The sequence below is a fragment of the Lepisosteus oculatus genome, chromosome 25 (assembly GCF_040954835.1).
Source record: "Lepisosteus oculatus isolate fLepOcu1 chromosome 25, fLepOcu1.hap2, whole genome shotgun sequence".
Classification (NCBI taxonomy): Eukaryota; Metazoa; Chordata; class Actinopteri; order Semionotiformes; family Lepisosteidae; genus Lepisosteus; species Lepisosteus oculatus.
This window is the reverse complement of record NC_090720.1, coordinates 8679084-8922876: the sequence shown is the minus strand read 5'-3', so window position 1 is coordinate 8922876 and position 243793 is coordinate 8679084. Positions and strand designations below refer to the sequence as shown.

Below are 243793 nucleotides of genomic sequence, written 5' to 3'. Positions count from 1 at the left end.
CTCACTCAACTAGAGTTTAAAATGCGGATCGTGAATATTATATTTTCTCCCGCCTGCCACTTTCCAGCTCACAATTAGCCCATGTTTCACCTCGCTATATCCCAATCCCAGGGTTTTCCGGTTTTACGCTGAAGACCCACATATCTGCTGTTTTTACTTCCTGTCAATCAGATATCACGTCAGTTACACAGTCAGGCCTTCAGCCGATGGTTTTTTAATTGTTACAAATGTCGGAGGCTGCCTTTTAACTATTCCAATTCGTAAGTAAAGTAAAAAAAAACAAACTGCTGAAGAGAGAGGAAAAAAAAACAATCAAGCAACGTATTACTGCGATTAAGAATTCAATTCAGCGATGAAGCTCGGGTGCAATGAAAACCAGGAGGTCTGTATCGGATTGATATGAGATCTTGAAAGCTCTTTGGGTCCGAAATGTCATAAGCCAATCAAGATCGCACATTTGTCGAGGAGAAAACAACCACACCCTAAGGCTTTCAAAGAAGCCACCTGTTACCTCCATTTAAAAGCGTTCAAACGGGCGAGTTCGCGTTCTGATCACGGACGTGACCGCCCTCTAGCGGCCCGAAACTGCACTGCGGCCTGTCTGGGAGGTGATGTCATGACCAAACCAAATCCCACAGCGATTGTGTTCTCAGGCCCGTCGTCTACCGCATCAGTCTGGCATTTTGGGCCTGGGCTGGTGCTGGTGCTCATAGCTTCGGCATTGTTTGATTTCTCCTAAGTTAAACCTTACAAAAAAAACAACAACTCACAAGACAGACGAAAGCTTCCCATCCTTTTTCTAGTTCGAGTACAGTATTCGATATTGTACAGCCGCACATTCCGCAGTGATGGAGACACACTTGGCATTTAACACCCGGTCTGGCATTTTAAAACGTTTATTTTAAACATTATTTGGAAAATATGCGCCTCCAGTTACAGTCTGAGAATGAAACCTAATTGAGGGATATAGTGCGGTCTTGGAAGAGCCGGGAGAGGGGGAGGCACATGGAGTTGAGCGCTTGTTGCGCTCCTCGGAAGGCTGTAAGATTGCGTCTGCTAGCATGAAATCAAGATTTTAAAGGTTTCTCGAATATTCATCAAATCAATTAATATTTTGAATACACAAGAACGTCTCGCTGTTTTACTAGTATGTGACCCATGTATTGTGTTACGACAATAACGAAAACACAATTTTCATAACTCCTGACAGGCTTTTATTCAGGTGAGATTTGCTCCAGGTATAGTGTATCTGCGGGTTGCAGTTTAATCGGGGTCGGTAAATCGCGGTGCGTTAGGTACAGACTGGACACTGTACTATATTAGCACTAGGTGAGAGAGAACTGGCTTCTAAAACACAGGACTGGTCTGTAATTAAAGCGATTCTCGTTGTTTGAAGCGAACTGGACTATTTGATGACGGCGATTCATAGCATTTTATAACGTTGTTGGTGTCTGTGTTCACATGATCAGGGCCACGGCAGTCTGAAAATAGTAATATGACAGAATCGTATTCGTGAGAAGAATTGCAAGTCAAAAATAACACTTTTCCGGTGAAACGAGCAGGGGGGAGTTGATGAGGCATTCTTTGAGGTTCGTGAGAGACCAGAAAATAACCTGCAAGCGCCTTAGAGAAGCACATGGATATACGCAGCTGACTCCTTCCCAGGCGTCACAGACCGGCACACTAGCGCAGTCAGACCGTGCTTTGAGACGGACGAGCTCAGCTGGTGAAGCAGGTCTTCCGCTTCTCCGCCTGATCAGCCGTGCGGTGTGGCTGCAGCAGCAGACAGGTGTGGGTAGCCTTCAGAAGTGAAGTGGATCCTCTCCTATGCGTGACTTCAGTGCATTCAGAAATGGCTATCCGAGAATTCTGTTTGAATAAGCGCCGTTGTTTTTGGCAATGGTCTCTTGGGAAATTTGTGCTGGAGATTAACTGGTGCTCGAAATACTAGAGTATTTTAATGGCGCGGTCTTAAAAAGGTTAGTTCTTAAGACATTTTCCAACCAAATTATAACCACATTTAGCAGTTTAAATATAACATAGGTTTATATTTGCTTAGAGATTACAGGTGGAGCTAAATAAATTATTATTTCATGGTTCACAGGGAGGAATTCAGACATTCATACGAACACACATTCATCTTTCACAGACTCGTATTGACACATAAGACTCACAGCGGCACATGGGCTGTACACACACCATACTGTCACAAGCACAGAGAAACACAGTCTCAGTCTCTCTCCATTCAGGAAGGCAGTAGAACAGAGGGCTAGGCAGAAGAGCACCCAGGACTGGGAGGGTAGAAGGAGTCAGAGGTACAGAGAGCTGGCAGTTTTTGGACTGAGCCAGTTCTCCAACCAACAGTCACCCTGGACGTCCTGCTTAAAGGTGGACTTGAACATCAGCCAGCAGCCCTCTCACCCTGCAACTCACAAGTGGCAGCCCACTGAAGCTCAGCAGGTGTGAGCCTGGTCAGTACCTGGATGGGAGACCTCCTGGGAAAAAGGAGGTTGTTGCTGGGAGAGGTTTTAGTGGGGCCAGTAGGTGGTGCTCACCCTGCTGCCTGTGTGGGTCCTAATGTCCAAGTATAGTGACAGAGACACTATACTGTAAAAAAGGCACCGTCCTTCGGATGGGGTGTAAAACCAAGGTCCTGACTCTCTATGGTCATTAAAAATCTCAGGGCGTCTCTCAAAAAAACAGATGTCCTGGCCAAATTTCCCATTGGCCTTTACCAGTCATGGCCTCCTGATAATCCCCATCTCTGAACTGGCTTCATCACTCTGCTCTCCTCCCCACTGAGAGCTGGTGTGTGGGGAGAGTACTGGCGCACTCTGGCTGCCGTCGCATCATCCAGGTGGGGCTGCACACTGGTGGTGGTGGGATTCCCCATTACCTGTAAAGCTCTTTGAGTGGAGTGTCCAGAAAAGCGCCATATAAGTGTAAGCAATTATTATTATTAGTTTAAAGAGCATAATTACAGGTGCTTGACCATCGTGTAAATTATCACTCTGATTTATCAGAATCAAAGCAATAACGGGTTACAGGCCTTATTATTACAGGCCTGATTATCAGATTCAAAGCAATAATGGGTTACAGGCCTCAGACACACAAAATCACCAGGAGTCCATAATCCAGCTGTTTTATTGACCTGTTTCAACACAGTGCATTGTGTTGCCTTTTACTCCCTTGAAACAACACCCCCACCCCTTCTCTACTCCCCCCACCAGTCCTCGCAGGCCCACCAGTTGCAGAAGGATGGCCAGTTTATTTGGAAGCAGCAGGAAACCTGCGCATTTTCCAGTTGACCTCTCAGCTGGGACACTGTGAAAAACTGACCAGCCAAAGAAATCAAAACTTCCGCATTTCGGAAAGGGAGGAGAGGGCACGTGGGTTGGTTGTAAAAGCAGGAGTTCTCTTAAAAAATCAGTCCTTGTTTTCATGGAGTTGGGCGCGGGAGAGGACATCAAGCCTCAACCCTAAAGAAGACTACCCTTTTCTGCACAAGCAAGGAGTCTTCTTTTCATGTCTTGAGCATGAACCCTTAACACAGAATGATTACAAGATATGGGATGGAAACCTTCTAGACTGAGTCCTGAGAGTGCACACACCTGCGTGTTTGTGCCCCAGCTGAGATCTTTGCTTAACTGGATCCTTAATTGAACTAACGGGGTTGCTCCTGGGGGGAGCAAACCCTGGCAGTGGAGTGAGTGGAACAGGAGTGCCAATCTTCCATCCCACTCCACATTCCATTCCACAGTTTCTGAATCCCGTAGAAACTGGCAAAAGAAGATTCCTGAAACATGTGCGTCGACTCGTTTCCTACACCTCGTGTGACTAAGCTCTTGCCGGAAAGCTTTTCTAAAATCAACCAGCACTCTTCTCATTGAAGTATGGATTGTGCTCTGCTGCTGCTCCCTGTGGGGATGCCGGATGGTCTGTGTACAACGGTAGTAAAAAAACTCCAGGGCCATTCTTTTCCTCTCTGCTTCAGGGGTCATGGGTCAGCCTGTAGCTGCTTACCGATAGTCTAGTTTGTGATCGAGCAGGTGTCTCTCTGTGCCAAATGGAAAAGGATCTTGTGAAAATCACCTTGGTTTCCACAATCTCAGCAGCACATTTTACAATAATTCAGAAGTTGTGGAGGGCAAATATAGTGACTGTGCTTAATTAAACGTGGACAAAAAATGTGTGACTTTCTCTGTAACGTGTTGGCATACTGTCCTGGAATCCCGGCTAAAAAATCCAGTTTTGCTCAGGGGGGGAAAGAGTATTTTGGATTGCAGTGCAATCATACGCACACGGGGCTGCGAGCTGGAAAGTGTGCCTCAAAAACAGTTTTAAAAAGCAGCCTTCCAAGGGGAATCTGGGATTGATCACCTGTGTGACAAAGCCCTGGACCAGAGCTCTGGCTCCGTCCTGCCAACAGAGCTGGAAGACAGTGAGGTTGCAGGACTGGAGTGGGGATCAGGTTTTGTGTGTAAGGTTGGCCAGAGTAACCAGGCTCAGCCCAGTGCCGCTGTGTGTGCCTGCCTGTGACGGTTTTATCTTCGGAGAATTTGCTCTTGGCGGAGAGTAGCAGCAAAACAACAATGCACAATGCTGGCACGGTTCTTTCTGATGAAGAGGAAGTTGTAGGGCTTTTTTTTTTACAGATCGACATTTTAAAACAATGCGAAAATGAATAAGAATCATTTAGGAAAGAAACATTTCAAAAGGGATAAGACTGGAGAGCAGCAAACATCTGAAAATGCCCGAAAGAAAGCTGAGGATGAGGATGGTCTGGAAAGAGTTAACACCATCTCGGTGAGCATAGTGACCTGGGACTGGGGCAGCCAGACTGAACGGGACTGTATGTGAGTCAGTGAAGCTGGAAGACAGAAAAGGCTTCCAGGCTTAAAAGGGAACCCTTCAGACAAACCTGCTTTGTACAACAATGGTTTCGAAGCTCCAAAATCACCCACTCTCTCTGGAAGTGCAACACCCCCCTTGTCAACTTATGGACCCAGCTGCTGTTTCCTCTTTGATCACATCCCCCCTGCACTGCAAGCTTTTGTTTCAAGCTGGCTCCAGATGGGGAGACACCACAAACATCCAAGACGTCAAGCAGAAATCCAACCATACATCATTCACGTTGGTCCACCCACTTCAACAAAAGGGTGCTTTTTTCTAACAATGATGCAGTAATTGGTTTATGTAAAACCATGTTTTGAACACATTTTGATGACAGGTCACATGCAAGCCCTGCAGCTTCTTGAAGGTGTATTATCTTGGGAGAAATAATTATTCTGTCTGCCTCTTTAAATAGTCCAATGCCCTCCGATAAACAGGGCGTTAACGGTAGGGAGGTAATCAGGCTAAGCCACTTGTGTGTGGGTTAGGAATTGGGGAGACCAGTCATCTGAATAGACACAGGAAGGCTAGTCTGGGAGGTGGGAAGAAACTGGAGCACATGTAGAAAACCCCAGTGAACAGAGGGGAACTCTGCTCAGATGGACACCTGAGGCCAAATCCGAACCCGGGGATCTTCATGCTGTGAGGCAGTAGTGCTAACCACAACATCACAGCCCCACCAAAAAATGATCATTGCAGTGTTTCAAAAACCTGCTCTAGGTCCCATCCTACAACGTCATATCTTTGCTTCAGTCAGTGTCTGATCCCAAAATGTAAGTGATTGCACTACAGACTACAGCCTTTTGACTTCTGAATTGGTATCTATTCATGAGAAATGTGAGTCAAATCTGACAGCAAGCAACGCGTTGAACCAACCTAACTGTGATGTCATATAGATCTGTATACAGAAGCAGACAAAAAATTGGTTTTGCCGTTTCCCCGATATTCACAGCCATTCAGACAGAAATGGGTGACGTGAGGCCACAGTGGTGCAGCTGGAGAGCAGGGCAGTGAGTGGGAAGAAACTGGAGCACATGGAAAAAAGCCCAAGTGAACAGAGATGAACTCTGCTCAGGCGGACGCAGTGGCGCCCTGTGGCCGGCCCATTGTCATTACAGCCCCTCTCTCCAGCTCCACAGCAGCAGTCCATCACAGTCTATCAAAACGTTAGTACTGCAAGATTCAAGGGTTAATATCCACATAGTTTATAATGCACTGATGTATCCTCATTTATTGTAAAAAGCAAGGCATGTATATTTTAAAATAAAGGTTCAAACAATGGTGTACGATCCAAAACCCTGTAATGGTAATTACAACATAATCTCTTCTCAGCATTGCCCTTCCCTATGTAATACAGAGACATCCTATCCAAATACACAAATGTGACTTCAGTTTTAACTTCTGCATAATGCATAGACTTAACCATTTTGATTCATGGAAGGAATGGCTTGCTGCACGTTACAGCTTTGCACTGAATCCATCTAAAGAATGTGAAATTGGGGAAAATGATGTCCTGGGACAGAAGCAGCAGCTAATGTAAGCAAGCTCTGGCCACTCTGAAACTGGCCTGGTCTGACTCCAGACTGTGGGCTTTGAAACATGACTTCCACTGTGCCCCACCCACTTACAGCTCTCTCTCAGTCTGATTCCAGCAGATAAAATTCTAACTTTCTGATGAACAAAGGCTTTGACCTTTGCCTTCTTATTGGCTTGACGCCTTATTTTATTCATTTAAAAGAAGCCTGCCCTACTGCCCCACGCACAGTGGATAAAAGGGATTGTGTATTTCCTGAAGCAGTAAAGACAGAAGATGTTTTATACAGTGAGGCAGAGTTTCACTGTTTAGAGGTTTTTCCTCTTTTTTGCTGTTTTTCCATTCTCTTCTTCTGATCTGTCTTCAATTCCTCATCTCTTTCTTCATTCTTTTAATTGCACGAAGCTGACAGTCACCTTTCCCTGACTATAATGGAGCACTAGTGGGGTTTCAGAACGGATTTAGGAAATATTGCTTTATTGGTCTGTAGGGAGGTGGCTCTCCAGATGTCACCCTAGCTCCTAAACTATTACAGCTCTTGGAAGACGGCTGCATCATCCCAGTTCTGGACAGCACAGGGCGCACAGAGCCAAGAGTGGGTTAGGCACACTACAGAATCACCCTTGAGATTACCTTCTGTTTTCCATAAAGTTCTATCCAGATGAGCAGAAACCTACCATTATACCGTAGCTACATAAACTGTCAAGGCACAGCCTGTGATGGAAAAGCCAAAAAAGCTCTTAGATTGGAGAACAGATGCCCAATGAACACTAGTAAGCAGTATGGGAGATTATTTTTTAAAAAGTACAGTAACTCCTTTACATTTCTACAGTGCAGCAGTTCTGAATTTCTACTGCTAAGAATATATTTCTATGCAGCTGAATATAGATATCGATCTTCTATTAAGGCCTACAAAAATCATAAATGATCTAGATACTGCCAATGCATCCAGTCCGATGCTGATACGTCTATGAAATGAGATTTACTGAATAGAATTCCACAGAAAACAGAGCCCGCACTTGTAGCAAAAACAATATTCCACAGTGAAATGATTCATAAATTGCTTTTTTTTTTTGCTAGATGAGTTGAGTAGAAAGCTGGTGCAGTACAGTGTTAAAGCACTAATACTCCTCTTCCCTCTCTCTGTAGCCTCAGACTCGCTCCTGGATTTTGCCCTGGGCCAGCCAGCGGCATTCCCATCTCTCACTTCCAGGACTTTCTCTCCATCTCTGCGGGCAGAAGGGAAAGAGCAAGAGAAACGATGGTTGGTGCAAAGAAAAACAGAGCAGGGGAGACGGCCAATTCTGGTCCCTGGTTTATCTGCTGGCTTTCCTTCTGGCACGGCTCTTAAAGAGCTAAAGATGTTTTATTTTTGGCTGACAGGGGAACTGCAGTCACAACGTCTCAGACCGGTTATTAAATGTCAGTGACAAAATAAATAGAAATTCGGAATGAAGAACAAAACGTGGTGAAAGTCGCCATGTCGTGAAAAACCCCTGGTCTCGCAATGGGTCAGAGCCAGAGTTTGGGAGAATTGTGATGCGAGCCTGACCCTTCCTGCTCACTAGTCTCTGTAATGAATAAGGTAACAGGATGGACGAGCAGATACATACAGGCTGTGCAGCAGACATTCCACCACAGAAATGTTCCAACATGATCTGCACGCAGAGTTAACGAGTCCGTTGTATTTATAGGCAAAACAGTCTCAAAGTGGAGAGCAATATTTCTATTGGATTAAAAGAGATGTATTCACACACCTGCTGGTTGACAATGTAATAAGGCCACTTCACATCATTGGAAGTTTTGTTACCTCGTTCTGAGTTGCGGAATATGGTGCTATGCTTGCATGAAAATTAAATCTATTTTGAGATGTAAATTGGAGATTTTAGAAGTTGCTGTGTACATTTTACTTTTATTGGGGTTTGAAATGTACTCATCAGCCATGATTCTTTCTAACCCCCCCGATATAAAAATAGCCTTGCAGCTCCCCTTTAATAGGACCAATTTAATGGCTTCTCTCAGCTCTTTCTGGTGCTGGTGCTTTAAAAAGAACTTGAACCCTTCAAAATACACCAGACCTCTGGTACCAGAGGTAGATACCCCTGCCACTTAGTACTAGACTTCGCAATATAACACATACAGAAACAGCATACCTCTTTCATTCATAGCATGATAATCAATGCATCTCAGGTACATGTCTTTGGGAAAAAAAACATTTCTATTTTGCCTTTAACATAAAAATATGCCTTTATCCAACTTGCAATGTATTGTTCTCTAATTTTGTCATTCCGAATTTAAGGCACCCTGCAATCACTTCAGTGCCATACAGTAAGTGCCAGGTTAAACTCATCTACAGAATCTACATAAAGTTCATTCTTTTGTTCCATAACCAGACTGAGCAAACCACACAATCGAATGAGCTCCACACACAAATGGGACCATAGAGAGGTCGACATCATCAATCTGCCACCTGCGTGGGTGTCCACCACAGCTCACAGGCTTGGAAGGACACTCCCTGGCCATGACAGTGTCTTCGCCGAGTGTGACCGATTTTAGAAGCAGCTAGTAACTGAGGAACAAATGCGGTGTCAAGCTTGGATAGGTCTGGATAAATGCCGATTTAGCCTCTTCCAAGCTGTCTCATCAGTTGGTCTAATTATGGGAATAGAAAAATCCTGTTCTCCGAGAATTCAGGGCTTGTACAGTGGGAAGCAATTGCGAAGGACACCATCGTCTTCATCTGCAAAACCTCCAAAAGCTGCAATGGCCTCCCACTGAGCTTCCTGGCTCTAATTCACCATGTGAAGACATCTGCACCTACAGCTCCCTTGATGGGATCCCTCATGCCTGCTGGAGAAACCCAGTCACATTTACTCTTCTGCTCCTTCAACAGGGACTCTGATGACGCTATTACCTTTATCCAGGTCGATCACTTTGGCGGGCGGGACTTTGGCCAGCTCTGCCTTCTCCTTGAGGATATTGTTCTTGTAGTCTGAAACGGAGAGGGACAGTCGTGCTGTTGATGAGGAGGAGGTTATTATTAATATTTCGTTTAGTCTGTGCACCATTTGTCATCCCAAACAATCCCAGAGCACTTTACACACTGGAGGGGACCCATTTCATCCACCACAGCGTGTAAACTGAGGGCGAGGTCCCTTCAAGATAAACAAAGCAGCTCTTTGCCATTTCTTTTCCAGAAACCCCCCCCCCCATCTGAAAATACGGATTTGGAAAATTCCCAGCGTCAAGACAGCGTTAAGAGGCATTTTTGACTATTCTACGGTATATCCAATGTGTAGCGTTTTTAAATAAATGTTGTTGTAACTCCACATTGCAGTTTCCTCTCACAGGCCAAAGAGGCACTGGCAGGTTAATTGGCTTCTGGGAAATCTTGCCCTGGTGTGCGTGTGTGCGTGTCTGTGACTGTGTGTCTGTGCTCCAATGGACTGGACTGGCGTGTACCCTGGCTCTGGCTCCCTGGCTCTGGGTCCCTGTAACCCTGTACTGGATAAAGCAGTTACAAGATGGATGGATGGATTACCCCACACGGCTTCCACAGTTCCCTAATCAACCTAGTCCAGGAATCAAAGCGATGTCACAGCTGGAGTGCAGAATCTCAGCCTTACCCAGCCTGATCTCCTCGTGATTGCAGACTTTCAGCTCTGTGGCGTCCATCTCAAAGTCATTAGCAGCCATCTGGCGCCTGCAGGTTGGAGAACACAGAGGGGCTCAGCTTTTATTAGAAACCTTGAGACCGCTATAAGCACTGCCTCCTTCTGATCACTGCCGATGTCTCCGCTGAGAACCCAGCTTTTTTCCCTTGTTTCATTCATGTCCTCTGTATCTAAGAAATGAAAGGCTCTGGAATTGAGCCCAAGACCATACAATATAAAAAAATGTTATTTTTTCATTAACTTGGTAGTTTGATCAATGTCATATTCATAAAGTGTTTTCACACTACTGATCGTCTGTATTATTATTATTATTAATAATAATAATAATAATAATAATAATAATAATAATAATAATAACAATAATCAGATCAGCTTGATTCATTAAAATAAATAAATAACCTGATTAAGACAGTGAATATGACAAAACAGTATGAATACCAATATCTTGTTGGCATTGTCATTAATTCCCAAATATTAATCCTAATCAGACTAATAAGGATACGAAGGCACAAGACCAATTGCTCTGAACTTGCCGTTCTTCACTGAATATATCTTTGCTCACTGCTCAGGCAGTAAAATCCAGAGGCTGCAGTTCATTCCTCCCACAGGAGAGGGAGGAAGAGGGTGTTTATGTGAAGTCTCCAACCCCCTAAACATAAGCATGCCAGCAGAAAAAATGATCTGATATGCAGTAGTTTTGTTTTGAGTTAAAAACACCATCACCAAAATACCAGCTGAATAGCTCTACTAGGAAAGAACATCTGGAGAACATTTTGAAAAGGTAAGTGTTTCCACAGATGGATTTCCAAGTAAAATCCTTGTAACTCCAGTCCTGGGACCTGCAGGGTGAGGTAGGAACAGCAAAATATGCTTACCGCTCAGATCTTCGTAGATCATACTCCAATCCTGAAAACAAAGATGAGGACATGTCAGTTCAGGACAGGTTTAAACGTCCGAAAACACTGCAAACAAACACAAAAGCAAAACCTTACAAAAATGGACACCTAAGTAAACAAACATTGTAAGCAGAACTCTTCATAATGTCAATAAGACAAAGGTTTGATGGACAACTCAATGACACAGCAGGGAAGCCAAAGCACACCATTGTACAAAAGGATCTGCTGGCATGCCCTCCTCACAGGCAGGCTGGAAAAACAGACCTTTCCTTCGGCATCGTCGGGTGAGGATGATGATTGCCGTGGCAACGAGGACCAGGAGGAGGAGCGCTGCCAGGATGTAGCCCATCTGCTGCAGGAAGTGACCTCGATTCTCTGGGAGAATAACATTGATGACACGCGGCACCTCCACCATGTTGGACCCTGAGACCGGAGAAACAGTTCTGTCTCACACAAGTGTGCAGTGCAGTCACAAACTTCACAATGCTCTCAAAATCTAGGAAGCCCAGAAGAACACAGCTGTGAGCAGACATGGCTGCTTCTGCATTCTTAAGTGTCTACAGTTTGTTAAAAGTCTTCATCGGTAGCAGACAGGGGCTGCTAGCAATTTATCTGGCTGATACTCCAAACGTGAAATGATCTATTGTTCTACCCACACCTTTTGGTATCCATTCATGCAGCTGGGCTTAATGGAACAATATGTACCTAAGAAAGGGCACAAATGAGAAGTGGCCACTCATTCCATCCAGGCCACTTGGCTGCTCGTAGCTACTTGATCTGAGGATCTCATCCAGCCATTTCTTGAAAGATGTCTCTGGATCAGTTTTAACGGTGTGACAGGGTAGCTTGTCCCAGTTCCCCTCAGCACTTTGTGGGAAATGCTTGCCTACTGTTCTCATGTAGTTTTACTTTCACATAGTTTCCACCTGCATCCTCATGATTTACTGTTCATTCTGAAGGAGCCCTTACTCCACATGATCATTTCAGTAATCTTACATTTAATTAACATTAGACATAAGTCTTACTGTGTGAAATTACTGAAATGGAAATGAGAGTTTTAATAGTGAATCATTCTTAACTGTTTCTCAATATATCTTAACATTCTGTTTATTTATAGCTACACTATATCATCTAGAAAATGTGAATGATGTGTCAACATCAACACCTAATTATTATTTTTAAGGAACTTCTTCTAGCTCAGGATTTCTCCTTTTGGATTTATAATTCATGTTTTTACTTACTGTATGCAGTACCCTGCACTTGTCTAATTTATAAGTCATCTGCCAGGTATTTGCCCAGTCTTGAATTTGATCTTTTTGAATCTCCTCGGCATCTTACTTACTCCTGGTTAATCTTCCTATTTTAATATCATCTGTAAGCTTCACTAATTTACTAACTAAAACAGCATCTATATTTCTGATGTAAATAAGCAAAAACAGTGGTCCTAATTCAGTTGAGGTGGATCACCCCAATTAGAGGTTTCACCCTTTATCTTTACCCTCTGTTTTCTTTCCATTAAGCTCCTTTCAATACAAACACACGCTACCTGGAAAGCCTCCTGTCAGCAAACTAAGAATTAATCTTCATCACAAGCCTTCTATTCGTGTTCCCATTACCCTTGGAGTAGCATCTCTTGTACTCTTGTCTATTGAGAACAATCAATAGAATATTAACAGGTCCTAAAGATTTATCTGAAGTGCATCTTGTATCCGATTCTGGATATAGGTCATGTACCTTCATACAATGTTAGCACAATCTGTAATTTGAAACCAACATAACTGATACTTGACAGCTCTACCACCTTTTAGTTTGGTCCTGTCAGATCTGATAAGCTAAGCAAAGCTGGTTCTAGTCAGAACAGAGATGGGAGACCTCAGTGAAAAATCAGGGTGCTGCCCAAGGATCAGTAAGTAGCGACCTTCCCTCTGGACCACAATTTCCACACCCCAGCATGCAGACAGGAGACACTGGGCTGTAGGAGGTGCTGTCCTTAGGATAAGACATCCACAGGAGGTCCTGATTGATTGGTCATTACAGATGCAATGCCATGTAAGAGCAGGTGTGTTAACCCCAGAGTCTGGGCTAAATTCCACTCCACTTGACCAAACTAGTCTCCCTAAAGCTCCTCCTTCATTCAACAAGTAATTTGATTTCTCACTTCTCCTCCTGATCTACTGTGGAATGAGGAGAGCTGCAGGACATCACCTTTGAGTTACTGCACTACAGTGGTGGACGAGGGTCCTCTCCTCCTATGTATAAAACACTTGGCTTTCCTTCAGGATATAAAGCGCTATCGAAATGCAAGGAATTATTATTAAATTTCCAGAGAGGAGTCCACAAGCCTAACCTCAAATGCAGATGATACACTAATCAGCTGGTTCCCTGTTCTTGTTTCCTACAGCTTGACTATGTCAGTGAACCCCAGAGTGGAGGAGGGAATGGAAAAAAAAATGTTTTTGTGCTGAAATGAGTTCCAGACCTGAAGTCATGCAGAGATTTGTTTTCCTGGCATGAAAACACAGAAGGAGACGGGGCGAAAGAAAGAGAGAAGGGGTGGAAAAGAGAAAAGGGAGGTATTGGGCATTGTTCCGCAGGCTGACAGTGCTATTTTTCTTTTTTCCTCTCTATTCAATATGCTGCACAAGCGCTCCAGCACCGTTTTTCATTTTTAAAAAACATGTCAGGCTATTTCTCCCCACCCCATCCACCACTCTCCCTTCTCTCCAACTCCAAGGCCATTACAACTTGAGACAGCAGCTGGCAGGAAGTGATGTCACAGCTCTGGCTCGTGAAGGGCGCACACATCAAACGAGGGAGAAAGTCTCTTAATGAGACGCAAATGTCTGCGGACTGCTGAGCATGCAGGAAGCAAAAGTGCGCAAAACCGAGAAAGAATGAAGACGGAACGAGCCGAGGATAGGAAAAGGGGAGATTTGTGAAGAGGGAGAAAGGAAGGTTTTTTTGGGGAAATGTCAGAGATTGGCAGTAAGTTATCTGCCTTAATTTAACTGAACACAGGTCACAGTATTGCCAGGTGTCAAAGCATTAGCTATGTTAAGAGCCTCTGTATTTATGTGGAAACATCACAAATTCTGGACTAGTGCCTGAGGAGATGACAGAGAGTTTAGAAAGACAGGCTGACTACATACAAAACAATACATAAGGCATCGGACAGACACACACATTAGGCTGTCAAAGAGACAACATTTAAAATCAACACAGACCTTAAACACTTCAAACTTTAACAGTACTCTACTTAAACCTACTCGCTTGTAACCAAAAACCAGGCATTGACTGAAGACTGACTTGTGACGGACAATTTCTGAAACAGAACTTCAGAGATGACAAACTTTTCTTTTGCCAAACATTTCTGAAGACATGACCTCCCACAACCAGACTTAGGCAAAAATTGAGTTTTTCTCGATTCTCTGACATGGCTGGTCACAATTCCCATAGTAATGAAAACACGGAGGTGTGTGCTTTATGGACTTTTACTGCTCTTATACATCACAACAACCTCCCAACACACACACATACACAGCTCCATGGCTCAACTGTAATTTGAGGGCGATGCAATAAAACCATAAGAGATGAGTCTGATTATGTTGGTTTCAAGAGTTTTTTTCTGAATACTGTAATCAGCCCGTCATGGCTGTTCAGAAAACAGTTATTACGCTGCACCTCCTAATTAAACACTCACTCGCTGTTGTGTTCACATCTCCATTCAACCTTTCTTTCCATTTTACAATGCAAAGAACAGGGGAAAAAAAACCTCTCAACAAATTACAGACTACAGTGTCCTGGCACTGGCCATCACGGGCAGAACTAACAATGACCTTCATTTTCCTTTCCTGCATAAGACGAAACTGACATGTAAATGAAACATTTGAAGCCTGCACCCTACATTTGTACCCGAAATGAGTTAAATCTGCTCACTGATACCATCAGTTTCATTATGCAGTCAATGCTATAGTACTGTATGTCAGGCAAAACTGGATTGGAATACAAAGGCTCAATGGTATGCAGGCTAGTCCAGAATACTCAGTCTGTCAGGCATCCCTAATGGGTAAAATCATATGGTGGTCCCATCCTTCATCACGGATATCAAGGATCCAAATTCTGGTAATTGCTTCTGTTACTTCTGTACCTTAATGCAAACATCCAGGCTGCAAGACAGATGAGAGAAATGGTCCCCTGTGGGGCTGTCTGCTTCTGTTCGCACTGCAAGCATCCAACAGCAACAAACGAAGAGCTATGTTACAATGCACAGGATGGACAACAGCAAACAGGAATGCTAAAGGCTCAGAGGCGCCGCTCAGCCCCCAGCCATGGGGTTCATGGTTTTGCAGTGGTGGCTCTCAGCCAGCTGAGTGGAAAACCAGCTGATCTCATTACCCAGAAACCAGCATGCAAACGCTGGGCTAGGGGGATCCCGCTTGCTTTCTGAGGAGAAACCTTACAGAGCTGTGACATGAGAAAGAGACGGGGCAATGGGTCACTAATGTAGCTCACACTATCACAAAATTGCCCCCAAAAATGGCTGCCTTGTTTAATTCTTAACACTTTAATGCTGAGATTCTGACTCTGCTTGCTGTTCCAGGCGTACAGCTCACAGGTAAGCTCAAGGGCTCTGGGTAGAACATGCCTTCAGACCCCAGAGTCCTGAAAACATCTCAGGCACATTTCCAAGTCCCTAAGCAGCACTATGCTGCAAGACTGGTCTTCAAATGTTTCTTTCTAATGCGATCTTCATGAATCAAGGGAGTGACAATACTGGAGAAGAGAAGCTGTTAAATCCTGTTTCTTCACACATGCAAGAAAGAGGCAGACTTCAGAATTACCAGTCAAGGCAACAGTCTCATTCAGAGCTGTAGGAACCAGTCAGGTCCCACGAGGTTCCCAGGAGGCACACAGGAGGGGGCTCTCTTTCCACCTGTCCAGCAGGACGGTTCTCGTGGAGAGGGGGGCTCATCTCCTAGTCAACATGTCACTCACAGAGGCCTGAGAACAGGCCATTGCCTTCAACTCAACTCCCTCCCTCACTGACTTACAGAAACCCTTCTGAAGCACAAAACTGGGAGCTTCTGAAGGGCCAGGAAAGGCGCTTGCTCAAAGCACCTACAGATCGAGGCATCATCAGCAGGAGCTAGGGCTGTATCATAAACCCACTGACTGGAGCTTCACAAGTGCCAACACACAACTGGCTGAGCCTGGCCAGTGTCCAGTAAGCTTGAGTCTTCCCATGGTAACCTGCGTTTGCCATGCAACTGCTTCACCTGCTGGGAACCTGTCCTCCTTATATTTGGTCCCATTTATACAGCAGGGCATTTTTACCGAAGCAACCTCCAGCAAAAGTTGGCTCAAGTGCTCAAGCTGTGACCCACCTGGGATTTGAACCCACAGCCCTCCAGTTATGAGTCCAGAGCTTCCTGTACCATGCAATGGAGCTCAAGGTAGGGGGGGACCTTGCCTGTACTGTCTGTATTTTTGCTGAGCAGGATGTAGGCTGCATCAGTAAGCCAAGCTACTTAACAATGGTTGATTGCAAGATGCAAATGAATAAAAATGGGAAAATAACTGGCTATTTCAAATTTCAAAAAGGAATTTAAAAAAAAACAACCACAAAACCTCCGCACTGGCCTATGGAGTAGGGAGCCCAGACAGAGGACAGGGGGGACAGACTGAGCCACAGTCAGAGGGACAGGAAGAAAATCCTTGGTGTTGGCTGGGAACTAAACCCCCCCCCTACCCAGCCCCCCTGGAGCGCTCTTTCATGTCTCACAGCTGGCCAGATGTTGTGCAGATGCTGACAAATCCCGCTTCCTGCTGATATCGCCGTGAACAGCGCCAACGCCAGCAAGCTTGGGAACAGAGATCTGTTCATAGGCCCCCTCGGGCTTTCACCCCACACCCACAAACCCCTCTTTTTTTACCACTCCTGTGCAGGGAAAGGGCAACAGGAGCCTTGTGATGAAAGACACACGTTGCTCGTTTAGTTAGATATCCGAGGTCCTTTCGTAAGTGTGCTGGAGGCAGCAAAGCTTAATCATAAGTTTAATCGCTTGACTGCTCGTTAAGTCTTTGCAAGTCCCTTTGGTTAAAAGCTTATTGTTCAATGATCCTTATTACTACTCCTGTGCTGTCTTGCCAAAATATGTGCAATATTTTCTATAACATTCACCACCTTAGCAAATGGCTTATCTGGATCTCCAACAGTCTGTTTTTGAAATATTTAAGAACATGCTTTTGCTTCCACACAAAAGTTAGTTCACTTTTTTTGAACTCCAACAAAACTCTTGGCCGAAATCCCAGTTAACACTCTAAAAACTATCTGCGGGCAGGGTTCAGTTTTTCACTTTACTTTTCTTGTTAGGCTACACAGTATGAATAACAAGGCTTTGTGAACAAATGCTGTTGTTCTTTCGTACACGAGAAGCCCCCCATTATGCATTACTGCAGACCCCCAATGGCTAGATCAATGGTGGACAAGTGAGAAATATAGTACATATATCTTTTTCCACACCTGTTGAGGATTCTGCTAGACTTGCATTTTTAAATATTTACATTTTGTTTCCTGGAGACAGATGGAGCAGCACTGAGGACTTGTTCCAAGGCTGGGGGGTCAGAAATTGCACCCAGATAATACTCATCACAGTCGCAAATTAATTGCGAAACTATGCAAGCATCTGAAAAGGAGTTAAATTCCCCTAATCACCTGAAAACGAAAAAGCTTTACATTTTCAGGTGATATCCACAGCCTCTCTCGCGCTGCCCTGAGGCTCTGGTTTAAAACAAGCCTCGTCTCCTGCTCCTCCCTCTCTTGTGGATAGAAGTAATCCCCTCTCATCCAGTCTCCTTTTCCTTCTCTCCGTTATCTGACATAATACAGCTGGCTGTCCTCTTTGATCCCTCCCTCCCTCTCTGGCTCTGGCACGGAGTTCTTGTGAACTCCCCTAAACCCACCGGCTGCTCCACTGTTGAAGAAATGAAAGGAAAGAAATCCTGGGAAGCAAGGAACAGCTCCTTGGACTTCACTTGCATTTTCTTGAGCAGCAAGGGAAATTATCTTCAGCCTCTCTCTCCCCCCCCCACCACCCCACCAAAGTCCCAAATCCCTTGTTTTTTTTTGCTGTGCCGCAGAACTGTAATCCCAGACAGAGAAGAGGTTATCTGATTAACGGAGAGTGTGGGGTGAGGGAAAGGGAGAGCCAGGGTTCGAGAAAAGAAGAAAGAAACAAAGTGAGGACAAGGAACATGGGACAGAGAATGCTGGTATTAAAATTGCAGGGAAAAAGCTTCAATCTAGAGAGGCAGTCATTTTTATAAGTGTTCCAGAGTTTCCCTGTTCTCTTCGGACGACATGCCCCCATTCCTCTCTTCCTCTACGCTTTCCCACAGGGAGGGGAGGGGGGGAGGCCTCTGTCTGGCCCAGAGAAATGCTGACTTTGCGGGAAGACGTAAATATCAAAACACACAGATCTAATCCTATAATAACAACAGAGGAATCTGAGCCCCACTCTCTGTCTCCTTTCAGGCTACCATCTGAGCAGAGACCAAAACAGCTATCAGGAGAAGGAGACTCCTGGGAGCATCAGATAGGGAAAAACGGGGAAAGAGCTGTGTGACGGGGAGATTCATGCAGAAATGTTTAGGGAAGGTGGGAGGATAGAGAGAGGGGAGAGAGAGAAGGAGGGAGGAGACTGGGTGCACTGTCTGAAAGCATGCGACTTTTCTGAAAGTGCGGGCGGGTTTTTTAATGAAAACCCCTGGCACTAGACTCACGACTGGAAGGTTCGAATCCCTGCTGCGCACACTGCTGTTGTACCCTGGAGGGAGGTGCTTTATCTCAGCTGCTCCAGTGGGGACCTGCACTGCTCAGGGGATAAAGCCTGTGACAGACCAGCTATCCCCTTCAGGGAAGAGTCCGTTTGAGCCTATGGGGAACTGGGATGAGCCTCTAGACCCGAATCTGGGCTTTACCTTCATCTTTCCTCTCCTTTTATATCCTCAATCCTCTTGCATGTCTCCCAAGAGAAGAAAAGAGACAGAGCCTGTGGGATTTCCAGTCTCCTGTGGCCTGGGTCTGACGTGTGTGAGATTGAAAGTGGAGGCAAAAAAACACCTTCTCCTTATATCCTCCATTCCCTTATATACCAGAGATCTCTGGGAATTAAACCTAAATTTAGGAAGCTTTTAGGTCAGCATTCGGCATTCCTGTCCTGTCAGGATGAAGCTGATACAATCTGACACACTGGCTACACACTGCTCTTCTTGGAAATAAAAAAAGAGCTGACAGTCCAGCAGTTAAGACAAACTCCACTTTTACCATAACGTTTCTAAGAGACCCTGAGAAAGCTACTCCAGCTCCTTGTGCTTCGGGGGTTTAACTTTTAGAGCAGGTTAATTCCTTGACCTCTCTATCCTAGTGTGCTTCTACTGTTCTGCGCTATAAGGCCATAGACTGTTCTGAAGATGATAACTGTAAACTTCATCTACGCAACACCAGACAGTACATTTGTGGCTTTGGAAAACAACAAGCCAGAGATGTAATCTCTGGAGCATAAACGACTGCATTACTGCTTTCTTTACTTGGAATGCAGTAGGTATCTACAAAAAAGAGCTGTGTGAAATGACAATGTTGATTCCGATCCCCTGAAAGCATGCACCACTACCTTCAAACTTCCTTTCCTACATATAGTAGGTTAGCTTACCATAGGACCATTTCTCGCTTTTGAATGCGCCTTAGCTTAGATATCAATCTCCTGCAGGACAGCGTGTGCATTTGGGTCTGCATGCAGCGGCACGACCCTGCTACTCCGTACGATTTGTTTGTGTTTGTGCCTGCTCCGTTTTGTGCAGGGTGTTTTGTCCCCGCCGCTCAGGTCCGCTCATGTCAGTGCTGGTGCCAGCCGGAGCAGTGCAAACTGGTTTTCCGTCCTCTTCTCCCACGGGGGGGGGGGGGCTCACCTGCGTCATCGCTGGGGAGGCTCCGGGGGGCGGCGGTCTGCTCGGGGGGCAGAGGGGGCTCCACGCTCAGCTGGTAGACCCTCCTCTCGTCCAGCCCGCAGTAGTGGTGGTGCAGGTGGCAGGAGTACAGGCCCTGGTCGGGGGGCTGCAGGTTGGAGATGGTGAGGGAGAAGTCGCCCAGGGAGAAGGCCTCGTCCGAGATGTTCATCTTGCGGCGCAGGAAGAGCGGGCCGTAGTGGCGGCGCTCCCCCGAGGCGTACAGGTCCACCAGGCGATCGGCGCGGTCGTGCCGGACCCCTGGGGACTGCCGGTCCCAGTGCACCACCTGCTGCTCCTCCTCGCTGTGCCCCTCCGTCCACACGGGCCGGCGGTTCACGCAGGGCAGCGCCACCGTGCTGCCCACCAGCACCACGAACACCGCCTTCTCGCCGTCCCAGAAGCGCCTCTCCTTGCGGGCTGGAGCAGAGGGGAGAGGAACTGTAATAACAATCCTCGCACTTAGACAGCGCTTTTCGGGACACCCCACTCAAAGCGCTAAGGGAAATGGGGATCCCCTCCACCACCGCCAGTGTGCAGCCCCACCTGGATGATGTGACAGCAGCCAGAGTGCGCCAGTACTCTCCCCACACACCAGCTCTCAGTGGGGAGGAGAGCAGAATGATGAAGCCAGTTCAGAGATGGGGATTATTAGGAGGCCATGACTGGTAAAGGCCAGGGGGAATTTGGCCAGGACGCCAGGGTTACACCCCTACTCTTTTCGAAAAACACAGGAGAAACCTGGGATTTTTAATGACCACAGAGAGTCAGGACCCTGGTTTTACATCTCATCTGAAGGACGGTCACTATACTGGGGCATTAGGACCCACACAGACCGCGGAGTGAGCTACCTCTACTGGTCCCACTTACACCTCTTCCAGCAGCAGCCTTAGCTTTCCCAGGAGGTCTCCCATCCAGGCACTGACCAGGCTCACGCCTGCTGAGCTTCAGGGGGCTGCCAGTTATGAGCTGCAGGGCGATATACCTGCTGGCACATTGCCCTGCAGAGAGACTCCACAGAGGAAGACGAGGGAGAACTGGACAGGAAGAAGGGAGAGAAAGTACTGTGGGGCGTGAGGCAGAACAGTGTTGATCTTACCTGACTTGGTGACGTTCAGCTGCACTTTGGTAGATTCGTAGAGGTGGCAGTAGTGGTGGTGCAGGTTGCAGGAATACATCCCCTTGTCGCTCATTGCCACATCTGTCCAGGCACAGTGCAGACAGTCAGAGAGACAGAGTGTTTTTGTGGTGGTAAGCCTGTGTTCTGATCGTTTTTATTTTTCTGATTGCATCAGATAGTCTGTTATTGAGCTGGCCATGGTGTCAGTGAGCCAGGCAGTAACTCATCAAGTCATCATTGTCAGTCAAACAGTTGGTTAGTACACAAATGGATTACCTTGTGTTAGTCTGTTTGGCATCAGGTTAGCCAGTGTTAGTCACTCTGGCAGCAGGTTAGGTTAGCCAGTGTTAGTCACTCTGGCAGCAGGTTAGGTTAGCCAGTGTTAGTCATGTTGGCAGCAGGTTAGATTAGCCAGTGTTAGTCACTCTGGCAGCAGGTCAGGTTAGCCAGTGTTAGTCACTCTGGCAGCAGGTCAGGTTAGCCAGTGTTAGTCGCTCTGGCAGCAGGTCAGGTTAGCCAGTGTTAGTCGCTCTGGCAGCAGGTTAGATTAGCCAGTGTTAGTCACTCTGGCAGCAGGTCAGGTTAGCCAGTGTTAGTCACGTTGGCAGCAGGTCAGGTTAGCCAGTGTTAGTCACTCTGGCAGCAGGTCAGGTTAGCCAGTGTTAGTCACTCTGGCAGCAGGTCAGGTTAGCCAGTGTTAGTCACTCTGGCAGCAGGTTAGCCAGTGTTAGTCGCTCTGGCAGCAGGTCAGGTTAGCCAGTGTTAGTCATGTTGGCAGCAGGTTAGATTAGCCAGTGTTAGTCACTCTGGCAGCAGGTCAGGTTAGCCAGTGTTAGTCGCTCTGGCAGCAGGTCAGGTTAGCCAGTGTTAGTCACTCTGGCAGCAGGTTAGGTTAGCCAGTGTTAGTCATGTTGGCAGCAGGTTAGATTAGCCAGTGTTAGTCACTCTGGCAGCAGGTCAGGTTAGCCAGTGTTAGTCGCTCTGGCAGCAGGTCAGGTTAGCCAGTGTTAGTCGCTCTGGCAGCAGGTCAGGTTAGCCAGTGTTAGTCACTCTGGCAGCAGGTCAGGTTAGCCAGTGTTAGTCACTCTGGCAGCAGGTCAGGTTAGCCAGTGTTAGTCGCTCTGGCAGCAGGTTAGCCAGTGTTAGTCACTCTGGCAGCGGGTTAGCCAGTGTTAGTCACGTTGGCAGCAGGTTAGGTTAGCCAGTGTTAGTCATGTTGGCAGCAGGTTAGATTAGCCAGTGTTAGTCACTCTGGCAGCAGGTCAGGTTAGCCAGTGTTAGTCGCTCTGGCAGCAGGTCAGGTTAGCCAGTGTTAGTCACTCTGGCAGCAGGTTAGCCAGTGTTAGTCGCTCTGGCAGCAGGTCAGGTTAGCCAGTGTTAGTCACTCTGGCAGCAGGTTAGGTTAGCCAGTGTTAGTCATGTTGGCAGCAGGTTAGATTAGCCAGTGTTAGTCACTCTGGCAGCAGGTCAGGTTAGCCAGTGTTAGTCACTCTGGCAGCAGGTCAGGTTAGCCAGTGTTAGTCACTCTGGCAGCAGGTCAGGTTAGCCAGTGTTAGTCACTCTGGCAGCAGGTTAGCCAGTGTTAGTCACTCTGGCAGCAGGTCAGGTTAGCCAGTGTTAGTCGCTCTGGCAGCAGGTTAGCCAGTGTTAGTCGCTCTGGCAGCGGGTTAGATTAGCCAGTGTTAGTCACTTTGTTGGCGGGTAAGTCAGGGTTACTCACTTTGGTGGCATTCTGTCCAGTCCCTCTGTCAATATGCTAGCCTTCCTCACCTCTGATGATGAGGGAGAAGTTGCCATCACTGAAGGCAGTCTGTGGTATGCTGACACGGCCCTGGTTGTAGCCATTGTAGATTCGCTGGTCGCCGGCAGAGAACATGTCCAGGATGCGCTCCGTTCTGAAATCCGGCCCCACGCGGTGCAGATCCCAGTGCACCACACGCTGCCGGTCCTTCAGGCGGTCCTGAGTCCACACCATGCGCTGACTGTGACACTGCAGTACTGCCGCCGAGCCTGCGGGGGCGCTGATGTTGTATGTCGCCACCACTACGCTCTCTCCATTACTCTGTGCCAACGCTGAGAGAGAGCACACAGTTGCATGTTGACAGCATAAGGCCTTCATGAGAACACAGAACGTGTATGAATAGAATACTGTGTGCATAACAACACAAGAAACATTACATACAAGAAGAGTCTATTTGGCCCAACTAACCTGTTTGGTCAGGGAATCACCATGTACGTTTGTGTACTGTGTGTACAGATGCACAGAACGCAATGTGTGTGTACAGTTGTACAGATCACAACGTCCATGTGGCTGTACAGAGTGTAGCTTTTGTGCAGATGTGTAGATTACAGTATACTCTGCATGTGAGAATTGAGTGTTTTTGAGCAGATCTTAAAATAGTTGTTTCTGTTCACTTGTTCTTCATAAATGAATAAACCTGGTCATTTTCCAAAGGCTTGCAACCCAATTTAATGTTGCCTCACAAGTGATGACATGTAAGAAGTCCTTTTTGCTAAAGCTTTGTTTTCTAGTTGGATGTTTTAAGATGAATAACTTCTTTAACTAGGCCCTACAAGAAGTTTAATAGCTTAGAAGAACGCATTTATCGTAACACTTTCTCCTTTGCCTTCACGCTAATATCCCTTCAGAAATGGGCACTCAAAAGTGCAGTGTTTATTATTAGGAAGTAAAAAGCTCTGTGTTCAGCAAATCCATTACTGCAGCAGATGCTTCACTCATCACTGCCATGTTTATAGTGACAGGAGTATGGCACACGTTGTCATCCACAATGATCTCCAAGTGGGACCACATGGATACACTCTTCTGGGGCTTTATGTGACGGGGCTCTTATTGCTTCTGCTTGCAGTGTTTAAAATTCCACCGTGCGTGTGTATTTCTGTGTATGCTGTAGTGATAGTGGGATTAATAAACTCATTAAACCAATGTGTGTGAGGCAGGAAGGGGGGAAGTTAGTCACCTTTGAAACTGGCATGTCAAAGGGATTTTTGTAGTGTTTTTCCAGTGCTAATTGGATAAGCACAGAGGTCAATTTTATGCAGCAGCGGGGGCATTTTATCTGTTAAAACCAAAGAGCATAAACCGTAATCATCTCAAAGATAAGCAGCCTGCCTTCCACCCAACTGAAGTGGGGTCACTGTTGGCACTTCTCAATCCTCAAAAGGAGGAACATATAAACCTAAACTGCTACATAAACAGAAAACGAACACTGTGCCTTTGGCAAAAGAGGCAAATATGTCAATAAGTTTAATCCATGCAGTAATACATTTAAGTAGGCAGCTGCGTCAGCATGTGTCGGCTGCAAAGGAACAGGTAGCGGGGCTTATTCCCTGCTGAAAAGAAAAGAAACACAATGTTTCAGCTGTGGAGCCTTCTTCAGGTGTCGTCATTTAAGATTTTGTGTCTTATAATTAAGAATTGCCAATTCGTTTGTGTTATACCGCCCCAATGTCTGCAATAGCCACTTGCATGTTTTATGTGTCTCAGCTCATGGGCTACGAACCCGTGCAAAAGCACACAGGAGAGGACGAGGCAGTGCAGGCGAACGCCTCCAGTCTGCCCCCTTCAACGTGTCACGGGGAGCACTGCCCCCTGCTGGTGGCTGCAGGAGGGGCACATTCCTCAACATCAGTAATGCACCCCAGCTTTGTTGCAGTGTCGCCAAGAGCCTGTCTCACTAAACCACCCCAACCCACCCTCGGCTTCGCTCAGCCGATTATGTGCCTCTCGGGGTTCCAGTCAGCTATTGTCATGACCCAGAACTCGAACCCATGACGCCTGTATTGCTTGATGGTCCAGCACCTTTACCATCGAGACATTCTGAAGGCCTAGAGAACAGGTTTCAGCAATAGCAATCCTGCTATTGATATGTGGTTTTGAATTTAGCAATCCTGTTTCAAAAAGCGTTCATTTAATCTGGGGGGCAGTTGACCACAGTGTGTTTATGACACAGTGATCTCTCTGCAGGCGCACGGTTGAGGGCAGTTCAATACTCACCATTTACGAAGAGGAAGGCTGCCACCACTGAAACACAAACAATGATATTTTGTCAGTGCAACACGCTTCACAACATACCACTCTAAAAAAAACACCTCAGCACCAGTCAGACTGAGGACTGACAATAACACAGCAAAGACTGCAGAGGCTGAGGGTCTAATCAGCATCATTTCTACCACATTCACTCCTCTCCTAGTATCACATCAACATCTCCTTTCAACTGCACAGCATGACAGAAACCTTTTAAGGAGGGACTGTGGAGCTTGAATAGTGGCAGTTAAAGCTTCTGCTGAATCAAGAAATGTCTTGAAGATGCAACGGTAAAAACTTTACTTATTTTGCATAAAGTGCAAAAGATGTACTTTGAAAGTTCTTCTTATTTAACTGCAGACACAAAATGACAAAATCCAGCATTCAGAGATTGATTGTGCTTTGCTAAACCCCACCAGTCCTGCAGTCACACCTTACCTGGAACAAGGAAAAGATTTAAGGTCTGAAGCCTGCAATGAAAATCACAGCAGAACCACTGTAAAGTAAAGTCAGACCAGTTGCTGCTATAATGCCATTAACTCAAGAAAGTAACCCATGTATAAAAATGTAATTTTATTAATAATTATATGTTTAGGATCTTTATCTTTTGGTCTACATTAGGCCAAAATAGACAATGTAAACACTATAACACACAAATACAGAAAATATTTGCAGTGTGATATTATTTCCTTTTCTTATTCAAGCACTTTAAAACTCACCCTCTCTTTAAAATATCAGGCTTATATGATATGAGTGCAGCACCCAGCAAACAAACAGACGTGGGACCGTGGGGAAAGTGTTGCTGTGGACTGTAAGGACACACACCAGACATCATTGGTGTGCATCAGAGAATGCATGTAAGGCATCATGGACATGAGCCACTCTGAGTCAAACAAATGTGCTCCTCGTGGTCCCATTTATACTGTATGCATTTAATTGCTGCAAGGTATGGAGTTTTCGCATTCCAGTTTGCGAACAGGCTGGCTAACTTTAGGACCACTCTCCTTATGTGGGTAAAAGTGATGCAGTAACTTGTGTTGACACAGGACATCTCAAGACGAGCTGTTAGTGCTGCAGAAATAGCACACAGACGTACTGCTTGAGCAGCCAGCAGCAGACTGTGTTTTTTTCCTGATGCACATAACTGAGTCTCCTGAGGAGCACAGATGTGATTTACTGCAGCTAAGAGAAGAACATATCCGCTAATAGTTGACTGTGCTCTTAGTCTATCACAGCCAGTCCAGTCTTCCCCTAGTTCTGCTCCAGGTTGGATCACTCCCTACAGCCTGTGTATGTTAATGACAGCCCCTCAGAAACCCACCCCATTCATACTGTCATCACGGCTCTTTGGCTCAGAGAGTCCTTAACATGATGTTTCTATAAAGGCTGGGATACTGTGGTTTTAACTCTGCCTCCTGAAGAGCACAGATGTGATGTATACAGCAGACACACACATTGCAAACATGTACAACCTGCACATTTTCTGTGCAACTCTTAAAAACAATCTACGATTTGCCACCCATGTTAATTGGATAAAACAATATTCCACATTGGTTAGCAACCAAATGCATCAAATAGCAATCATTTTCCATTACTGCAGCCTCCCCGTATCACGTTTAATTAAGGGAAACAATTTTTCAATGAAATTAAGAACTGTACCATTATTTTTCAAAGCTGTGGATTATTGCACAACATTACGACTTCTGTATTTCCTGAACTTTATCTCTGCCCCCCGAAACCATCAACTTGACCTGTGTTAAATGCAGTTACCCAGAGGGAATAGTAAATAACTAATTTTCTAACTGCTGCCTTGCTGGGAATACTAGACACTGATTGCCAGCCATTTTACATCTGTACTAGGCTGCATAACTTGAAATTATGGGGCAATTTTATGAGTGGGGAGAAAGAGCTTGTAAAAAAATAAACTTGTCCTGTAATTTTCTCTTTTGCATTCCATGCAAATACACAATAGCTGACTCTGGACTTCTAGGCAGAGCTAAAGCTGCAACCAGCAGCATTAGAGCTGGTTTAGCTGATCACCAGAGCCATATTGTCTCAGGTCAGATGACTCAACTGCTGCATGGTAAAACTTTCTTCCCACAAGGCTTCTGGCCAGCTCAGGAGTGGCAATTGCTCGAAACAGAAATTAGAGATATAAGAAACTTCCAAAATCAGTATAGAGCATGTGTTTTTTTAAAGAAAGCCTTAATGTACGATTTGCATGCAGACTCATTTTTTCATGCATCCCATCCATCCATTTTCTAACCACTTCAACCAATGCAGGGTGGCAGGGAGCCGGAGCCTATCCCAGCAAGCAACGGGCACAAGGCAGGATACGCCCTGGTCAGGACGCCAGTCTGTCACAAGGTCACGTAATATATGAAAATAGTAAAAGCACTTTGATTATTCTAAGTGTGTTGTCAGTCTTTTTTTATATGCAAGTTCCCAAGGTTTAAAGATTTCTCTTTATTGCAATAAAGATGCACTTCTTGGTCATATTAATAACATAATCACAAGGAAATGGATTCATTTAACATTCTTCAGATCTGCCACTTGGATTTGGAGTTGAACATGCCTATAGTCATTAGTACATTGATATGTGCCCCATTGAGTGTTCTGCCTTGGAAGGACTGCAGACCCAGTGCATTCTGGACTTTGGAGTCTTGTACCTCCGGAGGCTTGAAGCCATTGTTAGGGAAGTGCTGCCCAGTCTGCCATGCTTAGCCATGCCCACATTGGAGAGATTCAGCATCTTCCTTGCTGAGCACCCAAAACCCTGTTGAGCAGAGAGACAGAGAAAGCAAGGTAAAGCACAGTAAAAGCCAGGCCAAGCACAAGGACAAGAGTGGCAACGACCAAAGCAAGGAGCAGAGGGACGATACAGGGTTGAGGGGTCTTGAAAGCAGGATTGAGCGAGGCAGATTAAAGCGCGCTCCAAATGTGGACAGATTTGTTATTTGGGATTACCACAAGCATGGCGAAGCTCGGAACAAGCTTGAGAAAAGCCCAAGAAGGGATCTGCGTGCCCTACAATAGAAGCCATACCCATAAGCAAGCAGCTTTGCCATGGGCTAAGGGTGAGTCTCTCAGATCGACACCTGAGTGTGAGCGTGGGTGTGTATGAGACACAGGAACAGGAATGTGCTGAGTTAGTGATTGCACGGGTGTGCGTCTTTGCATGCATTCACTTGTGCATAAGTGCAAAATAATCTCAAGAGGGTGGAAGGGCTGACACTCTGTCGATTGGGACTCTTGCAAATGAAGTTTTGGATGTTTTTTGACGATTCTGGGGGGATCTGGAGAGTGGGCCAATTAATTTTCTGCCGAGAAGCCTAGTGGAGGTTCCTGAAGCTGCGGTCTCTCAAGTGGTCTGCAAATGACCTGGCACGGTGACGTCTGTTCACAAACAGCCCCATGTGCTGATTGAGCAGTCACACACACACGGGACTTTCTGAACAATCTTCCCCTAAAATTACACAGCCCTGGAATTGTGACCGCTTAGTACACAACGTATGAGTCAAAATGACTGTACATCCGAATGAAAAAACAAGGTTTTTATTCAAAGGTGGGCGCTGGAATTCTTCCACTTCTCCAGACACACTCTTCTAGTTTCTCTTCCTTTTTCCCTTCTTCCTGGTCCCTGCTGCGATTTATCTCCCAGTTTATCTTCACCTTTGTTATTTCTTCCCAGTATGATGCCCTCTCTTCCCTCCCCTTACCTCTGGCTCTGAGTCCTCCTAAACTCAGTCTATTATTCCCCATCGCTGCCATCTGTTTCTCTCAATCTCCTCCATTCCCCCAGCTCTTATCTTGCTCTCTTTCCCCGTTGGATTTCCGACAGTAATGAGAGTCCTGACAGCAGTAATGACAGGAATGGCTCTGCATGTCGACCACACTCCTAAACAGCACAAAACCACAGCGTGATTCACCATGAATCAATCACTGTATCAAGACCCCAAAAGTACACATTAGCGGGACCTGCATTTGAGACAAACAGGAGACGACTCATTCTAGAGGCATCCTCAACTGGTCCCCATGCCCGACAGCCGCCCCCACCCCCTAACTTCAAAACACTGCCATAAAACACTCAGCTCAAAGCTGGGTGGTAATTAACATCTGGACACCATTTTCAACTTCCTAGCCCCCCTAATTGTATTTTGGCACTGCTGCAGATGTACAGTTTTCTTTTTCGAAGCTCGTCCCGCCTGCGTGGTAATCCTTTACGCAAAAAACAAATAAGAGCGATTGGTGTCCACTGAATTCATTTCTGCCATCTGCTGATTACTTGACGGGGCGTCTTGCGCAACTTGTAAAATCCGTCCGCTGTTCTTTTACAGCTCCCTATTGCAACACGTTTTCCTACAAAGCCTTTCTGAGATGACACTGGCAATGCACATCTGCTCTAAGAATTACGAGCCAATTGACCAATCTGTGTATGATACAGCAGTGTCGAATGACCAGTAGTGGTGTTTTGCTCAATATTACAACAAAACAGCTCGGATGGACACTTCTCCTGGTTCTCCCTGTTGTGTTCTTCGGTCTCTGTATGAAACGTTTCTGAGAGGGGACTGTAAAGCAATTAACAAATCCCCCTTCAAAACAGAAGCAGCTTTTTGCGGACTTTGTAGGGGGAGAACAGTTCACATAAATTGGTACACATCCAATGGCAGGACCTGCAAAAGTCATCTGACTGGATGGAACTTGATTTTTCAGTTCCTCTAGGGTTTTCTGTTACCAAAGGCCAAACATCTGCCTAGCGCCAGACCCATAGACCACAACTAGAGAGGGGCCTTGCCAGATAAGCAGATTTTTCAGTGTTTCTCAACACTCCACTGGATTTTATAGTCATCCGTGTACAGTGACATAGTAGTCCAACTGCTAAACAAGCCACCACAGACCTGCCAGCACTGAGCGCTTTACTCCTATCAAATCAAGACTTTGACAGCCTGATCATGTCGTCCTCGGTCCAAGGTGTGGACTTTGTCTTGCTTGGGCTGTGCTGGCGATAATTTCTTACGCCTGACCCCAGCACAGCGCCCCCTTTCTTTGCCAGGCTGTAACTGCCAGACTGGTTGGTCTACCTGGGATCGCTAGCTGGGATACATTCCACCAGTTACAATTACAAAACGAACATAGGATCTCGAAAAGTAATCAGCAAAATGCACTCTCTCTCGTTGTTTGAAATAAGCACGTTTTTTTATGAAGATCAAATTTAAAAAAAAGAATAAATTCAGCTGAAATTTGAAGCACTATTTTCCTGTCCTCGTCACCTCTGTTTTTATTTCTCATGACATCAACATCAATATAAACTCCTCGTCATTCTCAGACCTCGTACTTTATCTTTTATTCCAGCTCACAGATACGAAGAAGTTAGAAGTGATTAATTAGGTTATTACAACTGCGAGTGCCGGCGATGTTGTTAGTTGCATAGTATTCACTCACTCAATATACTGAATACCAGCGGATATTTGTTGAGGAAAATCAAGCCCAGTATTTTGTAAACACAAGGATTTTAGATACTTTCTGAACCCGACTGGGATTACACAGGGATGCTGAAGCGTGTAATTCAGTGCAACTGCTTCAGAAAGGCAAAATATTTTACGATACAAAGTATGTGGTCGTGTATACACGTTTTTATCTGTACTGTAATACTGCTGCGTAATATCACGGAGTACTTACAGTAATACTAACAACACCTAGGGCTACTTATAAACAGCGGCGAAAAGAATGTAAACATAAACTGGGCAAAGTAAAAACATTTCTTACAGTAAATATTTCCTGTTTGTTTTCCCGTTCCAAAAAAACTGCCATTTTACAGTCTGAATAGGATATACTGTATAGCAGCACTGACATTAGAGTGTACTATGATAGCGTAGTACGAAAATAATAAACTTCAACAATTATACAAACTTAAGAACCGATTCTTTGTAATATTGCTGCTCACAGGTTACAGATTAATTTGTTTGGGCTTCAATCAGTAGCCTAGATTTTTTTTTTTGGGGGGGGGGGGGGTACTTATTCATTACCAACTCCGAAAACTGTTTCTAAAAGATTTGTTTCCACGTCTGCATGACAGCCAAGAACAACAACCACAACGCTGATTCGACTCTTAGCTCAATATTTTAACCTCTCTGGATAAGGTTCAAAATAATAAACAATACTGTCAATTAATAACAATACTCAATGCAAACGCTAATAAAGCCTTACCGTGACAAAGAAGTAGGTGAACGAAACAGCAGGCTCTTCTTGTCTCCATATCCAGGTCGTTAAATCTTTAGTTTTTAAAAACGGGGTCAGAAAAAACCTGTCGGCCACAGAGCTGGTGGCACGCACCTGAGTACTAGCTGTTTGTCGACCCGCAACAACAGCAGTAATGAGCCCGAGTGGTTCAGTCTAACTCTAAGACAAGTCCCGACTCCACCCGCCTCGCCCCGTGCGTTAAAACTCCGCTCCACCGGAGCGCCTCCTCGTCTGGTCCCCTCGCTCCCCTTCGCCTTTGCTTTCCGGCTACTCGACGCCTCTGCCCTCGCCTGTTAATCACCTTCTCGTCCCTTCCCCCTGGCTATGTCACTCAGCTCTCTCCGTCTGTCCGCGTCAAACCCAGTTGTCCCATACCCCTCTCTCGCAGCCCTGTCGTCTGTTATTTGTCCCTTTCTCCAATTCTAACCATTAAAAAGGCTTTTAGTATGTTAGAAAAGCCCAGCGAAAACCCCCACTGCGCCAGCACTGCTCCGTCTACTGGGTCGCTTACTTCTTCCTGCGTCTCCTCACTACCCCCCAAGAAAAGTTTATTTCCGAAGCAGATGTTTTCTCTCCAGAAGGCTGAACCGTCTCAAACCTCAACACTGTTTGTTCTTCGTCTGTTTTTGGCGTAGAGTGTCTCTCTCTCTCTGTGTATGTGTCGGAAAACCGAACTTCTAAATTAATCTTTCTCGGGTTTCCAGGAGTACTGCTCGCACACCGCCTCCCAGGTGTTAGTGCTGTTTAACCCCCACTCCACCTCAACTTTTGAGTATGATTTTAGCTCCCCTACCCCTCCCAAACAATATCACAGCAAATACTTGTTTTTCCCAGTTTGAACCCAGTCCAACCTTCCTCCTTTCTTCAACAACACGGCTGCGCATATTTCCCCCGCTCAAGTTGTTTTGGTCATTTCATACTCAACCTCTCCTTACCACCTCTTAGTATCTCACCAGACCCCCGTTTCTTTTAACTTTTTAACACTGTACGTATAGCTTTTTTTTGTTTCTTTTTTTTTCTCCCCCAACCGATGCCGTCAAGAGTCGACTTCGAATTGTGCTGACTTGGTAGGACACGGTTTTATACCGACTCCGACACCCCCCTCCTAAACTCGTGGTCCGACTGAGACTCCCCGCTACCTTGTTTAAATAGGTCAAGGCAATTTTCAGCATCAAATTAAAACCAGGCGAAAACACACAATCGCTCTCTATCCCCCTCCAGGTTACTAAGTAAGCACCAATTTATATGTCGCAGAAACAAAAAGAATTATAATTGGAGATTATATAAAATTATACGAGGTAACACGGGAGATTGGGCCATTATAAACACTCAAACGACTGAATGTCTTTTTAGTTATGTTCAAGGAATTTGCTCTGGCTTCCGGTATTAAAAACCACTGAAGGACTGGAAGAGATTGCAGACTGACTTTGAACTGTACCAGGATTTCGCTTCCCTGACTGAGCACTCCTTTTTGTCTGCTGGTCTTCTTTCTAAATGAGCTCCTAATTAGGCTTATAGAACCGTTCATCCAACTAATTGCTTGAATTGTGATGGTTTTCTGGCACTCGGTTCTTCGTTTGCAGAAGTAAATTAAAACGCAGCAAAGAGGAACCAGTTCGGTTTGCGCTCACCGTGATTCAGTAATATTGCTGCCCTTAGCTTTCTACACAGCTCCAAAGCAATAATCAATAATCAATTACTGATGTACAACTGAGTGGCACGGCGATGCTGTGGTGACCATTGCTGTCCCACGGCATTAGGACATAGGGTTCAGTTCTGGACCTGTGGTGCTGTCTGCGTGGAGTCTGTAAGTTTTGCCTGTGTTCGTGTGAGTTTCCTTCGGGTGCTCCTGTTTCCTCCCACAGTCCAAAGACATGCTTGTAGGTTAATTGGCTTCTGGGAAAATGGACCCTGGTGCGTGTCTGTGTGTGCCCTGCGATACACTGGCTTCCTGTCCAGGGTGCACCCTGCCTTGGGCCCGTTGCTTGCTGGGATAGGCTCCGGCTCCCCATGCAGTACTGTATTGGGTGAAGTGGTTAGAAAATCGATGGATGGTTGACGTACAAACACAGGCTGGAATGACACTTGGTCAGGTCAAGTCAAGCACTCCCATTTTAAGCACCTTCGGTGCTTCACAGGCTCATTGGATAAACTCCCCAATTGCACCAGTTAAACACGTCTTGGACGCCAAACCACTAAAGATAAATAAGAGGACATCTGAAACCCCAGCACCTGACGCAAGCTTCAGACTCATTCTGGACCCTGTGCTGCCACTGGAAAACTCATCTAAAAGAGGCATGACTGAGTAAAGAGTTCAATGAAAGGTGTGATATGCCTTGTGAACCAACCGAGCTTCTTTTCAAGGGGAGCAGAAATCAAGAGACGCACTGATCCATGTGTAACTCTGCAAGACGATTTCTGTTTTGAGGCCAGCGAGAGAGCAGCAGGGGTGCAGCTGTCTGCAGTCTGTCCTGCTCGGAAACAGGCTGCACAACTGACTCATTGCCTTGATACGTGAAGCAATTATTATTACTTCTTAGTTTCGTCTTTATTATTATTATTATTATTATTATTATTATTATTCCCATCCAGGGCCATTGCTTGCTAGGATTCAACTCTGATCTGAATTGGATGTAGCAATTAGAAAATGGATGGATGATTGACTAATACTACTAATACAATCTGAGCACTTTAAGAAACCTAAGGTACTGTATGATAGCACAAATGTAATACACATTACACCAATAAAACCGAGAGTCAAATTAATATTAAAAGGTTGCGCCATGCTCTCACGTAATCAGTCACCTAATTCTGACAAACGCCGGCGCACTCCCACGACCTCAGTCAATCAGACACCAGCCCGATCCCATTCCCGAAAAACGACAGCGCACAATCTGATCGTCCTATCACATCTCTCGCGTCTCACCACACCTTCTATTGAAACCTTCCTCAACACGCACTTCACCGCTTGGTATTAAAGGTAGATATTAAATCAAGGGTTATTAAATTGCATAACAGACCCGTAAGGCTTCATTTAAAATATTATTTTGTTCTAATTTAGTTACAGTTATTATTTCCAGAATCTTACATACAATGGATGTGTACAGTTCTGGTCACTACGTTATAGAAAATATATTGCTGCTCTGAAATCAGTCCCTAGAAGAGCAAGCAGATATGTTCCAGGGCTGAAGGGAATGTCATGCTCCGACAGGCTGGAGGAACTGGGCCATTTTCCTTGAACTGAGAAGACCACGAGGGGACCCGATACAAGCATCCAAAACCCTCAGAGGCTCTGACAGTCAAGTGGATTTCTTCAGAACGAACCGTGAAACATGAACCAGGGGGTACAAGTGGAAACTGTGTGGAAGTGCATTGGAAACTGAGCACAGAAGGCACCGCTTCACCCAAAGGGTTGTGGGAGCGTGGAACAAGCTACCCAGCCATTTTGTTAAAGATGGATTGCCTGGCTTAGTTCCAGAAACGGCAGGATGAGATCCTTGGATCAATTATCTACGAACTTGCAAACTGGCTGGATGGGCCGAATAGCTTCCTCTCACTTGTGAACTCTATGTTCTTATTGACACCATCACCGAAATCAACAGCTGTCTGCTTGCATTCTGGAACATCTGCTCATCTGAGGTCGGCCACAGCGCAGAGCAGCATTTTCTGTCCCTGATGTGTTTCCTATTGCAGTGCGGGTCAGAAGTGAGGGAGGACTGCAGAGATAGCTGTGCTCCGATGTAAACAAGTTCTGGAAGGAGCAGCTTGTGTTTTGGGAAGACTGAGAGGGGACAGACAAAGCGTGGGAGGGAAGGATGTGCTGGAAAAGAGAGGGATAGGGAAGACGAGGCGTGTCCCTCATCCGAGTCCAGAGCTTTGGCAAGGAGCACCTCTGGGAGACACGGAGACAAAGACAGTGCCTAAAGGAGGAGGACTGGCACACAGTGACGAGCAGACAGACAAGGGGAAGGACTGGTAAACTGAGACAGACAGAGGCTGGGTACCATCACCACAGGCTAACCTGCCCTGAGGGCTGTGATGGTGTTTCAGCTTCCTACCAGCAGTTTACCCAAATACCGTGGTAAGGCTCTGAGCTTTCCACATCTGGTAACTGCACCAGGAGCAACAGCCAAGCCACAGCAATCCCAGACTGAAGCTACTGTATTTATAGGCCCAGGACACAGCAGGACACTCGCAGTGCAGGCTGCCGAGTCAGCTTGTACCGGCTCCCAGAAAACTCTAAGGAGAACAATAAGGACACTATTGGAACACTCAGGCCCCCGGCCAGCACGCATATTGGTGTTTAAGGGCTGGGCGGCGATGTGGTTTAAAAACATATCCCTCCTGCTGCCTTGGGCTTGGGTCACAGGTGGTTCGCAGCCCAGACACCGACTACGAGATAACATTAATCTCAAATCTCTTGGTTAATTGCACAATAAGATAAGATAATCCATTTTAAATGGGCAACTCAGAATGTAATAGTCACACAAATATCAAAGAAATATCATAAATCACTGCAGTTTTATAGTAAACATCATTAAAGTAGCCTCCCGGAATGAAAGTCAATGAACAGTCTTGCGTTAAACTGAACACAGTGTCCCATTAATCCATGTTAACAGGCTAGAACTGTAATGTGAGAGGCTTGGTATTTTCATTGAGAGAACACCAGACTATGTGAAAGGCAGAAATCTGTAACAAACCCCTCTCCAGAAGTGGTAAGATACTCTATAGATTATTTTAAACCACAGATACTTCAATGTGGCCTTAGAATTTGTAACACTAAAAGTGTTAGTTACTTTTCCAAGAAAGATTAAAAATATAACTAATGCATCAAGTGTTTTAATTGACTTGGTATTCCTTATTCTTTTTGACATTGTGAGTCCTGGAAGACATACAGTTTGTATCTGCAAATGTAATCTGGACCTGGTGCCACTTCAGACGTCCTTGCAGGACAGTCTTAATTATGGTCCCTGACTTCAGTCTCCCGTTATGATTCTAGCAAGTGATTACCTGCTGCCTCACAGCTCTGGGGTCCTGGGCTCTTCTTTATCTTCCTCCCACAGTCCAAACACATGCTGTCCTCATGAACTGGCATCTCTACAATCGCCCCTTCCAGTGCAAGTATGCATGTGCCCTACAATAGACTGGTGTCCTGTCCAGGGTATACCTGGCCATTGTCTGCAGTTTTAGGCCTATGTCTTCATGGAAAAATGGATGATTCTATCCACCCCAAGGGTAAAAATAAGTTACAGCATCATAAGCTTTATTTTGTAGAATGCTCCACTGTTGTGTAATTAACAATGTATATATATATATCTATGCTGGCATGTCAAAGTAAGCTTATAGAGCTTATACCAAAAATTGTGCAAGTAGTATGGATTTTCTTTACTGAAATCACTCTGCTGTTAATTGGCAACACTAAATTTTGTTGCGATATGCACACCTATCATTCTAGGTTCAAGGATACAAAGAGCAATTAATCCCTTACCCGCTTTTACTATTAAGCTAGCATGCCAATGATTACTCATGAGGTTTAGTGCTTCACACAGGTGGCATCCCTGCCCAAGTGCCCAGGGGCTAAGTGTGTTTCAGCAACTGGAGAGGCACTGTGCTGGTCTAGGCAGATACCGCAAAGCTGGACTCTGCTGTTCTGGGCTCCTTGGTTTGGCAGTGAAAGCCCTCATCTGGAACAATCCTCTTGGACACATAAGGGGAGGGGATATTCACTCATCTTGCTGACTTTGAACTGTGGGGCGAAATTGTGCTTTTGGTATTTCGATATGGTAAGCGAAACGATGGAAAAAATGAGCCCTCCAAGTTTATTCACAAGACAAATTATATTCACAAGCTTCAGGAAACTCTGCACCTTACTGCCACCTGGTGTGCCTATGCGAGCGTTGCACCATATGTAAAAGCACCACTTTGGCATGCTGACCGCTAATCCTGGCCACAGGTCACGACAGAGAAGAACCAGAAGAATTCAGGAAATTGTGAGGCCGCAGTCTGGCGAAGGATTGTGCATACTGAACAGCCTGCGAGCGAGGTCTGACAGAAGAGAGAAACTTAAATACAGTTCTGCAAGTGAAACAGGACCCCTTTTTATTAAATACAACATTCAGCAAACCAACAGCGTATCAGTAAGATGCCAGCTTTGGGTCAAGGGTTGTATCAGCGCCTTCCAACATGTTTGCATTCCTTTTTCCTGGTACTTCCTGATGCAGGTTCATGTTTGACATCTCTACTAAGATGGTCATGTAAGGCTGAGAGTCTGGCAGTCTAATTGCTCTGGCACTCTGAGCAGTTGCCCCCTCGCCTGGCTTATGTGGATCTTGTGTTTGTGGGGCACAGCAGTCACTCCCCCTTGCCCTGGTACTGCTTAATGTAGATCTTCGGAGTCGTCCATCCCTCGGGCGCCTTCTTCAGCCCCGCACGCACCCAGATCCTCTTCAGATCCCTCTCGAACCGCCCCTGGCGCAAAACGAGACAGACACTGAGCCAGGCAGAAGCGCAGTCCCCACCGCAGTCCCACGAGGCTGACGCAACACTACGATCAGAGCTAAACTCACCACGCTCAGACAGACTCACTCACTTCGCAAGGAGACAACACAACGGAGGACTGCAATCAGTACAGCCAATTAAAGCCAGTAAAAATCGCTTGTCCATGTTAGCTGTGATTTCTAGTCCTAGCGCTCAACACGGGGTTCAGTGAACCCAGTTATTTGATTTTCCAGCGAGTATTTCTAGCAGCCGGCAGTCATGTCACCCAGCAACTCATATCTGGCAACCCACTGAAGGCTAAGCAGGTGTGAGCCTGCTTAGCCTTAGTAAAACTAAGGTTGCTGCTGGAAGAGGTGTTAGTGGGGCCAGCAGGGGGCGCTCACCCTGCGGTCTGTGTGGGTCCTAATGTCTCAGTATAGTGACGGGGGACACTATACTGTAGAAAGGCGCCATCCTTCAGATGGGACGTAAAACTGAGGTCCTGACTTTCTGTGGTCATTAAAAATCCCAGGGTGTTTCACAAAAAGAGTAGAGGTGTAACCCTGGCATCCTGGCCAGATTTCCCATTGGCCTTAATCAATCATGGTCTCCTAATAATCCCACCTCTGAACTGACTTAATCACTCTGCTCTCCTCCCCACTGAGAGCTGATGTGTGGTGAGCGTTCTGGTGCACTTTGGCTGCTGTCACATCATCCAGGTGGGGCTACACATGTGTGGTGGTGGTGAAGGGGAGTCCCCATTACTGTAGAGCACTTTGAGTGGAGTGTCCAGAAAAGCGCTATGTAAGTGTAAGCAATTATTAATTATTATTATTATTATTATCATCCAGGTGGGGCTACACACTGGTTGTGGTGTAGGAGAGTTCCCATAAGAATATTATTATCATCATCATCATCGTAAACTATGTAAAAACTACATATAAAAAAACATGTGAAGCAGTCAATAATCAAAAAAGTGTTAAGCCCTGACAGGATCAAAAAGTGAAGTGGGAAGGCGCTCACCTAGTGTGCCAACGACATTGTTTGCATGTCTCAATCAGTAATCCTTCTAGGTTCTATGTGGATTCTCACCATCTCTTTATCTCTCCATGTCTGAGTTGCCTCACACTTTGGATCTCCCCCTCTCTGGATTTCCAGTTCTTTCCCTCCCACCGCGTCTATTCACTCGTGTTCTCTCAAGCGCTCAGTTCACGGATTCTGACCTGTTTCCTCTTCCTCCGGCCCTCGATCACCCTCCTCCGCAGGAACTTGGTGCGTTTTAGCAGCTTCTTGTACTTGTGTCGGTTCATCTTCCTGCGGCGGATCTCCAGGACGTTCTTGCAGCTCAATGGCCTTATGCCCTCATCTGCCCCTGGGGTGGGGTTTCCAGAGGGGGGCAGTGCCTTTGGCTCAGACTCACCAACTCCCTCCTCTAGGGGCTGGGGATCAGTGCTGCCGCCTAGTGATGGGAGGGAGTAGCGCAAGGACAGCCAGCTCTCCAGGGGGGACACTGCCAACTTTCGAGGGACAAGCAACTCTTCTAGTTCTGGGGAAAGGGTTATCCAGCGCTGGGGGGAGTGAGCGCTATCTACTGCAGCTTTACTGCTGTACCTTGCCCGGCCACAAGGGGGCAAGCGGCATGGAGGGTTCACTCCTTCTATGCCGCCAAACCTTCCAGGGATTTGTAAGCAACCTGGAAGGGTGATAAGTGAGAACAATTTCACACAGTGTGTCCAACATTTGGCAATCACAATATCCAAACTAAAACTACAGTATTTTTTTCTGCAGGCCTCCCAAGTGGCTCAAAAACAAAAGCACCCGCTCAAAGCTTGAGATGAGCTCTACGTTCCAGATATCGCTAGTTTTAGCAGGGGTTTTGTCACAAGCAGACTGTCACCAGGAGTCCTTGGGGTTCTGTGCACAATTAATATAGCACCATCACAGTCCGCAAGGGCTTTCCCCAGTGTTATCCTAACCTATGTAACCACAGGCCTGTGGGGAGATCAGTGAAAAATCCACCTCTCTTCCACCTGGTGCTGAAGCTACTGAACATAAGCTGCAAAAGATGAGCGACAGGACAGAGGTGTCTGCACTTCCCCAACTTCCCCATGCGGGTTCAAGGGTAGTTGCCATGAGTCATAAAACCAAAGAGGCCATAAAGACAAAATGGGCGATTCCACAGAGGGTGGATACACAAAAAGTGATTGGCTAACTTCCTCATTGAGTTTCTGATACAATTTGCCCTTTAATGACTGCAAAGAGAACTTTATCAAACTGTTGAGGCACTGCTGGTCTTCTGGGATTGCAAAAATATTCTACAATAAGGAACAAGTAAAGGTTTATTCCACGCTGAAAAGAGAAGGAAAGAAACACAACGTTTCAGCTGTGGAGCCTTCCATGGCTTGTGACACCCGAAGAAGGCTCCACAGCCGAAACGTTGTGCTTCTCTCCTTCTCTTTTCAGCATGGAATAAACCTTTACTTGTTCCTTTGCAGCCTACACATGCTGACACAGCTTGCCTACTTTATTCTACAATAAACCAAATGAGAAAAAACTGAAAAATAAGTATTTGTGGTTATAAACCTTGTAAGTTACTGCCTGAAAATGATTAATTCAGCTAATTACTTTGTACTTTTTCCACATTTTATTTATAACTGGAATTCCATTCACTAAAGACATAAACTCATCCCAGTGATTAAATGACGATATCATTCAGTGAGTGCAAGCAACTCCCACCTGTGGAACATGAGCAAGAATGCTTTCCGGTATCTCAGCGCTCACCTGACACCGTGCAGCTTGCTCTGAGACGCAGTGCCAACCTGGAAACAAACATCTTCTTGCCTGTTCGAAATCCTACAAGGTCATGAAAACCCCCAAGTTCATCCCACTGTCTCCTGAAACACACATTTACACTATTCAGACATATCGATCAGTTCAAAAATTACGTCATGTAAATTAAATGTCATGCTCCTTTTATTAAACTTTTTTATAGTATTAAAAATGCATACACAGTCATCAGTTTTCTGTATTCTGTAATGCTGCCTTTTTGCTTCATTGCACAATATAATTTTAATAAAGCACACAGTAAGACATTCAAGACGTACTGTAATGTACGTGTCTCATATTGTAAAGCAGTGACAGCAAACTCTACTCTATGCGGACCACAGTGGTCAGTATTGACAGTTGTTTCAGAAATCTGAACATTTAGAGCAGAGATCTCCAACCCTGTTTCTGGTGAACCTCAATCCAGTAAATCTCATTGGTCACCCTAAATCACCCCTTTCTACAGATCAGCAGTACTTGGAAAGTATAGTAAACTTAGCAAGTTGACTTGGACAAGATTTAATTTTCCAAATGAGCTCTCAATTATTTCATTTGAGTTACTCGGAGTACAGATAACAGGTGTCTTAAGTACGGATGAGTGAAGAAGACTCAAGTTGGGTTATTTTGCGGTTACTGGGGCAGGGCTGGAGTTGTCTAATTTACGAGTACTGGTACATACAAATCCGATAGCGCGGAGGTGATAAATCACAGTCTTGGAGTTCCAGTATTCCAGAGGTTTTAGAGACACCAGTAATAAGCAGCTACATAATTAAACCAGACAACCGGACTTGTATCTAAAATAATCAGTTAAACTAAACTGGAACGGAAGCCCGGAGCACAAGGCTTAACTAACCCTCGTGTACGTTGCTGTCGTCGGCCACCGTTGCAATAAACCGTCGCAGAATCCTAAATAGTCACGTTTTTAACGATGAATAAAACAAATACCCAAGTATCATTTGGGGATTATACAAATTACTTTCCAATTCAAATGCTGATGCAATCCACCGTTATAAATGTAGTACTTTGCGCTATTGTGTGTTACGCAAAAGACTTTTAAGTTCCCCATCGGAACCTGATTTCTTGCAGTTTTAGTTCAAAAGATAAAACACGTAAGTACTTCATCAAAGCAGGAGGGACAAGTTAGACGTGTCTGCGTAACATCATTTCGTTGAAACCGACTAGAAACCACACACTCACGGTAGCCTTTACCTGTTGTCGGGCACGAACCGTTGACGTATGGTACCGGCAACATAAATGAATTACATATTAATTAAGAGGAAAAGTCACAGCTCATTAAAGCTCAGTCATAAGCAAACGTACAAAACATCACAGTACTATACAAGGTACAAATGATCCATAAGCAACAACGTTACCGTATACCCACTAGTTACTTTCCGAGGTCAAATTAGAGAACATAACACTTCAATGCACAAACATGAACAGTGTTCAAGCTACAACTATTTTATAAATATATATTAGATGTTAACCCAGATTTAATTTAATAGAAAACGTCTAATTTTCTCCCACTTACCTTAAAAATACGCTTCTTCAATGTGACTCCAAGACTACACTTCCTGTCCTGACCATTTATTCTTCCCCGCTGGAAAGCCAGATTCTCCCACTCACTAAAACGTCCGGAAAGAAACGCGGGTTACTCAGCTAAGGTACCGATGAACAACGCAGCGAAATAATATTCAATGTGAATGAATAATGCATTTCTCTTCTCATTATGTGATAGATTAGAAATTGGACACAAAGCATGAAAATGGAACAGGATAAACGAGACAAGTTAGATGACATTATGAAATAAATTAAGTACATTAAATTGTATTCTCGAATCTCGCAGTAATTAAAAAGGGTGACAAAAATATATTAATCATTTTTATATAAAAGCTAAAAAACTTTGAATATTGATTGTGTCACGATCAACAAGGAAAGGGTAAATTTCAGGCAGAAGTCATGGGCTGTACGTTATTTCCGATTCAATGCCAGCATCTGGTTTTACAGCGTAATATTTATGTAGATACAAACTGAAAAAAAGACACAAGACTCACGTGGTTAGTTTGACCTCCATCTATTTTATTGGTGGAGAAAAATACATTTTATATGAATCAGCAGCAGAATGCACACTCCTGAGAGAGGACTGTGGATAATTTGGACCGCTTTTCACTGAAATTACTGCTTTTATCAGCTGGATTTTGTTTAGACACGATTTCTACCTCAGGGAGAAACATGGGAGAAAGAGCTGACAAGCATGTTTTTTTTTAAGTTTACCTGGATATCAAAATAATCTTTTCTTCTCTTCATCTATGTCTAAATCCCTGTTTTTTTTGTTGTTGTTGTTTTTTTGATGTTGTGAAGCCAGAAAGGCTTTCATCTTTTTCTTAAGGCACTAAGCTGGGACTTTGCTTTCTCTTTCTCCAAAGCCGGGCCTAGTTCTGCTGGGCAGGGCAACGTGAACAATGCTGGCTTGTGCAGACAGAAGCACTGTTGTCAAGTTGTAAATCTGCAGAGCTCCAGTTTGTCATCTGCAGACCCAGTGATTCCACACAATAGTAACGCTTTTGTTGCCTCTTCAGTGGAAAAAGATTTAACTTGATTTGAGAAGCAAACAGCTCTATATGTGTGGCTGCTGGAGCATAACAGTGACATAGACCATCAATAACAAATCACTTAAAAATACCCCCCTGGGAGCTCTCCCTGCAGGAGTGAATACAGAAGTGTGTTCAGGAAAGGAAGGCAGCATGGTGGCACAGTGGTTACCATTACTGCCTCACAATGCTGGGGCCCTGGGTTCAGTTCTGCGGTGCTATATATGTGGGGTTTGTATATTCCCCCCAGTTCACTTGGGTTTCCTCCCACAGTTCAGAGACATCCTGGTAGGTTAATTTGACAGTGACCTGTTTCTGGACTTAACGCATCTACACATCTACTGCTACATCTGTTCTCTTTCTTTTTCTTTTTCCCGTTTACAACCATTTTTTTGTGCAATATATGCCAGGGACCTGTGCAATACATTTATATTTATATCTATATTTTCATCTATATTTATATTCATATGTGTGATACGATTTTTCTGTGTACTGTTCTGTTCTAGTTTGTTCTTTGTGTGTCCGGACTGTGAGTAACTCTTGTATTGTATTGTATGTATTGTACTATTATTATATAATTCGTTACACTGTGTCTGTGTTGTGTGTGTTAAGCTGCTGCTGCACTGCAATTTCCCTCACGGGATCAATAAAGTATCTATCTAATTGTCTTCTGGGAAAACTGGCCCTGGCGTGAGTGTGTGTCCTGTCCAGGGTGTATCCTGCCTTGCACCCCGTTGCTTGCTGGGATAGGCTCTGGCACCCCCCACAACCATTAATTAGATGAGCAGTTCAGTAGATGGATGGAGGGACTCGGGAGAAGCTTGGTGTTGAAAACAATAGTTTGACATGGTCCCTGCATGTGAAGCTGGTTACATGTGGCAGGACACTTCTCTCACAGGACTGGATCACTTGCATTAGGAATTTGATTTTCCACATAGCCCAGATCTCACGTTATCCCGGCTTTGATCATAAGAGAACTTGAGAAATATCGCTTACCGCTCCTAGAGAAACTCAAGTGTCACTTCCTCTCACACAGTCAGTGGCCGGACTACGACGACGATGATTGCTTTAAAGTTATCCATAGACTGTACTATTATAACTTGAGTTTATTAAGGAAAACAATTAAGGAAAGCAACGTAAATAAGTCGCACACCGATAAGCAAAGTGGTCTTTCAGTGGGAAACTCAGAGAGACGTTACAGTGAGAAGAAGGGGCATAATGTCAGATACAGTAAAATTTACTCTTACTGTACTTAACTGTTTATTATGCCAAAACCTTTGCTGAGCAATGACGGTGTGGCGAGCGGATTGTGTCAGGGGGTACAGGCGTACTAGCTGGAGAGAGTGGAAGAACGTCACCGTGCATAGTAACACAGACACCGTTCAGCTTACACAGGGGTGGTGGAGGCGAGTCCCCATTACCCGTGAAGAGTGGAGTGTCCAGAAAAGCGTCATAGAAGTTTAAGGCATTATAATTAGGAATCAACGCAAGAGCTATGGGCTAGACAGGTAAGACTCGCTGCCCGAACGAATGGAGATGTGGGCGTGAAAGTGTGAAAAGCTGAAATCCGTAAGTGAGATACTGTACAACGACTCCTCTTTAACAAAACCACCCCAGGCGCGTCTTAGACAAAAGTTACACGATGTCACGGCACGTTGCGTGTTATATATTAAACACCGCACACTATTCGCACGTTTGCAAGTGAAAAACAGAAGCAGTTAAGACTAATACAAAACTTATATTTATTCAAGCACGCATGCGTTTAGTTTCCTCTTGCTCATCCAGTCTGATGCCTTTTCTCTTAAGTATCACACCTCTTTCTCACCTGGAGGGTAGACTTACTGTAGAACTTCTTGACCTAAGCAGGACGCCTCAGCGCGGTACGTCCCTCTGTGGGCAGTCAGCATCGCATCGCGACAGCCGGCCCTGTCCGGCCACAGAACGCGCCCTGTGGCGCCACCTCGCGTCCGCACGGCGCTTTGTCACTGTGTCACCCGCCACGGGGACAAACTTCAAAAGAACGGGAGAACTGCGAGGGGTCTGTCCAATCACGGCAGAGTTCGTCTCGAGTGGGCGGAGGAGTCACCTGTTATGAAAAAGACAGTTCAGAGCCGCTTCCTGCTGCACTAACTCAGAATAGCGGTTTGCCGGGAGACCTCCAGCCGAACTGCGTCCGTACTGTGGAAGAAGCACGACTGCCTTCATCATGGTCCGTCAGCGAACTGTGCGCATAGAGAGTGGGGTGACCACGCGTGTCGTGTATGTGGTGGGGACGGAGATGATTGTGAATGTGCACAGGTATGATTCGCTCGCTGCTTTCCTTTTCGCACTGTTGTCATCGGCACCGGTTTGTTTCAAGTCGATAACGAGAAGACTTAACACACCGGGGTTTAACAAAGCATGAAATGCGTTAGTCTGCTGTTATTATTGTATTCGGCCGTGGCTTTTGTCCACAGAGACTTGACATTTATACTCCATTTATGCAGCTGTGCATTCCACAGCAGCAGATAGAGCAGGGGTACCTAGAAGAGGTGCAAACACAGTGCCCCACCCGGAAATTAATCTCCCAGGCAGGACTATTCTATCACTACACGGGCGTTTTGCTCGGATTAAAACTGAAAGCGTACAACCGAGGTGGAATTTATTCCACGAGTTCAGTTTCTATTTAATGGCTTCTTCAACCAGTTACAGCCGTCATTGAAATAGACTTCAAAGCATATCGTAATGTTTAATTTTTTTACAATGTAGTTATTTCTTTAGCAAAGCTATTAAATTAAGTCACAAGTAAAGAGGCACGACGTTTCATGTTGCACACAAGGTTTAAATTATTTTTTTAAAAATCTTTGGGTTGAGGACGTTTCGGACAAAAGTCCTTCTTCTGTAGTTTACAAAGAAATGTAACCACAGTTTTCTGTGCTGTGGCAACATTCCTTTCTAAGCATCAAAAGAAAGACTTTTAGCAAAGCGAAAGTTTTTTTTAACACTCTCAATACTTTTTTTTCCTGAAAACCGGCAACCGCAACAATAAATGTAGTCTAGTTTTGTGTTGAGAAACAATGCACAGAGCAAACACTACACTCTCTGTCGAAGAACAAAGACAGCTCTCATTTCACTGCGGGTCAAAATAAAACAAAAAATCAGAAAAGACAAAACAAAAACCATGCGCCGGGTATTTCAAGCAGGAAACCGAAACACACGATCTTAAACCGTGATAACGTTTCGGTTATCTCTATGATTTTTTCAAGTCCAAAATAACTTTATCTTCATTGAAAGGAACGGAAAAAAAAATAAATCTGCTACAATCCCACGGATGAAGTTTTGACTGCGTGTGACTTCCCTTACTGGCAGGTTTGCGGCGAGACTGGCAGATCTGTCACTCGTGTGCTTATTTCTTCATCTTCGCCAGAGAACCGCACAGTTTCTGGAATGGAGAAATCATAACGGATTCCCAAACAAACACTAGTGCCCTTGCAGACATTAGAAAAGGTTGCCCAATATTGTTTAATTCGCATTCAGCATAACACCCTGTGACGAGACGCGTTAACCATTTGCACGACGTTTAGCCGATATCCGTATACGTATACGATCATCCGCAGGAGACTTTGTAGACCAAAGTCAGAGACTCGACGCCGAAGGTTTCTTATCATAGAGAGCCATTCTTCAGGTGTCACAGAGATGTTGTGGTGTGGGGGCGTGTGAGGCAGCTTGAAAAGCTTGTCAGTTCTGCAGGGCTCATGTGTGTGGGATGGTGGTAGATGTACTGTACATTTATTTTAGATTCTGATCATCTGTTAGTGGGTCGCACAGTGGCGCAGGGGTTAGCATTGCTGCCTCGCAGTGCTGGGGCCCTGGATTCAGTTCCGCACCTGAGGTGCTGTCTGTGTGGAGTTTGCATGTTCTCCCCCCCCTCCCCCCGTTCATTTAGGGTTCATCCAGGTGCTCCGGTTTCTTCCCTCCATCCTGGTGGGGTAGGGTAATTCTGGGACATTAGCCCTGGTGTGAGTGCGTGTGTGTTTGTGAATGTCTGCCCTATGATGGACGGCTGTCTTGTCCAGGGGGTACCCTGCTTTGTGCCCGTTGTTTGCCAGGATAGGCTCCGGCACCCCTGTGACAATGAGTTGGAAGGAGCAGCTAGAACATGGATGAATGGATAATTGTCTGTTTTTTAATTTTATGGTACTGGAGGAGTTCTGACTGAGCGATATTGTTGGAATGCTGTTTTGTGTTATGGTATTGGACTGTTGTTGTATTGTATTATTGCTGTACATATTGTATGTATGTTGTATATGTACAGTATGTATATGTATGTATCCGGTATATGTTGTATGTTCCCTTAGAAACAATAAAGGGTAATTTAATTCAATTCTATAATCAAACCAGGAAACAAAACGTCATGTAATGCTACACCTCTGCCTGCAGCCAGCGTCTAATTAAAGATCGAGTTGGATTTAACCAGTGCAAAGCAGTTAAGTCCCGCAACTGCAGGTCAAGAATTGTTTTCAGCAGGTAGCAGGTTTGACCACTATTCGTGAAGGAAAGGTAAATGGTTCTAGGCATGTTGATCAAAATATCACAGGTTCCAATGAGAAATGTGCTGCACCTCCTCCTGGTTTCTTACATGATGCACTTGTCAAAGGGTGGAGACTCCCTTATCAGCTTCTGCTTCTTTAACATCTGCATTTTCTGTTCCAACCCTTGTTCTCTGCAGGAAAACTCTTCACCAGTGTTTTGCGCCAAAACCCTTGCATTGTTTAGAGTGCTGGAATTTTATTATGGGTGTATGAGAGATGCAAAGCCAGTTGGACAGCTCTAAATGAAAACCCACTCTCTACATCCTGACCAAGAGCTGGTTAGACAAAGCAAGTTTGTTTACTTCACATGTTCACTGCCTTTATAAGATGATATAAGAAATGTTTGAACTTCTGCTTTCAACTACACACTGTTGGTTAACTGGAACAATTAAATATGTTGCACCTATGCATCTTCTCTGTACTCAGAGAATATACCAAAAGGTTTCTACTGTATACCTCCCATTGATTTGAGCTAATCTACACTGCGTTTTCCAGTCTTAGCCATTTAGGTCCCCATGTTATCTGAGCTCTTCTTGTCATGCCTGGGCAGGCGTGAACTCACAGCCTTCGCTTGCCTTGGGAACCAAGCACATTTTTTTTGAGAAGCCACATTCCAACCAGTGCCATTCAGACAAGCTTGGGCTGGATTTCTTGACCCCCTTTGGCCGATGAGCCACTCTATTTACACCCTATTATGCCACTGGTACGGTGCTCTGTCATTGAGGTGGTTTCAGGATCATGGCAGTGTGCTCCCAGTACTGACCTGCGTCTCCCAAAGTTATTCTTTGCCTGAAGACTTCCAGGTCAGTTCCAAACCTGATCTGCCTGGTTAAATCAATCTCCTGCTCAGCACCAGAACAATGGCTCCAGCTTTCCACTGGTTTCTCACACAGCAGCACAGTCTCCCTGTCTGTTCCTGCCCTGAAGACTGTGTTCACCATCAAACCTGCCCCGCCCTCAGCTGCCCTATCCCTTTCACCACCTCTGTCACTCGGAGATCACCGAGATCCTGCATTTGGATTACTTAGCATGTCAGCAAGACACAGCTATCATTTTTAGCTAACCTCGTCGTAACACTTCTAAATCGCACATGCAAACCAGTTAATGACATTACTTAGTTCGATTCTTTAAAATGCTCTCACAAATGCCAGATTTCCAGGAGCTCAGGAAATGCAGCTGAAGAGATCAAAACAAAATGAATTCAATTAAGTAGTTGGTCAGTTAGAGGTAAAATGAATTAAGAACATACCCCCACTAGAATTAGTGCTACTGGAGCTCCAACGACTAGTGTTGGAACAATCCTTAATACCAGCTCTGCGAGAAACTGCTGCATAGACAAATCTTTTCAAAATGACTGTCTGTTTCTGTAATGAAATGCAGGTCTCATCTGCTGTTGCACAATGTGTACGTTCACACAATAGCTGTTAAAATCTCTCTTCCCTAAGAAAGGCCCTGCTTCTCCACTGACTGCTTTGTTACATTTACTTATCAGAAACATCCCTTTTCTTCCCCAAGCCAGTGGTAGGAGGCAGGAATGTGCTTTATGATGGAAGATGTTTCATCAAGGTGGCTGCCTTCAGCTTTTAATTTGAGGGGGTGGAACGGTGATAGAGTTGAGTAGAATTGTTGGCTCACAGCGCTGGGTTTAAAATCCGGACATGGGGCGTTATTGGGTTTGTATGTTCACGCTGTGCTAGCGTGAGTTTCCTCCAGGTGCTCCAGTTCCCTCCCGCAGGTCAAAGTAATGCTGGTAAGTTAATTACCTTCTGGAAAAACTGGCCCTCGTGTGAGTGGATACACTACGTGTCTGTGTTTCTGTGTCTGCCCTGAGATGGGCCGGTGTCCCATCCAGGGTGCACCCTGCCTTGTGCCCATGGCATGCTGGGATAGACCCTAGCTCCCCCGTGACCACTGAAGCTGATAGAAAATGTGTGGATGAAATCTGGGCAGTTGTGCCGAATCACTATATAATTATAGTTCTGCTAACTGCTAAAACCCTATGGTCCACAAGGAGAATGAAGACTCTGTTGTGTCTGATTTCAAGAAACAGGTGGATGTATAGTTACAAGTAGAATTTAAATCAAGGGATACTATTTTAAAATGGTGTAATGCACTCAGTGTTTAAGGAAATGTCTTACACTGACAGGCTGAAAGAACTGGACCTTTGTAGTCTTGACCAGACAGGACTATGAGGGGACCTAATATCAAAGTCAATATAATACATGTCTTCTTGATCTATAGTGAAACATGAACCATAGGACACAAGTAGAAACTAAAGCGAAGAAAAACTAAGAATGGGAGGCACTTCTTTACACAAAGGGAGGTGGGAGTATGCTACCCAGCCATATATTTGAAGCTGATACTCTGGTTTCCTTCAGTTCCTAACTATCAAACAAGCCAGATGGGACAAATTGCCTCATTTCGTTTGTAACTTTTATGATACTTTTACGAACTCCAGTTGTGGGAACACACACTGCAAAAGAGACAATTAAGTGATTTGAATAATTATAATATTCTTAAAGTGTTTCTAAACACTATGCCACCATTCTGATTTCCATTCATTTTCACTAGTCGTAAATGAAGAATCATGCTTTGGCTTCTATCTGCATAATGATTTTTCAGCCACAGTGTTATTTTTTTCTTTTCGGTCTCGTGTTTTGAAATTCCAGCATGTTTGTCATGTTCACACAGGAAAAACAGTCTGGTGTGTTGAACCAGAAAGTGCTCTAGGCATCACTGCTTCAGCTAAGATTGCATGTTTGCACTTTTCATGTTCTCTTGCCACGAATGCAGACTTAGTTTTCATCATTCAGTCATTTTATCCAAAGCAATTTATTAGGGATTAGGGGTTCAGGATGGATCAACTGCTGCTGCAGACTCTCATGTAATACTGAATGTGTTTAGTTTTATAGCACAAGTAGCTTCCTCAGGGCACTGATCAGTAAGTGACTGAACCTTGTACGTGCGCATAACAAACCCTTCATAATATTCGTGTTAGTGAATAAATGAAAAGGATTTCTTGCTTTATGTTGGGCATTGCAGTATATAAAAAAGGAAAAGGTCTATAAACTGAATTATCCCGGGGAGGGCTCACAGTTCTTTATTTTGTGATTCATTCTGGACAGAGGTGTCTTCTGTGAGGAGACTGCTTGTTGGCCCTGTGCGTTTTCCCTAGTCAGTCCATCTGCCTTCCACTTTCCAAATTAATTGGCGTCTCGAAATTGTCCCGGAGTGCTCGTGCACAGCAGAAAAGAGCCTTTCCTCTCCAGGTCAGAGTCCAGGCAGGCTCCAGGCTGCTGTGATCCTTGCCAGAAAAAAGAACCTTTCTGATAATGAATGGTTAATGGATATTAGTATACTGATCTTGCCTTTAATAATCGTTCAACTGAAAGCTTTGCTCCCTGTTGTCATAGGATACTTATCTTAAACAAATGATTAAAACCTGCTGCATTTAACAATGGTAAAAGGTAAAAAGCTGCTTTTCCCTTTTGACAGTATGGCAGTGCTTACTGGGTATCTGCAGTACCTCTGGGGTTTAAACTGGATGGGCCAGTATCCTAAAACAGCAGGTGAATGAACCACAGAAAACAACAGCACGCTGAACTGTCAGGCTCAAAGCCTAATCAATAACACTGTAAAGAACAGTCAAATATAAATGCAAACAATTAAACAAGGCTAACGTTAAAAGCCCATGAACTTGTGTTACAAATGAACTATTTGTTGACAGACAGGTACTGTATAGCACAAATAGACAGAGTGCACTATTGGACTCTAATAGCTGTGTTTAAATAAATATAATAACTTTAATAATAGAACATGCCTGGATTTCAGGCAGACTGGGGCTGCAGTCCTCAATCCACTACCCAAAGGCAATGTTCTCACATTCTTTCGGGATAATGAGTTTGGCTACATGGCGGTACAGGCCCTGTGCCACGTCACGGCCTGCCTTCTCTCAGTACCTGCAGGGCTCCTGCTCAAACCGGAGACCCCCCAGAGAGCTCAGGGGCAGGGCTTCGGGATAACCGTTGCCGTGTGCAGACCATCGCTTTAACACGACGTACAGGAGTTGAGAAGGGAATCTATTCCACAGTGCTTCGGTTCATTCGAGGCACAGTTAAAGCTGTTGTCATGATATAATACACCTTTCCATAGCCATGAAAGGAGACTAAATCAGCCACTGACATCCATGTGAAATCTGGCGTGCAAACTGACTCCTGTGCAATTATGTTTGCAGAACAAAGCCAGACATTTCGAATGGGAGCCTCACACACAGCGGCCAGCCTTAGCTTCCAAACCACACTTCCAAAGTATTGTGCTCTCCTGAAAGTGGGCTGTCAGCTCCAGACCAGCTTCTAGTAGTCCTTTTCAACAGAACCTGCTGTGTAGCTGGAAAAGGTAACTCAAGTAGACATAAAGGGCTCTGTTACACAAAGAGGTGACATAACTGCCCCAGGAACTCACTTAAATACTAGCTTTGTGTGTTCTGAAACCTGTTCATTTTCCACATGTGAGGAAACAGCCCCTGCAGGCAAACTCTACAGCTGCAGCTTTGAGTAGCTTGAGCTATGGGACAGTAGTATTTCTGTTCTCTCATATGTCAAGGTAAGCTCATCGCCCTGAGAGAGGTGTGCTTGTTGTGAAAAAGCAGACACTTGCACCACTGAAATAAGACAGAGCAGTGCAAATAATGAAGTTCTATGTGAGCATCAGTGTCAAGCTCCCTACTATTAATCAGGCAAATCACCAGATGCTGTGTTTGTGTCTGCTCTGTTTTGTGTTTGGTGCTGTGCACCATATTGATTATCTCCACTTGAGAGTATGTGACTCTTTTTGTTGGTGTCTTGTTCATTTTGGAGCTGTGGTCATGTGTACTGTCACGTATTCTTGCACTGATAGTGACAGGAGCCTGTTCAAAGTACTCTTTTATTGTCCGTGAGTATTTCCTGTAATTATGTTCCAGTATGGGGATGTGTAATCCTCCTCAGTAACATGTCAGTGTGCAGGGTGTTAGTCATGTTGCCTTCATGCTACTATCTGGCTATGACTGGATGATGGTGTCATCCACATCCTTCATTACCTGTACATTGTAAATCCTCTGCAGGCAAAATACTTCATTATCAAGCTGCTCTGTGGCTGCTTACCTCAGTTCCAGAGCCCTTTAAATCACCTTCAAGAGGGCACATTGAGAACATACAAACTCCATGCAGGTTACACCCCAGGAATTGGACACAGGGGTAGCTGTAATGAGAACTGCTGAGCCCCCGTGCTGCCCTGGAGTACTAATATTTCTGATTAATACAAACTAAGCACAATTCTATGTACAACCGCAATGGACAGAGAAGAGCTTCATGCAGCCTTCTAAACTTCTTGCATGCCAACACATTGTGGTCAATTTGTGGTTGTGCTGAATAGACATGCTGCTCATCCACTGCCTGGAAGGTCACCGCCTTTTTAATGAGGCAAGACTTTTTGTTTGTTTCATTTATCTGCAATGCTCAGGTTTCACAATGCAGTTGTTTAAGTAAATTAAATCAAGATAAGCAGCTGGTGCCATACTGTTGCTACTTAGTAATTCAGCTCAAGAGCAACAGTTTATCAAAGGTCTGTCTTATCAGCATGTCTTCAACCAGTTTAGGAACAGTGTTAATAACCTGCCCTTTTCTAGAATGACCATAATGGAACTCAGGTGCTGATCCCAATGTAGTAAGAAGACCTCACACCTCTGTAAGGAGAGACTCCAGGCCAAAATAAAGACAGTTGTAATGTGACACTGCTGGGCCCCAACTTTGCTGTTTACAGATATCTGATCCCTGACATAAAGACAAAAACCCAGCTTCCTTATAGGGCTGGTGTTTGTTTGCTAACCCTAAGGGCATGTGTGCAATAAAAGTTCGGAGTTAAAGACAAACTCACTTCTGAGTAATTGGACATAAACTACCTTATTTCCTTAGAGTTTGCAGTGTTCTAGATTTTTTATTACTGTAAATTTGCATTCGTTTTGAAGATAAGAATGATAAGTCTTACAGTTCTACTCGTTGACTTACCTACACTATTTCAACAACCATTGTGTTTTTTCATCATGTGGTCTTACCAAGCAGTGAGCTCAGACGTTGTTGCCGTCAGGCAGTGAGGTATTAGAGAAGAACAGACTCCCTGTAATTGCTTTAAATTACCTTTAACCAAACTGTAATTACCGCCTGCGGTACCACTTTAGCTATGCAAAACTGACTACATGGTGGTTCCAAATGGGTTTTTTCAGAAGGGAAAAAACAGCACTTGTATATCGAGGAACCTTAATTTTCTCGGTCTGAATGAGACAGTGTAGAGAACTGGAAACACACCCAGAGAGACATTTCAAAAGGATCGGCCTGCTCTGGCTGTTCGTATTGTGCACAGTCTGCTGGGTTAACTGGGGCATGTTATTGGGATTTATCCCTGAGAGGGACAAAATAATTCAGATGATGTTTTATTAGGTGTGGAAATACATTGTTTCCCGCACCTGTTTCACGTTCAATGTACAGTACAGCTTTATTTCTCTCCTTCATCCTGTATACAATCGTATGCTCTTAATCTTTGACTAGATTCAGTTTCCCAGTTAAAAATGGGAATACCTGTTCAATACAACACTCAGGTCTTAGCTGAATTTCACTTCACAACTCTGCCTCATCAATCTCTACCAAGCACAGCTTCCGGGTGACACTGATCACTAATCCCAGAGCCCACTAAACTCTTGTCAGCCCTGCAGTTCACCAGCTGATACAGCATACAGCAAGATCTGTGTATAATGTTGTGCATTTATGTTTTCTAGGTGATGAATGAGGTGTCCTGACATTTTTCTTTTCAACAGAATGGACATGTGCTGTATAATAATCACTATTACAATGTTTACAAATACTTATGGTTAATAATCACACTGAAACATCCTATAGAGAGAGGGTTTTTGGGAATAGGGATGTGGAGAAGACATAATGACCATTAATACCTCTTGAAGGGAAATAAGTCTGTAAAATAAACACTGGAAATGCAGAATGTAAGAGAACCAGTCACCGTGGAGATGGAGGTCCAGTAGGAGTCTGTGTCGCTGTGTGCTGGAAACATGAGAGTGCACCAGCAGAAGTCTCTGAAACAGTCAGTGTCAGGATCCGAGAGGAAGAGCGCAGGTCTTTTAGGGGTATTTCCATGTAGTGGCTTTGGAAAAGGTAAGGAATGAAGGGAATCAAAAATAAAAAACAGAAAATGTCTCTTGCAGGAGCGCTCCCCCCCAGTCCAAGAGCTTCGGGGTCCAATGCTCCAACGCAGTGCAGTTCCAGATCAGTCCCCCTACCCAGGATGCCTTCCCACTGCCCCTCACTGGAGCGTCTTTCCTGCACATTACAATGGACAGCGCCAGCAAACACGCCAACGCTGACAAGGTAAGCTCAGGTCCCACGAGGGCAAAACAGCGCTCACTAAGCTGTTGCCCAGTGCGATCCCACCATGCTGTGGGTAAGGAGGGTGTTGAAGGTTACTGCCGTGCAATCCCAACTGCAACATACGTGTGGATTATTCATTTAACAGACCGAGGCCTTGTGAACAGCCTTACAGAAACGACAAAGGCAGTTTGTTGGCGCCTCACTCGCTATATAAAGGTACTCAAGATGAGTGCTCTTGGGGTTTGTGGTCCAGGTGTCAGTAGTTTAATTCTGCGTTGTGCTGCTACCTCAGTATTAGCCAGTGTGCCAGTGACACGGGCGATGGGCTTGCAGCCGGGGTTTCTCCCAGTCCGTGGTGGAAACAGGGATGCCTGTCACTTCCTAGGCACCTGAAGGGTGACAGTGATGTCAATAAGAGAAGCATCGCTCATCCAATCGGCACCAGCTGTCTTAAATGTAGACGAGTCATAACAATGCAGGTGGGAAAAATAAGTGTTCAGGAAAAAAAGGCCCATTATATATGGATTCAATTATATGTTTAAGTGAATTTCGAAGGAAGAGCGTAAAATACACTCGTCACTGTGGAGCATTGCTGCCTGCCTCACAGTGCTTTGAGTTCAGTTCCGGACCTGGGGTGCTGTCTGCATGGAGTTTGTATGTTCTCCCCATGTTTGCGTGTGTTCCCCCCAGGTGCTCGGATTTCCCCCCACGGTCCAAAGACTTACTGATAGATTAATTGGCATCTGGGAAAAGTGGCCCTGGTGTGAGTGTGTGCGTGTTTGCGTCAGTGTGTGTCTGCCCTGCGATGGACTGTCGTCCCGTTGCTTGCTGGGACAGGCTCCAGGTCCCCCAAGACTCTCTACTGAATAAAAATATTTGATAATTGATGGATGGAGAGCCAAACACAAGAACATAAAAATGGCTCGAATGGACGCCCTAATGAAACCATTCTCTTCCTTGCAGCTCTCGGTGACGTATTATGGCAAGGACAAAGAGGAGCTGGGGAAGGCCATCCTTCACCTTACTGCCATTGGTAAGCTGGCACACTGTGGCCTGGACACCCATCCAGCAATGTGGCAAGAACTGGGTTTCACAGATCAGCAGAAAATGGCTTTTCCCTACTGCCAAGCAGCTGTCAGACCGTAAGAAGGGCACAGGGCTTATAAATAACACCAGAAGATAAAAATAGGTTTCAAATAGACTTCAGCAACTGATCCAATCATCCTGTGCTTCATACACAACCACTTAGCATGGTGCTAAGTGAAATCGCCTTTACCTTCTTCCTGGAAGATGTAAGGGATGTGCTCAGAAGCTTCATTTTGGTGGCACAGCTAATGAGCAAAGCAAATTCCACTTTCCTACGTACCGTGTGTATCATGGTCATGTTGCAAAGGGAGATACAAGTTGAGGGTTTTTACAATATGACGCTATACCTGTGTGGGGACTATTTTTGCTTGAGGAGTGAATCATGGCTTAGATCTTGTGCCAAGAAACTTTAAAAATAGTGCTTGTAGCACTTTACACAAAGCCACTGACTCTGATCTTCAGTTACCACTCTAGAAGGTGATTGACTGCCTACAGAAAGCCTCCTTTTTTTCCTTTTGTAAGCAAAGATCAATGCTGTTAGCGGAGGCAATTGTATAATTTTAATAATAATAGGATCAAGCAGTAGATGAACTGCATACCACATTTGCACTATTCTCTAAAAAGGTTTGCTTTTAAAAATAACTGCATTTATTTCTGCAGTTGAATGATTCACCGTAATTTTTCATTTTTAAGGTCAGGAAACCATTTATTTGCCAAAGTTGTAGCTAGACATTGACGTCTATAACCTGGATAGGGCAGAGACCTGAAGTGATTGTGACTAAAGAGCAATCACTGAGGTTCAGAGGGGGGAAAATGTAAGCATGTAGGTTGTGAATTTGTAAATCACAGTACATTTCATATGTTACCAGGAGCGACAACATACAGTATAAAGTATCCTGACCATGTAGCCTCAACTTTTCTGAGACTTATCACCACAGTGCATTACTGTCGTGTAATTTCAAAGAGGAACTGATATTCGATTTGGGCACTTTCAGCACGGTCCTCCCTTATCTGAAACAGAACAGGGAATGGAAAGACCTGAGGGATGATCAGAGTTGTACAGCTGTTGTTTTTGGTGGGAGTATGTTGGGGGCGCAGGAGGCTGATGAAACTTTGTGAGCTCCTCTAAACTCTATCCTCCCCATGCTGCAGAGATCTCCCTGGACGTGGACGCGGACCGCGATGGTGTCGTGGAGAAGAACAACGCACACAAGGTATGGTTTCCACACAGCCACGTGAACCAAGCAGACTGGCTTCTGATACGAGCTATTCTTGTAACTTGCCTTAACCTGCTAGATTTAGTACTGAACTCTCCTCCCCAATATTACCAAAATTGGCATAAATATGGATTTGTCCATCACCCATTTCCCATGTCTCAATTTTTCCCCCATGTTTTTCATCTCTGTGTGAAGCCTGCTCTTCTTAATGCGACAGGGTACTATATTTACAACATACCAGTGCGGAAAGAGGAAATGTGCTGGGCAGCATTAATGCCCAAGGCAGCACATGGCTGCTGTCTTACCAAACAGACGAGTCACTTCCCCAGAAATCACAGTCTATTTTGACTGCAGTGACGGGATTTAGAACTATCTCCCTGCGCTTGCTTACATGAGTGTGCCACAGCAGCTCAGTGAATAACTGAGACAGCACACCCCTGACAGACAGCCCTGGCCAGCTCAGCTGTAACTGATCTTAGTCAAGCTACCAGGCTCTCAGATGACAGGGAGGTGAAAGCATGAGGCATGTTGGTTACTGGAAAGCAGTTGTCAGCGTGACTGTTACGCAAATGCATTAGTTCACTCTAATGCAAGCCTGTATTAAAATAATGGACGGGGTGATAAAGGCTCTTATTTTTCCTTTCAGACAAACCGTTGGGAATCTGCTCACTCCATTGTAAATCGGTTACTCACTAAATTTGACCACAGTAGAACATTAGGCCTTCCCAGTTGTATACATACTCACCCCCACAACCCAAAACTTCCGAAACTGTGAACCGGTCTTCACTGAAATCCTCTGTGGAGTCTGGCCAGGCAATGCAGTAAATACCTTTGCTCAAAGTGACACTTTTCATGCTTTTCATCAGAAACGCGAATGGGCATTGTTACACAGTGTTCTGCTCATTGCCACGTACAGTAAATGTTTAACATCTCTAGATAAGCTTGCAGTGGCAGCCATGCCATACGGTGGAATTGTCCTAAAAAGGACTTTCCGCCCAGTGTGAGCAGAGGTCTGAAGGGGCCCACGCCCCTGGTGCTCAGGGGACACACAGGGGCGTCTCTGCAGGGCACTGACAGGCTGAGCGTGTCTCTCCAGGCCTCCTGGAAGTGGGGTCCCAACGGACACGGTGCCATCCTCCTCGTCAACTGTGACTCTGAGTGGGTTTATAAGAAACGGCAAGACTGTGAAATCGACAAAATAACCAAAAGCTCAGGTAGGCTAGTGTCTTTGTTAAATCTAAAATCCGCTTTCTGAAAACTGGACACCTTTCCAGAAGTGAAATTGCGCTCTTGTTAATATGTTGTGTAAGAACACGGGGGGAGGTAGTCGGAGGGGTGTATACAGGCTGAAGGAATGAAAAGGCCTCTGCATTAGGAGTGTGAAGCTTACAGCCCACAGGCCAAGACCAGCTCTCCAAGCCCATTTGTCCCAATCATGTGGCAGTTGCAGCTGGGGCCACTGGCATGGATTCAGTCTGCATCTTGTCTGAGCCTGAACAGCCCAGAGGGAAAGGAGGCTGAATTAACTATATTGGCGTCACCTACCTCACACTCCCTGTGGTCCCCTACGTCCATCCAGTCATGGTGCCCCTGTTTGATGGTGTCACTGGAGTGGTGTGTCTTTGCTAAAAAAAACCTGTGCGCACATGTCCTCTGAACTTCTACTTTACCTTTTGGAACAACTTCAGTAAATAAACCGACTTTGGTCTCACTGAAACAGTGCCTAGTGTTTTTTATGATCTCAGAGGGAGATTTTCAATCATGGTAACAATGGTGTTATAAACGTGTTATTAAAGGAAAAAATAAATGGCGCTGTGTAGATCAGGAGAAGTGGAGAAATGTATACTGTATTTCTTTTGTAAAAGTGTAAGATAATTGCTTAATTTGTACAAATGGTTGCTGTTGCCAAAGAGCAATGGCAGTAGTAGTAGATTTTTTGTTTTGTTTTCATGTTGGTGATATCTTTTGACTTCCTTCAACCTTACCCTGTGCTGATTGTTTCCCAGTTTAAAAACACTAAACCTCTGCTAATAACGAAATAAGACAAGAGCAGCTTCTCAATTAATCACTACAGGAGCAAGAAGACTTGACAGGTGAAACTGATCACTAATGCCAGGGCCCGAATTGCAGCTAACCATTTGATATAAATTATGTATACACTCATCCTTCGATTAATGAACAGAATTTCTCAAGAACTGTTCGTAAGGTGAAAATGTTTAAACCAAAAATGAAGTTAAAATTACTTTGCATATAAATCCTTCCAATTGATTCCTGAGAACTATAAAATTACCAAATCTTACTTATTTTTATCTTAACGAAGCACTCGGTTGTAACACTATTACATGTTTGTAATAAAAACCCTATTTACCCTACTACATTAATTAACAAAGAAAATGTGGTCAAATTATGAGGATGGTAACATCCGTTCAGCTGCAAAGGATATGCCTTTATTGTAGGAAAAATCTCTTCAATTAAGCAAAATCAGTTTGTAAAACCAAATGTTCATAAACTGAGGCATGGGTGTATAGCCAACACCCAGTTTAAGGACATTTCTTTCTTCAAACGCTATAATGCAAAATTTCACATAATTCTCATTACTCATGGGAATGCCAGTGGAAATGACACCTATTGTTACACATTAACACTTTACGTATGAAAACCCATGACTTCACGAGTACTAGAAAATTGCCTAATATTACTTGTTGCTACCTTACAAGTACTAAATTGTCAAAATAAGAACACTATTGCATGTTTATGATAATGCATTAGCCCATTTAACTTAGTGCAGTTGTTAACAAGGCAAAATATGTAAAAATGGCAAACTGTCAAAGGGCACAGCGAAGATCCCTTCAAGGCTAATCAAAAGTGTTTCGACCGTTTGCCTTCTTCAGTCTTTTCCATCACTTCACGTTTTAGTTAACTTGCGAAGAACTGGCAGGATGATCTTCACGGAGAATGTTCAATGCTAATAATCACTAAGCAAGCAAGACCACAAGGGAAGAGACTGTGAAGGGAATCACTCTGAGTCAAAATAGCTTAGCAGACTGAAAGATATTAAAATACTTGCTTTTAACGTGTGTGTAAAGGCTGTGTATGTTTGGCAGATTTGGCAGACATGTCTCAGATGCTACTGCGGACCAGCGGGCCAGCGGAACTGCCAGAGGGATACAAGATCACCCTGCACATCTCTCAGAGTGATTCCGGCAAGATAGGGGTGTTCCAGAAAGACAGTAAGTGTCAAGCCGTGGCAGAAATGTCAAGATGTAGACTTCAAGAGCACGGCCATCACTTAACCAAATAATCAGAGAACTGCATGAGGGGTGAGGGTTTCTGGGAAATGTCTGATGTAGCGCGGCGATGCAGCACTAGGTAACGAATGGGCCTGTACATTTTTTAACGTAGGAGAGTGAAAGTGCAGATAATCCAGCGGTCACTCACTCGCGTACTCTTGCCCTCTCCAGAATCGCTGTCTGTTTTGAACTACCCCCTGGTGCTCGGCCAGAAGAGGCTCTCCCACGTGGTGAAGTACACTGGGGGTGCGTCCGAGACTGAGTTTTTCGTGGAGGGGCGCAGGTTTCCTGACGAGGACTTCCCGGGCCTGGTCACGATCAACCTCAGCCTCCTGGAGCCCAGCACACCGGTCAGTCCAGCTGCACCTGGGATCCTCACTAACGAATTCAATCCTGGGATGAAACATGATGGGATGGGGTCTGGGCGAGTGCTGAAGTGTTGACCTAGGATATCATATCATTCATTTCATGCTGAAAACCTAGCCTCGAAGTTGGAACTGATTAATAACTTAGGTGATATGACTCCAATGCATTCTAGTACACAGATCTTTTATACTTGTTCTGGCCACCAGTTTGTATTACATGCAAATGCAAGAAGAAAGTTAGTAATGTGATACATTCTGCCAGGGCTTCCCGGAGACGCCCATCTTCACAGACACGGTGGTGTTCCGGGTGGCGCCCTGGATCATGACGCCAAACACCCTGAGGCCCTTGGAGGTGTTTGTGTGCAGGTAAGAGGGGCGCTCTCCGGCTCACAAAATTCATCTCGAAGAAAAACGTGGCAGGGGTAGCTGCACAAGTAGGAGTACGAAGCAATTCCATAATGCATGAGCTCTCGTTCTTCTTGCGGCTTTTTCTCTTGGATTAAGGATTCTGGGTAATGAAAAAATAACTTGTGGTTATAAATGAGGAGCTTGTGCAAACTTCAGCCATCCTCCAGATCCATTCACTCTAGGCAGGAGCTTTTCCTCTTAACCTCTGCAGTAAAGAACAAAGCAGGAGGATCTTAGCAGTCTTGGCACCTGAAGAAGGCTCCACAGCCGAAATGTTGTGTCTCTTTTCTTTTCCTTTCAGCGTGGAATAAATCTTTACCTGTTCCTCTGCAGCCTACGCATGCTGACGCAGCTGCCTACTTGATCTTAACAGTGCCAGTCTTTACTTACTTAATTCTAAGGCTAAAAATAGTTATCAATCTCCAAAATGCCCCAAAATGTAAACATTCATATTGGTACTGTGGATCTTATCTACCACTTTCTAGAGTGAGCGAGTGCTCATTACATTTAAAACTTGCGATAACTTCAGCAATTATTTCACTTGTTAACATTGCAGCTCACCTTGTTGTATATCCAGAGTTCTGTCCCATCGTGATAGTACAAATCGCCTTATCGCAGCAATTTGAAGCTGGTGAAGAGGATTAATAATTCTGAGAATATGGCCCCGGATGGCTCAGTCACACAGCCCCTGGGCATGCCGTGTGTGGTCACACAGTGAGAGTGGGGTGTCAGAGGTGGCCAGGCCGAAGCCCCCCCACAGCTGTCCTGTTGTGTCACCCCCCAGCACCCGAGACAACTTCCAGTTCCTGAAGGGCATGAAGGAGCTGGTGTCCCGCTGTGGGATCAAGATGAAGATGTGTTATGAGTACATGAACCGTGGTGATCGCTGGATGCAGGTACAGAGCGTCTTGGCTGTACAACCATGCTGCTGTGATTCAACAGGCATCATAGGCAGACATCCGCATTCCAGTCTGACTCCCAGGATGCCTCACTGCACATGCTATCTTTCACTGTAAAAAGATACACTACAGATACAATAGGTATTATTAGTGCCTGGATTATTTTTATATTTTGGGTTTAGAAAGAAGCAGCAGTAATGAGTGCATTTTAAGCAACAATATAAGTAAAATGTACACAGTAATTTGTAAAACCTCCAATTTACTTCACAAAACAGACAATTTCCAGGTATACCCAGCTCCATGTTCTGCAATTCAGAAAGAGACAGCAAAACTTCCAGTGATGTGAAAAGGCCCTATGACATTGTAAACAAGCAGGCTTGTGAATACATCTCTTTTAATCCAATAGAAATATTGCTCTCGATTTCGAGATGGCTTTGCTGACAAATACTACTACACTTACCTGTTTACTGCATGCAAATCACATTGGAACATTTCTGTGGTGAAACGTCTGGTGCACAACCTTTACATATTCGCCCGTATATCACATTATATTGGTCATTACAGAGACTAGTGAGCAGGAAGGGCGACCGCACATCACAATTCTCACGAACGCTTGCTCTAGCCCGTGGTGAGACCACGGGTTTACGACAACATGGCAGCGTAAAATACTTTTACCCAGTTCACTATTTTGTGCTAAATTCGAAATTTGTGAAATTTTTCTATACTGTCAATGAATTTGTTACTGAGATTTAATAACCGATCTGAGAAATTGGGACCGCAGTTCCCCTTTTAATTTGAATGCATCCATAGGCAGTTGGACTGTGCTATGATGATTCTTTCAAGGTGCTGTAATTCTGTTTTATTGATCCAAACAATGCAAACTACAGTATGAATCACAGAACAGTGGAACGGCTGGAATAGTTTTGGCTGTTGAGTTTCCCTGTACTGTATGTCAGAAGCCTCTCAGGTCAGTAACATCTTCAAACTGTTTTTTGTACAGGATGAACTGGAATTTGGCTACATCCAGGCACCCCACCACAGCTTCCCTGTAGTGCTGGACTCCCCACGGGACGGCGACCTCAAAGACTTTCCCTACGAGGAGCTTCTGGTACCCCCATACTTGAACTGCCCACCGTGTGCAGCAGTTAATGTACCCCTGTTATTGCCACATACTGTGCTATAAACACTAAAGCACACAAGCTTCGGGCAGACGCACATGGCTGAGACACTCCCTGCCCCATTACAGGAGCCACCTGGCTTGTGAAATTCCCAAGCACCCAGTTTAAGAGGACTGTGCTCAAAATGTATTTTGCTGTTATATACGTCAGTCTCACCATGTTATACAACTGGAGCCATAGCACCATCTAACTCACACCCTTTATCAGCGTAGAATGGGCTGCCCCCAATCCCCACTGCTGTAGTGATCGAGCTTTCCTGTTTTTCCCCGCAGGGACCGGACTTTGGGTACGTGACACGAGTGGCCTGGGATGAGAAAGTGAGCAGCCTGGACTCCTTTGGGAACCTGGAGGTCAGTCCCCCTGTCACTGTCAATGGGAAGGTGTACCCCCTGGGCAGGATCATCATTGGCTGTGCCTTTCCTACGTGAGTATCACAGGGGTGCTGCCTCCTACCACCCCTCTACTATCATTAGAACATCAGGAAGGAGAGGGAGGCCATGGGGCCCATGTTTCTCGTTTGGTTCTAAGTATCTTCAAGAGCCAGTGTAGCACTTGCTTAAAAGATCCCAGTTGACCCACTTCAACACTGTGACTGGGCAGCTTGTCCCAGATTCCTGCAAGCCTTTGTATAACAAAGAAGTGCCTCTTCTTCTCAGTCCTGAAGTGTCTGTCCTTGGGCCCTTGCATCACTGTTGATCTCGATAATGACCACAGGACTTTCCTTCAGTTTTGCGGCATCTCCCTCCCGACATTCGGAATTTTTCATTTAACCCTTTTATTGTCTTGTAGTGAATGTAGTCATCAGAAACGCTCAGATCATGCACTTGTGCATTATCTGTACAATAAGATGTACATAACAATACAGAATGTTTAGCATATTCCTCCCATCTATTTTCTAACTGCTTTATCCAATTCAGGGTCGCAGGGGAGCTGGAGCCAATCCCAGCAAGCAATGGGCAAGGGGCAGGATACAACCTAGTCAGGACACCAGTCCATCGCAGGGCACACACAAACACACTCACACCAGGGCCAGTTTTCCCAGAAGCCAATTAACCTTCCAGCATATCTGTGGACTGTAGGAGGACACTGGAGCACCTGGAGGAAACCCTTGCAGACAGCTGCCCAAGTCCAGAACTGAACCCAGGGCCCCAGCACTGCAAGGCAGCGATTTCGTATATTCAGTCATCTTCATGGAAAGTTGTACTGAAACCTCTAACGCACTGTTCTTCTCCATGAGTCTCTGTCTTCTACCACTCTGAGCAGATCTCAAAGCGGCCTTGCTCTAAATTGAATGACAGGTCTGTCATCAGCCTGTCTCGCCTAAACAATTACTCAAGGCACATTGCAGACCGTGAGGCATCATTTTACCGCTTATTAAAAAAAAAAACCTGCTTCAACATGTTGACATCTCGAAATGCAATCTTGCAGTGTTATATCAGGGGAAGAACGAAACTGTTCTATTGAAAGCAACTGTTCTGCTATTGTTACTGTGCCATGAGAGGAAGTGTCTGAAAGACAGTAGTTTACATGTCAGGTTGTTGGTATAGAGAGTATGGTAAAACCAATCAAAAGTGAATAGCAGTTAACTTTGTCTAGCTTGTTTTGTTATGTTGGGGATTCAAGACTATTCAGTTGACCTGTTTTTTGAGCATTGAGCAGTAAGCATAAACAATATAGTTTATTGGCCTATTGGGTGCAAAGAATTTGAAAAAAAATACTTAAGAGAAAAACAAAGAAAGGCTGGTCAGTGCCCTGTGAGCATGTGCGAAAGTCAAGCTATATACATTTTAAAAACTGTATTCTGTTCAACACTGCACAAGAACAGACTCCAGCTTCTCCAGAATCCATTCTTGTAGATGTCCAGAGCAGCCCGTCAAAGTAACACTTTGTTAATGCCAGGGGCCCCAAGAAAAAAAAAACTAACCTGCACCTTGAAACAACTTCCCTTACTGTTACTCCGCTGAGTGGCTACAGCCTGGTGTAACTGGAGCCGGTCCAGGCTCCTGTGAAGCGTAGTTCAGGACCCTATGCAGACGGTATAATCTGGAAGTAAGCGGAGAAGGACAAAAGGGAAAACACGATGAGGATCAGGACAGGAGGACAGACAGGGGGGCGTGACGACGGTGATCCGGTGCTCTGGGAGGGGCGTGTTGCAGGCAAACAAGTCCAAACAGTCCAAGGTTGGAAATCCGGGGCATAGTCCAGGGTCCAGAGGCCGGGAGAACCATCCCGAGACAGACAATGTTAAAATCCGGAACAGGAACCGGGAAGATAAAAACAGGATGACAAGGCCAGGCGCTCCGAGCCCCGGACTCAGATGGTCAGGACGCTGTGGTGAAGTTGATGCCGTCGGGTCTCTCCTGCACCCACTGCTAGGCGGGCTTCTGGGCGTCCCAATGCCGAGCACGGAATAGTGGGAGCACCTGGTTTAAATAACAGGCGAAACAGGGGGCAGGTGCAAGTAATAAACTAAAATCCGAAAGGGTTGGAGCGCCCTTAAGAGGAGGGATGACGATCGTGACACCTGGGTTGTGTTTTTCAGGGCAAGCCAAGGCCGCAACATGACGAAAGTCGTCCAGGACTTCCTGTGGGCTCAGAAGGTCCAGTCGCCTGTGGCGCTCTTTTCCGATTGGCTGTATGTTGGGCACGTGGATGAGTTCATGACCTTTGTCCCCGCTCCTGACAGAAAGGTACATAAACCAGAAAAAACCCAGGGAGGGATGGACAGAGACTGACACATGGTCAAGGAAGGGGGGACTGGAAGTGAAAGTTGGTTAACATTATGAGAAATCTCATCAGATTTGCTCATCGGAACAAAGTTCAGGCAAGTCAAATTGCCTGCATTTCACAGATGAAAACACAGGTTGTTATGATTAAACAGTGTGTACTATACACATTATTTATACAAAAATGAACTGGGCATCACGTGTTTCGATAGTTTTGTGAAATTGCCAGGTTTCACTGAGTCAGCACCAGCAGGGCGTAGATCTCCAGTCTTGATCTGCTGTGGTGCAGTACACATGACTTTTGGTACAAAGGTTAGCACTCCCATTTCCTTAATGGGACTGCAGTAGTCCTGCTGTCTTAGTAAAGAGTGCACAACGCAGTGATCCCGCAACAGAAGCATATGTGCAATTTAGTTGATAGTAAATTAGAACTTCCCACCGTAAGCAGAGCAAGAAATCCAGGTAAATTGTACAAGATGGGGAAATGGTTTCTAATCTCTTGGTCAGGGTTTCCGCCTGCTCCTGGCCAGCCCTGACGCGGGATACAAGCTTTTCCGTGGGTTGCAGAAGGCGGGTCATGGGAAAGCCAAGATGTTTGAAGGTGAGGACATATGAACATAAGAAAGGTAACAGACGAGAGGAGGCCATTCAACCCATCCTGCTTGTTAATGATTGAAGGATCTCATCCAGCCGCTTCTTGACAGACACCAGGGTATAAGCTTCCGCTATTGCCAATCTGCCCTTTGTGAAGATTATTTTAAACATGTGTCTTCTGGACTGTCTTTCTGCAGTGTCAGCCAGTGTCCTCTGTACTGTGTCCACTGTACTGTGTCCCTGCAGTGTCAGCCAGTGTCCACTGTACTGTGTCCCTGCAGTGTCAGCCAGTGTCCTCCGTACTGTGTCCCTGCAGTGTCAGTCAGTGTCCACTGTACTGTCTTCCCTACAGTCTCAAACAATGATCCCACATCTGCCACAGCTCACCGGGATTCTCAGCACAGTCTATGTGTGTTTTTTACCCTAGGCTCAGTTGTCCTTATTCATCAGTGCAGGAAAATTGTCCTCATTCTGGTTAATTAGTTATATTGTCATTTTTTCAGCATGAAACATTGGATTCAATATACCATATCTACATTTACATCAGAGAGTATTTGTGTGTGTGCATGGGGGGTATTCTAAAAGGAATACCTTATTAAGAACTTACTTGCTTATTACAATGCTGCATATTCTCTGTTTCTGCTGCCCATTCTTGTTTCGAAGCATCCTGACCAAAAATCATTTTCAATTCCTTCAGGGATGAAAGAACAGATCTCTGTGGAAGCCATTTTGAGCAATAAACGTCTTCAGGAGGAGAATAACTTCGTCCAGGTGAGGAATCTGTGAGTCACACAAGAGTCACGAAAACCACAGTCTATTCCAAACAGCTCAAGGGCTTAGACAATTAACAGATTAAATTAATCAAGACTCTGCCAATCTCTGCATAACTAACAACAGGAGTGTGCAGGAACAAAACCTGGAGTATATAACGTAAGAGGGATTCCTCTGCAGTAACATACAATTGCCAGTGCAATGCCCAGATTAAGCGTGATTAAGTTGTCTCTTGTAAATCGCTTGACTTACAAGAGACTTGGAATTGACAAATTTTCTCTGATAAGTACTACCTCTCCTGCAAGCCGAGCAGTGACAACAGGCAGAGTAATGCATGGATGACTCTTGTTTACACTCTGTTGACTCAGAGGGCCTGAGTTGCTCAGTTGGTTGGGAGGGTATATCATAAAAAACCGGAAATTCTAGACTCAGAAAAAGGACAATTAAAAATAGGCAAACACCAACTAAAGGACAAGTATACTAGAAAACTATTTTAATAAGCAAAGGTGAAATTGTAAACATTCATAAACTACATACTTTATCATGCAAATCAAGCCAAGTATGAAACCAGCAGGCAGTCTCCTGCTTTCTATTTCAGCTGCGCAGAAGCTCAGCTGTCATTTTAGGATGTGAGCAAAAATGTGGACATGTGATCAAAACCGCCAATGAGCTTTCTTCACAGTGCCTCTCTCTCCCCCCAGAGCTGCATTGACTGGAACCGGGACGTCCTGAAGAAAGAACTGGGGCTGGAGGACGAGGACATTATCGATCTGCCCATCCTCTTCAAGCTGGAGAAGAACAAGAGGGCCGTCGCCTACTACCCAGACATGGTGAGTGGCTGGTACACTGCTACAGACACAGCAGGCTGCCCACGGCAACAGTAGCAATGATGATGGGGCCTCCTGGTGCATGATCCGATTCACTGGTAAAGGCTCTGCGATCCCAGGTTCGAGCCTGGGCCATGCCACTAACCAGCTGTGTCTGCAGAATTCCCAAATGGGAACGGGCGAGAGTAATTGGCCAGAGCATTTTCGGCTCTCTGTGACCCATGTGACTTCCCAGGTTTTGGGGTTTTGCGGGCATGCACTCTCCTGAACTTGATGCCGAACCTTCAGTAAGGGGCAGTGATGCATTTATTTAAAGCTTCCTTTACTGACACTGGTGCAAAAAAATACCTCACCACTGGATACTACTGTCACCTGCTTATTTTATCTCTTCTAAGCTGAAGCATAAGACTTCAGGAACAGATGAATCACCTGGTTAATCTGAGAAGTTCAGGTACTTCTTTAACCCAAAGGAGAATCTGATCTCCTAGAATACTCCTGCAAAGGAGTGAAGCACCCGATCATTTAGGGACCCTTATAAAGTTCACTACATGGTTGCCCTTGAGGGTTGCAGACTTCTGATATCAGGGCCGGGTCGTTCAAGATTCACCGTGATATAGTCTGGTGTTGCAAGATGCTGCCTGTTGTGTTGCAGGTCAACATGATCGTTCTGGGCAAGAACGTAGGCATCCCCAAGCCGTACGGCCCCAAGGTGGGCGGGAGCTGCGCCCTTGAGGCTGAGATGTGCTCCCTGCTGAAGGTGCTGGGCCTCAACTGCACCTTCATCGACGACTTTGCCGCCTACCACAAGCTGTTGGGCGAGGTGCACTGCGGCTCCAATGTGCGCAGGGAGCCCTTCGCTTACAAGTGGTGGGATTTGGAGCTGTGAGAGGGAGGGGAATAGCAGGAAGGAAGGCCGTCACCCTACCTCCACACGTATGACTGACCTGATTCTACCTACTGCAGGATCTCAAGCTTGAGGACATGGGATTTTGGAAACTTGGGTCACTCCACACCCCCAGTGAGAAAAGGCTGTTGAGCACTGCAGTGAATACTAGCAGGGTAACCTGGGACAGTGTCATTTCAGATATATTCCAGAGTAATCTGATTTCAGATGGACATCCTGCCACAGGTTGAATTTGACTAAACCTATTCCCCATCTCTAGAGAATTATATTAGGATGAGGTGTTTTTGATAAGCACCTAAGCAGGCTTAGCAAGAAATCTCATTTGAGTAATTAAACAGAATAAAGTCATAAGCATACCTGATAAGTACACTAAGGTTTCAGAACACATGAATTTAAGGAGGTGCTTAAGAAGCACAATTGACTGAGCATTGCAGAAGGGTAAGGACCGGTCAGCCAAGGCGGTCTCGGGTCTCCGTGACAGCTGGGGTGTTTGCAGACCACACCTCCCTTCCAATAGACACTGAACCTCCTGCAAGGGCCTGCCGATCCCGTAACGTGCTAAAAGATGAGCCGGTGGGAGGAATCATCTTCATTCTCCTGGTTGTGGTTGCTGGGTTCGTAATCACGAGCCGAGACATGGAAAAATACACAAAAATACACTTGCTACTCCAAATGAGGGTGGTGGATAAGAAAAAGAATTGAGGGTTCCAATTTTATTAAAATAAAATACTGCTGTAGGTTGCTTACCTTAATAAAGCCTGATATTTAACATCAGCAAAAGACTGACAGGCCATCTCTACAGTGTCCCTTACACACCACAGTACATAAAGACCAGATGCGACCTGTTATGAGATGTGTTCAGGCTAACATATTAACCTCTTCAGTAATAGCCTGCCTCACCTTGCATCCAAACCTACTGCCCCTACCAAGTGGTCCTTGAACCCGAGGCCTAGAGATCCATTATTCTGTGTTGTTCAAGGACAAGGCAATGGCACTATGCAATAAAACCATCTCAATATTTTTTCTAAAAATTCAGTTTGAAAAAGTTGACCGCCAAGTTGTTACACTGTGGACATATATAGAGGGAAGAATGGCCTTTCTACTGGTACTAATGGCGTATTGCTAAACCCAAATAAAGTTTTAATTTTTTTCAATTTCCCATTTTGTGTGCGTGGATCCTTCATCAGACAGTCCACAATTTGCAAACATAACAGCTACAAAATGCCAAGGGTGTCCAAGCAGCCCAGCCAAGGTAAGTACAGGCACTTTCTCAGCGGTCGTGTAGACTGCTTTGGCCCAAATGCCAGGAGCTGGAGCCTAGGCTGTTAGTCACAACTCCAACTCCCCATTCTGACAAGTGTTTCGCAACATTGTAGAGCTAGCAATAGCTGGACACGACCCTGTAGGCTTCCTGTGAAACAGCAACTCCCTAGGGTTCACAGAGATGGCAGTCAGCCGTATGCTTTTCTGCTCATTAGCACTCTTGCTCTTGTAGGGTGCTGTGGTGCTCCAGTGGGTAAGAGTAATGGCTCAGACAGACCAACAGCTCTACTGCCACTCAGATGCATGGCTGTCTAGAAAGGGGCGGCCTTTGGTAGCTCGTTAGCCTTTTGGAAGCTAATTGATCCCAGGATCTCATCTAGCAGTTAACAGAAAACATAAGAGTATTGGCTTCAACAACATGGCTGGATAGCTTGTTCCACACCCCCACCACACTTTGTGTAAGGAAGAGCCTTCTGTTCTTGGTTTTAAATGCACTTTGCCCCGCAATGCGTGTTTCACGGGTGATCCTGAAGAACTCCTCTGGGTTGGCTTTATCTGAGCTTTTTTTTTTCAAAATACTTGGGAGCGCATCCCCTTCATAGTCTTTTCGGTTCAAGACTAAAAAGGTTCAGTTCCTTCACCCTGCCAGGTTTGGACATGCCCTATAGCTCCAGTATGCATCTGGTAGCTCTTCTCTGAATGAATTCCAGAGCAGCAATATCTTTTCTATAAAGTGCAGACCAAAATTGTACATGGTATTCTAAACGAAGAACCTAACGAGTGCTACAGTACATAATTTACACAACATCCCCATGTAATTCTATACTCCCCCACACGCTCCAGAAGAGAAAAGTGATAATTCTCCATATGTACTGTAAGGCAAGCATCTTTAAACAACTGGCTATCCCAGATTTTATGTCCATAACTTCCCAATATTGGAAATATGCAAATTCCAAATTTCTCAAAACACATTGTGCTTCCAAATCATACAAATCACGCTTTACAATCTCACGCACACACACCAGGACACTGGATTCACTCTCTCGCTTCATTTACAGCGTTTGGAGCCCAAGCAGATCTGTGGAGGGGGAGAGTTAGTGTGTCAGGAACAGGGCAACTCGGGTGACAGCATGAACCTTTTTATTAACATTTCCAAGAAATAATAATAATAAAAAACGAATAAACCAGTAAAACCCGAAACAAGAAACAGGCTAACTGACCCCCAAGGAACATACACCGGAGAAACAAGACTGACTGCCACTCAAGGGGACAGGTGTCCAGTCCAGCTCATAGGCACAGAGCAGCTTTTCAAAAGTCGTGTGCCCGGCTGAAAAGAATCTTGGTAGCAAAAAAAAACAAGACAACTGCAAACAAACTTAACACCGTTATGTCAAACTATATATAATATATCTGATCCAAGTTGTACTTCAGGGAGGCTTTACAAAATGTATCTTCCTGTCAAACAGCACCAACTATGTTGGAATCAAGGGAACGATTTTTGCAAATTAACTGTAACAGCAGTCTAACAGGCTTGTGTTATCAGACAGGTAGCACTCCTGGGGTACTAATCTGTGTGGTGTGGTCTTGTCGAGTGGTTAAAAGAAGGGATTTCTGAAAACGATCCCTCCTTTCGAACCTTCAAAACCACACCAAAAGATCAGAACTGGAACAGGAAAAGAAAAAGGAATGTAATAAGTCTCGACTGAGGCAGCCCAAACTGACCACAATGCAGCTGGAAAACGTTGTGGTAACCCAACCTGGAGGGACTGGAGTACAGCAGAGAACATTCTGGAGTGAGTTCATCTGAGGACTGACTCCGTGACATTTCTTACTCCAATGACAGTCTGGGAGCCTCACTCTTTTATTGAGAGAACAGCTTCGAAAAACATCTTTCTCAGCAGGTTGAGTATAGAGTAGGCTGCTCCAACTGCTTTGACACCTGCTCTTTAGTAAGAATATATCTATCAATATGTACAGCCAAAAAGGTAAAAACATCCTGTATAAAACACTTAGATCTTCTTGACTAGACTCTTGAGAGCTGAGGGAAGACCATCGCTGCAGAGAAAGTTAAAAATGGCGCCTGTTGGAATGTTAAGTGCTTCACAAGGAGGAGGGTGCTGATGTCTGTACTGACCTGGAGCCGACTGGCATTGTAAGACACTGAGGTGATCAGGTTGAGAGGTGCGAGTGTGACCGCAAGGGGAAACATTTGAAGAGGTAGCGGTTTTGATTTCATTTTTACTACCTTGTTAAAAAGGTATTCAAACCCAAACCAAACCATGTTGAACAGAAAAAAAAAAGAAGGAGTGTGCTCATATCCAATTGTTTCACCGTCCCCCCCACCAAGGCTGCAAGGGGGTGAACTAGAGAGCGGAGTGGATCCTGGAATCAGTTGCCCATCGGAGGTGAAAGGTCGGGACGGCGGCCAATCAGAGCATGCGAGGGTTGTACTCTGGCAGCTTCTTCAGCCTCTCCTTTTCCTGCTCCGTCTCCTCGCGGGCAATCACTAGGGAATGGGAATATCCCATCGCCACCTGCAGCGACAACGATGCCTCAGAACAGACGCCCGCCCAAACTCCCGGGCTTTTCTTTCGCACAACGCTAAAACCCGCGCGGGCAGCGTTCCCACTTCGGAAACGTGGGTACGTGTACACTCATGCCTGCGGTTTTCAGCAGCGGCAAGCACCGGGGGAAAATAACCACAGGTTCGCGGAACAGGAAAAACCAATAAACAGAAATGTCTCTTGGTGGCCATTAATGCATTTCTTGAATGCAGTTCTGAACTTGTAAAAAATAGATTTCATCAGATCAATGAAAAGCTGAATATTGCTCTTCCCCACACATTTAAATCCAATAATTAAATATTAATTTAATACAATATTTAATTAATATTGATATTTAGTATAATAGAATTTATACTGAAGAGCATTAAATAATTTAATTCAAAAATTAAAATGACCATTTCACACAAGTATGTAATGTGCATGCCGTAGTTATGGAACCGATGTAGCAGTGTGATTTTAAGTGCTGTGCCTGGAAGGAACAGTGTATGAAGTGTACGTAGTCCATCCAAATTCCTGATAAGAAACAAAAGGCAGGCTGTGCCAAAGTTTCTATTAGAAAATAGAAGGAAGCCAAAAAAAAAAGGAAAATGCTTCCTTCAAGGATGTAATTCAAATCGACTGCTTTACACATGAGTTGGGGGAAAAAACACGACAACTCGAATTTCTGAACTGTATGAGAGACTAGGCAAAACCACACAGGACAGACAGACGAGCTCCAGAGTGCCTGCTCACCTGCTCGGAATAAACTCCATCCAGAGTCTTCACCTCCTGGGCAGTGGTGGATGACTTGGGCTTGTTATCACCATAACCCTGAGAACAGCAGAGACGCTGTGATTATTCTTGTTTCTTTTAGTTCATTAATGTTATTTTAAATTACCTTTAAGCCAATGCATTAGTACTTTATCATATAAGGGAGGATTACTTTTGTCTTGTAACCATGGAGACTATACTGATAGTATAGGAGTGAACGTCGTTAGATGCAAATTTGGCTATTTGCGATGGTTCTCTGCACTGAATGCTCATGGATGTTGATACTCTACTGTACTCAACAAGGCAATTAATTTGTTCTAACCTTTACCCAAAATTGCTGCCAAGTCCAACATGCAGAAACAGTTTAGCAGGTGGCGAAAAGCTCTTACCAGCTCTCCATAGGTGGGTGAAGGGCCCCAGCTGATGGTGCTCTCATCGGCTGCAATGATGATACTGCTTTTCCTGAAACACACGGGCAATGCACACTGATTGCCAAGAGCTACCCCAAAAAGCATGTCGGTTTCTCATCCCAGACACGCACCTCTAATATATCGGCAACAGTAGGTACAAATTCCATTCAGAAGTGAGACAGAGAAATGTTTCTTTACACTAAGTGTGGTGGGTGTGTGGAACAAGGCCCATGTGTGGGATGAGATATTGTAAATAAAATCTTAATGGGGTTCTTAGATCCTCAGGATATAAATAACCTTATGAAACAACCTCTTACTTGTAAATTTGATTTACTGCTGTTCCAGTTTCTGGTGCTGAATCTGTACTCTAAAGGTGAGGCACTACACTACTGATGGACTCAACACACCCGCTCTTTGACCTGCTCTAAATGCAGGAAAGCAAAGAAAAACTCAGGTGGGCTACAGCATCACCAATCACCTTCGTGATCTCTAGGGATTCTGCACCAAGTTACTCCCAACACAACCTGTTACTGACAGTGTTGCGGCTGAATCGGTAAGAAATGGGCAATGTGAGTCCCAGTATCTACGGTATCTTCGATTGCCTCAACGTCGTCTCCATGCTGGAACTGGATGGAAAAGAGCACCCTGAATTCTGTCAAGAATAACCTTGCAGCTGGGTGTCAAATCCATAGCTCGAGTTTCAGAACTTGAGCAGCAGGATATCACTGTTTCTGTCTTACAGGGACCCGTGAGATCACAGACAGTGGGCAAACACCAACCTTCTCCTACTGACAACACAGTAACCCCCCCAGGGCACTCACCCACAGGCCAGACTGCGGATCTTCCAGCCACAGAGGTCCTGCACGGCTTTGGGGTACATGGTAGACTCCCGGGAGGTATTTGTAACCCCCCAGAAAAATAGCCCCCCTGCAAAGAGCACAGAGGCGTTACACTGCAACTCAGCAAAACTGGATCACTCTTTGCGATGCACAAAACTAACTGTAAATCAAACCTGAAACATTGATCATTAGTTACAAAATATGTTCTCCAGCTGCCAGCCGCTAAATTAACACAGATCGGCGCTAGACCTCCACGACAGCCAACGACGCGCATGTATGTGGCACAGCAAAGCAGCAGGGGATATTACTGCACAAGAAGCCAAGAAACCCCCCAGCTACCACCAAACCGGTTCAAACAGTGACATCTAGCCCGCTGAGCGCCATCATCTGGGCAATCCCGGGCAAAACCAGCCACCGGCTTTCCAACCAGCATTCTCTACACCGCAGGTCTTTCCTGCTCGACCTGAGCGGGGGTCACTGGATACACTTTAGATGCAACAGTCCACCCCACCCACATCCCCGAGAGGAGTGCGGCAAATGCTCAGGAAATGTTCGCAGGGGTCGCCAACAAACTTGAAGCTTACACTGTTGTGTTTACTGCTCCATCTAACGCCCAAGGTGGTCCAATGAATTCAGAAAAACGCCTCTAGAGCTCACAGGGCCCGTGAACACCTTGACCTGCAGTCCGCAGTACAGAGTTCCCAGGGCGCCTCAGCTGTGTGAAGGTTTTGGGGCGGCGGGCTACTCGCCTGTTTCGCTGACGGCGAAGGAGCACTGGTAGCCGCAGTAGACCTGGGAGGCGCCGCGGCCTGGGAAGTCGAACAGCTTGACCAGGCGGGGCACCATCTCGTCCTTCTGCTCCGTGTGGCCCAGGCGGCCGTACCCCCCGAACCCCCAGGAGAACACCCGCTTCTGGGAGTCCAGCACCAGCTGAGGAGAGGCAGGGAAGAGGTCAGGGCCGCGGGGGCGGGGGACTCGATGTCCACGCAAGAACAACATTTCTCAGGGTCACTGGTGTACCTCCAACCCCCAACAGTAACACACCCGAGTCTCGGGGACACCGGTGTATCTACATCACCCCATCGGAAAGACACCCGATTCTCGGGGTTACTGGTGTAACGACATTCACGACAAAGTGGGGAAACACTCTGGGAAAATCGCACTTCAACTGCAATTAAAAATGTTGACATTCAGCTCGCATTTTCTGCCAAGCTGGGATGAGAAAACCAAGCAGCAGCCCCAAGACACAGCCGGTCAAGTGGACAAATGACAAACTGCTTCACCAGCTGAATTAAGGGGTCTTGAGTAGATTTTTCTTACTCTGGAAATGGAACCAAAAAAAAAGGGCGATTCCTTATTCGATTTTAAAAAGATGTATTCACTGAACAAACAAAACACCCATTCCAACTTAGGACAGAAATGAGAACTAGCTCTAAAATGTACTTCAATACAGCTGGTTACTTTTGCACAGCCTGCTTTTTGTCAAGGAAATTTAGGAAGGAGGTTGTGTTATATATATCTAACGCCCTCTGGTGGTGAGGCTGTGTTAAAGCCTAGCAGCAGCAGGCAGGCTGCTATTTGCGATGCGTGCTGCAGAAAGGATGCAGTGTACCCTGTGCCTGTGAGTCCTGGTTCTGAAGTATTGTGATTAGATGCAGGAGTGGACTGGGTCAGGACAGAGTGATGCTACAGGGCTGTGGAGCTCGGCAGGCGACAGACGGCCGTGCCGAGCGAGGACACTGGGATCACCCGCGACCGTGAAGAGGGGTGTCACATTATCCTCCTGCTCTGCCCCTGTATTGGCGTGGCTGGGCAGGGCAGGGTGAGGCTCCATGAGCCGCTCTCTCGACTCACCGAGTGGTTGGCCCCGCAGGCCACGTCCCTCACCACGACGTTGGGCACCGGCAGAACCTGGCCGTCCTTGGTCTTCTCGATGAAGATGGCCACCCTGCGCGGGATGAGCTCGCAGTCGAACTCGATGCGCTGGGCGCGGGCGATGAACTTCCCGTCCGAATTGTGCCCTGCGCGCGACACACAGACAGCGCGGCGTCACGCATTTCCATATCCCAGAGCGCAAAGAGCCGAGCCAACGACCGGGCTCGAAACCAGAACAGCACAGCATTGTTCATTCAGTGCAGACTCCCTGCAGATTCCGGACTGCCAGTAAAAAAAGTAACCGAAACCAGTTTCCAGTTTTGACTCTGTCAAAGCAGCTGGTCATGAGGAGCAGTGCTTAAGGAAAACACCATTTATACTGCAGTATAATATTAAACTATACCTATATTGTACTTATGTCCAATTCTTTAATACCTTTTTAATTGGCTAGTGTGTTCCACAGGATAATTGCTATAGAAGAACGCGGCCATGGTTGACAGTATGAATTCCTAAGTCGTTTCACTGCGTCGCAGCAGAATCTACTACTTAATTCAGCATGGTACCACAGCCATTAGGAGAAAAACTATTTTGCCATCTGTGATTTTCTTGATTATGTGAAACATCTGGCCATCCTGTCAATAAACTGAGCTACATGGGCCAAATAACCTTCTCTGCCTTGTAACTTGAAAGGAACACTCTTTAAACTCAGCAACTATTGTCAGAGTTATTGCATTGCATTCTGGAGCTGCAGCGTCAAACATAACTGTTCTCCTGTTGTGTTGTGAGAAAGGATAAATCTACTTCCACAATAAATTTCAGGCTCATGTATATTTTGGTTACTCCTATTTGGTTTAATATAAGGACTACGTTTTAAAGAACCGGACCTGTCCATTTTGGATACGGGTGGTTCACTTTCCGATATTTACAAGTTTCCTTTAAAACATTCAGAAATTATGTTCTGCTCCCTTATCTTAAACCAGCACTTATTTGAACTCTTCCAGAGAGAATACAGCAGTACAGCAGCACATAATATGAAAATCAGGACAGGGCCAAACAGAATTTCACAGGGCGCAACAACTTCCATTTCATTCATTTACTGTCAGATTTCTACCACCGGCTCTTTGAACGGTTAACAAGGTTCACTGAAACACTTCTGCCGGAAAAGCTGCTGAGGTCCAGTATTTTACCCCCTCTGGATTCCAGCACAGATCACAATCAAAGCTAACTTTAAAATAAATTAAAGGTATGATGAATACAGTCTCATGAGCATCCCCCCCCCAAATTATTTTCCCTCTTCCTTTTCATTTGGGAAAGGAGCAGCTTGTGTTTTTGGGAACTGTGACGACAGCCCAGCTCGTCAGCACCCCTGCAGGTCATGGCATGCTCTACACTCTGAGCGCCCGTGCCCCCCGGCCCCTCCCCGAGCCCGGTCATTACCTAGCTGCCCGTACTCAGGACACCCGAAGGAGTACAGGTTGCCCTTGCAGTCCACCACCATGCTGAACTCGGCCCCACACGCCACCTTCACCAGGGGCTGCCCGTTGTACTGGATCTGTGGGGAGAACGGAGCTGTGAGCACAGGCCTCACCTCTCTTTGCCCGTCCCGGGGGAACACAAGGTGTCTGCTCAGATGTGCTTGCTGGAAAGAAACGATTCCCCTTGTGGGGAAACAGGAAAACAGAACCCAAAGGTATACATCATTGCTTCAATCGCCCATCAGGATTTTGCACAAAGCAACATGTGCTCCTTCACCCTCTTCCCTGACGAGACCTCCGCCTGGCACGTCTCCCGTTCCCTGTCCTTTGCCTGGCAGGCAGGTGGCTGCCGAGTGAGTCCTGTCCGGAAATGCTTCCATGAGCTCCTGGAAAAACCTCAGCAATCGATTGATTGGGCCCCACTTGTCGCCCACGGAATCCCTCCTGTGTAGCTGTCAAGACGTTCTCTTCTCCTCCCATTGTTTCAACGCAAAGCTATTCAAAACCGAACAAAGAGCTAAGATGTCCAGACTCCTGTTCTAAGGACCACAGGGCAGCCCAAGTGAGCAGAGCTTTCCAACTGCTTACATTAGAGCGTGCCGATACTAGCAGTTAGTATCTCTTCTGATCCCCTCAAGTGTCCTATGTGAAGAAGACCAACTGATGACTTCACACAGACGTTTTAGAGTCTGTTCTTGGAGACTTTTTAGATAATAACTTACCAAATGAGGTATACCTTTATCTCATACTCAAGACAAACTACTCAATCCATAATTGAGCTCACAAGAAATGAGTAATGGTTTATGGGCATGTTCAATCAGGGGGTTATGTGCGAAGAGAGGGGGTACCCTGTAATTACACGGGCTTAGAGGAGGAGTACATTTAAGGCATTCTGGTGTAGTTGTGGGGATTCTTGTAGGAGTGGTGTGAAATGAATATGTACGGGTAAATGTCTGCTGTGTAATGGAATATTTACGCGTACTTTTGGTGTTTTTTCTAGGTTTATCTGCGTGTTAAACAGAGCTTCTTTGATGCAAAACAAACTACACAGAAATCGGAAAAAGTGTTATCGTAGCTTGAATAGTATATCCAAATTTAAGCAGTTAAGAGAAAAACAACCTAAAGCTTTCGGTTAGTCGACTCATATAAAACCACTATTTTAATTTTCTTTCCTGTCTCGCCAGATCATGCAAGAAAGTCCCACATCAAATAAAAGCACAGAATTATAGAACCTTCAACTGCATGCTGAAAAACAAAATCCCTTTACTGCACACAAGTCAGCTATTTTAGACACATTCTCCCTATTGAGCTACAAATGACAGAATGACAATCAAGCTCTTTCCATGGGGAAGAAATCTATTCTTCTGCCTGCAGTATATTCTGCTGAGACAGCCTCTTTTCTAGTGCCATGGGGAAATTTTGCTCAGATTGAGATATTTTATTCTGCTTGTAGCTTACGTTATTATTCCATTATAAAATGAACAGTCTGTCCCTCAAAACTCCCTAAGGTCTAGCTCAGAAGTGTGTTTCACAAAGAATTTCCTTGCGAGAAACAAAAGGAAATCCGTAACATAAGACCTACATTTTTGAAAAGGCTAGGACTCGCATGATAATTTTTCAGAGTGAATGTTGTTACATTTTGGCATCTTTAGTGTAATTTAAGTGCAGGTCTTATTGTATAACATACTGATGCCTCATTGGGGGCTAGCATTTTTGCATTAAGGGATGAGAAGCATTTATTATAGAAAACATTACGGCCAACGTTTTACATATATGGTTATATGCTAAACATTTCTCTCTATATTTCCCATGTAGATGCCAACATGGAACAAGTAAAACAAATACAAGTGCGAGACATGGCAACGTTTGGTTGAATAAAAAAAGAGCCATCAGCCAAGCCGATAAGTGTAAGTAAACCATTTTACTGAAATGAAACTGTGGCATCAAATATTCTGAGGAACAGAAAAAAGCAAATAGCCCAAAAAAAGGAAGGGATTATGCCAAGATTAGCCGAAATCTAACTGATTATCGCTGACTGAAAGACACGACAGTTGACAAAACATAAAAAAATCACTGTAGCTGTCATCGACGCCAAGACTGGGGTCATGGTAAATATATTAAAGATAAAATATTTTGCAAATGAGCACAAAGCTCAGTTCACCTAGGACTGTAAATAACACACCACGCTTCCAGTTAGTCTCATATTTATGTCTGGAATTGGATGCAATGATCAAGGTTTCTTAAACATGATCCAAACTGTTCTCTTTCTAAAAACGGATGCCATTAGCTGACCTTAAATTTCTCTGCCACTAAACTCGAAAACGTATTCTTCTGATTCTGTGCTATTCTCAGGCTTGGCCTTTGTAATAAAATTTCAATTTGCAGTAATTGCGCCTTGGCTAAACCTTACAGATTGATAAGGTAATACTGCCACTGTGAAGGACCTACAGCAATGATTTAATGTAAAGTGGTTTAATTTGATATTCAACAATGAATAAACCAGGGTTTTCCAATTCATACAATTACAAATGTATTCAGCATATGCTTCCATAACAGAAAACATTTAATACAAATTTTAAATTAAAGTATCTGGATGATTTTAATTAGAAAACTAAAAATAACGCCAGCACTCCGCTGTGAACAAGTAGTTTATTACCAGCAAATTGTTCTGTGGAAACGTTCTTTGCAAACGAAAAAAAAAAAAACACCCTGACCCAGAAAATAAATTTAAGCAACTGAACGATCTTCATATTAAAAAGGTTCACAGACTAGCACCCAATGGAAATAGTGTAAATGTTAGAGCTCATACAATACTGCCCATGGGACCTTAAGTGCATTTTGTCTACTAGAATATTAAAACAATTCTTATATTTTACGCATCTCTTTGCACCGTTTTGTAACTTTCATCTTGACAGCTTTTATTTTAACCGGTGAATGCAGTTATTGATAAAGAAAATGGAGTGGTGGCATGATGTATTACACTACTGACTAAATGAAGCTGAGAAATACTGATAATTTCTATGAAGTCATATCAAGAAGGAGCTGCTTCTGTTAGCTTCTCGCAATTTATTCTGACCAATCTTTCAACTCCCACTGCACACGAAGAGTGGTGCGCAAACGTGATAAACCAGATATTCACAGGTTAGAGTGGTGCTGTGTTAACCCTACAGACAAACTTTTTCCCCCAAGGGGAAATGTGGCTACTGAATCCCTCGGTTGGGACAGAGGCATTCATGGGGTCTTCAGGCTGGGCCCCCGGTGTTCCCATGTTTGACGTCACAGGAGGAGATGTGCCCTGTTCAAACTAGTGGGACGAGAGAGACTATCGCTCTTTGGGACTTGTGTGTTTTTTTTAGAAAGGCCAGGACACTACTATGGTGTTGCATGCCCTAGTGTTGATGAAAGGCCTCAGGAATGCAGTCCTGCAGTCCGGTGCCTTAGTAGACTTACTTTCTCCTACCCGAGATTTTAACAAAATTTAAATTCCAGTAAAAAATAAAGAAATGACTGACTTGCCTTGATGGCAGGGCAACATCCAAGTGGCTGTTAAGGTGGCTGAGTTTAGAAAGGGTCAGGCCCACAAAGACCGGCATTCAAAACATGCAATGGGGGAAAGGACCTGCTCTGGCCTTCAGACAGAGGACTGCATCCCTGTTAGCGGCCCGTGGGGGGTTTAGAAAAGAGGCCCCGAGGCTGTCCAGGGGGGGCTTACCTGCGCAGGGGTGGGTACCGCGTCTGTCTGGTTGCCGTGTCCCAGCTGGCCCAGCTTGTTCTCCCCGAACGAAAACGCGGAGCCGTTCTCTGAAGAGAGAATGGGGGACGACGCTCGCAGTGAATCCGGCTGAGGTTAACTACACGACACGCACGCCGACCGCTGACCCGCAACACCTTAATCGCACGGAGAGCCTCCCTCTCAAATCTCCAGGCCCTGAGAAACTGGCCACGAAAACAATAAGCAAGCCCCCAAAAGGATTTTTCAAAGAAATGAACCCCACCAGCCAGCCTACAAAAAGGAGGGTGATGGACTTGAGAGAATGTTGAATGTTGACCAGAGCCCCAGAGGTGCAATTCAGTGCTGGGGCCGTTCTACTCAATATAGGAGACCACACATCACTCAAACTGCTATTAAGTAACAGAGAGGACAAGCTGAGTAGTTTGCTAACATTTTCTGGCCATCAAGACAGTTTAGCACAACCTTTTTTCTTTTTGCCAAATCCAATTTGTTTCAAGAGGCGCGTTGTAGTTCTAGGACGTTTCATGACGGGAGCATGTTACAGGAGGGGGACGAGGTCGCATCACCTTTTCACGAGGCAAACTGCGGCTCGTTTGAACGAATTTGGTCTGGCTGAGCCACTCGGGAGCCCCAGGGGGTTGCTGAATGTTTTACCTCGCACACAGAACGTCTACGCCAACTTTCAGAGAAGCACCCGCTGGTGGACTTCGGGCCATAAGACCGCCTCGCTGTCTATAATCTCAGGCCGGCCATCACCAGTACAAGTGTTAAATACACACAAAGACCCCAGGGCGATATCTATCCACGTCTGGGGTCTGGAGCGCCGCGCCGGTGGCAAACCTGTCAGTGCCATGGTGTGGTTGCGCCCACAGGCCGCGGCCACGATGACCTCGCTGCCCAGGGCCTCCACCAGCTTGGGGGCCTCGACCCGCTTGGTGTCGCCGTGGCCCAGCTGGCCCTTCTCGTTGCGGCCTGCGGGAGGGAGAGGGGGGGGAGAGCCGTCAGCCCGGGAGCAGCCGGGAAACGGGCCCGACGAACGGAGCCAACGGCGTGCGGCCGCGCCACCTGCGATCGATGCGCTGCGTGCTCGCAAAAAAAAACCCCAGACGCGTACAGAATAAATCGTTAAAAGAAAACTCCGCTCTAAAATCACTGCTGAGCCTTGAACGCCACTGGAACGGGTTTAAGTCCAGCAAACCCTGAGGAAGGAACACCCAGATTGAGGATCTGAAGACTGAAGACCCATCTCACATCCTTCATCGGTCTTTTGGACTATCACTATGTTCTCTATTGGATAAAATGTACATGCTCTTTAAAACATTCGTATATATCCAGTGATCTAATTATTATTTTGCTTGAAGTATAGGACAGAGTCCTTATACGGCACACTTTTACTTTCATAATCATTTTATCGTCCTTTTCTCGTTTTAATTTTTTATATATTTTGCACTGCTCACTGCTCAATTGCCCCCTTGTGGATGAATAAAGTCGTTTGAATTGAATATGCTGCATACTCTCCATGTACAGGGTTGCATGCGAGTCAAAAGGAACACAAACCTGAAACAAAACACTGACAATGCATAAATGGGTCTAATAACATTAAATCAATGTTTAGCACTAGCCATCTTTCACTTGACCAAGCTGGTTAACAGGATCCCAAAGGTAAAGCAGAGCAGACAATGCTTCCATGTCTGTTTAACAATGCTCGCGCTATTTAAGCACCGACTTCCCAACCAAAAACAGCAGCAGAGAAATTCACCTTTTAATTTAGACAGACAGGCTCTCAGACATCGTCAGTCTGTCGGCTCATTGCGCACTGCTGCTGATGCCTTGTTTCAGCTTGTGCCCATTATCAGTTTACTTCTGACTATTTATACCGAGCTGGTCATTTGTAAGAAAATGATTTTGGCCTTCTATTCAAAACGGCTCTGGCGTGAAAGAGATGGAAAGAAAGCAAGCATTCATTTCTAGACACAGCCCATTCTGAAATTGGTGTTCCTTCACTGCCATCATTCATTAAAATTTCGACAGCTTTTTTTCCCCTCCTTAAGAAACAGGTGAATGAAATCTCACGCAACCAGGCACCAGAACAATCTCTCCAAAACACAGCCCTAATAGAACACACTCCCGTATTTCTTAAAGTCAGGGATATAACGGGATCAATTACTTGAAACAAAATACATTTGAAATATCGTCACCTTGTGCCTGTTGTGTTGTCATCAAATAAATATTTGATCAGTATGGATAAGTCTAAGCTCTCTTTAATCGGAGGCCTTTTCTAGCCAACTTTATACCCAGCCGTGTGCGTCAGAGATCCGGACTCTTGCTACGTACCCCAGCTCCAGAGCTTGCCCTCGGCGGTGATGAGCAGGCTGTGTGCGGCGCAGGGCCCCGACACCACGGCACTGACCTGCACTCCACTCAGACAGCCGTAGCGGTGCGGCCCCCACAGGTTCTGCCCCAGGTTCCTGTAGGCCGCTGTCGAACACACACACAGATACAACATCAGGCGCCGCTCCCTCCTGCGGCCCCCCGCGACACCCTCTTCCCTCAAGAGCGGGGGTCATTTTGCTCCTCCGACGGCCCCCTTCGGCTCACTCAGTCACAACACAGAGGAGACCCCCACCCCCCCCCCAGCCACAAGAAGCGGCGTGAGTAATGGAGCGCGTCAGGAATCGCTCAGGAGTCACTGGCGTCAGCGTCGCGGGATCAAAAGGAAGCCCAGACTGTGAAGGCCTGGTTCTGAGACAACAGAAGACAGTCTTTACAGGCTCCTCAGGAAAGCAGGCGACAGATCTTTCTTTGGGAAAAGATTAGGTTATTTATGAAGATGCAGAGAGCAGGCCCCTCAGTTTTACGTACAGGCCGATGACTGGTAAAAGTGAGACCGAGCCGATTTGAGCGTTCTGGAAATCAGAGCAAAGCTGATGCCTGAACTTGTGCGTTTCAGTCCTTGATTTGTGTATTTTGCACAAAGGAATAACGTAAGGGGGGAATAACGTAACGTAAACGTACGTTATTCCTTTGTGCAAAATACACAAATCAAGGACTGAAACGCACAAGTTCAGGCATCAGCTTTGCTCTGATTAACAGCTACAAGCCACTTTGAAAACTAACAGCTCTGCACAATACATTCAAGTACAATTTCAGAATTGCTCTTTGCACTTAGGATGACACAGAGACTTGCCCACACTAGGTTAGGAGCTGGGACTAGGTGCACAAGTTTGAGTTTTCACATTAGATCCGTTTATCAATTTAGCAGAATGCTTTTAGCTTCAAGGTTCCCCCCCTCCCTCTGGTGCAAACACAATGGATTCTGGAAAAAGAAAAGAGCCATCATTGACTTCCCAGATGGTGTTTCGTGCAGCTAACACTGAACAGCCCCAACGGAGAGAAACGAGCCAAACGAAATGATATTGCACTGTCTGCTGGCCGGTGCAAACAACACCCACTGCCACAACACAACGTAGAAGAGAAATTCACCAAAGTTTTTTTTATGTAAATAAGGAAACCGTGTGAGCCAGATCTCATGCATAACTTTTGTCTAAACGCTAACAGATTCTAAACCACACTCCGTGTCAAGCCTCCACTTTCTAGGAGCAGCACCCTGTGTGAAGGCACTAATCTGTCTGGCAGACAACAGACAGGGCCTGCCACAGCTGTCAGGCCTAGTCAGACAAAAGAACGAGACTGGGATCCAAGGCAACACATGCCAGAGACACAACTAGCTAGAGACATGAGATCTGCTCATCCTAGTTTGCTTTCTTTTACCTAAAACCGAACCCCAGCCCTGGCAACTTCTATTTCATAAAACAAACATTCAATATCCCCAACACGGAAAGGGCAAAAGAAGAATGATCAGAATTCGCACTGAAAGATAAGCGTTGGATGTATTTGCAGAATCTAGACTCAGACTTAACACTGTACATGTCAAGCAGCTTTGATCTGAGCAGACAACTTGACCTGCAAGAAGAATACACCAAGCAGAGCTTAATTCGCTGCAATCGTTTCAGAAACGCCTTGATATTAGTCACTGTCATGTGGACATATAGCACATGACTAGAACATGTGCTAGAACCTCATCATCTTGTGCCAAATATTCTCAAGCAATGCAAAATAATTAGGCTAGCCACTGACTGGTGCACAAACGTGATTATGTAAGGTAGGGAAACAAGGCAAAATAGTACTTGTTTCAGTTTATTGGAACAATGAGCCATGGCAGAGATTCAGATACCAGGCAGCCAGTCTCCTTCCATGCTTCACAAAACCTGTCTTATCACGCAAAAAGCCTTGAAATGAGAGACAAGCCCAGTGCTGCTGTCCTTCACAACTATTAACGCTGACAGACAGAAGATGCTGTCAGAGCCTTGAGAAGCAGCATTTAGTTTTCCACATTCTTCAATTATCCTTGTGCACATTCTTACAATTCTTCGGGTGTAGTACAGACTACACACAAAAACGAACCCAACAGTTTAAATGACTGCCAGTTCTATATCAGTGAGGATATGAATCACCCACCAAATCAAACTTTAACGCTGTCAAGAACAAAACAGCACTATTAAGTCATTTGGTTCCCAAAGCCAGTACTGCTGTGTAAATAAAAGCAGTCAATTATTACACCTGTCACCTACTCATGTTAATTCAGTAAACCCGAACTTATAATTCAAGGGCAACATGAATCTTTCAATTTCTCCACCACCTAAAAACTAGACAGTGCTAATTAAGTCTTAATACTTTTCTTTTCAGCGTACTTAAACGTGCTTCAGGTTTTGCTGGAATGCAAACGCATTGGGTGCTGGAATTTTACACTTAAGTGACAGATTAATTACCTGCACCAGGAATTCATTTACCCTATCTGTTTGTTTTTTTTTAAAGTACGGAATATCAAAACACGTTGGAACAAAGCAAGGAGGATTTTCACTACGTGGGCCGCAGAGCATGCTGGGGCTGGAGCTGAACGAAAAGGAACACATCTAGTCTCCCTTCTGGTCTCGGGCCAGAAGAAACTCAGGAATAACTCTAAGGGATCACTCATCGGGGAGTTCAAGCAGGCAGCTGCGACATCATGCGTAGGCAGCAAAGGAACAAGTAAAGGTTTATTCCACGCTGAAAGAAGAAAATTGCTGTGGAGCCTTCTTCAGGTGTCAAACGCTGTGTTTCTTTTCTTTTCAGCATGGAATAAACTTTTACTTGTCCCGATGTGCCTCATTAAGCATGTATTTGTGATGCAGGCCATAAGGTGCTTGTATAATACACCGATGGCACGATAACACAACATGCACTTTTTAAGCGGAACTGATGACAAACCACTGCTACAGGCTGTATCTGTGCAGAACATAGCAGGCACGACAAGAGTGCACCCCCATGTCTAGGAAAGTCCCGTGCAGCCAGTTTACCCACCATCTGGGACACCATTAGTACGTCGGGACACCCCACAGAGTTATTGTGCCTCCCGCCTTTCAGTCCTGGCGGCTATGGCGCATCGGGGGAAAAAAAAAAATCGAGCAAAGAACGCTCTCTCCACAATTGATCCTGAATTGATCTGCCTGACCACAGCCTCCTCCTCCAACAGCTGTCATAGCACCAAGTGAAGTGGGCAGGGGGGGTAGATGCTGTAGAGGGGGAGATTACAGGATGCCCACGGAAAGAATCGCTTCACAATTGTACTCTAACACCGCAGCCCGGCCTTGGACCCATTGTGATGCACCAGGGACCTTAAACCGCCTTGGACCTCAGTTTGAAGATGGGGAATCCATTTACAAGGACACTGGAGAAAAGGATGCAATGGATCCCCCCTCACACACACATACCAATCCTCTGTAAGGACAAGGTAATGACTTATTTAGGGAAAAGACCAAGGGACATCTCAGTAGAAGCCATTTCTTTGCATCTCCTGTTTTTCTTATAAGATGTCGTTGAAAAAAGCAATTAATTTAAATGAGAATTACGGTGTGTCTGCAGAAATAAGCCGAGACCCCTTGCTGTTGACACTTACCTTTTCGCCATTCACCAGGTAACCCTGTCGGTCACACTGAATCGCTGCTTTCGTTCTACAACTGAACGAGCTAAAGGGAGAGGGATTGTGAACGGGGAGCTCCGCCGTGTGGCGGCGGCACCTACCCTGCTGCTTGGGCACCTCTTTCCGGCCAATCAGGTCCCAGTTGGTGGCTCCGAAAATCAGCAGCTGGCCCTTGACCTTGGGGCTGTCGAGTTTCTACGGAAAGAGGAGAGCAAAAATACTGGGCAGGGGACAGGACCGCGGGCGAATGCCGATCTGGAATCGCTGCGCGCTCACCACTATTGCACTATAATGACTGCACTGCTGGACACACTGTTCCTAAATTTGTAAAAAAGTTAAAGACAGAATCACCGCAACTGACCCCTTTTGAATGATATACCGTTTGCAACATAACGAATCAGGTGTTACAGCTGCAGTTGCCTGGTAATATCAGATGGTCAGAATCCAGTCAGCCGTACCGTAAAGGCTCATCAGGTAAACGTCTACATGACAGCATGAGACAGGTCTGTTATTACCTAACACCTCCTCATTTGCTTGGGAATAGCAAAGGAAGAAAAACTTGTGTATTCATGGGCTCCAGTTAAGTCACATGTGCAAAGGTCACTCCTCTCAACTGAACTGTGCTCATTTATGATTTATCTTGTGGGCACATCAATCAGGTTTTGAAATTGTGCTGACATGGCCTGAGTCTCCCATCCTAGTTTGCTGGAGTCCTACAACTCAAGTGTTGCTTAACGCAGAATCAGACTGTTTTCTGAAGGATCCCAAAGCAATGAATCAACAAACTCTTCCCGACAGAAGCCTAACTGGACTTGAAAGAAAGGCTTTAAGAACTAAACAGAAGCCTCAAGCTGAAGAGAACTTGTCTACCAGTTATTTTGTTATTCTCTGTCCCACCCCTCACTCCCCAACTGAGTCTACGATGCACACCTTCCTGTGCTCAGCCACAAGAAGAGCTGATGCTTTTGTTTTTGTGGGCTCAGTTCGTTTCTTATTCCTGTGTGGGCGTGCACTACAACTTTCCACTAGTACCAACGGATCTCACGACGACAGCACGTGACGTCAGTACCAGCCATTCCCTCTGACAAGATAACAGGAACTGAAACTCCAGAGAGAACTGGAGACAGAAACCAGCATCGTCAATGTGGGCACAGCAACAGAGACTGGCAGGAGCTGTAGCTGCTGCAGATAAGACAGGCTTTTAAACCCATCTAGAAACCTGAGAGTCCTTGTAGTGGGTCAGTTTCATAACTCATCTATTTAATGCAGTTGCCCTAAGCCATATCACACTCGATTAGGATGACTGTCCCTGTGGCACTGGAATATAAAAGTAGAGGCACTGTAAACTGGTGATGTGGCATTTTTTAGCTTTTTTTGCCAAAACAAACTTTAAATCACAAAGTAGGCATAATACTTGGGCTGGGCTAAATAACACTGCCAGCATAGTCCACAATTATACTACTTCATCATCAAAATTTGACAACTGAAATGAACAGAAATCATTTGCTGAAATGGTCCATCAGCCAAGAAAACGCACTCTCAGGACAGAGGCAGCCCATTCCCATAGCCTTTTCCCAGAATTTAAAATAAATCCCAGTGAGGCACAAGCAATGAAGGCCACCCTGGGCCACTACAGGAAAACGTAGAAGTTTTCACAACTTGGCTCTTAATTGGATAAAAATAACCATGTGTACAGATAACTCCCTGCAACTACACCCTGCTCATTTCCTTTGACCACTTACCACAGACCTCCTCTACTTGGTAGGAAGGGCAGACCAGCTCAGCCCCGATTCCCTTCGAGAACACTGTGCTGAAGCGACTGATCTCTGCTGGGTCGGATGGATCTGAATCTTTATTCAGGAGACCAGCTCATGATTTCCCTTGTATTTGAGACGTGAAAGCCACAGCAACACCTCCATGTAAAGCACAGTCCTCCCACACCCTGAATCTAGAAACCCTCAGCAATGAGAACAATATACAAGTTCAGAGGAGCAGGAGGTGAACAGGTTATGAGCCCTTATCATTACAACCTGATCCTTGAGGTTCTGCAGGTCACTACAGAGTAGGATTTTCATGGCTGGGCCACTGCCAGGCTGCACATGTGCTCACGTATGTTGCTGTGAGTATGACTGAGGTGGTGAGTTCTGGAGAAGCCCCTTTCGTGTTAGAAAACAAGCCAAGGCAACAATACCCACAGTGCAAAGCAGGGCTCCTCACTAGTTGACTATACACACTGCAGTAAAGGCAGCCAAGGATCGACAGAGGGGAGATTAGTGATGGCTTAGGACAGAGAGGAAGCCTGAATCCTGACTCCAGCGTCAGCATCCTGCAAGGATTTCAACTCCTTCCCAAGCTGGAGCTCATCCTGGTTTCTGTCCCATTAGGCAAGAAGAGTATTAAGACTTCCTATAGATGGGAGACTATCTTAGGTTAACTCACCATTTGTGCAGTTGTGCAGGAATTAGGGTGAAGTACCTTGCTCAAGATATAAAAGCATGTCTACACATGGGATTCGAGCCCTAACCACGACGCTACTACGCTGGCAGTGGTGCTGGTTTTATAAGTAGCCTCCAATCTACAACAGCTGCAGGTCCAAGAAAGCTGGTATAATTACATTAGTTCAATTAAGCAATCAGAGACACAGAAGGAGGAAGGCTGCATTGGTCCCTGAGGATTCTCCAGCCCTCTGGCTCGTCAAGAGACCGAAAAGAAAAACCCGACAGTCTATTTCTATACATGGAGGAAACAGAACTGCAACTGTCCACCTGCAGAGGCCGACGATAAAGAGGGCCCAGGAGTTCCCACCGCCAGCGTGTGACGGCTGGGCCGAGCGCCACGGGGGGTCTTACTATTTTCTCCTTGACGTCCTCGGCCACGGTCACTGGCTGCAGGCCCGACTTGGCGGCCGGCCTTCCGGGCTTCTTGGCGTTCTCCTGCTCGAAGTCGTCAAACTCGTCGTCGCTGCTGAAGTCCCGCTCCTTCCTCCGGCCCCCTGCCCTCTTCCTCTTCACCCCCCCGTTCCCCGAGACGTCGGTCACCTTCTTGCGTGGCATGGCGTCTGAGAGAGAAGAAAACGACACCCAAGGCACTGGGTCAGACGGGACTAGAGGCGTTTAAAAGAGGGTTCCCGCTAACTTTACGTCCATGAGCGCATGAATAATCAAGGTTATTCCTCAATTACTGTTCAGGGAGATTAATTAAGATATTTCTGGGGCTGAGGCAAGAGGGAGTAGAGTAGGTCACTATAGCTTGCGTAGCTAAACAACATTTATAAATAAGCCTTTGTAACATATTCTTTTTGACACAACGAATGAATATCCATCCATTATCTTTAACTAATTCAGGGTCGCAGGGGAACCGGAGCCTATCCCAGCAAGCAACAGGCAGAGAGCAGGATACACCCTGGAGGGGACGCCACTCACGCCAGGGCCAATTTTCCCAGTTCTGAATGAACCTACCAGAATCTCCTCGGACTGTGGAACGAAACCCATGCAGACACAGGGAGAACACACAAACGCCACACAGATGGCACCCCCGGTCTTGAACTGACTCCAGTGGGGTTACAGCACTTCTTTCCCAACAGGACGGGCATTTTCCAGCATGACAACACCTACCCACAGAGCAAGTGGGATCGCTGAGTGATGAGCCATGGAGGACACAAATATAACACTGATGTTACCCATAGGTCACGGCCTTCTCAGCCACCTGATCGGAACCCAGTTGAGTATTTAGGGATATTCTGGAATGACAGCATTTCCCACCTCCAGGAAGAACAGTGCTGCATCCCTGCAGCAGATTTCCAGACTCTGGTAGACTAGTCATGGCAGACACAGGCAGGACCGACCCAAAGCCCTGTTAACTGACTTTAGATTGGAGCTGCCATTTTTTGCCCACTACTTGTATCTTCATGTGGGTTCTACCGCATGAACATGTACTCTGATGACACATCAGCTCCAGGAACAAAGCAATGGCACCCACAGGTTTGTGAAGAGACTGTGGAGCTGTCACCAGTATGCATGGTCACATATAACTGGAAATGCTACCTAGTAACTCCAAGTCTAGATCATGGGTATCCAACTACAATCCATGAGAAACTCAATCCTATAGATTGTTTTTTTTCCCCCACCTGGTTCTAAAGTGTAGCAACATGCGCAAGTCATTCCTTCAATTAAAGAAGTAACACACTCCACTCAAGGAACTCCTTTAATCAATGACACCTTCCAGTCCAATGGATAGCGAAATGAATTTGAACAATTCACTTCCATTTGATGACAATCAAACGATTCCAGGTCTTAATCTTGGTTCCCCGGCATGGGGAAATCGAGGAGCTGGACAAAAGTCTGGAAGAGTTGATCCAGCTCAGCAATATCGCACCGAATAGCACACATTCGTCCTAGGTTATTTTGATGTGCACACTGCATCGCAATTTGGGCACCATACCGTCCTAAATAACTTCTGCATCGCAGAGCATCTGCATCTCGGAAAAGTCTGAGCTGTCATAGTTCTTCTTTCACTTCGTGTGAAACTGGTGTAAAATTCTCACTATTACTGTTGGCAGAGCTTTAGAAATGTATCATACGGGAGAAAAACAGGTAGAATGTCACTATGGCGCAATCACAGATGCAGCTTCAAGACTTGATTGAGTGTTGCTAAACAGGTCACTGTAACCAAAAGATGAGGAGGAAAAACAATTAAAAAAAAAAACTATTGCTAACGACCTTTTCAAGAAAAACTGAAGCAAAATGTGCTTGACCTTAGCATGTACTGCAAATCTCCCTGGATAAAGGCATCTACTAAGTAAATAGGAAAGAAAATCCCAGAGACACTTCCCTGCTTTATTTTGGCAGTGTGGCATGACCTTATGTGTTTGGGTCTGAGGGAGGGTAACTGCTGTGCTCGGATCCCCAAGGTTTTATGAGACTGAAAGTCACCATGAGAGGAGACAGATATGGGTTCTCAGTCAGAAGACAGGCAAGGGCATTAGCTGAACCGCACAGACGCCCCATCTGAGCCAAAGACATGGGGTACAAAGAAGGCAAAAGTCTCCAGTAAGTGAGGTATGATGAAAAGGTTGTGTGACAGCTTCTATTGCAGCCACTGAGATGGGGGAAAAAGTTACCCCTCCATGCCAAAACTGGGGTAAGGTCCTGTTGCGTGTCATTCTGTAGGCGCAGAAGACAGATCAATAACCTCGAGGTCTGTATCAAGCAGTGTCATCTGCTCTGGTCCAACCAGGTGCACACGTTTTCAGCACCTTCGCAGCCAGGGAACTAGGACAGAAACAGCACAGCAGAGGAAAGGGCTCAAGCCTGGCTAGCAGCTTCCCAAACTCCCCATTCATTGATTCGGGCAGGTCAGGGGAGTCCTGGTGCCAAATCAACACACGACTCTTCCCTTCCTTATTAACAAACAGCAATGCAACAGTTCTATCTATGCATCTTGGATCACTGCTGTTAACAGCAAACCATCCTCCCTTATTAACGCTACACAAGTCTTTCTTCTCCGTTACTGTGTTACTACGACACTCGCTAACTGAAGGGCTGTGTTTTTGGGAACATTCCTTCATCTTAACAATGAACAGCAAGAAACAGTCCTTGCCTTTTTCAGAAACTCTGACAAAGTCTCTGGATTTGCATATTGTCTCACCCTTAAATACTTAAATTAGCCAATTCTCAAACGCCCTTAACAAATGAGTACCTTGCTCTGACCACAACTGTGACTTTCCCTGTGATCCTTGCCCATGAAAGCTGATTTTTCATCCTAAAACTGCCTCTTTGTACTCTCAGCTTTCCACCTATACAATTCCTTGCTTCTGTATTGCACTGTTCATCCACAAAAACTCTTAAAGCTTCTATATATATAGGAAGAAATGCACTATAAAAAAATCCTTCGGGATTTCTGTTTGTCTTGGATCATTTAGGGTGCAAACCTGCAAGATTCACATTTGTCATCTTTAAGATGCATGGTTTTAAAATGATTCATTTCATATTCTTCCCCCACTTCATGCAATGTTTTTAATTTTTTAATTCATTGGGCTAATCAAAAGTGATGATATCACTGAGAGCCGCGAATTTTTATTGAAATGGATGACCTTGTGGGGATAGGCTCTGCTCCCCTGCAATCCTGTATTGGACATAGCATTTTCTAACCACTAAAACTGCAGGACTCCTACTGGGATTTGAACCCACAGACTTCCAGTTACAAGTCCAGAGCTCCCTTCTTCGCCTATGACTGCAATCTCCATATGCACTTCAAGCATGTGCTGCAATAAAACTGATGCACAGCTCTTCCGAGACTGTAAAAAAATAAACTGCGCTTTCACCTAAAACGGAACGAATCGGTTAGGTTTCCACTTTTCACATCCCAAAAGATGTCAGAGCTTTGGCACTAAACTACAAGGCAGGGTACAGGAAATGATGTCTTCAGGACTGAAGCAGGGCGAGAACGAAATATACTTGCATTCAGAACAGTTTTGCAAAGGCGCGACTTCCCGGGATGATCACGACTGCAAAATAACGACTGGAAAAAATCCGGTTTTCAAACAAACTTTGTGGAGCACAGCATATCCAGAAATTTACCACCCTGTTCCCTAGATTGATAAATTCTACGGCGGCGGAGCGCAAAATGCAGCCCCTGTAATTGTGTTTTAATAGCACACCTTTCTTGGTAATTACTGCATTTACGCTAATTATCACCTGCAACGAATTCGTCCGTCAGCTGCAGGAGTACAGCTGAAACACAGCGGCTAACAAATGACATCCTCACAGTTCACAAGGGGCCTTTTCAAGTCCGAGTACATACTTTATGCTCATTAAACACACATATATACGTCCAACCGGAGATATTCTGCATACTTGTTGAGGTTTTTTTTTTCGGGTGAGCTATTTTTTTCGGATGTAGCGAAAGCGCATTTTCAGTGTCTCGGTGTTAAAAACCCGTATCGATGTGAATGTTTTAGAGATCCCAGCAGTTCAGCATCCCGAACTCACCAAGATCCATCCTTATATCGCGAAATATGATTAACCTGGTATCTGACAGACTAATTCTGCGTGGGTGAGAGGAAAGGAAAAACGCTTCACGAAGGCATACCACGCAACTGAAATGCGTCGATAAATGCGTCTATACCGTATAAAATATTCCCAGTTCCGGGCTAAATCTAGCTCAAGACGAGGGTTTTGTCTTTGTATTATCGCTCCCGGTGTACAGAAACAAAACGTCTGACTGGCTCGATCGCCCGTAACAAAAGCTTCTTGTACAAAACCAGGAGGGACGAGAAAAAAGCTTACATTTTAAACAGCTCCTGCTCGCACCGTTGCTAATCCGATAACCGTTCCGTTCGCTTAAACGAGCCTTTCTGTGTAAATTTAAAAAACGAGATCGCGGCAAGTTCATGAAAGTTGCAAATGGAAGAGCAAAACGTATCTAGACTGCAGAAACGGGCAGAAAATAGAATCGGCAACATCAAAAAATATATATACCGAAGCCGCGTCTCAGCTGAGTCTTTGTTGTTTCAAACGCAGCCCGGCTGCTCGGTGGATGAAAAAAAAAAAGACATTTCTTCAGACACTTTGTAATTAAGCACAATTAGGCGGAACGGTCGCTCGATCTCGGTTTTTGTTTTAAAAAGCGGCATGAAAAAGTCAGTATTTATAACCGATCCTTTTTTTTAAATAAAAAATAAAAAAAGCAGATCAAAATCAATGTATAATCATTCAAGCTTACAAACCTCAATACACAACAAATAACGCCAAACAAACTTTTTTTTTCTACCGCACCTCCGTAAAGTTTTAAGTTGGTGGGGGAAAAAAAAAACTCTGGAAGCTCCTTCGGTCTTGTTTTATGGTTTCTTCTGGGATTTTCTTCCTGGTTTTCACGGCTCTCTTCTGCTATCCGTCCGTCTTCCTCCTTTTTTGATTGATTTTGAACAAAAGAAGCTGCAGTCTGCTCGCTGAAACCACGTGGGTGCCCCGCGATCTACATTCATTAAATAAGTCAATTTTCTGCACCGGGTTCTGGGAGCGAAAATATACAACCAAACCTCCGATACCAAACTTTTCCCGAAAGAATAAAACCCCTCATCCACAGCCGGGATAAAAAAAAAAAAGAACCGCGACGCTATCGGATCTGTATCTTTTTTTTTTCCCCGTACATTTATTACCTGTGATTTGGAGGCGATCGCTGCAAATGTAGATATCCGATTATGTCTTTAAAAAAAAAAGGAAGGTCTGTAGGTTTAGGCCCTCCTCCCTGCGCCGTCTCTTGTCAGTCTTTTTGTTAAAAATGTAAATATGAGCCCAAGATGCAACATACAAAACAGAAACACATGGGGAGCCGGGAGAAAAAAAAAGGAAGGACTTCGCTGAAGTAGAGGAAAAAAAAAAGTGGAATAAAGCGAAACGAAGGACGAACACCGCCCTCTGGCGGCTCGGAAGACTCGGCTAAAACCCGGGTTGATTGATTCGGTTTAGCGGCGCGATAGTGCGGATTTGAGAAGGTGGACAACGCCTCTCTGTCTTTCGGTCGCCTCGGAAAGTAGTGTACAAACCCTGCCCGGCCCCCTCCTTTTTTACAACAGACTCTTCGGAAGGGAGGTGCCGGTTTCGGCAAACCACTTGCACACGAAACTGTTCTGTCCGAAACAAGGACAGTATGTGAAAAATGTCCAATTCCCAAAACAACGCTGAATTATAGCAATCGGATTAGGGAGAGCATCAAAATATATACGAATTCGCCCACGGCGCCCTCCCCCCCAAAAAAGGTTTTTGAAAACGTATATTTTTTGTTGTTTTGTTTTTATCCTATTGGTTGCTCAAATGAGGACCTTACTTGGTAGCTTGTAGGAAAAAGGTTGAAATACTGTTGAAAGGATATATATTTAGTAACATGTTAATATCTTTTTATCAGCAGGTTAACGTTTCAAAATAACTTTACAATTTTTTTCCTGCGAAATATTTTCATTTATACATTTTTATATACGTTTTTATTTATACATTTAAAATATTTCCATGTAAGCTTTAGGTGCCTTTTTGTAAAATTTTATCTTCTTTTATGCAAATTTCTAAACATCTCGTTGTGACATTAATGGTTTTGTTAGCAGTAAGTAAATATGCTGTCATTTCCGTTTATTACTTATAGACAATGCTTTTAATCATTTGTCACACTGGGGTGAACCCAACTGAAACGGTAAAACAACAGTTGTATAAATGCATTTAAGATCAGTTTTTTTTCAGCTGTATATTATATTTTCATTCTACTGCTAATGCATTGAATTGACTTACAAACCCCCCAGACCTGTTATTGGAAGTAGGGCTATTGACTCATTAAAAACTGAATTCTTCACTTTTAGGTTATATAATCAAAACAGAGTAATTTAAGCTTTCATTTAGGTTATATACAATTTTGGTCGGCACATTGTAGAAATAATTTGCTGCTCTGGCCAGAGAAGAGCAGCCAGGCATGTTCGGGGCTTAGGGGAATCTACTACAGTGACAGGCTGATGGAACTGAACCTTTTTAGTCTTGAGCAGAGACAACTATGAGGGGACCTGAGACAAGTATACAATCCTCAAAGGCTCCTACCCACCAGATGTCTTCAGAATAATCACTGAAATACAAACCACAGCACACCAGTGGAAATTATATGACATTACTTAAACAAAATTAGAACGGCAGGCTACACTTTACCCAAAGGGTGGTAGGAGTCTGGAACAAGCTGGCCAGCCATGTTGTTGAAGCCGATACCCTCGCTTCTCTAAGGACACAGCTGGATGAGGTCCTCAGTCAGGAGGGGAGGCACCATTGTACACAAAGGGTGGTGGGAGTCTGGAACAAGCTGCCAAGCCTTGGTGTTGAAGCCAATACCCAGGTTTCCTTCAACCAAAGGCTGGTTGGGATTCTTGGATCACTTAGCTACTGTTTCAATTTTGAGATAACTCGTCAAATATTTCTGGGTTTTCTAGGTTGCATTTGTGATAACTGACTCACTTAATGACAACCATTCACCCCCTAGTGCCAAAAATACAAAGAGGTATTATGAGTTCATCATGACTTTTTAAATTCACATTGTAGCCAGGATACATGTCTCTGTAAACATGTTAATGGCTGGTACACCCATTGCTTTATATTAGGACTGTTTTGTTTAATGACCACACCGTCACCATCTTGTAGTGATATCTACAAACACATCTACAATCCACTCTGTAGTAGTACTGTATATCAGATCTCACAAGCTGAGGGCTGGGCTTGCTCAACTCTGGAATGGGGGACCAGTATTGAAAGCTGCAGTCAGTGGTGTTGATGGACCAATAGATGGCGCCCTTTCATCTGGACCAGCATTTCCTAACCCATGCACACATACAGTATGTGACCTGGGGACACTGCACTGTAGTACTGTAGGTCCTGCAGATGGGAAGTTTATCTGAGGTCTTGATGATGAGGTTGTTAAAGATCCAGTGGAACAGTTTGTGGGTGATGGGAGGTGATAACATTAGGTATCCTGGCTAAATTCTACTCTGGGTTTGTATAAAGTTCCCCCTTGATTAAATTGGTGAAGCAATATCTCTCACCTTTCCTGATTTTTAGCAGTGCTTGTTGGTAGATGATGGCTGTCCTGCACCACCCAGGTATGATATTTAAATATAAAGAATTATTACAGGTGGGCAGCTGCGTCAGCATGCGTAGGCTGCAAAGGAACAAGTAAAGGTTTATTCCATGCTGAAAAGAGAAAAAAGAACACAACGTTTAGGTTGTAGAGCAACACCTGAAGAATATATACTTATAGATACTCCGTGTATAATATTGCCATAAGACAAACTTCCTTTAAAGATTGGTGACTTAACCGCTGTACAGTACGCAAAAGTTTCCTTTGGTGTTTTCTGTCTTTTTTCTGTTTCAAGAAAAATACATTTTACCCGAAACGTCGTGACAACCACCTGAACTTCCGTGTCACGCGGTAAAAGTTACCGTGACCGCAGGTCGCCCAGGTAGAACCAAGGTAAGAGAAGTGCTGGGGAAAAAAGTAAAAGATGAATGTAGGAGGACATTGTAAATATTGTAACTCTCTTCTCAAATAGTACTAGTAGATATAATAAGAATTGCTTTTCTATTATGGATGTAAAATGGGAGAAAAAATAACGGGATTTAGTATGTACAGTATGTAGTTATGAAGAAGATTTCTGGTAGATGGGTTTGGTACCCGTAAGAAAATCCTATAAAAAAAACGAAATAAAATAATAACGAATTACTGTACAAACGAGAGGTTTAAAGTGTGAATATACAAAGCTGACATTGCCCACGTGTTCCTATTATCCACGTTTCCGGTGCAACAACCCAAACCAACCAAACAATTTTGATAGTTAAAATTAAATATAAATATTTTTGTTAGTAGATACAATGTCACTAGCGCACAGAAATTCTTGGGTAGCAGGGGGAACTGCTAAGCATGGCTTTTTAGTTCAAATATTTTGAAGTGTTGTGCACGTAATGTCCTTTCCTGCTTAAACAGGGTTTACTTTAAATCAGACGTTACTATTATTATATTATTTATTATAATTTATTATTACATCTGTCCTTTTCAGGAGCCCTGGGCGTTTTCTCACGACGGTATATGCCTTTGTCAGCTCGCACAAATTGACAAATGATCGCACAGTAGCCAGATACCGATGTTCAGTTGCATATTTAATGTGTGCATATATACCATCTGGCACTCGTGGGTTTTTAAAGAATGTAAACTTCCCTGTGCCTTTGGCTTGGTCTCTTTGATGCTGAGATCTTTACCAGGAATAGCTGGCTTTCTGGTTAAAAGGATGAGTAGATATACAGTATCTCAAAACTGGGTTTCAACTGATGTGGGTAGAGGCCAGGTGGAACCAGCACTCCATGTGTCAGAGGAACACCTGAAGGTGGTTGCTGTCTACAACCGGAAGAAAAAATAAGGGCAGGTTAACTGCGCTTTTATAAAGGTGAAAAGAAAGGCCAAATTTACACGAGAACACAGTAGCTCATCAGGCCAGAGCTCAGGATGGTTTCTGTAGTGTTCAGTGGACTTCAGAGCACATGATCCTCCCTGGACAGGACCCAAGTCCATCACAGAGTTACCCCCCAGCAGTGCTGCTCCCCACTTACACAGCTGGGGTACAGTACCTCACTCGAGGCACAACTACTATGGTACTCTGACCCCTTGTACAGTGAAATTATTTCAAATGAGCTGTTTTGGTTTTTAGTTGTATCAGTAGGCTATATGACAGGAACATATAGCTTCTGCCAAAAGTCACATTGCCTGTTTGCCACGAAGCAAAGAAAAATTATGACAGCTACACATGAGATAGTACTATAATGACCCCATCAGGGTACATTACTGCTTTTTAAATAAAATTGGGATTTGTAAATGACAGGTCCGCAGGAATAAATATCTGAGAAACATGCAGTATAGGTGTATACAAACTCAGAACCTCAAAGGTCCTTTGGAATGACAGTATTTTCAGATGTTTTTGAAGCAGGCATCCTACAGTATACACTCGCTACTGATTAGAAATTGTAACTGTGTCTTCTATTTATTTCATGATTTCTAACTTCATTTACGAAAATGACATTCCGGAGGCAGTTGTTTTGGTAGATGCTTAAAATAATCATAGCCTTGTGTTATTCGTGAGCACAGTGTCTCTGTACTGTACATCAAAACACTTGTTTCAAGTCTGTTGTTGGCCAGGAGCCTTGCTTTATTCTACATAGGTCCCGAAGCATCAGTGAGGGGAAAAAATACCGTCCTTCTGATTTCCTTTATCTGTGTGTCCTTTGCTTGTGCCTCGGCTGGGTTGCTGCTGGGAACTTCCGAACGTTATCCATCCAGCTGGAGCCTGTCCCAGGCATGTGGACGTTTAGTGGGATTCTCCTCTCTGTCCCTCCTGCTCTCATGCTCTCCCTGCCTACCGCCCATACTTGTCTTGAATATGCAGTGCTCTCCAGGCGACGCTCTGATTGGCTGGAAAGCAGTCTTTTGAGCGACGCCATTGGCTGGGAGAGGCTGCAGGCTTTTGTGCTGCCAGCACTGGGGCTGTGCCTGTTGATCTCCAGCAGCAGGGGAGGGAGGGGGAGAGGGAGGGGCCAGAGCAATGGGGAAAGAGGGATAGAGAGAGAGAGAGGGGAGTTTCTTCATCCTAAGAGCTGCAACAGCCCGGACAGTGTGGATGAGAACTCCTTCCTTCTTGTGGGAAAGTAAACAACGGCGGATATTTTCAGCTCCCTCCACTGGCTGGAACTGGAGAGGGGCTGGGAGGGGTGAGACTGGGTAGCTGGTGGTCTAAAGGTACTCTGCTGCAGAAGGATGGCGAACGTGTGGATCATGTCAGCTTAACAACCGGGAGCGCTCAGGGGATTCCTGAGATCTAAGTCTAAGGTGGTGCTGCAATCCTATTGAGGAGTGGGGGGTGAGTGTCCATTCTTTGTATTGTCCGTCTGTGCACAGCGACAAAGGCCTTGGGGAAGGGAATGGGTAATGAGATTTGGTCAGTGCTCGAGGATTTGGGAGAACATGCAGTGAACTCCAGCGCTGAGATGCAGGAAAGTGACTGGAGGAGCCTAATAACGGGTGATTTAAACAACGATTCCCAAGATTAACTCTCTTCGTGACCAGCAGGCTTTAGAAATTTCAGTCACTTGGGGACACGGCTCGGTTGACTGGCTTAGAGACTAGCCCGCGGTGTTTCAGCTTGGCTGCTGCATCCTGCAGCACGGCAGTGGACATGCTGCATACAGTGAAGTCCTTGAGTGATGCATTGTTCTTAAAGAAGCCCAGGCCTCTGCTGCCTGGGTGCTGTTCCAGCCTCTTGTTTGGCTTTTCAGCTTGTTTTTCCCACCCGGAATGAAAACGAGTGCAGAAAAAGTGATTTCAAAACTAAACAATTGCGTGTTTTTTACATACACCCGGTAGCTGAAGCCAGTTCTGGGCTTCGGCTCAGAGCAGTGAATTGCATTTTATCTTGATTGTCTGTGTGAAAGTAGAGCTTGCAGGTGTTTCATGTGGACTCATTCCTCATCGTTACCGAGCAACGTGACGCATCCAGACCTTCTTCACATTTGTGTGTCGTGCAAAGCTGATTTTAAGAAAGAAGCAGTTCTGCGCTGCATCTGTAATGGGCGAGAACTTAATACGGACCGGGTCTAATGCCTCCCCTTTGGCATTTGAGAATTCGGGAAAAACGGGGTGTTCAGATCTGCTTTTCCTTATTGAGAATTTTGCTCGGTAAAGAAAACAATCCTTTCCCCTCATTGCCCACACTCCCTCAGGCCCCCTCTCAAGCTGTGCTGTATTCTTAAAGACCCATTCAAACTTTCTCTCCCCCCCCCCTCCCTTCTCAACTCTTATTGGATGAGCGCTAATCAAAAGGGTAAAAGCACTTGTCCGGTGAACTTTGGCATTTAAAGTTTTTTGAGGGAGGGAGTGAGTGGAACTCTGTGGGGTTTGGCACAAAACCCTCTCTTCGGAGTTTTTGATCTTCTAAGGAAGCAGTGTCGGGGTACAGTCTTTCCCCAGCTTTTATTCAATTAAATACAAACAGTTAAAACTGGGAAATGATACATTTTTTACTTCTGGTGGTAGTTCATTCCAAAGCCCAGATAATGCTGAGTAAAGACCTGTGGGAGTCTTCTTTAGTTAAATAAAACCAGTGGATTTTGTAATTATATTTAGAAACTAGAAGGGATGACCCAGAAAGCAAACCAGGCACATTTTTCCTTTTCTAAACAGAACATTATTTAGCCTTTCCCTTGTGCAAGCTGACCTGTTTTTTTTTCTTGTCCTTGCCAACAGAACATATGCATTTTTTTTCCTGTTTTGAACCTTTTTACCCAGATTAATTATAGATTGATTTCATTGTACATCAAAAACAAAAATCAAGTATAATGCTTATAATGTGAGCAGAGATAGGTTTTGTGCCAAACCCTGTGAAGGTATTTGCATGGCTGGACTCTGGTCTTTCAGAATAACATATACCGTGAAATTTGCAGTCTATTCGACTCATTTTTAACAACTTGTTATAGTGTAACTATAAAGAGCCACCATTCCCCACTTGGACAGCAATGGTAACCTGGACTAAGGACCAGCCTGTGCCTCAGAAGGGTCTGGATTCTGTCTCTTGCAGGGTTTGGGCTGGGTAAAATCTGCATTACATTCAGGAGGTTGTGCTTGAGATGCACAGGGTGCCCTTCATGTTTTTCCCGAGCTTCAGTTGGTTCAAGCAGCTATCTGTGAAGGCGGGCTTGCTGTAAGGGCATGAATAGATGAGCATGTTGGGAATTAATTGATGCAGTGAGCTGCTACACTCAAGATCACTCAGGCCAGCAGAGTTGTACCTCAGCAGCATTGTTTGTGAATGGGAAAAGGCTTGAATGCTTAAATACATTCACAAGCATATTTGCATAGTTTGCATAGTTTAAGAAATGACTGCACTCTCGGCACGTTTTTGTCATGCTTATACAGCACTGGGTTGTACTACACTATACTGCAGTGACGATGATTTGTAATGTTAGCTAAGTATGATGGACAAGTTGTCTAGTTACTGTTCCAGAAATAAAATGGTTTTGGTCAGTTTTTGGCTGCAGCGAGTGACTTAGCTGCATTTCACACAGATTTATTTAGCAGAGACCTTTCAGACTCACTGAAGTCAGCCTTTCCCTCTTCAGTTTTAAATGCTTTTATGATACTGATCAGCAATTTCCTTATTTGCTTTTAAAAATAGACTATAGTGATATCTTCCTGAATGCATTAAAAATAAGGATTTTAAATGGAATTTGCCACAAATTGGACAACATGCCATTTTATTCATGCCACGCTGTGAAAACAAAATTATTTTATACTTGTAAAATCTGCCTCAAAAGTCTTTTTTAATAACAGAAGAAGTTTAGTTCAATAAGTATACCAAACCAAAAAACAAAACATTAATGATTCTGACATTTCTGTCAGGTCATTTTTACATGTCGTTTTAAAAACAAACTAATTTCAGGTATACAAATTAAACAGCCTATGATATTAGTGGTAACCGTGACCAGAATTTTATTACTTTTTTTTGCAGATATGGTTTTGACTGCTCGCATTAGATAGGGCAGAATGTGGTTTCCTAAATCTCAAATGTATGCCTCCGACAATATTGATATGAGAATTTATTTTTCAGTATTTAAATTTGAAAAGTTTATTTTCTATATTGTGTTTTATAAGTGATCTGATATATTGGGAGCATCCAGAAGCTGTTGATCAATTAAGGGAGATACAGTATCTGTTCAATTAAAAGAACCCCAGGTCCTGAACAGATGAAAGGTTCTGGTATTTATAAAAAATGACCTCTAATTTATACAATGGAATGCTTTTTCTTTAATTGATCACAATGGAATTGTTCCACGTCTTTAGAAATTGGTCACCCATAGGCTCTGCTGGACTCTGGATCTCCAGACCCAGAAAAGGAAAACCCCGCCTTAGACTCATAGCGTCTTCCCCAAAACCATCCTTTTAATTCCCAGTTTAACTCCCAACTCCCTTGGTTTTTGATTCTGGCAGAATGTACGTATCTTGTAATATTAATTAATAATAGCCGAAACGTTTGCTAGGGAAGAGCACTTTAGGAATTACAATTTATAAGTTACTGGTCTTTATTTTTGTGATCATCCTATGACAACACAATGCCTGCTGAATACTTCCTAAATGGTGTAGATGTTCTCATTTGGCCAGAAGCAAGGAAATATTGAACAAGCTTTTTATATCTCTGGTTTATGTTCTGTGTAGGCAGTGGATTAGAACCTGGATTAGTACCAACACTTTAAAACACATCTAAAGGTTTTGACGAAGTTTAAAGTGGCACAATAGATTCAGCCTTCAGATGATTAAACATCTCACCTATAACAAAATGTAATGAATGTGATGCCAGTATAAGCCTAAAAGATCACTGATGATAGGTAGTTTTGTTTTGTTCCACTGTGTAGACTGCTGTGTCTTTTCTCCTGCATTTAGGAACAGATAAGGAAGAGTGATTTATGAGAGCATGAATGCGAATGTGGAACATAGTAAAGCAGATCTTTACTGTATCGTGTAAGAGTAATATTGTAGTTCCCGGTATTACATGATGGCAAATCATTGTAAAAGTAAAAGATTAACGCAAACATTTGGAAATCATAGCAAAAAAAAAACCTCCCAAGCAGATGGAAAAATCTGGAAAATGTGTATAATTCCTGTGCAGGTTTCCTACAGTCGACTTTCGTTAAAGCTGTGAAGCTGAGCTGGGTGTCATAAAAGTGCCTTCAAGTGGAAAAGGGTTGTGTGTCTGTGGTGTCTTGTTTGCTGTGTCCAGGAATCTTGCTGAGGTATTTCCGTGAGCTGCAGTTTCTTGGCTGTGTCTCTACGGCGATAGTCCCTGGAAACTGTTGGAGTTCTCGGTGAGAGCCGTTCACAGGGCAGTCAGACAGTCTGGGGCAGGAACAGCACAGGATACAGACTTTTATCACAATGTCATCATATATCACAAGCTGGGGCACAGGTTAGAAGAAGGATCTCGCAACCCATATTAACCTGTTGAGAGATGTTTTTGAACATGTAGGACAGTGCTGGGCCTGAGCCTGAAGTTTTTTAGAGTTTCCAGAGGGGAGTACTGCTGATCAGAACCAGCGCATAATTCTGACAATGGAACAATAGTATTTTCAATAATCCCTTTAAGTTTTTTTTTTTAAATTTACTTTTAAGTAAAACCGTATTTTCAAAAGTGGCTTTATTCTGGAAAACAAGAGTCACCAATGGATTGTTAAGTTAAAAGCTGGTATTATGACTACTGCTGCTACTACTAATAATAATGAATAATTCCTTACACTTATGTAGCGCTTTCACTCCACTCAAAGCGCTTTACAGGTAATGGGGATCCCCTCCACCCCCACCAGTGTGCAGCCCGACTTGGATGATGTCAGTTTGCAGAGAAAGTGACATAATGTCAGTTTGGAGAAAAAGGTGGTGTCTCCACTCTCACTTGGTTTATTTTCTCCATTTGACATAGAGACGAAATACTTATTGTGAATATTACACAGGTTTTTAAAAGAAAAATACTTTTTAAAACTGAAAAAACAAATAATTGATCAGTATTAGTATTGGTAGTTCAGGTGGGTAGCTTTGTCAGCATGCATAGTCTGCAAAGGAACAAGTAACAGGTTTATTCCATGCTGAAAAGAGAAGAAAGAAAACACAACGTTTTGGCTGTGGAGCCTTTTTCGGGTGTGAGAAAGACAGGGCAGACAGCAAAGATTAACTAGCATAGGAGAACAAAAGCTGGGAGAGTGGAGGAGGTGGGAGCAGGGGAGAGGGGAGTATTAGTATTAGTATACATTAGTATTTTTACATTAGTATACATTAATATTTTTCTATTTACACCTATGGCTGGTAACTTTCACATTACTGGATGACTTGGTGCACATACTGTATTTGGGAAACACTCTAAATTAGAAGCTGCACACAGTGTGTCTAATGATATATTTATAAAGTATGAATAGAGTGACATAGATGTGATAATAACCCATCCTGTACTCTAATTTTATAGCCCGTTGACAATACAATCTTAATCCTGACCATTTCACATTTCAGTATCTTTAATAATATGTTAAGAGTTTGTTGCCAGATAGCTACTGTATAGTGTCCTATACAGTATGTATAAATTACAAAGAACCCCCACTGTTATCTGTCCCCTTTGCATTAGTTAGATTCAGATAGGTTATTCTGTTCCCAGCCACCACTACCATACACGTCTCCAGATGCTTTCTGCTATTGTCCATTGATGTTCGCTGCCTCTTTTTCCCCACAGCCAACAGCAGGCTTGTGAATAATTCATGCACACTGACCTCTGTGCTCAGGGGAAGACCAAGGTTAGAAAGCGACTCTTCTTTAAGAGGGAATGTGTATGTACAATACCCATACTTACAAATGGGCTTCATTGATAGAATTAAACCCCAACGACCATTCCTGTTGCATATTCTTATATTCTGTATTGAGTTTACCAGCAAAATCTACACTGCATTCTCAATTTTGAGCATTTTTGAGCATAGGGAACTCTGAACAAAACTAAATTCATCAACGTGTTGTAAGTGTCCTCTAACATCATTAAAAATTCAGTGAAAAAGGCCTATACTGTTTTGTCTATCTGTGAAAGACAGATTAATTAACAAACTGGGATCGGGAGTAGTAGTTCTTTCAGATATCCAGTTGTTTGTACTGGCATATTTGAAAGTCAAATTAAGGAAGCTATAGGTTCATTTAAGGATTCAATCAAGTCCATTTAGAAAATTAGAAGATACAGAAGTCTCTGATATCTAAGGTTGGGAAACCGTGATGTTGAATATGGGGACATGGCTGTACAGTATACTATATAGTCAATATATGCAGTGAGCAGCTGCTGCAGTGCCAGTTTCTGGGTTTTCTTTCTGTTTCAAACCGTGAACCATGGCTCCTGTTTCAGTGAAAACAATGCACTGGACTATTTTTTCCAGGAAAATAGAGAACTGATAGAGAATGAAGAGAGAGCTGTAGATTTCCTAAAATTACTAATAAAAGTAACTCAAAGTTCAGCCCAAAAGTTCTTTCACACTGAAAAGTCAGAATGTTTGTGAAGTCTGTTTTTATTTTTTTTTCTTCTACGTTTTGATGCATGTTAATGCTTGAGGAATGAAATGAAATTAAAATACCTGCTATGACATAACTGCTAGTCCATCTCTCTGGATGACCTGCAGCGTTCTCACACAGGTACCCACTATTGCATCTGCTTGATTTTTGTTTCTTAGTATGACAACATTTTGTTGGGAGAAATGGTATTTGAAACCACTACAGTTTTCTGAGCGGGGAACAACTTCATATGCGCCAGAGTCTCAATTTTCGCAGTAAATGCAGATCAGAGTAAATACACAAAGAGGATGAACTGAGCACAGGATGTGGTAGAATACTGTTTGTAATAGAAGACAGAATTAGAAATGCTTTCTGTTCAAAGTCATTATAAGATTGGGAACAGGGGCACTTCTTTGCAAAGAGCTTTATGACTGATGACTCTTATAGCAAAAATCATTATTGCTAGTTATTTTAAATAATCTGTTTATGTGCAAAAAAAGTACATACAGATCAGTACTTTTCTTTTATGCTAATATTTAAGGCTGTCGTGAGACAGATCCCGGGTCACTATATCGCTTTCTTCTCCAAACATACATTGATACCCGCTGACGTTTCATTAAATAAAATGACCTTTGACAGCAGGATCTTGTTTAAAGAAGGCATTATCGTTTTTGCTGTCACAGGGTCTGTTTTGTTGAAGCAAGTGCTGTAGTAGTTGAGGCCATCTGTCTTGGCACTCTCTGTTTGTCAACTGTTCCTCACACAGGGAGTGCTGCAGCTCTTTCTGTGTTTTCAACAATAGCCTGTACTCTTTTGCTTGTCCATGTCGGCAGTGCAGCGCAGTGAATAATCCTGATTCACCCAAGTGTGATGCACTGTTACGCCCCGGATAAGAGTATTTAATGCAAATGTGAAATCCTCCATTTATTTGCTCTTGCCCCTCCTCTGTTAGGCCTGGTTCATTCCTGAGGAGTGAACTGCAATGCCTTTGCTCTGTCATCTCTACCTTGCCCCAGGGTTAGGCTGAAGTCTGCGAGCTTGTTAGGATCTGTTGCACACAGCTAAGGAATTCCACATTTCCTCGCAGCCACTGGCAGCAATGACTTGACCAGGCACTGTTACTTTTCCCAAGCTCTCAGGATCACAGCCCTTGTGCGACAGCAAAGGTAGTTGCAAGCTGCCTGATGGAAGTCTGGTGCAAGTTCACGGTCTCTGCTAGTTTTCAACCAGGCTTGATGCAGGCATGAAATGATCAGACCCAGGCTTCAGTTAATAGATTTTCTCATTCATTATCATGCATTTTCCTATCACAAGTCACACCTTGCTGTTCATTTGTCTGGGACCTCTTGGGCTTGTCATGTCCAGTTAGTGTTCTTTAGGAAATTTAATTACATGCTGTGATGTAAGTTAGTTAGAGGTGGCTGAAATGTTGCTGGTATTTCAAATATTTGTAATACCACCAAAGGGTCTACAATTTATCTATGGACTGGTCTCCCTGCCTTTAGAAATACACATACTGTTGTTTAGATGGCTGTATTTCTTAATTAATAACATAAGGAAGGCTACAAATGTAAAGAGGCTCTTTGGTAGTTTGTAGCTAATTGATCCAGGGATCTCCTCCAAGACATTTCTTGAAAGAAGCCAGGGTATCGGCTTCAACAACATGGCTGGACAGTGTCTTCCATACTCCTACAACCCAAATTGAAATTGAAGTGCAGATAGTCTTATTGACAAAATAAGCGTAACTTGGAACCATTCAACAAGATACAGCAGATTAGTGGTTTCTTCTTTGTGTGTACATAGGATGTGGCTTCAATATGCTTGATGCTTCAGTTTGGTGGAAGAAATTGGATGGTGAGGACATATGGTAACTAAGTTAATTTTGTCTGAGCATCATTTTCTGTAGTGTAGAATGCAGGATGCTCCTTTTTAAAAACAGTGCTGGCTCATGAGACACTAGAAGGCAGGTAAATGACTTCAAAATACCACCCAGAGGTGCCCATCCCTTATAATGATGATGATGACAGTTATATATTTGTTTGTTTTGTTATCCTTTTCGACAAATCTAGCCAGACAACACCCTTTCATCTCCCAATGCATCTGGTGGTAATTCAGCCCATAAAAATTCTTCTTTATTAGAGAGTTATGTGACACAAGAATGAGGCCAGTTAGACATGCCATTAACCTTCAGGACTGTGATTTAATGAATAACTTGGCTTTTTCAATGAAAAACTCTGCAACAATGTGTTTTGGTACCAAACCAAAGGTTAGTCCTACAAAACAGTCTTTGTTTCCCTGCTGCATTGGTCAGTTTTTAGAAAATGTATTTGTGCTTTAGAAGCTGTGACCTTGGCAAACTCTGTAGTGCTGTTCTGTATTAACAGAGGAAGACAGAGAGAGAGTATAGTATGTTATGAGTTGCCATGTAGAAATGGGTTCCCGGGGAATGAATAAGGACTATTCTTTTCACTAGGGATTGCCTCATAGTTGCTGCCTATTACAGCTCACTGATTAGAGTGCTTTGTGCCTTATTGTGTCTACCAACGGTGGTATTTAACCCATAGATTTCCAGTTATTCTCATTTACTTGCTTTTCATTTTTTTGTCAGATTTATTTGTTGCTATTTAGATTTAGAACATCATCTAATTCCTCACCTGACTGATTCAACCCATGTGATGACATGCAACTGGATATGTCAGAACACAAGGCAGGGAATTTTGCTCATATTGCTTTATGAAGGGATGCCAAGCTCAAGGCTTTTCAGATTTTTCCTTCATCTCAAACTCACAAGGAATGTAAAGGACAAACATCGGTATATTTTAAAAATTAAATGTGGTGTTTCTTACTGCGATTTGAAGTTAGGTTTGTCCACTTTTGTGACTCGTGATTATATTAACTTTTATATTTATATAATCAGTGCTTTTAAGTTCATTTGTTTTTGCAAGATGAAGACGAGCTGGTCTAAGACTGAGATCTTGGCGACTCCATGACATTTATGAGCAAACTCATAAATTTCACTCAGGCAGGTGAGGTGTCAGTAGTAGAAATGGAAAGCAGTTTTTCCAAATAGACACTTCACTTTGAGATTTTCAGTTGTCTCCATAACTTCAGCAAAGTTAACTCGACTGCTTGAGAGCGTGGCTGCAGGTTGTAGGATGGTGGAGCACAAATGCTTCTGCCCAAATACACATCAGGGTATTTGTGTATTGTGTATTTGTGACCTGATAAAAACTTGTCAGAGTTGTTTGATATTGTAAAATCAGGAGATGCTGTAACGATGCAATTGTAAACACAAGGAAAGCCAGCAGAATATGTAATCTACCTCTTGGTATGCAATTTATCCTTTTAATGATGCTAATGCAGAAGACTTTTTGGATTTGTGGTAGATATTAGGAAAAAAAAAGGTAGTATAGGTGTTTATTATTAATGACATAAGACAGTCCTCTAGAAACTCTGTTTGAGACCTCTAAACTGAATTGCACAAGAGTGTTTTCACTCTGTAGGCTGATCTCCTCAGATTTCAGAAGCCAAGGAAGGCTGGGCCTGGTCCTTTCTGCAGTGGGAGACTTCTATGAAACCCAGACTGATGTTTCAAGTGGTGTTAGTGCCCCAGGAGGTGGTACTCTTTCCTCCAGAAATTCCAGACCAGTGTCCCAGGATGGTGGCTGGGAACCCTGTGGTGTGGGAGGTGTTGTGCTTTGGATGAGCTTTTTAATGAGGTCTTGATCATTAAAGCTCCCATAGCACTTTTCAATGGAGTAGTACTGTATGTGTAACTGGTGGATTTCCACTCGTTACACATACAGTACTACTCCATTGAAAAGTGCTGGGGTTTAATTCTAATTCTTTCTGGAGGACCCTTTAATACAGCCGGTGGAGTCATGACTGATGTCTCCACCTGATCCACTGTGCAGTGGGGCTGCCAGCACTTTTAACTGTTGGGCATCATTTCTCGAGAAGAAAGAGAAAACCCTTGTGAACATTGGGAGGAACATGCAAACTCACAGAAGGTGCCCCAGCCCTAAATTAAACCCAAGACTAAAATTGTCCTTAATCAAGAAAAGAATGCTACAGACCAGCAAACAAATGTTGATATACATGGTCCAGGTTGTTAAGCAAAACACAAGTGGACAGTCATAGGTATAAAGACACCCGATTATCACTTATTTTCTGTGTGACAGTAACAGAAGTCCCTGTAAATCTTATTTGTTCAAAGTTGGTGATTGAATCAGCATAGAGTACGTGTTTTTAATATGGATTTCTTCACCTAATTGTGCCTCTCTTTTCCAGTTAAAGGGACTGATGTGACTTCAGACAGGACTGATGGCATCCCCAGACCCCATCTCCCCCTCCATCAATGGTATGTACTCACGCTTGTTCTCATTTACAGTGGTGCAGTACATCGGCAACACAGCTGAACATGCTGCTGTCTACAGAATGGGCAGCACAGCTTGCAACTAAAATCTCGTGCATTCAGTTAATTAACATGCGGACCATCTAGTTTTACTAATCAGGAAATTATTCTGTCCTGAAATTTAATACAGTGTTCTAATACAGAAGCATAAATAAATAATCAATAATACATATATAACATAAATATTGCAGTGGTTAGCATTGCTGTCTCACAGCGTTGGGACCCTGGGTTCAATTACAGACTTGGGGTGCTCTCTGTGTGTGTATGTTCTCTTGTGGGTTTCCTTCAGATGCTCCAGTTTCCTCCCACAGTCTAAAGCCACACTGGTATATTAATTGCCTTCTAGGGAAATTGGCTCTGGTGTGAGTGTATGTGTTTGTGCTTGTGTCTGTGTCTCCGGCTTGCCCGCAACCCTGTATTGGATAAAGGGGTTAGAAAATGGATGAATGAATACAATCACAGATACAGATTTCCAAGGGATTACACCAGATAGCCAGGGAGGCAGTGTGGTACAGTATTTGAAAATTGCATTGCCTGCCATGAGCAAGGCAGATAAAAATTCCCTCTGGGGCTTGTAAGAATATACCTATAGGACGTTCCTATTTTTTAGAACTATGCACTCTGAGTTCCTCACTGCCCCTCCCACCTCCTCATGAGCTTCTGTGTAGCAGAATGAGGGAGGAGCAGGGTGGGGGAAGAGCGTGGGGTCTGCTCGCTGGTTTCTAACATCTCTGATTCTCTCCAACACCTATCAGATCACCCTAGAGAACTATGTGTATAACACAGTGCTCACACACTAATTCTCCACTTGCCATTTGTGTCTCTGCGTGTCTGAATTAGTCGCTGGAAGAGCTGCAGTTTTGGAATGTAGGTAAAAAACACTTCACAGAACTTATGAATAGTTCTCCCACACACTCCCTACTACCACCAACATGGCTCATAAATATCTTGAAATTTTGCTTTATTTCATTGGAAGCTGTTGTTTCTGGCACGCTCACAGCAGGATATGCAGCCCTGCAGTTACTCCACTTTTCTGGGAGTAAAAGAAGCGCTTGAAGTGAAGGACAGAGAGAGGCGGTTCTTGACTGCTGTGTGCTTTTCCCCTCCTGGTTACACAGGGGTAGCCAACCCTGATCCTGGACAGTCACAGTCCAGAGGGTGTTTACCGAGTTATCCCCATCATTAGACTGATAAGGTTATAGAATCGTTTAAAACTGGTAATGTTTTCTAAGTTTTTACAAACTAATGACAAAAGAGTGATGTAGAAGTGACTGTTTTTCCAGGATCAAGGTGAGTCACCGTGGGATTGTTAGTTACACTTTGGATATGTTTGAGGCTGTTTTCCACCCCTGCAGTGCTGTCTAAAGGGTAGACTTTAGGGACTGGGGTCGCGGTCTGGTACAGTGATTATAGCAGGCAGCGCTTTGAGAGCTTACAAGAACTCGAAGCAGTTTGCACGGAGATCAGCAGGAAAGGGCACGGATTTACCAAGTGTCACGTTATGCCACACGCGGGCGGGCGATTCCGGCATTTTCTTTCCTGATCCCCGGTTTGGAGCTGTCCCGAGGGCAGCCCCTTCTCCAGCGGCGTGACCCTGCTGTGTTCCCGCTCTGCGCCGATGCTGTCATTCCCCGTGGGGCCCCTCGACAACCAATCAGGGCCAGGAGCGTCCTGCACAGGAAATGATTGCGCAACACTTGGAAATTTGAAGCAGATGCTCAGCTGTAGAGAAAGAGAGAGAGAAAAAGAGTTGTTCCAGGGAAGAGTGAGTGCGAATTCATGCGCGTTTGTTGTGCTTAGAGACTGCTATGGAGAAAAACAGCCGAAAGAAAGCTGGGGCTTCGATATTAATTAACTAGTATCACTGTTTACTTTTCAGTAAGAGATTTATACTGGGAAATACTCTGTTTTGTCATGCCACAGAGTAACAAGAGGTGAGAGAATGCGGATGAACCCTACTTAAATACTGATTAAAAATATACAGAGCAGTTTGGTTTTATTATTCACATCACTTTTTCTTCAGCCACCAACCTTGAACACTACACATTGATATAAGAACATTGTTTCATTTTCCCATTTAAGTACAGAATACGAGAAGGAAATAGATGTCTGTTGTTGTAATTGTGTTTCAGAGCAGAGGGATACCTGACATTTAAATCGTTTGAATCAATTTATCGTGGGAACAATCGCCTTGTGTGTAAAGACACACTGTCTCGGTCATTTTGAATGTGAAAGATTGACAAAAGCAATGACTTACGGAAAATTAAATTAAAATAAATCTGCACTGTCACATCATATTAACTGACTTCAGTGCCATGGTTTACTAAAAATATATTAACTGGATTTTTGCTGTTAATGGGGGTATCCATAGAATAACGGGCATCTCTAAAGTATATTATATTCTATAACTAGGGGAAGGAGCTGTAACTGGTAAACTTAAAGTTTGATGGTATGCACAATTTAATATTCTTGGTATCTTTAGGTTGGTTCTAAAGACATGTTGGACTGGAACCTGTAAGGAGCCAATTGGCTCTTTAGGTCTCGGCCTGACAACAATAGCTCCAGTATTGGACAGAGTGATGGAGATTGATCCGCTCACACTTTGAGCCTTTATCCACTGACATGCTGCAGGTTCCAAGGTGTCTAATAGGAGAGTTCGTGCACCCAGTGTTAGTGTTATCTCTCACTGTGAAGCCTCTCTGACTTGCTCCAGTCACAGTTTTGCAGAGAGCCGAAAGAGCCCCGTCTGACTAATTCCAGCCACACTTCCGTGGGCACGCTGCCAAATTGTATTCGGACACTCAGGGAATCCTGGTCACAGCTAACTAGTGATATTGTGCAGGACTGATCTTGTGATTTCTGGACCATGTAGTCTGTTCCTTCACTATCTGAGCCGCTCAAGAGAGAATGGATTTGCATTTGGAATCAGGCACCCATTAGCAGTGGATATAGTGGATTTCACACAGCTCATTTGGGAAAATGATCCAGTCTCCACAGAATTTCTTAGGCCCTGTTTCTAAGGTTGTCACTCTGGAGCCGCAAACTGGGCAGCAGCTTGGATGGGTGGCACTAGGGTCCCGATGTTTATATTGTAGACAGTGAGAAAGTAATACGGATGGATGAGGATCATCCATCCCCAAGCTGGATGTGTTGTCTGTGTATATCAAGCCAAAGCCTCTGTTGTGTCAAGCAGCAGACTTGCACACAGCTATATCCAGTGGCTTGCCAGCAGCCGTATCATACTGCAGCTCACAACTTGCAGCCCCCTGAAGCTCAGCAGGCGTGAGCCTGGTCAGTACCTGGATGGGAGACCTCCTGGGAAAGCTAAGGCTGCTGCTGGAAGAGGTGTTAGTGGGACCAGTAGAGGGAGCTTACCCAGGGGTCTGTGTGAGTCCTAATGCCCAGTACAGTAACAGGAACACTATACTTTAAAAAACATGCTGTTCTTTGGATGAGACATAAAACTTAAGTCTTGTTTCTCCCTGATTGTTAAAAATCCCAGGGCATTTCGTGAAAAGAGTAGGGGTGTTACCCCGGTGTCCTGGCCAAATTTGCCCCAGCCTTTACCAGTCATGGCCTCCTAATAATCCTCACCTAAGAACTGGCTTCAACACTCTGCTCTCCTCCCCACTGATAGCTGGGGAGACTGATAGTGTGTGGGGAGCGTTCTGGTGCACTATGGCTGCCGTCGCATCATCCAGGTGGGGGCTACACATTTCCTGTAAGGTGTTTTGAATGGAGTGTCAAAAAACCTCTATATAAGTGTAAGAAGTATTATAATTATTATTTTGCACACAGACTTATCCAGTACTACTAATTGCTACATTTTATTTTTTGGGGCTATTTGAGTTTTTGATTTTTTTTTTGCAGGTTTTAAATTCTTTCATCGGTTGAAGGGCTTGATCAAAACACTATTGAATCAAAATGCTTCGATTGAAAATCTTCACTCTAAAAAAGGTGCATGCGTTACTTGTAATCGAGAAATAATAGATGTCATTGGACGGGGTTGGATTTGGTTGCAAGCCACTGTAACTCTGTATTAGCTGAAGAAGGGTAAGGGTGTTCTGGTATGCGAAGCAGGTTTCTCACACCCTTTGATAACACAGAGAGAAGGTACTATGCAATCAATTGCCATCAATGCAGTTGACATGATCTTGTCTGCATCTTTTTCATGTGTGCTTTTCATTTTGTGTATGATTTGTTTTTCTTTAAATAGTAATTTATGATCACTCACAATGATACATGAAAATATTTGGAGCTGTTATCTTGCTGTTGGAGAAAAAGGCACAGGCAAGTTGTACACCGTTACTTTCATATCACTCCTGCACTAATACTACGACACTGTCCTTAGCCTGTGTTTAAGGTGCAGTGGGAAGGTTGCACCCTGATGAGACAGCAGCTTTCTTTGGTGCTTTGCTTTGATTCCCTCACCCCGTATCTGTGGTGTCTCATTCCTCGCTTATGGATTTTTAATTGAAAAAAACATTATGTTAAAAAGAAGGCAGTTGTGCTCGGTTTTATTGCTAGTGTAGGGTAATATGGCTCAAACACAGACCCTTCTCATTTATTTAATATTTCGCTGCAGACTCATTTAAAAAAAACACATTTCACTCCTTGGCTGTGCAAAGCATTGAGGCACTTGAAAATGCAGGAGGACAGGAAGAGAGGAGAGCTCTTGCAGTGCGTTCGCCAGCAGACCAGCTGCTCTGACAAGATGCTGCCATTAGTCCATATGCTCTTGACACATGTCCACAAATAGAGCTCAGCCAGAAGATGAGCTGGCCAGTACCACATGGGCTTTTACAAGTGACCATGCTGCAGAGCATTCACTGCTCTCAATTTTCAAATGGAAGCTAACTGCTTTTTGTTGCACTTGCTACGGGCCGAACACAAAAGGAAATCAATAACTGCAGAGAGGGAGTAAGAAACCAGATACGCCCTGGAAACTGAGCGGTGTCATGCACAAATGCATCCATCCATTTTCTGACCCTTTAATCGAATTCTGGGTCACTAGAGGGGCAGAGTCTATCCCAGCAATCAACTGATGCGTGGCAAGATACACCCTGAATGGGACACCAGTCCATCACAGGTCACACTCAAACACAGACACACACATAGTCTCACCAGGACAACTTTTCCCAGAAGCCATTTAACCTACCAATATAATGTATCTTTGGACTGTGGGAGGAAACCAGAGCACCTAAAGGAAACCCATGCGAACAGGGGGAGAACATACAAACTCCACCCAGACAGCACCCCAGGAATTGAACCCAGGGCCCCAGTGCAGTAAGGCAGCAATGCTGACCACTGTGCCCTGTGTTGTGCGCCTTGGCCACTAATGTCAGGTTAAATTGTTAAAGTAAGGCTTCACATTCACCTCTACAGCTGCTTGTGTGAATGGGTACTCTTGTGATGCAGCCATGACTTCAGTACGTCTTCTTCAGAACAGCAGTCGTAGTGCCTTTGTGTGTCATCTTCACTTGATTTGACATTATTGATAATGGTATACGCCGGGAAAGATCTCATGACGAAAGGTCACGATTTAGATTGGAATTAGTTACCATCTGGGCTTAGTGCTGACTGTCAATTCTCAGAAGCACTGAAGTAGAGATATGGTAATATTGCTTCCCCAGCGGACATTCGGCAGGGAGACACCCTGGGGCTGGAGTGGCAGACCTCAGGAATCCCCTGACGGGTCTCCGGGGGGACCCCAGGGCAGAACTGCGAGGTCTTCAGCCATTGTCAGGGAAGGATTGGCACCCGAGTTCCTGTTTAAATCAACACGTCAGTTCTCGGCTTGTGTGGGCTCTGCCTCGCATGTAAATAGTTAAGGGCATTCAAATTTGATTCTCTGCACGCTTCATGCTACAATATTATACATCACACTGGGGAGATCTGGTTTCGAGCTGAGCTGTGGTTGTCACATTATAAAAAGGACTTGGCTACTCAGGAAGCATTGACGAACAACCCAGAGGAACACTTCTGGGCCAGCAGTGAATCTAATGATACATGTGGAAATGAAACTCTTGAAATAAAGGAAACGCTGAGAAGTGGCACCCAGCTTTAATTTTGAAGCAGAATTAAAATCATTTTTAGAAACGGCTGGATGCAATTCTCAGGTCAATAAGCTTTTAGCAGCTGAACAAGCAACTTGAGCAAAATATCCACCTCTTGTTTGTAATCTACTTTTTTTATATGCTAAAAATATAAAATACAAGATGATACTGTTATGGTTTCTGTTAAATCTAAAAATGCTGAGCTGCATTAGTACGTTCTTAAACCCAGTGATTATGTGGGCAAGCGTTTCCCAAATGTAAGTGACCAAAATCAAGAATTTGATGCTGCTAAAGTCGAAACCTCTCCTGGAGTTGCTTTCATCCTCTTTCACAGCAATTAGTCCATGAGCAGTGTAGCATAGATCTTGCTTAAGGATGTACAGTACTGATAGAACTTGATAAACCTCTGAATGTACCATCCACACCCACTATTTCTGCTGTAAAATAGTTATGCATTGTTTCTGAATTGGTTCCTTAGTTGTTAGTGGTTATGAAATATGAATTGCAGTATAATATGAATCACGATGTATGGTGCCTCCTGAAATATTAAATATGACTAAAACTTTTATGTAAAATTGTTTGAGGAGCATTTAATTTGTCATGTTTCGGAAAAGTACCTGGTATCACGCAGGCAGCACCATAGCTTGAAATTCTGCTGTTTGTCTTAGTAACCTACATAAGATCACCTAACCCCTCTAACAGCTTCACGCACACTTGTTTGCTCTGTAATCCTTTCACAGAGCTGCCTCTGTGTCTGTGCCTTTTGTTCATACAGCACACTCAGCTTCTTTTGTGGATTGCAAACTTGAGAAAGCAAATGAATGCTGTTGTAGCTTTCTGTCTACTGGCACCCGTGCCGTATTAAAACTGGCCTGAAATTCTAAAAAGGCCTGTTTTTGTGTTGAAGTCCAACTTCTATCATGGATGAGATCCAAGTTTGTTTGCCAGAGGAGAACAAAATCAGCTATCGCCATCTTGCTATTTTTTATGTGTATCCATCCCTTCATAAGTAACGTGTAGAAGTCAGATGACAGACCTAAATGGAACCTTCACAGATAAAAACAAATATCTTTCTTTAATTTGTCTTTATGCTGACGATTTTTTCCGCCTCAGAGGAAACCCCTCCACCTGCCATTCAGATGTATACAAAGCATAACTCTCATGCTGGAAATAAGCAAGCACCGTTTTTTACTTTTAGTTATTTCATTATTTGAGTAAGAGCAGAGTGAATGATTTGCGATTGCTCTGTGTTGCAGTGGTCATGGGTGGTCTAGATATTTTAAGACACCTATGGGAATGTTCTCGTTTTTAGAAAAAAAAAACATGATTCAGTACCCTGACAATCCTGCTGATATTTATAAAGGCTGCAGTTTGAGAGTGCATACTTTTTTTTTTTAAGTTCTTGGTTCACCGACTGTATTCTTAACTACCTAAAACAGTCAGTTGTTATCTTAAGATAAAACCAACTTTCGCTTTAACCAGTGAAGTCCCGAGGAAACACTAAAGGATTGGACCAGGGTAAATCATAACACCTTTCTGTTGTAATTCATATATCATGAAAGTCTATGTAACAGTTCTTTTGTAATACCATATTGTGAATCATTAAACTATAGTAAGGAGCCAAGAGCACCAATCTGCACTGAGCACCATCTGTGAGGCCCTTGTAGACTCCAGGTGGCAGTGGTAGAGACCAGGCCTGAGTCTAACTGTGCTTTGTGACCCACAGTGCTCCTGACCACACTGTATCCCAGCTAAAGGGTGTAGCTCTGCCTGGGTCCTTTCAGTGTGGGCTAATTATAGGGTGTTACACCAAACACACCCAGTGATGTAATTCTATTGTGCAAACTGTACAGTATGTGTTGCTGTCAGTCCTCTACAGCACATCAGCACTATGGGACAAGTACTGTATTATTAAGTAATATATTTTCTCTACTGTATAAAATAGTGTCAGATGCAATGACTTCAGGTACAAAGGCTTTATCCTTGCTGTTGGCCACATGTTTCTTAGTTTGTGGATTAAAATTCTGGTAATGTTTTCAGATCAATGTTTTATAGCTGAAGCCTGACTTAATTTACAGTAGTGCAGTGCAGGAATATATAATGTGCTCAGGGAAAGGCATTTTGATGAAGCATCAGCCTTGATTTTTTTCCCAGTCCAACCCATTTAAAGATTCAAATTAAAAAATTCCTGTGTTTATACTCATCTTAACAGTTCTGACCAGAGTGCTAATGTAAATTAAATAACTGAAAATATCCTTTATGCGATCTTGTCTTTGCACCAGAGATTTTGCATTCTGGAAATTCTAACGCTTTCAAAACAGCATCCAGAAATTTTCATCTGGAGGGATGACCTGTTTTTTCTGGAACATCCGATGAAGCACAGGACAGCTATGTAAAGAATCTGGTTTAAAAAAAAGTCTGAAACAATCCAGCTTTAATTACAGTATATTTCAGAGGTAGTACTGATGTTCACATCTGTTTATAACTGCAAGTACGAAAAAGTCTGAACTCCAAAGACAGATTAGAGACTCTGGAACTGGGTGAAGCAAGATCCTGTTGTTATTAAAATGAAACAAATTGAATACCTTGCAGATTCACGTTTCCACCGAAGATTTACAATCTGCAGCATTAGTGCTGATGCATAAAAAAGGATAGTGGGCTTACGCTCTTAAGTAAAGTTAAATATGCCTAATAACAGCATCATAGGATTTAAGACAGTTGATATTTTGAATCTGAATAAAATTCCATTTGCTTTTTAAGATCTGCTGACAACTATGGTGTGCGGTGTCATGCCAATGTCTTTTTCTTACCTGTTAATCAGTGAGCACTGGTGTACAGTGTTTTCGAAAGCCAATCTACTCTTAATCGCTTAATGAATTGAGAATTCACATAATTTCATCATACCAGTGTGGTCAGGATGAGCTGGGAAATCATTTTTTTTGTTTTGAGCTCAGAAGGCTGGTGAAGTGAGAATGAGACTGCACAGTTCCTTCGTTGATTATTTAACATATTTTATGTATTTGATTTGACTCTGATTTATTTCATGATCAACCATTCTCAAAATGAAAAACCATAAATTACATTGGAGTTCTGTACACTGGTTACTTTGCTTAGACCATCACCGAACTATTTTGAGCATATAATCTCATGCTGGTGTCAAGAATTGTCTTCTGTTGTTGTTGTTACACACATAGCCTAAAGAATAATATACCACAAGAAAGAGATGCTTTTGAGCTTTGTCAGACAAATAACTGCACATCTGTGGTCCTTGGCGTCTTTGCTATGGTTAAGGGAGTGCAGCCTATTTGATGAGAGATGCAGTTTGAGTTTCCTGGAAGTGATAACTTATTTATGATTTTTTTTTCCAAATAGCTTTCCGTGGAAATGGAAAATGGGTCGGATCATGCAAATGATGTTCAGCTGACCTAGTTTTTGATATGTGCCCCCAAAGAAAACACAAGCCTTTCAGGGCTTGTTCCTGAAATACTTTGTAATGTATTTTCTGAGTTCTTATTTTCAGTTTACTCTAATCTACATTACCCCCATACAGAAGATGTTGCTGTCTATAAAATAAGACATCCATGAATTCTATGAGAGTACTTAAATAATAGCACTGACAATTGTAGGTACAGAATGTTGGATATTGTTTGTCTCTGAAATTATTCTTTCTGCACAGGCCTTCTTTGAAAACAGTCATGTACTCTACCTGTATTATAAAGTGCTTTCTCTAAATTTTCCCCAGTGATAATCTCCAGCCTCACATCAGCATGCTCATGTCTTCTGTTATTGCATCTTGCATCTACAAAACAAAAAAAGACGCTCAGCAGAGTACAGTACTTATATAAATAGCTAATTGAAAATTGCATGTAAGAGTGTAATTCAAATACATAGTACAAAACTTTCATTCTAAGAAACCAAATTAGAAAACCACTCTAAAAAGTCAAAAATGCAAAAATTGCTTTGTATAGAGCTTTCATCTGTGACTCTCAAACATCCTACTGTTAAGTGCAAAATGTGGCTTTATTAATAAAACTCAGCAGGAAAACGCCTGCCCTCATGGCACTTTTGTCAGAAATGTCTTTTAAATCGTCTGATTACCGTTTGTAGCATGAGCCTGGGATGGGGTGTGGCAGTTAAGGCCCAGAGAGCAGTGAAAAGATAGAAGTTTGTCCAAGTTGATTGAAAGGAGTGGTGCAGAATCCCCCAAGGACAGCTTATGCAGCTAGGTCACAGATGTACAGCTAATCCTGGCCACACACACTACCAGCCTGTTGATCAATCCTGTTACTGACAAATATTAATCAGCATACAGAATTCGAGCTACATCATATAAATTCAATACTTGCTGGACAAAAGTACCTCAAACATACTGAGGGCATTATTAATAAACAATGCTGTTGGTACCAAAATACATTTTTTTGTATTTTTAATGGGTTTCAAGTATATAAATGGGGCTTAATTAAATATGCTGCCTGTTTTTTTTGTGGACAGGAAAGTCCAAACGAATGAGATAATATAACAGCAATAAAATGATTAATTTAATCTTGACAGAATGTTTTTGCTTTTAGGGGAATTTTAAATTGAATCAATTAAGTCAGGTTTACAGCAAGGACATGCTAATAAATAGAGATTACCAGTATGAGTGACATTCACTGATGTTTGCCTAATTATTTAACAGCTTAAGTGGAAGGATTTACCACAGTAATCAAGAGCCTGAAGTGATTCTGGAGGACTTGTGGAATTTTCTAAATGAATGAAAGCATTTAATTGTGTAATGGCTTTTATCTTATAACTTGAAAGATGTGTGGTCGTTTGTGGCATGGTGAATCAAAGTTTAATGACTTTATAACAAGCTTGTGGTGAAATCCTAATGCCAGCTTTGATGTTCATTTTTGACCTCTACTAGTTTTAACTAGTGAAATTAACTCACAGATCTCTGTTGATGACTGAATGAGTTTAAATGCTTTTCAATCTAAATGCTCTTTAAATCAATAGTGAACTCAATATACGCAAGTGGTAAGCTGATAGATTGTAAGAACTTTTTGTTACAGAACAACATATACAATTTTTAAAGATCTGCAAGAGATGCATTAATTGTAAGACATTACCATACATCAGCGTCAAAGAGAGCACATTGACATTCTGCCCATTATTACAAGGCTGCAGTATTTATATTTGAAGAGCTGTTATTTTGCAAAACAAGATCTGTTATTAGTGGTTAGCAATACAGTTTATGGCCTTCAAATTTTAATTCTAATACATTTCTGTGACCCATAAATCCTAATTTGCCGGGGCAACAGCTTTTTAAAAATCTTTCTGTGTTATGTTACAGTCCAGTGACATCAGCTCTTGTCAGGGTTGAACAGGGTTGAAGTCACTGGAGGCTGTGTGGGCTGTCTTTTCTCATTGGGTTACTGGCGGCTTAACATGAGAATCTCATTCGACTGTTTCTTGAAGGATTTCAGAAAAACCACTTCCCCATGTTTTTATTCTTAATGTGCTTAGTATATCAGATGATGGCATTGCCCTGATTGCCACTGTCAATCCATCTGCTAGCAGGAAGTCACTTATCCTTCCTGGCGATGGTTGCGGTAGGTGGGAGCCGGTCACAGAAAGGGCAAGGTGGGACTGAGGTGCCGTGACACTTCTTCCACTTGATGGGACGCCAGTCCGTCACAGAGCACGGAAAGGGATCATCTAAATAACCGGCAAAAGGAAATAGAAGCACACTGTAAAAGAACTGTAAAAGCTTGAACATCCTGTGTTAACCGTCTCTTTCATGGAAACTGATACCTGGGAGCTATTTAAATTTCTGCCAGCAATCTGTGGTAACAAGGGGTAAGACAAGGGGGTAGAACTGGGATAAAAGAGAGCAGACTCAGTGGCTGTTGAACTAGTGATTAATCATGCTGCTTTTTTGTCAACCTAGTTATTAAGTGATGAGGTTTATCCATTTTTGCAGATCACAGGCTGTTTTGTCTGCGTGAAAGAAACATTTAAATGCAAGTACTTTACTATGTTTCCTAGCTATGGAATAATCACAGGACAGTGTAATTTTGGCCAGGACCTATTTTGAGTGACAGCACTCCTGTTACTCCCGAGTCAGAATTACGTCTGTAAGTTTGTAAATGGCTGACCGTTCATGAGCTTGGAGAAGTATCAAGTGGAATTGACAGGCATCTCCATTGTGCTGATCGTGACCAAACAACATTAATGGCCCCCTGCCTCTCTTTCAGATCCCATGTCCAAGGACAATATTGAAGAGCTGAGGGAAGAGCAGGAGAAGGAGGAAGAAGACGATGAAGAACAGGGGGGGGGATTTGAGTTTGAGGATAGCTTGGACGAGGAGGACACGCTGGAGGATCCCCTGTTGAGGGAAGGCAGTGAAGAGCCTGGCCAGGGCAGTACCCCAACTCCAGAAGACATAGCTGGGGAAGGAAACCCGACTGTTCCCTCCATACCCCCTCCTCAGAAAGACAAGGCCCCCGGAGATACTCCTAGAGAGCAAGGGCTGGAAATCCCCTCAACAATCTTGCACCAGGAATCCAGAGGTGCTCCCCCTGCTGGACAGGAGGACCTAGGTGAACCTACATTATCTCTTCAGCCAGTCAAATCAGGTAAAGACTTTTATAACAACAGTTACTGTACATTTTTCTGATTTATTTTTGTATCATTTTATGCCATTTTCCAGACACCGGGCGCGATTTTGAGAAAATGTAATATAATTTTTAAATATATTTGTCTCATGTTTAGCAAGATATTTCAAAAGTCCTTTTAGTGCCCCCTTGATCATGTAGGTCAATGTGAATGTGACCAGTTTAACTAATGTCTTTCAACAGTGACTAAACTTGCTGTTTTATATTTGAAAGAGTGAATTTGAATTTGAATTTGTGTATTAATACATTCATTTAAATATATGATCTGTAACATAATGAAACCAAATGAGGAAACAGACAGAATAACCTAGATTTGATATTTTTGAGGGTCAAGAGTTAATCTTGAGTGCAGTTATTTGCACGAATGCCACTTCATCAGCAGAAACTAAGGAAGTAAACGTACCAGCACATCAACAGATCAAAATTGTGTTCCAAAAACATTTTTTAAAGGCATTGAAAAAATCAGTGTTATACAGTATCTGAAATAATTTCATAATGTACAGTATGTACAAGAAAATCAATTCATACTAAAACAAGTGTTATAAACATGAAGTGCTAGACTGACCAATGCAGGACCCTGGAAATTGAAGAATCTAATAATCTTTCAGCACACCTTCAGTTCAAAATATTTAACAACTGTTATGCATTTCAAAAGCCTCTAGAGTCACAGTGGGAGTCCTTGAGGGTGAATATTTTTGGTTTGGTTTGGTAATATTTGCTCAGTTGGATAATAATTTTAATAATTTGGACCAGATTAATCCTGTTCTTCAGGTCTCAATCTGCTGATCACTTGGAGAGATTTAGAAACGTGGCTGGGTGGAGAACCAGTTTTATGGATATTTCCTTCTTTCTACAAACCATTTTTCCTGCTTAAGAAATATTCATTAACACACATTGTTTTTATCTTTGAGCAACTCTGTGGGAGATTGACTTTGCACGTTGTGTATTTGCAGACTTACTAACAGCATGCATGAAATCTTGCATTTCAAAAGGCTGTCAGCCTAAAGTCTTCAGTACTAACCGGATCATGGTCCGTACTGCAGGACTGAATTTCAGTGAGCCTTCATGTCAAACTGTCGGGGTATTTTGTTTCCAAAAACTGAGATGTCCAAAAACGGTATTGCCAAGTAGTTTAATTTAGATTTGTCCCCTGCCCACTAAATGAAATGCTGCTCCGGCTACTTTAAATGAATAATGTTTCTCCATGTTATTATGATTTAAAATAAAACTTGTGTAATTTATCCACAGTTTTTCAAAACTCACTGGGTGACTGAACTGTTTTAAAGGGCTGAGATTTTAGGAGTTCAATGTTTTCCATTTTTTCATGTATCCATTACATACTGTACTCATTTGTTAAAGTGTATTATTTGTACAACAAAATCCCAAATGTCTGCTCACTCTTGCTTTCTGCGGTCTGCTTCACAGGTTTGACTGGCAGTGAGGCACCACAAGGGTAAGACATTTTTATCTCTGTATTATTATTATTTGTATTTCTTGTTTTGCCTGACGTCAGCGAAAGGGACAAAGCTGCTAGATCCATTGAATGGCACTAAAAAGCACTGTCTGATGTTCACAAACAGGACAGGATTGGAAGTGCATGACATTCAGGCCATTTTGCACTTTGAATCTGTCCTCAGATATTAAAGAATGGGTCTTATATTATGATAAAAGACATACCACACTGCTGGAGTGAGCTTAAAGGAAAATCATGGAAATGCCAGTTCCTGACACTTTGCATACTGATTCATTTGTACTGTACTCGTCTCCATCTACCTATACATTAACAGAAAACTGCTTAGTCCTGGTGAATGTGTGGCAGGGATAGGACACATGGCAGGCACTATACACCAGACTGGATAGTCTGTAGCAGGCTGCTCTCACACACAGATGATTTAGAAACATTAATTAATGTAGGCAGCATGTGTTGCGGAGGCAGGAGTTTCATACTTCACACATACTACTAGCCTGCAATCGAACCCAGGACAACCAAGATCCGTGGGACAGCAGTAATAAGCCATCCTGTTACTGTGCCAGCATTTGTGCTTAACTCAATGGCAAGGAAATTACCTTGAAAAGATACTGTAGATACTGCAGTGGCAGAATTATACATTGGTGATGTCACGGGAGTGGTGTCAGCTTTTTATGACACACAGAGATTGGATGCTGTCAAGAAGGCCAAAACACAAACTTCGTCACATGGCTAAAATGGCAGTTGCTGTAGTCATAAAGGTAGTTATTTTCACAAGATACTCCTGTTCCACAGTGACCAAATGCTAGAAGCATTCTTTTTCCTATCTTTTGGGGTGCAGTTTTAATGAAATGTCTAGGAATTAAAATGATGCATTTCAGCACTAGCTCCAGACTGATGTGCCGGTAGGGGCAGTTAGCGTGTTTCTCAGGAGGAGAAACCCTAAAGGGTTTCTAAGCAGCTTCTGTGTCCAGTGGTGCAGTGTGTCTCGGGGCAGTCATGCTGATGGGCTGGGGCTGAAACTGTGCCCTTCAGGTTTGCCATGCTCAGTACAGTAAGTGCCAGTGGGGGATATCATTTTTCCTGTGGGCTTTCCTGCACTTGGCAGCTCTGTGAAGAGGCTCTCTGTGCCTTTGGTATTTCAGATCTGCCTCCAGAATTTCTGCCGAGTGTATTTTCCACCTTCACGCCGATTCAGTGGACAGGGGTCAAGCTGTCTGAACATGCCGTAACACAAATAAAATACCTCACAGTATGGGCCACATGACACCTTAGAAGCCCACCACTCTGCTTTGGCTTTGTGCCAGAAAACAAGGATCCACACAGTCACTGGAGACCAGTTAATAAGACAGTTCTCAAACAACTTCACGTCCAACAGTTTGAACTGATTTTAAGAGGGCAGTTGGGTTGCTCCTGAAAATCAAGTGCTTCTTCTGCTCAGTTCTTTAGAGTTTCAGGCTTTTAAGCGTGTTTCTTCACACCTTTTGGAGTCTTTTTCTGACCCAATCTGGATTTGCTGATTTTTTTATTGCGCAAACTGTTCTCTGGCAGCTACCCTCTGGCAGGTACTCACACCACTACACCTGTGCTGCTTGCCTTTTAGGTCACCTTTAAGCAAATGTGACCAAAGAGTGAATTCTGGCAAATATAACATCAGAAATCTTCTGTTGTTTTCACAGCTAACCAGTATCTCAACCAAACTTTACATCTTTATACTGTATTTCTTGTATTCTAATTGGTGTCCGATTAATTGTGTTATTATTATTAAATGTGATGTACATTGCTTTTTGAACTGTGCTATATGAGTATTTAAAATAAATATACAGTACTGTTCTTAAGCTTCAGTAGAAGTTGTACAAATGGGACTATTCTGCTTTTGGCTTAGTGAATATCATTCACAATATTTAGCTTCTACTGTGCAATATCATACCTTTATTTGAGGAATCAAATGATATTTTCAAGGTAATTTAAAATTCAATTTACAGAATTCGTTTTGAATTTTAAAAAATAATTGACAAAAACTGAAGCCTGTATTTGATTAAATTGCTCACTCCTCATCCCATATTTAAAGTTTAGAGAAAGGCCTTAAGAAAACTAGTGTAAACTCTATTTAGATTTTTCAGTAAATAAACTCAAATCTGCTCATTTAAAGGCCTTGTGGTTCTAAGATTTTTGCTTTTTAAAATAATTTTGCCACAACATACTGTATATTAAAAATTTTCCCCTGTGATATTAGTTAAACAACAGTGAAGGGCATTTCACACAAGATAGTTTGAATGAACGATTGAGATTTTTGTGCTTTGAAAAGTGAAGGCATTATTCAAGAATTTGCAGGTGCACGAAGTCAATATTCTTACTAGTTATTGACCAACTAGTTGGAGACACCTTTAAGGTTTATACACAAACTGTTTACCAGACTTTGCAATTGCTGTGACAGTCTTGTCTGCTCCATTTCTTGCCTGTAATTAATCTGTCAGAGGATGCTCGACACCGAGCTGTTTTGGGTCTACGTCAGATCACTATGATGCACTGATTTTTGGAGGACATTGATTTTAAGAGCCGTTGTAGATTTGGAGTTTGTAAATCATGCTTTTTAAAACCAATAGTTGCAAGCCCTGGTTATAACACTGAGAGTGATACACAAATCATGAAGTGTGGTCCACATCTTAATAAAATAGTGATGTTTTCCTTTAACAATCTCACCAATCTAAAATATGTGTTCTCTGCCTCCTGGCCATGTAAACAGGATTCATGTGGGGATTTCCAGAGCAAGGACATGTTTTACACTTACGTTAATGTAAAGGTTTATTTTAAGAATTTCAGATCACTGGGTTTAGTGTGACCTGGAAATGTTGGCAAGGATGTGGTTACAATAGTGTTTGATTGCTCTGGGCTCCATTAGTTTGATTCTGAATCTGGCATATTTCCCAGTTGAATCATGAAAAGTATTCATTTCTCTAAGGCCAAATAGTTAAACTACTTAATAAAAAAAATGGGACATTTTAAGACAGGGTGCATTATCAGTGATATATTTTATTTATATATAACGTATCAGTGATTTTTAAGCCACAGAAAATATTGTATTGATTCATGCATTATTAATACTTTAAACAAATCAAAAGCCTGAAACACATTTTTTCAGACATTCTCTGGGCCCCCATATAGAAAATCTAATTTAACCATCCAGCTTTTCCAAAGTCTATTGAGTCTGCCGACCTCTTATTAAGACCATTTCATTTTGGGCTGTACCCAACAGTGGGCTGTAAAAAACAGTACCAGGGGGTTTGCCCTCATTGTGCATTTGCGTCATTTAGCTGCCAGGTGGCACAATGTGTTAAATGAATAAGACATTAAGAGGGTTTTGTCTTGCTAGAGTGGCAGCTGGACTCGAGCTGTAAGTGACAGAGGCCAGACCTGTTTTTCTGATGTGCGTGGGCCCTTTGGCAAGAGGATGTCAGGCTCAGAGCTGTCCCACAGGCCAGGGCAAGCTGAGACACAGCCACTCCTGGGAGAGTCCCAGGGGCGACTGTTCCATTATCTCTGCACTCCTGCATGTACAGCACCTGTATGACAAACCTTTGGAAGTGAATGAAAATGCTGTTAAATATTGCCAAATATTCAAATAAAGTAATGTGTATATAAAGTATAAATATAAAACTTATAAAGTAAGTTTTATACATTTAAAAAAAATGGTGAAGATATTTCTTATACCTCTGACATTAATTGCATCTGTCAGATGTTTAGCAAATGCCTTTACCCAAAGAAACTTGCTTTAAATAATTACTATGATTAAAATATCACAATTTACTTAGGGCGATAAACATGCATGTGCAACTTTAAAGAGAAATCAAATTCAATTCACAGTAAAACGTTCAGTAAGATATCAGCCTCTGATGAACCACTTGAACACCATGGAGTAAGCAGGTACTGTATTTGTATAGTTAGTGGAAGTGCAGTTTTCCTTTTGTGTTCTGTGAGCATTTTTAAAATCTGGTAGCTGATATTCAATATGGTATCCAGTGCACAGATCTGCAGGTGACCCAGAAGTAAAACATTTCTCTCTCTTCTGAAATTAGCATTAGAAAAATGTGTAATTGGAAACATGTAAATATACTGTACAAATGTCACCGGGAGACTAATTTTGAATGTCTTCTGCGAATCATAAAGTGCATAAAGAAAGGGAAGGTTTTATTGAAACCTATAAATTCCGCATCAACCTTTTAAATCATCTTGCCAGTCTGGCACCACGGTAGGAATGCTGGCAGGGTCTGAAGGCAGACCCTGGGAGCTGATCATACCAGCCGCTTCCACTCCTCAGCTCTGTCCAGTGGTATGGGTGGAAAGAAAAAAAAAGGATTTAACGAAACTCCTCGAATACGGAGAGGAGAGTGGTTTGGCCAGATGTGTGACATTTTAAACGCTCCGCAGGCAGAAAAACATCACTTTCTTTCTTTTTTTGCCCCGAAGAGCTCTGTCTTTCACAGTTTCCCAGAAGAATTGCGTCATGTGACGTCAGGGAAACCTATCGATACCATCATTGTTAGAAGGATCAGTTCTCTCCCAGGGCTTCGGCATGTCAGGGGTTAACTCACACGCTCAGATACTCCTCTTTGCCCCAGCCCTTCCCATGGTGCTGCTAAATATTCATAAGATCACTGTGGTTCGCCTTGGCTGCCACAGCAAACACACAAGCACTCCTGACTAATAACACTGTTCTGTGTTATTGGGCAGAACGCTGGGAGCCAAATACAAGATTATGAGCTAGGAACCTGCAGACCCTCCTCACCTGTGGATTATTAACCCCCCCCCCCCCATCATGAAAACAGCATGTAGTGGAGGCACGCCTGGAGAGGCAGGTAAATAGCAGCCATATTACCCTGCAACTCACAGCTGGCAGCCCACTGAAGCTCAGCAGGTATGAGGCTGGTCAGTACCTGGAGGGGAGACCTCCTGGGAAAAACTAAGGTTGCTGCTGGAAGAGGTATTTGTGGGGCCAGCAGGGGGCGCTCACCCTGCAGTCTGTGTGGGGATGTGGGGATACTATACTGTAAACAGGCGCCGTCCTTCGGATGAGACGTAAAACCGAAGTCCTGACTCTCTGTGGTCATTAAAAATCCCAGGGCGTTTCTTGAAAAGAGTAGGGGTTTAACTCCAGTGTCCTGGTCAAATGTCTCATTGGCCCTTACCAATCATGGCCTCCTAAAAATCCCCATCTATGAATTTGCTTCATTACTCTGATGTGTGGTGAGCGTTCTGGCGCACTATAGCTGCCCTCGCATCATCTATGTGGATGCTGCACATTGGTGGTGGTGGAGGGGATCCCCATTACCTGTAAAGCGCTTTGAGTGGAGTGTCCAGAAAAGAGCTATATAAGTGTAAGCAATTATTATTATTACTATAAAGCTGCAAGTCTGGGCTAAGAACTTCAGAGACTTCAACACAGCTTTGAGTGGAGTGTCCAGAAAAGCGCTATATAAGTGTAAGCAATTGAAATTGAAATTAAATTACTGGCCTGAGGGGAACAGGTCTCTCCGGGAGGGGTCTGTGGTCACTCCTAGCTTGTGCTACTGCCAGAGCTCAGCAGACCAGAGGCCCTTACAAAGTAACTTTTCTGATAGGGGAAATTTTGTCATCGTGTTTTGTTGCCCGTGCATTTAAGTGGAAGCTTAAAATGCATGTATCAGGTGCTGAGTGACTGGAGCTCTCAGAAAGTGGTCAGAAATCAAATGGGGTGTCATCTGTGGTGCAGTTAAATTTTTTTCATTTTTTCAGCTGCAGTTGTGTTGTAACTGTGCTGCAAATAAATTATCTCTAAGCACATGGGACAGATGGCTCCTTGTCTCACAGTAAACACACTGTTGGTAATTGTGCTGATGACAAGCCATCTACACTAATTGTTTTAAATAGGTTCTGTCAGCGTACCTGTGATCAGTTTTAATATATTTCCATGTTGCTTTGCAAATTAATTTAAGACTATCTACATCCCAGAAAAAGGGAAAAGGAAAATACAAAACAAACCTTAGCAATGTGTAAAAAAGGGTGGGTGGGACAGTATTTATCATTCCTGCCTACAAAGCTGTGCCCTCAGGTTCAATTCCAGGCCTGGGATGCTGTCTGTGTGGAGTCTGTATGTTCTCCTCCTCTTTGCATCAGGTGTCTCGGTTTTCTCCCGCAGTCAAACCATACTGGTAGGTTAGTCGGCTTCTGGAGTGAGTGTGTGCGTTTGTGGCCGTGCGCCCTGTGACGGACCGGAGCCCTGTTCAAGGTGTAACCCCACCTTGTGCGTGTTGCTCCCTGGGATAGGCTCTGATTCCCCTGTGACCCTGAATTTCAAGAAGTGGTTTTGAAAATGGATGGATGGAGTACTGTAGAAGCTTAAGGACGAGTAGCTGTCATCTGTACATAATCAGCAGTTCGGAGACCATTGCTGCATGATATTGGGCCACCAAGGCTGTCTGTAAAGTGCCAGTAGTGTCTGATTCTTAGTGAACAGATAGATATCTGATAAAATATTGAGATTTACAGGGGGGTAAAAGACGAGCAGGTTTTATGTTGCATATTCAGACACCTTCTTAGTGTCTTAGATTTTCCAGAAAACGTGTCTGAGCAGCGGCAGTGGCACTGACTGCACCCCCTTCCCATTCCAAGTGCATTATTATTACAAATTCGGATATGTTCCTTAATTGCAAGGATGTGGTCAGATAAGGAATACTATAGAAAGGGTGTGGGAGTATTGGCTTGTATACCAAAAACTCCCTGCCTGATACGTGGTTCACTGATATGTCACAGTGGAGGTCTGCTCTTATCCGGCTCACTGTATCAGAGCATACAGTACAGTCAGTTTGTCTTACTGGGCTCTGTCCCCTGAGCCAGCCCAGGCAGCCTTTATCATTGGAATTCTATTAAGATAACATTAGTGCCAGAACTAGAAGCACAGTAATGCTTTTCTTTATAAAGCACCTGTGGCTGGAAGGTCGCTGGTTCGTATCCCACGGCTGGCAGAGGAATTCTACTCCGTTGGGCCCCTGAGCAAGGCCCTTAACCCCAACTGCTCCAGGGGCACCATATAAATGGCTGACCCTGTGCTCTGACCCCAAACTTCTCTCCCAGTCTGTGTGTCTCATGGAGAGCAAGCTGGGGTATGCGAAAAGACACATTCCTAATACAAGAAATTGTATGTGGCTAATAAAGTGATCTCTTATATGGTTTTAGGATGGAAGTTGAAGAAAAGCAGCAGATATTTTCTATGACAAATCACGAAGTCACGAAGACATAACAGACCTTACCACCTCCATTGCAATCACCAGTAGTTCCATGTGGGACAATATCAAGATAAACTGTCCATAAATTCAAGAAGAGAGTCGAATCCCTGCACTTATATACTTTATAACCTGTATACTAACATTCTAATATACCCTGGCTTTTATATTTTTAAAAAGTGCTGACAATGCTCTCTTCACTGTACCTGCTGGTTAATTTTGCCTCCTTCCCTGCAACATGAAGCACAAATTCAATTACCTTACCCACGTTTAGCCTCATGTCATATTATGATCTGAGTGGGGAGCAACTGTAGATCAGTAGTGTATGAGCTGCAAAGAAACAAATGGGTGTTAATTCCACACAGAAAAATAGAAAAACAAAACACCCAAAGAAAGCTCAACAACCAGGATGTTTTTTTTTCTTTCAGCTTTTTTATTTCTTGGAATCAGTCTATCATATGATTATTTTGCATGTTGAGGGGCCCTACAATTAGTATTGTCAGTCTATTGCAATTAGGCTGCATCTTGAGGGACCGCCTGTAATTAATAAAACAAATCTGTGGGGAGGTGAACTAGTCAGAGATAATGCTACAGATAACTACTGTCAGTGGAGTAAGTGTCACTGTAGATGACTCATTTGAATCAGCCTTTTTGTTTGCTTTTGTTTATGTATCATTGTTATTCTTTAATGAATTCGTTTCTTGTGCATTAAATGATAATCTTGCAAAGAGAAAGGTGAGTGGGAGAAGGTGTGATGCTGGAGTCAAGTCCATGTTTAAAAGCGTAATAATGTTAATAATGTAATGATAATGTTTCTTTATTAGCCCTATACAATTTCTTGCATTAGGAATGCGTCTTTTCGCATACCCCAGCTTTTCTCCAGGGAGACACAGACACAGAGACAGGGAGAGAAGCTTGGGGTCAGAGCGCAGGGTCTGCCATTGTACGGCGCCCCTGGAGCAGTTGGGGTTAAGGGCCTTGCTCAGGGGCCCAACGGAGTAGGATTCCTCTGCCGGCCGCGGGATTTGAACCGGCAACCTTCCGGTCACAGGCGCAGATCCTTAGCCACAGAGCCACCGCTCCGCCCAAGCCTTGGCCTTGCCAGTTAAATGTGTTTTAAAAAGGGCTGGTGGTCCTTGCAGTTGCACATTGTCAGCAGTCAGTCTGTGTTCCCTTGAGTTAAGGTGAAATAATTTGAATATCATCCTTGGCATCACCATTAACACAGCTGTTTCCTGACAGGGTATCTGGTTTCAAGCAGAGAAGCTGTTCAGGATGAGGCTCTTTTGTCAGGTCATGTTACCTCAGACAGCAGGAAGTAGTCACTGTAGTTGTTTTGACTTGCAGTGTAGTACAACCACATTTTTTCTTGCATGGTATCTCGAAACCCGAAAGTTTAAAGAGTCTGTGAGGACTCACCCATGCCCATATCCAAATTGTCGTGGACAAAAGGGTTCGGCAGTTAAGAAAATGGCGGATAAATTTAATTTGGTCATTTGTAATTATGCTAAAATAAATATGCAAAATGAAATATTGACATTAGAGACCCAGCTTTGAAATAAAACTACCAGGTATTACTTCACGTGCATAATTTACAAACATAATGTACAAGCTAATTCATTCTGTGATCACAGTATCTGGGCCAATCCACTTCTCTTCTGAAACCCATTTGTTTCATTGACGATTAGCATGACTGAATATGCCACTGTAGAAACAATTTATAAAAATAGATTTGAACGCATAATAAAATATATAAAGTGGGAGACACTATCAGAAGAACAAGAAAGTAATATGTTCTAATGTTCTAATGAGCTATTACTTGGTAATCAAGCCTCACCAAGATATCTGCAAAATGTGGAATAAGAATTGTTAGAACAGCCACCAAAATGCTTTGTTTACAGCAGAATGATTTGGCTCAAGAAATGAGAGGAAATTATGTACAGTGAGATTACCTTTCACTTTAGTGCAAAACCTGAGAGTGCAGTCAGATGCTTCCTTTCATCTTCAAACTATGTTTGATTAAAATCTGTTGCTACATATCTGCAGGGTAAAAAAACGATCCAGAAATATTAGAAAAGCTTTTTGCAGTGAAGTCAAGTGAAAGCTTATTCAGTTATGTCAGAGACATTACAGAACATCTAATAACATAATGAATCAGGGCAAAAGTGTGGTAATAGTATAGGAAATGTCCAATATGAATTTACCATGGCAAAATACTCCAGTAAATTAAAGGAAGGTGTTTCTGTATGTCAGAATGATTTTAATTAGAAGGAATCAGTGAACACAGCTGTGTGGGAGGGCATGGTCTTGCTTTTTATATGATCAGTTCTTGTGCTATATTCTGTACTGTTTTTCTCAGATAGCCGCTGTATTGATCTACAGTGGGGAGCATTCTGTACTGACCTGCTTTATTTCACCTGGGAATAAACAGCCCATAGAAAGACTCTGCTCTGATCTCCATGACAGGTAGTGATTGCTCAAATCAAGCCTCCACAAGTGTGGCATCTTCTAACAGCTACTGTACTCTCTTCCTGTTCCAGGGTATCTGCTTCTGCTGAGCCGAGCACACCGGTGTACTCAGTGCTGTCTAGTGACAATGTCGTACAGACATCCTGGAAGAGGAACAGCATTTACGAAGGTAAGGCATGTCTTGGCTTCTTAATGATTCTCACCCTCTGTGGCAAATGTGTAGGAGCTCCCAGTATAATGGATGGACTGGAGTAAAGGTGCTAATGTTTAAATATTTAATTTTCCTTAATCTGATTGGCACTGTCTGTGTTTCGAAAAGGAGATGAACATTCTATAGTCTGACTTTTTGATATTTGTGTTTTCTAATAGAAAGCTAAGATACTATTTATTGTTGGAATTGTAGAGTCAATAACTCAGACTTCTCTATCCATTCTTGTTCATAGAGAAAGCTTTGATCACAAAATGGAACAGCACTAAGAATCAGATTATCCTAAATCAACTGAATGTATTTCATTTCACTTATATCGCCACGGCATTTGTCACTCTTCATAAGGCAGTTCCAGCCCTGGAAATGTTCCAATCAGACATCTGTTGTTGATGTGAAATGTGCCAGTTCACAACACATTTGTAGATTTCTGGATCTCACAAAAGCGTTCTGACATTGTTTAAGGTATTTAAGCATAAGAATGTTTGCAAATGAGATGAAGCCACTGGGCCCATCTAGCTGGGTTGGCTACTAGTGGCATGGTCCAAGATTCTCTTCTGGCTGTTTCTTGAAAGTAGCCAGGTTACTGTCTTTGACAACCTGGAAAGCTTCTTCTACACACGTTTGTAACAAAAAACACCTCCTGGTTTCAGTTTAAAATGTACTGTACGTCCTTGTAGTTTCCATTTGTGTTTTTTGATTTGTAGTTCACTGTTGATTCTGAAGAACTTTGGTAATACCTTTGGTTTCGGATATTTGAATAATGTCCCCTCTTAGACTTCTCTGTTCAAGACTAAAAACTCAGCTCTTATAGCCTGTCAGAGTAGGACATTCCTTTGAGCCCAAGAATATATATAGTATGTTGACTCTTCTCTTGATTCCAGAGCAACAAATATCTTTTTTGCAGCATAAATGACCAGTGTTGTACACAATATTTTTCTGATCTTATGGATTTAAATTCTGGACTTTCAACTACAAATCCTAATCTTCTGTTTGCCTTTTTATTTGTTTCCCACATTGCTTAGAAGAAGAAAATGACACACCCACATAAACCCATAGTTCAATTCTAAATTCAAGATATATTGGTTCTTAAATTGTTAAAATGTTTTTAAAAACCACACTCATTGAAGTTCTGATTTCCCCTCAGAAACTTAAGATGCTAAGATTAAGTATTACTAATAATCTGCAAATTTTTCTTTGTTTTTGTTGTCAAAATGGCAGAGCAGTGATTTTAGACTCCAGTCCCCGAGTGCCTCAGGCACTTTCGTGTCATTCCAAGCTCAGGTCTCCATGTCTTCATTGATCTGAACATCTTCTTTTTTGGGAAATATTCCTGTTTTTAGTATGAAAATATTTTTTCATTTTTATTGTTCAGCGTACGGTACCCATTTAATGTTATGGAGCCAGAGGTAAGTGTTTAGCCTGTCAAGTCGATCGTATCAAGAACCAGTCGTTACAGTCCATCCCACCGAAAACGTAACCTAAATCGAGACCCTGTGGGAGAGCTTTGCTGTCAAAAAGATGCTGCTTCAGCGATCCAGGGAAATCAACAAGATTTCCTAGTCGTCTGCGACAAGGTTTCCTAGCTGTCCGAGGCTCTCCCACCCAGAAGTGTCCTGAATCCCAGCTCTGTTTTTGTCCGTGACACCCACAGGTTTGCAGTCTCCGACCGAGTGTTACTACAGATTCTTTCCCGTGGTAAAGGGGGCTGACTCCACACCGGGACGAGCAGGTTTGTGGCCAGTCCGCGCTGCCTTTAATCGTAAGCTCAATCATGACTGGGAATCCTGGTGGCAGTGGCAAGTGGCGTAGATCTGGGAGTGGGTTATAAATGCGCTTAGCAATGGGAGACCAGGTGTCGGCTTGCGTGCAAGAACTTTGCTTCACCACGACAAGGCTGGTGGCTGCTGTCCGAAAGCACAGCTATTTTGTTTCCTTCTAGTCGCGGAGAGCTACAGTTCCTCTGATTTGACTCCATCGGGAAAGTCGTGGAAACTTATGGCACAAGTCCAACTCCTGTCCTTGAAGACTGATGTGTCTGCAGTGTCTGCAAAAGCACCTGGTCCAGATAGGCCATTAACGAGCTAATGCAGGTCATAAAAGAGCTAGAATTAACCCTGCAAACAGACTGGCGCTCCAGACCCAGAGCTGGACTAACCTGAGTTAAGTCAGTCACAGCTCAGATAGTGTAGATGTAAACCCAGGAAACCCACTGGAAGTGTATGTTTCCAGTATAGGAGATGGATTCCCACCCCATCATAAAGGTTTTCAAACATGATCAAACATTCATTCCAGACTATTTCCGCTCAACACAGAATAATTTGAATTTTTGTTGTATATTCATAAAAGGTCTATACATATTTTGCATTGTGCCAATTGCCCAAGATTAATTGATTTAGCAATTGCAAAGTGCCTGAGCCCAGCAATAGCTTCTCACCTGAGGGTGTGTGGGGACTACATTGAGTCTGTGGAGTGGGCAGGTCTCTAGGATGTGCTGCGTAGTTTGCTCCATCTCACAGGAGAAAAGAGAACTGGCGGGACATGGACCCTGACCAGTCCTTTAGCATTTCAAGGGGACCACTCGTTTCTTGGGAGGTGAAAGCCGAGCGGTTGTTGAGTTGGGCATGTGGTGATGTTGTTTTTTAAGTGCAGGGCAATAGCTTTGATGGAAGAGTTTTTAGCTAAACATTGTAAAATCTGTCAGCTCAGACTTGTGCTTCTATCACGGAGAAGGCAGTCAGTACTGAAGCTCTTCCTCCAGGTGTTGGTTAAGCAGTGGATCTCACAGGCTTGACCTGGTCTGCTGCCTGTCTGCTTCAGCACACGGTCCACATGTCCAAGCAGCCTTAGCTGGACTTAGGTTTCCTGGTCAGAAGCTGCCCAATGGTGAAGAAACTAGGGCAGGATCTGTAGAAGAACAGGTTTAGATGATCTGAGTTTTGCAGAAATCTGCGCTTCAAAAGTGTTATTGCCTGTGAAACGTGAGTGGCATACAGTACACCAGCCTTTTCAGCTGGAGGCCTGTGTGTGTTATTCCTATTGCAAAGTGCTGTAATACTCAGTGGTAATTATAATGTGATAAGCAGCCCCTAAAGACAAAGTGATTTAAGTAATCAGCCATAATTGTTAAAGATTAACCTTGACAGCTGAAGCACCACCTACAGTTTTTGAAATATTTGGTACAATGTCTTTTTCACCATTTAATAATGTGATTATTAAAGTAATGATTAATTAATTGAAGTATTTGAGAGATTAAAATTAAATTATCTCTGATTATAATAGAGTGCTTAGCAGTTGACCTTTTGTGACTTCAATGAATTAACTTTATGACTTGATTAAAAACACAAATTAAGTTAGTGGTTTAAGGGTGACACGTCATATAATCCAATATATTCACGACTGTTGTTGACCATCCAAAATGTATTAAAAAAAATTATTATTATCTATCTCATCTCTGTTGTTGAGGTATTTCTGGCATTGATTTACAGCTCAGGAGTCCTTTTGAATCCATCCGTGTTAGAAAACCTGATCCAGGTTATGGCTGCTTGAAGTTTTTCAATTTTGTATTTAAAAAAAAAAATCAATAGCTAATTGTTTTTTTTTCCTCACCTCACAAAAGCCCATGTTGCCAATCCGTCTTAGTTAAACTCTGTGACCCTTAGACAGGTCTGGGAGAGATACGAGCTATGCACACTAAACAGAAGTCTTCAAAGGACTCTGACACAATGAGAGTTCACGTTGATTGCTGTAGCACTTCATCTCAGAAAGACTGTTCTGTGACAAGGCCAACTCAAGGCTACCAACTGGTACTCTGTGGACAGTTGTGTGCCCGTGCCTGGAGAATCCTGGGCAGAGTAAATTTATAACATAGTCTGCACTCAAACCTCAAATATCTGGACTATAGGATTACATCTGTTCTCCAAATACCAGTTATCTTATCATTATATACCAACCCAAACTAAGATCACCAGTTGTCTTCTTGCTGCGCAAGAAGAATGAAGATACTGTACACGGACATTTTTTATTTGACACATTCACAAATATGGAGCCATTCATCTGTTACAAGCTCCACTGTGTCTTACAGGAGAAAGAGATCCAAGTGGAGTAGCAGCCTGTCTCTTGCTGATATCACTGCAAGCTTGCAGGTGCCAGAGGTGCCAGGCAAGTTACAGAAACCACTAATCTCGGTCACATTCAACTGGTCAGATCTTTACTGGTAAACCACTCAGGAGCTCATACGGGGATAATTTAAGTTTTTTCACACTCCTAGCTCAGTGATCTTGTAGCACTGAATGTGCCTGCTTCACTGGGAATACTGCAACAGGGTCATCTGAAGAGGAAGGACAGATGCACAGCATATACAGTATAGTCCCTTGCTGATTCTTACCAGGGTTTCTCCAAGTTATCTCATTTCATCTAAGATTTAATTAATCTCAAATGTATCACATCATAGCCTTCTTTTATCTAATTTAAAAAAGCCTTTGAAGCAAAAGTGAAGCTATGACATTTAAAAGACCTTCTCAAGGGGAGTTATGAGTGACTGAAGGGGCCTCTGAGTGCGATTCAGAAAGCTGCACTTTGCTGGCGTATATGGTTTCTAATTACAAAATTGGTTTAGCTATTGCTGCATTGCTGAGACAAATCCAACTCTAATAACTCTTCAGAACTCTTCTGTTAGTTTTGGGAAACAATTGCTTTTTAACTTGTTGCTACAATAATACAGGAAAAGAACAAAGCTGTTCAGAGGCCTGCCAGTTTTACAAATTTGGCATAACAGTCTCTTAGCTTTGTGTAGTATAGATTTAAGAAAATTTCTAAATTTTACAGGTAGACAAATCCCACAGCTGAAATGTGCTCATTCTGTCCATGTGGTTAAAGCCTTCTCATCTGCTTTTCAGAGAGAGTGCATTTTTTTTGTAAAAATGGGTTGTGACACTTTGTTGTTTTATATACTGTGTTGTGTCCTTTTGCACACCCTAAAAGAGATGTATATTCATTCAGGATGCGTTTCTACTTGGGGTGTTGCCTCACCAAGTCTATTCTTCTCATTGTGACACAAAATCCGCCCTCAGTTGATCTTGAATGGTTGTAAACTTTTTTCTCAGACTGCAAAGCAGTTGCTTTTCTCATCGGAAAAGGAGCAAACAACAGGATGACCATTATACTTAGGGAAAAAAAACAATAAAAGGTAGAAACTTTGATACTTTGAACCACAACATCATTATCTTAAACTTCTGCTGCTCAGTGTTCTGTGGGAAAGATATATTCTCATCTTTCATGGGTGGTGCTAGTCTTTCTGTGTAGCTCTTGACAATTTTCTGCTACTAGAAAGTAATTTGAATAAAAACCATGATCAATTATATACATCTTAGATGAAAGTACAAAATGAATGCTCTCGGTTTTGATTGAAACATTGTAATATTTCATGGATTTTTAATGCTCTTAAGTGGAAATAAACTTGTAACTACAGTATGGAGGGATGGGATATTTTACATATACATGGTTACTAACTAGAAAATAAGTCTCAATAAAGCTTATAGATTAGTTGCTCCTCATCTAAATAAAAATCTAAATATGAAGATCAGTAATCTTTAATCTAGTTGCAAAGCAAGGGAAAGATTTTGTACCTTGTCATGCGATATTGAAATTGGCGAACTGTTGCAAAACAATTGCTGTCTTTCTAAAGTCCATGAGTCCCTGTATCATCAGAACATCACCAAAAACCCTAAAATGCAATAGATCCAGCTCTGGTCAGTGTCTCTCTGCTGGCAGCTTTGCATATTCACGTTTACAAAATCAAGTATCGTTACATACTGATCTTAAATGATACACAAGAAACAAGATTTTTAATTTCCAATGAAAAACAAAAAAGCAATATGTGTAAAATCACTAAGTGTTCGGACGAGGTTCTCTATTGGCAGCTGATGTCACATCAGCTTGTTTAATGGGGGTGCTATGACCCTTTTTCTCATTGATCCAAGAATCTCATCAAGCACTTTCTTGAAGGATCCCAGGGAATCAGCTTGTAGGACAGGGCTCTTGCATTGACGCTGTCCGTTCTGTTGTCTGCCCAGGCAAAGCCAGAGCCCGGGATGAGTGGTTCAGTGTGGTATCAGAGCTCTCTGCCTTCCTGCACAAAGGTACCATCCTGCCCAGGCCAGCTGTCTGCGGTAGCTGCACCATTTGTAGCTCAAAGGCAATCCTGGCCACCTCCCCTCTGCCACCCCTGCTTCTCCATCAGCATCACCAGTGTGTCTCAGAAACCCCACGAACCACACAGCAGCCCCACAGCCCTGAATCAGCTGTGAGAATTACAGCCTCATAATTTTCCATTCAGAGGAATTCTCTTTCATGGTGCATTATTCCCAGCTCACCACCCAAAAGTTGTTGGACGGGTTTTGGATGTAATGTCTGACTTCTGTTATGAGCCTTTTGACTGAAAGTCTAACCTTAAATTAGCCTTAAATAAATCGTTTTGCCTGAATACTCCAGAGGTTTTTCAGATACAGTTTTGGGAGTTTTGCTCAATTAGTTTGTTCATGTTAGTATTAAGTGTCTATTCATGTACTAAGTGATCAAGCAGTGATGCATTGTACCGTATGTTATGTTATTTAAACAATTCCAACTTCAGAGGGACATAAAATCTTTTGTTTCATATGTTGATACAAAAAACACGATAATAATGTGTTATGTTGTTTTGAAGCTTTATAAGCATTTATCGTTCTCAAAATTTCTTAAAGGATGGAGTGCCTGCTCATACCAGGTTAGGTTAGGCTGCGCACATCAGTAAAGGTGCCAGTGGGTTGTGATTATGCAGCAGAATTCACAGTTAGGAACACTAGTGCAGATTCAGATAGGAGCAAGCAATTGTACCATCTATTAAGGAGTGTAGGTAGAGGGAACAGGGCACTACATGTGATAGGTAAAGTAGAAGAAGGAATGGAAAAACATACAGCTGAGGTGAGGGGAATGCCCTGTTCTGAACACATTGGTGATTTTGTACATGACAATATTGTGCTACAGAGCTGTGCTTCAAAGTGCTGTGCAGTGCCTGTGACTGGATTGCCCCGGCTATGTTTATACCCATCTTTGCATTTGGCAATGTCTTCGAGTCCCACTCAGGAAAGCATTTAATGTCTTGCTATATGATTTATCCACGCTTCTGTATGGCCAAAATCATCAAATCAAATTTGCTGACACAAAAGGAAGTCAGCATGTTCCTCTTCAGCAATAATAGATACAAGTTGACAGACTAATATCTTATTTATGCCTTCTTTTTACATTTTCTTTTTAGAAATGAGCCATAAAAGGAAAGCTTGTTGGTAACATTTCCTGTCTTTTAAAATTTTCATCTGTATTTCTAGTTATAGAAAGCAACATAACTAGAAATAAAGATCGCAATAAAACAGCAACAACCAGGCTGGGTTGTTAGGATCAGTACATAATTAGACATTTTAGAAATCAATTGTTCAAAAACCAAGATGGCATAATCAATATACAGTATACCTATATTCTGAAAACCACACATTTGCTTTTTACCCTTAGAATCTGCTTCTGTAAAACAGCTGTATGAACACTAGACCTAGCCAATCCTTCAATAGCTAGATTATCCTTATAATCTCTTTATTTCCTGCTGTTTGCTTTTAGCTTTGCGCTTTTCCAGCTCTCTCTATATTGCAAATGCTTCTATTCTAATAACATTTACTTGTTTTAGCAGTGCCTGATCTACAGTCTTTTTGAGCAGTGGGTTTGCGATCTTTATTCATTCATTTCATGAATGTTTCGCTGAGCCATTGCAAGGTGTGACCTACTGGGAAAAGCTTAGAACTGGCAGAAGAGAATAAAATGCTCTATTTTCTACTCACAGTCTTCCTGATAAAGCTGAAAGTGCAGTTCACTCTGCAGTTCACTGCTGTATTTTAAAATGTTCATAAGTAGGTTTTTAAAGCTTTCATAAAATTTTCAAACTAAGTATAATTTTATTGTACTGAAAATTTAAATGAAGGGGTGTTTGCATTTCTGTGCTGATCATGAAATAATTTACAGTAACTCTGTGCTTAAGGGACCTTTTGAAATACAGCTTTTTTTTTTCTTGTGTCACAAATTGCACACCAATCAAAGCCCATTCCTTCATTTTATCTCAGGTTTAAAAAGACATAAAAAGTCTGCAGAGCCTGGGCTGTTATCAAAAGCTTGCTTTGTTACTTAATGAAGTATAAAAAATACTGCATGTGAATGCCTCCTAAAAACAAGACAAAGCTGTTCCAAAATCAATATCGTGTGTGGTGTGCCTACAATATGTTGTATTACTTAATTTGGTAACTTTCTGCTGTACAGTTTTTCCAAGCTTCAATAAAACTAACTGTGTTCGTGATTATTTAACAACCACAGAGAGAGTTGTGGGAGGTAAGTAGAAGCCTTTTTACAATGTTGTATTTATGGGTATACAGTAAGAGGCAACTCCGTGGCTAAATTTAACCAGTTCGTAGTACTTTTGTGTGAAAGAGTTGTAATAGTGGAAAACTGGTTGTTTGTTTTTACATTGCTTTCCAGTCATTATTCAGGGTCATACCAAGGTAAATCCACCTAAAATGCTGTAAAAGTACTTCAGTAGGTCTTAACTGAAATGAAACAAGACTTCAATTCCTCTTTTCTTCAGAGCATATTATGATACTCAGCCTGAGTATTTTATATGATATGAAATAGCTGTGGATGATATTGCACACAGGTGAAATGAAGACAGTCATGACCAATTAACCCTTGAATATAATGGTGAAAGTCTAAGTGCCTGTAACCAGCTTATCACTGATATTGTGCAAAAGAAATGCATGCTTCAGTTTGTCATAGAGGGCTCAGAAAGGCAGAGACACTGCTAAACAACTCCTGTGTGCTGATGCAATTTCTAAAACAGTTTGCTGTCTTTTTTTCTACATGTCCAGCTTGTGCAGGAATGACAAGACAAATTGCCATAGCCAGGAGGCTCACGGCTGAACGGGGGACATGGGCATTGGGGCCCCACTGTGCTTTAAGCTGCGCAGCAAACGAGTGGCGCAGCGATCTCACCTGCCTGCTCCCGTGCAGCAGAGCCACTGACTGAAGGGCTAACAGCTAGCTGTTGCATCTCCTTTCAGCCCAGCCCGCTGCAGAACCGGACCGCGAGAGCCCCGAGGTGATTTACGATGACGTCCCCTGTGAAAATCTTCCAGCTCCGACACAAGGTGAGCTGTAGAAAGACTGCAGGGTGACTGGCGAAACTCTGGCTTTAACTAGGATCTCGACAACAGGCTACTCTGCGCATGAGAGGATTTGCTGTTTTCCTAGCCGATCACACATCAGAACTGAAGTATGTGGTTTGACAGTTTATTCCATCCAGTAATGATTCTATGTGTAAAACAGTGATTTCCAATACTACAGTTGCTCTTTAGGAAAGTGTCCTTTGAATTAACAGCTGGAGTCAAGTTAAATTACTCCCTTTCGAATTTCCTCCTCCTGAAGTTCACTACAATTTCATTAGAGAGATAGAAGTCTGCCTTAGGTTATCTCCTGTCAGATGTACGTCTCTGCTGATGTTCTGACTATAAATCAACCTGCCTGACATGCCTGTTAGAAAGGTTATGTGGCAATGCCCATCATGACCTGTATAAATAATAAAAGCTTTGTAACGGACATGACAGAATTTTCAACTTAACAAAACAGTAAGTCTTTACCGTTCTGCTGCTGGCAGGCAAATAGTTTTTAATGTTGCAGAACATTAAAAGAAATGTGCGAATGTTTTTTTTTTGCTTTTTATTTTGTTTTTTATTTCAAGCAGTATCAGAAACTGGGCTCTTTTTCATTGATTAATATTTGTCTGTGCTGCTGAGACGTAAATATAAATTAGATACAGTATCTTCGGTGTCTATACCTCTCCTAATCAAACTGGCATTAAAGGGTGACATCAGAATGTACAGAGTATTAAGGGTTTCTTGTATGTGTTAACATCCTCAGAGTGAATTACATGTTGAATTGTTAACAGTTGCAGTTGTTATTTTCATGATTGATATTTAGTTTGATACAGAACAATTTTAAACCAATAGCTGTGTTAATGCACTTCTTTGTTAATTGTGATAATGTGGTAAAAAGGGCAAAGTAATTTCACTGATAAAATCGAGGATAGTTACTGCAGAGAAATGTTTGTTGTTGTATGGTGCCATGTGACATGAGGTGTGAAGCACATGCTGAGCTACTGTAGATAGCCTACTATCTATCCATCTTCGAACCGCTTTATCCAATACAGGGTTGCAGGAGAGCTGGAGCCTGTCCCGGGAAGCCAAGGGCACAAGGCAGGGTACGCCCTGGATGGGACACCAGTCCACAGCAGGGAATACAACCAGACACAAACATGCACACCAGGGCTAATTCGCCCAGAAGCCAGTTAACCGGCCAGCATGTCTTTGGACTGTGGGAGGGAACTAGAGTAACTGGAGGAAACAAACACAGACATGCAAACTCCACGCAACCCCACCCACCCCATGAATTGAACCCAGGGCACCTGCACTGCGAGGCAGAATTCTGACCACTGTGTCACCGTGTCCCCTGATAGATTTTAGTTCTTTCAAAGACAATTGAGCACAGGCTGCAGACTACTGTAGGTTTAAGTACCATTTAGGACAACAGCTGCCTCAACACCATCTGTTTTATGGAGGTTTTCTGTTGCAGGAAGGTGCTGTAGTCCTGGGATGGTCAGGTTGTGGCCCCGGGCTGCCTCCTGGTGCTGACGTGGTTTTTTTTTTTCTGGGTTATGTCCGGCAGATGACCTGATTTACGAGGATGTGAACAGGGAGGAAGACCTGGCGGATCACGAAGGGTGGAGCTCCAGTGAGTTCGAGAGCTACGACGAGCAGTCCGACAGCGAGAGCAAACTGCCCGCCCGCAGCAAGGTAACCAGGACAGCTGCGCTGTGCCAAGCCTGGACTCAACGAGTATTACTTTGGTCTACATTTTTAACCAGACATTCTTAAACGAGTGGACTACAACTCCTCAAAGTCTCACTTACTGTACCACTTTTCTGATCATATCGGTGGCAAATCCATTTTTAACCTAGGCGATTGAGTCCGTAATCATACAGTGGCTGACTAAAAGAAGAGGGGGCTGAGCGTGGGGCTTGACTGAAATGCTTGTCTGGGGCGAGGGGCTTGCTGTGAGCTGTGCTGTGCCAAGATGAAGCTGCAACATGGGTGGGAGAGAGGAAGAAGAAGGGGGAGTGGGCTCACTGCATGGTTCGGGCATGAGGATGCCTGAGTGTGAAGAAGGAGCTAAAATGCCCAACATGGTGTACATCAGGGCTTTTGTGTGGAGAACAATACCTGCTAATTGGTCATGGATATAAAAGTGGTCACAGAAAAATAGAAATGCAGTAGTGTGCGTGCATGCATGGAATCTGTGATATTAAAATAGATGGTACACACAAGTTGTGAGCAGTACTGCAACATTAAAAGGCAGTTTCATGGGCTCTGATTAGGAATAGTCCCAAAGTAGTTTTCCCAAATTAACCAAAATGTACCTATAGTTACCTAGGTGTACCTCCATTAGTGATAGTCAGAGTCTGTAAAAGCGGCTGGATTGTGCTTTGGAATCTACACCATGAGACAGGCACAGAGGCAGCTGGGTGAGCTGAGGTGGGTGAGTCTCTTAGGGTGTGGAGCTGGAACTGCAGGGGTCTGGGTGTTGGCACAAGAGGTGTGTTAATAGTGTGGGCTGTGTCGGTTTGTAGCACTGAACTGGAGCGCTTGGCTTGTTCATTTCTCTCTCACGGTCCTGTGTAAAAGAACAAACGCTCAACCTCGAAAGTAGCCGAGAGCCAGCTTGAACTGTGTTGAGGCTCGAGGGCGCACGTTCCCAGAACGAATTCCCCAGATGCTGGGAATGCTGGGATATAGCATGACTGAATAGAAAATATTCAAAAGAATGATGGAGATCTATCTCTGCTCCATTGGACCTCCTTCATTCTTTTGTAGGTTTTTCCCATGACTGAATGGAAATGACCTCCTTCATTCCTTCATTTCTCCTTCAGCAGAGATGATGTGGACTGTGGAGAGACATTCCACTTGTGGTTTCTGGTATAGTATATGTTATAAATCCAGACATTTGCTGTGTAAAATTTAATGGTCGGTTAACCAAAACTAAAATGCCTAAAATAAGTTACTTTGACTATTTGAAAAACATTGAAGTGTAACTCGTCTTTTTGAACCGAACATCAGAGTTGTTTGCATATATTCCACAAGGTGGCGATGTCTCCTCATATTCCAGGGCTGTGACTTGGGTTGCTTGATAATAGAATGATCATCAACACACTGTACCTCATACCAGCATGCATTTTTAACCGCTACTCCCTAAAAGCTGTAGAACTGCTTTAAAATGGAAGATTTTTGTGTTGCTTTGCACTAATTCCCCTAATTTGTAGTTTCATAGTTTACATACATGCTACTTCATTTTGGGTGGAGAAAGTGAACAGCAGGAAATCGCAGAGAAGGCTTTCTCGCAGTTACCCTTTTTAAAGTTGAGTTGTGTGACTCAGCTCTTCAAAGATCAGCAAATGCTTTTAAAACAAAAATGTCATAGCACTCAAAAATATTCTCAAGCCTAATATAGCGATTTTCTTTTTTTCTCTCGAGAATGTGGTAATATTTAAAACGCTTTCAGTTGAACCCAAACAGCAAGAGATGAGTCAGCAGCTCAGCAAGATTAAGTGTGACAAAACCAAGACTGTTTTTGTATTTGTGGCTCATAACTTGAGATTTAATAATGATGTCTCAGTTGCAGTGTCGTAATCCTTCCCTTTTTACTTTTAAAAATATGCCCCGAAACAGATCTTTATCTTCAGCATGACAGCTGACACAGGCTACTGCAAACCCTTGGCTCAAGCAAGTTTGTTCTTTACTGCTGACGATTTTGCAGCGATGTGACTCTCTGGGGGTTTTCTTTCCTTACAGGTGTGGGTAAGTACAGGACAGGGGGTGGCAACAGGATTGTGGGGCTTGGGGCTGAGATGCAGTCAGGCAGGGAAAGGGTGTCTTGGAGCTGGTGTAGCTCCTCTCAGTTCCTCTTGCTTCAAAGAGTTTCCCTTCTTCATGTCCTTGTCCAAGCGTGGGCTTGTCTGTGTGTCTGTGACCCTTCCTCCTGGAAACCTGAACTTCCTGTGAGCCGGCACTCAGTCCACCAAGGTATTCCTCTTATTCAACAGCACCTGCACTCAGTCTGAACCAGGTACAGGGCTATCTGTTGGCTTTGAACTGCAGTGGGATTTCAAAAACGCGATAGAGATTTCTTTCTGAAGAACAGGGGTGTAACTTTCTTCCATTCTGTGAGTGAGGCAGCTGGGGTCGTAGTACCCAAGCAGACAGATACGAGGAACGCAAAGCACTGTAGTGATGCTGATCAGACTGCTTGAGTCAAATTCTGTAGGAATTTAAAGGTAAAGTTGGGGGTTCTTGTTTGGGTGCCAGGATAGTTTTAGTATTCTATTTAGTGAGATTTGGTTTCCTTGACTGCATATTAGAACTTCTCTTTTTTTTTTCTTCTACTTCTGGGATTTTGCTTTTGCTTTTGGTTGTTCAGAAGAAGTGTTTTACTGCTGCCTCGCTTCCGTCGATTCTTTGAAGCTTGTGTTGGTTGTTAAAAAAAGGAAACTAAAAAATGATCAGATCAATTCTTTATTAAAAATAAGAGGAAAAGAAGGAAAAACACAGTGGTTTAAAGGTGAAGCCATTTTCAGGTGTGTCAAACATACTGTACCTGAAGACACATACACTTCTTAAGAAATTCCAAAGCTGAAACGTTGCTTTTCAGTGCAGAATTTACCTCTGCTTCACCAGTACAACCAAAAGTTCTGTTAGAACAGTGTAAAGACAGGAGCGTATATTTTAAAATAAGAATTTTGAAATATTGGGTTAAAGCTGTGTCCTTTTCCATGTTCACAAAGTGCTATAACAAGGACAGTGTAGGAGGCAGGGTGCAACTCCAGTTTTAAGGTGGGTACAGATCCAAAATGGGTGGAAATTCAGACTGCAATGAGAGTTTGCAGTCTGGATTAGAGCACTTAATCAAGTTAAGGGCTGCAGAACACGGCGTTCCCTTAAAACAGGTTTAAAGGTATCCTGTAAAACGGGTTTTTGAAATCAGTTTGTAGGATGTGTGAAAACACATTGTGTATTCCTAGCAGCACAGGCATAACTTGAATTAAACTGCCCTTTGAATAAGATAATGTTTTCCCGGCGTACAGACAGCCCCCTTACGAAGACATCAGTCCCATCAAGCTGCTTCAAAGACGCTGAAGTTCAGGTGCTCTCCTCGGTGTTCGCTGTTTCATTTTCCCTGCATGCACCACGTGAGCTCTCTCTCTCTCTCTCTCTCTCTGGGTCGCCTGGAATCCTGCGGCTTTGCTTGCCCCGCCTTGATTCTTTCCTCTTTCTCTCCATCTCCCTCCCTCTCTCTCTTTGATCTCCCCCTCTTCCACCTCCCTGCCCCCCCCCACCTCACCCGCCTGTGGGGTGCCATGGCGATGCCCATAGCTCTCCCCGGATGTGCGTCGCCTGAAGGAGCGTTGCGCTCGGACCAAGCGGGAGCTGCTGGCCGTGAGGCTGGGGGGCCGCGATGTCACCCAGATCAAACAGAGCTATGACACGAAGGTACCTCACGGGGGCTGGGGGTCTAGACCAGTCTCTCCCATCTCCACACCCAGCGGATCTAATCAGCTCCGTCAAACGCGTTATCAGGCTCTTACTCTGAAATCTCAAGGTTGTGCTTCTTTTAGATGAAATTCAAAGCCGTGTGGCTTTTAAATCAACGATTAGAGGCTGGCGGACCGGAAATCCAGGAGTTTTTGCTCCTGAGGGTATGGAGCTGGGAGAAAGATACGCAGATAGAGCCACACAAAGAGATTTTTGGCTGCGTATGAATACTCTCTTTGAGGATATTGCAGCACATTGTCACGTTAGGTGATGCGTACTGAGTCACGTGGAAGTTTCTAAAGACAGGCTCTGATTTTTTCTGAATGAAGGAGATAATATCAACCAGCATGGGGATGATCAGGAAAATCCTCTCCTCCCTGTGTTCAAATTTATTTTATCTTCTAATGCAGACATCAGATTGAAAGGAGAAATATGGCATTTTTTTCTGAAAACTAATCCTGAGAATTTATTTTTTGGTTTAATAATCTACAGAAAAAATAGTCCGGATTAAATTTCAAACTATGACTCTTCATTACGTCAGTGAACAAGTTATTTGATGAAGAAGTCAAATTACTTGCTTTAATAGGTCTTAATTGGTTCATAATTGATAAAAAACATTTTTGCTTACTTCTTCCTCAGTTTTTCACAACAGTGCCCATTTTAATCCGGGAGAGCCCAGTTCCTTCATGTTTAATTCTTGATCTCAGCCTTTGGTTTTAGATTAGGTTGGCAGGATGACATTATATCAAGAATTGTTTCAATATAGAGATAGAAACCAGAAGGTACAGTAGCTCTCCAGGACCATGGTACGAGTCTCTAGTTTAGTGGTTCCCAGTCCTGGCCCTGGTGAACCACTCACCTGTTGGTGTTTGTTCCAGCTGAACCCTCAGTGACACAGTAAAACCCTTCATTGACGTAACAACCACAAGATTAGTTTGAACTGTTTGTTCTAAGCTCTTAAACATGTTGGTGCTTTAACCGTTTTATTTTGTAAGTAAAATAAAATCCCAAACATGTGCCTAGAAAACAAAAATAAATATTCCAGTGACGCAGGTTCGTAGATGAAGTAAGGCTTCAGTTATCTAATGAAATTGGGGGGAATGAATCCCATCAGGTGTGTGGGTTACCAAGACCAGGACTGGAGGTCACTGCTCTAGCTAAATGTTGTACTGTGTAAAATGTCAGGACAGTGAGGGCAAAATGTTACTTAACTCAAAATACTTCATTTATCCCCAAGGGGGCAATTCGAGATTAGCAGTGTAACATACTGTAGCACTGTGGAACTGACTCAGCTCATGAACAAGCAGGTTACCATGCAGTCGAAATGCCCTAATAATGCATGGAAATGTGGATGCTCGGTGACTTTTAGTTCCGATACTCTGGTCTCTTCAGAGAAACAAGATTACAAACTTGCAGTCAAAGCTGCTAAAGAAGGCTGTGTGAGTGAGTGCGAGCAGCACACATAGGGGAATGTTTAAAACAGTGGGATGTAAAATGCCCTGTGGGTTCTTGTACGCGCGTGTCTCTTCTGTCAGTCACTTAAAAAACCACTGTTGCTGGTTCCAAAACCTTCACCCTCAATATGTGAGATGGACACACTGTGGTACAGTGTGTGAAAGGTGGCTCCTTTTAGGGTGTCGCTTGCTGTTTATCAGGAAAAAAAACAGCGACACGGAAAAAAATACACAAGATGGCCAAAGGGCTCGGATTAAAGTGCCGTATTCTTGAAGAGGCAGATTTTAAAGTTAATTTCTTTTTCTATTTTTTTTTTTACTGCTGGCTGAAGAAGGTGCTCCATACAGGGCTATTGGAACACCTAGCAGAGATCGATCAGACGCAGCGTAAAGGCCACATGCTATTGTGCACAGACCTGTGCTGTGCGGATATGGACTCTGCTTTGCTCAAAACGTGATTATTTTCTAATCTTAGCACATTGATTTTTGCCAAAAAAACCCTTCTGGAAAGGCTGTTGTGCCTTTTGTTTTTCTATTGGATTCCTGGCTGTGATGAGAACACAGTTGAAGACCACAGCTGATTTCTGTTACTGATAATGGAGGAGAAACATACGCTCTCCCTTCCTTCTCTCCCTCCTCTCCTTTCTGAAACAGGTGCAGCAGTTCATGAAAGCGGCCAAAAATGGGACAAAAGATGGACTGGAAAAGACCAAAATAGCTGTCATGCGCAAGGTGTCCTTTCTTCACAGGAAGGATTGTCCAGGTATGGAAGCAAATTTGGACTGTAGGAGTCTTGGGGCTTTTCTTTTGCTTAACGTATGTTTTGTGTTAGGGGAATTTCAGAATCGGTGATGTTGCTGTTCACAGTTATTTATTACACCGCATGTACTTTTTCGCCATTCTGTGGTCATCTGCGTGGATGGTATTTGACATTAGTTGGAGTTCTAATATAACAACTGTGATGGATCTGTGAGGTTAGACATAGGGAGAAACCTGAACAAGATACTGTAGTTTGGATGCCATAAAACTTTCATATTTCATGCTTATTTCCCTGAAACTATAACCATCACATACACGAAAGACACAGACTAATTACAGTAGAGGAAGCCAGTCTAATTTGTCTGGGGATAGATGGGTGTCTGATTATAACATTTTGATGGGAAACCCTTGCCAAAAGATTAGTGTTTCAAATACGGGTGACCATTAATCAGTTCTGAATACATTTCCATTTATATGAATGGTTAATATCGAAGACAGAATGTTATATTTTCATATTTTAACATAAAAGCTCCAAATACTAGAGTATAATTACTTAATTACTCAGTAGTCCACCAAACTCCTTTCCAGTGTATGCATCATCACCTGGTGTCCTTATAACATAACTGTAGTATTGTTGTGAATTATGAACTGTACTGTTTTAATGAGCAAGCCATACTGCAGCTGTTGTCATTGGCTACCACTTTGTGCCTCTGCTTTTCCTTTAGATGACTTGGAAGATGAAGTGGGATACCTTGATGTCATATTCTCAGAGAGCAAACACCCTCCCCCCGAGCTGGCCCCCATGCCAGAGGGCCTGAGTAACCAGCAGGTCTGTTTCTCAACTGCCCTCCCTGCTCCCCTTGAGTACTGAGTGTCATTCTAATGTACCCACACTTATTCAGTAGCACACTGTACATATTTCCTAGAGTATATTAGTCTTCTAATTGCTGTGTGTCTGCTGTTTTTTTCCCCAGCTGGTCCATTAATTGCCAGTGCTAATTGGTGCCCATAATTGATCTGCTTGCTGGTTTTGACTTATTTCAGCCCTTACTCCTCGGTTTCAAAAATATCCTACTTAAAGTACATTATTTCCACCTTAGTGCGCAGAATGTCATGCTTAGTTTGGTAATTAAGAGTTTACTCCCTTAGTTCTGACTAAATAGCTTCTATTTGGTGAACGGTTGATGGTCTCGGGCAACATGGGTGGGAGTGACACTGTACAACATAACTTCCAAAGCGAGTCAGTGTTTTTACTGTTGGTTATATTTTGGCCAGCACATTGGAATAGGATAGTACACGAAGCAGCACAAGGTTCATACCAATTACTGATGTCATTCAGCTTTTCAGGAGCTGAAAGTCAATCCTAAAAAGGCCTCAAATATTCTATTAAGAACTCTTGTGGAGCAAAAACCAACAAAAACCAGTAGTCCAGCTTACCCAGGACTAAGACTGGAAACCATTAGCATCGACCATAACACTATATCTGGTTTTGGGTGTTTAACGTAAAAAAATACATTCTCGAGTTCAATATATAAGGTACAATATTTGAAGAAAAACACAGCAGAAGGAAAAATTGTCTGAACAAAATATTAGGAAAAGAACACTTTCTGTATATTTAGGAAAACAAATCTCACAATTTACCAGTAGCAAATACAGAATAAAACAGATCTTACCTGTGCTTGCGAGAATCTACCAGCTCATTTTCTTGTTCTTCCACAGATTGTTCGACGTCACATCCTGGGATCCATTGTCCAGAGCGAATGTAGCTACCTCGAGTCCCTGAAGAGAATCCTCCAGGTTAGACACTAAAAAGAGACCACTGGTCACAGCCTTTGCTGACAAAACTTAAAACTTCTGTCTTAAGTTATCTTTCGATCAGCATGCACGAAAATATTCAGATTCCCTAATCTTGGGTTCGTATAAAATTGGGTGCTTATAAAGGGGGCTTATAACATTTGTTGGCCTATTTCATAAGTTGTATTTTGAAAACTGTGGATGTTTGCAACAGTGGTGCTCATCTGAATGGGATCATGACTACCTCATTTCCATGGAAGAGAGTACATGCCAGAATGCATAATTTCTAGTTGATGAAATCTAGTCGGCACTGGTAATTTTAATGGAGTCTGCTCACTCAGTTCTGAACGCTGTACACGCTCCCATGTATGTATTTGCACCTCATTTGTTTTTCTCCAGAGAGTGCACATATCACAATACAGTACATGTGCTGTTCTGAGTGATGTGGTCAATGTAGAAAAGCACCTAATCAATGCTGAGAGTAGTAATTGCCTTCGTCAAATCACTGAGTGAAGCCCAGCTGTCCCCTGTGTTCATCGGTGTGTTTTCCTGCTGTCATCTCTTGCGTTTGCACGGCTATGGCCGTATATTGCCTTGTCCCACTTTAGAAAGTGAATGTCAGTCTGTGGGTCTGTGGTCAATCTGGATCCCACCCATTCACAGCTGGCCTCATAAGCAAGCGCAAGGAATCAATTGCACTGTGGAATGATCATATATTCAGGCATCTGATGTGAAATATGACAAAAGGACCACAAGGCTAAACAGACCAATTAGTGCATTGTTTTGTAACCAAACTGCAAGATGATGTACTATATGTAGTACTGTACCTTACCTGTTGACTTATTTTGATCTTCTTAGTTATATTTGCTTTGCTTTATAAAGTGCAGGTGCAGGGCAGATGCACAATCTTTCTGCAGGATGTCATTATGGTAAAAAATGACTTTAGCAACATAAAAATAGTAGCAACTGAAATGTATAGGACGTCTGTTATATTGGTATCTTCTGCTAGGGCTAATCTAAGGGCCTTTAATGTGCTAATTTTAACAGCCAATGCTTTGTTCTAACCAAAACAGGCATGAAATTGCTGGGCAACCGCAAAATCTGATAAACATTGAAAGCATAATGTGCACCAACAAGCCTTTGAGCATTGTGAGGGCAGTGTGTGCATTGCAAATTGGAGAATCTGGAGAAAACCAACCCCTTTTTGTCTTATGGAAAGTGATCCTTAGGTGGCTTTTGATCTTCTGCTAGGTGTAGTGTTTTGTTCAGAATGAAAAGAGTTCAGTTGTTTTACTGAAGGGGGAGAAATTGTTTCCGTGTTAATGGCTGCAGAAGATATTAAAGGAGCATGTAATGTGCTGTGAAATATTCATTTCCCAGTTCTGCTTCTTGAACACAGTACACAGTGAAGGTTGATGGTGTGACAACCAGTGCTGCTAAAGCAGTTTATTTTTAGAATATGCGCTCTTGTCAGATGTAGATTAAATTCCTTTCTATAACTTACTCCTGCTGGAATTCTGCTGGCTGTCTTCACTCCAGCTGCAAATGGAAACTGCCCCTAAATCAGGACTAATAATAGACGATTGTCGTCAATCCTTTCACTTCTTAATTGGCACAGCTTACGACTAAACGGCAGCAAAAGTTCATTTAGGAAAATTTCCTTTTTGTTAAAAACACGCACCGTCGGTATTCATTGCTGATGGTGCACTCTTATCGCTATCCAACTAATTCTGTGTGCGCAAAAATTATTGCTTCTTATTTCTGCCTTTTGCTTTGATGAATCATTGCTGTCTGGGCTTTAAAAATACACAGAATTCCCCTTGTGAGCCAATTGAATGTAGCCAGAGCTACGCAGCCTTCAGAGGTTTCCAATCAAAGAATACTTCCAGTAAAGAAAGGCACACTAGACTTACTTCCTCTGTTGACTGTTCACACATCTAGTTTTAAACATTCGAAAAAAAAGAAATAGTCCCAATGGTGGAGGTCTGTGGCTGTGATACTGGTTTTGATGTTTATTTTACATAGTTGTGTTCTTCCGCTATACTCTTCTTCTCAAAAAAGTTATACCCCCAGGTGTTAGGGCTTCTGAGTGGCTCAAGCAGTAAGCACAGGCTGAGTTCTATGATACTGCCTTTGACTGAGCTTCCCAAAGTGGTGGTGCACATTTTTCTAGGTAATTCAGTGTATAGGGCAGGTGGCTGGTGAGAGCTCTCTGACTTCTCAGGAGCTACAGCTGCCTGCAGGCTTACAGTGATGTCAGTGAGGGACTCACCACTCCTCCAGTTGGCACTGACCCTCCTGCTGGCTGCCTGCAGCATGTCAAATGCTCCTGTAAGTGGCCTGGTAGGTGGTCCCTTTTCTCCCTGTGCAGGACATCAGTTGCAGCTGTGAGCCGAAATGTGAACAATTTTGCGATTCCAGATTGGGTTGGAATAAGAAGATCCATTAAGAGTTTGGTAAAATAAAAATCAAGTAACACCATTCTACCATAATTTGCATTTCAAATTGATTTGAAACAACCAGTACTTAATTTGTGTCAGGCAATGCAGGGACTCAGCCCCAGTGCCTTTAGATTTTTAATGGGCTCAAGACAATCCATGCTATAGCTGCACATGCATACCAGAGTCTTTGAAGTGCGATACCATTGGTCATTTTCTTTTGGGTTACAAGCTGATTGGGTGTTGACAGGGCTTCATTTGCATTCCATAACAGATGTTACTAAAATGGAGTAGGGATATATTCAGGCATGTTTCTCTTCTTCAGTAGCTTTTAGTTTATTTGGCTGCAGAAGCTTTTGGCATAGAGACACAGGGGTTATATTGTAAATGTAAAACATTCTAATGAGTTTAAGAAATGCATAAATAGGGAGAAGTGTGTTTTATAGGCTAAAATCTTAAACATCAAGACTGCAGTGATGCAGGGGAGGGACAAAGTGAATCTAATTCTGTCCATATAGATGCATTTGTCCCACATGGAAGCCATGAAGGATACAGGAGGATACAGTATGTACTGAGAGCATCTTGTTTGTTGCAAAATGCCATTCCACCTTGATCACATCCTTATTGCTGTTCCCCTTCCTTTGCCAAAATTCGTAATTAAAATCTCTCACTCTTGTTGAAAGACAGCATGGAATACTCCTTCGGTTTCTTCAAACTCTCGTCCACTCAGGAGTACCAGAAACCCTTGCTGGAGGCTGAGCCACGCCTTCTGAGCCCCAGGAAGATCCACCTCATTTTCTACCGCCTGCGGGAGATCCTGCAGTGCCACTCCATGTTCCAGATCGCGCTGGCTTCGCGGGTGGCCGAGTGGGACTCCTCGGAGAAGATCGGGGATCTCTTTGTGGCTTCGGTGAGCTCGGGCGCAGGGCCCTCTCTGGAAGGCTGCTTCCTTCGGACACTGTGGTAGCTCTTTCTGCCGGGGTTGAAAACAGGGGGAAAAAGAGACCCTTATGCAGATTCCATAAGAAAATTCCCCTTTGCTTTGATGTTTGCTAAAATGAATCCAATGTACTGTACAGTATGTTCTGGCTTACACTAATTTACAGTATAACCATCCACCCCATTCTAACAAACTATAAACAGGTTAGTATATTCAGTATGTATGGCAATGCTTTCAGAGTAACAGGAGCTGTGTCGAAGGAAACTGTTCCCAACGTCCTGAGCATACATTGAAAGCACCACTAGTAGTTCAGAAGGGCTAGCATTTCCAGTGTTTTAAAAATGAATTTAGAGCACTTGGTGCTCAGTGGGGAGTGTAGACTGAGACTGAGAACCGCTATTTAGGTAGGGTGGGCAGGTGTGGTTGTAAGGTTGACAATGATTCCCTGTGATTTTAAGAAATAGCTGGTTGAGGGTCTTCAGACCAATAAAAAAATAAGCAGCCAATTGAGTAAGATGGGCTGAAAGTCCTCGTCCCGGTCCTCCAGGAAAGTTACACTTTTTCTAGTGCAGACATTCCTAGTTACCCATGACCCTTAGTCGCTATCATTTCAATTTGTTTAGGGAATGACGGTGGCAGCACTCCAGTCACTTCCCATGCACTCTGGAAAAGGAATGCTCGAATGTAATTTATGTACGGTGCTCGCAAGTACAGCGGCACACTTCAATTGTGCATTCAATTATGAGGATAATAAATCCTACCTCGGTGCCACATTAATGAGGCATCTGTATGAATTATGTTCTCACAGTCAATTACAGAACTAATGAATTGATTTGCTGTTTTAACCCAGTTATTTTGTGTACGCATTGTTTAGCCTTTAAAAGGGCATCGTATGCTGCTTGACCTTATATATTGTGTAATTACATTGATCTCCTTTTGATTCCCTCCGGCAATATGAAGATGTCTGAGTGTTAATACGACCGGCTGTGGCTGATATGCTCGGCACCCGTTACAAAGCTCCATCGGAAAGGCAGAACATCTCGTGATTGATTTTATAACGGGTGTATTAATCACCAAAAGCCTAAATGCCATACTGGCTCGTAATCGAATACTACTTCTCTGCATTTTGGCTTCTAGCCATTTGCGAGGGGATGGGGAAATAGTGAAACTTCCTCATTTCCAGTTCTCAAGTCTGGAAATGTGATTTACTGATTCACTTCCGCCTTTGCACCCAAATTGCCATGATCAGCATCATCCTGAAAGCTGTGTTTCATTCAAGTGAAATAAATAGATATTTTTAAATGAGTATTTTCTCTGCTAAATATTGGAATGCACAGGTCGGCGAACTCCTTTGTGTTTTTGAGGTTATCTGCTTCCAATTGCATGACATGGAGTACTGATCACTTTGAATGGAGTAGAAGATGCATTCATATACTTTGGACCTCTCTATCCCCAGACCCGGAAAGTATTGTAATGTACCTCAAAGTATCAATACAGCAGAACCCGGGATGACCATTGAAGTCAAAGTTAAAAGCAAATCTGCATGGAACACAACTAATAAAAACTGTACATGCATACAGTAGGCACTTTTTTAAAAAATAAAATGATTTTCTCCTGTTGCTTTTTTCAGTTTTCCAAGTCAATGGTGCTGGATGTCTACAGCGATTATGTCAATAACTTCACCAACGCTATGGCTCTCATTAAAAAGGCTTGCATTTCCAAACCTGCATTCCTGGATTTTCTTAAGGTGAGGCAGCTCAGCTGGCAGACGGTCCATCCTCTCTCATCCAGAAATACATGATAAAGGTGACAGGAGACAAGTGCCAGTGACGAGCGTTGGTCTTGTATGCTCCTCGGCAGAGGTGATTTCAGAGCCTTGTGTTTTGAATGATTTCGAGAAATATATAACCTTCTAGAGCTTTTTATTTTTCTCTAGTTGGACACGTGACGTTTTTTTTTCTGAGGTTGCCTGTTTGCGCAGTTGTGCTCTGCTGAGCTGTGCTGTGTGTGCTGTTGTTCTTGCCTCACCTGCCCTGTCCCTCAGAAGAAGCAGGCCTCCAGTGCTGACCGGATCACGCTGTATGGCCTGATGGTGAAGCCCATCCAGAGATTCCCCCAATTCATCCTTCTGCTGCAGGTCCGTCCAGCGGCGCACGGACATTAACAGCACAGATATACAGTACATGGAGCTATCAGTTACTCACACACCAGCAGACTGGGCATCACCAGGCTCCAGTCAAATATTTCAGCTGTCTGAGCCAGATTGTTCTTATAGATAAACACTTTATTAAGTCAAATATTAAGCTACATAAAATGACACGATCTTTTACTTCACATTTTCTGTAGGTTTAGTTGTCATTCCAGAGGGTATTTACAAATTAGCCACCACTCTTCTATTAATTAGACTTAAAAGTGCTTCTTTTCATACATAATCTGGTGAGTAATGCTTAAAAACTTACTTATTCACTCAAAAAACAGCATAGTGGGAAAGATTGAATGAGTCTCCCTAACTGAAGGGTCTCAGAAGAACATGAACTTAACACACAGTTTTAGACAAACAAACATGTCACTGTTCAATAACTTTGTGACGATATTATTATTATTGCTGTTTTAAGAAATAGTAGTCATTAAACAAAACAAAATAATGAATAATATTATTTCAAGTAAAGGGTGCCTAAATTGTGCCCGAGACTCTCTGAATAATGTAGAGCAACAGGTTGATGTAAAACAAAAATGTCTTTAAAATGAACAGTGCTTTATACAAATTGAATTTTAACAGCCTAATTAAATTAAAAAAGACGAACTGCCATAAAACAGTTGATCATACAAATAATACCACAGATTTCAATGGTGGAGTCCCCCTATCTGCCTGGTGTACAGGAGGGGGGCTAGTTGGGGGCAGTTTCTCACGGACTCCATGCGCTCTGTGTCTCTGAAGGACATGCTGAAGAACACGTCCAAGGGGCACCCAGACCGCTTACATCTGCAGCTGGCCCTCACTGAACTGGAGACACTGGCGGAGAAGCTCAACGAGCAGAAACGCGTGGCAGACCAGATCACCGAGATCCAGCAGCTGGCCAAGAGTATCAGTGACCGCACCCTCAACAAGGTAGCAGCTTGGACCTGGCTGGCAGCTGTCGTTCTGTCGTTCTGTCGTTCTGTCTGATCACCAGTGCAGCTTTTGTGCCTGATCAGCTAGAACTTGTTGGTTTGTTGGTGGATCAGAGCACCTGTCTTGTCCTTTCGTTGGCCTCTGTTAGCCTGTTAGCCTCTCTTCCTGCCCTCTCCTTCACCTGCTCAGGTGTGTCTGTCTGAAACAGTGTAACCCTGCAGCACATCAACCACACATGTTCATCCATAATGAAGAATAAAATCACAAAATCATGGTTATAAGCCCAGAATGTGTTGGTTTAAATAAGAAGGAAAGGGCTGTAGTCAAAGCCATTTAATCCAGCAGTTCTTTAATCGCTTTAAGACAACACAACACAGACTCATTTGCGGCAACAAGGAGAGAAAATAATTTTGAAAAATCACTGGCTTAAATGGTGCTATAATGATGCTCTTGCTCTTTCTGTAGTCCTCATTTTAGGAAAGATTTCACCTGTTGGAATGAATAAAAATGCTCTTGTCTCTAACCTGTATCGATCCGGACGATTTAGAATTGTGCTTGCCCTCTTATGCTGAGTTTTTGTTCAATAAAATCCAACTTACCGTATGTGCCTATGTACAAACAGATTTTATAGACTGTACATCAGCTATATGCATTGTTCTGTAACTAAGCTGCATCTGGGGATAATGTTGTTTACTAGTCTCATTCAATACTGCTGATCACTGCCTGACTGAACAGTGCAGTAGAGCTTGCTTTTGAACATTATTTTTCCATTAATATAATGGTGCTCTAGGAAATCCTAATATATTTTTAAATAAGATAATCAGGAGATAAATGAAACATTTTATTGTAAACGTGAATGTTTTGGAAGGCCTTTATGATGAGGTGATTAAGACCATTGCTGATATCTAGAACTAGGATTTTGTTTAGTGTCTGTTTTAATTGCAGCTGTTTGATCAAATGTCTTTAGCTCACTGGTGCTTTGTGGGACAATTCTAATGTAGAATATCCACATCACAATGATCCAGGTTCAAAGTCTGTTCTCCACATGAATCACACACTGCTAGGCAGTCAGGAAGACAGGTTTCAAATGTCCATTCAAAGACTTCTGGCTGCTTGACATCTGACATTGCATTTGTGTCTGCATGCAAAATGAAGATAAAAGAACACACATCCAGAAATCTGGGAGGTGTTGTTCAGAAAAAAAAACTATAATTCCTGGGAATCTGCTCAATACTAATTTCAATTGTTATATATAATCCATTTTGGAGTATAGAGTTGGTATCTACCACTGACTGTGGTTTGATGGCTAAAGAAAAGACTGCCTTTGAGTTGTAGAGGGCAAATTTGTTGCTTTACACAGCTAGCTTTGGTCAAGATTAAAGGCATGATTTCATTTAATTGGTCAACCCTACTTCATTGACATTTCCCCTCGCAGGGAAAAGATAATCATTTGGCAGTGATTAAAACATGGTTGCAGGATTAAGTGCTCAGTAAAGAACATGCAATACAGCACCGTGACATCAGCTGTTTTTTAGTTAAAACAGCAGTAGTACATTGTTATTTTTCAAAACAAAACGTTTGTGGTAGTCTTGAAATGGTTTTGACAGGGCTTTCAGTGGGGATTCCTAGGCTCGTTTCTTTTGTCTTTCACATTTTTGGAGAAGCAGCTGTCCCATTCCTTGTTGGGTCCTTCAGCAGTATGACTTAGTGTGTCACCATGCATACTCACTGTGATATCCTGGCGGGAGCGAAAACTGATTGGCTTAAGCTCAAAATGGACATGTTGTAGAGTCTGTCCTAACCAATTCAGCTGCAACACTTGATCTTGATAGGAACTGGTAAAGGGAATGTAGTGGTTATCTTTCTGCAAGACAAGCCGACATTCTGAAAGAACATCATTGCTTATTTAAAAAACCCTATGTCATCCATTTCTATTCATTCTGTTCATTTCTTTTCATATGCCATTACTCAACACACAGTCGTAATGTTACCAGAAGACCACAGTGAAAGAATGAGACACAAGAACTCCTCTGGATGGTTTGCCAGGAGATTTGGTGTTTCTTCTCTCACCACGAAGAAATTGAAATTGATTAATAAGTCGATCCTGTGATGAGACAACAAAAATGAAAGTAGCAAACTGAAAGTAAGATTTGTACAGTATCTTTGAAGTGGTACGCACATATTCTTTGTCTATTCACTGTGTAATGCAACATTATGCATTTGTTATTCTCTATAATGGTGAGTGCTTGTATGTGGTTAAGGGAATTGATTTGTGATATGTTGTTTTTTTGGAAAGGGAAATGTTTGACCCTTGAATTGCGTTGAATTACAATCTTGTTGGTGCAATCAACAAGTCAGCCACTCCCATAGCCTTTACTGTTATATGAGCCACCCCACTTATGACAGCAGAATGTTATTTGAGGACTTCTCTGCACTGCAGGTAGCAGAGATCCCCTGGGGAGTGGAAGCAGGACACCCCTCACCCACTGGTCACAAACTGTCAAAAAGTTCAACTCCTTCAGAAATGAGTTTGTCAATTTCAGCTGCATGCTACAGTAGAAAAGGGCATTCCAAAGACTGCAGAAAAAGCGCGCTGTCACAGGAGCTCCATGGTGCACAAAAGCCTTCTAAAAATAAAACTGAAATAATAACAATTCTAGACGCTTTGACTGGGGCTGATTTGTCAGTTATCAGGGAATGTCAGGAAGCATTAACAGAGAGGTACGTCTTCGTGTTTGGCAATACTCAGTGCCGCGTGATTCAGCCTGTTATTTCCCCTAGAGGGCAGTGTGAATGTAGGAGAAAGAAAGTGGCGAAGCCCAGAAACAATGACAGATTTGGCATGAGCTGATTTGAGCGGAAATGAACTACGGCAGCCCTGTTAAATCTACAGGTCCCTTTTCATCTCTGAGATTCAGTTAAATAGGCAAAAGTCCTTTTTTTGCATATTCTTTTCCTCACTTTATGGATTGCTAAGAAAAAGGTTAATGGGACCAGGACAGCCAGTGGAAATTTCTCTCTCATAGTTCGGAACTATTCATGAAACAGCTTCATACATGCTTACTTACGGCATTCTTAATTCTTGAAGTTCTTGCCAGCCCACTCACCTGAGCTTAGAAAATTCACTGCTCAGTCTTGCTGAGTTGCCTCACTCCCTGCTGCAGGCAAGCTCACACAGTTACTTTTAGAGGCAAGAGCTGAAAGGGCTTTCAAAAGCTGAAACCTTTTATGCATGCGGACTACCCAGGCGGGACAGAAGTTTGGGATGCACGATTTTGCCAGGCATTGTAACGTGTGAGTTCACTCTTTTGTGGAGCTGCTCCATTGATCTAGGCTTCTTAAAAATAATACAAGGCAGCACAGTGCTGCAGTGGTTAGCATTTGCAGCCTCAGATCTCTAGGGCTGTAGGGTTCCATCCCTGGGGTGCCATCTGTGTGAATGTCACCGGGACAAGTGACCAGGTTTGGCTCAAAAGAAAAGAAACTTCCACACAGCAGTCTTCAAATGCAAACAAAACTGGATTTATTGCCAAAAAATAAGGATAACAAAAAAAACCCCTCACAGGAGTACTCTCCACACCTTTCCTCCAAGGCACCCTCCTCCATACTGAGCTCTCCCAGTTCCTTTTATAGCCCCTCCTCTTCTAAGGACCAGCCTCTTAAAGGGACTCGCTCACATTTTCTTAACAGAAATGGGCAGATTGATAAAAATAGAGTATTTAACCATCCCAGAATAACTTATAAATTTGAACAGAGTCATGCAACTGATATATATATTCACTTAAACAAAACAACTAACCTTACATCGGTTATTTCTAGATGGCTCACCAGTAACCTTTCCCTTTAAGATCATTTGTGTGATACTACAAACAGGAAAGGTGACTGGTGGCCATCTTGAGCAACACAAAACAATACAATACAATTCTCCAAATGGGGAAAACACTGCAGTGCTTTTAGGGAAACAACAAAAGGGTAAGTATCATTCACACTTCATTCGTATCACATACACTCTCTCAAACATACCAGAAGGGTAGGGGGAAGGATTGGAGTATTTCACGTTCAGAAAGAAAGAAAAAAATAACAAGCACTCTGTCACAGTGGAGTTTGTGTGTTTTCCCCTGTGCACACATTAGTTTCCTCCAGGTGCCCAGGTTTCCTTCCGCAGTCCCAAAACATACCGGCAGGTTAAATGGCTTCTTAGAAAATTGGCCCCGGTGTGAGTGCGTATGTGTTTGTATCTGTGGGTGTGCACTGTGACGGACTGGCGTCCCGTGATCTTGGTAACCCTGCCTTGAGGCCGTAGCTCACTGGCTGCCCCTTGACTCCATCTTGGAAAAAGCTGTTTAGGAACTGGATGGATGGATGGAACGATAAGACACCAGACCCGAGCAATTTGAAGCCACTTCGGCACCCTGTCGGCGGTAGAATCCCACGCCGTGGAGTGATGAGCTGTCCGTCTCTGTCCCCATGCAGCTGCTGAGCTCGGACCAGAGGCAGCTGATCCTGTGCGAGACGCTGATTGAGACGGTGTACGGAGACAAGGGGCAGGTCCTCAAGTCCAAGGAGCGCAAGGTCTTCCTCCTCAACGACACGCTCATCTGCGCCAACATCAATGTCAAGTCAGTTTCACATCTCGGCCCTCCACCGCTGCTAACTGCCTTGTGATAATAATGTGTCAAAATATCACCTCTACATCAAAAGCAAAAATCGAGTTAGAACAGTACAGTATATACCATGCTTAGTGGTGCTTCTCAAGATACCCAGATATAACTCCTTTACATGCTTAGAAGAACTGTCTTGAAAGATCACTACCTTAAAAGAATACCCACTTCACTCTTTATCCCCATCAAAGATATCAACTATGAAACGTACTGGCACTGAGCATTGGATAAAAGGAAAAGTGTGCATGTAATTTGTACCTTTCCTAGCTAATTTATAATCACTGTGAGTGATCTTTCAAAGCATTTCATTTAAGCTTAAAAAATAATTACTGCACTGAAATATGTTTCATTATTTTGTACAATTGTATTCCCCTGGTACCAAGTTTGTCCTCAGTTTAAAAGTCTTGGAGAACTGATCAGAACACTGATAGCTCTTGATTAGGGGAATACATGAATAGTAATGATGCCATATAACTGTTGGGGGTCTCACACTTATGTTTAATGGAATTGATCAGAAGGTTTTAAAATTCCATTTTTTATGCCTGACACTTTTCATGTTGATTAAATGTATCTTTCAGCATTTTTGTGCATGGGTTGGAACCTGCACTGTAGAAAGCAGATCGTCTGTCCCAACGTCGCTAGTATATCCCTTGTTTCTTCACTAGGGGGCAACCTGACCTCAGCAGCCTTGTTCCAGTTGGCCCAAAGTATGCCATGAAGTGGAGTGCCCCCCTGCTGCTGGTGCAGGTAGTGGAGGTTGGGCAAGAGGGCACTACCCAGAACAAAGAAACCCTCTTTCAACACAGTGGCTTCAAGAGACCAGGCAGTGCCAGTGTTCCAGGTACCCACAAAGCCCATCGAGCTGTAAATGGAAAATAGTCCTTTTATGTTTGAAATATAATATTAAGTATTCAAAGTGGATTACTTTTAGACTTAAGTGCGTAACTATGTGCTTCTTACTGAACCAAAAACAGATATGAGAAGGATAATTTTCTTTATTGATTATAGAGTAGCTAAATTTAAAGCCCTCCTACACATGTATGGACACGGAATACTGTATATAGTAAGTATATAACCAAGTGTCTGCCAGTCTGAGACATACCACACCCTCCGAATGGGGTGTAGGAGGAAGTGACTCCAAACATTTGGTCATAGCAAGATAAGAAGGTAGCATTTTTTAGTAATTTAAAGTAGCCAATTATTAGGAGTTATTAGATGGAAAGCATAGTAGTAGTAGAAAAGGTAATGGGGATTCCCCTCCACCACCAATGATGATGGGACAGCAGCCAGAGTGCGCCAGTCTGCTCCCCAAACACCAGCTCTCAGTGGGGAGGAGAGCAAAGCGATGAAGCCAGTTCAGAGATGGGGATTATCAGCAGGCCATGATTGGTAAAGGCCAGGGGGAAATTTGGCCAGGACACCGGGGTAACACTCCTACTAATTTGAGAAAAACCCTGGGATTTTGAATGACCACAGAGAGTCAGGACCTTGGTTTTCCATCTCTTCCGAAGGACAGCACCTTTTTACAGTATAGTGTCACAGTCGCTTCTACTGGGGCATTAGGACCCACACAGACCGCAGGGTGATCGCCCCCCTACTAGTCCCACTAACACCTCTTCCAGCAACAGCCTTAGCTTTCTCAGGAGTCTCCCATCCAGGTACTGGCCAGGCTCACACCTGCCAAGCTTCACTGGGTTTCCAGCTGTGAGTTGCAGGGTGATACGGCTGCTGGTAAGAGGACTCAGTCAATACCCTCTTAAACTATGGGAAACATGCTCTTCATCCACACACCTGCACCCAAGGCCAGAACTGAGTCCATGACCCTGGGTTATGAAACAAGAGTGCTAAGAGGTCTGCAAGGCCTTGTTCTGGGCTCCAAGAAGCAGACTTCTGTACTAGAATGCTTTCCCCAGCATTTGTCTGAGCTCCAAAACTTAGGGAAATCTCAGCTTCTTCCAATGAAAAATAATTAGTATTTGTAAATCAGTGAGGGGAAAAATGCAAAATGTATTTATCTGCTACACAAAGCGGAATAATGAAAGAAACAGAAGAAACTGGTGTTTTGCATATTGTTCCTTTTAGGAGACAACTTGGAATCAACACCCTGTGAGGCTGTTCAAGCATAAGCTCATAAATCTGGGCATTATGAGAAATATTAAGGTTGCCAGGTGAATTAGTGCAGCAGCGTTTAGCTGAACACATAAGAAAACATCGAAAGGCTATGCCGAGTGACAGGATCATTAAAACCCAGAGAACGAGACCTTCTCAATGGATCGGTAAAGCAGTAATGACCTGCTTAAAAGGCAGTGCTTAGTTATGCAACAGTGGCAACAGCTTTAATCAGTGGTTCCTGATGCCGCTTCTTCCTAAATTGTCCGAATCTCCCATTTACTGCAGGAATGAATCGTCTCTGCTGTTTATTTATAGAGATGGAGAGACAGCCACAGCTCTCTCAGTCGCTGCTGTCAATCTGCGGAGTATCAGATGGTACACTCCCTAGCTCCTGCCCTAAATGGACTCATTTTTCATTTCCTGAAGGTCTGAGTGCCCTAATTCATGGATGAAATAGGACAGTCTGCTTTGAATCTCCAGAGATCTCTTTACTTTCCCCCAAGGTCTGGAACTGGGTTGGAAGAAATTAAATAAGATTTGTATTCTCAGTCTTGCTTTTCACCCTAATGTTCCAGTGCTGCACTCTGTGCCATAGACGGGGCTCTAATAGATGCAGGACAGGATGTAACACAGTGCTAGTTTTATTGAGGTAAAGAGGTTAAATAAATATAATCCAGCCAATATGGCTGTAAACAGGTATTTTAAATGGCTGTGAATTTACAACTGCAGTGTATGTTTGTCTCTGTATTGGTTTGGCTGTTGTAGAAGCATGACAGTTTTTCAGTGATCTTATTTTCAGCCTTGTGTAGAGATCAGAGATAAAGCTCTTTTCTGCAGCTGGAGGTTTATGAGGAGTGAACATGAGAACATGCTGTGTTTTGTTTCCCTGGGGCAGTTTGCAAAAGTGACTAAGTCCCCAGCACTTTGACTCTTTAACAGGCACCTTCTTTACAGGTGCAGGATAGGTTTGTGCAGGCTGAGACTCTGCTTTACAGCTCTTTATCAGCTGTTGATTGTATCTGCCGGGTACAAGAACTATCTGGCTCAGTCGGGTGTGGCTGGACTCCTGTGGCAGCCTTAGAGATGACCAAGTGAAGGCTGTTTTGGGGGAATTGAAACGTCAGATTAAAAGTCACAGGAATTTGGGTGGCTGAAATACCACTCTGAAGTTTCCAAATTTATTTATGGAGAATAAAACATACAACTCTGACAGAGATCCCCACAGGTCTTGGAAAGGTTTGGTATTCAGATTGAGTGGATATTGATTCCAGTGTATGGATTACAAGTGTCTGCTGGCTACATTAAATATCCCATTAAATTAAAAGGTTATGGTGCCCCTTGAAGATGACAATCCTTGGGATCGTCTTTGCTGATATTACCTCTTTTACAGCTCTAAGACCAACAGACATTCTGTGAAGACTGTAGTAAATGGTATAGCATGTGACCATACTTTATTATCTGTCAATAGAAATATAGTAAGATAACCTAGGAGCCACATCTCCTGTCTCAATTAAATTACACAATTCATTTTGCGCTGCCGAAATGCAGGAAAGCAAAAATTGCAGAAAGCAAACAAGCTATCGATTCCCTATGAGGCGGATGTAAGGTCAGAGAGAATGCACACAAAGGAACTTCGATTTGATTCGATGAAGCATTTTATTTTTAATGAGACACCCCGTGCTGCCTTTTCTAAGCAACGTGGCCGTGTGATTTGAAACGTTCTTCATTTTGCTGTATTGAATTGCGCTGCCGTAGCTCGACAAACAATGGGATCAGTCCATCAAGTATCGATCACTAATGTTAATAGTTCATCTAACTGATGAATTTAGGTTTTCACAATTTCTCGAAGATCAATGAAAGTATGGCCTACAGTAGTTTGAAAGTGGAATGCTCTTTTAAATCCTACTGCTCTTCAAAACTTTCTTGATTAGAAGCCATCCAATAAGGTGACAGTACTAAAATATTACTACTTTAAGCATGATTGTTCTGGTCTGTCATCACAGACAGTAAGTCAACAGTAAATAAAGGCAGACATTCACTATGTATATAATAAGGAAGATGCTCACTACTGCCTTATGAAACTACTGTGATCTTACAAGGCACACTTTATGTAAACTTTTGATAGATTAACAAACTCTGTTCAATTCCTTAGGCAGCATACTTAGGTACTAAGGAACAAGTAAAGGTTTATTCCATGCTGAAAAGAGAAGAAAAGAAACACAATGTTTCGGCTGTGGAGCCTTCCACAGCCTGTCACACCCAAAGAAGGCTCCACAGCTGAAACGTTGTGTTTCTTTCCTTCTCTTTTCAGCAGGAATAAAACTTTACTTGTCCCTTTGCAGCCTACGCATGCTGACGCAGTTCCCTACTTAGGTACTACGTGTGCTTGTAACAATAGGAATGAAATCTGGGGGTTGAAGCTCGACTTTCCCAAGAAGATAGCCATGCAGATGCTGTAACTCCAATAGATTTCTACATGACTGCTGTGTCTTGTGATGCAGGCAAAGTGTTCCTGGGTCCACCCAGGCTCTACCAGGAACTGCAGGAGCTGCAGCATGACCTGGCTGTGGTGGAAGACGTCTCCCAGCTGATTGGCACACTGCAGGGTTCTTACCAGGTGAGCTGGCAGACTGACCTCCTTCTCTCACACCCAGTCGTACTCTCATAATCCCTGTCACAGTCGGATAACGGCAGCGTGAACCAATGACGACTGGACTAAACATCTCAAGCTGTTTGAGAAAACCCCTCTTGCGGTTGAGCTGCACAGAAGCCCCGCTTGTTCTATTCTCTAACACTCTGTCTCTCTCTTCCTCTCAATCTGGCTGTAGAGGAGGCGGCTTTCAGGTTTCTGCAGACTTATGTTGGTGTGTTTCTATGCAGAACCTGAACTCAACAGTGGCTCAGGACTGGTGTCTGGCCCTACAGAGGCTCATCCGCATCAAAGAGGATGAGATCCAGTGTGCTAACAAGTGCCGTCTGCGCTTGCTGGTTCCAGGCAAACCTGATAAGTGAGTATCCTGAGGGCCTGATTGTGTCTGGGGGATGACAGAAAAACGCCTCACCTAAATCATTCAGAAATACTACTTTCTTTGTTGCTAATAGCTGATTGAGGATTTTATGCAACCCTATTGTGATCCCTGGGAATCAGTCTTAGTAATGTGGTTATGTAGTTTGTTCCAGACTTTCACAGCTCTTCTGTGAATTCTCACTTGTGGCCACACTTTCATGTTTCCTTAGCTGTCCAATAGCTCTCTTTGCTGGCTGTGGCTGTACCTGATTTTGTCTACCACATTTATAAATACTTGTATTAAGTCTCATCCTTTGTTTAAGACTAAAAAGATTAATCTGCCTCTGTGAGTCTGTGTTTGCTATTCTTTTAACCTTTTTACTCTCTTTGAATCTGACAACATACACACTTTAAGAAGCAAAAAGCACAATGTTGTTACAGCTGTTAAAGTAACAAATGCTGTGAATTATCTATGCATTGGTCAATTCCTAAAAAGAAGCCCTTAAAAATCCAATGTCATTTTCATGATAACTGCTTCTTCTGTGAAAAATGCCATGAGGCCTTTCATTTTCATTCTTCGTACAGAAATCTATTTTACAATGTATATGTACCACCCTTTAACCTCCAGTTTAGCATGTTCTGCAACCCTATTGCTATACTGGGGTATGAGTTTAGAATCTGTTATCAAGATGAACAAATGTCACCTGCTTTCACAACACTAGTGCCAGTACTAATTGCAATAATCTAAAGCAAGAAATACAGTTGCATTAGAAAGCTCTCATCTAGCTGCTGACCAGGATTTAGCTACTGAGATTAGGTTTCAAGGTGGTATAGTTTTTGCAATACACTGGTCTCTATGCTCACACTATCAGACCCACTGTGTTGCAAGCCCACACGCAGGATAATTATGAAAACTTTGTGCCTGCTTTGGAAAAGTCACAAAGAATAACTTTTGGATTTAACAAGTCAATCTGACCTATACTGAACCTGGAATGGACTGTTTTGATGCATGCTGCAATTTTTAGAATCTACTGTAGTTCTTGATAGATGTGCCTCATCCATAACTTTAAACAGTCTGTAATCAAACACTTAAAGTAAATAGTCTCTGTACCTTAGTGTTCTGATGATGAACTAGCCTTATAGAGAGGATGGATTCATTGTGTTAGGCCACACAGATTTAGCTGATACAAAGCACATTACCTTTTAATGCACTGGGATCAAAAGGATCTGCTTCTTCTGAATGCTGAACTGCAAATTATTATTAAAATAGAAAGTCAAGGAAAAACTTTAAAATGTACTAACCAAGAACTGTGAAGCAATATACAATGTCACGAGCTGATTATGTCAGGGACTTGGTCAGGGCTCTTAGCTTCTGGTGAAACCTGTCAAGTTCCAGGTGCTGCAGGCTGTTAATATACATGTTAAGGGTTGTCTTCTGGAACAGTCAAATATGTTCCACCTAGCACATGCGATATTATGAAGTATTATAAATCATGGTGCTGTTTGATCTTGTGCTGTGTGCAACTTACAAGACAGGATACTGTCTGATACCCTGAACTGGGTTAAGGTAGAACAGAGGACACCCAAAAAGGATTGTTTATAGACTGAACCAGAGGGGTTCCAACATAGCCGAGTGGCTGGCAGCAGTTCACATCAGTCTGATCCGACTCCAACAGGCTGGGCAGCAGATCTGCTCAACTAGCGGTGGCTTTGCTGCCAGCGTCTTTGCAAATACCATGAAATAATCACTACATATTCACCAGTATCAAAGGCGCAATCTGGTCTATCAGCTGTCGGTCACAGTCAGGTGCGATGCACAACACCATCGAAACTGGCATAATTCTTGAAGCCTCCATGCCTCTAAGCGTGGGCTGAATCTGTTCATTGGAAGATGCCGTTTTCACAGGAGCAAACATGAACAACTTCAAAAACTGTCTCAGTGACAAGTCTCAGTATAGCTCAGGCCTGGTGCCATGAGATTGCCATACAGGTTCTTCGAGTTTAGACATCTTCCCAATTTATCGGGAATAGAAAAACATGCTTTATACTAGCAGACCTTTCTCCTCTCTGAAAATGCAGAAACGTGGGAATTGAAGACAATCGTCAACCAACACCAGGTAGCTGATTCTATAAACAAGCAGGTCTGCAGGCAGATGCGGTACGTCTCTTTGTGTTCTGGGGATGAGCAGGGCTGTAGTGATCCTGCTATTAGTTTAATTACTTCTGCCTTTCAGGGCTCCTTGATGTGCCATGTGGTGGCAGTGTGCTTGCCTTGGGTTGGGTGAGCAGGTGGCACTGTGGCAGTGCAGCTGGTGCCCCCGCTGCCTGTCTTGGCCCGAGGTTAACGCAGCAGACCGTGGGGCGCAGCGCGGCTCTGACCAGCCGCTCGACGAGGGCACTTGGCTTGTGTTACAGCACTCACCTGCCTCGGAACAGCAGGGGCCGAGATATTGAGCCGCATGCTTCCCTCACCCCTGATGTGCTCTTTATTTAGCCTAAGAATATTTAACCTTTGAGGCTGGACGATGGGCAGCCCCCAAAACAGCAGGACAAGCATGCATCCAGGACTCACTAGAAATTTCCACAAAAAAAATACAAAGATACTGGCCTGTTACAATTAAAGAGTGTTATAAAAACTGAAAGTGACTCTGCAAACTTTTTCCTAACATTTAGGAAGCAATGGAGCAAGAAAGTGGGATCATTATGGTGTAGTAGGCAGGATTAATGGATACAAGGAGTGTCTGCTAGGGCTTGTCGAAGGAAAAGGGAAACGCTTGTTCATCCATCACTCGGGTAGCCTCCCCTCCTCTTACAGTGCTCCTCCTTACACAGCAGACTACAGCCAGCTAGGCCAGAGGACTCTAGACAAGGGCTCAAAGTCGTTCTATCGGGTTCGCTGTCCCGTTTCTTGAAGAAGGAAAAGCCAGCCCTTCATGTTGCAGAATGAAAAAGAGACATTAAACGTTTAAGAAATCCTGCCAAGATTCGTTTAACACCTAACTTCCTCATGTTTAAATTCCTACTTGGAGCAAGCCAGCCATGAAACCATGTATAAAAGCTTTATCCCTGTATGCCCTAAGTGTTCACCGAGGTCAGACAGGTTTCACGGCCCCTGTTTGGTGCATGTTCTGAGGGAAATGAAAAGCTCTTCTTTGGTGTTATAAATGCCAGGAAAGGAAATATTCTATTTGCCCGTCGCAGAAGGGAGTCACAATAGGCTGCCTGAGTGATCTAAATAAAATGGTCTCTTATGAACTGTCAGGGTCTATGATTGCTATGCAATTGCACTTAACTGTTATTATTATTATACCACTCAGTTGTAAACTTTGCACAATTCATTCAAATGCTTCAACACTTCACCTTCAGGATTGTGAGGCTGCAAAGCAGAACTGAGGCTGAGAATGGCACTATTCACAGATGCCATTCTGTTTCATCATTGTGTGGGGGAATGCCCAGCAAAGCCCAGCAAAGTTACATTTTGGGCTTCTGCAAGTAGCAACAATCTAACAGAATGTGACGCAAGTTTTGACTTGAATGAAACTGTAAAGCACTAACAAAATATATTTTAGCACTGTGTTAGGTTGAGTTCAAAATATTCCTTATTGCAGACTTCTGTTCCGGTGTAACCCAGACACACTCTGGTACTAGAGTAGAACTGCCAGAAAAGGTGCAGATGTAACAGATCTTTATTTTAATGTCTGGCATGTTCTTCTTAAAGCATCGGTTACAGATTAAATTACAGATTGCAGTTTAGATCTCAGTTACAGATTAAAACCAGTGGGCAGCATCTTGGAACCCGCACTGTTCTGCCTACCTTTATTGTCCAAAGCACGACAAAGGCAAATAAAATGCTTTCATCATACGGGATCTCTTGTGACGCCATTCAATTGCGAGACACTCTAATATCATTGCAATAATCAAACCATTCTGAGATAAAAAACTCAAATAAAATGCAATTAGATGAGTTGTGGAATGAAGAAACAGGCAACATTTAATGTGTCTGCATATTCTTTTGATGCATTGTCCATTGACATTACATGAGCTTCTACTTTTGTACAATATAATATAGCCCATGTTTCCTCCTTGCAGTGGGATTATTGAGAAATATTGTGTCTCTTTTTCCTTCGTTAGCACACTGTGGGATTTTAGAGTTGCTGTACAACAGACCTACAGGCCCCTACTACCCCTCAGAATCAGAATCGCTGTATTTGTCAAGTACACGTTTTGAAGTCCTCTGAATTCGCTTGGTACTAATTGCTGATCCTCACTCCTTTGGTGCGTAGCCCCTTCCTGTGTATTTCAGTTGCAGGATAAGAGAATGAGGAAGGAGAAGAGAGCATGCATTATTCCTGAGAAACCAAATTAAATAAGCAACATGACCATCTTGATCTCTCTCTCTCGCAGTAAAATGAATGCAAAACAGGCTGTGAGCAGGGATGACAGAAGTGCATTCTCTGCCGAGCACCATTCTCCAGTCAATTACCCTCTAATGATGCCTGAATGTGAATTGCCTGCGTTTGCCTGGATGCGAAGAGCCTCTTTAGCAGTAACGGCATTAGGTAGAGTGACAAATGGGCAGATGTGAGTAGCTAGACACTCTAATAGAAATCTATGGGTCTGGCTAGGGAATCTGGGGAAAAGGACACTGAGGATGAGTGAGAGATGCAACACTTCACAAAGGTGACACTTCATTTCAGCATACTCTTTTCTGGGGTAACTCCATTAGGCTCAAGGTCAAATGGCAACAGTCTGAGATCCCTGAGGTTTTTTTTTTGGTTTCATTTAAAGCATATCCTTAGTAAATGCTTTTACTACATGCATAAACAGAAACTGTAATAATCAATAAATTGACTTGCCACAGTCTAAATATGCTGCCTAGTATGCATGTGCACTTTTGAGCAATTAAAGTAAGGACACCATTGACTTGCAGGATGTTTATACTACTCTGTGCTTGGGAAAAGGCCACATTAGTTATTTTGTCTACTTTGACTTCAGTACTTGTATGATGGGCACTTCATTCAGTGTATTAATATGACACTTGGTTTTAATATATATGCTTTTTCCTTTTCTCGCATATGACTATATGACATCAGCTTCATAACCTGCGTCAGCATCTTAAGTGCACTTCAAATGCCAACAGTGGATTGCAAGAAACACACAGGGCAATTCTCAAGGAGTTTTGCTCTGTAGCCAAAGCTGATTTTCCGGATCTTCTGTAAGAGAGTATAAAAAACAACACTTCAAATGTGGAAAAATTAATTTGAAAAAGGTTATTTTTCCCAATGATAGTAGTTTTTAGTCTTCTTTGGAATTTAAAGGAGGATATAAAATTGGGCGTGTTTTGCCCTCAAACCATGGTGTTGACTAGTGAGCACTGTGCACTTTGAACCTAGAGATCCACCTCGGTGGAACCTAAGGGGCAGCAGTGTGCAGCACAGGAGACAAAGTAACACAACAGACTCACCAGTGTTCACATCTCTGCACTGGCATACAGCAGCAAACCAGTACCAACCCATTCCTAAAATAGCTTCAAGTGTGCAGCCAATCTATTTACAAATATTTTGACCTACAGTAGACGGTGTCCGAACTTCCTTTGCAGAAATGCAAGACGTCAAGTCACAATGCAAATTATGTTTTGAAATGCGTTTATTTCAAATGGAAAGGCCATTTTTAGAGACAAGGACAGAGAAACACAAAGTGGATCTTCTCCCGTTATGTTCTAAATACAATCATTCTCAATGCTCTTTTTTATAAGTTAAGTACATCGCTGGCCAATCTCGTGTTATCATAAATGTCAAGACAAGCACAGGACTTGTATTTAACCACAGAATGTAAAAGTGCCTTCATACCAGTCACAGAATGTGTATTCTCATGTCCAGCTGTCTGAGAAATTCACAGAGTCAGCTTGATAGCTAAGCTAGTTATAGCCAGAGTCAAACAAGGCATGCCTACCCAGGTCAGTTAGAATACCACACTTTGCTGTAGATCAATAAAACATTTTTAGCTGAAATCGTTTTCCAATGTGCTTCTCTCTAGGTCGGGACGGCCCGTCAGCTTCATGGTGGTGTTCAATACCCCCAACCCCCTCAGCAAGATCTCCTGGGTCAATCGCCTGCACCTGGCCAAAATTGCACAGAGTGAGTATGCATCTCTTTACACCACCCAGCTGTCCGCAGGAGTCTGGCTGTAAAAGGAAGGACATGTGGTCACACTGTAGCCAGCTCGGGCCTAGGAAGAAGATGGGCAAAAACGAGAAAAAAGGCAAACAAAGGATTTGTAATGCCACCATTGCTTAAGGTAGAGATGAGGTTATATAAAGGTTATATATAAAGGATTTGGGATTTTAAAATTACTAGACAAAGGATTCTATTCAAGTTTCCAGGAGGGGGCAGCACTGTTATTATTTAACAAAATAAAAGGCTTAACTTACTTTTTCTACAGCTGCTCTTGAGTGTGTTCTGGCAAAGCCAAAGGTAGCTGGGCTGTGGTATGTGGAAGAAGGCAGTTACAGGCAAGTGTGCTGCAAAAGTCAGGAGAGTGGTCCACCCTGGTGTGGACAAAAAGATGAAGACTAGAGTCTGAACACTGGTCTGTTGTCTCCCCCCCCTTCCTACTGAGACATCAGCTTTACCGGTTTTTAGCCTGATCTGGTCAGATCTCAGACATTAGCACGGTGGAGCCTGGTCAGTACTGGGCTGGGATACCTCCTTTGAAACCCAGGTTGCTGCTGCTTGTGATTTTGGTGAAAACAGTAGGTGAACTTCTGCCCCCAGACCAAAATTTCTAATCTTGTATCCCAGGATGCTGACCTGTGGTGTAGCACGTGTCATCATTCAAATGAGACATTGATACAGTTTATACATCCTGACCACGTGGCCATTAAAGATCATGGCACAGTTAAGAAGGGCAGAGGGTTTTAACCCAGTGGCTAAATTCTGCTCTAGGCTGGCACAATCTGGTATTTAAATATCCCGCTTAAAACTCGCAAAACTGCTGACATCATTTTTAAAGATCTCTATTTTTACTGTAAGTACTGTATTAAAATTGTGTATAACTATACTGTTCTGATATATCTTGAACTGCTATGTGGTTCATTATTATTATTATTGTTATAATAATAACAATAATAAAAATAATAATAATAAACAGAGGGGAGATAATAGAGGAATTAAGCCGATTCATACATAGGGATTATCATTATTTCCATGGGGAAATTTGGCCAGGACACTGGGGTAACACCCCAGTGGTGCCAGACTGCAGGGGTGTATAAAGGGTGCACTTTGGGATGAAAAGCGTCGATGTAAGGAATCAATATTGCGCTAAGACCCTGATGAGTGTGCTGTTGCTCTGCTGTCAGCACCCCCTTTCAGTAGCCCCATTATGGACATGTTCTGCTTTAAACCCTTGCTGACACACCGGCTCATTCTCTTGATAAACTCTTTAATCCCAGTGGACGTCTTGCTCCCAAGGATATATTCCACTAAGCCTCCCCGTGCCAATCTGTACAAATGTTTCAAAGGAAGGGGAACTTGATTAAACACTAGCAAAAAATATATATGGCCTAGAACTGACATGTGCTGAATCTACCCCCCCTTTTCTAATGAAAGAGAACAGGTATGTGTGAAACTGTGAGTGAGCTAGAGAAGGAGACAGATGTGGAAATATTTGGCCTTGACTTTCTTTGGATACCGATACAAAAACAGTAGCCTGGAGCCGGATTTTCAAACTGTTTGCTCGCATTAGCAGAAACAAACACAGGGCTGATCTAAGAGCAGTCCAGACACAGGTCCAGCAGGAATATTATTTGGAATTTATGGTAAGATCTGTCCTGTGAACTTCTATAAACAGGTAGCAGAAAAGACTGGGCAGAGGTTTTGCCAAAGGGGCTTTGTAAATTGACATTCTACGTTTTCTTACTTTTAAACATGGGCTTTTAACACCAGCAGGTCATGGACTGTGGCACCCCGTCTCAGAGCAGGAGGAGTTAGAAAGAGAGTTCTCAAGTTGTGCTTTGAATACAGTGTGAGTACAATCTTGGGTGAAATGACTTGAAGAGAAAAGGTCAATAAGAGAATAAAAATGGTCAAGCACTGTGTCCACAGTGATTTTCCTTCTCTTGTTCATTAGTTTGATGTGCATTTAACCTCCAAAGACCCTGGACTGTCCCCCAGGACCCTGAATATGCCACAGTATTATGACATTCAAAGTGCCTTGATCCTGTTGAGGAAATCTGTGCTTCTCTCTCATGGTTTAAAAATGCCTGCTTCTGGAAAGGATCTCAGGGATCTGCTGTAGTTACTTTATTCTGATTTTCACTTCCTTGATGATAAAAGGCATGTTTCTTCATTGCTGTTCTATGTTAAGATCCGGTGTGTGTCTTCACAAGAAACTGAGCAGCATAAGCACACAAACTATAGTGAAGACAAGTGTCCAGTAGGACAAATATCGAGATATTATCAATATATCGATAAATATCAATATATGTCACATTCATACATTAACATACGCTATAATGCTTGAAATCCATTTTTAATGTTTTATTTTTCAGTGAAAATCTAAACCTAAAAGAATAAAAAAAAAAGTCACAAAGAACATTTGAATGCCAACATTAAGCAACATTAGTCTTGGTTCATAAACCCCTTTCTTTCAGTTTCATATTACATGTTTTTAAAGTTTTTCTGAAAGTACAGATACTGAGAGAAATCACTGAAAGATGGAAATAAACTCAGTGACAATCCCCAGGGTGCCTGAGTGATTAAATATATATAAAACAGTATATATATTTTTTCATGGTTTTATGAAAACTTCTAAGAAGTACTGTTTTGTAGGTGAGGTTTATGTAATTGTGTTTTTTACTTTTATTATTGCCATTATATTTGTGTTCTGAGGATTTCTTAAGAATGCCAATGGATTCTTTAATCCATTTGTACATTCAGACACACTAATGCACTTAACCATTATACCGTTAACCTCATCAAAACCTTTGTTGTCATCTTCAAGTACCATCTCCTCAGAACTGACATCCACAGGGGGCAGTCGTCCCAACTGAAAATTCCCAAAATTCTGAAAAAGTTCCCCCCAAAAAGTTAAACTTTAAAGATTCACATTTTCAGCACTTCCTAACTGAACTCATTTTTGTAGTCTTGTAGCATGACTGAGATGGAAGACCGACCTCTGTGTTATAAGAACTGATGTTTAAAAGGGTAACTCTCCCACCTGCCAGCCATTTTAATTATACTTTCTTTACATTATTTCCATGAATCACGTACAGTAGCCTTTGTCAGTGTATTTAGTTCATTCTATTAAGTAAGGTGTCAGTACAGTCTTCCTGGCTGCTTGCACATGTGTAACGTGCTTTAATGTCTGGCACAATAAGTTTCAGTCAGTTTTCCAAGTCGAAAGTTTACTATGACTTCTGCAAGTTTCCATTTTTTTACCATTTGTTCCATTTGATGTATTTTTCACATTTCTTACTGTGAATTTGGGAGAAAACGGAATGAAACTCTTTTTGCCCAGTGGGAAGCTGGTAAGTTGAGGATACAAAATTAATATTCTCCCTCATTCATCTTCATTTAAGAGCAAGGTGCAGGGTTCCGTTCGTAATGCCAGTGGCCCTCTCCCTCAGGTACTATTCCACGCACATTATTTTAATTAATGAACTGTCTAGGGTCTCCTAGATTTGCTTGTAGCAGACATATGTCTGTTCACTCTTGAAATACAGTATGTCGGAGTACTGAGTCTGAGAATCAGTGTGGGTTTTTTATAGATGCTATTTTGCATGCAGATTCCCTGACATTTAGGTTTTTTGGTTTCTCTCATATCTTCGCAAAAATGGTGCAATTTGATCGTCAGAGATCAATCCTATTCAGAGGTATTAGCTTGAGAATAGGTAATTGTAATTATCCCTTTTCCTGCAGCTTCCTGGATCATTCCAAGTCATGAAAGGGTGTTACCCCAGTGTCCTGGCAAATTTCCTCCTGGTCTTTACCAGTCATGACCTCCTAATAATCCCCATCTCTGAACTGGCTTCATTTCTCTGCTCTCCTCCCCACAGATAGCTGGTGTGTGGTGAGCGTACACGCTCAGTGTTTTTTTTAACTGCGATACAAATGAAAGCACCATCATGCATACATCATATCTGTTGCAAACGAATCTCTTATGAGGAGAGCCAGAATCATCTTTGTGCTTGATGTGACTCATTGAGTCCTTTTTTCTAAAATGAAAAAAGCTGGACGGCCTAGAAGCCGAGATTAGGAAGATTAGCCAGGCAACCTCTCTGCAGCGCACAGACGAAACAGAGCTGTTGTTGTTAACAACGTTAGCAGCACGTGCCACAAGAGAGAGGTGGGAGAGGTCGTGCAGAGGCCTGAGTGATAACACTGTGATTGAGGGTCCTGCTCCACCACAACGCAATCAGAGGCAGCTGTGGCATTCATGACCGGGGGTGTCAAAGGGCTTTTCTTTAATCGATGAGAACACAGGCAGTAATAAATCCTTAGGGAGCAGCCCCAGCAGTCCCCCAAAAGACCCCTACTGCCCTGCACTCTTCCTTTGCAAGGGGGAATCGGAGAAGCAGGGAGCGTCGCTTAAGACTTTTATTACTGTGTGCATAGCGGAAGACGTGCAGGGCTTAGTTCAAGAACAGCCTGTCTTCGGTTTCTACACAAACCGACACGCACGGACGTGATCTTGATGTGTTTTTTCACAGACCCCAGCTTGCTCTCCATGAGACACACAGACAGGGAAAGCAGCTGGGGGTCAGAGCGCAGGGTCAGCCATTTATACGGCGCCCCTGGAGCAGCTGGGGTGAAGGGCCTTGCTCAGGGGCCCAGCGGGGTAGGATTCCTCTGCCGGTCGGGGGATACGAACCGGCAACCTTCGAATTGTGTGTTTGTCTGTTTTTAATTAGTCTCGCATCCTGTTTTCCTTTTTATTGCTTCTCCATATTGTCTAGAAGTTGTACAATAAATGATGTGTTGACATACAGTAAATTAGAACATGAAAGAGTTTTTTGCAGGTAGCTTTGTGACACTCTGTGTTCCCTATTTTATATTTGTTGTGTGTTTATTCTAAACAGTATTAAGCAGTCTGCACACTTAACATTAAATCTAAACCACCAGGTATATACCCAGCCTTGAATTGTATTTAAATATTTTTGATACATTGCAATATTTTTTCTGTTTGTCTCCCAGTCCTTTTGATATTCTGTTCTTTAACTAAACCCCGCTCAGCTTTAATCATTTTATAAAGCCCTTTATTTCTCCTTAGATCTTTTTGTAATCGATTTCTTGAAGCATCTGGGCCTTGGCTTTGTAGACTTTTCCTTCTTCATGGAATGAATCTCTTCTCTTCAAGCAGAATATTTCGAAAGCTCTGCTGTCCATTTTCTACCGGTTCTATATCTAACCTATTTTACTTCTTTCAAGCTGTCTCATTCCTTCATAGACTGCTTTTCTAAACATCCAAAACTTTGTTTCAGACTTACAGATTCAAAATGCACTTGAAAGCATGCCATTGTATGATCACAGTTCCCCTAATGTTTCCCTCACCTCTGTTTTCCACACTCAGTGTGGATGGTTTCGTAAGACTAAATCAATATTGACATTCCCTCTAGTAGGTGGTCTGACAAACTGAGTAGGAAAGTAATCGTTATCCATGTCTACAATTTCAGTTTCATGTCAGCGACTATGTCTACCTTTATGATTTTGTTCCAAATGCTGCCCTCTATAGAAGGTAATATATCATTTCTGAATGCCTACTAGTTTTGAGGGGGTATTAAAATCAATCAAAGTGGCGATTACAGCTTCGTTGCTTTCGGTTTTAATCTTATGGCGCTGATTAATGCAGTCTAAGCCAGTCTGTCAACCCTTTGACACAACAGGACAGGCACAGACTAATTAAAATGGCTTTCTCAATTGACATTGTGAAACAATCAATATAAAAACAAGACTTGTAATTAAACAATACTGAAGTGTGCACTGATTCTTTCTTTAATCCACTGTGGTGCAATTGGCCCTTAAATTGCTATTTTATAGCCTGCACACCTTGTACTCCTGAATACACAGCAACCTATAGGTCTAGTGGCACATGGAATCCATTAAGAGAATTTGAAAGACAATGTCTTAAAATACATCTCTAGGGACACCTACAAAGATGGGCTACACAAGTCCATCAGGGGGTATTCGGAATTACACCAGCCAGGTTTCTGCCTGCTGTTTTAATTCTATTAGCTCCAGCCTGGAACAGACGTTGTGTTTGAAGTCACCTTTAATCAGGACTAAACTGCTGATAATACTGTAGGTGAGAATAGTAATAATGGGCAAGAATAATCCTGTTGATTACGTGACACAATTCGTGACTCAATAACAACACAAATGAATAAAAGAAAATCCAATCTTCTGCTTTTCATACAATATACTGTATGTGATGTTTTTTGTTATGGCATACTGCAGCATGTGTGCGCTATGCAGGAATGTGTTAAGAAACATTTGTGTCAATACAGCTTTGTGGAACAGAAGGACCTGAATTTGTGGCAGTTAATCAAAGCTATTGGTCCTGCTCGCTTGTTATTACACCCTGATCTCCTACAGATCAGAGACAACTTCAAATACCAGGTCCATCTCTTTGGAGATAGAGGTGGTTTGAATAAAGCATGCAGGAGTCTGGCAGGTGTACCACATGCACTCAACCTCACAATTGATCTCAGCAGGGTATTCCCAGATAGGTTCCTAATCCTCTTCATTGTTTCAGTTTCAATTAACTAAGACAGCATTTGCAGTATTGAAGGTAAAATCTCCCATTGTGTCTTTAGATCACACCCCTTGGGGCCTGGATCAGTATAGAGAAATATGGTGGATTGATTTTTAGTTTGTGGTTTTGTATCCTTCCGCTTAGTTGGGTGAGGTGTATTAACCCTACATAATTTACTAAATCGATAGCATAGAGAGCAGCATGAGCTGTGACACAGAGATTGTATAGTTGAGACAACAACAAACACCAAACAGTTTGTGTGCAAATCTATCCATGGCTGATAGCATGTGTTAAGGAGAGGGGCCTGACTTGGATGATTGGATGTGTCTAACATCTCTTTTTTTTTTACTGTCTTCCAAATGTGGCGCCATCCCAAAAAAGTGTCTCTCAAAATAAATGTCAAGCTAGTATTTCATTGCAAAAGAATTGTATCCGATATTTCCTCTACCTGTATGGAAGGTTAGACAATGCTGCCTAATGTTGTGTATAAACAAAGTCTCTGTTTTATAATTACACACCTCAGAGGCACAGGACAGATTTAAGTAACCTGGATAAATTAATTCAGTTATCTATGCACTGTAGTTTAAAGAAATAAATGCATACAGAGATACATTAGTACTTTTGTTCTACATTCAGTGCTCAAGTCATGCCCAAAGGAACATCATTCTGTGGCTGAGTTCTGAAATGAAAATGTGGTTGTAGCAGAGATTGCACTTAAGAATCATACAGATTGCTATCAGAGGAAATAAGCCAGAACAGTGTGACATTATAAACATGTTCAGGAATACAAAAGACGGTAAGAGAGAACAGAGAAATAAAATGAGGACTTGATGTCTTTTTAGTTGTGCCATATGCTGTTGTGTGGTGTTTATAAAACATAAATTCAGACACACATTATCAGCTGTTTTGTCCATTGAAGCTTTACTGTTGAGCACAGCAAAGTCCTAACAGACTAATACGATTTAGCATTCTATAAAGAAGTTCTCTGTTGTGAATTGTTTTAAATAAAAGCTAAGATAGTAAAAAGTAAGAAAGAGTTGCCTTCATTCTCATTTCAAATATTTATATGTAATGGGGAGAAAACTGAACTTGAGAAAAGTGAAACAATGTAACATTTAAAAGGGATTTGGGAAACGTCTTAAAAAAATAAAGATATTCTTATTATTAATAATAATAGCAACAAAAATAATAATTTAACTTACACTTACATGTCACTTTTCTGGATGCTTCACAGCTTACAGTTTTGACTCCCCTCCACCACCACCAGTGTGCAGCCCCACCTGGATGATGCGACGGCAGCCATAGTGCGCCAGAACGCTCACCACACATCAGCTCTCAGTGGCGATGAGAGCAGAGTGATGAAGCCAAATCATAGATGAGGATTGTTAGGAAGTCATGACTGGTAAAAACCAGAGGGAAATTTGGCCTGGACACCAGGGTAACACCCTTACTTTTTTCAAGAAACACACTGGGATTTTAAATGACCACAGAGAGAGAGGACCTCAGTTTTGCATCTCATTTGAAGGTCGGCGCCTTTGTACAGTATAGTGTTTCCATCACTATACTGGGACGTTAAGAGCTGTGGGTTGCCAGTTGTGAGTTGCTGGGTGATATTAAATTAATTTAATCACTATTAAAAATATTTCATGTACTAGCTGCTGTTTCAAAAGATAAAACCTGGATTACCTACTTTGCATTACTTAGTAAGATATTTTGGCCTCGTAAGTAAAGATGACAATATGTATTTTCTGTTTGGGATCTGTGTAATCAAACAAGAATTTAGGGCAGCCTATCATAGCGTGAAGGAGGATGTCATCAGGCTTAGTTCTACAAGGACGACTTAGCCAGGATCCTCTGCTGCACTTTGACAAACATTTACATGCAGATTGGAAAGTGGAGCGGTCAGCCTTGCTTAATAACTAAGGCATCTTGTGGAAGCTTTTTTCACATAAGCTGTACCACATTATTGTGTCCTTGCTCGGTGCTCAGTGTTCCTGCTCAGGTCTCATTCTCAGTGGTGCACGCTCCTGTCTGCACTTTTGCAAATGTGCACCGTGAGCAAAGTTGTCCTTGGAGGTATGAGTTAAGGCAAGAAGATATACAGTAGGTGAGACAAAAGTATTAGTTGCTGTGCAGGACGTTCACATTAAAGCAAAGGGTCTTTTAGAAAACCTACAGAACACCTTTGTCTCAGGCCAAAAGAGAGCTTTCCTTCTCATCTGACATGGCTTCTAGCAAAATTCCCTTTTATATTGGCATAATAATACCACTAATATTAATTCCTTACAGTTATATAGTGCTTTTCTGGGCAATTCACTCAAAGCACTTTACAGGCAATGGGGCCTCCTCTCTAGCCCCACCTGGATGATACATGACAGCAAAGCTACTGTATAAAGAAGACTCTCCCATATGAGTTAGACCAGTGCGTTTTCAAAGCACAAACCACCAAAACCAAACCCTTTATGGTGGACCTCAATAGACCTACCAGTTACTGGTGTTTCCACTTTGACAGCATTCCACACTATAAAGTGTACAGTAATTGCAAGTTCTAGTGGTCTCTACTAGACTACGTTGGAAGAGATTCCCATGTATTGAGGTCTTAATAGACTATAATAATATTCCAAAATATCATCCAAAAGATCTCAACGCATTCTGCTGCAGGAGGAGACCAACTTAATCTGCTACAGAATTGCAACATCTGCAGGGGTGATGAGTGGGAGTGATTGTGCGCCAGCTGTCCCACTACAGTGTAGATCAGCAGAGGAAGTAAGATATTTTTCACCTAAACTAAGGTGCAACTTTAGGAAGGCCAGATAATACAAAGCCAAAGTCGAATTTAGCTAGGACATTGATGTAAATACCCCTGTCTTTTTCAAAATAAGTGCAATGGCACCTTTAGTAACCTGGTCATTATATTGGGAATTCTAATCTAGAAGGAAGAGCATCGCTTACTGGTTCACCTAAACCACTTACAGGCACACCCTGTTTTTATTCTTTGAATCCTGTGACGCAAGTACTGTCCAGGCCCAGCCTTGCTCAGGTTCTGAGATCTGACAAACTCAGGCTACCCTCTGGAAACATGAGTGCTTAAAAGGAACTTAATAAGTGACTTAATAAGCGACTTCACTTATTATGAGAGCACAATAAGGGACTTGTTTAGATGTGAAGTACTTTTCTGAAACGATGCTATCATGGAATGCCACCCATTATCAGAAATACCGCTGAAGACAAAATCGGCTTGTGAAAAAGAAATAAAACGACCGGTTATCTCTCAAACATAATTTGCGGATTTAAAATTGACTAATGTGCGAGAGTGGAAAGGATCCAATTTTGCGCTGGAGCCAAACGCTTTGGAAGCGGGTTGGGTCGGCATTTCCTAAACCGGGCAGATATTTCTTGGGCCACGTTCACCAGGCGATTCGAATGTACCCTGAATTCAGACAGAGAAGCCGTGTAACGGGACTGCAACCACAACAGGCCTGAAACCTGTAAAAAAAAAACCTTAATTAAATTGCTCTAACTAATCAAATAATTAAGCGGAATTTGGGAAATGAGCAATGGGGTGAAAAGAATACCAGACGAGCCTGCGGCTGTTGAGCAGTTCGATGGTGACGCTGTAATCGAATCCCTTACACTGCTCGTGAGTCCTAGCTGAGCACGTCTCCCATAATTAAGGGCTGCAGGCTTAGAGGGTGTCAGCAGTTTTGCAAAGGCAAGAGGTTCAGAGAGCCTTATCAGCATATGAGTCTTTTTTTATGTTTCTGCACTAATAACAACAAAAAAATTGTGAACGCTTCATCAGACTTGTCTGCAGGGTTTTTGTTTTTAAGAAAACTAACAAAAAAAAAACCTAAGTGCTGTCAGGCCCATACCAAGCTGAACCCAAGAAACCACTTGATAGATATATATATATTAGTTTTCTTGTTTTTGTGAAGAGTTTCAGTGTATTATTCCAGTCTCAGTATGCTGCCTAACAATATAAGAGCTTTAGGATGGGAAAATTATGTATATTGCTGCTGAGGTCTCATAATAAGAAATGAAATAGGTATGGGAATGTTTTAAATGTATTTTACTTATAGAGCATTATATATAGCCAAACACACTATGTAGAGTATTTAATTCACAGAATGAAAAGAATAATTCATAAGTGTTAATAATGAATGGGTTTTGCAGTTTTAAGGCAGTTTATTAAAAAACATAAAAAACCCTGACAATATTAATATACAGTACAATACATTAAATGAAGAAGTGTTAGCTTGAAAATAGTTATAGGTATTTGTTCAGCATGAACCAAAATTACTGCTGATAGTGACAATTGCAGTGCACGAGAAATAAAAGTATCTAATTTTTCCTGAGGCAGTGCACCATTATGTCATTGTTGCACCAACGTAAACTGGTTTGTTATCCGAAGTGTTTTCTGCCAGGCACAGGTAGCTAAGCTACTGAATAAAACTGGCGCTATGAATTCTTCCGTCCATCTGTTTTCTGACCACTTCATCCAGTCCAGGATCGCGGGGCTGCCAGTGCCCATCCTGGCAAGCAAGAGGCACAAGGCAGGATTCACCCTGGGTGGGAAACCAGTCGATTGCAGGACACTGACACACCAGGGCCCAACTCCACACAGACAGCACCTGGAATCGAACCTGGGGCCCTAGTGCTGTGAGACGGCAAATTAAACCAAAACTAGAGCATCGTGGGAAACCTCAGTTGACCATTGCTGCTCTACGGCATCACTGGACAGTAATGGAGATCCGTAAATCTGGATCCTTACTCCTCATTAGGACTTGACTGCATTTCAACATCCCCTCTGAAGAATCAAACACCAAAGAATCAAACATCAATCCATTTGTCTGCTCACAGTGGAAACCATGGACTTTAAAGGCATTACCAGTGCCCCCAACAGTATTCCTTGCCATGTGGAAGTACAAGAAAACAATTATACCAAAAAGTAACAACTTGCGCAGGCTTTTACTTCCCTAATGAAAGCTGCTCTAAATTCATCTTTGCGATGACACAGAATGTCTGGCAAAACTGTGATGTTTGAAAAGAGCTAAAGTATTTCTGAATTAGTGGTATACTTGAGCTTACCATTATTCACCTTGTGTTTTATCTCTGATAAGTGCAGTATGTAAGTGCCAAACAGCAGTGGCAGACTAGCAGTAAAACAAGTGGGATAAACCTGATATCTAAATTGGAGTTTGAAAGCTTTAGAAAAATGAAGGAATGCAGACATTCAATTATATTTTGAGGTGTGAGGTTATTGGGAATGCAGATTGTCTTTGATTTGCAAGCCCTGGATATACTTTATCAGTGATGCATTAAAGTGAGAGAAAAGTGTTTTTCTTTAGACTGTTCAATGCATTTAAAGTGCATGTTATCATTAAGTGCTTTTTGACAAAGGTACGGTACCATCTCTAACATGACATTCTTCATCAGTGTTCTCTGCGCATTAAATAAAAACTATCTGGAATATTAGAGATGGGCAGCAGATTAATCACCCATCAGTCTTTCTCCCACCTTCAATTCCCTCACTCACAGCAAAACCTCAGTGGAAGTGAACGGCACCTGTATCTTGACAAAAAAAGCTTACTTATTCTAAATGAAAAGGCTCTTTTAGTTTTTTTTTTGTGCAAAAGATTCAACAGTAATGTTTTCATTCTACTGGACATTAATGTAGGCACAACACTGGATGTTATCTTTAAACAAGGTATCTGAGCAGAAAAGTGCCTTATAGTGGGTCATGTATAGTAATTGCAGAGCTGAAGGAACTAACTGTATTTGTGTTGCAAATGAATCCTCTGTTTTTGTTGCTTCATGGGGCAAAATTGAAAAGCTGCTAACAGTTACATTTAGGTTAATTTCTGTGGCCTGCTGGCTGGATGTCTTTCATACTTGGCTGAGCCCTGCTGTTCTGAGATTCTAGTTTCCTGGGCCAGACTGCTTCAGCATTTTCCTGTATATCCCCATAATTTCAGTTCCTCCCCCATCTACTCAAATCCCCTAGGAATTTGCTTGTACCAGGGTGTTAAATATATATAATATGTAATCTTATTTTGTAACCTTAATTTTGTGATTTCTAACCCCCCCAGTGAGCTCGTAGAAAAGACATTTCAATGCCAACAACGACTGCTGCACGCTGTATTGTTGTGCATTTTATAAATTAACTTTGATTGATTGATTGATAGAAATATGACCCTGCATGTTCACCTTTAAGATGATGCTAAAGTTGTTTAGAGTTGCCACCCACAAAGTGTTTTATTCTTATGGAGGTGGTTGACATGAGATGCGCCCAATAGCTTCTAGCCTGTGATGCTGATTTCCAAATTTCCTGACAGTCAATCCTTTGTACCAACTAACACAAGGACTTTGTAACTTTGTGCAAGGAGTAGGACAGCAATTTGTATTACAAATGAACTTGTCTTTAACGTACTGAGGAGGAGTTATGATATTGAGAATGACACCTACAGTATATTTATTCATGTTTGGACCAAAAAGGATTATACATGAAAAAAGAATTATATATACTGTATAGTGTGTGGTTTTCCACAGCATGCCCTTGAGGGTGGATATATTCTATCACATGTGGTGAGGTGGTCCATAAGATAATATTTTCAAGCTGAAAACAAGGAATAAACATCACTACAAATACAGCAGCAAAGTAAACTGATTGATTCACAGCTGGATTCGAATGCCAGTACTACTGAACATGGCTGAGAAGTGTACAGGGCAGGAAATTTCAATCTCACTGCTTCTCTCCAGGGGAAGAAAACATGCCAGGCTGGTTCTGTGCAGAGGATGATGGGAAGACCAAGGCCCGATTTTGGTGTCCGCTGCTTGCCTGTCGTGTGCCGGTTTTCCCCTCGAAAGCTCAGGAAATGAAGGTAAGAAAAGTCATTCCTATCCTGCCTCGCTTTATGTAATGTTTTTGAGATTCAATTGGAAATTCACAAATCTGTTTCCTTAGTGTGATAAGTACCATTGTTGTCTAAGAATGAAGAATGAAGTCAGTGTCAAGGAGTGTTAACACTACATGGTATGAACAATAACCTGTCCAAATAGACCTATATTCTGATAAAATGGGTATGTTGCTAGCTACACAGTGGTGCAGTGGTTAGGGTTATCTAGGTACTATCTGTGTGGAGTTTGTATGTTCTCCCTGTGTTTGCGTGGGTTTCACAGTCCCATATTGCTCCTGGTGTGAGTTTGTGTCTCTGTTTGTTTCTGCAAAGGACTGTGTACCCTGCCTTGCACCCGTTGCTTGCTGGGATAGGCTCCGGCTCTCCCTTGACCCTGAATTGAAAGAAGCATTTAAATATGGATGGATAGATGGATAGATGTCATTTTGCTTTTGATTCCAGCTGCTCCTTAAAAGAAACAGCAGAAAATAATCAAATAATTCCTAAAATAATCAAAGGTTTTTGATGCTGCCCTGAAAAATTGTACCAATACGTGTCACTGTGTGAAGTGTACACCAGTGCCCTCCAGCTGGAACTCACAATTGTTTTTGATGTCAGAAACATGTTTTATCTCACCAGGCTCTCTGCAACATTTTGCAAACTAGCTGAACCTAACTGTGCTGTATGCATGCTCCAGATTGGCTGAATTTAAGCAAATATGGCTGAAACCACAGGCCATCACAGATCAGCCGTCACTACCAAGCTCAGCATAAACTTGAACACCACTGACAGAGCAAGTGATGCTTTTATTTAAGTGTACATATGAAGGCTGATGTCTGCTAGCTATGATAAGAAGTGTTTAAAAAAGTTACCAAACTTATTTTGAAAGGGAACTCAAACTATAGTGACCACAACAGAGATATACAGCATATCAACAGCAGCAAAATGCTCTACACACAGAATTCCATTACAAGGAGACATGGAGCCTGTGTGCTGGTGAAGACAGTACCTAATGGAAACAGTCAATGGAGCTATTTAAGATGGGCTGCCATTTAAGGATCACAACAGGGAGATTAGGTGTGAGACAGTCTGAAAGGTTTTTTGTGTCAAGTTAAGAGGAATAAAATCAATGCTACGTCTGGAAACTGATATAATGAAAATGCTTTTCCTGGGGTAATTTGGTTTACAAACACTCAGCTGTTATTATATGTATCTGAATACCAAATTACAGTAACCTCAAGTGATGAGCACTATAAAGTGATTATGCTATTACCTTAATGACTGAAAGACATCATAGCACAAATCAATGTTTCCACATTGGGTTAATTTATGCAGTCCAATAGATCAAAAAATGCTCCATTGCTGCCCATAGTTTTATGTCAAGGCTTGGGGTACAATGGTGGTTTTCCTGTGTTGTGTTGTCTGTATACAACAAAAGGCTAGCTCCTGAGTGTATTTCCTTTGTTTCATTTGTCAAACTTAATACCAACAGCCCCCTATCTGCTGAAAAAGGTCTATTGGACCTGGTCTGTTGGAGGCTGGGCTGGGCCATGCAGAGAGTCACATGTCTCTATCACTAGAGAGGTCATTGAAAAACTACCAACACAATTACAGACTTCAATCAATCAATCGATCAAGGTTTATTCATTAAAGCACGGATAGTACAGCATACAACGGTGTTGTCTGCAATGAAATGCTTTGTCTGCGAGCTCGTTAAGTGGGATGGAAGAGTAGAAGGACAGGAATTTATAGGGATTAGATTAACATTAGGATACAATAAATTACACAATTGCAATTTGCAATACAATTTACAGATTGTGCGAAAGTAACACAAGGATAGGAGGTATTTAACTCTGATCTGCAGCTGCTGGCAGACACAGTCCCTTACTGCCACACCTTGTACAACTGCTGTAGAAATCCGAGCTACTGTGCTTCCACGCTCCCCAGAATCCCTTTCTTTGTACTTGGGAGAAACCACTCGGCAAATGAGTTGTTCTAAGAATTAGATTAAAAAGTGACGCAGCTAGAGGCAACTGAATGAAAACCGCAAAACCAAAGAAAGGAAGTTTTAAATGAGCATAGAATGAATAACATCCCCATTTTACCCAAGGGTCTTTACCTGCTATTCTGCATGCTAGGTTCTGGAATGACAGTAGCTGGTGGGTGCACTTGTTATCCTTTATAGATAAAGATTATCGGAGTCCTCAGATCAGTGCAATTGTACCAGCCCCCACCCCCAAACCCCTTAAGGCTCAGTTTGTCAGCTTCTGATGGGATTTTCTGGACTCAGACTCAAAGAAGAAATTCTGGTTGTTTTTTTTTAGTGGGAAAAATAAACTGCAGGGAGCCCTTGGAAGATAAACAGATATTTAACCAGAATGATTCAAATCGTTCTTCACATTGGTGCTGGATCACAGCGTGGATCACAAAGAATGCGGAATGATTCACGCTTTGAAAAACAAAGTGTTGAAGCTCCTCTCGCCACCTCCCCCCCGAGACAAGGAGTGTTTTACTTTCTGAGTGGAGCTAAAACTACACCTATAACCTAGGGGCATATACTATTCAAATATCAGCATTGAAAATATCAGTTTGTGCTGTTTTTCATATTAATTTCACCCTGTAAATACACAAGTAACACGACCACGAATCACAAGGGCTACGAGATTAGGTCATGTTCTTCATATGGATGCATGAAATGATCATTTTCAGGTGATTTCAATTATTAACCCCTGAAGGTGATAAAGCCAGTTAAATACCAGAGCTGAGCCCATATAAGGGAGAACTGGTAATGGCTCTCGCTAAGGGGGGCGGGCTGAGATTTGTGATCTAGGGTTTGTAGGTTCAGACCCTGGTTATGGCATTAAGCTGACCATGTGTTGGTGCACCATTGGCTCAGCACTGCCAGTAGCAGAGTGGGAATAAGGCAGCCTGGGCTCTTTTGGCTCCCTGGTGAGACCATGACTCCTGTGACTTCGAAGGCACTTGCAAGGAACCAGTGATGTCAGCAGGGAAGTGGTCAGCCTGCTGTAGGAGCATGTTCTACAGTGGCATGTGAAAAATGACAGGCTTGATCGATTCTTTTTCCTATCCCCCAGCCAATTCCAGTTTCTTGTGTCGACTTGCAGCTGTGAACCCCGAAGCTGTCTCGACTTACAGCTATGAACCCCGAAGCTGCACAGTGGACTGTAGATTCCCTGAACCTGTCCACTTTCAAGATGAACATATATTAACTCAGCGAGGCACCACAGCCCTTTCCAGAGGTTCAGGCTGCTGTACTGCCGAGGGCTGAGGGAGCCGTGCTAACTAAAAGAATCTGGATGGTATTAAGCTTATGCCATGCTTTTGGATAAGCTTTGGTGTCACAGGCTGTTTCCCAGTTCAGCTGTTCTATTTTCATTAATACACTCTATTAGTCTAAAAATCACTGCATTGTCCAAGGTCATTACTGTGCACTTTTTAATCAATAATGCATTTACAGGCTTCTGTCATCTCTGTAATATATTCTCTATATATATTGTATATAATGATTTAGCAGGAATATTTTTGTCAGTTAACTTTAGCCGATAAAACACATCAGAGATTAGGAAGCTCCCGAAGGCAAGAATGTAATACAGTATCAGAGGGTTTGGCTGTGTTAGTGATAGGATAACTGTTTTAGACATCGTTGTACAGCTTGTCTTTATTTTCTGACATTATCTCTTACTTCTGTAATGTGTCTCTGCTATAGAAGTGCTTCTGTTTTTTGGAAAAAGACAGGAGATGAACACTCTCGAGGAGGAAATGTTAAATATTTCTATTAGTGGTGTCACACACTGGAATGGGATGGAAGATCCGCTTATTGGAGAGATTTTGGATTCCATAATTCTGCTATGACCATTTTTTGGCAATATTGGTAGAATAGGATATCATATGACAAACTGATAGATAAAGACCTTCTAGTCTAGACTATTAGCTGTCTGATTGTAATCCATATTGTAACCCATGCATTGAATGAATATAATCAAATTATATTCAGTCATTTGAATGATGCATTTAGTTTGTACCTGTGTATCACACTTAGTGTGTGTTACTGTATGTGGTTACCGTAGTACTAACTGGATGATCAGAGATATTCAGCATACTCTATGCATTGAGCATGACTGTCTGGAAAAATTTGTCACTTCCCCATTTTGCAGAATTCTTCTTGAACAAAACAAATAGGGGTTTCTCTGAGACATCTTAACCTCTGTCTGTAGTCTGGGTACCAAATATGTGATCATAACGTCAATACCATGATAACCTAAAGCATTATGTGGTCCATTTTCAGGCTTGTTTCAATATTCCATCAGCTATACAGTATGTGATGTTCCTAACATATCTTGATTCACAGTTTAATGACTTAAATCTCTTAAACAGCTGTCTCTGTGATTTGGAAGTCACTCTGAAGACACACATATCCTCTTCATGTTATTTTTTGTGAGGCAGATGCTGCTGCCTGGATTAAAAGCTTCACATAGAAATTTTCCATGCTGTTGGTGGGGGGCTGCTTTCCCTTTTTGCCCTCCAACAGTATTCAGCAGGGAGCTAAAGTGCTTGTGTCCATTTGAAAATCTTGTGGTATTCCTCCTGCCATATTTCTGCATGTTTATTTAGACTTTATTAATTGTTAACACCATAATGCCCCCCTTCTATCTCTGAGGTCTTTAATAATTAATTTAGATGGTATAGATGTAGATATATGTAAATTCTGAAAGCCCTGGATGTTTATTCTTTCCATCTCTGAGTGCGAGCTGCATTTTGGTGATTGTCAAGGAGCATCAGTGTAAAAATGATTTACTGAACAAACAGACACAGCCTGGAGAACCAAATGGGGTGAGAGAACAAGCACTGGAAATGAAAATCAACGATGTTGGGAATGTGTCGATCTGATCTAACTTACTACTCATCAGGATCAATCTGTCAGGCTAGTCTAAGCTCTCAGCTTGTCCAGAACAAAAGGACAGATTGACCGTTTGTCTGCTGCTGTCTCCATGATTTGATCTTACTGCAAGATCTGTGAATGGATTTGTGAATTTAGGGCAGGAGAAAATCTTGACTGAGAGTGAGTCAAGCATACAGACATAAAGACTCCATCTAATTTTCATCAGCTTGACAAACCCCATATTTAAGAAAACAATGTGTTAACAGAGGCATGCATTAAACCAGAACATACCAATCAATCAGTTGGCAATTACAAGCCCAGTAGTCAGTGGTATTAATTGAGCCTTCACAATCAACAATGGGCGCTACTGGGAATTATATTTGAAACTGAGAATAGGGACCTTTACTCAGAAGCTTGTGGGAGAATGGATCAGGCTACCCAGTCATGTGGTTGAAGCTTGTGGTTGAAGATTATGATCAGAAACAAGAGGCCTCTGTTGATCAGAAAGATGGTGTCATGTATCCCATTTGTGATTAGGGAGGTTTGTTTGAATTCAGATCTTGTTCTGATGAAGGCATAATTTGCACCCTGGGTTATATAAAGTAAGACATTGCAACATTCATAGAGGAGCATATATATTTTAGATTCTTTCATAATCACAACCATGAATTACACACCTCTTCTGTAGCCTTCTGAACATACACTCCCTTGGGAAGATGTCAAGTCAATTCAAACAGCAGGATGCTGGATAAATAGAGATTTAGAAAGACATGACAATATAAAATGTTAACGTGCCCAGCATATTATTTATGCCCTGTTGTAATATAAATATTTGAAAGAAACTTTGAGATTCTATTCATCTCGAAAAGCCCATTGTCTAGTAAATAAAAATGAAGAGAGACAACAATAACAGATAATATAAAATTATTGATCTCTGTTGAATAAGCTTCACTACTGAGAACAGATTGACTTCAATTTGACAGCTACCAACAATTGCATAAATAATAATTATAGTGTGTTTTTAAATGAACAGTGCGGTTTTACGCTAGAATTTCAATATTACCTGTTGTAAATTCTCTTTGACGCATTGCAGTCGTACTGTTAGGGGCATCAGTGAGATATTAGCCTACACTATTCCCTCCGTCTTTGCAGTCAAACTTTCTAATTAAGCCGAGAACTCTTTGCAAGGTGAGCTGAGGTGTTCTACGAGGAGGTGTCTCCCTGCAGAACAAGTCAGGCCCCAGCTGTGAGAGCTTTCTCCTGCAGTGCTGAGGATTACACAGCTGGCCGTCTTGAGATATGACCTGGATTTCAGGTGTCTTTGTGTCTAAGCTTGAAGTATCAGTTATTTTTGTGCAGTCAGGTTCGTCTGTGTGTCATCAAGGCCCATTAAAACATGTAAGAGGCCCACTAAAACCCCTGACTTAATGATTACTTTATACCTTCAATAGATTATCTTTTGGGGCTTTGATTTCTTTTATTTTTAGGATACCATAATCCTGTAGGATTTCCTATAATTTCCTCCATAGTTCTGTTTTTTTTCTGTAAACTTTACACAAATCACACTTCATGGCTGATGTTTGCTTTTGAATCTTAATTTCAGCATAAAAATATACTGTGTAGAGTATACAGACTTGTGCAGAATGAACTTAATTTTTACAATTGTAGAATTTTTACAGCACATCAGGTCCCACACTCAATCAGAACAAATTCCAGAAAAGAAGAAGCAGTCTGACAGTAATGGTGTAGGAGCATTTGCAAGCACTCCAAATTAACCTTTCCTCAAGCAATGTGCCATTGTAAAAACGGATTATCTCTCATTTAAATTGAATATATAAAGATTTTTCAGTCTTTGTGTGAAATTTCATATGTCGCATTAATATCTGCCACAGATGTATGCTTTTTCTGGTGAGGTTTACAGTTGTCATTGTCATTCAGTAATAAAGGATATTCTCATTCCAAGAAATCTACATATAAAAGAATACATAAATGTAAATATGAATACATATTTACATTTTTTCATATGTATTGATTATGTATTATTGTGTATGTAAACTCTGCATGAAGTGGTGAAGGGGGATCTATTTTGTGTATATTTCTTGTTATATAACATTTTTTGTATATTATGTAAATGATAATATTGGAAAATATTAAATGGTAATGAAAAACAAAGATAAAAATTAAGATACTAGAGGATGGCTAGCAGTAGCTCTTATATAAACTAAGAAAACATCACATACTGTAAACTATCAAGAAGTAAGTCTTACTGTTGTTAATATTTTTTCAGAAGTTGATATGTATTATTTCTATAGATGCATAAATACAACAACCCAGTTATACTAATTTTTTCATCCATTCATCATACAAAAGTTAGGTTTCAGTGCAAAACACCAATTATATCTATATTATATTCTGTACAGTTGTGAGAAAAAGTTTGTGAACCCTTTGGAATTATCTGGATTTCTGCATGAATGGCTCCTAAAATGTGATCTGATCTTAATCGATACATCGTGATAAAGACAGTCTTATTTAACAAACAACACACACAGCATTTTACATTGTCATATCTTTATTGAACAAATGGTTTAAACAATCAAGGTTATTGATGGAAAAAGTATGTAATCCCTTAGATTTAGTAACTAATGGAACCTCCTTTATTAGCAATAACCTCAACCAAACGCTTTGTATTATCTTAAAACAAGATATAATAAAATAGGTTTAAGATGCATTTATAGGATGCATAAACTCGTTTTTATTATTATTTTATTTTGTATTATAATTGTATTCATGCTTCAGGGACCCCTTTCAACAGTTGTTTATACAGCGTCTCATGACAATTGAGGCTTTTTTAAATAGTACTCCATTTTCAGTTCCCTGAATCCCTTAACCTTTCCGAACATAATCGAGCATTCTATAACATTAATTTAGGATTGCTTTTTAACTAAATAAAATGAGCCTTTTATGTTTTAAGCATCGTCTCATTCATAATGGCTGCAATGCCTATCTAGCTGTGTCCACTGCATCACACTAGGGGGCACTGTATCCTTTGCTTTCAGATGGCAAAGCTGTCAGAGCAGCGAAGCCACAGCCTGATTATGTGGTCATCTGCAGATATATGCTAATTACAGGGAACCATGGTCATTGTGTACTGGGGTTAGTAGAATGGAGAGAATCTTCAGTAAGGAGATGAAGATTAACAAGACATAGCTGATGTAGCCTGTGATTTCTGATTGTAAAACTCCCTACGTTAGGGTGCTTTAGATTTGGAAGACCCTGGAAGAGCAGTGCTATATCTCTTAAATGTTTGGGCAGCTCATCCAGTTGGAATGGAAAAGCATCATACAACAGAGGGTTATCTGATGAAAGCACCAGCATACAGTATGTGTCATCCTGTTAGCTTGTGCTATGTCTGGGACGTGCTTATCTTGAAGCTTGGCTGTATAATGTCTGGAACTCGGCATGCTGCATGTAGGCGCCTGAACTACACTGGATCCTTTCTGATACCTTTAAAGTGCAAATTACTGGGGGGCAGGGTGTTGGACACACAGTTTGAGAACACCACCTCACAGTAATTAAAAAACAAACTGACTACTTGTGTTCTTTTACTCTCTCTTCTCCTATTGATATCATTAGCCAGTTGCTTTACTTTGTTGGCTTTTCATAGTGTTTCTCATGCTTATTATACTGAATGCCTTCTGTCAGCCTTTTCTGTAATCTGTCAGGCTTTTCAGTCTCTCTATTTCTGCTGAAGCAACTTTGAGATGACAACTTAAATTTACCAAAACATCACATTTGCAAAGGCACAATTAAGACTGCCTGTGAGTTGCACTATCAGTAAAAAGCATATCTTTGTCTGAGCCTTGACCTTTGCCTTAACAAAATATGGCACAGTCCACAGCAGAACACATGTACTGTACTTATCAGGCCAGAGCACATCCATGTTTCTGTAGCAGTAAGTAAATTAAGTGATTGAGCCTCCTCTATCTGTATGGCACATTGGTTCTATAGTTCTATAGCTGGGTGGACTGGAGCAACCAGGGTACAGTACCTCACTCAAAGAACACTATCAGTACCTGCAGCAGTGACTCGAACCCACAACCTGTCAGTTATGAATCCAAAGACTCATCCCCTGCTCTGTGCTCTGTCCTTCCTACATATCGCAGGTAACAACATGTTTTTTCAGTGGCACGCAGCTTTAGAGTGCTGAAACTGGAAAGTGTTGTTTATCTTGAGAGAACAGCATTCAGGAGACAGAATTTAAACCTTAGAGCGTATCGATCAGGACAAAATGCATCACTTGTGCAGTATGAAAGTTGCTGAAAGTTTCCTCTTTTGAAATCCTTTTAGCGTGGGTGGTTGGTCATAGTCTGCAGTATTTTAAAACACCACTTTTCCAACACCAGATATGAGACACAAATGGAACTATTCTATAAGAGCAGCAAAAAAAAAAAGAATGTAGAGTAAGCGTGCATCTGGTCACAGGTTCTGTTGGTCTACTTCAGTCACCTAGAAACTGCCATCGACTTATGGTTTAGACACAGATTGTATTCTCATTCTTATTTCTGTCATCTGATCTAGAGAATGTAGCAGTTATTGCCAGGCACAGTGCAGTGGTCTGTATCAGAAGACCTATCCAGAGGTAGAGGGATATTTTCTTTATCCAGGATAGCTGGCTTCCTTCTGTCACTGTTGGATCTGGACAAGTGCCTCCCGGGCCTCCTACAAATTTGCTCCCCCAACACTCCTGGCCAGTGGCACATGTGTTGTTTTTACTTCATGCATCGACTACAGCAGCAGTGCCAAGATTCCACACAGTTAAGAGCTGCATTCACAAAACAGTCTGAAACTGCCTGTGAGATTATGTAGTGAACATCATGGCACAGATATACAGTATACAATATATCCATCCATTTTCTGACCATCTTTTTCCAGTACAGGGCCACAGGAGAGCAAATATACAGTACAGTATGTACAGTGACAAAAGGAAAATGAGTTATAGTACATCCATTCTAGAATCTAGTTCTTTCACACTAAAAAAACAAACCAGCCTTTGATTTAATGTTTGTCTCCAATGACAATAGTGGCTGATATTTGCTGAAGCTTTGTAGGGCTCAGATGTATATGTAAGCACACAACGACAGCTTTCTCTGAAATGCACAGTGCTGGTCCTAGACATGGGAGTGATGGTTGTGACCCTTGGATTTGGGTTGGGATTCTCACAAAACCATAAGTACAATAAATGTTCTCTTCACGCACAAGCCCACTATTCCATTGGAAACTAGTCGTTAATTAGAAATCTTTTCATTTGGAAAATCCTCCTGCATTTTTTTTTTCTGGCACTTTTATCCAGAGCAACTTACATTACATCTACTGTATAATACTGGGTAGTTTTACTTCAGCAGTTTAGGTGAAGTACTGTACCTTGCTCAAGGGTGGAACAGCAGTGTCTCACCTGGGATTTGAGCTGCCAATCTTCAGAACCGTGATCTGGTTAAGCAGTTGTGAATTGGAAAAACCTTTCCTAATCCATAGGCATTTATATGTCCTGTCAGTGGCCCCATGGCAGTTAACCTTCATTCAGTATGTTGCTAATATTGTTTCTGAAGTTTGAGTTTTAAAGCTTTCCTTTGAGTGTTGCTTGGGGGTGTTAACTTGAGCTGTTAAAGCTACAGAAAAAGTGAAGTGAAATGACCACACCATTTCAAGGAGCGACCATTACTCAGCCCTCACGTTGAAGTGTTTTCAGATAAAATAAAAGCCACTGATTTTGATTGGTGTTACGGTCCTGTTTCAATCGGCCCAGAGTTTTACACATCTCCCCTCTCCCATTATTGAATTCCCATTAACTAATCCACCCTGTGTTATGTCCTGCTAATCCTTGTGTGCCTCAGAATGCAAAGCATTACTTTATCTCTCCCTTTTTCACGGCTCCTTCTTCTCCTCAGAGCCTCCAGTATTTAACCCAACCAGAGACTGTACCACAATAAACACTTGTGCTTCTCATCAGCTGAAAAACTGAAACCTGCCTTTGAAGTAGAAATGTCTGAAGTGCCTGGAAGTTACAATCCAAAGTCTGTTACTTTACTACAGTAAGGCTAGTTGTTCTGAGATTTCAATTTCTTAACTTTTGGTAGTCCCATTTCTGAAAAGCAGAGACTGGTAAAAAAAATTAGCAATTATGTTTTAATGAACTGAGGCAGCTTTCTGTAAACTAAAATTAAGCTGTGGAGAACACAGTGCATCAGTACAGGCTAGTCTGATTGATGACTGAGCAAAGTGCCTCTTCCTGCAACACATGAGACTGTTTCACAGTGTGGGTCGACTCTGCAGGTCTGCCTTTCTGAACCCCAGAGGTGGTCCGCACCCTGGCATGCTATAGCAATGTGACTGAAGCCCTTTTGAGAAGAGCTTGGGGACACTTGAGTGTGATGTGAGGGTAAAAATACAAATCAGCTACTTATGGAACAGCACAGTGCATAGATCAGCAAGTCCTTCTGGTAAGGCTTTTTAAAAATCCACTTTCAGGCAAACACTCCATGCAATGTAGTGATATTGGTTTTATGTACTTACTGTTGTAATTACATTTTTTTTTTCCATAAATGAAGGATCCCTGTGTTTTTCCATTTGTGCACATTGATTTTAGAATGACCAATTGTTAATTAGACCTGTGACCTTGATATCTGGGAAAGACATGGACATGTATACAGACTCACAAACATGCCATGTCAGGATCATCACTCCACATCGCCCCCCCGCCCCCCAGTAGCACAAAACAGATGGGTTACTGCATGGACATCAGGTGAAGGACAGATGCAGCTCTCATTGACAATGGTGCAAAGTTCGAGGTGGCCAGCAAGCCACTGGGGTCAATGCTGTGCAGTAAACTAACAAAGCCCTGGCTAATTCAGCTAATTGTGCATGGCTGCCTTGGGACTCCCACTGGCACTCTATTAATGACATAACCCAGTTTCAGACCAGTGCTGTCTTGACCTTAAGGCTAAACTGATAAAGTCGTAGTTGAGGTTTTTATTGTTTGAGCCACTCAGGAGCCTCAGAGAAGAGATTCTTTGTACCTTATAAGGTACATCCAAGCATATATGCACTGTTATTTTGGTTTAGGCGAAGGGTTAGTGTTAGTGCTCAAATTTATTCAAATGTACTATGTCAATGTTGGTACATTGGAGTAGGTAGCACATTGTGATGCATTTTCTGAATGCCATTTAAGAACACGTTTTGAGCCTTTTTTTGGCTGCATTGTTTTTTGTACATCTAAGCATTTTCAAAGAGTCAAACTGGGGCTTTCCTGTGCCTGTCAATCTTGAAACAGTGGTCTGTCTGCATCCGGCTGTGTGTTAATGGTTGTAAGGCTACCTCGCCTAGTTAGCTTTGAGCTGACAGAAAGATTGATTCTGCCGCCAGTTCCTGCCACTTAATCCCAGTGTCTATGTATTATTATGCAGGTTTGTTTGATATTTTCTTTAAATTAAGTGACACTCCACCAAATTAATCAATAAAGTGACAGTCAGTCTGAGAGAGAGAAAATGAAAGGATAACTCAATCTTGCAACTTATCTGCCTTCAGCTACTCTCACGCCAAGGACAAGCTACAGATTCAGTTCCTTAATCTCTTTTTTTATTAAAGATTTGAAATGTAATATTTCATCAGTGCTGATATGTTGACTAGGTGAGTAACGTGGAAGCAGTTTAATTATGTTATAGAAGATGGTTCGTATGGAGTGTACATATTGTACCATCGCATGAACTGTTTCCATTTCTTTCTAATGTAATTGAAATTATAAGAATATACTGTAATTACTATTTTCTAGATGATAGGAATAGCTACTGCAACCGAGATGATCTCAGAACAGGTCAGGTGACCATCATACAGTACCTGACCAGTCCTGAAGTTCCTTCTGGAAGTATGAACACATTTGATCACTGAATTAACAGAAGAGTTTGGTATAGCCCATGGAAGCACTCGATTTGCCCAACAGTTTCTGCAATCAGATGAAAGCTGGAGCTCTTTAGCACTTAAGAGAAGTTTGCATCTTGTTTGGTTGCTGATGAGAACACTTGGACTCTGAAACAATTCAATAGAAGACCCCAAAACTTTCAGCTTTGAAGATATTCCCCAGTGCAAAGATTATTGAAAGATTAAGGGTTACTGCTAATTGATTACTTAAGTCACAGTAATTAAGTGTATAATGGCTTGCCACCCTGTCCATGAAAAATAGCAGGGGTATTGATATGTGGTGTTCTGGTGCTGTATGGGATTGTGGCAATCATCAAGACAAAAGTTAGTCAGACCACCATCTACAACTACAACACAACTTTGTAAGTATGTAATGACACCACTGAAGTGTCCAGTGATCAGGGAATTGCTAGTTTGAAGTGCAAGTTGGCGGCACATGGTGAATTGAATGGTGATACCTTCAAGAAATGAAGTGGTGAAAATGATGTTTCTGTAGTATCTGGGTTGCAAAAGTTTGAATGCCCTAAGTACAGATTAACTGGTGTGTGAAAGAGGAGAAAATACATTTTACTTCTATGCACATACTGAACAGAACAAATTAATGAATCATCAAACATGTAAGACAAAATGAAAAGATCCTATTATTATTAAAGGACAACTGCTGACTAGGTCTTTGTCTTGGTACTTTAAAGCACAAGATAAAAGTTTATCCATTATGGAAAACTTCATCTTGAAATTCAAAATATAATTGCCCACAAATTCTTGCTTAATGCATAATTATGGCTCTTGTACCATTATTCATTTATTGAAAACAGATTAATTGTCACTTGCTTGTGCATTTTTATGAATGGAACTCTAAAATAAAGATTGAAGTATTATCTAGTAATAACTGTAATTAAAATGAACATTTTATGAATCATTTCTGAAGTACATTCAAGAATAAAATGAATGATTAAATATATTGAATTACAGAGTGAATGAACACCAACAGGTCTGCAAAATTCAAAACAAGTTCACTGCTTCTGTATAAATATATCCAGAACTATGCTGACAATTCAACATTGTAACAAGAGAACTGGTGAGTTTGAAGCTAGCTAGCTATATGAAAAAGTACATGTATCCAGTAATTGAATGGCTTTTGTCACTATTTGATACGTGTGGTTCCCTTGCTTTGACAACCATGCACTGCATAGAACACCATTGATCAGTGTGCCTTCTGCTGTGTACCCATCTGTAGCAGCCCCACAGATATATTCATCGCCACCTAGTGGGCTGGAGGATGTCAGCAGCTCAGCCCACTGAGGTTGAACTGTCATATAAAGGTACAGCGACAGGTTTCCTATTTGACAGTGTTGAGAAATTTACTTTTCAGTTTTTATTTAATTTACCCGCCTCTTCATACACTCTTTTTTATTTGTCCTTTTCTCATCTGAGGGGTTTTGACATAATTTATTTTTTCTGTACAGTAGTACAATAGTACAACACGTAAGATATTTCACTTACATTGCAACACAACTAAAACCGTCTCCTTGGTTTTAAGTCTTACATCTAGGATTGGTTAAAACTGGCAGCTGTTAAAAAATACCTATACAGTGAAATGATTACCAATTGCCAAATAAAAAAAATGCTTTCAGATTAGTTTTGACAACACAGTTTGCGATTTGAGGATGTATTGTATATGGTTGCTTTCTCATTCAAGAAAACAATTTGCAGGTGAGAGCAAATAAGTATGATTTCAAACTAAACCTGCAAAGACATTGTAAATGCCTTTTTTCCCTGCGTCTCAGCAGTAGGAAAATGTAATATTACTGCCAAGTAGTAATCAAAATTGCTGTGTTAAATGAGATTGAAAGAATACTCCTACTCAAAACGGCACTAGATTAAAGTGCTATTCAAGGTCTTTCATAACATCTAAGTATGTGTGGAAAGTTGGGGCTAATGTTAAGGTCATATTCTTCAGTTGTTTTCACAAGCTAACTCCCAGTACATCTGTCTATGCACTATGGAGAAAAGCTGTTCAGTATCTCGTATTGCATTATGCCCATCAAAAAGATGAAATCCAAATCTGTTTCTATTTTGGATGATTAAAGCAGTGATGCTTTGGTAAAAGTAAATTGTTTGGGTCACAGTCCACTATAAATGTCACCTGCACAGTGGGTTGGTATCTACAGTATGTTCTGGACTGCCTTCGAAGCAGAGGGACCAGCCATTGAATCAGAGGAGTAAACGTTTTCTTTTTTTGTGTGTGAAAAAATAAGACATCTCCTCCTCATAATTAGGCCGAGAGCCAAGCGATCCATTATCCTGCCTTTCCTACAAACCTTCAAGACCTCCATACGTGGCCGTTTATGGCTGTCGTTTAATTACCAATTAGAAATTGCTGTTGTTGTTAGAGGTGGAGGGGGGATAAAGGAAAACTAAAAAAGAGAGAGATAGAGAGGCAGAACAGTCAGTGCATCTGCTCCATAAATTTAAATAAATATAAAAATCGTAGCAGGGGCGAGGGTGGGGGAGTGAGACTCGGGCTGGACAGATGGGATGAAGTCATCATCTGGCTGGTATTTGTATGCTTGTGTTTGTGTATAGGTCTTAAGGGGGTGGAGGTAGGGGGGTGCAGCAATTAATTGTTTCTGATTTATACTCCGTTTATTTGGGAGCAGCATTAAAGGGCAGAAGGCTGTTGCCCCCCGCTGAGCAATTAAATTTACCGTCTGTCTACCACAACACCCTTCCTTCCTCATCACCAAACACCATGCTGCCTCCACCAGCCGGTCAGCTGTCACACTGCCTCCACTTGGGCGGGTTTCCAGCCAGTCAGTGGGGTGAGGAAGGTGTTTGGTTCTGTCCTTGTCAGAGTGAGAGGAAGGCCACTGGGTCCACCACACTCATCTTGTTGGTCAGCAGACCGTCTGCCATCTTTCTGATTTGTAGAGAGACCTGGCACATGGGCTAGGCAAAAGCAACAGATACAGCAGTCTTTGTGTAAAGCCTTCTGTCCTTAATGTGATTGGTTTCTCTGATTATCTAGGCATGCCTTTTGATCCCAGATTCTGAGCTCAGTCTGAAGCTGTGAGGGGATTTCAATTAGCTAGCCTCCTCCAGGATATGGTGCAGTTAGAGCCATTTCTCGCCATCTGTCCCCTATCTACAACCGTCTTAAACAAGAACAATAAATGAATTAATTGCATTTATATGAAGTTGGAACAAGTCGTTTAATGTTTTCTTGATTCTCCCAGTTGGCGATTTAATTGTTTCTTCTGGGATGTGTGTCACTAGGAGCCTTTTTCTGCCCTTTTCTGAAACAAATATGTCTGTCTGAGCCTGGAGGAAAAGCTCTGTGCGCATGGCCCTTTGTGAAAAGAAGGTTAGCTCAGTCCCTTGACCTGTATATTTCCCGATTTTCAGGTGCAAACATCTTCCTGACAGACTTTGTGATGGATCTGTAGGTACTGTCTTTTACATGTTAGAGCTGCTCCAAAACCAGACCTACTCTAGCTGTGCTTGGGAAGAGATCTGAACCCTGACCACCACAGGCTAAATCTAGTGTTGATCTGGTGATCCCAGCTCCATTCGCAAGGCTTTTCATTAAGGGGGAATGCTAGGTGTAGCCAGGTGTGTTGAGCCATGGTTATATAACCTTTTATTTTATGTTATTTTATTATTTTATTTTTATGAACTTCCCCAAAATTAGTTCAGTTTTTATGTACAGTATATAGTTGGCTTTGCGACATACCTTGGGATTTTGTTGTTGGTGGGGCGTCAATTAAGGTGCACCCTGGGCATCATAGGCGTCACGTTTTTCTGGTGATTCCTCAGACGCCAATCGGGAGACAGAGAGAGACATTTAGCATGTGTAACGCCCACGTGTTTTATGTTCTATAAGGAAATAAAATCGCAGACCTCTACCTGGTGTGCCTAGGTGTTCATTGGACACAATGCAGAGGAAGCCATCCGCTGCATCGGCTTCTCCTTGTTGCCATTTTCTTGTGTTTTTATCGCTACCCGAGTCACCAGCTTGCTCAGATCACATCAGAGCAGCTTTCACACTCACACATTCATTCAGATTCGCTTCACATTCAACTTAAGTTTCTCTTCCATTTTTAGCTAGAAGCTGCTCTTCACAACCCAGTCCAGTGCGCTCTGCTGGGATTCTCAGCGGCCAGCACCTCCCTGCCCCAAGGCTACCTCTGGGTGAGTCCATCTTTCTTCTTTCAACTTTTTGTTTGAATCCCTCATTTAGTAAGTTGCTGTCCATCGGCTGAGAGAAGTAATGACCTGGTTAGGTGCTCTAGTGGGATTTGTTGGCCACCTACTGTAGACTGCTACACTGAGTGAGTTCTGTAATAAAGATTTTTGTCCAGTGTAGTTGTAAAAGATAAAAAAAGGTTTAAAATGTGACAGGAAGACTTGAGGATGTTCCTATTTATAAAAGCTGACACCAATGTATAAATGCTGTTGGAAATTAAAACTCTCAAGTTGTAAAAGAGTTACACAGGGAAAGTTTGAATCGGTACCTCACAGTATTTGTGCATTTAATGACTCTTAAGTTTTAAAAATAAATGTTCAATTGATATTTGGTCATTTAGAATTTTGAACACTAAAACTAATCCTAACATTAACCTAACCTCATAAGTATTTAATATTTGAAGGTTGCATATTGCCATTCTACAGGACCTCAATGTGTAATACCTTAATGATCAAGAGAGTAACTGTTACAATTCCATTACCAGATGAACATGATAAAAACTGGCCACCAAATTAATTTTGCTCCCTATCTCTTCCCAGTTGTCATCTTGGCAAATCTTGTTATGCATCTTTTTAAATGACTGCTAATTATTTGTAATTACAGTATGTTGCCTTTATGGGGAAAGACACAAGCAAAACACTTTAAGATGCTTTGTTTTATCATTTGCCAGATAAATTATTGTGTATGAACCTAATAATGATAAAATGATCTAAATCAAATGACAGTATTAAAATAATATCGTGTACTGTACTTCAAGCTAAGGGTTGTGAAGTTATGTAGAAATATGGATGTTGTTTGTAGATCCATATTCTGTCCTTCTCTTAAACCGATAGACGATGATAGACAATTGGTTCTACACATCAAACTTCATGTTCACAAGACAAAAAACTGTAAGAAAGTTCTTTGTCATAAATGGAAAACCTACAAGAAAGAAAATAATTTCTGGTTCTGATTGCACCATCTTCAAAGAATGAACCCAAATGACAAGCTTCTCAAATCTTTGATGGCACTAACCACGGACTGAAAAGCATATACTGTATTCACACACATGCACTCCCCTTCCCAGTCTCTACAATGCTGTTTCAGTTCTGTTTTCATCGGCTTTATTTTAACCTTTTTTTACCAAATATGACACACACTTTGTTATGTTTTCAGTTTCAGAAAAAAAGTTCTTTCTTTCCTTCTGTAGAATAGAAACTACAGGGTTGTGGTGACAGTGCAGCACAGTGCAGTGGTTAGCATGCTGCTTCACAGTTCTGGGGCACTGGGTTCAACTCTAGACCTGGGGTGCTATCTGCCTGAAATTTGTTTGTTTTCCCCTTGTTTACATGGGTTTCATCTGGTATCTTTGGTTCACTCCCACAGCCCAAAGACGTACTGGTAGAGCATACAGTGTGAGTGTGTGTGTGTACCCTGCAATTGACTAGCACCCTGTCCAGGATGTATCTCACCTTGCACCTGTTGCTTTCTGGAATAGATCCCAGCTCTGCTGAGACCCTCAAATGGATGAAGCAGTTACAAAATGGATGGATTTGCAACAGCATCTTTTAGAAGATAAATATGTTTGCAGGAATGCCTTCATTCATTTGCCAACAGAAGTACAAACTCGACAGAGTGGCTCTTTAGAAAGCAGCAGAGGCTCAAGTGCATTGTGCTTGGTATCTAGATAGGCTTCCACCAACATCAGCCTACAATACAAACTTACTATTACACATATGAAGGTGTCTGGGTTTCTCATCAGGCAGCACAGCTCAGTAAGTGGAGACAGCAGGAATCCCTTACCCATTAAAATTACCGTTATCTACTGTAGCTAGCTCTTTTGAATAAAAAAAGATTGCAGATAGCTGTAACTGGAGATTCTGGAATCTGGAGTTATTCATCCATCCAGTTTGCTCATCTATTTTCTGTCCACTTTATCCAAAACGTGGACATGGGGGAGCCAGAGCCTAACCCCGCAAGCAATGGGCACAAAAGTCAGGGTACAACCTGGATGGGACGCCAGTCCATTGCAGGGCACACACTGGCACCAGGGCCAATTTTCCTAGAACCCACTTTCCCTACCAGTGTGTCTTCTGACTGTGGGTGGAAAGTGAATCACTTGGAGAAAACCCACATGGACTCAGAAAGCTCATACAAACTCAACGCAGACAGCACCCCACAAATTGAACCCAGGACTCCAGCACTGCAAGACAGCAATGCTAACCACTGCACTACTGTGCTGCCATCTGGAGTAATCAAAAAATGTAAAATGTGAAATGCCATTTCCTACAAAAAGGGTGATTACATAAATGTCATGATTTGAGAAGCACTGTAAAAAATGTGTTCCAATGGGAATTGTATCAAAATGCAGAGAGCCTACTGTCTTGTTTTTTGCAAGGATAAAGATTAATGCTTGATTCTAGTTTTATTAAACCTCAAAATAGACTGGAGAAGCTATGGATCACTTTTATTTACCATGTGAATTTTTTTATTTTTTAATGTAAAACTGTGCAGGGTGATGACTCACTATAGCACGAGCTGATGGTGGATTTGTGTCTCATCTCCTGTGCTACAGCACAGTACACCAGGCATATGAAAGATTGTACCTAGTGAATAGATTTTATAATGTTCAGACTGGCTGGCTGTAGTATGGCAATATTAATCTTGGGAGGACCTGCTTAAATGATCAGATAGATCAATTACAGAATCTGAGTTAATAAGAAATTCTTACAATTTCTAACATACCAGTGTAAACAGTGGCAGTGTAGAGCACTTAAAATCCAAGGGTGGACTCTGCTGCTGTACTCTTCAGCAAGTTACATTACCCATATTGCCAGAATAAATATCCAGAAAACATAACTGTATACTTTAAATGGTTATCCAAATTTTCATATGAAATGACAAATAAGTAATAAAACCCTCCATATATATGGTTGGATAAAACCACCAGCCATGCTGATGGTGATGGTAAACCTCTCTGAGCAGCAGAAATCTTCTGTAACATGCAGTGATGATACCGTCCTGTGTGAGAGAATGTTGTCATCAAGCAACAATGTGCAACAGGGAGGGAAAAAAGGGGTTTCATGTTCTCTGTTCAAACTCAGCCACTACAAGACTTGTCTGGTTGTACCTGTGACTCCCTGCACAGCTGTCACCCTGCCTGTAAATCCCTTTGTATCTGATACCTTCAAAAATCCCTGACCCTGTGCATTGACAGTTTCCAAAGCTAGTGCATGATCACATGTAAATGACAGAGCAGTGACTATATTTGGAAGTTTCTTCATTCAACGGACCTGCCTCCCATGTTAAATTCACCTAGCGCTAACACAGTACACCTAGATTCTGAAATAATTTATGTGGCCTGGAAAATTGCTCATCTTGTACAGCAGTGAATCCCAGACTGAGGTCTGAGGAGAGTCTGAGTCCAGAGAGAAAATCCTTGGAAGGCCTGAACACATCTCACAAAAGATAAGCACAGAATTAAAATCCTCTCTCAGCTTTTAGTAATGGGGTTTTTGGGACCTGTTTCCCAACTCTGGTCAATTTAGTACTGTTCTCTAAATATTAACAATATTTTATTTTAGTTTGCTCATATGAAGGTATCAGTCAGTCCCTGGTTTAAAAACCATAGTTTACGAAGATATTGGGTACAACCCCTTTCTGTGGTCCACATGGCATGATATTGACATAATTTCTAAGAGATGTTGGTATTGCAAACTCCATCATACTTTATAAGAGTCTATTGGTCTTTTTGAATATTGAAGAAGTTTTAAACCTGTACCTTTGCACTTATTTCATTTGTACTCCAATTATTTCTATAGGTCACAGGTAACAAAAGTAATGTTGCATTGTATTTTATGGCAATTCAAAAATCCATATTTTTTCAGTAACATAATTGAATCTCTAGTAATGATCTGAAAGTGTCTTGGAAAAGCAATATTGATGCCTTGAAGCCTTGATTTCGGCAAATCACTTTTCTAGCCTGAATATGAAGATGCTTTCAGCCTACAGTGTATATTCTCTTCTCTTGCCACTGTATGATATACTGTACATGCACTGGAAATACACTATTGATGACAAAAGTGCTCCCTTTTCTCCAGGGCTGGACTCAGACCTTAATACTTTTAAACTGGGTTTCTCATTCTAAGTACATACAAACTCCACATCAGCCACGATGCGTGATAATCAAATCACAATGGAAATGATTTACTCTTTAAAGTCTTCTTTGATGGATGATCACAAGTGAAAAAAACATTTGAAACAATGGGTTATGTGCTTAATCTGTTACATCTCATGTTACAATTTGTCTGGTGGCTGGACTTAGGCATTTCACCTTTTTCTCATTCACTGTCCAACAAAATGTTTTCTTAGGAAGTACAGTAGTTATAGCTAGAGCTATGAATTAGAAAGGAGAAACAGCAGCACATAGGAAACAAAATTGCAATAAAAAGGAAGATAAGTATCTTCCAAGCATACTGTAAATTAAATTGCAGCGGTAAAGTGTATCAGATGCTAAAACCTGCTAGTGGCAGTGTGTAACAGATCATACAGTTAGTGCAGTGTGTTTCTCCCCCTCTCTCTCTCCCTGCATGCAGGTGGCCAGTGGGAGCGACTCGAGTCAAGGCCAGGTGGACATCTTCTCCCTGAACAGACCCACGCCGCGGGCGGTCAAGTCCTTCCAGGTGGGGGCGCCGGTCCTGTGCCTGGAGTACGTGACTGAGCCCAGCCCTCCGGAGGACGCTGAGCCCAGGGCAGGCGAGCGGATGAGCGGGGTGGGAAACACCATCTGCGCAGGGCTGAGGGATGGCAGGTGAGCGATCTTACAAGCCTCCTCCCAAGCTTGCATTCCTACTCTAACCTGGGCACAGCCTGGCGAGGGACTGACATGCAAGCATGTGTTCCATATGTCTTTTACTGTATATAGCACATAAACAGTAGCAACTAAGCATGAGCTTGAAGCTCATCATCACAAACCACAAAGGACCAAAGATACATATACTGTACATATACCAAATAAAGACTTAACGAATGAATAACAAAGAGCTGTACCTTAAAAGGCGTTAATTTTTACTGTTTGTTTTACATTACTGTTTCAGCATTAAAGGGAGCAGGACTGCAATGGTATTTGTGTCATTAACACTGTTAACACTTCAGTTACAGCAACCAGAGGGCACTCAGCAACAGCGCAGTTCTCATTTTTTGAGCGAAACAGAAGCAATCAAGCTTGTTTTCTAAAGCTGTCCGCTTTCACAGATAAAACGCACTGTATCTTGTTGGACTGCCAGATAGTTCCAATTTCTGCATGGGTGCAGCCAGCACATGTTAATCTAAGTTAGCATGATAGCAACCAGGGCTGCAGAGCAGAAAGACTGAAGAAACTGTCTACATTGCAGATTCGTCAATAATCACTTTGAAGCATTTTGAAGTTGTTCTGACAATATCTTGCCGAGTTATGTATTTTAAAAGCTTAGGGAGAGGCCAAAAACCGCTGCCAGAAGTAGAAAAATTGAAACTGCAAGCACAGAAAAAACAAAATGCAGAACAAATCGCTGCCAATAGCTGTACTGTTCACAAACCCATGTGCTGAATACAAAAAATACAACATTAATAATGTTTGTTGGCAACTTATTCTACTTTGTGTTAACATTTATGTGAAATATATTTAGCACTGAAATATGATATTGAGTAAATGGAAGTAGAGGGAGTTTTTAAGCAATTGTTAATCAATGAATCTTATAAATTATCGCATAATGAAGCTTTGCCTCATCAAGCACTGCCTTGAAATGTTTTTTTGTAAAATATCTTAAGAAAGCTTCCCTCATTAATATAAGTAACATATATCTTTTTAAAATCAATGGAAATAACAATTTCATTTTCATTAACTCTTCAAATTAAAACATCCAAACAAGCTGATACTTTGTTTTAGTGAAGACTGAGAACGTGGTACCCAAAACGTTACGTCATGCAGAAACATGCCTCCTCAACTGTCTTCTTTGAAATTCCTATTCCCAGCATCCTCATTTATGGCAGTGTGGACACAGCCGCCCAGTGCTTGCTGATCTTCCATAGCCCAGAGAGGTGTCCAGTTCTGTGCCTGAAACATTCTGCCAACTTCCTGTTTGCTGGGCTGATAGATGGGACGGTAGCTGTTTATAGCCGTAAGAACGGCGGTGAGTTTGTCTCTTTTTATTTTGGGTTTTCCATTTATTCATTTATTTTCTAACTGCTCTATCCAATACAGGAGAGCTGGAGCCTATGCCAGCAAGCAACAGGCGCAAGGCAGGGTACACCCCGGACGAGACGGCGATCTCTTCCAGTTGCTGGGCACACACAGAAACAGACATGCGCACACTCACACCGCAGCCAATTTTTCCAGCCACCAGTCTTTGGGCTGTAGGAGGAAACTGGAGCCCCCAGAAGAAACCCACACAAACACAGGGAGAACATACAAACTCCACACAGACAGCGCCCCAGCGTGTGAGGCAGTTATACCAACCCCTGCGCCTCAGTGCCGCCTGTAATATTCTGATTTAACCGATAATCCTTACAATGTTACAGGGTTTAGGAACTTTTGTCGTGAAGTTTATCTGTGAGTTGATGTGTATGAACTTGTCTTCAGTCTAAACTACTGTACACTGTAGATGGAGTTTTAAAGAAGCACTTTGTGAAATAGTTTTCCAATTGAGCTGCCACATCTCTAGGCAAGAGAAGTAAACTGGAGCACTACAATATCTTCGTTCGTGATAAAGTGAGTCTGGTCTTACTTCTCATTTATGGTGGGAGTTTATTCATAGAAATTTGTTGGCTTGGGGGGATGTAAAGCAGGTATAGCATTTTTGAGTTGATCTGGGATTGATTCAGAATGAGAGGTTCAGAACGTGAAAGAGTGCCATATCAATAATTTTCACTTCACTTGGCTGCTGGTTATCTTACAACATAATCTCGGATTGATTCTGGCGCAATGTCAAACAGGTTAATGCTTAGCTCTTACATGGTGCCCAGGAAAAATATTAAAGGGAAAGAGAATCACAGCGATGGTATTTTTCATATAATCAGGCGTAGGTGGTAGAGAATCCCAGAGCACATCCCAAAGTCCGTGACAGCACTGTATTGAGTACTGTAAAAGTGGGTTTCCAGTCCTTCACAGAAAAATCATAAAATGAATACACTTACAGAAGCATGGGAAAACACAACATACAATGGAAGCTAAATATTCCCTTTATAAATTTAGTGATATATCAGTAAAAGTATCTCAGATAGAGTGGAATAGAATGACCTGCATCAGAGAATTATGAAAATGCAAGTCTTCCATACCTGGCTTCACAGGTTTTTTTTCCAAATTTCACATCTAAATTTCTCCATTGCATGTCTTTGCAAATTAGGTTTGTATGCAATTTGTTATAACTGAGTAAATGAGTAGAAATATTTTGCCTTTATTATTTTTAATCACCCTGTGAAGTATTAGTAACAAAACATAAGCAATAAATGAATGTGGGCCCTTTAAAATCTGATTTGAAGAGCACCTGGCTCTATTATATACAGTAGGCAATGTCATTGATGGGATTTTTATTTCTTATTTTATATAAAGTGAGACATGTTCAAACATCAGACAATAATCAAGTATCACCTGCCGTGTGAAACATAATCCAGTCTAACAATGATCCCTTTCAAACTGCCTGTTGAACTGAGGATACCTGATTTGTGCCCTCACACCAATGTCTTTCAAATGAAAACAGAGTGTGTCATGAATAGCAGCCCTAGAAAGCTAGGCACAGCCTGCCCATACTGACAGCAGTAAAATATACCAACTGTGTCCACCTCAAAGAAGACAACAATTTGCAGGAACTGTTTTCCTTGTTCAATTAAGTTTAGTAAAATTATGTTGTGTGCTATTCCCACCATGCATTTTACCCATAAAACTGTGAGTACAAATGTGATCACATAATCATATGTTCTTCGATTAGATGGTATTCAAGATGTAGGATTAGATATTAATCCTGTTGTTATTATTTTGACACCCTTTTGTATTCATGCATGTACTCGTTTTTTTTGTGTAAATACCCTTATCCAGGGTGACTTGAATTGTATCCAAAGTTTACGGTTTTTGTTTTAGTATTTTAAAAGGCAATTGAGCCTGGTGTGCCTTGTTGGGAACATTAGAGGAAATCTTACTGCAAGACACTTTTCACTGCAGTGGCAGTCTGATAGAAGTTTCTGAAGCGTGAATTGTAGGAGCCAGTCTGTACAACTTGCAATTTTAAAAGAAAGAAGACTGACATTTAAATTAGGCTGGGCAATTAACATGGGGAAATCACAAAGCAGTGTAAAGCTATTAATGTTTCAAAAGCAGAAGTAAACAACTCAAAATGTTAATTAAAAGGCTCACTGCACTTCCTTCCTAATTCTGTTCCATTAACACATTCTGAAGCAAAGGCTTATGTAACGTACCTTTGCACAGTGACTATCATGTGGGTCCTATAATTAAAAAAGAGTAGAAAAAGGTCATTTTTGTTTTCTGACACTGAACAAAATAATTTCTACAAAGACAACTTAAAAAGATTCTAGGAGGGCACTGTTGGAGGGCTTTATTTTCATTTCAATGTAGAAAAATAGAATAATGTTGGAAAGTACTGCAGAATGCAGATTTTCTAAATAAACAAACAGATATCCTGTTTAGTGGGTAACAGCATTTTGTATTGGCTTATGGGCTTTATATGGGAGTCTATTTTTATCAGGATGAAAGAGTGTGGTAGAAATGTTTCTGGTTTGGTAAGACGGCATTATATTCATGTTTTTCCCAATTTTCATTTTTCTGAAATGCTTCAGCCCTCCTTACAGTATATTGTGCAAGGTAACTTTCATATGGACATCTACTTCCTTAATGTATCCCCTAGCAATCCTCAGAGAGCTGGGGAGCTGTATATCTATACACAGAACATGAAAACCCTTTTCCTCCACACCTTGATTGCATTGTTCAGAAACCTGCGTGTGCAGACTGCCATGAAGGTGAAGGTGTGGGCATCTAGTCAGTCAGTCACTCAGCATTTGCAGGGGGAGCACATGGCCACACAATCCCCAGGACACTTTGAAACAGGAGGAGATATTAAACTTGCTCTTAAAAGGAAAGCAACAAGAACATACTGTACATTAACTACTACATCTTCACTAAAAATTGCATTTTTACTTAATGATGTGGCACAAAATCACTCTGTAGTATTTGGGTTATGGAATACAAATGATCATACAGGGTCAAATTCATTTGTACCGTAGGTATTATAAGTTTCCTTTCTGCTGCATTTCTGCTGTATTCTGCAGTATTACTTGAGAGCTGGAATTTATCTTCTGTTCATTAATAATCATTCATCAATAAACTGACCTAAGGAATTAGTGAGTCACAGTGATCAACTGTTAGTTTAGTGTGATCAGTGGTAGGAAAAGTGAGCAGCTGATTAGCTCACACCTGAAGAAGGCTTCACAGCCAAAACAGTGTTTTTCTTTCTTCTCTTTTCAGCATGGAATAAACCTATTACTTGTTCCTTTGCAGACTACGCATGCTGACGCAGCTACCCACCTGAGCTGATCAGTGTGATGTGTTTGCTGCACACATTAATTAAGTGATGACAATCAGGATATGAGCAATTTACAAGCTCAATTGTCTTATTTTAATTGTGCCTTTCATTAAAATATGACAATTCCTCTCTTGTATCACAGTACTGGGAGGGTTATACAGTATGCCACTTGGGCACCCTAAAATATCACCTATTGCATTGGTAATTGTTCAACTACCTTGAACAATATGTATGGACAACTCCTTTCATTTTTTAAATTTAATTTGGTAGGAGAAACAAACATTTGGAAATCCTAGGGCATTTGTGCAATAAAGTACTGTATCTTGAACTGTAAATCTCCAAATGAATGAATGTCATTTTATCTTTGGTTTATGTGCAGAGGAGCTGTGGGACCCAGGGTCCTGTCGACAGGTGAGCGTTGGTACGGAGCCCATTCGCACCCTGCTGGCCTTGGAGGACTCAGTGTGGGCCAGCTGTGGCAACAGGGTCACTGTCATCGAAGGCGCCAGCCTGAGCACGCAGGTAGGCACCACTACAGCGCTAACACCCCAGGAAGTGAGCCTTGCCACATGGGCAGCCATCAAACAGCTCTGTCCCCGCAGGGGAACAGCACTTAGAAGGAAAGGATTTAGCACAGTAGCAGAAATGGAATTACACACGAAGCAGTGGTCCTGGGTACTGCCTCTCCACGTTCTTTCAAGAAATGGCTTGATCAGCTTCTGAAATCAGCCTGCCTGGGGGTCTGCTCGCAATTGTAACTCGTGTCATAAAATATATTGTAACTGTTTCTGACAGCTGGCAGATTGACGTGCTTCATCTGTGTGAATTTCTGTGCACAACTGCACACACAGAGGTGAATACAGTGGCGTTCTGGGACAGGGGCTGATAGATCTACGGATTATACAGTAGACTTAATTTTGTTGTATATTAAGTTGTACACCTTGATAATGCTAGAGAATTTTTTATGTTTGGTTTTTTGATCATTTATAAGGTTGGATTTGATGACTGGGTCGATATCATTCTTAGCCTTCATCTCCTCTCAGTGCTCTTACCATCTTGGGGAAAAAATTCATTGGTAGCTCAGTGACGGCCAGTGCCGTATAGTTCTGCAAGCATGTTGTGCATACTGAGCCGAGAACCCGTCTTTACCTCACTGACTCTCTTAATGCAATATCAGCTCTCCCAGGGTTCCAGAATGACAGAGTGGCTATAAAATGCCGTCTGTGGAGATACTGTACCAAAGTTGAAAATAATGGGTGACTTGCAAGCATGCTGATCGCTTGGGGGTGGTGTTTTTGCAAAGGCCCTTCTGGAATGAAGATTGGACTGCATATGTGCGTGAGGGTCTGAATAATGCATGATTGAGGGCTTGAGGAGCTTTCAGGTGATAGGAGCTGAGAAGACTTGCAGTGTTCGCATCAGGTTGAATTTCAACTCAGATGCTGTGGGATTTGTGAGGAATATTGTATCAATTTAAACCTGAAGCAATACATAAGTACTAATGTCACTCAGCCCCTCACAAATGCACAGGCTCGCCAACACACACTCAACTCCGCTCAGGTCTCCAGATGGCCCCTTGTGCACCAGATGCTTTGGAACAAGATCACTTTTTAAAGTTGCCTCAAAATGGAATTAAATGCATATACCTTGTACTAATGCTTCCCTAAAAGCCTTGATTGTTAAAACTTGCCACGGGACAAAATTGAAATACTGTACTATTTACAAAAATAAAAACAACAAACTTAGTGTGAGGCCACATCCACCTACAGATAAATCTGAAGGAGTGAGGCAGCTGGAGGAATGAAGAACTTTGTTTTACTTTGTTTCCAAAAAAAAGGAGAAATGTGAATGTTAAATGAGCACAGGCTCATAATAAAACAGATTAGAATTGATTTAAAGGGAAATACAGAAGGGGATCTTAACTGACAAACAAAGAAGATGAAAGAACTAGAGACACAGAATGCACTGTTATTATTTCAGTGTGTGCAGGTGTTAAAGAAACACATTGCAGCATGAGTAAACCTGCAGGCTATATTTGATGATAGTGTTGTGTTTGTAGAATCAGGACATGATGATGGTTTACTAAGGAATAAGCAGGCTGTGTTTTTAAACACAACTATGGGATCCAGGTAAACTAGAACATTAAAGTGTTGGTAAGTAAGAGAGTGACTGGCACAGTAATTGCTATTGCTAACTGCTAGCTTATTGTGAAACCCACATTTGCTAGTTTAATTTTAACTTAACTGCTTTAGGGTCTTCTGGGTTGTGGTTTTGAATGTTTTTTCAATGGTCTGACAGCTAGACATCAGATGTTTTTAAATGTCTAAACGTTTGAACTTGCTGCTTTTTGAATCCTCTTTTAATATACTGAACATCAAAGTCACAAAACAACACAGATTAAATTATATCAAATCAATTCTAAAAATTAAAATGATCAAATTGAGTGCAACTTCCCTACTCGACACATTTTCACTCTGTCTTCAAAAGATTTTTTTCCCAGCTTTGCACAACACTATTTTGTTTCCAAGTTTCCCAATCATTAGATGTCTCAGATACCTTCACAGAAGCTATTTTTACTTACACAGTAAAAGAAGTATGAAAAATAAAAAGAAACAGGAACAGGCAGGAAACATTTGACACATAATTTTTCAATAAGTAATCAAAGAACAAGAAAAATCTGTTGACAGGCACATCATTGTCAATTGTCATACAATATTGTTGCCCTTTTACTTTAAAGCACAAACAAAATCTTTAAATATTGAGTGGTGAAAATTGCATCCGACAGAAGTATCCCTTCCTTGATGGATTCAGAAATGTTTTTGCAATTATTTTGTTACAAGATAAAGAATTGTCTGTGGGATTGGTGGTTAGGGCAGCAAGTAAAATTAGCCAAACTTTCTTATGAATTCATTCAAGGCAGTGGTAGAGTGGTGGCTCTGTGGCTAAGGATCTGCGCCTGTGGCTGGAAAGTTGCCGGTTTAAATCCCACTGCCAGCAGAGGAATCCTACTCCGTTGGGCCCCTGAGCAAGGCCCTAAACCCCAACTGCTCCAGGGGCACTGTATAAATGGTGTGTCTCATGGAGAGCAAGCTGGTGTATGTGAAAAGACAGATTCCTAGTGCAAGAAATTGTATATGGCTAATAAAGTGATCTTATCTCTTAGAGGCTTGTTGTTTTGCATTGTTCAGCAGGCACAGAGTGAGGTGGTTTTTAATGTCTGTCTATAGGGGTGTGTGATAAGGACTAAGCAGGGGGAGACTAGGGCTTGTTAAAATCCTGAAGAGAATCACTGTGTTTCTGTTTCACCTGTGCTACTCCTTCCACTGTTATCCTTGATTTCCAGGTAGTACTACTGTGTGCTTGGCTAAAACTTCAATCAATAAACATCACTTAAAACAACAGGCTGGTATTGACTCTGTGTGCCAGCCCAATCCCCTGCAGTAAGGGAACGTAAATAAAGCATTGCTTTAGTAGTTTGTGTGCACAGAGTGACAGTCTGGTGCAAGGACTTAATACATCACAGTGGCAATTGGCTTTGATATACAGTATTTGTTAAGCATTTTTGCTTGTTTTAAGTGATCTGAGAAAAAAAAGACACTTGCACCCAGTGTATTGCAGTATGACAAAGCATCCTGAAAAGCAGATCTGCACACAAAGGCGTTTAATCTACTTTCAAAAGCTTTATAAGTCAAGATATCTCCAGATAGCAACCTTTGATCACCATTGACAGTTAGTCTACCTCTCCTTTTTGTTAGCAAAAAAAAAACTCTCCTATCTCTACACTAACAGTGCCATTTAGACAGAATTACTCTTAAGCACACAGGCTTCTCACCAGGAAATATAATTCGAAGCAAATGAGGCATGCAGCCCGCTGAGATGCAGACGTTACAGTGCATAAAGCCCAGAACATTTTTTCTGTACTTTGCAGAAAGTGGGTGCAATAAAGAAAGTTCCAGGGGCTGACAGCAGCAAAAAGTGGATTGAAAGCACTATAGCTATTGGTGGGGGGATAAGGCAAGAAATTGGTGCCCCTTTTGGGAAAGATATTTCCCCTGGTTGCGTCACCGTTTTCAATACAATATGCGCTCATGCGTTAGAAAAGCAAGATGCGCTTAAGTTTAAGGTCTTTTTTTTTTTTTTGGCCCTGCAGTGTTTCTTGCTTAGAATATTTTTCATCAAATTTATTATTGAGTTTATTGAACCAAAAGTTTGTGTCTGAAAGGCTATAATCTTGCAAAGGATTCACAGTAACAGCGCAGAATGTCTTCTCATAAAGACTGAAATGCAATTCCTGCCTTTGAAATGATTTAAGTAAATAAAATAACTCACGTTCATAAAATGTGTATGTTCTTCCTATTATTGCAGCTCTTCTCACACAGCCGTATGATAATTTACATTATATTATTCATATTGTACTCTCTGGGCATAATAAAACATATTTTTAATTATCTCTTGCTGTTTCACAGTGCAGACCAGTTGACTGTCTCAAATAACTTTTAATTCTTTTTTTGATGTATACCATGACCCTGAAAGACGTTCCTTGTAAGACATACATTATATGTCCATTTTACTGACAGAAGTAAGCCATAATGTCCCAAACTCACAATGATAAGCCATAATAATCATAGGTGAGACAAATGTCTGTGGGATTGGTGTCTTTGACTTTACATTTGAAAAAAGCAAATTAGAAGTCTGTTTTTATTGTTCAACCTTTCAGTAATAGGTAATCGATATTAATTCCCATAATTCATTTGACAATGTATCTGAGAAATACTATGGAACAAGATAGTACAAAAATAATGTTGTCAATATATTCAATGGTACAATACATAAGTGATACCTAAGAAATATGAATACATCAATGACAGATTTACCTTGCTTATCTTAGAAAATGTATATTTTGTATACAATTTACCATATTGAAATATTAGTTTTTACTATTTGTACTATGAGTCCTATTATACATTCCTCCATGAACATTATCAGAAGTATACTGGATAATTCCAAGTTGTTAGGTTTTTGTGCCTCTCAGATTACACCACAGAGGCCTTAATATTTTGCTGTCACTCTAAAAGAATACAGGAGCTGATCAAGCAGTTTTGGTGAGATACTTGGAGACCAGTTGGCCTAAGAGGTGAAACTTGATTTGTTATTCCTTCCAGCATGCTGGAGGATCAGCATCTTCTGGCAGGTTTGGTTGGTTTAAGTGACTGGTGGTTTCATCAAAATCTGCTCACCTCACTTACCCTGGTTGGTGTGGAGCGGCAGGTCATGAAAATAAGTCTTAAACTTCTTTTATTGAAGGCAGTGTCGAATCCCTTGCCATCACAGCTAATCTTGGAAACCTTGTTACTTAAGTTGCCTGATACATTGTGTCTATTCATTCATGCATCAATGCAATCAGAAATTCTTGTCCGTCTGGAAATGCTGCAGTGCCTCAACCTTGAGAAGACATTTCTACAAGAAAGACATGGTTATTATGGTTATTAAGTCCTGGTGTTAGTTTTCATTTAATGTGTCACAGCTTGATATGGATGACACACATGTAATACTGTAACTGTGATCAGATCACAGTGATTACTTATCTCCCTGAACCTTGTCAGTTTAGATATAGTGAGGTTTTAATTTACTATAACAATCACATATTGTAACAGTAAATTGTGAGAGTTATTGATGACTTTTAGTAACCAATCAAATCATTTACAGTCACATGCACAGATTCTAAATATACAATGTATTATTTATATAATACAAAACCAAAACAGACATAATAAACAGTAAATGTAATAGAATATATATCAGTGAAACAATCAGCTGTGAAACAAATGTCTGATTGTTTGCTCAGGAACTACAAAGGTCAGAGCTAATAACTTCAGAGCTGAAATATGCATCCACTATAACATGTTACAGTCTAGTTCGTAGGTTCTATTAGTCTCGTATGATTAAATCACTTTATTCTCAGATATGAGTAAATATGCATTTACTATTGTGAACTAAACATTAAACGTGCATTTGGAATAACACTTCAGCTGTTGAGAATTATAATATGATTAATGAGGGTTATACTCAGAAAATCCATTTTCCACAGTGAGTTCAATGTCCCGCTGCTAAGACAGAGCTTATTTGAATTGATCTGTGGTCTGACTTGCAGATATTCTGTGCGGGAGAGTCCTGGTGCAGACAGAGGAGAAAGAAGGAGTTTTGCCTTGCTTTGCTAAGCATCTTGTATTGGAATTACACAGTTCTGCCGAAGTAGCACATTCCTGACTTCAGTCTGTGCACAGTTTGTCTTCTTGGGGTCCGGTTGCAAAAGTAGACAAAACAGGAACTTGGTTCATCCTAGCTGTAGCTGTGTTCAGAATATGCTTGGATATTCTGGATGTTAACAAAAAGAAAGAATGTAACTGTCTTATTTTGTTGGTCAGGCGAAAATAACAATGGGTTTGCGAACAGAAGATTTTTTCTTTTTCAGAGAGAATATCTCAGTCAGAATTCTGTACTGACTCACTCTCTTGTTCTGGCTTTTTGGAGAAAAGTCTTGACTTGGACTGCTTGCAGTTACATGGTTAGAAAAGTCAGATAGCCAACTTAATTGGAAAGATTAGAAGAGCCAGTAGGCTAACAAGCAAAAAATGAGTTGGGCCCTTACATTTAAGATACGATATGGCGATTGGTTGAGATCCTATCAGGTATAATTCTTGTACAGTACCTCATTTGAGGATCTACCTTTTTATGATTGACTATGGCCTGTGACTTTAAGATAATGCCCAGATGTACTTGTACACTGGCTAGAGCCTAACTGCGTTATATATCATTACACTGTTCAGCTTTGATACAGCTTTACGATTTCTCTTATCAGAGTGTCCTCTTAGCCACATTCCTCTGCATTTAGACAGAGGCCCAAGCTACCTTGGTCAAGGCACGCAAAGATTCTTAAAAGTTTTAATGACATTTTATTCTAACTGAATAGTAGGCCTGGTCTCTACATCAGCATGTGGCTGCAGTATTTTACTTACTGTAGTTAATCTTGTAATCTTGGCCTGTCGTGAACTTCCAATTGAGATAACATGACAAATGCCTTCAGTACTGAAAGGCAAAACCAAAAAAACAAACAGAACGCATTTTAGTGACCCATGATCATGATAAATGGCCTCATATCTCTGCTCAACCACACATCTATGGTCTAGGGAATGGGCCTGTGTTTGTGCTCGCCAATGACTGTGATCAAATCCCAGGAGGGGCAGATCAAAGAGACATGCATTACGTACTGTATATAGCCTACTGTCAACCATATTGACATTAACATATTATTTTTTATTACAATGTTATCTTTTTAATTTAAGTTTATAGAATTGTATTAGTATTTTTCATTCTTTTTATAAAGCCATATTTCAAAACATTTTTGGTTTAAAAAAATACTGAAAGCTGTGTAACTCGATCAAGGCACTTTTTTTTAGCCTCATCTAGAATTAGCTTTTAGGAGTGCACTATATTATCTTTGCAAACAGTTTGCTCATGGTTTCTGAGGAAATGTGTTGTTGAATATTTGAGCATGCAACAATGGAATGCAATATCCATTCGCTATCTGTCCCATTCAGTTCCTGACAATCTACAGTGTTAGATTACAGTACAGTGTTCAGTGCAGCAGAGTACAAGGCTCCGTGTCCTGTTCTGTATTGTGTTAGTCAAGTCAATTTTTAAGGTATTCAGGAGAAGGGAGCAAAGTTCTTTTGCAGAAATTAAAACAAGCAGTCAGTGAGCTCCGGTACAAATTAAGCACCTTATAACAATAACAAATTAACAAAGATATTATCAGGGTAATGGTTAAAACGTTACAGTAGCTGACGTGTTATTGAACAGACATGACATAGGTAAATTCATGATACTGATCAACGTTTGTCATCAACAGGGTTGTACTGTGAAAATCACAAACCAGTTTGTGGACGCAGCTGGAAACAATAGAGTAAATGCCCCTGTAGTCCATGATTTGCACCAGTTTATTTTATTTTGTGTAGTGTGGGTTTTTGACCAGCTCCTCATATCCCACAAAATCTCTAAAAACATCGAAGTACTGTATATACTCAATGTGTTTTATGGAGTTACAGCATGTGTGTGAAGTGGTGACACTTTGCTGACAACATTTGACTGAGATGCCTTTCCATCATAATGTATGAGGGTTGTTCGACATGTACACTATTTCCTTTAATTTACAATTTCCATCACTTTCATTGTCAAGGTTATTTTCTTTTGTGTGAGATTGCGACTTGGGGATTTTAAATTCTGCAGGAACTGGCAGAGATCCCACACAGGGGGCACTTTAAATATTAAAGCTCTGCGACACCTTTAGAGAACTGTCCAATGGACAAGCAACACAACAGGGCTCATGATGCTCTCTGAAAATACGAAAAGGGCAGATGATATCCCCTCATTGGAGGGGATTATCATTTTAGCATTATCATTATCCTGGAGTCCTTGCACTGGCTTCCGGTCAAATTCTCCATAGACTTTAAAATCCTCATGCTCACCTATAAGGCTCTACATGGCTTGGCACCTCAATACCTGTCTGAACTATTATCGCCCTACTCCCCACCTCACAACCTCCGCTCTTCAAATTCTGCCCTCCTTACTGTCCCCAAAGCCCGTCTACATTGTATGGGTGACAGGGCCTTCTCCTGCTATGCCCCCAAGCTCTGGAACTCTTTGCCCAAGGACATCAGAAAGTCACCTTCTCTAAACTCCTTCAAATCCAGACTCAAAACCTTCTTCTTCAGAAAAGCCTTTACTTAACTGGTTCCATTCTTCACCCCTCTGCTCTTCCTAGTACCACCTTCCACGGTCTTCTCTATTGTTATTGTTGTATTGCTGTAATTGTAATTGTGTCTTATCTTGTGTGTTCTTCTTATTTATTGTTGTAGTCTTCTTATTTATTGTTATTGTCATCCTGTAAAGCACTTTGAGAAGCCACCTTTAAAGGCGCTATATAAAATAAAGTTTATTATTATTATTATTATTATTATTATTATTATTATTATTATAGTGATGTGATGAAAATATCTTACACTGAAAACCATGGAGCAAATGACAAAGCTTGGAAGGCAAACCTCTTAATTCCCCAGTAACAAAGAAGTCGGAGCATGAATGTTCAGCGATAAAGGTCATGATGTTTTTGTTTCTATGACAATGTAGATGTGAAGGAATCCATACTGTTCTGGCTTTGACACCAATGTAAAGCTTTATTTGCTGCAGGAACATGGAAACGTCTAGCATTCTAGGACAAACGCATTTCTGTGTGGGAGACTGATGATGGAAAATGGGTATACTTTACCATTAAACAGGCATTGCATTGATTCAGCAATGCAAGCCTTTGTTTCTTTACTAATTGTGCAGTGCTTATATACTGTACAACTAATACACAATATATCATGATTCCAACAGTACATGAGAAAAGCATTTAAGCCACAGGGAGTAGTTTGATACAACACCTAGACATAACAGGAGGATCTGTATACAATTGCAAACTCCAGTTGCAATTTTTGAATTGCAGTGTAATTTCCCTCCAAAGTTAAGAGTTAAGTTGATATTATTCATGCTTTGATTTACATAGCAATTATTGGGAAAGATAAATAATAAAAATAAAGAGTATTGGGAAAGATAAATACTTGCTGTGGGATACAATATCAGGGCATTTCTTTACAGCTCATACTTTACAGTCGCATTTAAACAATAGTTGCTTCTTGCAGTAATGCTAAAGATGTCCAAATTACATTTAATATAGAGATAACATGAGACATCCACCACACAACCTAATAATTTTAATAAACACACGGTACTACTAAAAATAATGGAATTGTTAAGTTATTCTACTGGTCATTTATATCTAGGGTATAAGTGAACTGAAAATGTGACATCAGTCCGAAAAAGAAGTACAAGATCAAACTACTGTAAAAGGTGCAGTTTTGTCTGCTTTATTTATGTGGTATATTGTGCAGTGTTAATTAAAACATATTTGTTTCAATACACAGTATACTCTGAACTCAACAAATCTGATTTGATCTTGACTTGCAGTATATATAAAATTCATTGGCTTTCAGGCCAATTGGTCAGCCTGTTGGTCAGCTGGTTTAACTGCCTGAGCTTTTCACCCAGCAAAGATTTTAGTGACAAGAAACGCCTTTCTCTTTGTGGTGAATGGATGTAGGCGTGAAATGAGTGTGAATCGTGGAAGAGCATTTGAAAAACATCTTACGGTGAAAAGCCATTTGCTAAAGAATGACATGCGATTTTTGACACCATTATCAATGGCTACCACTTCATTGTACCCAAAAGAAAATGATGGTTGAAGAACTGTGAGTGCTGAAAAAGTCATTTAACTGACTTTAAATGAGAGCAATCTGCTAGTTTTTAGCTGGGATGTTTGTTTTAAACACTGTTAGGCTGGTGGCATTTTTGAGAAGATAAAAGAACTTACTCAAGAATTTCATGTTCAAACACAACTTAACTGATACTGACTCAGAAAAGTCAAACTGGGAGATTCAGCAGTTCTGAAATAAGTAAGATAATTTACTGCTGCAGTTTCTTCTTCCCAAATGATGTTGATTTTATTGGGACCTGGTTGTCCAAAAACCTATCAACCACAAAGTTAAACTGGAATGTGTGGAGTAAATTTAAAGCATCAAAAGATCCTTGGATCAAATCCCAGCTAGGTCATTTGCACATTAGGCTTGTCCTGTGTTTTTTCCTATTATTACCAAGAATGATAAATAGTAAGTACAATTTGGGCCAGAATAAAAATTGTGTGTTTTCCAGTGGATTATCTGAAAAATAAAATAATGGAAATGAAGTTAGAGATGGCTTGTTACTTCATCGTTTGGACACTTTAGTTTTAATACCTCATTGCTAATTGCTGGAAACAATTAGTAACATAATAGATTTTTATGTGTGTCGCAAAAGGGCTCTCTGCAGTTACCTGATGACTTTTCAGATGTTTTCTTTGAGTTGGTCTTTCTTCATTGTCACCAAGGAAACAATCAGAGTTTCTTGAGTGCCTTTTGCTTGAACTTCAGTCTGTTTTTAGCTGTGTGTGGGATGAAACTCTGAGCTCTGTATTATAGTGCTTAAAAAGGGGGCCTATTTATACCTGTGCAAAGTATTTAAAAAAGTTTACCATATGTATAATGCAACAATGTACAATAGTATTAATGATATTTTTATAGAACTTCTTGCCTTCTTTCTGTAAGAACATGGTTGAAAGAACACTGAATATGGATTTTACATGTGCAGTGAACAGTCAGATGTCTGATGATTTAAGAGACGGATGTTATAAAGCACAGTTGAAAATTGTACTAAAATCTCAAGGGCTCTGCAGGAGGTGATCCATGTCTTGCTTGTCTGATTGATGATAGTACCTTAAAGGAGCCCAAGCAAGTGCATTTCCACAGCCTCCCCTGCTAGATGATTCCATGCAATTAATACATCTATTCCATGCAATCGAAATGAACTGCATTTCCATTTGTTTTCTGCTGGTCACCATTTCATCTGTTCACCACTCTCTCCTTGGCCAGAGCTTCGAAACCCACCACGACAAGACCGTGAGCGTCGCTCACATGGCGCGGGCAGGTGGCGGCGTGTGGATGGCGTTCTCCGAGGGCTCATTCATCCGTCTGTTTCACACTGAGACTCTGGAGCACCTCCAGGACATCAACATCTCAACCCGCTCCACTTTCCTCAGTCCAGGCAAGTCCATTTCTGATCAGGCCCTGCAGCAGACCTTCAGTTCAGCACAATACAGACACGACCCCACATAATCCTGTGATTATCATGCCTTTATTCATTGTCCTGCACTCTCAAGTACTTTGTTATACAGTGGAACTTGTCAATCTGCGGCTCCGTAAAGAGATCACGGTCCCACACAAGCTTTGCTGCCACACTCGGGTTTTAAAATTAAATCGCAGATGCAACTCTTAACCGTTTAAGCCATTTTTTATTCTTAAAACATGATCTTCCAATAAATGAAGCCCCACTGTCTGGTGTGATCCTGTCTGTCCCTTGTCACGCCCGGACTGGCAGGAGCTCCCGGCCCATGGTGGCCACAGGAGACCACGTCTGTTCTCCATCATCTGATTAATCAGACCAGATTCTCTATATAACACCAGAACCACCATGGGGAAGGTGCTCTGTTGTTTGGGCTGCCAAACCACTGCTGTGCTCAGCCTAGGCTTCTGACACACTACCTGCAACCAGATTATTGAGAAGAGAAAACCCCATCTCTGTGTCTTGATCCTGACTTCCAGAACTTACCTGACCCCTGTCCTGCTGCCACCTTCCTGTGGCGTCCTCTGCTGTGGAATCCAGTCCTATCCTCTTATTCTCCGAATCTTCCCTGTCCTTTTTTTTCCGACAAACTCGGTCAGCCTCCAGAAATCACCGAGCTCCTGCAGCTGGGTTGAGTGCGTGCCTGTGAGACCATGTCATTACAGCCCTTTACTGTATCACATTTTGTGAATCTCAGAGACAGTGAAAGCAAGTAAAGTCAACTCTTAAATGCATTGTGGATACATGTTCTGTGGTGGATATCATCTGTGGTGACCGAAATCTTTTGTTTCTGAAAAGATGTGGATTGATGATGTTTTTCCGGAGTGGAGGACAATGTTTTTCTTTAGACAGAGCTAAGTGCAAGGACAGAGCTCCAAAGTTTTGCACAGAATCATCTGGCAAAATTCAGTCAGCCTCTAAAATGTATATGCAAAAAAACAGTTAATAGTAAATTAATTTGAAGGAAGAAATTTATGTGATTAGATTTCCTCTTTACTCAGGATTTTTGCAAAATCTGCCTATTGTACATTGTCCAGTACAAAAAAAAGGATAAGTGATTGATAAGTACTGTGGATCGGAAGTATAGGTGATCCAACGTTTTAGCAAATCAGTGAAGTTAGCAGCTAGGAGTGTCAGGTCTCATGCCCCATTGTGTTGAAGGAGAACATTAGTACTTCAGTGTGAGGTGTATAAGAGTCTCTACTTTCACTTTGTAATTCCCTGTGCTGCTAAGGCAGTCCTGACACCTTTCAGCATTGCTTCTGAATTCTCTGCATGTTCTAGGAGTCATACTTACATCTTACCACTAAGTCAGACCTGGCTCATTGCATGTGCAAATGTGTAAGGGTAACCCTGTGGCTACAGTGAGGAGATGGACAAAAGGTATCACACAAATTAGCAAGGACACACATACTTTTTAATGAGAGCTGCACCAGGCCAGCAATTAAGGCCTACATCCTCCTTCACAGGACGGCTCTGCTTTTCCTGTTCAAGCTGGTCCCTGCGGTCAGACCTAAGGGATTTGACGAGAATAAGTATGAATCTAACAACTGCTCGTGACACCGGTAATGAACATATAAGGGTATCGAGATTAATTAGTAAAGAGAGCAGCCTTGAAGGAGCGACAAGACACAGGAGAAAGGTTGTATCAGTCGAGGGGTTTGAAGACAGGGTTGCTATGGAAACTGTCTTTTTTGGGGTGCTTCACCTCGTAAGCAGGTGTACCTGGTGCCAGCACAACGTCAGTAGGCACTTCCTCCACCCCGTACATCTAACAGCTGATCTTAAATATTTTCGAGGCAAACTGACCTCTGTATCGTGGGTTCTCTGGTTTCTTTGTCTGTATGGATGCTTAAAAAAGTGTGTTCTGGTAGTCAAACATCTCACTATAATCTGGACACTTACAGAGGGATGGGAATGGTGTTAATTTCATTTCCAGGTTTAAAATACATTTTCTATAGATTTTTGATGCTCTAAAGTTCTGAATGCAGGTGCTGTACAACAGTGAGAATTTCACTGCTGCATAAATCGCAGATTTATAGATTAGAGATCAAGTGATCTATAATTTCTATCATCTTAGTCTCTAGAGATAGCAGCAACTCCACTGAAAGTTTGAAAATGATCAGTTAATAGAAGCTGTAAAGTATATCTTAAGCACTCTCGTTTTTTCTATATTTCACATTATTTCAAAGAACCAACTCTGAAAAGCTTTGATCCAGCCAAAGTATTTTACAGAACTTTCCAGCATTCTTACTATGGCAGAATAATTAATGTGACAGACTTTTACTATGGCTTCAGAACATTTCAAAGAAAATCTAAACTTAAACCTTCCACTTCAGGACATTTGGACTCAAAGAACTTGAATTCAAATGTGGTTGTTTATCTAAATACCTCTGTAAGTATGTCCCAGTTTGATTAGGTTCATTCTTGATTTTCTCCCTCCAGAAAAGTGGCATTAACAGCCTGTCACAAGGGGTGTGGATCAGGAAGAGAAGAGCAGGGACATGATAGCTGAGGCAGAAACAGTCATGGGGGAATCAGGATTGTCAGAGAAATCATGAGCTACAGACCTCAAACTGCATCAGGCTTGAAACCCCTGAAATGGCACCTCAGCCCAGTAGTGCTTTTGAGACATTATGGAACTCATTACCACTTTATTAGGCATTCAAGCTCGGTACATTGTTTTAGAAAACATATTTTTTTAATTTATCTTTTAGTTTAAATGGTTCTTTGTTTTTCTGTTTATCTTTCTTTTTTATTTTATCTTTTATGGTTTTTATTTTATTACAACTTTCCTCATTTTTATTTGTTTCTTTTTCACGCATACAGTACATTGACATTTATGTTGTTTTACTGTGATTTCCTTTACAACTGAAAGTATACAGTATCTCTCAATTTTAAGATTTTATTTTTATGCTTGGTATGTAAAGCATTTTGAGCTGCTCTTTGTATGAAGGGTGCTCTAGAAATAAAGTGTATTATTATTATTATTATTATTATTAAATAGAGTATACAAAGAGACAGACCTCTTCAGTGGTACAAGCCTCAAGCCCTGTAACAATTTAATGAACTACAGGACTGCTCCTGTGCTCTTAAAGTGTGCCTTTAACTGTTTTTTCCCTCTAGAAAAAAACTCTAAAGAAAGTGAAAGAACAACCTGGCTTTTGAGGGTTTTGACTGCTTTTGACAGAGACAGCTAAAGAAACCATGCAAACATAAAGGGCCAAATAAAATGGGAATATGAATTCCTTGGTTTTAGGAATATGTTTGGAACTCAAGGTGTCATGTGAGGATTAACCAATAGATGTTGCAAAAAACATCCACTGTAGAGAGATGAAATAAATCCATTGACAACAGCAGAAGTTACTGCTTGCATGATGTTGAAAGTGAATTTAGATTATTGTTAATCACCACAAATTGTTTCCCCAAGCACATGACTGTGAGCCAGAGTGGTGCAAAGCTGTACCTTCTCTTTAGATAATTAGATAATCATTCAGCTTTGGACCACAGGGACCATAGCTGACCTAGACTGTACAGTGCGCTTGAATGCGCGCCAAGACATAGCAGGCAGCAGCAATTCCTTCCTTGCCAGACTGAATTTTTAAAAAGATCTACTTTACGGGAGGGAGACAATGCAGTAGAAATATAAGAACTGCTGGCAGGAGTGACCCTGTAGGCATGTTCCTCTGGATTTGGAGGTCAAAGAAAATTGTAACTACTGGCTTTGTTTACATTTATAAGATAAGGGAAGAAAATATAAAAAGCAAAACTTCAGCCTAACATTGCATGGAAAATATTATAGAGTGGAATAAAAAATATATGAAGCAGAGGCTTTCACTTAGTCTTCTGACATACCTCAATATCATAAACTGCTAATGTTTCGAAGATAATCTAACAGTCTTAATTTTGGGGCAAAGAAGTTCCATACAATATACATTTTAGCCACCAATAATGTACCTTGTAAAACATTCAGACTTTTTACCTCTAAAACATTTTAGGGGTATAGAAAACCAATTTCAATAGCTAATAGGTTTGATAACTGTTTGATCTGAATATAAATTGATCAACAGTGTGTGTAATATATTTTGAGCCATATCTAGAATTTTATTTCAAACAAAACATCTTCAGGTCTACCCATGGGAAAGGGAAGAAAGCAAAGGTGAAAAAGAAACAGTATTTATCTTGTCAATCCTGTGATTCTCATGCAAGGATTCATGTGCAGGCATTTATTGTGAGCACCTCGACTGCACTGTTTTCACTTTGTGGTGACTCGTGCCAGCCACGAATAAACAGAATGATCTGCAAAAGGCATTCATCATGTTTGAGAAACCATCCCAGCACTTCTGGTTCTCTGCATTGACCATTTCCCCTTCTGGGCAGAGTATAGCAGGTGTTTCATTGCCTATTGCCACTAACAAAGATTCAGTCATTCAGTTGGCGTACAAGGGGCAATTCCCCATGTGCATCGCTGTGAAATTAATGAATGTGTTCACATAAATCAATTAGATAAACATTAATTTTGCAAGCAAATCATGTAACATTTGACTGTGTAATTTGCATCCATGCATGAACCAGCATTTTGCCCTGTTCAGGTTTCCTGTCTTGAAATTTGCTGCACAGGATCTTAGAATGCTGGCTATTCTTTAGACATTCACATTATCCAGACCTCGGGAGATAGTGGGATGTAGTGTGTGAAGGGTATGAATTCAAAACGCTCAACAAGAAACCCCTTGTGACCCTTCTGCAGTACAGACATGCTGTTGATGTGTAATCAAATGGTTCCTCAGCCTTAGAGAGCACTAATTGCTTTTTTTCTTGTGCATAAAATAAAAAAAGAAACAGAAAAACGGCCCTACAGTAATTGCTTTGTTAAATGATGTCAATCCACTGAAGTGAAAAGAATTCAGAATGCTCTCAGAAGTGTAATCAGCACAATGTTTTAGGAGGCAAAAAATGCTCAGTGTAGTTACATGAAATAAACAATGCAATATAGCTAGATTTTATCAAGCGTTTTCATGATTGTTGTGGAAACCATCAATCCGAGCAGGAACAGTTGATAGGAATTGATGAGCACACAAGCAATTGGATATGTAATGAGTAACATCTGAAATAACAGTGGATGGAAGAAGTGAATGGCACACACCTGGTATATAAAACTAACTATGACTTTGCCCCTCTAACCTGCAGGCCAGAAAAGTGTGCGTGTCACCAGCCTCCTGATCTGCCAGGGTCTGCTGTGGGTGGGTACTACCCAGGGCATCATCATCACGCTGCCTGTGCCCAAATTGGAGGGTATCCCCAAAATAACAGGTAAACCATGACCCTTGCTGGAAGCTTTTGGAAACTGAAGCAAAAACACTCTGCTATAGTGTCCTATGTGCAGTATTGTGCAATATTGTCCTAGTAGTCTCCTCCCACTGTTCAAAGATATACAGTACTGGTATGTTAAATGGTTTCTAGGAAAATTGGCCTTGGTGTGAGTGGGTGCATGTTTGGGTAGCCCTTTGATGGACTGGCATCCCATCCAGGACATTGCTTTCTGCGAAAGGCTTCAGCTCCCCTGTGACCATGTATTGGATGATTGGCTTAGAAAATGGATGGATGTAGCTAAACACAGAACATCTCGTGCATCATAAGCTCTCTTGGTAGAAAATAATGTTACTTTTACTGTAATCTTTATTAGGATGAAATACTGTAGCTGTGGATGGATGGATTACTTGGTGCCTAGTACTGGTAATAGATAATAATGAGATGGCCTTCTGATGCATTGGGGGACATGTGTGAAACCCTGTCACCTCTGCTGTCGCCCCTGCAGGCAAAGGGATGACCTCTCTGAATGCACACTGTGGACCTGTGGACTTCCTGGTGGCCACTTCCAGCACGCTGTCGCCAGAGCTGCTCAAAAAGGACTCCATGGAGGACGGCCAAGACGCGGCCAGCGGAGCAGAGGACAAGAGCGACTCCTCTTCCCAGGAGTCCCTGCACCAGGGCCACTCCTCGTCTTTCAGGGAGGCCAGGGGCAGGGGTCTCCTCTTGCGGTACCGCTTACGCTCCACCTCCCAGCTGCCCGGCAAGCCACTGACAGCCAAGGCCGAGGGGGCCTCCGACTCCTCGCTGGAGTCCCTGGAGCACAGCCTGGAAGACGGCTCCATCTACGAGCTGACGGACGACCCCGAGGTGTGGGTGCGGGGACGGTCCTCGGCCCGGGAGGGCGGGAGGAAGGAGAAAGTCACCTCGGCCGCCGTCATCTCCGGCGGGAGGGGGTTCCGCCGGCTGGGGGGCGTAGGGACAGCGGCCGCCAGCTCTGAGTCATCTGAGAGCACGCTTATGGTCTGGCAGCTCCCGCTCACTGTCTGAGTCGAGAAGGACAAGGTGGCATCTGCGAGTCGCGGCTTGAGAGTGGCCAAATCGTGCTGGGCCCTGATTTCCAGCACTCCCTCCATTAAACAATCAGAGAGAGCATTCTACATTGGGTATGAGTGGGTAGAGTTACAGGATCTCTGCCGTTCCTGCGACTGCTTTCCAATGCGCCAGTGCGGTCATTATCCAGTCAGGAGACTGTCAGCAAGGGAAATGATATCTCACTGAGGGTCATGCACAGGTTGTCCAGGAGCTTAACTGCTGTCAAAGCATCAATACGTTACACCCGGCTCCACTCCTGTGTGCGGTAAAAGAAATGCTTCATGTTGAAGAGAAGGCACACACCCTACCCTCTACCGGAAGAGTAAGAGATATTATGCCTTTTATAATGATGTCATGGTGCAAGAGGTTAAAGAGCAATGCGAAAGAATGGCCAACGTTATCAATGTATCTCAACTTTTAAACAGCGTCATGATAAAACAAGAATTGCTCTGCTCAGAAACTATTTATGAGAATTCCATCCTGACCTCCAGTGGCAATTCAGACTTTCTGAATTCCGACATTCTGAGCCTCCATCTTTTGGGAATCTTCTCCAGGTATCCTGTCCTTTTTCTCTTCTGATTTAGTTGGATCACGGACCTGTCAGTCTGTGAAAGCCAGCAGGATGTTATACTGTAGTTAAATCCCTTTTTGTCATTTGGTTTTTGCAAAGCCAACATCTCTGGAAGAAAGCAAACACAAAGCAAATCAGGTTTAATGGTACTGTGTGTCTTACTAATAATCTATTATTTTTGCACTTTGGACTCATTCCGCCAAGCTAAGAATACATATCTCTTGGTTGCAATGTGGTTTGAATTCAGCCTTTTGACTGCAGTTGTTTTAGTTCCCTAAGATAAGTTTGAACAACGTGTTGTATACAAAACAATATCTGAAAATGCCCTTATAGATATGAACAATGCTGGTCTAAAAGCATTAACAAAACAATGATTGCTTTGGCTGTTCCAACAAAGTGTTCTCTGTAAAATGTATAATTGAAACTTTAAACGTTTATCTTTGGCAAAGCAAGTCAATATGATTGTCTTTTCTAGAGATCAGCTACTGACCTGCAATCTCTTGCACTTTTTTTTAAATTGGAAACCAGCAGAGAGAAAACAGGGCAATAATGGTCTTTTCCAGGAAGACGAGGCTATTGCTGAGCTTTGTCTGGGCACTAATCCAGCTTCACATAAAAAATCTTAAATTCCCTTTGAACATTTTGAATAGATGGTATACTTTTCATTTTTTTTTCACAAAACTCCTTTCTATTAGTTCTTTAACATTTCAGTTTGTAAAGTGAAATTTCACATAAAGCACTATGGATGTTTTTTTAAAACACTCCCCAAAGTTCCAGACCAAGTTGTGAAATGCTCAAATCACGTGTATTTTTCTGCTAGTTAATTCTGTGTCTCGAGTGATATTATGTGTGTTCCACAGGAGTCTCTATTCCTTTTAAAAATACATTGCTGCTCAGAGTTTAGCAAAACACCATTTACTGAGCAACTGACGGAGAGAAGAGTATTGTTCATTTTTATTTCACTCTAATCCCACACACTTTGCATCCCAGAACAGAACACTGTCACCTTCGACAGTATGTATCTACTTCTCTCTCTATATGTATTACTTCACCAGGAAAGCTGTGCAGTAGGGAGGGTGTGTGTTTTGCCTGACCAACAAGGGATACCTGTGCAATAAATATATTTTTTCTCTAAGAAAAGTTATCTTATTCTTCTAATTATTGTAAGGGTTTGCAAAAGTCCTATTACCTTTACACGCCTGTATAGCTGAGTATCTTGTCTTTAATAATTTGTTATAAACATTAATTACTGTAGGATGTTTCCCCCTTTGGTTTCATGACAGACTCCAAATTGCCCTCCTGGGAAAGTACGTGTATTGATAAATTAGAATAAGGTACATATTTTAACCACTGCAGACATTCTGGGGAAATAATGTGGTTTGAACATTTGCTGTAATTAGAAGAAAGTATCTTTGTGTACTAAAAAATCAAGATATTTAATAGAATAAGTATCCTAAGTATTGAAGAAGGCTGGTTGTCTTATACCATAGCACCCTCCATAGTTGTATGGCTGTCCTAGTGAATGTTGTGTGTTCCTAGAAGCAAATATTAATAAATTTAGGAATCAGAGTAAAGAAAGATTAATAGTACTGTTCTCTCTCCTATCTAATATCCAAGTACATGTTTTTTTTCCTAAATTCTGAAACTGCAAGAATGAACAGAAATAGTTTTGATAGCAATAGTTTTTGACACTTACTGATGTAACAGGGTCCTCTTTAACCTCAGCACTTTGGTCTCTATTTCTTTTCCCTGCAAGAATCTTTGAGCAGGGTCTTCCAGAGAAATTTGAATGATCATACAAATATCTTTCAAAACAAGGAATCTTAACCAAATCAACAACAGAACCAATAAACCAAACTACCTATAAATGTGTAAATCCAAATACATGAGATTTTCTAAATCCAGTTATCAAACAGTAAATGTATCTTGATTTTATTAAGAATAATAAATACCAGTAATGATATTTTGCAGAATAACCTTTTGTGGAACAGCAATGCTTATTAATGATTAAACGAATTAGAAGATAAATGGGCAGAGTTTTAGAAGATGACAGGTCTGAATGGCTTTCTGCTGTGACAACTTACAGTATCACCCAAGTAACATAACAACATCATAACATAACATAACATAACAACATCATAACATAACATAACATAACATAACATAACATAACATAACTCTCCTCTCCTTTAATCTGTTGTTCATATTGCAGAGAACATTTAGGAGAAATTGACCAAAGAAAGTCATGACTTTAACCAAATAATACAGACAGTACTGTACAGTATGTGAGACCTACACGCATGTCAAAGAAAACCGTCAACATCTTAGCCTTCCAGTCCTGACTGGTAAAGTTCCAGACTGCGTTAGAATGCATGTGACTGCCTTTGTAATTCTGAAATCCGCTTCTCAATTTACTGAGATCACAGTGTTGTTCTTATAAACCCCACATACCATATTTTGCTATTTCACTTTGCCTGTGAAAGATTTTGCCATTCATACATGCATACTCCTTTTCTACATTGTAAAGAGTTGCAGGCCTTACCCCTGTTAATCAGGTTGTTCATTAAATTGTAGGACCTAGAGTGCATGTCCCGTACTGGGAACACAGACTCCAGTAAACTAACCCTGCAGCGTCCTCCCCTCTGCAGTTAATACATTCTCAAGGTACAGTATTTTGAAGATTATTTTAAATACATGTGAATTAAAATTACATTTTGTTTACTGATCATTCATTGGTAAAACATCGATAGCAATAATTAGATCAGATACATTTTGATGCTAGAAGAGTGTATTGTAAACATTGGCTGTTGGTTGAAGCACTGGGGAAAGTTGGATAAAGAGCAGTAAAGCATGCAGAGGCATGAAAACAATGTGTGATCCAAACAATGGACAGCCATAACAAAGCCAAATAAATACTGAAGATGAGCTTCTTCAGACCATGGGAAAGCTTCATAAATGCCATTTAAATTATACTATGCCCTATATACTGTACATGTAACTATGCCCTACATAAAAGCTTAGAAGATCCACTGTAAAGTAGAAAATGTACATACTTGTAGTACAGGGAAATGTCCAGAGGTCTGTCCGAAGTCTATCCAGAAACTATCTTCCTGAAATAAGCAATGCCCTAGAAAAAATTGAAAACATGCACAAAAGCCTAAAATTATCTGGGGATTGGGTGATGCTGAAATATTGTTGAATGAACAAAGTGGTTGTTTGTAACTGGTTTAATAGTAATAGGAATTTAAATTGCTGGCACTGTATTACTTGACCTGCTTGGTCACAACATTAATATCCGGGATTAAATTGTCAAGGGTGAATTTGCATTCTCTCAGTGATCACTAGGAATGTGAACACATGGACCTATATCTGAAATTTTGCTCACTTTGGTGGAAAATGATTTTAAATCACTAAAATCAAGCAATCACAAAAAGCAAGACAAAAACTAGAACAGTATAAACAGCATAAATGCAATATTAACAAATTAGCAGGGCATCTGAACCAATTCTTGTAATGTCATGTATTTTTGTTCAGAAATTGTATCAGTAAATGGGTTTTATGGACTTTTTGCACCATAGGGAAACTAAGACTGCCTCTGTGAATTCACTCACAGGTAGTCTACAGAATTTTAAAAGCTCTTTATTCAGCTGAATTGACAGAACAAACAGCTCCATTAACAGTCTATTTATTTATTTTACAATACGCAGATTCGTTTTGAGAACAATTCACAGCTCAGGTAAAGGACAAGCTATGGAAGACAAGGCAATGTTGCAAAACATATTAAGCTGGAGACTGTGGGCTAGATTCACACTAGTCACCCACATTGCTGAAGTGGCACCTTGGCTTCTTTCAAACAGCACCTGCATAAGATCCTTGTGTCATGCGCTCAGTCACGGGCTAGATGGGCTCATGCTGTTTGTAACCTTTGAAGTTTTACTAATTAAGTTTGCAACAAGCACAGCATTTTGGTTGCAGTTGGGATGAACTGTTTCATGAGGGAAGGTGATCATGATTATATTGGACCAGAGGCTGGCTGTACTGTAATAACTTCTCTTGCTCCATCTGAAATACAGGATCCTGTAGGTGTGTGATCCATTTTATAGGAAAATCCCAGCAGTCCTGCTAATCCTCCAGGGACTGTGTGGTTTTATAAGTTTGTGCTCTATCATACCTACAGTATTCTTGTAAAGTTGGTCTATTCAAAGAACTGTAGCTTGAAACCTACATCATGAAGCAATGCAATTTGGAAAGTGTTTATATAGAAGGGAGCTAAGGCGAAATATTGTATAAAGGCTGCAGTTTCAACCCAAGCACTGAGACTGTAATGTATGGAGTGCCACAATATGGATTATTCTGTTCCCCCTGGACAAAGTGTAGAATTTTGCTTTGTCTGGTAGAATGTGACTTAAAAAATGTTTTCTTTGAAAAATAAGCCTTTGATTTCAACTGTGGACTTGTAGACTTACACAGATTCTTAAATGAATTTGTACTGTACAGATATGCTGTATTGTGTTCTATTGTACATTCCATAAAGCTTACTCTAACAGAATGTCTCTTTTGTCTGTACGTGCTTTCCACTGTAAAAAAAAAAATACATCTAAATTGGTTTATGAACGTACTCATCTTTGGTGTTGTCAAAGTACTATTCAAGTCCTAACAGCTGTAAGTAGATGAGAACTTCATTAAAGCTCTACGAGACTAAGAGAGCAATATTTAGGAGTTGTATACAGTTTCTGCAACAGTAGAGCATACATGTGTGGCTCTGAACACCCTGTCCCCCCAAAGGTTCTGTATTCCAAAACCTGTTTATGTGTCTTTTAGCTTAAGTGGTTAGGCTGAAAAACACCTTTTCACTATGGCAAGCATTGGTAAATGGTAAAACATTTTCAATCGTGATAAATGCATAGCAAAAGCCATAGAAAGGGAGTGAATGACTGAATGAACAATATAAAATAAGCTGCAGCAGCCCCTGGCTGTCATACTGTATCATGGAGGCTCTTCCATAATGGAGAAATTGTAGTCTGGAAAACTTCATTTCTCCTCTTTGACAGCACACTGCACAACACTTCTGATGAAAATGACGAGAATCCACCTGGGATTCAGACTGAGGCTTGGATATAGATCTCAAACACCCAGAGATATGAGTTTTCCAAAGGGAGCAATTAGAGAAGAAAGCTTCTAACTCTCATGAATTGGGAAGGCATATCGCTTATGCTGCTGCAGTCTGTTTGCTTTAGTGTGCATGACAAGGGATGACATTCCTATTTTCTTCCAGGCATTCCTAGGTCTTGTTGCCCAGAAACTTCTCTGCAGGTGCAGTTGTGTCATCCCTATGAAAAGTTTTTCATATATTTAACAGGAGGCATGGGTGACGTGGTGCCAAAATCAGTGGTTGCATTTACACAGCTCTAGCTTAAAAGATGGTTATTTTAATACATTTCAATAGGCATCTACAGTCAGACTTTGTAGAAAAGCTGTCAGCAAGAACTGCAAGAGGGTACTTAAACTTTTATAATGACACATGCTGTATTGTGTGTTGGAACCTTCTAAAATATGAGCTTTAAATGTTTCAAAAATTCCTAAAAAAAGAATATAGAGATTAAGGAAATAGAATCAACTATGGACTAAAACTGAACAAGACAGATGTTGAAATGTTGATTAAAAATTGAGATTTTCTGCTTTTTACCATGTTGCTTCGCACTTAGAAGTAAAAAAAAAAACGTTTTGAAATTTCTTTAAAATGTCAAAAGTAATTGCAACACACAAAGGCTTAAACAAAGTTTCATTTTTCCAAACCGCAGAAAATCTTTTTTATCCAGTGTTTTTTTTTAATTCTGACTTTTACCAACAAATCATGAGAAAAAGAAATGGTATTTTTGAGAGTCTTTTTTCTACCTTGAAAACAAATGCTGCATCTGTCCGTAAATACCATTTAAAATTCAGCCTTGACAGGGCTGGACTGGAATTTAAACTAACAATCTTCATTGTGCAAAAGAGCCCCAGTCAGTCAAAGCACTGAGCCTCTCACTCTCAGGCAATACTTCTCTGGTAAGACGCTATGGAACCCTTTCTCTAACTGTCTTCAAATGGCCGAGATGTAGGGTATGAGCTTCTTCAGTCATTCCTGACTTCCATCAAGCCCTTTCAACCCATTCCTTATGCTCAAGATTGCCAACAAAGGAAAACACTTATCTTTCAAAGCTTCTGATACTGCTCCGTGCTGCCAAGTTTCAACAAGAGTGTCGAGCATAGAGTTCATCACACTTTTACAAATGTCTAGACATGACTTGCTTTAACAACTACATTGCTGGCAAAAGTAAATGCTGGGACAAGTCACCAACACCAATTACATGTAAGTCCTTATAACTTTGCCCCATCTCTCTTTTGACTCTTTTCCCCACAGCTACTCCTAAGTTACTGAAATCTGTGACCTGCTCTTGAAACAGCAGGCTCTTTTTAAGATCTGTAAACACGATAAAATTGGACTGGAGACTTTAAGATGCTTTTTAGAGCCTTTCACTAGAAGAAAGTAAGGCATTATGGAGAATTCTTTGTACGCAGCATGTTCCAGGAACACCAGGTCACATATATATATGCAAAATTAACTTTGATGTGTGGTAATCAAGCTTTAGAAACATCAAGGAAAGGTTGTGTTCTGGGTTATAGAATAAAACAGTACTATAAGAATGAGAAAAGAGCTTTTGTCATGAACAATTACTCAGAAACTAAATGTTTTCAACTCATTCAATAGGAAAATGAATAGGCAATTCAGAAAGTGCTGTGAGATCTCTAAGGAGCAGGTTTTGTACTGTCCTCCCAGAATATTATATTGGTTCCCTAAGGCATCAGTAGCTGATAGAGTTTGTATGAGATGTGGTTAACTAACTTCCTGTCTCTTCCTACTAGTATTTTTTTTAATCCACCTGCTACTACCTGGACACCATTAAGTCTGTCTGAATAGATGCATTAGCCATGCCTGCTCTTGCTTTCATCAACACATGAAGCTAATACTGATCACGCTACGGTGTGGCCAGTATACAGCAAACTTATATCTCATTATCTCAACAGGAAAATGATCTTTCTTGTTGTTGAACCCC

General features: G+C 42.3%; 5 protein-coding genes across 12 annotated transcripts; 2 read left to right on the top strand and 3 right to left on the bottom strand.

The window, feature by feature from the left end:
* Positions 1–6097: 6097 nt before the first annotated feature.
* Positions 6098–32478, bottom strand: LOC102696093 (matrix remodeling-associated protein 8). 3 transcript variants are annotated; one of them, XM_069183721.1, is made up of 10 exons: positions 31373–32478; positions 25136–25162; positions 22891–23193; positions 21100–21201; positions 19965–20420; positions 11262–11420; positions 10977–11007; positions 10054–10130; positions 9342–9443; positions 6098–7656 (listed from the first exon to the last, which is right to left on the bottom strand). In XM_069183721.1, exons 1-10 carry the CDS (start codon positions 31419–31421, stop codon positions 7631–7633), a joined length of 1332 nt encoding a protein of 443 aa, XP_069039822.1. In that variant the 5' UTR covers positions 31422–32478; the 3' UTR covers positions 6098–7630. The 3 variants fall into 3 exon arrangements, with proteins under 3 accessions (XP_069039822.1, XP_069039823.1, XP_069039824.1); XM_069183722.1 differs by having other exon boundaries at positions 9342–9419; positions 31373–32477; XM_069183723.1 differs by lacking the exon at positions 31373–32478 and adding an exon at positions 24405–24471 and having other exon boundaries at positions 25136–25156.
* A 5000-nt stretch (positions 32479–37478) lies between these two features.
* Positions 37479–42330, bottom strand: aurkaip1 (aurora kinase A interacting protein 1). 3 transcript variants are annotated; one of them, XM_006642011.3, is made up of 4 exons: positions 42237–42330; positions 40664–40776; positions 39106–39575; positions 37479–37873 (listed from the first exon to the last, which is right to left on the bottom strand). In XM_006642011.3, exons 2-4 carry the CDS (start codon positions 40713–40715, stop codon positions 37757–37759), a joined length of 639 nt encoding a protein of 212 aa, XP_006642074.1. In that variant the 5' UTR covers positions 40716–40776; positions 42237–42330; the 3' UTR covers positions 37479–37756. The 3 variants fall into 3 exon arrangements, with proteins under 3 accessions (XP_006642074.1, XP_015192731.1, XP_015192732.1); XM_015337245.2 differs by having other exon boundaries at positions 40664–40794; positions 42237–42329; XM_015337246.2 differs by lacking the exon at positions 42237–42330 and adding an exon at positions 41915–42121.
* Positions 42331–45349: 3019 nt separating this feature from the next.
* padi2 (peptidyl arginine deiminase, type II) lies at positions 45350–70703 on the top strand. The gene is made up of 16 exons (XM_006641923.3): positions 45350–45594; positions 55117–55279; positions 56243–56312; positions 57518–57579; positions 58679–58796; positions 60687–60812; positions 61044–61222; positions 61500–61603; positions 62430–62541; positions 63545–63652; positions 63995–64146; positions 66265–66412; positions 66956–67049; positions 67740–67813; positions 68515–68643; positions 69293–70703. The coding sequence occupies exons 1-16, from the start codon at positions 45503–45505 to the stop codon at positions 69524–69526; spliced, it is 1965 nt and encodes a 654-aa protein (XP_006641986.2). The 5' UTR covers positions 45350–45502; the 3' UTR covers positions 69527–70703.
* Positions 70704–71930: 1227 nt separating this feature from the next.
* Positions 71931–96827, bottom strand: rcc2 (regulator of chromosome condensation 2). Of its 2 annotated transcripts, none has more exons than XM_006642012.3 (13): positions 96631–96827; positions 91322–91530; positions 88574–88667; positions 84788–84931; positions 83294–83425; positions 82433–82521; positions 78683–78797; positions 77225–77391; positions 76120–76300; positions 75353–75458; positions 74511–74583; positions 74104–74181; positions 71931–73341 (listed from the first exon to the last, which is right to left on the bottom strand). In XM_006642012.3, exons 2-13 carry the CDS (start codon positions 91523–91525, stop codon positions 73237–73239), a joined length of 1488 nt encoding a protein of 495 aa, XP_006642075.1. In that variant the 5' UTR covers positions 91526–91530; positions 96631–96827; the 3' UTR covers positions 71931–73236. The 2 variants fall into 2 exon arrangements, with proteins under 2 accessions (XP_006642075.1, XP_015192762.1); XM_015337276.2 differs by lacking the exon at positions 96631–96827 and adding an exon at positions 96248–96548.
* Positions 96828–101602: 4775 nt separating this feature from the next.
* On the top strand, positions 101603–241245 carry LOC102696094 (rho guanine nucleotide exchange factor 10-like protein). Of its 3 annotated transcripts, XM_069183648.1 has the most exons (29): positions 101604–101895; positions 112380–112449; positions 124796–125176; positions 126641–126668; positions 136483–136580; positions 138271–138348; positions 145748–145834; positions 147408–147535; positions 151166–151282; positions 153433–153541; positions 154263–154366; positions 155257–155334; positions 158500–158679; positions 160340–160456; positions 160754–160846; positions 161648–161818; positions 166295–166440; positions 167148–167323; positions 171096–171211; positions 171475–171602; positions 177638–177738; positions 191111–191232; positions 208223–208309; positions 212939–213153; positions 214356–214513; positions 218292–218434; positions 229474–229645; positions 234911–235033; positions 235539–241245. In XM_069183648.1, exons 2-29 carry the CDS (start codon positions 112413–112415, stop codon positions 236078–236080), a joined length of 4035 nt encoding a protein of 1344 aa, XP_069039749.1. In that variant the 5' UTR covers positions 101604–101895; positions 112380–112412; the 3' UTR covers positions 236081–241245. The 3 variants fall into 3 exon arrangements, with proteins under 3 accessions (XP_015192692.2, XP_069039749.1, XP_069039750.1); XM_015337206.2 differs by lacking the exon at positions 151166–151282 and having other exon boundaries at positions 101603–101895; XM_069183649.1 differs by lacking the exon at positions 138271–138348.
* Positions 241246–243793: the final 2548 nt, after the last annotated feature.

Excerpts from the sequence above, each read along its gene's own strand:
- LOC102696093 (XM_069183721.1), bottom strand. The coding sequence starts at position 31,421 with ATGGAGACAAGAAGAGCCTGCTGTTTCGTTCACCTACTTCTTTGTCAC. Across the intron at positions 11,008-11,261 it reads CCGACGATGCCGAAGGAAAG|GATTGGAGTATGATCTACGA; the intron begins GTCTGTTTTTCC and ends CTTTGTTTTCAG. Across the intron at positions 10,131-10,976 it reads GATCTACGAAGATCTGAGCG|GCGCCAGATGGCTGCTAATG; the intron begins GTAAGCATATTT and ends TCCAACCTGCAG.
- aurkaip1 (XM_006642011.3), bottom strand. The coding sequence starts at position 40,715 with ATGTTTGTTTCCAGGTTGGCACTGCGTCTCAGAGCAAGCTGCACGGTG. Across the intron at positions 39,576-40,663 it reads AGCAAGCTGCACGGTGTCAG|GTTGCTTACAAATCCCTGGA; the intron begins GTGAGCGCTGAG and ends TCACCCTTCCAG. Across the intron at positions 37,874-39,105 it reads GCCGGAGGAAGAGGAAACAG|GGGCGGTTCGAGAGGGATCT; the intron begins GTCAGAATCCGT and ends GTTTTGCGCCAG.
- padi2 (XM_006641923.3), top strand. The coding sequence starts at position 45,503 with ATGGTCCGTCAGCGAACTGTGCGCATAGAGAGTGGGGTGACCACGCGT. Across the intron at positions 60,813-61,043 it reads AGGGGTGTTCCAGAAAGACA|AATCGCTGTCTGTTTTGAAC; the intron begins GTAAGTGTCAAG and ends TGCCCTCTCCAG. Across the intron at positions 68,644-69,292 it reads TCGCCTACTACCCAGACATG|GTCAACATGATCGTTCTGGG; the intron begins GTGAGTGGCTGG and ends GTTGTGTTGCAG.
- rcc2 (XM_006642012.3), bottom strand. The coding sequence starts at position 91,525 with ATGCCACGCAAGAAGGTGACCGACGTCTCGGGGAACGGGGGGGTGAAG. Across the intron at positions 84,932-88,573 it reads AGAGGTGCCCAAGCAGCAGG|CGGCCTACAGGAACCTGGGG; the intron begins GTAGGTGCCGCC and ends TGTGTTCGACAG. Across the intron at positions 73,342-74,103 it reads ATGGAGTTTATTCCGAGCAG|GTGGCGATGGGATATTCCCA; the intron begins GTGAGCAGGCAC and ends TTGTCGCTGCAG.
- LOC102696094 (XM_069183648.1), top strand. The coding sequence starts at position 112,413 with ATGGCATCCCCAGACCCCATCTCCCCCTCCATCAATG. Across the intron at positions 213,154-214,355 it reads GCAGGGCTGAGGGATGGCAG|CATCCTCATTTATGGCAGTG; the intron begins GTGAGCGATCTT and ends TCCTATTCCCAG. Across the intron at positions 235,034-235,538 it reads GGGTATCCCCAAAATAACAG|GCAAAGGGATGACCTCTCTG; the intron begins GTAAACCATGAC and ends TCGCCCCTGCAG.